Here is a 277,643-nt window from a genome sequence, read left to right on the forward strand (position 1 = left end):
CACCAGTATAATCCTCCTCCATAGATTTATGTTCATTACAAGGTTCTAATGATCAAAAACTTTAATTTAGGACATTTGATCACACTTGTGGCCACTTTAGAGAAAGATAAAGTTCAGGTGCACATTATTTTTCCTCCTGAGTGACTCCTCTGCCAAGATTAAAAAGCAGATTTTCAGCACTTGACATGGCCGATGACTCAGGGAACGTCCTCGAGTGCTGGAGAGACCGTGAAGTCCGAGTTCAGACTGAACCACCATCAGTGCATTTCCACCAAATCCGACGCAGGGTTTCACACCAGGTTACTTCCCCTCTTTGTTGTTGTTGTTGTCTGCGATGCACTGATGTTCAAAGGTACCATGTGTAAATATTTGATACGGAAATAATAATTTATGTTCTTTGAATAAGTTATTTCATTTTTATCGTCCGCTTTGTTCCGTTACAGCTTCCAGATGGCATGAGTCACACATCTGGATGTTCAGGTTCCAATAAACACATGTGGGTAATGTTTGGGTAACGAAACGTGACAGCTATGTTCTGGTCAGAGACTGTGAAATACTGTAGTATCCTCAGTGTTTTTGTTGTGTACATAAATAGGAAATAATTATTGACCAAAGAAAACCTGTTGTTTTCGTTTGGTGGACTCTACTGTTGTCATTAGCAGCACATTTTAGCCTCTTATATTTAGTATTTTGCATTATTTACTGGAATATGAAGATAATATATTATACTGATTATTGGTACTGTCAGTGATATGAATGGATACTTCAGTGTCATGCCACAATGTTTATATTATTGGTCCCCGTCTCCTGCATACAGCCATGTGACACATTCTTACTGCAGAAAATTAAGTGATGTTGTATTTTTACACTCTAAAATAATCAGTAAAATTGTTTAACCCGATGAGTCCATTCTTATATACTGTGTGAACTGTAAGATATGTAGAGTAACAGGCAAATTAAAATGTCTTGAACTTGTTAAAATGTGGAATTTACATTTTTGGGTCATTTTATCTCAATTTATTACTGCTAATACAACTATTAGCTGTCGTACTTGTTCATTTGTCATAGGCGCTGTGTCTATTTCCCTCTTCCTGGATTAGGTGGATTTAGTCAGAATATTCGGTGAACTGTACCTTTAAATGATCTGATCATTTCTCTAAGCGCTCAATCAAGGTGACCCCAGTTTAGTTTTCCTTGTCCTGCTTGACATTTAATAAAAGATGCATCAGAGCAGACTCATGCATCAGTGGAACAGAATCACTAAAGAAAGGGAAATACAAGCGTTAACAATTAGCAGAAATAGCTGTCGTATATCGTTTCAGGTAGAATAGGTGTCTGTCTTCATCAGCTGAGAGTTAGAGGACTGATACCACTTTCACATCTGTCCATTACATATGAAGTTAGCGCCAGCAGACAATTAGCTTAGCTAAGCATAAAGGCTGGAAAGAGCTAGCCCAGCTCTGTCAGCAGCAGCTCTAAAGCTCATAAATTAACACGTTATATATTGTTTGTTAAATTCATCACCACACTTCAGAAAGTTACCGCTCCCGGCCAAAAAAACAGTCCAGCACGTAGCCGATAATAAAATCACAACTTGTTTTTACACTTTTTTGTTTTTTGTGCAGAACAAACAAATTAGACATAATTAACTAGTAAGCTTTAGAAGTGCTGGAAGGCAGATTTTGACACCTTCAGACAGAGCTAGGCTCGTTGTTTCCCCCTGTTTCCAGTCTTTATGCTAAGCTAAGCTAATGAGCTAGCTGCAGCTTCATATTTATCATACAGACATGTGAGCGGTATCAATCTTCTCGTTTAACACACAGCAAGAAGGAAAATACGCTTATTTCCCAAAATTTCAAACTCTTAATTTAAGGGGTGCAAAGTGTATCAGTGTTATCAGTGTTTATTTGGTACAGTGCACCTAAATTATCCTATTGGAGAGCCAAAACTGAAACTTCACAGTGGACCACAGGCCAAAAGCAAAGCCTTGTTCCATTGTATTGATGAAATGCAACATGGTACTAAACTCCGGACTTCCTTTAATTGATGGACTTCAGATAATGAAAAAGTATCAATAATTAGGATATTTAAAGGGTCTTTTTAATCTCACAAAATAAAACACATTAAAAAAACATTAGCTTTTTTTGTATCAATTTGTCATTTTTTTCCACTACAAACATCTGGTGGGCCAAATCAAACCTTTGGCAGGTCATCTTTGGCCCGCGGGCCCCGCTTTGGGCCACCCCACTGTAGATTCCTTCGTTCTCGTCTCTGTTTTAAAGTTACGAGCGGGGTGAGTGACGGTTTGCAGGGTGAAAACAGGGTCAGCAGACGAGTGGAAAGAGCGCCATCTTCTCTGGGTGGGCTGCTGTTTCTGTGTTGGGGGGGGGAGCAAAAAGTGACAAACAAATTGGTGGGCAGATGCAGTGACTCCCCCCTCACCTTTAGTCTAGAGCCACACTGGGTCCCCTGCCTCTCAGACAATGGCAGCGGAGGATCTCAACATCAGATTAAGCTTGGCTTTTCCTCACCGGGGTCAAAGGTCAAGTGGGGCATTGTCTCCAGGGGCTGCGGACATTAAACAACGTACACATCTCTAGAAATGGGCGGCAATCAAGAGGGGAGGGGGAGGAATGCTGTGCGAGGGCCCGGCCGTCACTCCCCAAACAACAAGGTGAGATATAAAAAAGGGGCGTTTTGAAGCAGCTGCTCCGAGCAGCCAGCGGAGGACAAAAGGCCGGAATGCGACGTCTCTATAGCGGCTACGGAGGCGTTCCTGCGCCGTGTCTCACTGTGGCAGATTTGCAGCGAGATGGAGAAAAAATATTTGCAGGGGAAACAAAGCCGGGTGTAAATCGAGCTCCGGATTCAACAGTTGTTATCGGAGCAGGAGGGGGATAACAAGGAGCTCATGTTTTCTCTGTTTTCTCGCTGGGTTTTTCCTGTGATGTTAAATGTTTCACACATGTGCAGCAGAGAGGAAAAGAAAGCCGGGAAGGGATCAGGAATGAGCTCCGAGATCTGGGATGAGATATCTCCTGAAACATGTGGCTGTGTGCGCAGCAGCACAAAGACAAGAAACTTTCCCCTGAAGTATTTACTCGACTTAACTCCAACACTTGTCTCCCTTGTTTGCCTTCAGCGGAGGGCAGAAGCGATGTGTTGTCACGCTGACCTCTGTGTTTGCTCTGGTAAACGCTGCCTGTTAGAGGCTCCACAGTGGAAATCCTCTCTGTGGAGTCAGATGGCAGCAGGCTCAGAGCCCTCAGACTGACGTTCGAGGGAAGTGACTTGTTACTCGTCCTGTTTGTTCAGTAAACTAAGCCGACCTCTTCTTTGTCGTCTTTTGCTGCGGAGTCCCAGTAAACTTTAACCTGATTGATTTCTCAGGTCAAAATGTCACAGTTAAAACGGACCTAAATGTAGTTTAAAAACAGCATCAGAATGACGGCATCTCAATGTTAAGGTGGCTGTGAAATATAGTCTTTGAAATACTGTTTAAACAACAGTTTTATAGCCACAAACTACTAAATCAGTGCCGAGTGCTGGTTTAGGTGGAACTTATCAACCACTTTATTGTCTCTTTAAGGATCCTTTTAAGATTTGTGCTCTCACCTGTTTATTCAATCCATCTCTAATAAATCCTCCAACAGAGGATTGTTTTCTAATGAATGATGATAAATGAAGCGGGGTATTGTTTCTGAGCTGCTCTTCAGTCCAGCACGTTGATTTTCTGAACATCATTGAAGAAAAGCTCAGTGACCTCTCTGCAGACCGATGCAGAGGAGAGGGATTACACAGCTGAGTGAGAAAGCAAAGAGATGGAGGAGGAGGAGGAGGTGGAGGAGGTGGAGGAGGAGGTAAGAGCTGCCTCGCTCATTCCTGCAGACAGGTGTGTCCTCTGTGGGTCACTGCTGCCGACAAACAGCATCACTCAGAACGCAGAAGCCATCTCAAGTAAGTGATACACATCCAAATCCTGCTTTGGCACGTTGTCCCTTACTTTATGTACTTTACGTGTACACTGTTCAGTGTTGTTGCAAAGGGACGTAGAAGCTGTGCTGAAGAGGACATCAGTTGAGCTGCGATGCTGGAAAGCCCCTCTCATTTTTAAAATGTTAAACTTGGCAAATACGAGTGTTTTCCAAGACGTCCCTGCAGCTGCTTGCACCATTTTCTCGTAATGTGAATCAGCTGCGAGGAGTTTCCTCATGTCTGTTTGTGCATCGCAGAATTTTGGGGGAAATGAGGTCCATCAACACCAACATTAAAAAGGTGATCAAGTGACTTCAGTCTGCACGCCGCCACGAGTACGCCTCTTTCATTTTTCTCATGTTTCCACAGTGAACTCACACTTATTCACCTCCATCAGTAGAAAGTACAACCCCCACCCCTCCATCAGTCAGGGGTGGAATGTAACTAAGCACATTTATGCAAATACTGCACTTGGGAACAGATTTGAGGTACTTGTATTTTACTTGTGTATTCAATGTTGCATACCTTTATACTTCTACTACATCTGTGAGGAAAATATTGTACTTTTTACTCCATTACATTTGTCTGACAGCTTTAGTTACGAGTTACAGTTCAGATTACAGGCTGTCATCCTCTTCCTGTCCTGTGAAAACCACATTTCTCCAGATTTGGTGATTTTGAATGTTTCCCAAGGATTACATTTTCCTTTATGGGTTTGCAAAAAAAATTCTCCTCCTTCTTCAGCTAAATAAACTCTTAAAAACTCTTTAGACAGATCTGAGTAATCCTTTCCTTATTCCATTTTTAGGCTCTCCCTCCTAAGATGTTTCATGACTCTTTTGCCTTTAAAAGACAAAATAATGCAGTGAGACGCTTCCCTTTGTGCTGCGACGTATGCTGTGGTGCAGCAGAACCACACGTGTCACTGTTCATTGCTCCTCTGCAGCTTGAGTTCACTATTAACCAAAATTTCATCCTGTTTCAGCAGTTGAGGATTTGTGCTCACTCCTCTCTGGAAAATGCATCGTCACAAAGCTGAAAACAGATACGTGGTTCTCACAGAGCAGCCATGCGACAAGATGCATTGCTGTAGATTAAACCATTAAACCAGCAGTATATAAAGCAGTTTAAATGAGCTCTACCTTAAACGTCTACAGCAGTAAAATAGTAAAATAGGGAGCATTTTACTGCACAAAGAGTACTTTTACTTTACATAAGTACATTTTGCTTGAAATATTTAAATCACTTAAGTAAGTTTTTGAATGCAGGACTTTTACTTGGAGTGGAGTATTTTCTCAGTGTGGTATTAGTACTTCAGTAAAGGATTCTTCCACCTCCGCCTTCATCAGCAGGATGACTGACACCTGTGCTGGCTGCGCCTCAGTTAAACAAGCAGCTGGAGTCAATCAGCCTCTTTCTTTGTGCTTGATTGTTTCTTTTCAGAGTTGTTGTTTATTTCTGCTGAACATTACCCTAAATTTCCTCCTTCGTGCGTGCATGGCACACCAGTGATGTTGATGTTTCACTGTATTAAATGAGTCTTCAGTTAGAGGACACGCAGGCTGTTGATGATGATTTGGGATCTTTTCTTAATTTCTATAAACTCTCTCCAGGTTTGTGGTGTGACTGCTCATTCTGCAGCAGGTTAACTTACATTTAATATGTTTTTGTGAGGAAATCCTTCTTCTTTCTGCTTTTTATTTGCATTTGTGTGCTTTGTGGGAGAATTTTTTCTCTTTTCTTGTTGAAACATGTTGAGCAGCGTTGTCCATCTCTGAGCACCTGAATATAAACATGGAGGTTAGAAACATTTCTGTGATTTTTCCAGCACTTTGGAAGAAGGACTGGGCTTCATTCGCATGAATTTAAGAGGCTGTGGGAGGAACACGGCAATAAAGGCACTTTTCTCTTTAAGTTCAAGGAAAGGAATAAGATTTCAGTTGTTAAAACAACATGGAGTCTGAAGCCTCTTGTCTGTCCTCTTCTTTGATGAAAATAAAGAAAGTGTGTCAGAGAGTGAGAATGAAAGTAAGACATAAGAAATAACAGGTAGGAGGAAGTGAACTGAGATAACCTGAAGGATACAAAAAAGACAGGAAGTGAAAGACAGACAGAAAAAAGAAAAACAAAGTGGAGTAAAGGAGGAACAGATGGATTATAGAAAAAAAGGTTTAATTACGTGAGCCTGAACTGCACGTTTAATGTTCACCATGATCACCATCTTTGTTTAGCACGTTAGCATGCTAACATTTGTTAATTAAGAATAAGAAGCTTTATTTGTGTAGTTCCTTTCATACAAAAATGCATTAAAAGACAGAACAAACAAGAAAAGAGGGATGGAAATTCAAAATCAAGTGGGAAACTTGGAAAGTCTGACTTTCCAGTTCAAATGGAGCGCAACAACAGCACGAATGTTTTCTATTTGAGGCCGAGCGACACAAGCCGTGACGAATAAACTGATCTTTATATGTAGAAAATGAGGCCGATGCCAGTGGTGAAAACTTGAAAATGAATTTGAGAGAGTGTGGAGACAGGAAGTGAGAGGAAGGCCATCGGATGGTAAGAAAACCACACTGTGGAAGAAGGAGGGAAATCAGTGTGTGTGTGTGTGTGTGTGTGTGTGTGTGTGTGTGTGTGTGTGTCAGCTCCCTGCTCCTGCTGCAGAGCCCCATCAGTCTGGCCTTTTGGCAGCAGAACAAACCGGGCAGAGTTACTTTTTAGCGGGTGTTCCCCTCCTCTCCTCTCCCCTCTGCGGCCTTTTACTGTCACACAGGGATCTAAATGATGAGGACACGCAGAACATGCAGATGTTTGCAATATCTCTCTAATATGAACCCTCTCATACGGACGCACCTGGCTCTGATTTGTCTGAGATAGAGCATGTAGCGTGTGCACTTGACATCAGTTTTTATGTGTGCAGAAAGATACTTAAAGCGAAGAGAGAAGAAGAGGAGGAGGAGGAGGAGGAGGAGGAGGAGGAAGAGGAGGAGGAGGAGGAGGAGGTGGGTGGGGGCTGTAAGTAAAAACAGAGCAACTGTCGCTCACTTGCCCGACACAGAATGATAATCAGGGCCCGGGCTGCTTTTGTACATGAGCAGCTTTGGTTTTGGGTGACAGCGCTGGTAGTGTTGTTTTACAGTCAGTCTGCAGTTGGAAATAAAAACCAGACGAGGTGGGCTTGGCGGCCAAAATCAGTCCCCCCGGTAATTAAAAGTGCCTGCTGAGAGCTCTTTACTACACGCAGCCAGATCACTGATCATCACTGACCGATCACATCAAAAGGAAATGACACAGGACACAAGGCGAGCCATTAGTGAGTCGATTTCCCCCAAAAGATCACAGGCAGTCATTGGGCGCTTGATTACCTACAGATTGTCTGTTCTTTCTGCACCTCTCCACCCGCGGGGAGAAACACTCCAACGCTTTTATTTTTAAAATCCTGATGTGTGGTAAAAGTCCACAGAGATGGTTCGATGCATCACCAAATCTCACATTCAGCCCGTATTTTTTATTTTCTCAAGTTAGACCTCATAACTTTTGTGAAATAGCGGCCACTGTGGCCACAAGTTGTAATTACAGGATGACGGCACAATGAATTTGCATTCATTTCCCAAGATGCTCTTACAGCAAAAGTTTAATAACCCTGTGCAGTTAATATAAAGCTACAGCCAGCAGACAGTTAGCTTAGCTTAGCATAAAGACTGGAAACAGGGGAAACAGCTAGCCTAGCTTCATCCAAAGCTAACGCAATTCACCTAATAGCACCTCTAATGTAACAGCGGTATGTTCTCATCTAAGGGTGTACTTGCTTTCAACAATGAATCCGTGTGCACACGATCCGATTGGAGCGCTGGTTGGTTGTATGAGCTCTAAAAACACACTCAAGCATCAAAAGTAAAAGTACTTGCAGTGAAGAAAAGTGAAGTTTCTTTGTCAGATGAAAACTTTGTTTCCCAGTTTTGATGGTTTTCATCTTTTCATCTCTGAAGAAGAAAAGAAAGTCGAGAAAGGAGAGAAGAGCTCAGAGTCTGAACGTCAGAGAGTCATCAAACTCAAACAAGACTGTTTTACAGAGTTCCTGAAGGTTGACCTTTTTGAGATGAAAGATTTTTTTACAAGAGAAAACCTTTATTTTACGAGTCCTCCTCACGATAAATGTAGAATCTTAATCTACAAAGTGCAGCCGTCAGATAAAAAGCACAATATTTCATAAAGTTTCATCCAAGGTCACGGAGCACCAACTGAAACATCTCTATGACAAGTGAGCGCTGGTGGAAGAAGTATCATATTAAGTATTTTTCTCAAGTAAAAGTAGTGATATCACAGTATAAAAACACTCTTTTAAAAAGTGTTCCTGAGCCCATGTGTGAATCTCCTTTATCCAATCACGTGTTCACAAAGTGGTGAACCTCGCTCCATCCTCGCTTGTGATTGACTGAGTCTTTCCAGGATGCCCCTTTCATACCCAATCATGACACTATCACCTGTTACCAATCAACCTGTTTACCTGTGGAATGATCCAAACAGGTGTTTTTGGAGCGTTCCACATCTTTCCCAGTCTGTAGTTGCTCCTGTCCCAACGTGTTTGAAACACCTCGGGACAAATTCAGTATAAGCAGATATTTACAAAAATCAATGAAGCTGATGAGTAGCTGTGGTAGAAGTAATTTGGACTGCGTAATGTAATCGATTGTTGTGTAGTTTGGTTCATGCATCTCCGGAAAAATCAGGTCAGTGGACGTTGTGATGAAATTTGTTTTTCTTTTTTGTTTTTCAGTTCAAAGGTCAAGACAGAATCTTTAACGTGTATGACATTGTGTTGTGACTGGTGGGACTATTTATCTTTAACATCTTTCAAATGCGCTTGTTACAGGTCGCTTTGAATAAGGCTTCAGTAAAAATGTCATGTGAAGAAAATATGTTTAAAAACAGGAGCAGAAGACACAGAAAGACTTTCTAATGTTAGTTATTAAAGAAGATTTGAGAATTGCTAAGTGAATGCTAATGCTATTGATGCTACTTCATGCCACCCCAGCTAAAAACATCACTGGGTGTAGTTGAGGAAACATGGAGATTTTCAATTTTAGATCCTTTTTGAGTTGAAGAAATCCCCGTCTTCATCTCGCTCTTCTTCAGCCTGAAATCCAGACATGCAGCGATCCTCTGAGGTGCTGAAGGCTCGACATTTTTTGAACACCTTGTTAAATGAGTTGCAGGTGCAATCAGCAAGACAACACCACTTTCAAACCTCTGCACAATCGCCCTCCTTACTGTAATTTATTCCCCTTAAAGAAATGTGGGGGCGAGCGGCGTTCGGGCAGAGGGAGGCGGGAGCCGAGCCTTTGGGTCAATAAAAATCAAAAAAGCAGTTATTGACTTTGAAGCCCTTTGCCGTTTGAGGGAAACTCAAAACCGGGCCGATTGCGGCGAGTCGCTCTGGTTGAGGCCGGAGAGGAAATGCAGTGTGACACTAACAGGCTGAAGGAGGAAGTGTTGATGGACTGAATTAAACAGGGGGGGTGAAGGGGCCGGGGGGGTGGTGGGTGGGTTTGCAGGGGCATGACACTAATGTTTTCCATTGACAAGACGGAAAAGCCCCGCTGCTATGCCACACACACACACACACACACACACACACACACACACACACACACACAGAGTTATAAATTCATGCATTCATTCAGAGGGAAGCCGGAGCAGGGCCACTTTCCCATGCACGCTTTAAAGAAAACATACACAAACGTTCTGATTGAGAGCTGGAAGATGCATCCAATCAACATTTACCACATTGCTGCAGCACAGTTTTCTTCCCACAGCAGCTTGATTTAAGTCTCAAACTGACCCTCATCTGCCCGGACTGAAAGAAAATAATAAAGACTCAAACATATTTCAGGCTACTGTGACTCAGAGGTACACAAGCTGCCTGTTTCCAATTATGGCTTTTAAGCAGTTTGAGGAAATGCGTGGTAACTTCAAGAGGAAGTATTTTACATGTCATGGATGTAATAGAGGAGCATTGTGCTGCGTGGAAGCTGCTGGGTCTGGGTTTTATCTGCAGGCGGAGAAATGCAGCACTGACAACAAAGACGTTGTGAACGCAGAGGGAACGTTGATGAGGAAACAGAAGCACAGAGATGTTTAAATGAGGATTTTCAGCTTAAAGGTTCTGGTTTTTTGAGGCTCTCTCTCCTTGTGTCATCCTGCTACAGGCTTGTGTTGCTCAAGTGGAAGTCTCCAACACCTCCTTCATGTCCTGAGGATGAGGGGAAGTCCTTCAAACTGGAGAGGATCAGGTGCACGATGAAGAGCTCCATCAGAGCAGGACTTCCCAGATATCCCTGAGTGATTGATGTTTTTGTATTTTATGTCGTTATCATTATCATCATTCGTGTGTTTTTATTATTGCTTCATTTCCTGTCTTCAGTCTTGAGTTCTGTTTCTGGTTTATAGTGTTTGTCCTGTCTCGGTTTCTTCTTATCAGTGTATGTTGACCAAATGTTATTGTATTATCTGTCTGTTCTATTTGCAAATGATCAATAAACACATTGTTTTGGTGCATTTTAGTTTATTTGTTGTATGCAACAAAAATAAAATGAGCGAGAATGGGTGCAACAGTGAGAATTTTCAAGCAAAGAGCACAAAAAAAAAGGATTATTGATTATTATTAATGATATAGATGATCTGTGGACAGCAGCAGGTAGATGCTGTGTGGAGATGTTTTCAGGATGTAAAAATAAAAAATGAGTCATAAACTCTTATTAGACCAGAGAAAATCTAACTGAACAACATAATCGTTGAGTGTGTGATCATATTGATTGGTTTATTTAACAGCTGCATTCATTATGTTCATCAATACTTCTTATCTATTAGATCTGACAGCAGTTTACTCTCTTTCATGTGCACATTCTATCTTTTTAGCTTTTTATTTCTGTAGCCATAAATGAGCCTTTTTGATAATGAACATGATTGGAGGTTAATTGTGCAGCTACTCGACGTTACTCACTGTAGTCGACAGGATTTTACCGAACAGTCGGACGATTTTTCTGTCTCTCAGCTTTTATCAGTGCGAGCGTGGTGATGAAAGCATGTTTTGATCTGTAAGCCACTTTTCATATGTGGATTTGGGAGGCGCATGGCATGGGAGAGGTCAGCGTTTACGGGCATTAGCGACAAGTCAGACAGACCTCCCACCACGCGTGCATTCATCTAACGAAGCAGGCCGAGTCGAGGCCCTTCGCTCTTCAGGCCTTGATAAGGTTGTCAATCAGCTGCACATTTCTGGAGGTCTGGCTCGAAGCAGCAGCAGCATTTCTGAGTCCACGTCAGAAAAGTGTTAACAGAGAAAATCCAAATATATTTTAGAAATCCTCCATCCTGCCTCTCTTTTAAGTCGTGGACTCGTTCTGTGTTATTCTTTGCTTTAATTAACAGGATTAAAGTGAACTTTGATCAGTATCATTGGACACAACGCCTCGTTGTCAAACCTCAGTTAATCCGTCCAAACTGTCAGAACGCATCACGTCCTGCCGCTGAAAAATGGACCAGAGTGGATTTCAGAAGTGGTCTGGAGTCACACGTTGAGGCTCTGCAGCCAAAAATTAAATGGAAATATTCCTGTTACTGTGCCACCATGAAGGATGAAACTTCATCCTGTTACGAAGAAGAGCAGACGGATTTTGTGTTAATAAAATTAGATTCTCTTAGTACTTACAATATAAATCTGAGGCATATACTCAAACATAGCATAACTGAGTAATTCATAGAGGCAGGAGAACGACTGCCTTGAAAAAAGTGAGTAAAACCAATTTAAATTAGTTTAAAGTTATGTTATTTTATATCTACTCATCTAGATGGCAAGTGAACTTCTTATTTTTAAGTGTAAGATATAAAATAAGTCACCAAACATCTGAAAAAATAACACCTTTTTTCACAGAAATCATATAATTTAACTTGAAGAACGTGTGTAACTTTAGTCCTTGATCACACTTACAGGTGATGATCATGATATTTCAATCAAAACAAAAGGGCACAGGGCATCGTGGAAGTGAAGCCCTGTGTTGTTTTTGTGATAAAGTGTGTTTGTGCGGCTCCATGAGTCTGAACAAAATGATCGCCATCGCCCCCCGACTGGATCAGAGCGATCTGCTGGCAGTGACCCCGGCTCCCCTCTTTCACCTTTAGGTGTTGATTGCTTTTAGAGCCCTAAGTCTAGATTGAGGGCTTTTCCCATGGAGATTAGACGATCTGGTTTAAAGATGTTTCAACAGGTCGCTTGTGAGGGGTCAAAGGTCAATTACATAGTAGTGCCTAATGGTAGCAAATAACGTCAATCACTTTAAACGGACCAGTGGCGAGACTTGTGCCTGACTTTGGGCTGGAATGTGGAGAATCCAGAGGTTAAGCTGGTGGCATGGAGCGGCTGACCGGACACACACACACACACACCCACACACACACACACACACACAGTTCCTCAAGTCTAAGCTGGGCGGACTCACTCACCATCACCCAACATGCCATGCTATCAATCTTACAGTGACCTCATTCAATCTGAAAAACAACACACATCCAATAACTATGGAGGTCATGTGATCAACAATAAGCTGATCACCTCTATGGAGGCCAAACAATCACGTTCAAAACAGCATTTAAGATCTTTTCCCTCAGTAAATTTAGTAACACCACAGAAATACTGTGTTACAAGTAATATTATACATACAAGTATAAAGTAGCAGGAAATGAATTTGTTAAAGTACCTAAAAATTGTGCTTAAGTACAGTACTTGACTAAATGCACTAATTACTCTCCACCACAAGTAGCTGAATACCAGAGCTTCAGTGGTTTATTGATTTCATCGATTGCAAATGCAAATACCTGCAAAAGTAGTAACATTCCCATCAGCCTCAGCTGTACTCTGTGTCTAGTGCTAATTAGCACATGCTAGCATGCTAACATGCGGACGGTGAACATGGTAAATATACCTGCTTTGCATCAGCACGTTAGCATTGTCAGTTAAAGCATGTTAGCATTCTGATGTTAGCATTTAGCTCAAAGACACACCCTTGTACAGCCTCACAGACCCGTTAGCATGGCTGTAGACTCTTGGTCTTGTTTGAACTCTGGAGACTTTCCATCTCATGTTGTCTCATCTCGCGTAACTTGAAGTTGCTGCTGGAAGTTTCAAACAATTTAAATCCAGATAAATGATTTTCAAAGGAAAACATTTCTGTAAATTCGGGTATACAGTTAGACTCAAAGCCTCGCTGCCTTTCTTTGCTTGCATACACCTCCTCCTCTTCAGCCTGCTCCTCCTCCGTTTTGCTCCTTTGTTGCAGCTGAGGTGAAAAATCCAGAGCCTGAAGTTCTGTGAATGAGAACTCTGTTGGCCCAAACGTCTGCATTCACATTTACGTAGCTCATGATTTGCTGAGGCTGTCCTGGACTGACTCTGTAATTAATGACCTCGCCTGCGGCACACAAACAAATGACGACGCTGTGTAGCCACGATGACGCAGATGACTCATACCCACAGCGAGCCCTCACCTGGCCTGATGTGCTGTCTGTGCCAAATGTAGCTTATCCTGTGCATATGTTAATGTTACGGCGCCAGTAACTCGCTCTGAGTGATGTGCTCGTGAAGTTTTTGTTTAGTTTTCATGTAGCAAACTGTTGAGAAATGCTAGCTGGTGGTTGATTTGATGTTAGAAATGTTATTTTAATCTTAGGAGACAGTGCCCGCCCATTGATCAACAATAAACTGTAAATGAGCCTGATTTTACCTGATTAATCAGGCATCATTTGTAACATGGTCACCGTCTTGGTGATGTTAGCATGCTAACAATGGCTAATTAGCAAGTACCACTGAGGCTGATGGGAATGTCAATGGTTTTGCAGGTTCAATCATAAGTATTGGACAAAGTATAAATTGCCTTCTGTGCCATCAAAGATACTGAAATTAATCTTTTGAGACCATGAAAATTTGTGCAAAATTCATTTTTACAATTAAATGAGGGAAAGAGATCAAACTATCACAATAAAGAACTCACGACTAGCAGATCCCATTCACCTGGCACCACACCTGCTTCTCGTTCACCTTAATCAGCCACTCTGTATATATACCTGCCCACTAATGCTGGTCCTCCGGAAGACGACCTGTTGTGTCACTATAGGTGCAGTGGGCTGGCTGTTGTTTGTCAGTCTGTAGCTAATGTTGAGCCAGCACATGTTGTTTTCATCTTAACCTGCTCCTCTTCCTTGTTCTGCTTTGGGTTTACACAGCGCTGACAGAACTGTTAAAATCAAAATGAAGAACATGCAGATCAGTTTAAGGACTGTGGCAGTGCTCAGTGTGACACAGAGATCACACCTGCTTGACCAGAGTAGGCAAAGAGTCTTTAGCTCCTCATTTGAGGCACAAGCTGACGTCCACACAGCTCTGCCAGCTGCTCTCAGTCAGTTTGACAGTTTTCTGGTTCGGCCCAGACGCTGCAGGGTTTTTGACTGGATGTCGTGATTTTCATCCAGTAACAAATGTCATCAGCTCTTTGTTTTTGTGCAGTGGATCAAACTGCATTGTGCATGCTGGCTCAGGGAAACCTGAAGGCCTGGGCCCTCATTAGTGTTATCAGTTGCACCTGTACTTCTCCTGCAGTGACAAACCAAAATGTCTGCTGTGTCTGACAGGCAGTGGTGGTGGCCTTGTCATTTGTTTTACTGTCAGTTTCTCTCTTTGAACTGTCTGTTTCAAGAAATCTTTTCTGCTTTTTTTTATTTATTGAATCTGTCTTTCACTACTTTTTTTATTTTTTGTGAAGCACATTTCATTGCCTCCATCTAAGATAAACAATATATACAATATATTTTCATCTTATTCTGTCAAATAAATTGTCTGTAACTTTAAGATTCTGCAAGTTCGTCACCAGTTTGCACCACCAAAGTGCAAAATCAGCTACGTTATTACCTGATGTCTTTGCCCTGCATCAAAATCTATTTATAAGAGCTTGATTTCAATCAAAGGTTGTGTTTAATCACGTCACCACAAACAAGTTTACACAGAATAATCCTGTGGGCAGATTCAACCGAAGCCCCACAGCTAATCTTTTCGGCCCCCTTTCTTTCATTATTATCAAATTTTATTCCTCCATCTGAAACCTGTTTATCTGATGCTTCAGAAATGATCACAGGATCACTTTGATTGATGAGAATAATAAATAAATGAATCATTCCTGTGCAGTGCTGGGGCAAACATGTACAGTATGCCGTCCCACAGGGTGGTTCAGTTCAGTGTCCCACACACATTGTTTGTATCTGCAGGGTTTTGTTTCCATGCCTCCCTCGGCCTGAAAACTCTTTCGCAGCAGCAATCAGGCCTTGTTTATGGCAGCCAATCTGCCATTCACTGGAGACCAAGATTGATGACGCCTGTCCTGACTGACTGGCACTGAGCGCGAGATGCTGCTGTCCGACATGCACCGCACACTCATAAACCTCTGCCCATCTGGTCGGAGACAAACAAGGAAATGTGTCCAATTCTTACTTGCTTGAGAAATTTTCATGTTGAACGGGTGAGCGCAGCAGTCTGAACGTTAATTATCAGACTGGGTGTGTTTATCTCAAACAGCTGGAAACGTCTGCACATCCTCGTATCCTTCAGTCATGCTGCCCTTTTGACCCGCTGACCAGACTACTTACATTAACTAGACACAATGTATTCTCCCATGAATGCAGCGTTAACCACCACAGGCTCCCATTGACACTCAAACGGAAGTATTTTTACGGCCTCCAAGCACCACTGAACAAGTTTAAAGCAGCTTAATTGCAGCTTTGACCTGATTGGCAGCTACATGAATGTGTCTTGGTGGGGAAGAGGCCACAGACTGTTAACTGCAGCGAGGTGCTAAGAAGAAAAAAGGTTAATGAGCTAAACGCTGCACGGCCAGGTTAGCTTTCAAGTTGGGATTCATTTCTTTATACAGACTAATAAATGTGAGAGAAATGTACGGAGCCCCGAAGGTGCAAAACACACATTAGCAAAATAAAACATTTTAGAAAACGAAAAATTTTCTTACATTTTCTAATAATCATGGGTAAAAGCTGACCCAGTTAGAGTTAACTTTACCAAGTATCCATGGTTATAAAACCAGCCAAGACAAAGGATTGTTTTCAGCCTGTCAGTGTTTTATTACTGTAATGCTGTGGGTTATTTACCCACACTAAAATATGCAATGACTGTGAACTGCTATAAATTACTGTTCCTAGTGGTTAGCTGTTGGATTGTTGATATATTTTTGACAGTTTTAAGGTAAAACTTGGGCATGCTGTGTCCAAGACTAATTATATTTTACACTGAATAAATAACCCAACAGCAATATATCAAGGTTTGGTCAGCAGGACTCTATGGATGAATTGTGATTGGATGTTGGTTCTGTCCATCACAAACAAGAATTACCTTTTTCTGACATTTTCAGTTTTTTGAACGTGAAACGTGAAGCTGTTGCATTTTCTGATCTGTTCCCTAAAATATTGTTGTTTCTGCAATGATTTTTCAAATTCAAAATTCATCAGTGTTTTCTAAAATTGTTTTCTAATATATTAATGTGTTTTCTAATATGTGGTTTTCTTATTTATTAATGCCTTCTAAAATTGTGATTTCAGAAAATGTTTTCTAAAATGTTCCATTTTCTGACTCGATTGTGTTTTCAGACATTGTTTTGTTTTGTTTTGTTTTGTTTTCTGTGAAGTTAACATGTTTCAATCAATATCATTGTGTTTTGCACTACAGGGCCACCATAAAAACTTCCTTTTATGACTGATCATCATGTTCATTCTTCTCCATAGACATAAATTCAACATGTGTGTTATTCCAGAGCTTTAATAGACCAACTGTGACAAACATTGCAAACTTTACACAAACCATGAGATTCAAATGCTTGTCTGGTACAGTAGTAACAGGAAATGAGGTAATGAGGGCCTCTCTGGGAGTGCACAGCATGGAGAGTGATGCACTGACCCGTGGCAACCCAGACAGGTCCACTGAACTTTAAAGGTGAATTGGATCAGGGCCCCTGCCCGGCCGCTCAGCCAAAAACCTCCTGATGAGGGCTTAGTGGCGGCAGTGAAAGCAACCTAATGAGTGAAGAGTAATCAACACTATTACCGGGCCTCGCGAGCGCACCCAAGCTTCAACCCGGCAGGCTGTAATGTCATTTACAGCCGAACTACAGGCTGATTCACTGTGAGAGTGACTAATCAGGGGAGGGGAGTATTAGTGAATTTAATGGCTTTAGTATAAATCTTTGCCATTGCTTGGCTGAAGGGAAAAAGGCTTTGATTAATAAGCTGCAGTGGGTTTTTTTCACCCGGGTCTGTAACCATCTGGGGCTCTACCTAAACTGATGACCTCACCGCATTTCACTGGCTGCGGTCCATCCTGAAACATGTCCCTGGCAATCACAGAGCAGTGCCAAAACAAAGGCCAAGTCAAGAGCAAAACCTACGGGGTCACCGAGAAGTGAGACACAAATTAGACATGTTTGGGTCTGTTTCTGAATTTTCTTCTCATTGTTGTAATGACACATGAAACTGGGTTTGAAGTACGAACGAGACCAAAAATAAAAGAAGTTAAAATAAACTGAAGAGCAGAATTCTCTGAGTTCATCACTGCGAGTGGCCCTTCTTACATTATAGACACTCACTTGATTCACTGTATATTAATACTTAAGCAATAAAATAATGAAATATCCCTAAATCAAGGTTCACCTACTTGCTGTTTCTGGAGCTTTTCCACCACCACAGGTATATCACTGCTCATACAAAGCCAAACACCTGTTATCATATGGGCAGAAGTCCTGACAACAAGATGCTTTCATGGAAGGACAAGAGATTTGGTCAAAGTCTCAGGACAAAGCAAGCTAAACATTAAATATATTTAATGCTTCACTGATTATTGTAAATATCTGCTTATTCCGAATCTGATGATCTTGGAACGCTCCAAAAACACCTGTTTGGAACATTCCACAGGTAAACAGGCTCATTGGTAACAGGTGAGAGGATCATGATTGGGTGTGAAAGGGGCATCCTGGAAAGGCTCAGTCGTTCACAAGCGAGGATGGAGCGAGGTTCACCACTTTGTGAACACATGATTGGATAAAGGATAACACGGACTCAGGAACATTTTGTTAAACTGTTCTTTTGCAGATGATTGCATCCTGTTTTTATTTGCTTCACACAACATCGCAGCTTTTCTGGAGTTTTTTGGTTGTGCAAATAGTTTTCAGGCTGGTACTGTCGTCTCCAGGCCTCCTGCAACAAACAGAGTTCAAAAGTTTAAACTCCGCCGGGATCAGCTGTCGGGACACTTTAAGCAACTTACGGACTTATGCGGCCGTAATCCTTTGTGTGTAACTGATTTAATGAACAAAGTGAAAACAGAGGGTTGATCTTCTAATCCCTCAAATACTACAAGCTACTTGAAATACTGGTGCACCACATTTCTCTCCCTTGATGTTAATCAGGACTGTAAATCCACAGATTTTAAGATTCTGACTTATCAATCTTTGAGAGCAGAATAAAAGAAAAGCAAACTGTTCGAGGAGGATCTGCAATATATCAAACTGCATACTTTAAGATGGAATCTCTGTTAAGTGGTGTGTGGGTTGTGTGAGTGTGTGTGTGTGTGTGTGTGTGTGTGTGTGTGCTGCATTCTCCGGCATGTGAAGGGGATTGAGTTTCATAAGGAGATCTGGTCGTTAATTCGCCTGTTTATCTTGATGCAGAGCTCTGGACTAAATTTGAGTGTAATATATGATTCTCCCTGACACGTTTTATCTTCGCCGACTTCTCCATCCACCTCCTCCTTCTCTCCTCAGCTTCACCCCCCCATCCTCCTCCTCCTCCTCCTCCTCCTCTCGCCTCCACAGACACACTCATCCTCCTCTCCCTTGCCAAATACCTTCCAGTCCAAAAACACCCAATTCTGCTGGTTATCAGTCTAATGCATCATCACTCCCACTTCTCACGTTAGCTGGGCTGAAGCTAATCCGTGTTTATCCCATTAAAAAGTTTTACAGGTGCTTTGAAGCAGTTTGTCATGTTTACCTCCACAAAACGAGACATCGCTTTAATTCAAGGCGTCACTTTGGATCAGGAGGAAGTGTTGATGCTCTGCAGCTGCTGCAGATGTAATGGACCAAGAAGAGCCGTGCCGGGTCTGGTTCTACAAACTGCTCTGATGGTTTATGTTGGCCCCTGATCAGGATCCAGAGTCCCCCTCTCAAACGTTTTCACAGTGCATCATGTTGACTTCTCCCTCACTCAGCACCAATGGGTATTTGTCACTGTGTTACAGCCTGGAAAACACTGCTTTGGCAAATATTTTATAGGATTACAAGTTGTTTGTTCTCTGTAGTTTACATTTGAGGACTTCACTCCAGTCAGCCACCTGAAAGCCTTTCGTTTCTTACGAGCTTGTAGTGCCACCTTGTGGTAGAACTCAATGGCTTGATTACTCTTCTACAAATGCCCTCAGGAGGATGTGCTGCAAATATGCGTGCACTGTATGGCCAAAAGTGTAAAGACACTTACTTTTTGTGTAGCTTTGGTCTGTGGTTTGTGTTTATTACCGTTTGAGTTGAGCAGCTCAGCTCCAATTAAGTGAAAAGTTAATATTTATACTTTAGACAATAGTTGGCTCTAACTTTGTGGCAGTTTGAAGTCTGTTTCCTGTTTCAACAGGTCTTTATAAATACGGTTCTCCTAGTTTGGCGTGGAACAACATGTCTGGAAAGCCAAATGTGAGACAGGCAAACTGAAAAGTTTCATGTTTTCACTGGCTGATGATGAGTTATTGTATGTGTTATGTTACTTTCTTGTATGTCCTTTACAACTGAGCATCCCTGTCTGACCTCACTACTGTTCTTGTGGCTGATCTGTTCTGAGGACAGATCAGGTTCCAAAGTCTTTGGGAAAGTCTGCCTAAAAGAGTGAAGACTGGTGAAGAAGTCATTTTAATGCCCTTTGTCTACGAATGACAACTTCAAGCCCCAGATATGGGTGTAATGTTCAGGTGTCCACATATTTTTGGCCATACGGTGCACATCACAACTACAGAGATACAACAGTTTAATTCAATAGTTATAAAACTCAGTAGTTTGTACTTATATCAAAACATTTGCACATTATTTACAGTTCATTATTTACTTGTTATTACAGAAAACTGTGATGCAAAAACATTTAAATATTAAAAATCTAAAACAACAAACGTTTGTTACAGTTGCCTCAACTACATTCACAGAACACCTGAACAGACCCGAACTGCTAAGTCTGATTTCCTACCTTCCAGGTATACCACTGATTTTCATTCATTTATTCGTTATAAAAAGAACTTGCAGACCTGAAACTTGCTTTAGATAGTTACTCATCAATCCAAGTGAACATTTCATCCATTAAAAATTTCAATTCCAGGATGTTTGGACGTGACACTCTTCAGAGTGAGCTGTACAAGTCACTCATTAACCTTTTCACAACATCCACATGTGCTTGTCATTTGTCTCCAGGGTTTGATTCCTGGAAAAAATGCTTGAGTGCAGATGTCTGAGCATCGCTGAATGCACCACGTAAGCACTTTCAGACAGTTCGCTGTGATGCAGGAGGTCACGTTTCCAGACTCCTCAGCTGGACACTGAACTCACAGTAGATCACTGTGGTTCACAGGAGACAGCAGTTTGGTGAGTTGCAGGTAAACGTCGGTCATGAAGTCCAGGTCAAACTTGATATAAATTTGGTTGAAAAGAATATTTTTAGATGCAGAGGTCACATTGAGCTTTTTTGTATAGCAGTATTTGAGTGCCAAGCGGGTTCAAACCACTGTTTGCATTCAAATGCTGCTGAGAAACTGGTTCTATGTAACCTTCAGTCCATCTGTTGGTCTCTGTTCACTACGAGGCGCCGATGTCATCGTAGTCATCCTCAGATGGAGGGTTTTGGTCGGGGCTCACGGGGGAGTAGATGGGGCCGTCATCGTCATCACCTAAAGATCAGACAATAGCAAAGATCAGCCACTCGTATGGATCTCACTGTTGTGGATCTGTTGCTGTAGCATCTGTATCATTTACTTGAGTTGTGCGGGTTCGTTGTGTGTCCACAGTAGACGCTCAAGGGGTCCGGCTGGCTCGGCCCCGGCTCTGTAATTTGTGAGAGCACGGGTCATGTGTCTAGTTTTCATGAACTTTTGACTTTTTTGAACCCAGGTTCGCTTTTGTCTTTCACATCCTCCTGCTCAAAGAAGTGAAACAGCTTTCAGTCGTGTGTTTTCTTGACTCTGAGCGACAAACGCCCACAGATTCAGTTTAGGGACTGCACAAAAACCATTGTGGGTGAGGACCGACGCTTATTCCCATTACTGCTGAGAGTTACAAGGGAAATTTGATGCCACTCTCACTTCTCCACGGCAAATATGAAGCTATAGTTAGCAGCTAGGTAGCTTAGCTTAGCATATAACTCTGTATTTCTCAATATGTTGAAATATTACTTTAATATCATAACAGAAAAATACTGTAAAAAAAAAATAAATAAAAAAATACACTTTAGAAGTGGAGAAACTTCACAACAAGACAGTAGTTGAAGGGAAGCAGGTGGATGAAGTCGACTGACCGGGGGTGACCATGACGTAGCCGTTTGTGTTTTCATAGCACTCCCCAGAGGAGGTGCTGGAGGTATCGAACGAGTCCACGGAGATCTTTGACACTCTGGCGTATTCAGCGCCGGCGGGGCCGCCGTCATAGCCTGGAAAGGTTCCCATCACTTCATTTTTGGGATCGGTGCCTGAAAAATGAAAATCAGATTCGAATATTAAAGACAAAGAATAATTTGAAAGACAAAAACATTAATTATCTCTTGTAAAATCCACAAATGGTGATGGTCTTTCTTTCAAAGCAACAACAGGCCTGTTTAGAGACTGCACAAAGTAAGATGATAAACTCCATTTTTGATTACAATAGAAAGAACCCCTTTAATTATCAGGCATTTTAAATCATTAAAATGGTTAAACATTGCCAAGACAGAAAAATCTTTTAACATACCAGACGCCATAAGCATAAAGTATAATAGAAGGCATATAGTCAAAATCTATATGGTTGTTTTGGACCTGAAGCTTTTCAATAAGTGAAGATAAAATTTGGAACAGTTTACCAGATAATGTGAGATAACATGAGAATCTTTCTTATGACAGAAAGGAACCAGAAACCAACGGATGTAAGATTTCCTTGTTCAATAACGGTTAAATGTAGCTAAAACTAAATGATGTTTGGTGAGGACGTTTACATCCGCGCACTCCCACGGTGGTAAAGGTGTTCAGAAAGTGGAAATACCATTGTGATCTGGGCAGGGTAACATCTTTGCCTCTTTGACATCTCAGAAACAACTCAGTGACTCACCTTCCTCTAAGAGGCTGTCGAGACCCGATGGCTTCATCAAAGGGTTCACGTCTGTTTTGTACCTCTGAGAATCTGGATAGAAAATGATGCACACAAAGCATCGTCTTAATCACAAACCACCCTGCAAACATTCAGTGCATTGATCTGCAAAGACTGCACACACACGCGCGTGCACACACACACACACACACACGCACACACAGCAGGGCAGCTTCAACCGCAACACAGCAAGAGAACATGTTCAGAGGCAAAGACTGAGAAACACACAGGAGCAAATACAAATGGAGAGGAAATAAAAGAAGGCAGCTCACTCCGAAAGGTTGACAAAGGGACAGACGGGTCATTGCTTGGCTCATACTGCTCATAGTCTGTATCTACTGACGTGCTGTCAACACTACTAAGCTGGGTCCAAAGATACCTGGGATTGGAGGGGACTTTTTGAGACAAACACAGAAAAAATTAAACAACTTGCCGCAAACCTTCTCACCACTGTGCATGTGTATGAATATGCATATATGCAGAGTACAAAGACAGAAAAGATGTGTTAGTATTAACTTCTGCTCACACATTCAGGTTTTTTATCTGTGATATTCTCGGGAATGTTCAGCCACTGACCGTCGTTCTGAGGCACGTTGGGGGTGACCTTGACGAGGTGGACGGCGTCCTGGTAGCTGTTGTGATGATGTTCGGAGGAAGGCCGCGGGCTGGTGCGCGTCTGCTGGAGCAAGAGCGCTGTGGACATAACAACCAGGATACAGATAATTACTGCAAACTGCATGAAAGGTTTAACTCAGACCGGGCGTTTAACTGTGGCTGGAGTGTCTGATAAAGCAAAGCCCTAAAGGATTCTTTAATCTAAAATGACTTAAAACAGGTTTCTTATCATATTTGACCATTAAGAGTTGATAGTTACATATGAGGCAAAACGTTAATCCCACATGAAAAAAATTCTACTTAATTTTTACCTTTTGAAGAATGTACTTCAAATATACTTAAGTGTACTCCAGCAGTCCTTGAGTAACACTTGAGATAAATACTTGCAAAATAGGCTTTTACAAACTTTAAGTGTACTGAAGTCCACCAGTTAAAATCAGGAATCATGAGCATTAAAACACACACAGGACAACTGTATCATATCACCAATGTGCTGGAAATTACTTAAATACACTTCAAACTAACTAACTTTAAGTATGCTAATAGTATACTACTTGAAAATAATTATACTTTTCATAAGTTCACTTCATTACTATGAAAAATATTTGGAATTTAGCACACTTAAAAAAAGTACACTTAAGTACAATTTATAATGTACTTACAATAAAGTATACTTTTTATAAGTACTTTAAAATACCACTTATATATTAGTATATTCATTTTTAATATATTTCAGTAGACTTCAGTGACATCTATTTAGCAGTACACGTTTAAAAGTACATGTCAAACATACTTTAAATTAAGCACTAAAAGTAAAGGTGTACTTGTACTGACTTTTCTAAACTCAGATTATATTTCTAACACACTGAAGTTCACTCCTTTTTGACCTCAGATGATCTTCATCAGAAACGCACTGAAGCTCAGTTACATGACCGGTTTTCATTGACTTTAATCTGGTGAGACTGACGACGAGCACAAAGCGTCTGGAACTGAAGTCACAAATCAAAAGATAAAATGCTAAAATCACAGATTTCTTTTTTCACTTTGTTATCCAGATGAAAGGAGCAGAGGGAGTGAAGCACCGACCGTGTCTTCTTCTGTAGTGGCAGCAGAGCACCGTGTTTGTGATGAGAAACACGAGGAGCAGGAGCGACAGAGAGATGGTGCCGAGAAGCTCCATCGACGGCGCCGAGAAGCCTCCGAGGGGGCCGGAGGTGGCTGCACCTTCTGGGATGGACAGAGAGGAAAAACACGCGTCGTTTCCTTTGAACGCCCTCCTGTGACTTTTACAACATACTGAGACATATTCTGCTGCCCTGCTTCACTCTCAAATAAGCCAAATAATACTTAAAGTCTCATTTATAAATAGAAGTTTATTTAATTTGGATGATAAAACTCAAATATTTACCAGTCGTCCAGCTGATTCCTACGGTTGTGTTAGCTGAGGTGGCTGTGGTGGCTGCAGGAAACCCGAGAGAACCTGCAGGACGGAAAGAGTCTTTTGGTTCAACGCAGCTGACAAAGAAGAAAGTGAAATAAATACACTTTGACCTGATTTATCTGTACGATCATAGAGCGCAGCCTTAATTTCATGTATCTATGAGAATTATATGATTCTGCAAATACTGAACAGCAAGTGATTAAATACAGGGTGGGTGAGGTTGAGAAAAAAAGCCATTTAAAGCTCTTTCTTTTGTTCTCAGTTATCTAATCATGAATGAAATCTATGCGACTTGAAAGGGATACAACACAGATTAATGACTTTAAGTCCACAAATAAATAAAAACAAACAACTAAATACCTAAAAAATGATGACAACACGCAGATAGAAATTCATACAGGAGAAACTAAAGAAAATTAACTCTTATAAAAGAATAAAAGCCATTTTCATCTCTGCTTTTGATTCCTGTTTTGTACATTTTCTATGAGTAAAAATACATAAATCTACATATAAAAAATATTTCAGACAAGCCTCACACTTTACCGTACTTAAGCCAAATAATCTGGTTTTGTTGCCTCATATAAAGCAAATTTAACTCATATATTTCATTAACAACAGCAACATATACCTCAAACACACTTCTTTAACAACCACAAACTAAACGCTGTCACCCACCATTACAGATGACACCGGACGCTTTGGAGGACGCGCACAGGTGGGCTCTGTTGGCGAATTCTTCGCACTGCCACAGACTCTGCTCGTTTGCAAAGCACAGGTAGTACCACAGCGACCCGTTGTTGTGGGTGAGAGGAGGAAGGAACTGGGAGAACTTCACTGGCTCGGTGCCACACTGCAGCATGGAGCACACCATGGACGCCATCTCTACATTCCAGCAGTTATCACACACCGTGCCCCAGCTGCCGTTACGGTGGATCTCCACTTTCCCGGAGCAGCGGTCCAGACCTCCAGTCAGTCTGAGGGCTCTCATCTCTGCACACGGAAAACACAAAGTGTGAAAGTCTGTTGTAGATTAATGTTGATTTCATATCAACAACTGGATGACCCCTCCTGACTTCGGTGATCCCCTGACCTGATCATCAGGTTGTCAACAACTACTGGATGGACTGACATGAAATTTGGTAAACATTCATGTCCCCATAGGAACAGACTGCGTTCATTTTGGTGATCCCTTAACTAACAGCTAACACTGTCATTGTTAGCTTGCTGATGTTAGCATTTAGCTCAAAAGTACAGCCTTACAGAGCTGTTAGCATGGCTGTAGACTCTTGATCTTGTTGCGCTTTGGACTTTTTTGCTAGTTTAAACAAAATAATCTTCCAAAAGAAAGAAAGAAAGAAAGCTTCGTTCTTGAGTCCACTTTCTGTTTCTGGGGCTTTAAACCACTCCAGAAAGCTAATAAGTGGATTTGGAATTAAGATTTATTTTTCAAACTTCTGTTTCAAAGGTCAAAAATGAACTCAGTCTAAATCAGTCAGTTATTTTTCTGTTCCTTTTTTTCTGTGTGCACGAATATGTTTTTGAACTGAACAGTGACCTGAGCACACCACACCGGCGTCCTCCTTGTGTCCGCAGTCAGCCTCGTCCTGTGCAGCCGGACAGGCCCACAGGTTCTCCTCTTTGCCCGTACAGTTCAGCTCGTCCAGGTGGACGGGTCCTCTGCCCGGGGGGAAGGAGCCACCCTGTCCCGTCACGCTGAGGGCGTAACCGCAGCCGAGCTGGGCGCAGACCACGTCAGCATCCTGCAGGTCCCACTGGTCGTCACACACTGTGCCCCATCTCCCATTCGTCCACACCTCCACCCGTCCAGCACAGCGGTCTGATCCTCCTGCCAGCCGCACGGCCTGGTGGCCTGAGGACATTATCACGCTGTCAGCTATTCTGATTACGCTGAAGGGCAGAGATAAACCGGGAAGTAGTTTCACACCGGTTCATTCGATAACGTTGCAGAGAAAAATCTTACCACAAACAGCTGAAGCAATCACCGTGCAGTTACTTCCCACGCCCTCTGAACAGTTCTGCAGACGGCCATCTTGGTACAAACAGTTGTGAAAGCAGGAGGTGTTGGGAGGTGAGCTGGTTTTGTTCACATGAAAGACGCTGCCACAGTCAAGATCGTGACAGATCTGTTCCACCAACACATCTGCAGAGGTGGCCGGTAATGCCACCACCTCACGGCTCCTGTTTCCAGGCATCCTGAGCGTGAAGCTGCATTTACCAGCGAGTTCGTGAATGTAGGGATCAGCTGAGGACACACAAAACGATTTATGTGATGATTATTCCAGTAAAACTCAAAAGCTGGTGTCAAGTCGAGTTCTCTGAAGCCTTGAAGCATCAATGAACAGTATTGTTTCTGTGTGTATTCATAGGGCAGCAATTTCAGTTTGTCCATCATGGATTATTATTTATTCAATGAAATTTTCTAACGTGAATTTCATATTACTTTAGGATGGCATAGAGATTAAAAGTCCATTCAAGCCCTTAACAATGGAGTTCACACAAGGCTAATTAAGCATTAACTATCACCAGCAGGTAAATCTCTCTGTATCTCACAGTATACAGGAATACTTCAGTAAATGTATTTGACTGAGATGTTTCTGGGACAAACTGCGCTGTGGAGGGTGCAGTTGACGACAAAGCCACACTCAAGCAAACAGCAACAAAGCTTGCAGAGCAAAGCGTGTGTGTGGGAGAACGCTTGCTTCTCTCACTGCTTGATTTGCACCTGCAAAGATCACCGAGATGCGTTTCACAAGCAGGTCACCCCACATCCTGTGATAATAAGAGCGAGGATATTCAAACATGCTCTGTGTTAAGTAATTATCCTGAATCTGGACAAAAAGCAGTTTGACAAAATCTGGTATAACGATGTGTTTGTGTATGTGTGTTTGAGAAAACGAGAGAAATTATCTTCCCCAATGACACATTTTCACTGCAGAAAAGCGTTAAACTCACTGTTAGATTCCTCTTCCTCTGCTCTCACGTGGACATCAGAAGTGTTTGTTTGAGTGGATGAGTTTTGTAAAGCTGAAATGAGAAAAGAAAAGTAACAGTGTGAACATCAAGGCTATAGAGGCTAACACATGACACACCACATCAAACGCAGCCGCCACAGGACTTTGAGGAGTAACCACTTGACCCAGTGTCAGATTACTATGATTCAGACGGAGTGCAGCACACCACGCCACCAGCAAATTACTGATCGTAATCTTCCAAATTCTTGTCGGACTCAGTTTTGCCTCTGACACCAACTTCACGTTTTCTACTTTTAAGCACCCAAACAAAAGGATTAAAATGATGCGGTTCAGTGACATGAAATGTGGCGCGTTCCTACCGTCGTGCTAAAAGATTAGTGTTGAAAATAAGGATTAGAAAAATTCAATCTGAAAAATTCCAGATTAAAAATTCTAAATATATCAATCAATGAAAATGTACACTAACATGTATTATCCACGTTTCATCCAGAACTGTGTTTTTCCATGTTTTCACCTTTTGATTACTTTTAACCTCCACATCATCTCTGAAATAACATTTGAATTTTCTTCAAAACATTTTCTTTAGAGGACTATTTTTTGTAGCTCCAAAGCTACAAAAAAAAATAAGAGCAAATGTAACTAGACCGGGTGCCATTTTAGATTTACATAAACAATAAATTTACACAAAATTTCACAATACTTTCTCCAGGTGTTTGCAAAAAAGAATTATTCTACCCGTCAGCTAGCTGTTTCTTTATCCATGTTAAATTTACAGGGTTACTTTTCTTTTGATAAATAGTGGCAAAAATATACAAATAAAAGAAAAGGCCAGCTTCTACAATTTTCCTTCACAGACAAGAAAAATCTTCTTTCAGTTATTTATAATTTCCATTGATTTTCCCCATTCAATAACATAGTTTATGGGCTGCTGTCCTTTCAGCTACACTGGATTCAATTCAAGTAAGAATTACTACTGGTGTTAATACAATTGGAAAAATAGTATTAAATAAAGTTTGAACATTATATCGCCAAGAAAAAAATCTATTATTGTCTCTGCTATAGCCAGTTTCAAAAAAGTCATAATAAAGTCCGTAACTTACAGCCAAACCGACAGTTTCTGAACACCTTTAAAATAAAGTTTCTACATGTATAAAACTGTATATATTACCTCGGCAAAGACAGCTCAGCTGGACAATTAAAACGCATTTCACCAGCTTCATGTTGCAGGCAGAAGGGAAACAGCGTCTAAAAACTCGAACTGCGTCGCTGTGAACATCCACCGAGCGCGTCTGCACAAACTGCGGTGGCTTCCTCTCCTGCTCCCTTTATAATCGATTGACAGAACTTCCCACTTACCGCAATGCATTGTGACAGGAAGTGTGATCCATGGCTGTGCCACTGATACAGTAATATCAGGACTGAAAACACATTCACGATGCTGAAAACATCCCCTGACTTATTTTGTCACATGGCATCATTAACTCAATCAATTTACGATACAAATCTATTTACAAATTACAAATTTACAATTCGCCTTCTTCTACCTTTACATTTCTAAAGTTGAGTAAAATCTTCGCATCCTTTGTATAAAGTGGACTGAATTAACAATATGTAGTGACTGAAAGTTATATAATAGTGTTATATAATACTGCATGCCCTGAGGCATGCTGTTAAATTGCTGCTGGGCTAAAGAGATTGGAGAAGAGCATTTAGAGTCACAATTATCTTATAATTACCAAATAATTCACACTTAAAAATATGATTACTAAAGAATAGATAAATATAATTTTTAAATTACTCTTAAAATTCTAAATGGTTAAAGGCATAGGCATCTGGGTTTGTGTTTTAATTTAAGAAATGACTGAAAATATCATGGTTTCACCTTTTCATCTTAAATGTAAGAAATAGGTCGAATAACTCTGTTGACTGTGACGTGTGTGTCAACCTAAAGCTATTTTCAACCAGTTGGAGGCGACATTACTTCAGGTTTGTCGTTGTGTATCTTCTGGTCAAAGTGTTCTGTCGTGTCTTATCGTAAAAACTAATCAGGCTGTGAAGAAATATGTTTCTTTTTTCATGTATTAGGAGAAACGTACGCCTCATGAGGGCAGCAGCTCTGACCTATGACCTCTCCACTGACAGCTCCGCGCTTTGTTTACATCCTGGTCCAGGAACACGCGCTCAACTCAACTCTCCCTCCTATTGGCTGTCCTGCTCTACAGCTCCGCCCACCACCGGCCGGCCGGAAAATACAACTGACAGGAACAAAAAGAAACGCGCGAGATGATGTTATTCTAATAATAATGTTATTTAATGCCTCTTGTAAAACAGTAAAGGCTGAATAATACTGAAAGCAAACGCTTGATTGAAGTAAAATGCGTTTGCTCTCACAAAACGACTGTTTAGTTGCAAGTTTCATTTACGGGTTAAAGAACAAACTCCAGTCCAGCGTTAAGGCGGTGAACTAAGGTTAAGGGAATACTTTTTTAAAATAAAACAATTACAGCCACCCACCTTAACGTGATGTGTCCTAACCGCTCATAACCTCCGCTTAAATGGTTCAGGGTTGGGAGTATTTACACACATGCGCAATGTGCAGACGCACTTTGTTGGCGCCAGCGCCAACTGGAAACTAGCTTAATTTGGGCTCGGAACCGAGGAGGGTAAGCAGCAAACATTCAGTGTTCCTGTAGAGCTAGCACGTCTCTTAACCTCAACTGCTTTTTATCTTATAGTTCTGAACTGAGTCATTTATGTGCAGGTGCTCAGTGTTGTGCGTCAATTAAAGCGGCAGTTTGTTCGTTATTGTCCTGGTACGAGTGTAAACTCTGTCGCTGCAGAGCTCGTGGGCCGACTAGTTGTGTTTAGCAAGCTAGCATCAAAGTTAGCTAACAACTAGCCACTTTAAAGTTGTCTGGTCGACTTTAGAAAGTCTTAGAAACTTCTGTTTCTGCGGTGGAAGCAGATTTTGCTTCTTGTGAACTTAAATGAATGAAGCAAACTTGTTTGCGGTCTGTTCCTGGTTCGGTCACCCGTAAAAAGTTATGTGGTAATGCATCTAAATCGTGATTAAACTAACTGACTGGTACAGGAGTGACAATACACCGTAGATGAAGAGATGTTTATGTTTAATATTTGATGGTCGTGCTGCATTCAAGGCACTTCATCAGTGGCACTTGGCTCAAAATGTCTTCCACTGGGCCTTTGTGTTGCTGCATTAAGGGAGCAGTTGCAGCTTTTGGGGGGCTTTCACGTCTCTTTGTGCTGCTCACGGTCGTTTTGCGTCTTGTAGCTGCGGGTTCATCAGCACAGAAATATCCATAGATAGAGAGATAGATATTGAGCAGCAGCGTTCATTTTACGCGCTCATCAATAATAATGGCGCCTATGATGGAGGAATAATAGCTGCCACCATTAATATCCCGGAAACAATGCATGCGGGTTTATCTGTTTTCATCGGGCTTAGTTTTGCATGAAAGTATGTTCTGTGCAAGCCAGGACAGCTGCAGCTGGCTGTTACCGTTTTCATCTGAGGGCTGCTTCCTGGTTTTGTCAACAGACTCTAACTCTGACTCTAAAGTTGTTCCCTTTTTTGCAGACAGAAGCAGCCACAGCCATGACTAGAGGAAGGTAATCACCTGTTATGCTGCTCTGTGAATTATTATTAGTATTAGTATTATTATGTCTTGACTGCTTGTCGAGCTCCAGCTCCGTGTTGAATTCATTTTGATGTCTTTTTTCAGTGGTCGCCTGCAGAAAAGATCTGAAAATGCCTCAGGGCAGAAAGGCAAAGTAACAAAGGTAAGAGTCCTAACGAAGCATGTGTTTAAGAGGACTCTGCGTGGCTTTAATTAGTGATACACAGCCAAGCATTTTCCACATGGTCTGACGTCCGAGTTATAATGTCTCTCTTCAGCAGAGCAACCGAAGAAAGGCTCAGCCCCTGTCGAAGCTGCAGTGTGAGAAGGTAATAATGTTGCAAACAGAGCCAAAACCCAAACTCAGATCATCCTGTTAACACAGGAGGGAAAAATGCACAGAACAGAAAATATCCGCTCTGTGCTGTTTAAACACGTTTTGCATTCAGTTCTCTCATTTCCATTTCAGAACCAGCTGGTGCTTGAAGGTGTCGCTGAGCCTCGTATCCTCATCGAGACCTCGGAGAAGGAAGTCGGGGTCGACTGCGATGAGACCGGCCGTGAACTTCTCACTTCAGGAGAATCTTTGGTTCGGCCGTCGCCTCTGCCTCATCTCGGGTGATTATCATTCATTATTCAGCTGTTGTTGCTGATTTCCTCTGACAGACAGTTTGATATGCGTTTTTCTGTGTGGCTGCAATTAAAGATCATTTTCCTTATCGATTAATCTCAATATTTTGTCCCATATTTGTCACAAAGGCGTTCAATTTACGATTTAAGCAACTGTAACGACCAGACGTTTAACCTTTGCTTAAAAAATGACTTAAACTATTAATCGATTCTCAGAATAGTTGCAGATGAATCTTCTGTCCGTCGATTAATCGTTGCAGCTCTGTTTTCTGCTTGTCACAGATGGGGGTCTTCTGAAGACGTGTGGGTGAAGATGGTCTGCAAGGAGCAGAATTACAGACACAGCAAAAGCTTCATGCAGAAGCATCCCAGAATACAACCCAGAATGAGATCAGTCCTCCTCGACTGGTTGATTGAGGTGCGTCTTCAGCTTCGGCTGGTTTTCTAAAGATGCTCCCTCAAGTGTGAATGTTATTTTGTTTTCGGCGAAGAGTTGAAAGAATTTTCTATTTACATATTTATAGTTTTAACAGTAAGATTTTATATTTTTTACACGCATTTAAGAATCTTTGCACAAAGGTTCCCAATAAAAGGAGAGAAATAATCAGATGTGAATGAGGGCCTTCTCTTTGCAGAGCACAGTTCAGAGTGTGATCAGAAATGGGCCTTTGAATGAGCTCGTGTCATATAAACCATTTTGTCGTTGTTCCTTCCAGGTGAGTGAGGCCTACGCTCTCCACCGGCAGACGTTCTACCTGGCTCAGGACTACTTTGACCGGTTCATGTTGACCCAGAACAACATTGGGAAGGAGATGCTGCAGCTCATCGGGATCACTTGTCTTTTTATAGCATCAAAGATGGAGGTGAGGAAGAACGGGGGGGGGGGGGGTCAGGCCTCATTTTTCAACTGTGCAGCGCTGTGAGCCCAGTTCAACCCCCAAACATCGCATCTCTGTTCTTTAAAGCTTCCCACGTGTCATATTTGCCTCTCCGGTGCAAAACCCCAGCAGCCACTTGAGAAACTTCTTACGATGGTTTTTTAACATCTTCATGGTTTTTCTTTGCTTGCAGGAGGCGTGTCCCCCAAAGCTCTCAGAGATGGCCTATGTGACTGCAGGGACCTGCTACGAAGACGAGATTCTTCAAATGGAGTTAATCATTTTAAAGGTAATGCTATGACATGTACGGCCACGTTTTGACACACGACTCTTCATGAATAATTACGAGTTTGTGTAATTCTGCGTTTCTCTGTTCTACAGGCTTTGAGTTGGAATCTTTGTCCTGAAACAGCCGTTTCTTGGCTGAAGCTTTACTTCCAGGTGGCATCGATGAACACCAGCTCCGACCTGCTGGAGCCGCAGTTTCCACAGGAGGCTTACATACAAATGACGCGTGTAGGTTCAGATTCGCCTTTTTAAGCAAGCACACTGATAGAAACCTCCAAGCTGAGCTAAAAACCGTCTGTTGCTTTTGAAACAGAAATCATTTCACACAGTGGTTTTCTACAGTCGGTTTTACTGGGTTTCATTCTGAATAAGAACCCACAACCACGACACCAATGAAAACCATCAGAGCTCTCTGCCGTCTTTCTACATCCACTCTCATACCAAAGTAGACGAATGTGTCAGGACTTGTTTTCTGCTCATAATGATGCTGTACTGCCTCCTTATGTCTCGCAGTTAAAGCCTTTGTGCTCGTCACCAACGCTGCTGTCTCTCTTCCAGCTTTTAGACGCGTGCATCCTCGACATCGACTCTCTGGACTTCCAGTATCGAGTGTTGGCTGCATCAGTCCTGTCGCATTTCATTCAAGAGGAAACGGTGGAAAAAGTTTCAGGCAAGATTTGGGATTATTATGGGATTAATGTGGCTTTAAATGGCTAAATCTGAAAATCTCAATATTTGAAACCTGAACTTTGAGAAGTGGGGGAAATTCTGTCAATATCATAACAATATATTTCAGTATTTCATGTTTTTTGATGGCACAAATGCAGCTTTAAAACCAAACAGACAGCCACATCATCATATTGGCTGAGCTGACATTTAAAAAAAGACAACCATGACCTGAACCTCAGCGAGCTGCACGTAAACATGTCCTTCATCTGTTCAGGTCTGTCGAGAGACGCCACCCAGCTGTGTGTCAACTGGATGGCCCCCTTTGTGGAATCGCTGGGCTGGTTTGGCAGCGTGACACTGAGGGAATTTGCCAAAATAAAGACAGAAGACAGACACAACATCCAGACGCACACAGACTACCTGACCATGCTGGTTGGTACTTTGTTCTACTTGCTGGGATGTTTCATGACGTTCATGTGGCCGATGCTTTTGTTCAAGAGCTTCCGACCTCCAGAGGAACAAGAGACATTAGTTTTCAAGCTTATCTCCTCATGCTGTCAGAGCCTCATGGCAGCTGTAGTTAAAGCCACGTTCAGGCCGTGTCTGTCTGGACAAAGCCACTCCTTAATAGAGACTGATGATTAATTGGGAAAACACTCAAGAGATCAATGAATGCAAATAGTAGTCCCAGCCTGAGTCCTTACTCGGGTTCAATCAGCTCACCAGTGTGGAAACATTTAATGTGCAGGACAGGCTGGAACATCTGTCGTCCCGTCCCAAAACAAAAGGAAGATTTTAGTTTTGTGTGGCAATCTGGATTCATTCAAGCTGAAGGAAAGTTTCCACAGACACACCCAAAACACCAGGATGAAGAGAAAATCTGCAGGTTTCACTGAGCTCTCACCAAAGTTCAAGTCCAGAGAAATGCCAGAATGAATACTGTGAACTTCCAGTGTGTGTATATGTTCACTGATGCTACTTTATCATTTTATTTTATTTTAGGACGCCGTCAGTAAGAAAGAGGTGAGCAGCCCGTTCCCCACTCCTCCCAACAGCACAGAGAAAGCCCCCACACTCAAACATTAAGAGGACGACTGAAGCGAGCGTGGACAGAGAGGACGCGGGGCTGACGTCCCACAAAGACGAGTCCCCCTTTACTGGACACCGTTTGTAGCCAGCAGAGGACAAACTGGACGCGAGTTTATTTCACAGCTGCTGATGTGAAACCTGCCACTGAATGCATTATAATGTGCCAATATTTTAAAGACTCTTGGTCAAAGCTTTTTCTTTTTTTTTCATGATTTTTAGCCGTTTTAGTGACTGGGTGCTTTAATTCAGGAAGAAGAAAAATGTACAAAAAAAGTGTCGTTTTGAGGAAATGTTCTGCCACCGAACATGATGTGCAATTGTTTACTTTGTGTAGCATATTAAATATGTACAGTCAACAGAAAATCTTCTAAAGTTAAAATGTTGAATTGTTTTTAAAGTGGATGCTGTTGAAAGCGGCCGAGTGTCGAGCAGTAACCTGGAAACTGATGTTCAGTCCGAGTTTCTCATGAGCTCTGAAAGCTCGACTGAACCTTCTGTTTGTCTCTCGGTCGTCTTCACCGTGATGTTGTGATCAAGCCATTGTTTGTGTAACTCAGGGCAATGGATCGTCGTATTTTTTTAAAGAATTCATTTCAAATGATTACAAGTGTACAAATGAGCAACTGTATTTATTTAGAAGTTTATTTTCTAAGACAAAATAAAATATCCGTTCCCACCCCCCCCAAAAGTCTGACAGGTGTCTCCTAGAAATACAGTTTGGCCATCGCCTGCAGGAACCTCTTCTTCCTTTTCTGTGCAGCCAGCTGCAGCACTTCCTCGGGGTTACTGGTGTTCAGCTCGGCCTGTCCGATGGATTTTATCTGAAGAAGAGCAAAGAGTCAGGACACGAGGAGCAAAGACCTGGAGGTGTGCGGGCTGGCTGGACTGGCTGGGCTGGGAACCAGTGCATGAGACAGACCTAAAAATATCTGGAAAACTCATCTCTTATTCACAGGAAATAATTCATCAAAAAACTTGTTCTACACAAACTTCCTGCAGTTACTGTGTTCATGATTTAGGTTAATTGTACAGTTCAGCAGTTGTTCTGTACTGTTATTACATATTGAGTATAATATGAAATATGTCACATTGCATTTGGTCGGTTATCAAACAGACGAGAAGCTTCCGTTAATTGACACTGAACATGAAATATTTGACCTGTTTTTTTAAAAAAGCAGAAGTTTAGTAGCAGTTGATCGTTTTATCTTTGTACAGAAACACTGTTTAACTGGTGGTTTGAACTGCTTACCGCTATTTGTCTCTTCTCAGTCTCGCCCCGTTTATGGTGAATATCTGAACGCAGTCAAGGAAGGAAGAAAAAAAAAGACATGTTGATGTTAACTGCAGGTTTCTTTAAAGACTTCTCGTGCAAGAGCCCCAAAAGAGACACGATGACAGGTATGGAAAAAGGATACGTATGAGGTACTCCAGGATGGTGACGTCCCAGATGTAGTCGTAGAACGAGTCCATGGCGTCGTGACTGTGGCGACAGAAGAAGGCAGAGATGTTCAGAACGGAGCTGCTGCTCGTTACTGTCAGGTGTGTCACGTCGTGTCATACCTGTTCTGTTCCTGGAGAGCTTTGAACGCCGTCATGTAGTCCACCTCTCGAAGAAACTGGCAGAGAACAGCAACCTAACAGAGGAAAATCAGGCGCTCACACGTCAGTTTATACTGTAGAAAACAGGGTGTGAAAATAAAGCCTGAACACTGAAGCAGACAACAAACTGTCCCATCATTAAGTCGTCACAGACTTGTGACTGGATCGACCTCTGACCTGTGTGTGGCAGTTCATCATTGAACAGCACTTGATCATCCTCTTCAGGACCTGCAAACAGAGTAAAGTAAACTTTATCATCCCTGAGGGGAAACTTGAAGCTTGAAAGAACAGAACGATTCAATTTAATGTCGCTGAAGAGCACAGAAGTGGGCTGAAACTTTAAAAAAAACAGGTGAGTAACCCTGTGATGAACCTGGTCAGTGTAGACATCGGGGGGAACAGCTTTGGTGAAGAAGTCGGAGCACACGGCTCCAGCCTGGAGGTAAAGGTTCAGCGCAGCAGAGTACTGATTGGTCACTGCGAACAGAGAAAGACGAGGGAGAAAAGCGTCAGTCCAGCTGACGCGTCGGGCTGACGTTGTGTTTACACTCCGCCTGAACGGCTGCAGCCAATTCAGCAGCCAGATGTTTGGTGTTTGCCACAGAGACATTTGAAACTCGAGGGAATTTACTTTAATTCAGTGATTCTTGCCTTGAAACTCCTGATGGCCACACATCTGGTTCTGCAAACAACTGCAATTCAACCCGTCTTCTTAAATCCATTGTTGAGCATTTTAGAAACAAGAACCTCAACCAAATTCACAGATGGAATACTTTCTGACTGCACAAACAAAAGTTGTATTGAGTCATCGAAGCCCAGAAGTTTAGTCCTCTCTGACATCTTCTTACCAAAGTAGATATCGGCTTGTGTGATGAGCCACGACTGGTTGTTGGGATTCAGGGTGAGAGCGTAGGACACCAGCTCTTTGACCGTCACAGCCACAGCCTCCACATCCACCGCCTGTATGCTGCTCCACACACACACACGCACACACACACACACACGCGCACACACACAGAGTCACATTCAGTGGCTTTGTTTGAGAAATCTTTAACGTTTCATTAGAAAACGTTGGGGCTTACTTTGGGAGAGAAGACGGCCAGATGGAGAGGTGTTCTGCTGTCACTTCATTCACAATGTCATCCTAAAAAAAGAAAACTGTTCCATAATCCTGCTACCACGCAGCCGACATGAGGCTCTACGGTGTAAATGCAGCTCAGATCAGAGACTCACCCGCACTATGCTGTGAAGCCTCACAAACAGTGAGATGAGGGTTGTCAGCACCAACGGCTCCTGGAAGAAATACGTGACACTTTTTTAACTTTTCATCAGCAGCGCCTCATTCAATGAAAACCTCACCTGTCCGAGCTGGTTTAAGTGCAGTTTGTCAGATACTTACTCTTAGCTTCTTGATGAAAGTGATGAATTTGCTCCTAAATGGGCGAGAGAATGAGAACAGAGCAGAATGAGCAGGACTCTTTCACCTGTGTGTTCTGCCTATCACTGTGAACACCTGTCTGCAGCGTACCGGTGCAGGATGCCCATGGACGACTCTCTGTGTTTAATGAGGCCCACTCTGCCGTCGTTGTTCCTCTTGTGCTGGATGGACACGCTGCAGATCTGCACCACCACGTCCCACAGCTCCTTGGCTGTGCGTCGGCTCTCTTTAGGACCTGGGAGCTCTTTGCACGTTGAAGCCAGGAGCTGACCGAGCTATCAGAAGGAAACAGACGGGGTGAGTTGAAGAAGAGAAAACCACAGCGGTCCTGACCTTTCCAAGCATCACAGACCCCCCGGAGGTTCCATCATCACAGTGTCTGTTCAAACGTACAGAGCCCTGTTTGGACTCATAGAGACCCCAGTGTCTCCTAAAGTTACCAAATATGTCCAACTGAATTATAGGAATGTGTATAAAGAGATGCACAATACTTATATATGAATTGTGTGGCTTAAAGCTGCAATAGTAGATTTTATGGCCGCATTTATTTGGAGCCTCGTTTGTGTCTACCTGACATGTAAGTCCAGCATTTCTCTCCTTTCATCTCTCCCTTTTAGCCCACTGAAGTCAGCTACACAGATGCTATGTTTACTGGTGAAATCAGGTGTAAGAAGCCACATAACATCTAATCAACTGAGGCTGTAATGGGCTTGAAAACAGACTTCTTACCTTGATGTACGGGTTGTTCATGACCAGGGACGGTGGCACCTGCAGAGTCAGGTAATCGTTCTCCCTCCAGTTCAACATGAAGGCGACACACTCTTCTCCCACCACCTGACGCAGAGGCAGATCTGGAGACAAAGGACAACTTAGAGCATGTGAAAAGTAGATTCTGATGCCGTTTAAGATGTTTTAAGCTGGTGAGAGAAGCATTAAAATATCAGAAAGAGCTGTGATGCATTACATGTCGGTACAGACCAGGTAACAACAGTTTCCACCCACTCACCGTGTATCCTCATCTCCAGGTATCCTCTGACCCTGCTCACCAGGTCGGGGGGCGGTCGCTCCTTGCTGCCCTCGGCCGCCATCGTCTCATGCGCTCGGACCTCCAGCAGCAGCATCTCGTTCAGCATCACCTGCCTCAGCTTCGGGGAGAACTCGGTAACAAGCTCCAGGCAAGCTGAGAAAAGCTGCCGTGCGTGAGCAAAGTCCTGAGAGAACAGCAAAACGTTAGCCAAGCGCACAAGTTTTTTCTTTCTTTCCAGCAAAGCCACATTTCTGAGCACTGATCATGTGAGCGCACCTTAATCGATATGCAGTGGAGTCCTTTGGCCATGAGGATGTAAACTAGGTCCTTGGTCAGGTTGTCTTTAATGCCGAGGATCACGTTAATGTAGTCGAGAGGAACTTCCCACTTTACACACAAACAGAAAGTGGTACTTGAGTTGTTTCAGAGTAAATTCTTTATGTCTGAAAATGAATCCGTTTTCCACAATAAGTTAAATCAACCTTAAATTCTGGCCATGTGTGAATCTAAGTGAATCATGCTTTATGCTGTAAGTCGCTTTTAAGAGCAGAGTTATTATAAATCCTGACTGTCTTCATCAGCACTTGCTTCTCTCCAGTCTCAGTTTGTTGACCTCTGACCTTACTGTTGACCCTCCAGAAGGGTCGTTCGGCCATGCCGTGGAGCTCGATGAGGATCTGTCTGATCCTGCGGGGCTCCAGTAAAAGGATGAGCTGCTGCTCCAGCTGCCCAATGTTCACACTCGCTGAAGCTGTGGAGGGACAAACCAAAGAGCAGGAAGCTTCAGGAGACTGAAACATACCAGCCAGCGCTAATCGATCACTGGCTGGAGGCAGATTTCCTGTTGACAACAAGCCGTTTGATAGACGACAAACATGCAAGTGCAAGAATACACGAGGAAATCTCTGCGCTGTACCTGGAATGTCGTAGAAAGAAGGCAGAGGTTTGGCGCTGAGGTTGATTGTGGCCGATCTCTTCCTCATCTGCTCCACCAAGACCTTCCTCTCCTCCTCCTTCAACAGCTCCATGAAGAGCTTATGAGACGACACCATGAACAGCAGAGGCAGCTCCTCCAAGCTTTCACACAGAGTCCTGCCAGACAAGCGTGGTCTCGCTTAAAAGATGGTTTAAGGACTGCGGCACGTTAACAGCTTTAGGTCTGATGTGTGCTGCAGCTCGAGCAGAAAAAGATGCTGCACAGTGATCTGCATTGCAGCAAGCTGCAGGGTTGGCTGTTTCGTTTGACTAAATAAAGGATTTATTGTCACTTTGGTTGTTACATCAGTGTGTAATACATTGAGGACAAACTACATTTGTTCTTCTAGTCAAGTAAAATGAAGCGAACTTTAATGTCACTCACTTCATGAAATTGGCCATGTTTTTCCTGCATGTCTCAGAGGGACGCTCCTTTTCCAGAGAAAGTGTGCACACCTGCAGGACAAACAGAATCAAATGTGCAGTAGCTTCAATTTTAATATCATGAAAAAAAAAATCAGGTCAGTCCCAGTTACACACTGAACTCATCAAACTCCTGAGAAAGGATTTCCTACAAATCAGGTCTGAAATTTCCCATAAAACTCCCTCAAACTTCTTTCCATAATCAAATGGCTCCAAGTGTCACTGATGCCAGTTGGGTAAAGGGATTGCACGGACTCTTTGCATTATTTAAGGTAATCTGAGCTTCATTTCATGGCGGTTATCACAGAGCGAAGGAAAGATGGATCAGTTACAAGTCAGACTTAAATCTGAGAAATCCTTTGCATGAGCCGAGGTTTGTGCATTTACCATCGAAGCTCCAGCATTAATTACTCCTGCAAGAATCACAACACAAGAAGAGGAGTACCTCTAAGATGAAGTCCACCATCCTTTTACTGGGCTTGAGGAGGAGCTGCTGGAAACGCACACTGAGGACTTCTCCTTCCAGAGCATCTCTGACGGCGTTGCAAACACACAGCTTGTGACAAACCTCATCCAGACCCGACTCCCTGCAGAGTGTTAGAAATGGGCTGTTTGCGAGATTGTTTGTGGATATGATAATAAAAAAACAGCCTGCACTAAGAACTAGACATCCTCTTCAATCCTTCCACTTCTGGACTTTATCTGCCTTTATTACAGGTGATACCAAGCAGTCAGACATCAGTGTCAGAATGTTCTAGAATCGCCATGTTGGACTGAATGGTGGTCTCACCCTTGTTGGACTTTGTACAGGAACTCCCTGAGAACCGAACGTCTGAAGTGGTTTGGCAAACTGCGGGACACGTTGTCTTTGATGAAGGCCTCAATGACAGACTGTCAGAGAGAGGAATCCAGTCAATGGACAAGTTTTACATCATATAAAGAACTACACATGCTCGCTCATTTACCTTCAGTTTACAGCTGGAGCTGTATTAATGCCACGTTACTCACTGTGACGTCTCAGGTGTATTTTTACTAAACAAATCTTTAGCTTTACTGTCACTGCAGCGTCGGCTCTGACCTGGTAGTTGCGGCCCCGGATCAGGCTGTTGATCTGATCGTAGGATGTGGTCTGGGAGTCTGAGTCACAGTCCTCAGTCAAAGCCTTGCAGGCGTTCCAGTAGCCTGCCAGACGCTTCTCATCCAGGTGAACGTGGACAGTCGAGTCCAGCTGAAAAACATTAAGAAGTGACGGAGATTCACAAACTTTGCTGGAGGCAAACTGTTTTACAGCAGGTCAATTTTACTTATATTCAATTGTGATGTGTTTTAATGTGTGTGCAGCACAGAAACTAAAAGAAGTTTTCCCAAATTCAGTGTTTGCATGCAGGACTTCACGCATTAGCCAATCGCTTGAAGGGGTCAGATCACGACTACGGGACCAGTTTAATTAGGAAATGATGATTTATGTATCACGCATCAAAAACCACACTGAGCCTGAAAGGACTTACAGCAGCATCATAGCTTCATGTTAGCGACTTCAGGTTGACGTACCTTCTTTAACAGTTCCTTTGTCTGTCTGAAGTGATCCCTGGCTTTCTGATAGGCTGACTGGTCTGTGCAGCCTTGCTGGAAGAAAATGCCTCCTACATCATAATGCACCTGAAACACCAAACATAAATGAGACCAGTGTTGGGTTCGGCTCAACCAATTAAACACAAGCATATGCAGAGTTTTAGAGTAAGGACATATTCTCACTGTGATCTGAAGCAACGCTGTTTGATGTAACCTGCATTCAGAAGCCCAGAAAGAAACACTGTTGTCCACTAACCTGACAGTGCAGCTCATCTGCGCTGATGCGGAGCCCGGCGGTCGAGGACTCGGTCTCTCCGTTGGCAGCAGCATCAGCAGCCAGCAGGTCCAGAGTCCTCAGCGTGTGAACGTAGAAGTCTTTCTTCAGCTGCAGAGCTCCTTCCAGGACACTGATGGAGTCGGTCGCCTGCTCTTTCAGCTGAGGGCATGAGAAGAAAGCACACTTCATTCATACTTCACCCGCTGGATAAAGTCTGAGACAGAGGACAGTGATTACTGGGAAAGGAGATATAATGAAAAGTCGAAACCTTTATAAAATCCAAACTATCTGCGACACCGAAATGCATCTCAAATGTGAATAACGTTTATTCACATCAGCAATAGTTTGAGAACGGATATTTCATGACAGTGTTTGGGGATTTCTACTCGATACACAACAAAACGTGTTAACTCACCACAGTCAGGATGTTTTCAGTCATCTCCTTCTCCTGCTGCACAACACTTAACCTGGAAGAGGCCAGAAGATGAGAACTCAGAACTCAAACCGACCACTTTAACAAAAAGCGCTGCTGTTTTCTTTTTAACTTTCATGTGCAGCTGTGCCTGGATGATGTCATTTATAAGGCCTGGTCCACATGCACATGGTATTATTAAAAATGGAGTTTTCCTTTGTTGCTCTCATAAAAATTCTGCCTACAGTTATAAGCTTGTTCCGATTCAGAGGGAGGTGACAGGAAGGAAGGAGTGGCAGTTACATGTTCATCTGGTGAGGTCCCGGTTTGGTCTGTTTCTCTGGAAAGCTGCTCAGCACAATGGTTCTGATGGCCCTTTGAAAGACAGGAAGAATTGGACATGAGGACAGTTAAAATTCTTTGTTAGCCTTTCAATTTAAGCAGTTTCTTCATTTATTTATTCTTTGCAACTAACGTGAATTAAATTACTACACATCACTACATGATCGGATGCACTCAAGTCCACTTCAGGCTGCAGTAACTCCCTCTGAGACAGGACAGTAAAAAAACTGTGTGACCACAGTGGATTAGCTCTGCTCTTCTACTACTTCAGCTGGTGCGTCTGACCTCTGACCTCTGTGAGCTTCGTGTGTTTTCCTCGTAGGTTTTACTCACCAGCGGTTGTATATGACGACAGCCATGGCTGTAGTAGGAGGCAGAGTGGACAGGTCCAGGTCCACATGTTTCACTCCAGGTGGCACTTTGCTCACACACAGGAGCTCGTTCAGTAACATATTTAATACTGGAATGGTCAAGCTGACGGGGAAGAAGAACAAATCATCACATGATGCAATCGTCTGTATGATTGGACAGAAAATCTGCAAGCTTAAATTTCAGACATCAGCTAAAGTGAAGGATACCAGTGTCCTGTGCAAAATGACAAATATCTGCAACCCTGACACTCTTTCATATCCACTGAATTAAATGCAAGGTCGACCATCTTACAAAAGCATGAAAAGTTGGAAAGTGACACTGACTTCCTCCACATGTTTAGTTTAGAGGAGCCTTTCACACACGCTTACCCTTTCTCAAGAACATCCAGGTCCCACTTCATGTGTGCAGCTACTTTCAGTGCCAGCAGCTTCAGGGTACGGTTCCTGCGGTTGTCTGCTGGAGGCTGCACTTGATTCTGCTCGTTCACGGAGGGCTTGGACGCCTGCTCCAGGAACTGGATGATCAGCTGCACTGGTGTCGGGTCTGTGGAAATACACACATATTTAATGTCTTGGCCCGTTACTCAAAGGAAGGAGAAAAATCACCATAGAACAACAAAATGAATGAAGAATGGGACTCTTGATTTGATTATGAGACCACTACAAATCTACCAAAGCTACTGAATAATAACTGTTATTCATGCTGAACACTGAGCGGACCTGGGTTTGACTTCTGCAGGTGTTTCTCCAGCAGGCTGCCGTCCAGGAGGAACTCAAACCAGGACGTCTGAAGAGGCGTGCTGGGCCGACTGCTGGCCACAGCAGCTACCCGGTCCGCCGCCTCCGCGCTCATCCTCCCCTGGTGAACGGTGACAGAGATTTTAACTTTGGTTTATCTTACAAGGCATACAGTAAGGAGTGTAACAGACACAAGACCAGTCCACTCATCGGGGGAGTAATTTACTCCTGAGCCTCTATTATAAGTGACTGTAATGTCAACAGTAAAGTCCTCTATGGGTCTGGAGGACTGTGTCAAGTCTGAGACAAAAGTACTGATGTTATCAGGGTTAATTTTTCATACTGAAAAAAACTTCCTCCTGCTTAAACTTCCATGTTTGTACTTAAGTCACAACATACATGAACGCATGGCCTTGTAATAGAGTATATGTAACATCACATTACACGTCCTTATTGAAAACACATGGCCACAATCATTACATTTTGTGCACATGTATTTATTCATTCATTTGCTTTCACGTTTAGTTATAAAATGGATTTAGAGGCACACACCTCTCACGTACACCCAACCTATGCAACCTAGATAGGTATCTCCTGATGCTAGGCTCGTGAGAGCAGCTAGTTAGCGACTAATCAATGATAGTTTTATTTTCTGTAGTAGACAGAAAAGTGTTTATCCTGTTAACGTGCAGTCCCGACTGGGCGGATTTTCAGTTCTTCGTCGAAATGAGTCGGACTGTGACTGAACGCAGGTCGGTAGGGGCTGCCAGTGTGTAACAGCGATCGCATCCCTTTCACCCAGTCTCTGTTGTGTGTGTATAGCCAGCGTTGTTTTGAGCTAATATTCATGCTAACTGGCTAAACCCTTACTGTAACAGCCCGGCCCCGACACAGAGGGACGGTTTTTCTTACCTTAACAGGCAAAAATGAACAAGTAGAGGATATCTAAGCTAAATACACATTAAAAATATCTAAAATAAGTGCCGGAACAGCTACATGGACTGTTTAGTTCTCACATAATTCATTCTGTGCTTCGCCATCTCTGCGCCGTATTTCCGGTTCCGCTTCGTCGCCGAGGAGACTCACAGTGCGCCATATTTGCGCATATTTATGCTCTACGCGTACGTTTCACGCCATTTCAGTTGTTTCAAGTATTTTCTAAAACTTAATTTTAAAATATATAATCTTATGCTTTCTTTTTTCAACTAGAACAAAAAATAGCACATCATTAAAATGACAATTTAAGGCAGCACATGGCAAAAACATGAACATACTGTAGAGGTCAGCTTTTTATTCATCAACTTATACACACTTTTAATCTCCACAAGTAAATCAATAAAACCTAATATTCACTACATGGCCTTTTGCAAAGGGATTGTTATTGGTGACACTTGCATGATAGCACCAGGAGGAATTTACCACCAAACACTTCAAGGTAACATCCAGGGCCTGGAAAATCTAGCAAAAGGTCCGATTGATAAAGACATGTCAGTCAGTCAGTTCCCACATCTCAAAATAAGGCATCCAGACGAAGAGGATGATGAACATAATGCAACAGAAAGGAGCAGCTTCAGAACCAGCCTCCACTACTCTTAAGGCTGAAAGAGACACAAGCAGTTTAAGACGTTGTTTGTGCTGTTCTGGGTCGTTCAGCTGATATTTGGACATAACACCCCTCCATCATGCCAGGCACCGGTGTTACGTGCAGTGCACAGAGCTGCTTCCTAGCAACACCGTCATTAAAATGGGAAAAGCAGAGCACATGTGAAACATTAAAACCAGCTAGTCTGCAGTCCAAATACTGACCCTCCATTCATCTTCACTTCATATCTGGTGTCACGAGTCCAGTGTTGCAGGAGTGCAGCTGATGGCAGACCCCAGGGATTTATTAACCCACAAAGACACATAATCCCTATTAAAGTTAAGCATATTGGAGCAGCAACTGTCTAAAGTACAAATACATACACAGTACTGCATGAGTACTTTTGTGAGGAAGTGAACAGAATGTGTGCAGAGGGGGAGGAACAGCCATGATTTCCAATATTTTTATAGGTCTCAATTCCTCTTAATAATCACATTTTCTTCAGATAAAATATTCTGAATAAGTCTTAAAGTTTCTTGATTTAAACCCTGTTGTGGTGGGCCATCAGTGATCATGACTTGGATCAGTATTCCAACATAAAGATTTAATCACATGCTCAAATATCAAATTATTTTCCCCCAATCAAGACATAATTATCAGATTATGTTAGGATATTAAATTGTAGTCATTGTTTTGTAGTCAGCGCTTTGACAGCAGCAGACGGTTTGTTGATGTTTACCACCTTAGTTTTAGCATACGAGCATGCTAACATTTGCTAAGTAGCGCAAAACAATATGCGCAAAAATACGACCAAGATCTGTTGACTCACACATCAACCTCTTCCTTCATTAACTGCATCATGGTAACAGCAACACATGGCTTATAAAACTACAGTACAGGAATCAATATGGCATATTTCAACTTCAGCAGGGTCCTTCCATGTTAAACAAGCGACGTGAAGGCCAGAACAAGTACAGTGTGCTCAGCTGATCCCAGCTGGTTTGAATTTGCATCAGCACCGGGATGTGTAAGGTAACAATGATCAGACATTTCTCCGAGCACACAGTGCAACAGCATGCTGCAGTCCTCTGTGTCACACTGTGGACAGGATGTGAATGCCTGGAGACGGCCAGAGCCAGGCTCAGTGGAGTCTCAGCAGGGAGGCAGAAGCTGCTGTCAGTACTGAAAGGAGATGACAGAGTTCACTTTGTAGACGTGGTACGAGCGGTTCCAGAAAACTCGAGTGAAGTAGTTTGTGTAAGGCGAGTAGTTCAGCTTTATCTCCTGGCAGAACCTTCCGTGCTTGGAGAAAGAGTAAATCTCTCCTTTGTCATAAACAACCTGAATGTGAGAGAATAGGGAACACCTGATTAAAAACTCATGTCATAATCAATAGTTGATTGATTTTCTACCTTTTTCATTGTCTATTTTTCTTATTTCTACTTCTAACCTCTTTAAAATCATGACGTCCACCTGGTGGCAACAATATGCACCATTGAAAGTGCAGCTTGGCAGCTGGTAAAATAACAAGCGTCTACACTCACATGTCCGTTGGAGATGTCGAGCAGGTCTTTGATCCGACAGCCTTTATTAATACTAAGCTCGTTACACACAGACTCCTCGATGATCACATAGTTTGTCTTCTGAGAGGTCAGAATCTTGTAGATTTCCTCTGCAGATTTCATTGCATAGACCTGGTAAGTCTACAGGAAGAAAAAAAGAGGATAATGTGAGAAGGAAAATCAAAATCGGTTGGAGCACAGTTAAAATGGTTTGGAGCATTTCTCTGTCTCTAACAGCAAATGAGAAGAAAATAAGGTGATGGAGAGCATGCAACATTTTTTAAAAGGCCCAATGTGACATATTATTCTAACACACTGCATCATAGCATAAATGATCAGTACAATGCATTTTGAATCACCTCTTTATAACCAAACTTGTGCTCTCTAGCTTTGTTTAAAACTGCCTGAACTCTCTGAGGCGTCTCATGCTGTTATTGTTCAGTACAAAGTGTCTCCTTTCATCTCACTCACGTCTTCACTCCTCCTCAGCAGGCTGCCGTCTGAGTAAAGCGGTAAACTGGTCACAGCTGATCCTGAACACAACTTCACGGTTCCTAACAGCTGAGGGCTGCCGGCAAAGACGGCCGCCAGTGGAGCCTGTGACCTGGACGAGTAGATGATGTTAGATGTGACAATAAAGATTTAAATATAGATTATTTGAACATGTAGAAAGCTCTGCCAACCCACCTGATCCAGCTGATCAGCTCTACTGTATCTGGGTCGTAGAACTCCTGCAGGTCTGACAACTCTGCTAAGACACGAGGGCAGTACTGCAACACAGAGGAGAGCAGTGTCGGAGGATATCAGGTGCTTTTAAATGTCTGATGTAAAGAGCTTGAAATGATACTAAAAAAAAAATACTCACCTCTCTCCACAAACTGAATCCAATGATGGTCGGAACCGCAGTGCTCAGGATCAGAGACTGGAGAGGTTAAAAAAAACCCCAAAACATTAACATTAACAGATTCAGCAAGTTAAGATATTATTTTTTTTCAGTGAAAATGGGATCTCTCACCAGTACTACAGGATGGATGGACTTCAGTTTGAGCCACTTAAACACAGTCATCCAGAGGTCTGGAGAGCACACGCCGAACGCTGTAAACATGCACACATACGGGGTCCATAAATATTTCATCCTGCATGAAAAGAAGAACACAGTCAACGTCGAGCTGCGCCACAACCAGAGAGGAATCAACATTTTATCATTTACTCCAGAAACATGTTAGACATCCAGCAGATGGCCGTACCCATCAAACAGCAGAACTAGGCCTCCAAAAAGCAGCGTGTGAAACACATGATAGATGACCTCTGGCTGCTCTCCTATTCGTCCATCTTCAAGTCTGAGGTTGGTTTTCATTGGCTGACCGCTGTGTGAAAGCAAAAATCCTGTCAGCATCAGGACATGAAGTCTACAGCCAACAGTGGAGCCTCAAACAGAAGAACTTCAAACTGTGTGAACAACACGCAGCTTGAGAAAGAGAAACATCTGTGGCACCGTGTGTCTCACCTGAGTCTTCTGTAAATGGTCTGCAGGGTGGACAGCAGGCAGACAGCCAGCACCAGGAAGTAGAAGGGCAGCACAGAGGCCTGCGTCAGTCTTAGAAATAAGTCCTGACCGGGTGTCTGGAAACTCTCTTGGCACAGCAGGAAGTTGGTGACAAAGTCACTAACAGACAGAAAGAAATCATTTCCATTAGATTATACAGAGAGAAAATAATGACTGACAAGGACAGTGTTAAAAACGGTGCAGAGCAATAAACAATGGCAGCATTTAGTAAAACCAGTGTCCACAATTTTAATGCAGTGGCTGGGACTCACGTCGTTGTGTTGAGCCCAAATTTTACTTCAAGGAATTTCAATATGAAGTCACTCTCGCTGACAGGTATCAGTTTCTGAAAATAAAAACAGAGACGATCAACCGACAATAACTGGAGATGAATTCTCTTCACTGTGATAACAAATGGATCCATGGAGACATTGTTTTTTTACCTTAACCAAATAACTGAAGGTGATCCCTGTGGTGAAGACCAGGTGGAAATGCAAGAAGAGCTTCATCACTCTGGCTACAAGAGGTCCCATCTTCATCTTTTGCTGCAGTTGAAATAGAAAAAACAGCATTGAGATGATTTAACTGTGCATTCAAACCCTGTACAATCAGTTTTTTATTCAAAAAAGGCAAAAAAGGGAGAGTCCTCACATTTGAAAAGGTGCAACCAGGAAAGGTAGTTTTCTTACTTGATAAATTAGTTAAATGATCAATCAGTCTTCAAAAGTCACTGATTATTATCCGTTGACTGATTAATCAGTGAACCAGTAATTCAACTAGCAGTGCCTTTACTCGAGCTCACCCACTCTGGATTCAATGCAAGTTAAAACAAACGTCTCAATATGGAAGCTCTGACGTGAGGGAGCAGCTAACTCTACCTGGAAGTACCTCGCGAGCACTGAGCCAATCAGGAGGCTGAGCAGAGGTGAGCTGAGCAGGGCCGGGTTCTGAAAGTGGAACAAGTAGGCCAGGAACAAGGAGCTGAGGTACACCTTGTGAATGTCTGCCATCTTGAGTTCCAGATAGAGGGATGATGGAGAGAAAGAGAAGAGAAGCAAAGGAAAAAGCATGTTTAGCTGTTAAGCTAAAGCCTGTAGCCATTTAGCTTAAGTTAGCATAAAACCTGGAAACAGGGGGACACTGCTAGCCTGGCTCTGTCTGAAGATAGCAATCTGCCTACCAGCACCCCAAAGCTCACATTATTAACATGTTATATATCTCATCTGCTTATCAACACAACGTGTAAAAATGGCCATTTGTGATAACCTCAACTTACGTCACAAACTATATAAAAAAATGTGCCAACAGACTGTTGGATTGTTCCTTATGATGCTGGGACTGCGTTACCTTACGTGGTGGCACCAGGTCAAAAGAGTCCAGCAAGAACAGACAGAGGCCTTGGATGAAGAGCACATAGTGACTGTGTTCCCAGACCAGGAGGAAGGTGAAGGTGGTGGCACTCATGGTTAGATAGCAAAACATCTACAGAGAGACAGTTATCAGCGCGTGTGTGTCCATGCAGTTTTCCACCTATTTTAAAAAAAACGTGGTTTCATGAGAGGCTCACCTCAGTAGCAGAGCTGATGTTATTACTCAGGAATCCAGTCAAAGCTGTCACCTGGCAAGAGAAGTAAGGCAGAGCCCAGTTGTCCCGCAGAGGGATAGCATGGTCCACTTTGGTCGTATCTGGTCTGAGGACGAAATGACCCACAGGCGAGTTGTCACCATTAAACAGAAAGAAAACAAGTGAGGCCGGGGGGTGAAACAGGGGGGTATTATCATGCTTCATCACTGAGACTTTTATTTGTCTGAACAGCGAACCCCCATTTTTCAAGTCTGCTGTGAGGCATCTGTTATTAGAAAGTAGCAACAGGAGAGAGAGATGGAAAGAAAGGACGTCTGATCAAGTTCACGAAGGGAAGATAACTTCACCAATGTGATCGACTTTGAGAGGAGGAAGAAACACGATGAGGCATTCAGACACACCCCGAAGTAAAGCACGAGGAACATGGTGGCACATTTCCTCTCACCTGTTGATCACATACCAGGCCACGGCCAACATGCCAGCCACCCAGGTGCCGCTCATCACCCAGCTACACACAAACAGGGCAGTGACGTAGACCGCCTGGAGGCCAAAAACCGCCCCAACATAGAAGTAGATTGGCTCCACGAAATCCTGAAGGCAGAGAGGGAAAAACATCAGGGTTTTATCACGGACGAGGCCAAAATTATACGAGCAGAAGCATGAAAAACTCGTTTTGCTTCAGTTGGCCGGATAATAACAATGTCAAAGTGCTAAAAGGCACTTAAACAGGATTAAGTATCTGGCAAAGTGACTGACAGGTGAGTCTGTGTGGACACGTCTGTTGCTGAGCCCAGCAGCATGGAGTCTACTCACCTGGCTGTTAGTGACTCTGTATATGAAGCTTGTGATGAGCTCTGGATACAGAGACAAGCGTTCCACGATGTTGATGGTCTGACCTGAAACGGTCTTGTTATCTAGCGTCAGCTCATAAAACCCTGGAAAACACAAACCACATGAGAAGCGAGCTGACTAACAAGAGGGATATTCAGAGCCCTTTAATTCAGGTCAGTGTCGGCTCTGATGTTGTGTTTAGTTGCATTCAAAATACACACACCTCTTTCAAAAGATGGTGCTGTCAGCATGTGTTTGTAGTAGTAATAATAGAGCCCGCTGCCCTCTTGGAAGGTGATTTCACGCTCCAGCTCCTAACACACACGAAAGTGAATCTTAGCGTTAATATGAAATGACAGTGCTGTGGAAATATAATGGAAGCGGGCTCAAAAGAAAGCCGATCACCCACCTGTCTAGTTGAAAACCAGAACTTCCTGTCATGATATGTTGACAGATAAATGGCATAAAGCATGCCACAGGCTACCGCCGCCAGACATCCAAAGAACACCCTCACCAGCCGCTGCAGAAAACCCGCTGAGGAGCAGAAACAGCCAACATCACATCTCAGAACAATACTTACAAGTTATAATGAGAGTGTAAGAACCAAGGACAAATCCGCTTTCAGCTGATTTTACAGTGTAACTAACTACAACACCATCCAAGGTTTATTGAGTCTCTGGTCCAACTTGTCTCTGTCCCTTTTAAAGTTGGAGTCTGTATTATTGCTGACCGATAACAGTTTAAACTGCTCATACAGAGCTGTACTCTGTGGGTAAATAAGAGATGATTATAAACAAAGGATCTTCTTCTTCTTCTTCTTCTTCTTCTACTTCACATCCCGTCCTCTTTGTTTCAAACACTGTGCAGTTCTTTCATTCACAATTATTATTACATATATTTCCTATTTTTATGGATTTTTTCTTTTCTTTTTTTGATGAAGTCACCTTTTTTCAGTTTTAATCTAGACTACATAATTGTCTGTCATGATAAACAATATGTAGTGAACAGACGCAAAGCTTGTGTCAAATGACACGGCCCCACATCAGGATCATTAGTCCAGCATTGGGAGCAGTGCTTAAACTTTACTGACACCTCAATATAAAGGACATGGACTCACATGCAGAGGACACCTTGGACGTCTTGGCAGACAGCCCCGATCTGTTTGACTCTTCCTGTTTATGCTGAGCATCCTCCTCTTTAACTTCATCCTCCTCTTTCTGCTGCTTGTCATTTGCTCCACCACCGGCCACACTCCCCTCATCCTCCGTGTTCACCGGCCCATTAGTATCTGTTCATGTGGTCAAACAGTCTACAGTTTAATTACAGGCTTTGTCACAATCTGTACAAGCATCCGAGTCGGACGTGGGGCTCCTCTGGAAAAGTTAACTGAAGTTAGCAGAGGAAGCTAATTGCTGTTCAGTTAGCAAACTGCTAAGAGAGCTAAACTTACGTGTCTTGCGCCCCTCGGGCTCACTTTGGTGCTCATCCTCTTCTTTATCTCCCATCAAAGTGTCTGTTTTCCGACATCTTAATTCGGTCATGACGAGATAAAATTAGTCCGAGAGTTGTGTGATGTGTTGAGACAGCCGCATGCTAGCTAACAAGTTAGCTAACCTAAGAGCCCTCAAACCAATACTTGGCTTTGCGGTAAACTAGGCAGGTGACAAGCTAAGCTACGAGCTTTCCTTCTCTAGATGAACTTTCCTCGGACGAAGCAGCAAAGCAGCAGCCGCACACTTCTCGTGTTGTTGATGTTGAGGATGTGGAGGACTGAACTTAGCACCGCTGCTGGGCTGGGCATGGCGGATGTTGCGGTTGGCGAAAAAAGCGACGAAGAAGAACCGATAACGAACTTCCCTGCAAATTCATGTCATTTAAGAAAACAACTAAACTCAAAATTTTAATTGATTTTTTTGGTGTTCTGCCAGTGTAACATCTATATTTGCACTAATGTTATTTTCTCGCATTATCATGTCGTGTTCACTCCTTTAATTGTTTTGGGAATATGGGTTTTAGTGCGAATAACAGAAAATAAATCAATGATATTGAAAGTCAACTGTCCAAGTTGTTTACCAAGGAAAAATGCTGAAACATTTTCTTGAACCCTCTTTAAGAAATCCATAATCTAGTTAGCATCTGGAATTATAAGAAGCACAGGATTTCAAAAATCCATTTGCAAAAGTCTGAAGCAGGATTGGCTTTACCTGTATTGAGCGTGACTACTGGGCTGCCAATGTTATTGGGTTCAAATATTTTGGCATCAGGGGCTCTGGGTAACTTGGTCTCTGGGGCCCCTGCTCCTTGTGGCTACATATGAAGACTACAGGCCCCTACAGACACAACGCAACAACAGCACCATTATTTCCAATGGCTTCCATCACACAGCAACAGCAAAGCAGCATGCACAGCCATGTTGATGAAGCACTAAATGTAGCAGCGTGCACAGCTCAAATCATGTTGTGTCTGAACTCTGTTGCCACTTAGTCCTTGCCAGCTGTGCTCTTCTGTATGCTAGGAAAACCTGGAACATCTGAACCAGTTTAAACATGCTTAACCCATCTTCTGAGGCGTTCATGGCATTGGTGCAGTACAGTCTCTGTGACGTTGTGAAATTCACGTCTCCTTCAAAAATGATCCATGATACCTGGTGGGATTTACTTCATGACATTACCAAAATGTACCGTAAAGATCCACATGGCATTTGTATCCAGGTTGTTTGCGTAGGAGGAGAAGATAACTCAGCTTGTCGGGATCGGTGCACGTCTGAATGAAAGCACAGGTGGTTCTGTTAACAGCAGCTGAGGAGACATCACTCTGAAGAACGTTCCACTCACACTTAAAGATGTCATATGCTTGTTTGCTGCACCGTCACAACTCTCAGCCCTTAGGTTTGTAATCCGATCAGTGGCTCTTCGACGGACGGTAGTACGCAAGTTTGTGATTGTTTATGAACTCCAAGTGCTACATATTCTCCACATTGCATAAAGAATACTGCATCATCTATGTAGTGTCTAAACCACTTTATTTTGTCCAAGTAGGGGTTGGATGAGCTCTAAATTAATTTTTCCTGCCATTCTCTGACTAAGAGGTTGGCACAGGAGGGTGCATAGGTCACACCCATTGCTGTGCCTCCGGACCGTCTGTCCAGCTGTTCCTTGAAGAGAAATACAAGATGGACATTGGAGACAGAAGACGGTGGCGATGCACAGCAATGGACAAAGTAAGACTGTTAATAACAACACACTGGCACAAACACAATACGCTTCTGCCCCTCACACTTGAACACTAGACCCAGAACCAGAGGAAACAGCCAACGTAAACAACGGGCACAAAGAGTAAAAGAACATCCAGACTGTGCATTAAATCTTTCAGGGACCCACAAACTTAAAACCCAAACTTACAAACAGGAGTAAAAATATCAACAACTTAAATTAACATATGAACTGTGTACAAAACTTTAAATGAACACTGTCATTGTTCGGGAGGCGTCTCTCCGACGGATTTACAACACTTTAAGAGTCCTTCAAACGTCTGAACCTCCCAGTCCAGAAGGTGAACGGGAACAACAGGCAGTTTCTTCAACCTGTTCCCGCCTTTCTTTCCTGCTCTTATGCTTCTTCTGGTGATTGCTCTGAGCCGTCTGACTCCTCGTTCTTTTCAGCAGCCTGTGTGTCTGTTTTGAAGAGAAACAACAATGTTATCTTTATTCTGAGCTTCTGTTACAGCATCAGCAGTGACTGATTATGTAATCAGTACCTGCACTGGTTTTGTTCAGGCTTCTTGCTGCCCCCGTCTCTTCACCATCACACCGCTCTAATATTATCCTGAGGATTTTGGTCACCTGTGGGTGTTTGGCTGCCTTGATTAAGGGTTCATCATCTGAACTGTCATTTGATGACCCTGAAAAAAAAAAAAACATTAATGAAACATAAACGCGTTACTGATTGATAACAATTCTTAACAACACTTTGTTTTCCAGTGTATGTTGTTGTTACGCATTTTCATTTCTGTCACTTTTACTTGCCCAAAACTGGCTGGGTCAGACTCTTTACCTGACACAAGGATCTTTGTTGGCTTTTCAGGAGTTGTGTCTCTTTTCTTCTGAGCTGAAGCCTTCGTTTTGGTTTTTGTTTGCTTGTCTGTGCTGTCCTTTTTCACAAAGTTAATCAAGGGTTCATCTTCTGAGCTCTCATCAGAAAGTCCTACCAAACAAGTCAAAGCAGCAAGGATTTAAATCATTTCTCATTATACAACATATGTGTTGTCCATGTCGTCATTACTGCTGCAGTACCTCGTCTCTTTCTGGATGCACTGCCTTGCGATACAGCTGTTGTCTTTGTGTTTTTCTTCACTGGTTTCTTCTTGGCAATGAGGTTCACCAAGGGAACATCATCATCGTCATCATCCGAGCTGCTGTCTGAGGATGAGGGGTCTTTTAAAATCCAAAGGCTAGCACTTGAATTGAAATAAAGCTGAATTCACTCCTTCTGGCCAGTCTAATGAAAGTGCTGCCTACCTTTTAGTGATTTGTCTTTTAGTTTTTGTTTTGTTTTCTTGCTCTTTTGCTCCTCAAGAGCCTTTGTCAGCTTCCTCTTCGTTGTCGCCAGTGGTTCATCGTCTGAATCGTCACTAGAAGTCTCTGCATATTTAACTAAAACACATAAAACATATTTATTGCTGTGGGAAAATCAATTTAGATGAGGTGATTACCAAATTTGAACACTTACCTGTTTTCTTTGCTGAGTTCCTTTTAGATTTCATGACTGGGGTTGCTTTCCTAGACGACATGACAGATGCCTTCCTCTGAGGTTTGGACTGAAGTCTCTTGGCAAGTTCACTCAAAGGCTCATCATCCGAACCATCAGCGTTATCTTGGGATTCTGTGTAAGAAAAGGAAGTCATGACCAAGAGAACAGTAACTTCCTGTTGATGCTGAGGGTGCGTGCAGAGAAAATTACCTTACCTCTCTCCTGTGTATCGACAGATTTTTTTGGAGGCACTGAGAAAGGCTTATTCACAGCTTTGGACGACACTTTGGCAATCTTTATGAGCGGCTCATTGTCGGAGCTCTCATCTGTATTCACATCTGAAACAGTTACAGATACAAACATTTTTAAGCATCCATTCCAGACACAAAGCAGAAATCACAGCTGAAATATGGCTGATGACATATGGTACTGTAACCACCTGCTTTGTTGCTATTTGTGCCATTAGATCTGGTTGACGGGCTGTATTTTGTCACTGGTTTCTTAGCTGGTGCAGAGACTGTTTTCATCTTTATCAAAGGCTCGTCATCTGAGGAGTCATCTAAAGCTACAACAGGAGAAGATGATATCACAATGTGTAAAGTTGAAAATATTTTGCTTCAACTGGCAGTACTGTTGACAGTCTGCTTGATTTGTTGTTCTCAACACTTTTGTCCTTTTTTAATTTAGTGCTGGAGCTAAAGTTTAAGTTGTGTCTGTTTTCACATGACTGTTTCTCCCCTCTGTTTTGACTGAAAGGGTTCAGACTACGGGTTGGTAGTGTACCAGTTTTGTTCTGCCATGACATGGATTTTGTAATGCCATCATTATAGAGAATGTCTTAGCATATTAATAATAATATGCTTTACTGTGGCTGTGATACCATGCAGATAGATGCTTATGCACATACTCATAGAACCGACGTTATATCAAGTGACTAAGATCTTCCTTCCAATAACACAGACTCCAGTAACATTATGAACAATGCACACGAATACACAATACAAAAGCCTTCATCTACTCCCACCATCTGAGGAAGTGGAGACAAAGTGGATTAACCTGATGGAAATATCTCCACAACAACTGGAAAACTCTTAGGCTACATGTGTGCGCTAATCACTGTATTTTGGACTGCTCTGAGGGCCAATACAAAGCAGGATTCACTTCAAACCTGAGGCTGAAGGATGGCTCGATCTCGACTTCAAACTTAGAACCTGAAAGTTTCGTGCTGCTTTGCCGCTTTACTGGTTAGCTTGTAGAATTTGGCGTTAGCACATTCTGCAGCTAACGTGGCTCGTAGCATCTGTTGGAGACCCGCTCACTGGAGCAATGCTGGCGTATCTAATATTGAGGGACAGTGAAGAGCTGGGCATCATTCAACAGTTTTTTCACATTGCTTTGTGGGCCATTTCACATTGCCATAGCTAATTATCTCCACACTTCATACCTCAGCACAGGCTCAGCTAGTTTTGTTGGTACAGGAAAGACCCATCTACTGAGGTCATATCACCCACCCTCAGTTCAGGCTATAGAGCATGATGGGTGGTGCCGGTGTACACGTGACAGTTGGTGTCCTCCAAAAATGGCCGGTTTGCTGTTGATGATGTCACACACCCGCTGCCTATCATAATCAAAATATACTTACAGTATCAAAAGTAAAAGAACTGTGTTAAATGTATTGTGTTATCATGCATTAAGAAGGGAGAAGTTTTTTTTATGCTTTAACATACTGCGTGTAGTTTACTCAACTACTGTTCGTCTGATTTTAACATGATAAAATGCAGAGTCACAAGATGAATGTAGTGGAGGAGAAAGTAGAATGTTCTCTCTGAAGTGTGTGGTGAAGTGTAAAGTGGCAAAACTGGAAATGGAAAATAAATACCACAAAATCATGCTTATGTGACGTAACGTTACAGTACTTGAAGAAACGTTACAGTACTTAACGTTAGCTAAACTCCACCATAACTACTACCAGTACTATTTGTGTTTTAAAAGCTAATGTTCCTGTTGTCCTCACATGTCATTCGATTGGATCGGTGGAAACTCTCCCATCTTAAGACGCTAGCAGCAGTGATGCCAGTGCCTAATTTCTAAGTTGTAAGCTAACTTAGCGTTTAGCTCCGACGCAGTTCAATGAAATGTCCTCCCGCTCAGCTAAAATTTTAAATAACACTGTTACTCTAACTACCTGGAGAGTCCTGGACTACATTGGTCGCCTCGTCAGCTGTGCTGCAGTCCATTTTGATGCTCCTCATCCAAACCGCCCCAAGTTGGTCCACTGCCTCTTCTTTTTGAGTTACGTTAGCTTCTTCTTCTTCTGATGGAATCTGCGGCAGGCAGACCACACGCTGCAAAGCCGTGGTGCTGCCCCCACAGGCCATGTGTAAAACTCCACTGAATAGGTTAAATCCTCAGAGAAAATTAATTAGTTTTTGTTGTTTCACAATGTTATAGCTTTCAGTGAATGATCCGTTACTCCAGTTTCTGACAGCTCTGCTCACATGAGGCTCCTCTCTGTGTGATAGTTGCATTTTATCAAGGCATGATTCCCATTTCGATCCTCTCAATAAATGAACTTTCTATCCACCTGCTTACCAACCAGTGCCAGCCCATCTTTCAGTGCACAGAGTCTGTATGTCATGAGGAATTTGTGAAATTGCTTGTCAATCACAATTTCCCTGAGTCATATGTGAATTGTGACTGAATATACACTATTCACATTTGACAGGCTGAAGTTTTTAGCCTAAAAAACAACAAGTCAACCCAGTAAGGTTTACTTTACAGAGCGGGTTGGCACAAATATTTATCAGTAATTGCATTAAAGCTGATTTGAGTTCCTGACTTGACGAGGAAAAAAGGAACCAAACATTCATCCAGAAGTGTAAGTGACCAGGATGGCAGTCGATAGCTCAGTTTATTACACACATACAAGATAAATATTCAAGCACTGTAAAGACAGACAAACAGGATATGATCCAAACAGTGATATGAGGACCTACATATAAAGCTTCATTAATTAACATGAATCAAACACAGTGAGGACATTGTTGTGCTGTTCCCCAACCCCAGACCTCAGGAACTGAACTGTTCAGGAACTAATACAACAGAAACATGGAGAGTTTTTTCCTCCTTTGGTCGGTTGTGTTATTTTTCTTGCCACCCATCCTGATTGCTCCATCATCACTTCCCTCCATCGTTTTCTGTTTGGGTGTTGCTGTCTTGATCACATCCCTGAGACTGTGAGGGGATAATCTTCTGATCATGTTCAGTCCTACGGAGAAATCTTGTCATACATGTGAACTATTCATTCCTTCTCTTATTGGTTTTAAATCAAATAATTGCTTTAAATCAAAAGTGCTATCACAGAATTACGACTATATGTCTAACCTTTCATCCACTTCTCTTCACCGTTTGTACCAACACAGTAATCACAATGCAAATTCATTACAGCTGTATGGAACATCGGTCGGTAACTCTCAAATAAGACAATATTTTTAGATATCAATACAATATAATCTCTTGAAACGTGATCCTTGGAGAATAAATCCTATTCAGTTGAATTCATGATTAGACGACTGAGAGTTCACCAATGTTTCACGTGCCCTAATCTCTCTAAATTAAATGTTCGGACCATTTCATCACAGAAGTGCTACATACACCACAAACATAACATCATCCTGCTTTCCAGCACAGCGGACCCAGGCAGAGCCGCACAGGGATCATCCATTGCTCGAGCCTTGCTGTTGTTTTTTTTTTTTTTTTGCATCTTGTCGCCAACAAACGATTTGCCGGCTGCATTTTTGATATAAATAAAAAGCACTTTAACTTGTTTTGTGTTAAAAATGTAGAGCGCTACTTGACCCCGCTATTGGAAAGTGACTAACGGCGTCTTGCTGATCAGACGCATCACAGTACAGCGAAATATCATTTCAAGTGGAGCAATTCAGGTAATGCAGTCAAGAGCTGTTTGACGGTCTGTCGCTCCGTGCAACCCGTGTGTCCATGCTGGTGTTTGAGTGCTCTGGAAATGAGAGTTTATATAGCAGCCATCTTGCTGGCCTCTCTGACCCCACTCAGGTAGGCTCCTGTCACAGTTTGAGGGAAATGTCTGTTGGTGGCCTGGAAACAAAAACCAACGACAACAAATCAAATCAAGAGGTCCTTTACTAAAGCAAAGCTAGTGAGTTCAACAATACAACATTTAACGAACAGCGGAGTTTGATCTGCATTTTCACAAAAGTCATCTTGAAATGTCACAGTCAGAAATAACAGAATTCATTATGTCTGAACTCCACGTAGCTGCTTCAGTTTCGGGGTCCTCTTATTGAGCATGTTATCAGCTAAACCCTTTTCTTACTACCACCTGCTTTTCTTACCAGGTCTGCTCTCAAAGGGCAGCAATAACCCATCAAAAGCAAATAAAACCCACATCACTGCTTTAAAACCATTAGAGACACTTTTGATTAAAGTGTGCGGTGTTACCTCGCCAGCAAAGAACACTTTTCCCTGCACGTCTTCAGCGAGGATGTCGTAGGCCTCTCCACTTCCTCCCGTCTTCACAAAGCTGTAGGACATCTGGGACCACACGTCTTTGCTCCAATGTGTGACAAAGAAATGCACTGGCTCTGGGACCTCCTATGGAGGATGACACACAGTAAATAACAACAACAACAACTGTCATGAGAAACACACAAGAAGTACAATCACAAAGAGTTTTAATCATTTCGGCACAGTCAGAACCTTTTCAGGAACTCAGACTTTACCCGACTCAACAGATCTGAGTCTAATTTTAGATCCTGGACAGCACAGAATTTTATAGCCCATGCAAAGTGGCTGTTCTGGGCAAAGTACTTTCTGGCAGTCCAGGAACTGTCAGGGTGGAGGTTTATGTCTCCTTTTTAACAACCTTCAACGTCAGAGGAGCAGAGCAGCAAGTTACAACCAACAATACGATGCCCTCGTGTTGCTGAATGCAAAAACAACCTTTAGAAGCCAGATCGGTCTTGAAGGGTCCAAATAAATGTGACTTTTAGCTCCTAGTTTAGTTCCACAGTTAAGTTTCTGGGGCTATTTCATCAGTTAGCCTGAATTAAAGTGGAAGCGACTCTCCAAAAAACGTCCAAAGCGTTGGTTTCGCTTTGGCATCGTGTGACTGGGTTAAACGTTGACACCATTACCTGTTCTTTGAAAAGCTCTCGCAGGACCTTCATGCACTCATCCACCACCTCCTTGTCCTCCATGTCCCGGACAGCAGGGACAGCATCACCGGTGATAACAGACATGAGGATGGCCTGCTTCCCCTACACACACACACACACACACACACACACACACACACACACACACACACACACACACACACACACACACACACACACACACACACACACACACACACAAAGGCAGCATTGTGCACACTGTAATCTCTTTATACTTTCTGCTTTCACTGTGTTCATCTTTTATATATTTCTGTTTATCAAAACATAAACAGCATTGTTTGGCCAGCAACAAGGCCAACAATCCAAACCTTTTTTCTCCAGTAAGAATATGAATTAGGTGTCATTTCTGAGGGGAGAGTGTGCGATTACCAGACACGATGAGTGGCAGGATACTGTCTTACTGTGAGGAAAACAAACCTGCGGCTCCATGTCATAGAAGACGCTGAACATGCCTCTCTTGTCAGGACTCGGCGGTATGTGACCAAAGTAATCTGCGCCTTGGATTTTGCTGTCCCAGAATCTGTACGGGAACTGAAGGGCAATCTGTAAGAAGTTAAAAATAGATTTTAGGAGGAGGCAACTTTCTAATCAGGAAAGCTGAGTCAGGAAACTTTTGCCTGGTGGCTTGTTGTTATTTACAACCATGAATTACACACAAAGAGTTGTTACCTTCTCTATGATGCCAGCTCCCAGGCTGTGGATTGCTTTCAGTTTCCTTTCAGGAAGCGGAGGGTTGAACTGAATGCAGTTCTTCTGAAGTAAAGTCAGTGGGACCGTAACAAGAACCTGACAAGAGGGAAGGATGTAAAAGCTAATCAAAATGTACCCAACATTCTCTGAAATGATGAACTGATAATCAAGATTACATATATTAACATACATTTTATTCATGTTTTTACCTTCTGTGCTGTCCACTGGGACCCACTGGAGGAGGTAACTTTGACAACATCACCTGAGTAATCAATGGCCTGGACCTGGAAGTGAAAGGGAAAAGGTACACCTGATGTTTTTAAGGACGGGATTCTTCATGTAGTAAACAACACTGTGTAAAAAAGGTCAAAGCAGCCGCTGAAATGAAAAGATTGAGGTACAAACCGGGCACTTAGTGCGGACGTCGAGGCCCTCGGCCAGTTTGAGGAGTAACACAGAGTAGCCCTTGGTGAGTAGAGTGTGGTCTCCTGAGAACTGGGCAAAAAACTCATTGTGGTCCCAGGATCTCGCCGATACCTAAAAAGAAAGAAACCAAAGAAAGCTGAGAATATTTTCATCACAGATCTCTGGAGGACACAATATCAAAGCCCACACAATCATGACGTGCAGAGTGCAGACATGAGTTCCCTGCAGGTTTCTTACAGGTCAGACACAGACGAGACATTTTCCAGGACATTAACTGTGTCTTTGTCTCTGTGATGAATTCTGCGCTGATTCTACACGGGCAGCCAGAAATGTAGGATGTATTCACAACAAGCCAGCCTGATGTTTTTCCAGCTTGAGTGGAAAAACTATTCAACCTGGACCCGACACAACGGGAAAATCTTCCGTGTGTGAGTTTTTCAGACCTGGTCTAACGTGCTTCCACAGGCGTACTCCAGGTTGCTGAGATGAAACTGAAGCACTTTCTCCTCCAACTCACTGAACTGGATTCCAGACTCCTGAAGAAAGTTCTTCTTCACCTCCTGGACTTTTTCTGGAGAGATGAAAGGTCAAAAATCTGTAATAATTGCTGTGTTTATTTGTTTTTTTTTATTTTGAAAATAGTTTTGCTGAGTTGCACACAATAACAGCGCAGCACCTTTCAGCGGCGTGTCCTGGTTCTGCGACTTGTCCTTCCTCCATTCTGACACCACGTCCAGGATGGCGTTGAAGTGGAAGTCCATGCGCTTGTCGATGGCGGGGTCAGTAACCTGCCCCCCCTCCTGAAAGAGGTCACACCGCTCTCCCAGCTTGTGCATCTTGATGCCCATCTGCAACAGAGGAGTGAAGAGTCGAATCAGACAAAACACAAATGTTTTTCTATTTGAAGTTAAAAACACAAATTCAAGATCAGGAATTCCTTCTTTTCTTCTTAAAAATTCTTACCTGCTCACACATCAGGGCGATGGGGTTGTTTACGCAGCCATTGACAATTTGAGCTCCTCGCCCGACAGTGACTCCCAGAGATGTATCATCCCACACACGACCTCCTATTCTCTCCCTTGCCTCCAGCACCACCACCTGTAGACCAATGAAAATGAAGACTGTAAGGCACAGCACTGTGGCCAGCAAACAGGGTGAAATAGAAGGTCATAGGAGATGAGTGACAGGAACTAACGTGAGCCAAGGACATTTACCTGAGTGCCAAAGTTCTGCAGCTGCCGTGCAGCAGCCAACCCTGAAGCCCCGGCACCGATGATGATGACATTCCTCTGCAAAGATGATAACATGCGGGACGTACTGTAAACCTTAACCAAATAAATGATAAAAACATTTACATAAGACGTGCGCTGCTGTGTCATGACAGACACTCACAGAGCGATATCTGTCGGGGAGCAGAGGCCGCTGCACCGCCAGCACGCCCGTGTTGATGAGGCCTTTCCTGGTCATGAAGTGCAGCACCCGGTCCATCTCCTGCACGCAGCGCACACGCACCAACCCCCGGACGATGATGTGCAGAGCACATTTCTCGGAAGTCAGCACCTCCTTTACAAAAACAGGAAAAACTGCTCATTGTTTTGACTTTTTGTTGTTTTTGAAATCATCTGTTCCCTTTTTTGCAGGAGGGGAAGAAAAAGAAACATTCAATTCTTGTCAGTCGCTGTTGGTAGACGTCTGCAGTGTACCTTGCAATTCTTGTGCCAGGAGGCCAGAATAAGGTTACGCAAAGCCAAATACATGGTAGGATCGCGGGAGAATTCTGGAAACTCGTAAAGCTCATCCAGCTCCATCATGTCCGGCCGCACGCACAGAGCCTTGCCACACTCGTTGGGCTGGTAGAAGGGCTGGAAGTATGGACACAGGCCTGGAACTGAGGGAGAAAAGCATGATTACTACACATTGCTATGTGGTTAAAACTGTTATCTCTACATGGAAGCTGACCAAGCATCCCCCTGATGTATTACTCCCTCTTTGTCACACGTGTCTGTACAAAGAGTAACTGTCTGTCCTATCACTGCACCATAAACGAAGGCTGTTCCTGTAACGCTCGCAGACGTACTTTGTGGCTGGACGGCTCTGCAGTGGTCTGTCCTCAGCTCAGTCAGAGACACGTTGCTGGGAGAGCCTGATGGACTCATCCCCACACAGTCCGGGTAGTAGGCAGCGAGGAAAGGGCTGGCTGGACTCTCTTTGAACAACGGCGGCAAAATCAACATCGAATGCCACCAGCTGTCAGTCACCTCGGCCACTCTCTGTGACAACGAAGATTAAAGAGGATGCAGATCATTATCTTGTCTTGGAAGTTTCTCGTTATAATGGATTCATACTTTGCCTAAAGCAGGGCTGACTGATACAGCTTTTTGATGACTGCTACGATTCATAAAATGATCATATAACACACATCGCCAGCTTACCAAGTCCTCTGGCTGGGAGCACTGGTCTGGACCCTCACTCTGCAGGCAAAGACACAAAAGCATCACCACAAAATACTAAAAAATGTCACTTGATCACTGATTAATTCTTTTGCTATTTCCTGTTTACCTTGATGTTGTTGAACTTCATTCCACAGCGGTACGTCGCTGCCAGGGAAGCAGTGAGCTGGATCTCCTTGGTCAGCTGACGCCACTTCCTACAGTCGGGTTTAGTGCACTGAACCTGAAAGCAACATATCTCAATGAACATCCCTGTATATACGAACTTAGAATAACCTCATTTAGCTGTTTAACAGGAACCAGGAAAACTGCCTGCACTTACCCAGAATGGAAGCTGCTGATCTGCCATGAAAGCTTTAAGACTAGGCTCGCTTTTCCCATTACTAGTCCACACTTTCTTCCACAAAGCAAAGGTCTCATAGCCATCTTTGTGACTGTAAGTGGGGGGAAATAGAAAAACCTTGACGCAACAGCACTTTCAATGTCATAATGTAAAAAACACTGATGGAAGATAATGGAAGAAGCTTTATTAATGTTATGTGAGTGGTTGTTCTGTCGACATTACCTTCTGTAGTAGTGATCAAAACATTCGTTGCAAAAATGCTCACCACATGACAGATGATACCAGCGAGAGGTGTATCCATTTTTAGCACACCTGACAAGACATGACGCAAATCAGGTCCATTCAAAACGATCAGAGTCCGGATCGGATTCCTGTTATATAAAAGAAGCAGGTACCTTTCAGATGCACTTGCAAAACAAACTGGGTATGTGGCCGAGCATCCAGCCTTCTCGCACTTCCTGTACTTCTTCTCGGACTGGTCGTCCTCCTCCTCTGTGTCTGTGGCTTTTCTTTTGCTCTAGAGGACAGTGTGGAGAAAGTTATCACCGAGCTCAACTCAACATTATTTACAGACCACTTTAAAGTGGGGATGCATCGATCCCATATGCTGCATCAATATCTGCAGCATCACTGACCTTATTGAGCAGCTCGGGTATGTATGATGACATCACCCTTCCATATTAAATCAGTGTCATTCATTCATTCATTCAGTCATGTCGGGTCGCTGACTCAGTTTTTAGTGACACGACAATCCCTGGCCTCATCTTACCTTTTATAAAAAATATTCCAATAAGTTCCACACAGTCATACAGACTTTGTATGTGGGGAAAAAACCAGTGGGGCATAGGAACTGGTATCAGGAGAGAAAAAGTTGGACCAGCGCATCTCTACTGTAAACACAACTCAGTTGATCCAACATGCTGTGCAGTGCTGACAGAAACAGAAGGAAAGAAAGAAGGGGCGGGGTGGGAAGAATAAAGTAAAAAATAAAAATCACATGTTCGTGACAATGACAAATTCCAACAGGGATAAAGCAAACAACTTAGGACGGAAAATAAGAGCAGGTTAGGATGGGTTTGTTCTTTTCAGCTGGAGGAAGTTTTTCATCCACCCAGTATTTGACGTCCTCCAGGTCTGTCAGTTTAGTGTAACTATTAGACTAACAGGGTAGGGCAGCTAAAGAAAAGAAAAGCAACATTGTCTCCTTTACACTGTTGCCGTAAGAGAGCACTTAATGTCAATATTGAATAACTGAAAGCAAAAAGATGACAGGAAATGAGGCAAGCAAGAGATGGGAGAATGGCACGTAGCAGAGGCCCACAGCTGGACTCAATCTGTGGACACTGTGCTTCATGATCTGGGCCTTAAAACCTGAAGCCAAAAAGGCACAACAAGCCTATGTCGCAGCTGTAAACTTATTCTCCTCCTAAGCACAAAACTTGTGACTTTGTCGCCCCACATTTCATGTCTGACTCTGGGCGAGATACTATCAAAACCAAAGAGTCCCCAAAAATAATAGAAAATTAAATAATATAATAAAAATATTAATATCAGCCTCAAAATCGATTGAGTTTATACAGATGGACAAAAATGGGACCAAGCACAGAGCCATGGAGGACCCCACAGGATATGAAGGCATATGAGACATGACTGCCGATCTTGCTCGCTGCAGCTCACCTGTCCAGGTGGAGGGTTGTTGGTGCGCTTCACCCGGACGTTGATGTTCCTTCCAGAGGAGCGCAGGGTCTGACTGTCCCCCGAGGACTCCCCGGAACTCCTCTTCTTAGCTCGCCGAGCACCAGAGGCATTCCCAGAGTAGTCTAAACATTAGTGACAACAATCCGTGTCTGAACAGCGCACAATGCGATACAGCTCAGTTCACATGCGGCCTTTTTTTGAGACTGATGAGGCTCTTTATGACAGATAACATGTGTCCTACTAACAGAGCTAATTAGATACTACCTAAATGGAATGAAACAAGAGATTAATTGTGCAAACATAGCAAATGTGGCGACATATGAAGACATTAGCTAGCTCTTTAAACCAGCCAAACAATGTCCGCCTGTCACATTTAGCATGTAGCAAGCATTAGCAGCGCGTTATGAACACTGACCTGCATCCGACAGCATGGCCGACTGCGGCGTTTCTTCAAAACCAGGGATTTACTGACGTTTATGTGACTTTCTGTGTCGGTTTTGTATTGTTTTACACGTCTCCCTCTTATTGTTGTGGGGGAAATCAATGCGCTGTTATTGCAAGACACCACTTCCTGTTTTAAAGAGGAAATGGGCGTTTCGGTTAAGGTGAGTTTTGAACTCCGCTGCTCGCCGTACTACATGGTAACCATAGCGACTGTAGTACGCTGTCAGACTGGAGCGACATCAGCGCAAAGAGGGAGATGTTGGTCGACTATCTGACGTTGATTTTTAGACTTTTCTCGGATTTTTTTATTGTTAAAAAACAACTCGGGTTACGCTTAAGTTTCATTTTGGGGCAGCTCGTTGTTTTCAGGAAACAAACACCGAGGTTAGACGATAAACTTGGACTTATTTATAATGTTTGAAACTGTAAGAAATCTACAAGTGGCTTCTTTTGACGTTTGCTAACTTCAGACCAACTGGAAGCAAAACATTTCGTGAGGCCAAAATCAAATGGACCGACGATGTCCACCTCTGAGGCGAAAGTAAGAAGCTGAAGCAAGAAGCTCGCAGAAATTTGCAGATGGATTCAGGCAAAGTTGCTCTCAGAAGAAAACCGGACATTCTTGTAACCAGACCAAGAGCATCAGCTGAGAGCCAGCATGTTCCGCAGGTACTCACGTGCTGTCTGCCTTTGGAGGGTCTCCAGACTCATTACGCTGTGAAGCGTCTGCTCTACTTCTCAGTTTACACTCACTCGTATATTAAATAATAATTATTATTATAACCCCTGATCACTGCGAATGTAAAGGACTGGAATCATCTTATCACGAGGATCTGATTCTTAAAAATTATTTTTCAAAGTAATTAGCAGACAGCAAATCATGACCAGGTGTGCTGACATTGATTATATGTTGGTTTGGGGGTGTAGGGAGGATGTAATGAAGATGCTGTGTGTAATCTGCTGTGTTTACTGTGCTTGATGGGTAGTTAGAGGCGACAGTACACTCAAAGTACACTGAGAGTGGGAGGAAGGGGGTCAGAAGGGACCCACAGCTTATTTTTGACCAACGGCCCCTTAATAGCTTATTTGTCCATAATTTACAGTGTATTTTTTACTCTTACTTGTCATTAATATTGTAAAGAAAAGGCCCACGATATATTATCTTGTTTGATGTGCAAAAATATTACTGATATGTGAAGTTTTGCTATTTAAGTAGTGAACTGTTGCAATTTTAAATATTACCCTAATTATCAGAAGGAGCAAAGAAAAGCTCTGGTTGTTTAAAAGCTTTATATAGTGTTATATTGTAAATCAAGCTTTTGCTTTGACCTAAACTGTAATTTCACTGCAGGTCAGTGCTAAAAGTCTTGAACTCACTAAGGTGATTCGTCTTCTTGAGGATCCTTTGACAGTAAGTTGAACTTGAGCATCATCAGAATTTTTCTGTTTTAAGTTATGTTATTTGTAATCATACTTTCTATTGTCTTTTTCACTGAAGGCTAACTTGAAGGAGAGACACCTTTTCGTCCTGAAGAAACTACTGAAGAGAAGCCAAATTGGCTTTGTATCCTTTTTCTCTGGATTCAGTCCTCTGATACACACTTGACATACAAGTTTGCCATCTTTTCCAAAATAAATCTCTCTCAGGTGTCACACTCTGCAGCAGACTGTCAAATTTTCCACATCACTGTCCCCTGGTGCAGTGATGGAAATAGATTTGCTCTCATGCAACCTGAACACGGAGCCAAACTTCGTTCCCAGGGCGCTAATTTGCAGCTGCATCGCTGTGTCTGTCAGCATTTTCCCTTCTCAGAAATAACCACAGTCACGATGACTCTTTGCCCCGTCGCTTTCCCTCCCTCGCTGGGATTTACCTTTCTGCAAGCAAACACTTTACCAAAAATGTTAAAACTTCTTAAATTATTCCAAGCTTTTGAAGGAGCTGACGGGCATCGCCAAAGTACTCAACATCTGTGCTGAGAAAGTCAAGGATCATCCTGAATATGTGCCTATTTTGTGTGAGGCACTTAAAATTTGCGGGTAAGAAGCTCAAATATTTCAAACCTCTGTGGAAAACACTGGTGTTTTTTCTCATGCCATCGCCTGAACATCGACATGTTGGTTTGCTTCATATCAGGTTTCCCTTCCTGAAGGAGAAAGCATCTGATGAGCTGAACTACGCCCAGGACGTCATGGAGTTCCTCTCTCACATGGGTACACAGATCAGTTATTAAACGGCTATTTTCAGGTTTGCATGTCACGACCGCGTCATTACTGATAGCATTTACATTCAATTTTCAAAATGAATGTGAAGACATGGAACTTAAAGGAAAAGGCTGGTGTTATTACATTTTTTGTTACTGACAAAAAATCCAATGAAAAGACATAAATAATACACTAGTCATTTTTTTAATACTTCTTCCCCACATTTTCTGTTTCTGTCTGAGCCCCAAGCCCATTGGTTCCCTGCAAAGATTTAAAAACAGGTCACAAATACACAGTCATTAAAAAAAAGGTTCGGTAATTTTTTAAAACACAGGGTGGTTTTCAGACAAATAGATTTTTAATGAGTATTTCCTGACAGATGTGTTTCTGTTGGCAGGGTGTCTGATGAGGGTGTCAGATGCTGAAGTGAGACAGCAGATAGTTGAGTCTGTGAAATCATTCTTCAGCTCTGTGGCTCCTAAACGGCTGCTCGATGGTACGGATCCTCTCTCCAGGCCAAAGCCTCGGACTTCCCACTCTGACAACCGATTTTCTAGACTTTCACGAAGTGAGGCTCTCTCGTGGCTTCCGTGGTGGCATGCTTGTGCTTTTGTTTCTTTTCTTTTCTGTGTTTTTGTTTGTTTTATTCTTTCATGTCTGTCTTTTTTAACGTCCTACTAATATGTCACAAGGCTGAAAATGAACCCGCATTGGCTGATGAAGCTCGGAGAACATACTTGTGAAACTCATTGTTCAACTGTAAAACAGTTTTGTCCACATATACCAACACACTGTTGTGTATATCACAGCATGAATCTGTATTTTAATACATTTTGTCATTGTATCACTTCTTCTTCTTTCGTTCTTTCTTTCCATATTTGAATATGTCATTTTCTCGTCTTCTCTGTAGTTTGTTTTTTGTGGTTTATACCTTACATCTGCTGAACTATTGTATGGACCTTTTGATCTGTTTCTGCAGGGCTCCAGCCGACCTCTCCAGGCTACAGGCTGCAGCTGCTGGAGCGCAGTGACCTGGCTCAGACGTTGCTCCTCTCCATGGCCGCTCTGGAGAACCAGCCCTCCATCAAGCTGCAGCTCCTGCAGACACTTCAGATCCTCTCCAGCTCCTCTGGTCAGTAACTGATTTTATTCTGCATCTACTGAGGGAGCGGAGGAGGGGATCTGTCAGACATGTCAATCCAACAGATGACCTCCTTCATTAGATAAAGTAGCCAGCTCTCAAGAGCTTAAATCAGCTCATTCCAAAATAATAATCAGACAAACAATCACAACAGTGATTTTAAGTGTCCTTGAGTCAATGTCAGCAGGTCAGCGGGTTGTTTTATTATTAATCACATCTCTTTCATTGCCTTTCATGCTCATTTAACCAGATATGAACTGTGTGTCAATACTGAATGCACGAGGAGCAGAGACGATCTGTCTCCACATGAACGAACCCGACCCGTCCGGTCAGGTCCTGCTCCGCTCCTCCGAGATCCTCTGGAACCTGCTGGAGAGAGGCAGCAAGGAGGAGGTCACTGCTCAGCTCAGCAGCATGGAGTGTGTCATGTACGTGTCTCCTGTGGGTTTAAGATGTTTTCAGATGTGGCTGATGGCTTGTAGGGTTCATTTCACTTAATGATCTTTTATTCACAACAAGCATTTCTAAAAAAATTACAAACTTTTAAGATCTAGAGGAAGTTATTCGATGTACCACCTTCCATCCACTAGAAAGCTTAAAGTGTAAATACTGACTTCTCATTCTGTACAGATAGATATGAGTTATCTTATTTTTTTGTTCATTCGTATCTTAGATCTCTGAAAGAAGCGTTTTTTCACCAGCTGATTAACAGTGTCCGACATTCTGACCTCCAACTCGCAAACGACCTGCTCGTGATCACCACTCTCATCGCTGAGAATCCCAACTCTCTGCTTGTTGTGAGTACAGGATCAGTAATTTTATGATGGAAACGCACTGCAGCTGATATTTTAGTCACAAAGCTGCTCAGTATGTAGAGAGAATGTGTAAAATGTACCGCTACAATTTGCTTGACGTCATGTTTCTGATTTTCAGGAGAGTTTATTTGCCAAACAGCTCGTTGCTCTCGTCACATTTCCAGAGCGTGAGGCCACTTTTACTTCCTTTTTACATTTGAATATTTTTGAGTGCTGAAGCATCTTTTATAGTAACAAAATTGCTTTATTTATGTTTTAGTGAAAAGTAACAACCCTTTGGTGCGCAACCTCAAGCTCAACTTCAGTAACGAAGACTTGAAAATGAAGAAGCTGTTGTTGAATCTGTTGGTTTTAATGTCAAAGGACTTAGCTGCCCTGCAGGTCAGTCGCACACTCAGTTAGTTTCTCTGTAATTGTTTGAATAAATGTAGTGAAAGGTCTAAACGTGCAAAATGTTCCTTCCATATTTTTCTGTCTTAGCTTTACAAAGAAGAACGAGTTCTGCAGGCTCTGCTGATGCACGTGAAGCCTCCCGCTGTTTCCTCTGCGCGCCGCTCAGGTTCACGCCACTGGTCCTCCGTCCAGCAGGAGGAGCTCCAGCTGCAGGCGCTGGCCACCCTGGCCACTGTCGCTCCGCTCATGTTGGATGACTACAAGTCCTGTCAGGGAAACACATGTCTGCTGCTCCTGCTGGACTGGTGCGTCAAGCAAGGTGAGGATGGAGCAAAACATTTTGTCCTGTCAGAGTGAGCAAAACTCTGAGACTCTAAGATGACAAAAAACAAGGAAAAACATGTAGCATAGCTAGAAATAACTGTTAAAAATATTTCTTTTTACAGCCTTTTATCATTGCTTTAATTTTTCACACTTCAGCTGACACTTCAACTGCTTTCATCTCCTGACAGTTTAACTATTTTCAGTGAAAGCACACAAACTGACAGTTCAACTGTTCACAGGGCTTGAACTTGAAACTAAATTCGCTTTCAGAGTTGAAATTTAAACAGAGACTTCAAGCGCTTTCAGTGCTTCAACTTCAACTAACACTTCGATTGCTTTTAGTACTTGAACTGCAACTGCCATAGAACATCTCACATGTAAATGATCAATACTTTAAGACAATGTAACCCCTGTACAGTGCTCATACCTTAATTTAGCCTTCTCTACTTTTCAACAATGTCACAATACTCAGCGTATTGAAGCCTTTATTCACAAAAGATTAGAATGTTTATTATATGTCCTCCTTTTGTCCAGATGCTCACTTCAGCCAGGGCCACAGCTTCCATGCCACAGGAGGAAGAGGCAGTAAAAAGGCTCAGATGCGACACTGTGTCAGAGTGCTGAGATCTGTGGCATCTGTAGGCGACGACTCAGTCAACCAGGACCTTTGTGATGAAGGAGTCATGAGCCAGCTCCTGGGTAAATTAAATTAAAACTTCCACGTTACAAAGTGCACAATATCAGTGGAAACGTTTTACATAATAAGCGTGTTCAGCACAGACATACCTGTTGTTTTGTCTCAGGGATTCTGATGCAGATGGAAGCAAATCCCGAGGAAGAGGATGTCATCACCCTGGAGATGCAGTCAGATATTCAGCTGATACTTTCAATGCTGTGTGAGAGCGACATGCACAGAAAGGTGAGATTAAGATCCTGGTAAGAGCACTTTGTAACGAACCAGTTGTCACCATGAGACAGCTAAAAAGTAGTTTAACTCCTTTAACTGACTTTTGTGTTTCCAATTATTCTGAGGACAAGTTTTTGTGTGTAGAGAGGCAAAACAAGTCAGGTAATATTTAGCGCTATGGGTGAAAAACAATGTTGTTGTTCCACAGGAGCTGTTTGGATCAGAGGGAGTTGAGATGGCAGTTCACTTCCTGAGGAAAGGCTCCAGCAGGTTCTACAGCGGGCTGGGACACAACAAGCTCATCCTCTCCACGGTGGACTGTGTGTGGTCAGTTCAGCGGAAGACAAAACACACTTTGAGAGATAAACTGGCCAACTGATTTAATTTATGTTATTATTTATGTTTACATCTGGCTCCATCATTGAGGGTTTCTGTTCCTTCCATCAGGTCCTGTATTGTGGGCTGCTACACCACAGAAGATTTCTTTCTGGCTAAAGAGGGGGCGTTGCTTCTGCTGGACTTACTCAGTGTAAGTAGCTGATTGATTCCCAATATTGAATCCCATATGCACCGAAATGTAAAGTGTTAATATGACACTGTCTCTCTCTCCAACAGTCGAGTCCCACATGTGGACACTACAGCATCCTCGCCACCCTGCTGGAGTTATGTGACAACCCCAACACTCGCTCTCACATCCTGAGCTGGAGGGACCACAGCGGTCAGACAGCTCCCAGACTCCTGCTGCAGCTGTGGAGGGAGGAGGAGGAGGAGCTGAAAGTCAGCCGAAACCCACGCGGAGGGATCGCAGGTCAGTCCGCAGCAAGACAGTACGAGGCTGTGCGTGGTTCTCAGTCACTTGTATCTAGACTGACCTGTTGGTCAGCAGATTGACAGTCAGCCTGAGCATCAGCAGGTGTGAGTGGGAGTGAAAATCAGCACTTAACTAAAATGTTTCAACTCATTCACTGAAATTAGATAGTGTTCACGTTGTAGAAAGTGCAGAGAGAAGTACCAAGTGTCAAACACTGTCAGTTAGAGGCCAACGCACAGGTAAAACACAGGTGAAACAAAGTGGAGCTGGTGGGGCAGGTTCAGGTCCAGACACAGCTGCAGTGCCACTCTTTCTTTCTTCCACATATCTAACATTTAGAGATCCTTCCTCCTTATATTCTGCTTTTTCACTTTTGACTTTAAGATCCCCAGAGGCCCATCCTCAGTCTTTACCAGCAGGAGGACACCCAGCTCTCATTTCCCGCTAACGTACCGAGTGCTGCGGTGCTGGAGATATCAGAGAACCTGCGGTCAAAGATTTACTCCATCTTCTGCAAACTTGGTAAAGCAGTTATTAAATAACGAGATGAACTTTAGCAAATATGTTGTCACTTATTTAAACAAGTCATCAGCATCTGTAAATATGCAGATAATGATATTTTATGACAGTCATAGATAGATAGATAGATAGATGGATAGATAGAGACACATGTATGGATATAGATAAACCGTATGGTAATTATTTGTTGCTTTTGCAGGTTTTCAAGACCTTCCTGGATTATCAGCAGAACATTACGTGACCTTGAGCATCGTGAGGAGATATCTGGACTTCAAGGTGGAACTGCTGTTTAAGAAAAGACAAATAATAGTGCTGGACATGACATTAGTTGTAACTACCAGCAGTTTTCATCAGGATTGTGTGTTGTTTTTTTTTTACACCATCTGAATAGTTTGAAAGATGTTGCGATCACATTAAAATTGTCCAGTGAGCTGCAAAGTAGTTTAAGTCTTACTTTAAAATGTAACAGGAGTGTGAGAGCCAGTGTATGTCCTGCAAACATGTTAAAGTGTAATTTTAACGCAGTAAGCAAAGACTGGACACCACCCGAAAACACTGCAAACATGGAGGTGTCTGTCATGGTGCTGTAGGTCGGCGAGGTGTGGGAGGAGATCATCAGGGAGCTGAGTTTGGACGGCGTGAGGCCGATCAGCCCTGACGAGGAGGCTCTGAGCACCATCTGTGAGATTGCGGAGGACACGGCGAGGAGGGTCGCGGCAGAACAAAACAGCATCCTGGAGCAGCGGGAGAAGGAGGAAGCCGGCGAGGAGGAGCTCATGTACACAGAGGTGCTGAGAGTTTCATTCAGTAACATCACGAAGAGTAGAAAACTGGAACAACGTCACGAAGAGAGCCTCAGGCTAAGTCTGTGGACGTCAGCTGAAGATTTTTTCTTTAATGAATAATGCTCAAAATGTGTTTGGAGTCATTTATCATGAACTGCTGCACAAACTTTGAAAGAAAGAACTGTGGCAGATGTGTCCCACAGTTGTTTCTCGGCAGTTTGTAAATGCAGAGCTTTGACAGCCGGCTCTCTGGATGCTTTCTAGTAAATCTCACAGAAAGTTGATTTATCTCTGGGACTTGACGTGATCCATGCAGACACAGCAGACATCTTGTTTTCATGATTTGCACTCTGACTGTTTTTTTGGTCTATTGCAGATTATGTCTCGCTGGAAGCAGCGGCAGCTCACAGCCAAGTCGTGGGACAGTTACGTCTCCAAGACTTCAAACTACGAGATCCTGAAGGTTTTTCTCTTTAATGTCCGCAGATGTAACCATAAGTCAGCGTCGCTGTTACAAAGTGACAACAACTGTGGTGTTTTTTTTGCAGGAAGTAAAAGCACAGAGGGAGAAGTACATTGAATCGTCCAGACCCAAACCAAAGTGTGAAGATGCTGCAGGTCATCATACAGAGGTCTCTCACTAACACACAGTACTGCTCACTGTCAGTCGTTTGGCTATAGGAGGTCAAAACTGCAGTACGTTCAGCAAAGTGGTTGAATCAGTTTTTTTGACAGGAAGTGATCACAGTTTTACTGAACTCTACAGGCAGAAAGTGGGAACAGCTCTCTCAGAGGACCCTCCCCTCCACATGAATTACAGTGGAAAAGTATTGAAACAAAAAGGAGAAATACAGATTAAAGAGTTTTATCTTTATCAAAATGACGCATATAATGTGATTCATAAAAGAGCCAGAATGAGGAAGCAATCATTATTTAGGAAGTAATTATTGCCTTTGTGGTCATTTTGGGCACTGGGGCTGTTAAACAATGTGCTTTTCTCATCATAAATCCTCTTACGGTGTAAAAGTAAATGCTCTGACACAACAAGGAGACCTGCTCCCTGATGATTACACGCTCTGTGTTTTGCTGTGTGTTTCAGCATTTCATCGGGCAGGTCTTGTCTGTAGAGAGCACCGACGCTCAGGGCCCTGCAGGAGTGAAAGTGACGCTGGCCAGAGCTCCCATCAAGGCTGCAGGTCAGGACGCAGTGGGCCCCACAGCACAGGACCCGGAGTACTTCAGCACCGTCTCTGCAAAAGAGTGACGTCTGCGAAGATTCTGGTTCAACACAAGCCCTTTACACCTTTATTTCATCTGATAGATTTTAATGTACATCCAGCACAAAATGAACCTTACAGACCGAACTTTGCAGCACACAAACGTTCATTTATCATGAATAGTTCAACAGTTCATTCTCAGCATCTGTAGACACTGAAGGATGTATTTGACTTTGGCAGCAAATGCAGACATGAAGTCACTTGATGAGCACAATCAGCACCTTGTACAGTAGCCCACCTCCAACCCCCCATATAGACACACACACACACACACACACACACACACACACACACACACTCACTGCGTAGGAACTGACTGGCCTTTGTGGCCTAACATGTCTTATTTCAGTATGTCTGATACACAGTACAACTGTAAACATTCGTGCAAATTAAATAAATGAAACGTGTGCCTGTTTCAAAAAGTGTGCTTCAGGTGGAAAATTTAGTTCATATGAAACTTAATTAAAGAATTTGGTTTTTAAATGTATTCATATCATTAAACCTATGATGGCACCGTTCAGGCATGTTTCTATGCATTCATTCTTTGTTTGTTTATATAACCAATGGAGCCGCTGTGGCATCATGGAAACTGAGGCCTTATGTAACATCAAAATAAAAACCATTAAATGACTTTAAGCATAAAAAAGTTGAATTGTGTCCAGTAAAAATGAACGCTCATGTCAGAGGCCGCAGCGTGTTGTGTTTGGCCGCTGCAGCGCTCAGATGGTCCATTTAGGACAGTTGTTTAAAAGTATTTTCTCCGTAGTGTTTTTGGGTTACATAAGTCACTGCAGCACATTAACACACATGTTTCCTCAAGCGTGCAACATGCTGCGCCGAACCGCTTCTTCCTCTCTCCCTGCTCTCACCCGTTTCACTGGCTGGATGACCAAATCATCTCTGACAGGCCGCCGCTTTTCATGCAGCTCTGTGAGTGCGTGTCTGTGAGTGTGTGTTGAGCCCGTCACACTGGGATGTTCACACTGCACAAAAGAGCAGGGACACACAGGAGCCTCTTCAGTGCGACGGGCTGCCGCTGTTTGTTCATGCTGCTGAGGGGCTTCGCATGCTGTCTGTCTGCAGCCGTCGATGAAGGTGAGGGTGGCCGCTGCTTTAGGATCGACTCCCCGAGGACCCCTGAGCATCAAACTGTGAGACAGTTTAGATTAAAATAATGGATCATTTGAAGATTTTTAAGTAGGTTGCAGGTGTGAGATGTTTTTTCCAACAACTTTTGATTAAGTGAAGCTGCGTTTAAGAGCTGTGTGTTATAAATACCTCATCTGATGAACATTGATGTAACTAAACAAAGTGGATTAAAACTGTTTAATGGTGTTTTACTGGTGACAGATTCAACATGCTACGTTCAGGTGTGGAAAGGCTGCTTGGATACTGTAATATAAAGTATTGAACAGAATATTACTACAAAAGATCTTGATTAACAAAAGGGGCCATTCTCCATTGGCTGTGAGACCTTCTGTCATTTCTGCTCTTCTAAAAGTTAATTACAAAACTTTTTCAATTAAAACAAAATCTCTGTAATGGGTTCAGTTATCTCATGTTTGTCTGGAGATGAGCTAGAAGGCAAAATGACCGAAATATATTCATTACATCTTCTGACAAACAGGTTTTTTAAGAGCAGTGTTCTCAAGTGTGTACACTTTGTCTGACTTACTTACTTACTGGGTAGTTTTACCTCTTCAGATCAATAAAAAACATTCAGCTGAAACGATCTGAGAGGAAAGATTCACTCTTTGTGCTCACAGCTCGTAAAAATATGCAGCTTGTGACAGAAACAGACCAAAACGTTCAGGAAGAACACCTCTGTCAAAAGATCTTTTCAGAGCAGACCATAAAACAAAAGTGTAACTTTTGGTGGATCACAACTTTCAGAGCTGAAATCTTCCTTCCTACACTGTGAACTTGAGGAGGGCTGATGACAGTTTGTCCTCCCCTGCAGGAAGGTTGTTGGCTCGTCAGAGAAGCTCCAGCAGCAGAAATGATCATCAGGCTGGGAAGACTGACACCGGGATACTTCCGTCTCCTCCAGGTGGGTCACGAATACTCACTCTTTAAAGCATTATTTCTGTCTTTAAGTGACTGGTCTCCATGGCTGGAACAGTTTTTCAGCTTTAAAATGTGACTCTTTTCATACATTTTATCGAAATGCTTTAAACTGAGGGATGACGGCGATTGACAACAAGTGAATGAATATTTTACAGAGAGCTGATGCAGCTCGTCTCAGGAGGTCACATTATGTAATCTGTACAGGCTCCACCTCACAGTTCGTGCTGCGTGAAAGAGAAAGAGAAATGTTATGAATAAAGTCGGGGGGGAAAGTGTTGGCATGCGTTCTGTTTGCCACAGTGTCCTTTTAGAATCAGACTGAGGCCACCACATTACTGTTCAGTATATGTGCAATGTAAAGTTTCGACATCATTCTTTTCAAAATCATTCTCAAAACTACTTTTGTATTTGAATTTTATTTTAGTTTTATTTATTTTACTAAATTGAACTTTTATTGTTATTCCATCAGTTGCTGGTGTTAACATTTACTAATTATACACACTTTATATTTACGGCTCTTTTGTTTTTATTCTTATGTTTTCTTTTCTGAGCACTCTGGCACTAAACACGAAGTACAGCTGAGGCTAATGGGAATGCCATTGGTTTTGCAGATATTTGGCCAGAAACCAAAGTATTGATGTCAGTAGAGATGGAAAATCACCAGTTATTACAGTTTGTCCAGAGAGGAACATGACTATCTGTCCATAAATTTGTGACACATTCTCAACTCCCTGAACTGATCGACACACGGGCACAAGCTGATGTATTGGCATAATAATTATACACATTGTGGCTTTAATGTGAAAGAAAAAGTTCCATGCCCTCTAATCACCGGTGCATGTCTGTCTGTCTTCACCTGTCTGCAGAGGCAGGTCTCAGGTGAGGTCCGGATGCAGCCACAGAGCAGCCTCATCGAACCCATCGCCATGACCATGGCCACAGTGGGGATGGGAGTGTCTCTGTACAGCGCCAAGCAGATGGCAGAGAGAGTGCACCCGAAACTTCCAAACGCCTGAGATGAGTGAGAGCCCGTCAGACCGCCGCTCTGTGGGCTCCTGTGAGGGATCGTTTGTCTGTTTGTGTACGTCGAAGAAGGCTTGAGGTGGAGGAGGCTGAGAGAGTTAGTGTGTTTGTGGTGTTGTTTGAAGGGAAATCTAAGTGTCCCGGGAGGAAGATGTGAGCCATTGTTCAGTCCCAGCAGGAAGATTTGTCATTTGTTCCAACACGTTAAACTAAGTGAGCCTGTAGTTTGAGCACTGTGCGTATTTACCTTTCAGAGGACTGCACATTTCAGCAGTGACTGTATTTTAAAGCAATAAATGAGCATATCATCTGTCGACAAGGATCTCAGGATTAGAGTCTGGCCTGCAGCCCCTCTTATTTCCTGCATTTTATAGTTCAACAAAGCACACAAAAAATGTGTTTAATAAAAATAACCACAGAAAATATAACAGAAATGAAATAATGAGAAATTCTCTGAGCATGCCAGCTTGTTATTATTGATTTTAGTCACAGACGTGCACTTTTCCTTCAAATTATTTCAGTTCAGTCATTAGTTTGTTGTACTTTAGCACCTTAAAGTTTTGAATTTAGATTGTAAATCCTAACCAGCATCAGACCTTTCAGTATTTATCATTCATGAGTCCGACTGTAACCAGCCATAACAGAGGCTCCTTTCATCAGGGTATCCTCACTTTGCTGAATTACAATATCATGTTTGTACTAGAATGTAAGAAATAAAATGTCTGTAAATGTAAAACGGTGCTAAAAGATGAAAAAAACACTTACTTTGTATTGTAACACATTTGGTGAATTGATGTAATTCTCAAATAAATGCGCTCACAGTTTTGACATCTGGAAACTGTTTTCAAGGTGTTTTTTGTAACGTTGAAACAGCTCCGTTCTGCTCAGGCTGCGTCCATGTGGAACCGTTTTGTGGGAAACTGTCGGCCGGCTGCACAATCTGTGTGGAGCGACTCATGTGGATGAAACTCAGGCAGGGGAAGTGATTCTGTGACGTGAACGAGACGCTGAGATGAAAGTCAGCATGTTCTTCAGCATCAAACAGGTGCATTTTCAGATGAGAATGAGGACCGTGCTCCTCTTTGTCACATCATATCCATCACAGACAGGCATTAATTTATTGTATGCTTTCCCTGTGAGACCGTATAATGACTCAGGCCACTAATCTGTTCTGTCACATTAAAAACCTGCTGACGTTCCACAACAGCCTCTTCTTTACATGCTTTTTGCAATCTTGTTAAAAAACAAACAGCCTCTAGATTTATGTTTCCATCAGCCTCCGCTGAGCAGACAGCAGCCAGAGGAGGAGGAGGAGGAGGAGGTCTGACTCCGTGGGAACCAGTCAGGGTTGTTGGTTTTACTAATTCCTCTCCGCTGGGGGCAGACAGGGATGAAGAGGACATGTGAGCTTTGAATCATTTGTTTATTCTGAACTCATCTGAAACTGGAAACACACATTTTTGAATTGTAGCTGGATGTTGATTTTACACTAGTGAACTGATACTTGCTCTTCTTTCTCAGCTGTGAAGATTTGTACAAAGTCAATAAAGAAAATTCAATCGCAAAAGAAATATGTATAGTATGTGTCCTGTACCAGTTATGGAGGATGTATACTCTGGCTGCCTGGTGGTCGCTGCGGTCCTCCTCTCCAGCAGATGTCACTTTCACTCTGACTGCTGAATTCTGAATGAGCTGCATGTTAAAGAGACACAGAGTCCAGCCTGAGAGACTTGAGCCTGATGGATGTAACCGCCTGACGGTGATCCTCAGAGGAGAAAACGAGTTTGGATCAACCAGGCAGGAAACCATCAGGCTGGAAATCATCTCAGCGGCGACTAAGAAGCGTGATGTTAGTTTAAAAGCGCCACCCTCCGATGACAGCAGCCGGCCTGTTAGCAGCATACACCACCGTTTGTTTTTCTACCGCTATGCGTAATTTCAGGATGCCTGGGGAGTTTGTGCGTAAAAGTACGCGCTTCTCCGCGGCGCACCACGCTCGCTTCCCGTACTATCCTCATCTTCATCTTCATCGGATCTAGAGCTAAGCAGCAGCCGTCTGAAACAGTCTGAAAATGGCTGTGCTCCGTCCCGCCCGGAGCCGCTCCGGACCGCGTCTGACGGGCTCGCTGTGCGTTTTGCTGCTCTTTTTCGCCTCCACTGCCGCCGCCAGTCGTGATGCTGTTGCGGGACACAACGAGACGTGGAGAAATCCTTCCCTGGTGACGGATGAGGACTCCCATCATCACAGTAACTCCACTGCTCACAGGAAGGCTTTCCCCGTCCTCTCCTTCAACTACGACCACGTCAGGCAGCCCTTTGAGATCTCTCTGTGGATCCTCCTGGCCCTGCTGATGAAACTTGGTGAGTGACTCAAATTACTGAAGGACTTTTGATTGGTGATTAATGCTCCACTCCAGTATTACTGAGGGGGCTGGGTAATCAAAGATTAAAGGATGCAGACCATCCAGACTGAAGAGGAGGGTCCTGAACTGTACATTTTGGCCTTTTTTAGTCGGTTTACTGTTTTCTTGTGTTCACCTTTCTTCTGAAAGTATAGAAAATGCTTTTAAGCTTATTTGTATAGAAAACTGTCATGTAGTTCAACAGAGAGGAGGAAAAAACTGAGTACCAAGCCTGAACAGCTGTGATTGAGATACATCATGACTGAAGATGTTCACCTTGAAGCAAACAGTTGCTGAGTTCCCATAGACCAACTGGAAAAGTGTTAGATGAACTGGGCTTTTCCTGCATGCTTCATATACATGCATACACACATGGACATACATACAGTATATACAGTACAGTACTGGAGCTGGGACCATAGACACCAAAAGCTGCTTCACAAACTTTACATTTAGTCCATAGGCCACCAGGCGATCGAACAGAAAGCCAGTGTAATTTGCTTTTTCTTGTTAGAACTCTGGTTGTAGCACTTTGTAGCAGCTTTGGTGCACCTACAGTCCACAATCGAACTACCTCAGGAAGTCAAAGAAGGTTATGGAAGCTTTTCAACACTTTCAGCATTGTGCCAAAACCCCAAATGTTCAGTTAGAAATGAGAGTAATTATTAATGAGTGGATTAATGTTACAGTTGCGGACGGAGATGGTTGATATCTCCTCACTTTCCGCCACTGAAACAATGAATATTGAGCGGTAACAGAGCACTAATAGTCTTTCCACAGACTTCTGCAGTTATGTTCCACTGACTTATTTCAGGACCTGATGGTGTGAGCGTCTGTCTTAGAGTTTAAATATAGACTTGGCAAAAGGTTTGAAAGCAGTTCAGGCTAATTATAGAGGTTAATTGTATCTCTGGAGATCTATAATTGTGTGTCATCTCTTGCCTGTGACCTTCACACTCCTCATATGCTGAGAGGCTAAACTTTGGACACTGGCTACCAAGAAGTTATCCCACAGGCGAGTGGTCTGCTCAGTTCTTCTTGAAAACTATATTTCAATACTTTGTCTTATGGTGGATCCTCCAAAATTTTGTTGACTGTATTTTATTTTTGGAGTATCTGAGTAGAAGTGATCCTACCTGCCCAAGACATCTTTGACCAGCCACCAACCAAACTCTACTCAAATTTCAGAGCGTTTAAGCAAACCACAAAATGCCACATTAATAGTTTATTTGGCGTCCTGAGTGTAGCTACAGCTCTCATTACAGTGAGGTTTATTTCTTCCACAGTACAAAGTACAAATAATGACGCATTTTGACTTTTTTAAAAATTATATTACCCATCATGCCACTGTACTGAATGTCAAAACAGCGGCAGACATGATCCTGATTCCAGTAATCTGTCCTGAGGTCTGTCGTTGGCTGAGTAAGCAGAACGAAGCTCTCTGGCATCTTATCTGTCCGTCCAGCTGTTGTCTCCGAGGGCCGGTCCGACTTCCTGTCCTAATGCACTGCTCGATAACAAAGATCCCAGTGTGCAGAGTCAGAGAGGAGAGGAGGGGGCGAGGACGCCTGCACACAAGACCACTCGCAGAAAACGTTTGTTACGGCAGCCTGGACCCCACGTCACATGACGGAGAGACTGAATGTTAAGGCCTCATTCAGCTGAGAGACAAACGGGCTGAATATGAAACTAAGAGCCTGTCTCCAAAAGCAAGTGAATCCCCATAGACCCCCATGTTAAAATGCCCAACTTTACAGCAGAAATAAACATGTTTACAGCCTTGCCTGACACGGCTGCTTTGAGTGACAGCTAGCTCCTAGGTTTAAGCAACCAGGCTTCATTCAGCCACGCTCCACCTCTTTACTCATTTTTGGATCAGCTGGGAGTTTGGCCCCATCAGGCACTGCCAAGATGGCTGGATATGTACATTAGCAATCGCTTGCTGACAAGTTCACCATATCAACTTAAAAGATGGTGTGCACCGCGTGTTGTCGCTGCCAAAAAACAAGTTCACTGTTTGTACTGTTTTGCTATTTTCATCAAATGATCTACTTAGCTTCTTATGCTAACAGTTCACCCACAGCTACTGTGAAGTTAGCAGCAGGCTCATGTTAGCTAGCTAACTTAGAAAGTAGCCAAACTATTCTGAATAATAACATTACGTCATTCCTAAAAATGTCTCACCTCTGAATCTGTGCTGCAGACATCCAGGATGCTGACTCTTGTGAAGTTAAAATCTTCAAACCTTTTCTCTCTGCAGGTTTTCACATCATTCCCAGAGTGTCACACGTCGTCCCCGAGAGCTGTCTGCTGATCGTCGTTGGCCTGCTCGTGGGCGGCATCATCAAAGCCATCGGAGAGGAAGCCCCCGTCCTCGACTCTAAGCTTTTCTTCCTCTACCTGCTGCCCCCCATCATCCTCGATGCCGGCTACTTCCTGCCCATCCGGGCTTTCACGGAGAACCTGGGCACCATCCTGGTGTTCGCCGTGGTGGGGACGCTGTGGAACGCCTTCTTCATTGGCGGGATGATGTACGCCGTGTGTCAGATTGAAGCAGCCAAGCTGGGCAGCGTGGACCTGCTGTCCTGCCTGCTGTTCGGCTCCATCATCTCAGCCGTGGACCCCGTGGCCGTCCTGGCCGTGTTTGAGGAGATCCACATCAACGAGCTGGTGCACACCCTCGTGTTCGGGGAGTCGCTCCTCAACGACGCCGTCACTGTGGTGAGTCAAGTGAAGGCTTGAGGGGCTGTGGTGGAAGAACTTTTTAATCAATCTCATGACCCCTCAGACCACTTAGGTTGGGAATGATGGATGAACAGAAATGGTCACTAACGGTATACAAAGGAAAACTGATTATTCAAACATCTTATTGTTCAGCTCTAATGTTGCTTAGCTACAGCCGTCTTTTTGAAGACATTTTCTTCACTCGCATGCTTGTTTCGTTCCATCACTGCTTCAGTGATCAGTGATTGACGAGTCGGCCCTCTTAACAGGCAATAATTGACAATGTGGTACAAACCATCATCATTTTATTATTAATTCACGTCTGTGCTCTGCTCCGGAGATTAAATGTGCTGTTTGCAAGATCGTCTGAAGCATTTATCAGCAGCTTAAATGAATTAGTTATATTAATGTATCAGTCTTCACTGTCTGCATTAGAGCCACAGGCAATTCAAACAGCATTATTAAGGTTAGTGACATGTTTGGGGAGAAAGAGGAAGAGTCTGCGGCATAAATCATAAAGTTTAATCAGATAAGTTCACAAGCTCCTCAGTCTACCTCTAATTTTTTAGCTCATATGAAGGTTAATGTTTGATTATTGGAAAATTAACCATTTGGAGCCTCTTTCCACACAGTGAGTTTGACATTGTGGTCTCTAGAGATTGATGAAAGACTCCAAAGTTCAGTTTAAAATCCAGCTCTGTCCTTGTTTGGATCTTTGCTTGATGACAGTTTCTATTTAAAGTGCTGTTTATGTTCCTGTTGGGCCCATTATGAGTGAAAAATAGCTTCATTTCAGAGGCTGAACTCTGCTGAACTGCTGATGTTCATCTCACAAACACTGGTCATGATAATAATGATGTATTTTGTTTTGCAAGGTACACTCAGTTGCCAGTTTATTAGGGACACCTAGCTAAAACTAAAACAGTCTACTTCAACAGTGTCATGTTTTAGAGAGGCGTTGAGCTGAAGCTGAGAGCAATAAACACCTGACATTTACCTTGAATGAAACACAAAACAGACCATGAAAGACTCAGGACACGTGTCTCTCTGTGCAGGTTCTGTATCACCTGTTCGAGGAGTTCTCCCACGCAGGGACTGTGACCGTGGTCGACGCCGTCCTCGGGGTGGTCTGTTTCTTCGTGGTTTCAGTGGGAGGCATCTTGGTGGGAGCCATCTACGGCATCTTGGGCGCCTTCACGTCCCGCTTCACCTCGCACACCCGGGTCATCGAGCCCCTGTTCGTTTTCCTCTACAGCTACATGGCTTACCTCTCGGCTGAGGTCTTCCATCTGTCGGGGATCATGTCGTAAGTCCCAGTCTTATGGGTGGGATTGTTAATGTTATACTGCTTGTCTCCATTTCAGCCTGTTTTTAACATGCAACGCTACGCCGGGCGAGCAGTTTTAACCAGCCTTTTCTTAGTAATTTTAAGATTGTTGAAGTTTTTCACTTAAAAGAATAGTTTGACATTTTGGGAAATACACTTCTCGGAGTGAGATGAGAAGACTGGTACCACCCTTACATCTGTATGTTAAAGCTGCAGCCAGTTAGCTTAGCTTAGCATAAAGACTGGAAGCAGAGGGAAACAGCTAGCCTGACTCTTTCCAGCACTTCTGAAGCTCACTAATTAACAGCTAGCTATCACTGTATCTGTAACTTTTCTGACAACCTCACAGTGTTGATGAGACCACAAGAAGTCACTGCGACCGGCCAAGAAAGAGTCTGACACACAACTCTCATAACCCTGCAAAAAAAACAAGTTTTACCGCATTAACTCTTGAGCTTTAGAGGTACATTTTATTACCTTCAGGCAGAGCCATGCTAGCTATTTCCCCCGTTTATGTTTATTATGCTAAGCTAAGCTAACTGCCTGCTAACTCTAGCTTTATATTTAGCTTACAGACATGAGCCAGACCTCACTCTGCTTTGTTAAGTTGGCAGTTCTCCTCGAGTTCCCTTCCTGTCTCAAACAGGTTAATCGCATGTGGCGTGATGATGCGGCCATACGTGGAGGCCAACATCTCCCACAAGTCCTACACCACCATCAAATACTTCCTGAAGATGTGGAGCAGCGTGAGCGAGACGCTCATCTTCATCTTCCTCGGCGTTTCCACCGTGGCCGGTCCTCATGCCTGGAACTGGACCTTCGTCGTTTTCACTGTGATCCTCTGCCTGGTGTCCAGAGTGCTGGGTCAGTCAGGATGACAATACGTGACTATATAGTGACTTATGAGGGTTAACTAGCCAACTAACATCCCAAAGCCAAAATTTCACCATTGCAGAAGATAAACACACTTTGTAGGAACCTGGTTAAAAAAAATGTTAAGCAGTTTAAATCAAATTTTGGGTCGAATTTGGGTGAATTCAACATCTTTGGCACGTTGTTTAGTGCCTAAATAAAACAGCATTTTAAATAAATTTAGCTCTGATTCACAGGTTTAACTGGTTTATTCTCCGTAGTGTGCTAGCAGCAGCAGCTGAGGCTCATGGGTATTGTATTTAAAGAATAATGTGATATTACGAGTATTTATTTGTAGTTCTCAGTGTCGCCTCTTTCCTTCTTTCCTGTCTTCTTCTTTTTAAGCTCCTTTATGTTGTTCCCTGCGTCTTTCAGGAGTCATTGGCCTCACGTACATCATCAATAAATTCCGTATAGTGAAGTTGACCAAAAAGGACCAGTTCATCGTGGCCTACGGTGGCCTGCGAGGTGCCATAGCCTTCTCACTGGGGTTCCTGCTGACCAACAACGAGATGAAGAACATGTTCCTCACTGCCATCATCACAGTCATCTTCTTCACTGTCTTTGTGCAGGTGAGAGTCGTTCATATGACAAACTTATTTATGACATCTGATGCAGATGTTGATATTTACAGAACAGAGCGGCTGATATCATGCATCTGATAAAATATGACAATTTATTAATAATGAAAAATTAGGCATAATTTTGCTGAACTTAAATGAACATTAATTCAACACTATTTTTTTTTTGTTTGCATTGTCTCTGATGGCTTGAGTAGATCTGCACTCTGGCTGCAGAGGACCTGTTATGAATACATAAAATATTTTTAAATGTTTTAGTGCACATAACAGCATTTATCAACAGAGGGCAGCGTCTCCTTGTTTCTGAGAGAGAATGAAAATTTTAAAATTACCAAACCAGTAACCACATTGCTGCTTCCTTTTTTACGTTATTTGCAAATCAAGTTATTTGTTAGTCTGACCTCAGAGCGTCCTGTCAAACAGTGCAGTCTACACTGAAAACATGTTTCAACGCACGCTCTATCCACGCGTCCTCACGCTATTTCTGTCTCCAGGGAATGACAATCCGACCTCTGGTGGAGCTCCTGGCAGTGAAGAAGAAGAAGGAGAACAAAGGATCAATTAATGAGGAGATTCACACACAGGTGAGATCCGATGTGATTTATTTCACATAAAGAATTTCACGTAAAAGATCGAAGTTCTGTTGATTTCACACTTTCTGTTAGTTCATCGTTAAGATTATGCAGAAATAATCGAAAACTCGTTCTGTCTTCAGTTCCTGGATCATCTCCTCACAGGAATTGAATGCATCTGTGGTCATTATGGACATCATCACTGGAAAGACAAGTATGATTTTCTTAACGTGTCCTCTGTCAGCTCCCTGTTACTGTCGTTTGTGAGTAAAGTCACAGAGAAACGTCCTTTCAGTGGCGTTGAGTTGTTGGCTTGAAACAGCCAGTGGTCCCACTCATGTCCACCTGCATGTTTTATATGAGGAGTGGGTTCAAAGATGTCTGAGGGTCTTATGAGGATGTTTATTAATATTATATGTCGTAGAATGACTGAATTATAATAGGAGGAAATTAGCGAAATGACACTGAGGGACAGTATAAATGTCTTAAATGAAAATAACACAAACAAAGCTGAACCAATGAGCGATTCCTCTGCTGCACTCAGGCTGAACCGCTTCAATAAGGCCTACGTGAAGAGGTGGCTGATCACGGGCGAACGCTCCACCGAGCCTCAGCTCATCTCCTTCTACAACAAGATGGAGATGAAACAGGCCATGATGCTGGTGGAGAGCGGGAGCGCCGCCAAGCTGCCCACGATTGTGTCGTCCGTCTCCATGCAGTAAGTATCAGTAAGGAGGACGAAACCTGGCACAGGACGTTAAGTTAGTTTGAAAAGCCTTTCAAGGTTCCGGGTTGACAATGAAGACTGAGAGGATGTGCATCAAACACCTCGTCAGCAGGGACTGGACAAAACTGACAAAAGCATTTATGCTACACAAAACTATGCTTTTTTTTTTTACTTATTTAGTCTTAGTTTACGTGTGTTGCCTCTAAAAAATGTTCAGACATGGAATCACAAGCCCAAAAGGTTGCATAGATGAACCCCTGCAGAAATATGTAATGCTCCTTTTTGTGCTTTAGTGCAGTTCTATTAAGACTCTTGAGACTCTTGTTGGTAGAAACGTTTGGTTTTAGGATATGTTCCCTGTGTTTCTGCAGAAACATTCAGCCCAAAGCGCCGGCCAGGCGACGGGCGATCCCGAGCATCTCAAAAAGTCGCGAGGAAGAGATCAGAAAGATTCTGCGAAACAACCTGCAGAAGACCAGACAGAGGGTCGGTAACACGGCTGTCCGCTTGTTGATGCCTGTGATGTGACGAGCGCACGCAGGCTTTGGTAACGAGCACGCTGGAAATACTAACTGTGGCTTTGCTCCTCAGCTCCGATCCTACAGCAGACATGACCTGATGCTCGACCCGTTCGAGGACAACGTGAGCGAAGTTCGCTTCAGGAAGCAGAGGGTGGAGATGGAGAGGAGGGTGAGTTTAACACCGACACCGATTTCAAGATTATGATTATCAGCTGTGATTTTTAAATTCTTCAGGTGTTAAGTTATGAAATAAAGTCCTTCCTGACAAACCTGTGTCTCATTCACAGATGAGTCACTACCTCACAGTTCCTGCAAACCGCCAGGAAACGCCACCAGTAAGAAAAGTCTGCTTTGAATCAGGTCGGTAAAACATACAATCCAGAATTTATCTTATCATATGTTAACAGTTATATGGGGAAATATGCCTTTTCTGCTTAAGTACAGTAGTCACATTCCAGTACTCTCTGTATGTGCTGTGAACCTCAAACATTCAGTGTCTGTTTGGCTCTGATGTGAGCTTTTACACAACCATGATTTTAAAGCCCCTTTTATAATGAAGCTTTCATTAAACACACAACTAAACTATTTGTACTAAACAGATTGAGGGTATTGATAAAGCCGATTACCCAGAGATTAAGATGTTTCAGGGGGCAAAGCAACCAGAAGCACAAGCACCCAAACATCCCAAAAACATTAGGATTTTGCTGACGATGTTCCAGCACTAATATGCCACTGAACTGTGTCTGTATCCCAGAACACCAAGTTTACACTTACGATAACAACGAGAGCCCCAGAGGCCCAATGGCTGAGCCGATTCTCAGCCCTCCTGATGCCGTCAGCCTGCAGAGCGAATCACCCCAGAGGCCCAGTCAGGGCGGCGCACAGAGAGCCAAAGGCGCCGCTGAGCCGAGGGCCAAAGTGCCGGACGAGCAGGAAGAGCTGAAACTATCACGCTGCCTTAGTGACCCCGGTCCAAACAAGGAAGAGGAAGGGGATGGCTCCTTCATCTCATAATAAAGCACAGATTTCTCGAGAGCAGAGGATGATTCATGACCTCCACATGTCATCTGCTGTACTCAGTGAACGGAGATCTCTGATGTCGTAGCAAAGCTTGATATTTATTCATTGAAATCGTTTGAAGTGTTATTCTTTTCCATGTTTGTGTTCGATTGTTCTTTTTTTCCATAAGTTCCTGAGGATTTTTATCATGTAACATATTACCAAAGCATACACCACTGGCCGTTCGCTGTTTCAGGATTGTGTCGCAGCCTGGAGGGAGCCAAGCGTCAGTATTTTGTGTCTTAACAAGCAGACTTGCTTCAAATAGTACAAAAAAAAAAAAAAAAAAAAACGAGCACTTGTTTTAAGAAACTTGAAGCACCGGATGGTCGGAGTTTACCCCCTCAAAGCACAGTATGAGGAATCTGTAAAGTAGAGCTCGACAGATGTCCATTGTCTCCGCTGATATTAGCCGATATATCAGTATTAACATATGTATCGGCCAGTAAGAAAGTGCAGTTCAAAAATACCAAAGAAACAGTGTCCCCAGAGCAGAGTTTGTCCACAAGAGAGCGCTTGTTTTTGACCCTGCTAGTGACATGACTTTATGTCTGTCTGTCCACCACTTTGTCCAAAATATCTCAACAACCGTTCAGTGGATTCCAGTGAAGTTTCGCGCAAACATTGATGATCCCCAGAGGGTTTTCTCTGGTGAAATACTGTATCTCAACAGCTACTATCAGAAAATATGATACAGATATTCAGATGAATTCTAATGACAGAAGTGAATTTTTAATCTGGAGCATCATCTTTTTATAATTTGACCTGCAAAACAAATTCCCAGCAGCCTCTGCTGCACTTTGTGTTTAATGCTAACACTGAACTTAGATGAGGATGGTAAATATGATGCCATGAGCATGTTAGCATCCTGATTTTAGCATTAAACTCAAAATTAAGCTCAAACCCAGTTTATATTCTGGCCTCTGCACAGCCGTCCAGTCACACTGTGAATGTTGGATCATCTGTTTCAGAAAGTTACAGAAATTGTCAGCGATGCTCGGGAAGGATTTTGGTGAAGGGGTGTCTGAAGCTGTTTGAATGTCCAACAAGTAGCTCTGAAGAAGTATACCTGAAGTATAAGCTGCCTTTGGGCTTTTTTAACTGTATGGTGTCCCCTTTGTTTATTTATTGGTCCAAATTCTTTAAATAATAATAATAATAATAATAATAATAATAATAATAATAATAATAATAATAATCTGAGAAGAAGATGCCCCGATTTTTTCAATCTTAAGAAATTTCAAATATCAAAATCAGTATCTGCCGCAGAAATCCTTATTGATCAGGCTACGCTGTTAGCATTAAAAACTACAAGAGCGTAGAACAAACACATTTTATCCTGGTGAAACAGAGAGCTCAAATCTGTTGATCCAGAAGGTTAAAATAAGCTGAAAGTCAAGAATAAACTGCAATTTCTGTTTGACCGAGGTCTGTGAAGAAGCTTAGCACTGTGTGCAACATCGCTGCATGACTGATCAATGTTTTCTCAGGGACTGCAACATGGCGCAGTATTAACAGATGCCCTCTGCACAAAGAAAAGTGTTTCTGTCCGAAATGTGCTCCACATGTGCTCTATTTACGATGTGACTGTTCTGTGAGCTTGAGTTTTTTTGAAGTGTCTTCAGTAACATTCCAGCACTAATCGAGTTTGTCAACGTTTTTGTACCGACGCTTCACAAATCTGTGTTCCTGGTGACTGAACATGCTTCGAGATGTTTATTGGGAGGTGAATCACCTTTTCACATCTGCACTTCACAGCACTGAACTGCCTGAGCTTTTGCTGCCTGCACGTTTGCCTTAAAATGTATTTGCTTTTCTGTGTGTTTGCCAGTTGAAGTATTTTTATATATTGAGGAAAAATAGTACTCAAGTCACAAGTATTTGTCAAATGCAGGAAAGCTTTAATTCTTGTCTGAAATAAAGGTATGCCATTGCCAAAGCTCAGTGTTGATATTCTCTGATTTTGTTGGATTTCATCGATCTGTGCAAACATCTTCACATGCATCAACTACACATTACTTTACATCTGTTGTTCCAGTCTGTAAAGATGCTGCACCACAGCCTGTAAATAAGGACTAAGATAAATTCAGCCCATCATGGCTCTCACTGGAAATCCCGGTCCAAATAACAGGGACTCTGAAGTCCCCAGCATGCCAACCAGCAGTGTGGTTGATGGCGTTAGACAACAAGAACAACAAACATCCTCCTGCAACACGACCAGCAGACATGGACTTCAACGGCACTTGGAAAGTTTATTCTGAGGAAAACATTGAGGATTTCTTAAAAGCAATCGGTAAGAATGTTTTCATATTTAAAGGATTTATTTGCCTATGTATGTATGCATCACACTTAAAAAAAAAATGTCTTCAAGGTGCACCTGAAATGGTTGTCAAAATGCGAAAGGATGTCAAACCGGTGATAGTGATTGAGCAGAAAGGTAAAGACTTCACCTGCACAATGAAGACTCCCATCTGCACCAAAGTCCACTCATTCAGCATCGGGAAGGAGTCAGAGATGACCGCTCTGGATGGGAAGAAGTTCAAGGTGATTCAAGCCTCAAACTCTTCATGAATATTACGGGCACAGAAGTGAAGACATGATAGTTGTATGTCAGCTGATAGTGCCAATATTTTACCCAGATAAGTGTCTCCATTCAGGGATCTATGTAGGCTCCAGTCAGCAAATTTCAGTGACTCCTGTCAGCATTTTGAAGTAAAGTACATGTTGTAAATGATGCAGAGATCCTCCTCAGTATACTAACCAAACAAGTCAACATTTTTGGGGTGGATGGGTGAATTTTTGACATAAAAGAAACACAGATGATGCTCATTGAGGAAATGCCATGAAGCTTCTCTTGAGTTCGCTATCAATCTACTACAGTGGGAGAGAATTGTGTCTGTGTCCACCTGAAGCAGTTGTGAAAAATGAATCTGATTTATGCACTGGAGGCATGATTTATTCTGTGGTTGTACAACGAGTTTGAAATCGACTGCCTCATGCAATGTTTTTGGTCTTGAGCAGTGCATGGTCAGTGAGGAGAATGGGAAGCTGATTGCTGTGACTGACAAGTTCACTTCTGTCAGAGAGATCCAGGGCGATGACATGGTTGAGGTCGGTGGCTTTAATTCTTTTGAAAACTGCCGTAAGGATGAGGGATTCAGTATTAGACAGAAAGTGAGAGGCTATTTTTTTTTTAATGTGAATCAGCCATGTTTTCTTTCTGTCTCTGCTACCTCACTTTTCCAGACTATCACTGCTGGCTCTGTAACTTTCATCAGCAGAAGCAAACGAGTCTGATCAACATCAGGCACCAAATGGATCACTCAGCGTCAAGCAGGAGCCCGTCTGGAAATACCGCCAGCGGAAAAAAGCCTAATGCATTTATGAATAAATTTGAATGATTAAATAAACTCCTTTGTTGTTGTTCAGTCGTTTCTGCCTCAGCTGCAGGTGGTGTAGGTGAATTTAAGCAGCAGGGGTCGCTGTGGGATTTATTGCCCGAGTTTTGTTTGAGAAGAAGAGTTAAGAGGCGCCTTGTGAGTGCGCATGCGCGTCACGTATTTTCACTGCAGATTTTCTGTTCACAAAAAAATTCTTCTGCTGAGTGAGTGTAACTTTATGGCCAGATACATGAGGCCCCCAAACACGTCTTTGTTTGTCCGTAACATCTCCGATGAATCCAGGTGAGTCCACATTCAGACGCCATTAGAACCACAGATCATCCACTAACGCTAACCAACTCATTAATGGTAGCTAGTTGTTGTAGCTTAGCAGCTAAAGTTAGCCTCGTCGACGGAGCCTCAAGTTATGTTAAACCAGCGTACAGAGCGCTTTTATGTGGGAAATATTAGTAGCAGAATCACATTTCACTCATATAGTTAAAATAAAACAAAAGCTGTGATAATAACTGGTCTGTGGTAAGACTTCATTTGTCATGGTAACGTTTCTTTGTTTGCATTGCGTTTCTGTTGCACGTTGACGGCACGTTTTCGTGTTTATAAATAAGCTAACGCTAACAACGCAACTCAACAACGTTTCAGGAGCCAAACATTTTGATTATTTGCATTTAAAAAATGTCCAACTTGTACAAAAAAATGTTTGGACTTCATGTTTTAACAACCTTAGCTAACGTTATCTTACGTGCCGTAATTTCAGTTAGCCGTTATTAATAATAATGAGCGTTCCCTCGTTAGTATGCTAACCCTCTTAGCTTTACACTGTAACGTTAATCAACATCTGTGCACACACAGACCATCCTGCAGTGAAGTTAATGTTACACGTTCATGTGTATTTAATAAAAGCGTAGCAACACATTTAAATAGGTTAGCTTTCATTTAGAAAACTTTGTCAAACAACGGTAATCTATATACGTTTATGCACATTTACTGTGTGTTGAAACACCGCGTCAGGATATATGTATATATGTATATATCTAAGTACAACACGGACGGATTGGCAGCTTTAAAATCCACTGGCCCAGATAGATTAATAATAAATTTTAATGCTGGTTTTTAGTTTAATTTAACAGTTTACAGGAGACAAAAGTCAGAACAGGCCAAAATTGACCAGAATGACCACAGTTACTTTATCATAATCTGATTGCATATGATCAATAACTGCCTGGTGTTGTTTTACACAGTGTGTGTGAATGTTGGGAAAAGCATGTCGATGCTGATCTTAATCTGTGCTTTTCCCTTTGTTGCGGTGACAATTTGACCCATGCAATCCAGATGTAATTAGTTTTTATTTGCTGAAAGGTTGTGCTCACACTTACACCTGATATGAATCTAACCTGAATGGGGCAACAGTGCTGCATCTGCTTATGTCAGGCTCGTTAGTGGGTTTTATGTTGAAGTGCATGTTTAACAAAGTGGTCTATCTTAAAGAGTCAGTTTATCCCAAAACACAAAATATAACCCATAGAATAGAAAATGTTCTTGAACAACAGCAGAATTTATAACTCAGAAATTATACAGACAGGTGTGTCTGATCGCCAGGTAAGAGGTCAAACATTTTATTGTGTTTTGGGGTGAACTGTCCCTTTAGCCCTCTCATCAGCTACTCTCCCAGCTGTTGTTACTGGTTGATGATGCAGCTAGAAGTTGCCCATGATGGTCAGTTGAGTCATACTTGTATTTACGGTGTTCAGGCCTGAGGATTTGCGGCGTGAGTTTGGCCGCTATGGGCCGATAGTAGATGTCTACATCCCACTTGACTTCTATACACGTCAACCAAGAGGATTTGCATACATTCAATATCCTTTCCCAATGAGTTTTTACTGTGTTTGTGCTCTTGCTAACAAATTTTAATTTCCTTTCAGCAGAGAAGATATGCTTTTTACTTGCACGTAATTTGATTGAATATCTAACACACATATTTCTCTGTTATTGCTTCAGAAAATGTAAAAGCGTCCAGTTGTGGAACCGGCCACAAAGAGTAACAAAGACCCATATAGAGTAGCTGTAAAGACAAGTCACACAGACCTTCAGGATCAGAGGGAGGGAAAAGGTTGAAAAGAGAAAGTAAAGCATGAAGAGGAAAAGGGAACGGAGACAAAGCTTGGATATGGCGGCAAAGAATTGGGAAAAGAAAAGAGGTTTAAGAGGAAAAGGCAAGCAGGAAACCCAAGTCTCTGTGGGAGTCGATTAAAGAGTGTAAAGATCAAGATGAAGTTCAAAGTCCAGCATGGGCAAAGGTAACAAGTCTGAATTATTTTGTATCCTCCCAAGACAAATCCACAAATTTGACATGACAGCAAAATCAGCTTTCCCTGTGATATCGATGACATTTTGATTTTAATCAAAGCAATTTAATCAGCTATTCATGTATTTGATTTGTTTATATATTTGTGCTCCTGATCCCTGTGACGATTATTTTAAGTGTTTGCAAAGCTTGCTTCATCTTTTATCTCTACAAATATCTGATGAGCGTGTATTTGTGTGTTGCTTTTTTTTCCATTTGTTATACCATGTTAATATTAACACAGAATTTGTCATTTTAAGCTGTTTTACTGTAGAAATCAGGCCCCACAAATTAAAGAAAATGTTTGTTGAATGCCCTGCATCCCTCTTGGCATTGATGTAAAATATAGTTTGCTAATGAAGAGGGTGTGCACGAGTTCATGAAAGTACAGAAGAATTGAGGTTTTAATATTTTACGTGAGGGGAAATGGTGTTCTTCTTCACTCACTTAATCCCTCTGAGAGAGAAAAAAAACCTGAAAAACATTTATTTAAATTTGTGTGGCCTTACCAAAAATATGAGCAAACAGAACCCTTAACCACTCAGCATATTTGAGGATGTGCGCGATGCGGAAGATGCTCTTCACAGCCTGGACAGGAAGTGGGTGTGCGGCCGGCAGATTGAAATCCAGTTTGCCCAGGGTGACCGAAAGAGTAAGTGTTAAACTTTTATTTATCTTTACAACCAAGTGCTGAGTCTGTCTGCTGGAACTGTAGCTGCAGAGAGAAGTTTGTCAGCACTGCTTGAAGATGATGCCTGGAATGTACTGATGAGTGAGCGACGTCCTGTTGCCTGCTAAAATTTTGGCACGGGGCCTTAACAGCATTGTAGATTAAGAGCATCAGTCATAAAGTGATTTTCTGCTGCTAGAATGTGTACAGCTGTGCAGGCGGTGAGTTGAAGCTGTGGACTGGAGGGTATGTTGATGGCTGAACTGAGCAGTAACATTACGTTTGACAGGAAAGTGCTGTGGTAGCACACTGGAAGGTAAAAACTGAGGAAAATGTTCAGCAGGTGTTTCCTGTCAAAGGCAGAATACTTCCATGATACTTGCTGATTGGGATGTCCCTGCCACATGTTTAGCAACTCATAACATTATCATTAATGGCTGCATTCCATTAAGATATTCATGATGAGTCACATCCTGGCTTACTGGAACTAAGTGGAGTTCTTGGTTCTGTCTCTGCTCTTCCTAACGTGACAAATCAAAACTTCCTTTAAATCCTGTCGTGCAGAACGCAGCATCAGATTGTGCCCTCTGTGATTCACTGTGGTTTTATCTTATCATGCAAATATTGACTGCAGGCGCTTCCTGAAAGATGCGGCTCTGACTTTGCTCTGCAGGCTTATGACAGAAAGCACTTTGCATTCCAATATTTGTTGCATGTACTAAGAATAATAAAGTGTCTGGCCCTTCTGTCGTCCTCCTATCTAAAAATATTAAACAGGAAAATACAAGAGATCTTGCTGAGGAGTTCCGTGTCATTCGTGGAAATGGTTTCTGCCTTCTGGTTTAGGCTAACACCTTTCTCACCTGTTTTTCTCATCAGCACCAAACCAGATGAAGTCAAAGGAAAGGCGTTCTCCGGGCAGATCCTCCCGGTACGATGACTACGACCGAGACAGCCGGCGCAGACGCTCACGCAGCCGCAGCTACGACAGATACAGATCACGCAGCCCGTCGTATGATCGCCATCGCAGGCGGTCGGAGAGTCCTCGAGAGTGAGTTTTTCCTTCAGTGACTTGTCAGTGAAGACTTGCTGCTCACTGTTCTTTCACTTAAATGTTTGTTTGAAGGACAAAGAAACAATTTTTCACTTCTGTCTTCAGCTCTCGTGGACGGATGTATGCAAGAGGCAGAAGCAGGAGCCGCGAGGACGACAGGTACGACTTCCTTTTGATGCTGATTGGATGTTGTGCTTTGTCACTTTCTGTCGTGGTCTTGAGAACGACCACCCTGGGTCCGAATATGTTAACTGTACAAATACAATTAAAGTATTTATTGTAGTGTAGGTAAACAGGTTGATTGGTAACAGGTGATAGTATCATGATTTGGTATGAAAGGGGCATCCTGGAAAGGCTCAGTCGATCATGAGCGAGGATGGAGCGAGGCTCACCACTCAGTTGTCTTAGCATGGACACATGGGACAGTGAAGTGTCCAAATGGTCAAGAGGTTTTACATTATTTGCCTGATTGTCAGATACAGGCAGAGGCCTCGGAGAGAGTCCAGAGGGAGATCTCGATCACGCTCCAAATCTGCATCTCCACGAGAGAACGTCAACCCAGCGTCGACTTCCCATTACACCGAGGAAGAAGTGAGACGGACACACTCCCCATCCCGCTCCAGGTCCCGGTCCGCATCCAGATCGCGCTCCCGTTCGCGCTCTCGGTCCCGGTCCTGGGCTGGACGCAAGTCAGGAGGACGCTAGAACAGTATCTGCTCCCCCTCTTCTCCGTCTTTATGTCAGATGGACCAGAGTTGGTCATTTGTCGAGAAAAGATTTGTTTGTTTTGACATGAATGTAACGTCCACTGAAGCATTTGTAGAAAGCTTGTCTTTGCGGCTCCATTTTAAGAACAATGCTGGTCCTTCGTTTGGTTTTATGAAATTGTTTGGTAAGATTTCCTGATAGGGATATGAAACAGTTAACGTTTCTGTGTTCAGTGGTAGTTGGCCAGGAATAATTGTCTTTTTTATATATAGTTACTGACTTTTGCTCTCTAAACCCTATGCACCCATTTTTGCAAAAAAGAACATTCAGTATTTTAACAGGAATCCAGTCTGTTGATGAACCAAACCAGCGTTTCTGTGTGTTTTATCACATTTCTAACAAATCTGCTACTTTTTACTTTACTGACCTCTTTTTTCTGCACCTGAAGTGCAGATTTTTCTTGTTGTTCCTTCGACCTTTCTGCCACATGTTCAGTTTCAGTTGGAAGTTTCTGAAACGTAAAACCTGCTTGAGATAATCTGCCACAGTGAACGTTGAGATTACGATCAGTTTATTACTCCGCTGCTCTGCTTCCTGACGTGAGACAGACTCGCCAGCTCGTTTCACTCTGTTTCCATCAATCGGCCTGGTGGACTGAGTGGAAGTAACTGACTCGGGCCACGGCTCAGAAAAATGGAAGCAGACGTGTAGTTTTAAGTCACAATAAGTCAAAGATTTTCATGCTCAGAAAATGAGTCAGTGGCTGCCTGGAAGAAAAACATTAGAAAATAATGCGCAGGAAACTGATGGGCAGCAGTGTCAAATACGTGAGCGCTGAGGCGAAAATGCACAGAAACGCTGCTATGGGCCTTAAAAGTGTTTAAAACTTTGTCGACCAGTGACTTAAACCACAAACTGCTTAAAATGTCCTTGAGTCTGTTTTCATTTAGTGGTGTTCTCTGTAAGATTAATCCTTTGGAAGAGCTATTTTATTTTTTTGAAACGTTTCTCTAAATTTCGGGTCTGAGAGGAGTAACAGAAGTTTCTCACCAGTGTTTCTGCGACTTGATGGGTTTTCCAGAATGAATCTTGTCACTGCATGTTTTATTCTACTAATCTTCTATCTTTAGTAGGAAGAAACTGTTATTTTGAGTAATAAATGGATAACATTCAGTCTAAGGAAACGGCGTGTGACTTCAGTTTGTAAACTCTGCTTAGAAACGCAGCATTATCAACTTCAGATAAAGAAGCTTAGATTTATTTTAGGAGGATAATGGAGGAAGCAGCAGATGGTCCCTGATGTCCAGTAGGTGTTTGAGTGTTATGTGAAAACTGGTCTGCATGGAAAACAAACCAGCAGAGTCTGCCGGTCCAGCCGCAGGCATTGATTTCCTTTTAATGGATCAGTAGCTGAGAGGAACAGCTGAAATTACATCCACAGTGAAGAAGCAACCATGTATGAAATCGGACGTGCCCCATTGATCGCTGTATTGGGGAAAAAAATTGACTAAACAAGTACAGTGTCAGCGTGGAGAGAGCTGGAGCGCGGGGTCGTGACTGAACCGAGGAAACTGAGCTCTGACCTGCGAAGTCACACAGAAGACAATTGAGGCCTTTTTTTTAAAGACGGTTCAGGGTTTAATTCCCACAAGAGCTGCAGATGACATGCAGGTGGAGGCTTACTGGCACCTGCCAGTTTCATCCAGATGTGGATTTAGGACTTCACATCTGTTGCTCTCACCATCTCAGAATCCCTAAAACTGCTCCTTGAACTTCATCAGCCCCCACAGGTACACTGCAAATAGGGTTTTTCCAGCAATTATATTCTTAATTGATTATTATTTTTGTCTATAAAATGTCAGGAAATGTGATGTGCCAGTTTCCTTAAGTGCAGGGGACATATTCAACAGACCAGTGAATGGACAGCACTCGAGTTTCACTGCTCAGTTTGTTTTAGCTGGAATATTCCCTATGAAACACAGATGCTGGTGAAAGTACAGGATATGAGGACATACGATGAAATCAGTATCGATCCACTTCAGAAGCAGTTTCTGTACAGATTATAATCCACCTTCAGGGCGCTGTCAGATCAGTGGCGTCAACCCGGTGTACCACTTCTGTCCTGTGTGAATCCACTGGATCACAGCTCAGGGTCCTCTGGGTTCAACCAGAAATGGGTGTCAAATGATTGAATATTCTGCAACACATTTCACCCCTAATGACTCGCGGGAGCTGGCAGTCAGTCCATTCACACTGCTGCAAGGTAAATGGCAGCAGAGCATTGCAACGGTATTGATTGTTTTTGCCTTTCACAGGCTATAAGTTGTGAACAACTGGAGTCTGCTGGGATGGTTTGTTTTTGTGCAGTTTTCACCAGCGGTGGAGGCTGAAATCTCTCCCAGAGTCAAGATTTTACCTTCACACACGAGGACAAAGACGATAAAAGATGTGCTGCTAGGATTGTGTTCAGCAGCAACAGCAGCATTATTGCAAAAGGCCTTTATTGGTATATTTCATATCCAAGATGAAAGGTGAGTGAAGTCATTTCAAAGTAAATATGACATTTTGAGAAGGTTGTGTCATTCTGACTGATTTCACTGAGCCAAATACTGTTTATCATCTTATACAGAGAGATGTTTTCCTCTCCTTTTTGTAGGAAAACACTCAGTTTTGAGTAACTTTCTTAAGAAAAACATCAGGGATTACAATTATTGATTTATGTTTGATTTTTTGACATGATTCATGATGCCTCATGATTACTGACTGCTAATTTTACCAATATATCACCTCACTTCATGCTGAGTGATAAGATCACATTAAAATACCTGATGCAACTTTTTCATACTGTGAGCATTTTAATCAGTGTCTGATGGGTTAGCGCTCCATTGTAACTGTGTAAACTGGTTGTATAATTGAAAACGTTTTCAGCAGTAAAGAAAAGGTATTTTACTGTATTAAAAATTGCAATATCACAATGAAATACTTAAGTTTTGTATTCAAAATCTGACTCAAAAGTAAAATATTCTAAGAAAAATGTACTGAAATTATCAAGGAAAAGTACTCTACAAACAAGTGGCTTGTATTTGAGTAAATGTACTTGAGGCAATGGTGTCATTACACAGTTTGTCCACCAGAGGGCACTGATAACTTGATTTTTCAGCCTCAAAAACTTTGCATCAGTTGGGCTTTATTAACAAATGATAATTGAGATTTTTCCTCATTCATTACAGCACTGCTGATGTAGAAAATGGGAGACTGGAACTTCCTTGGAGGGATCTTGGAGGAGGTGCATATCCACTCCACCATGGTCGGCAAGATCTGGCTGACCATCCTGTTCATCTTCCGGATGTTGGTGCTGGGCGTCGCGGCAGAGGACGTGTGGAACGACGAGCAGTCAGACTTCATCTGCAACACCGACCAGCCTGGCTGCCGCAACGTCTGCTACGACCAGGCCTTCCCCATCTCCCTCATCCGCTACTGGGTGCTCCAGGTGATTTTTGTGTCCTCACCCTCCCTGGTGTACATGGGCCATGCCATCTACCAGCTGCGAGCTCTGGAGAAGGAGCGCCACTGCAAGAAAGTGGCTCTCCGTCGGGAGATGGAGGCGGTGGATGTGGAGCTGGTGGAGGTGCGGAGGAGGATTGAAAAGGAGATGAGGCAGCTGGAGCAGGGGAAGCTCAACAAAGCGCCGCTGAGGGGTTCTCTGTTGTGCACTTATGTGGCCCACATCGTCACTCGCTCAGTGGTGGAGGTCAGCTTCATGATGGGTCAGTACATCCTCTACGGACACCACCTGAGCCCACTTTACAAGTGTGAAAGGGAACCGTGCCCAAATGTGGTCGACTGCTTCGTCTCCAGGCCCACTGAGAAAACTGTTTTCATGATGTTCATGCAAGCGATTGCCTGCATCTCCCTCTTCCTCAGCCTCCTTGAGATCATGCACCTGGGATTCAAGAAGCTTAAGAAAGGCATCCTGGACTACTACCCACATCTGAAGGACGATCTTGATGATTATTATGCCAACAAGTCAAAAAAGAACTCGGTTGTGCATCAGGTTTGCATGGGCACGTCTGTGAGTCGCAAGACCACTATTCCCACAGCACCATGTGGATACACCTTGCTGTTGGAGAAGCAGGGCAATGGGCCGACCTACCCTCTCCTCAATGCCTCCTCTGCCTTCGTCCCAATACAAGGAGACCCTGGCGCAAAGCCAGACAGCCACAAGGATGGCAAGGAGGGAGTGCCGAGCCCCACGGAGCAAAACAGCAACTCCAACAACACAAGCAGCGAGACGCGCTCTCCTCCTGCAGACAAACAGGACGAGCCAGAGGAACAACCCTCACCCCATCATGAGGACATGGAGCGTGCAAGGTCTGAGTACCCCACCCTCCCTGTGGCAGACACCTCCTCCTGCACAACACTGTCAGGCATTGTGAGGAAGTCACGGAGGGTCAGTCCACCGTGGAACTGCTCCACTCTGGTGGAGGGGAACGGCTCGGACAGTGGAGACTCCTACCACGGGAGCAGCAGCATGAAGCTACGGAGCAGCTGCGTCGGGCCCCGAGCGAGGGTGCTCTCTAAATCAGACATTAAGAGACCGAGCAGGTCCCAGAGCCCAGAGTCTGCAGGGGAGCTGAGCTCTGTATCTCGACACAGCCGTGACAGCAACAGCCCCACCGCCTCCTCGCCAAACCGCAGAGTGTCAGCGGCGAGCAGTGCCAGCAGCAGACGAGCTCCAACTGATCTGCAGATATAAGCAACAGACTGTGTGCTCACCAGCGTGGCAGCAGAAACTCTGAACAGGCCATGTTGGGGTGCGGGTTATGTGAACGCTGTATTACTGCACTTCACTGGTTTAAAGCTCTTTAAAAGATATTAAAACAAGCACAAACGGCCTTTGTTACCCATTGGGCAGGAAATCATCCTCTAAACACCAAAAACAAGCCTTTTTCCGATCATATATAAGTAGCACTTACGCCATCTAATATCTACTCTTCAGATTATAACAGGAGACGAGATCACAATGGACGGCTTTGTGTCCTCACATTCCCAGGTCTCTCACAGAGACTCAGATGGACATTTAATGATCCGGCTGTATGCAGCAGCTCTGTCTGAATGATTAGAGGGGAATGGAAAATGAACCACTAATCTATAATGTTGTTTCAGGTCACAAAGTGCTGTTATGCAAGCAGATACTTTAAAATCAGTGACACTGTCTGAATTAATCCGACCTATGTTCCCGTATGTTCTTCATCAGCAACGTGAAACATTAAAATACCCAGACCTGGATGCATCAGTCACAATGGAAAATGAGTGCTTAATATCTCCACGCTGGTACTGTGGCAGGAATAATAATTATTTCCCTTCTGGCACATGAGCAGCAACCTCAGAATTATTGTTCTTGTATGAATATTCCTTTTTATACTTGACACTCAGTCATGCAGTTGATATCAATGTAAATGTATTTAAGAAAATTAAAGGCCGTTCTAAAAATGACGCAGTAATCCTTTTTATATGTAATATGTAAGAAGGAGCTTTTGGTTGGAAACAGAGGAGCAACTGTCAGTTTAGGACTTGGAGAGAATGACTGATGCCAAATGCTGAAAAAAACTTTTATTTTTGACAAAGCAAAAAGTTGCGTTTTGTGATATAACAAAAAATAACAGTGATTTTGTGTTCACCGTACACTCACTATAATGTAATAAACATCGACATAGTCTTCAACAAATGCTTGTTTAACGTTTTTCTTTTCTCCTTTTTTCCCTGGAAAGCAGCGCCCAAACTCCTCTCACTCTGCTGCTCCATTATCAGGTGATGGTTCATACTGCATCAGCTGGAAAATGATATTAAGGCAGAGGTTAAAGGTTACAGCAGGAGCAACACACTCAAACGCGTGCAGTTAGGACTCATCTCACCAGCATCTCACCCTGTTTCTCAGCGCTTTGTTCTCCTCCACGAGCAGGTTACATTTCTGCCGTAGATCAGCCAGCTCCACGCGAAGAGCCTCAGTGTCTGCTGGTTCTGAACCAGCCGCACCGAGGTGAAGCTTTATGAAACTGTGCAGGACGTTAAGGTCAACGTCTTCTCTGAATATTCAAATCCTTCAACAACAAAGACTGGTTCCCGTCTGGGGACATTCATGTCAAGTTAAATGATTCATTGTGTCACTGACTGTCATTTCTGGAAGAAAACAACTCCTCCGGGTCAACAACAAGCTTCCTGTGAATAATACTTATCTTTTGCACAATGTACTGTAAAGAAAGACAGCAACACACCTAAGTACCACTAAAGCCTGGTTTTCTGGATTCAAACATCTTGCAGGAGGTGTCAGTACTCAGTGTTCAGTGTTCAGTCTTGCCAGGTTTTGGGGCAGAGGGGGTCCTGAATCATCACTGAAAGCACACTAAAAGTTTTTCCTGACAAAAGGATACTCCAGTGCATTGTTAGGTTTGTCAGTCTCTTCATAAAGTGCCACTAAAACTGCAAAAGCGAACAGCAACAAGAGAGTGGATGGGTTTCTCAGCATGTGCTGGAGGATAAATGGTGCTTTGAATTGCTCGAATACGTACCGTTTGTTATTGTGTCGAGGACGCCAGACTTCTCAAGATATCTTCGAAATTGTTCACGCTTCGATTCTGAGGCCTGAAGAAAGAGACACATGTCTGACTTACACGTACTAGCAGCACAGGTCTGACAGGTTTCATCCAGTGGTAAGTAATTGTGGACTTGAGTGTGCGTTTGTCATTTAATAAAGCTCAATAACAGACGCCAAACCCATACTCTTGAGGTGCGTTCACTGCCTGTTGTTCATGGCTACGATGCTAGCTAGTTGTCCCGTGCCCGACACGCACAAATATGAACTTAACGTCTACCATGTACAAATAGGAAATAGAAAAAATGAGGAGCATACTCACTCTGTAATGGGCCATGAATACGATGATAGTATAAATTAGGGGCTAAATGTGAACCGGGTTAATGAGCTAACTGGACTCTTGGCAGCTCAGCGATGTGTTTGCACTCGACACAGGAGGTGCATTCGTTGCCATAACAACATAAGGGCTGTATCTGTGCGGAAATGCATATTTTTATTTTTTTTTGTCGACTGGCTTCAAGCTGTTGACTAAAATAATTTAAAGAACATGTTTGTCTGAACTGCAGCGAAAAGAAGACTTGACGTTTTCGGTTCTTTTTACTAATATCAGCTACTTTTACAAGATAACCATACAGACTCGACTCAGTAGCTGCTAGCCCAAAGCTAACATGAGGAAGAGGACGAGCCTTCCGTTGGTCATGTGCTATTACATCACTTCCTTAATCCAGACTTATAAAACACATGCACAGCCCTTACTTAACAGTGTATGGCTGCGCGTAGCCCCTCCAGGCGTTTGTAGATCGGCATTTCCTCAAACCGCTGTCCTCATGACTGTTTTTCTGTGGTAGTGGAAAAACAGAGACACGGCTCTTTTCTTTTGTCACCGGCTGTGATGAGACACAGTCCCTCTAGTTTTGTTGTTCTTTTACGTTCAGCACGACCGACCAGGCTGCGTTCACCAATAATCTTTTCTGTAAAACCCTTCACAAGGTAAGATGCATTTGACGAAAAATCCGTGTGAGTTGTCGTTGAACAAGTTATGGCTCGTTAATTAACGAGCCAAGAGATAAACTGAACAAGCAAACAAGTGCAAACATTCACCGACCTGCGCGAGAGGTTATTTAGTTTTTTGTTTTTTTCTCTCTGAAGAGTTTCTTAGTTGTATCTGTCTTGAAAAAAATGAGCCTTATTGACAGTTAAAGATGCTGTTCTTGGTATTTCTTGGTATGACTGTCATCTATAATGACAGACACTTTTACACTGTAATTACCACTTGTTTCATTAGTGTTTAAGTAACATTTTACACTATTTAACCACATTTGAGGACGTTGTGACGAATCAGATTCTGTCGGTTGACATAAAATGAATCAATTCAGATTAAAATAGGTGAGTAATTTTAATAATTGAAGTAAACTTACCTGCCAGGTAAAAGTACCGGAGGCTGAAGTTTGCTCCTTTCTTTCAGTTCTTTGTTAATGGAACAATAACTTGATTGTGCTCTTTAACAAAAAACCTTCACTTTTGCTTTAGTAACTTGTGGCCACTTTTCACTGTCTTTTACCTCTAATTAAAAACACTTACCAGCTAATTGATAATGACACATATCGATTGTTGTAGGAAGTAGGTTTCAGACCTTATCAGTGTTTTTTTTTATAGATGTCAGTGCTGTTAATGGGATTTTTTCACATTGTTTATTTAAAAAGGAGAATTCACTTTGCAGAAGTATGGAGAAAACCTAAAACCGGGTTTTCCACATTAACTTTCATCCCCAACTCGCCCTGAACTAGGAAGCAGAAATAAGCTGCGTAACAGCACATAATAACACACATAACAGAGAAATTGTTCAGAAAGGAGCGCTGCCTGAGGATGCTCTTCTCACGGAAGCCTCACACACACATATTTGCACTTGCAGACAGGATTCACATGTTAAAGGCAAATAGTAAATGCTTTGTCACGGGTGAATACCTGTCAGATGGACTGAGTGGGATTTTTTCACACATTTCTGTCAACATAATGGTTACTTGTGACTCCAGAAAAGTAAAGACATTTTGTTGCAAAATAATGATTAATGTCATAATAATTACCTTTTATTTGTGTCTTATTAGAAAATATTGGCAGCTGCAGTGTGCTTAAAAACACTCAAATCTGTTGAAATGAAAACGGAAAAGAGAGTGTGAAAAGGTTTGTGTGTCTTGAATATAGAATTAAAAGACGGTGTTGATTTGGCTGACTTAATTTCCTCGGTCGGGTCAGTCCACGGCTGAGGGGTACTGATCACCCATTGTCTTAAATAAAGAATAAAGGCTCATACAAATGTTTTGCAGACATCTGCATCTCCAGCGGCCGTTTAAACATTAACTTTGGGATGTTTATGTGGAATACACATCGTACAGACACTATGTCACTGAATTAGGAAACCAGGCAGACAGATTAAAGCGAACATGGAGGATTATTGACCCCCATTCTGTGCAGGCTCAGCCTGGGCAGCCGCTGATGTCCTCTCCCAGTTTTTACACGTTGCTTCATTCCCTCGTGCACATGGACGCTTTACTTGAGGTTTGTGAAATTGTAACAACAGACCAAACAACTAATCTCTTAATTCTTAATCATCATGCTGTTCTTGTGGCGTGTGCTGACAAATGTTTTGGTGCAGAGGTCACATTTGTGCATTTGGGATCAAAGTTTTGAGACAGCTCACACATTCCTTCAATCAAAACGTATTGACTTGAATACTGAAATGGACTGAGGCTGACTGGACGACGAACTCAGCCAATTCTGTCAGACGGCGGTGATAATTGAAGGGTCGTTCACATCACTGTAACTGTTTATTGATGTGATAACGTCAGAGCAGCTGCTTCAGAGGATCTTTGAGCCGTTCTTGTCTTCACACGCTGCGGTAACACCGTGTGTCTCCGCTGTCGTGAGAAGTTCTCCACCTCTTAGCGTTATGAAACCAAACTCGACCAGCCAGAAATTACTGGATACGGTCAAAAATGCATTGTCATCAAAGCTCCAAGCAAGTATGTTTTTCTCAGTTCCTGATTGACAGTTTTTCGTGATGGTTTCCTCCTGCTGAAGTCACTTTTCTGGCCATCAACACTCAACAGCAGCAAGTGTAAGAAGTGAAACTAAGGTCGCTTTTGCAGATAAACCCACTCTGTGTCATTTATTAGCATAAATTAGATCGTTAGAGTTCCAGATGACATCTTAAAATTAGTTGTTTCATCCAACCTACAGGCCAAAACCCAAATACAGTTTACTGTCATGTATGGCAGCAAAAAGCATCAGATCCTGATATTTAAGAAGCTGCGTTAAGGCTTTTTCTGCACTTCCTCATGTTGTTCCCACTGCTGCCTTCAGTTTGGTGGTTTTCACGTTTCAAGCCAACAGGAAATCTTTCACTAAACTTTCGTGGACGGTGGTTTTCTCACTTCCTGAAAAGGTTTTGAAGGTTGAACATTTTACCTCAGCAACTGGCTCTGGTTGGTTTGTGTTCAGGTTGCGGCTCAGTCGAGTACTGCGTCATCTTCGTCACCTCGCCTCCAGCTTCTGTGTGTGTGTGTGTGTGTGTGTGTGTGTGTGTGTCCGTGTGTGTGTGTGTCCGTGTGATCAGGCTTTGTTTGTCTGACCGTTGTGTTTTTTGTAAAACCTGCTGGCTAACAGGGTTTTAATAATAATCTGCTGATGTGTGATGTCACTTGACTTGTGTTCTTCTATTTACTTGTCACGTCTTTATCTCACCATTGTTTGTGTGTCATTGTTTGTGTGTGTGATAAAGCGTCCCTCTGTGTCTTTCTGATCACTGCTTCTGTCTGTCCGGCAGGTTTCCCAGACACCATGACCCAGTGACTCAGTGACCAACTTTAGTTTCCCGAGTCAGCCGAGCGCCATGCCGCCACCAAATGGCTACCCCGTCAACTCAGCCCGTTCCAACAAGAGCGAGGACAGCGAACCCCTCATCGAGAATGATGCAGGTGTGTTTATCCATGTAGTATTGAGGGTATTCAGTTAAGACTTTGGCTTTGCTACATGCCAAAACCATCAAGACCAGTTCTTTCAGCTGTGTTAATATTAAAAGCTGAAAGTCGCACAGTCAGCGTGAACTCAGGAAAAATTCACATTTAAGAGCTTTGAAAAATAGAATGTTTAGATTTTTTACTTAAAAATCAATTATCAAAAGTAAACCGACTGACGGTTACAACTCTGTGCATACTTTGATTTAAAATAACCTCTGGTGCAAACAAAGACATGCTCATGTCCAATGTGGCGTTAAGCATTCATCATGCCTGAAACGTTCATCTGACAAACTGAATATGCTGCGAATGAATCTTTTCCATCAGCTCGCCAACATGCTGCATACTTCATGTTCTAGTTCTGTCACGGGTCAGCGTCTGTGGTTGTTCAGCAGATTCTTCGGTCGACACATCAGCACCTCGCTGGTTACAGATTACCTGTTATGTCAGATCTTAAAGAGGAAGCAGGCCATCACATGGTGGCAGTGAAACTGATGGTGAAACACTCCTGAAGTAAAGGCAGTGGAGCTGACTGACATGCACGTTCAGTGTTTTCTCTATTTCCACATTCGTTTCAGGGGTAACCTCTCTGCCAGAATTCAGAACACTGGAAGCTGCTGTTACCTACAAATTGACTGAGAGCTCTTTTATTGTGTCCAAAGAGCAACAGGTCAATCAACTTCACTGTGTTACGTCTCGACATGTGACCCTGATGAAGGCCAGAAACTGAAACATGATGGTCTCATAATAAAGCTGCTCTTTAGAGTCACACCCCGTTTAGACTCGGTATTAACACGGGATCTGTACCCAGATACGCTGTCTGTTCATTAAACAATCCGATCTGACCTTTTCATTTAAAGCCGGTGTCTTTAAAGCATTTTCGTTGTCCTCACTGAGATCAGATCTCTGTCCTCCAAACATAACTCCGGTAAAATCTCCGTTCTGTGAGTTGTTGAGTGAGGGGACACTCTAAACGCCGTGAAACGCTGTCTATGATAAATCCCATACAGACACCAGATTACATGTACATTTTGTGGTATTCTGTGTGAACAGTCCATCCCCAGTGCTGCTCGGTCCGCCTCAACCTGTCCGTCCTCATGTTCTTCGGCTTCGCTGTGGTCTACGCTCTCCGGGTCAACCTCAGTGTTGCCATGGTAGCCATGGTGAATACCACTGACCCCACGCTAGCCAAGAACAGCTCCATATCCCAGGCCTGTCCAGTGCCACAAGGGACGGACAACACGACTGATCCCTTCCTGCAGCCTGAGGGGGTGAGCATCCACCCAATTAAGTCATGTCAAGATTATACAGAGAGCAGAGGGGAAACGTGCAGGTGCTCAAAGCTAACGACACGTCTGTCCAACAGCAGGTCTCAATTCCACCTGCTTTGACTGTATTTACACATTTTGAATAAAGACTGTCTGCAGTGTGTCCCTGCTGTTTCACCCCTTCTCGTCCTCTTGTCCCAGATCCCTCAGTACCTGTGGGACTCTGAGACTCAGGGCTGGCTGCTGGGAGCCTTCTTCTTCGGCTACCTGTGCACAGAGATCCCGGGGGGCTACCTGTCCGGTCACTATGGGGGCAGCATCTTCCTGGGTTTGGGTGTCCTGGGCACCGCCGTCCTCACTCTACTCACCCCTCTGGCGGCTCAGATGGGGTCGCACTGGCTGTTTGCTCTGAGAGCCCTGGAGGGCTTTGGAGAGGTAAGAGTGTGAGGTGCAGTGTGCATTTTTTTAATGTGTTTCTGTTGTCATTTCTGTTCGGGGTTATTGTTTTTTGAGGAGTTATTTCATATAGTTCCTGATCTTTATGCTCCTCTTATACTGCATTTTTTATATTCTTATTGATCCAGTGACATTTTCATTTTGTATTTTTGTTCACTTTGTGGAAGCTAATGGGGATCTAATGCAGAATATCAAGAGAGTTGCTGATGAGTAATCTGTTGGTCGACTAATCACGTCACTCTGCCCGTCTCCGTGTTTCATCTGCAAGGGTGTGACGTTCCCCTCCATGATGGCGATGTGGGCTCGGTGGGCTCCTCCTCTGGAGCGCTCGCGCCTGATGACCCTGTCGGGATCTGGGGCCAACTTCGGGGCCTTTGTGGCTCTGCCGCTCACCGGCTACATCTGCCAGACCTTAGGCTGGCCCGCTGTCTTCTACATCTTTGGTGAGGCGGGGGAACGCACACAATCACACACTCACATCACAACGCAGGTGAAGGGAAGAAGCTGATCAATAAACCTGATAAAAACGATTCATGTGCAAGAAATGAGATGTAATCAAATGTTAGTTGTTGCTGTGTTTGAAACACAGAAACCAGCTGCGTCATGTGTCGAGTGCTAAGGCTACACAAAGGTTGTACCACTGCATTGGTGCATTTCCAGCACTTGATTTTTCTTATGACTTCTGTTAATTATTCACCAGCCTGTACAATAAAAGGTTCTCTCTCTCCCTCTGTTTCTCTGTGTCTCTTTCAGGGGCTTCTGGTTGCGTCTGGTCAGTCTTTTGGTTTATTTTTGTTTCCGATGACCCTCGCACCCACCGTCGAATCAGCAAAGAGGAGAGAGATTACATCATAAACTCCATCGGACCTCAGGTGCATATAAAACATTAACCGACGTTTTATTTCTGTCTTGCTCTGCATTTTCTTTAGTGAAGATGAGGAAAGTGAGAAGAGGTAACTGTGTGAAATACGTTTAAATGAGAGGACCCAGAGGACAGATTATTCATGGTTTTGTGAATGACATGCATTGATTAAATGTAAAACTCTGGCATGGTGCATCTTAAATCTGGAATATAAATACATGAAACAGAAAGTTATGACTGTGAGTCCACTCAAAGTGTTTCCTTGTTTTACCAATTAGCATGAAAGCTGCAAATAAGGTGTTTTATGCAGTTATTTGTAAGGTTTTTTTTTTTGGCAACTTGACTTCTTGAGTTTCGTCTCAGTCGTGGAAAAAGGTTAATTGACGTACATATGAAGTCATAGATTTTTCGGTAAGGAAATTGACGCTAGTTCCCTCTCGGACTTCCTTTTTCCACTTCCTGTACTGCTCTGTTTTTTCTTACTTTCTCTTCCCTCCGCCGGCCTGCTCAGCTGTTTGTTGTTGTTTTTAATTCAAAGATTGATAGATGCCTGTCTTTTCTTTCTTAACCCTGCTCAAATCTGTTGAATAATCTTTTTTATTGTATCATAAAATCAGTGAGAAATTTCCACATTTTCCTCGGTTTATGCCTCTGGGTTTTTTGGTCATCTGTGTGTGCTGTGTTGATCTGATGTGACACTGCAGGGTACAGGTCACGGCTGGTCCGTGCCGCTGCTGCCCATGCTGCTGTCGGTCCCCCTGTGGGCCATCATCATCACCCAGATGTGTTCAAACTGGTCCTACTACACGCTGTTCACCTCCCTGCCCACCTACATGAACATCATCCTGCACTTTGACCTGAAATCGGTGAGTTTTCGACTTATTTGTTCCTCTGTTTCACATCAGAAATAACAGTAAATAAGCCATTGCACTAGCGATGGTTGGTCCCATTTAGCCGCTTCAGGTTCAGGGCCCTGGTGTTGTGCATGGCGGCAGCGGTTCTTCTTTTAAATAATAAGACAAACTGTCATCATGAAGTCGATATTACCCAGACAGGGCATCATCTGTCTGCCTCTCTCTGTCCAGAATGGCTTCCTCTCTGCTCTGCCGTACCTCGGCGCCTGGTTGTTCTCGATGCTGTCGGGCGTCGTGGCCGACCTCCTCATCGAGAGGAAGGTGTTCAGCGTCACCGTCGTACGTAAGCTGTTTACACTCGCTGGTAAGAAAACTTTTCCTCTCACATCCTCTTTCTGTACGTCACGTTCACACGAGTGTGTGCCTTTCTGATTGCATCTGTGCTCTGTGTGTGTATGTGTGTGGCTGACCGTAACCAGATCCTTTACTTCAGTAAAAGTACAAATACTACACAGTGGAAATACACTGTTACAATTTAAAGAAATTTTATTTAAAGAATTCCCAGGTGGACTTTCCATGCTTGACTCATTCATCCACCTCGAGCTGCTCCCTGTGTTGTAATGAAGGTCCTGAAGCAACATTAATGATGATACTGTAGGATCAACACCAGCGTGGTCATGTCAGATAAATAAATATAAAACAGTTCTCTACATTTTGAACCAGTATTTTAGGAAATGTTACTTCATGACAGACCAAAAAACATTCCGCTGCGTCTCAATGTGTCACGTGACTTGAATGGAGATGGAGGACTGCTGCCCTCATGTGGTGTGGATTCAGCAGCACTCAGTGAGTGAATCCACCCACTGTCAATGTGATGCCAAAGGATTGAGACACGCAGAGCAGCATCGATGACGGCAGTGTTTTCTCAAAGCGTTCAGATCTCGTCCTCCTCCTCCTCCTCTCTGCAGGCTCGCTGCCCGCTGCAGCTTTCCTGGTGGCTGTGAATTACGTGGGCTGCAGCCACATCCTCACCGTCGTCTTCCTCACGCTGTCCACAACCATAGGAGGGGCCACCGCCCCCGGAGTCTTCATCAACCAGATAGACATCGCTCCTCGGTGGGTGTCACCGCCTGTGCTCACAAATTCAGTCCTTTATGAGGGTTAGACAAGCTCCAGGTGACGTCTGCAAACCGTCCTGTTTTCAACTGAGTGTCTGTCAAAAATGATCAATGATTCTGTTTTGTTTATGTTTTACACAGCGTCCAAACTTTTTTAGAGTCTGGGTTGTATGTTTAGTTATATGTGGATTATGTTTTGGTAAAATCGTCCAGTCTTGCTCCTCCTGACTCCTAAAGTCAGACTGCTGTACATGCAGCATGTGTGATCCACTAAATTAAATGTAGTAACTGTAATATAACTCACTCTGAAGAACACGTTGTCCTCTGTCTTGCAGGTATGCAGGGTTCCTTCTGGGAATCACCAACACATTCGGGACCATTCCTGGAGTTGTGGCACCTATTGTTACAGGATACTTCACTGAGGATGTAAGTCTCTAAAAACGAATGGCTGGGTCGGTCACAGACTGAGTAACAGACTCCACTGACGGACTGTGTTGATGTAACAGATGTGGATATTTGAGGCTTAAGGTCTGTTTGTCTCAGTTGTTTCCATTGTGGTCCTCGATGTGAAGACAGTGAAGATGCAGGGGTTGACTAGGCGACATCACACCGCCAACAAATACAGTCAAAACCTAAATTATCAGCAATAAAAGCTCTGAAGACAAACTGCAAGAAAAGAATTCAAAAGATTCAACACAAATTATAACCACCAGTTTCTAATAAGCCGGAATTTGATCTTTTTAAAATTGATTCTGCAAAAGTAAACTCTGATCTTCAGCCACTGGCACCACAGAACCTAAAGGAATAAGAACCCACGTTGGTATTTAAGTTCTGCGAGCTCTGGTCTTCCCCCGATGCTGCAGGTGGTAGCTGTAGCTGTTCGGCTCTATCCGGCAAACCCAACACTGTGACTCATTTGTCCTCATAGATCTCTAATGTGTCTCAGAGCTTTTCCCCAGACCTTCAAAGAAAACATCTCAAAATGAAAGAATCAAGTTCAGCTATATTGTCTCTATACAATGAAATGCTGAACATGTATAAACAGTTAATCAAATGCTGAAATTAGAATAGAGTAAAACCAAATACCTGGCAATAAAATAGCACTAAAGAACGTGCGTAACTTCCTCTCCAGAAACCTCGTTCAGTAGTTGACGCTCTCCAGAGTCTTTAAGGGCATGCTCTGTCTGCCCAGACGTCTTCTGTTATTTCGGACAGCGTGCGGTGAGATGCACTAAAATACACACACACTCCACGTGATGCCTCACTGAGGTCGTACGCTCTTCTTCTTTTGTCGTCAGCACTCCCTGGCAGGCTGGAGAAACGTGTTCTGGCTGGCGGCTGGGATCAACATCGCCGGCGCCATCATCTACACCCTCTTTGGCAGCGGGAAGATGCAACCGTGGGCCATCACGGAGGAGGAGAGGGCGGAGGCCGACAAGAAGAGGAGCAGCTCCGTCTCTGCTTAAAACAGGAAGAGGCGGCTGATCCACCCAGCGAACACGGACAGAAGGGGCAGATGCTGTGCAGCTCTCAGAGAGCTTTACAGGTCGACCTCTGCAAATCGATGCAGAAATGACGGGAATATACGCAGTGTTCACACTTCACAAACATGAGGAGTGTGGGAGGTGTCGCTACAATATTATTAGCCAAAGATAGCACAAAGATTATTCATATCACTGGACGAGGATCAATGGATCAGAATAATTTCCATATTTCTAGTGTTTTTATTAATAATATTCACCTGTGTTTAGAACCAGCTGAATATTTTTCCTCATTTGCACAATATTCCAGCAAAGGCATTAAGGATTATAGAGCAGTGTTTTACATTAAATTTCTAAAAGAGGGTGAGTGTAAGGCAGACAGATTTGCACACTGGCATAAACAGAAAAAAAACAAAAAACATTACAATGCAACGATTCAACATCTGCTGGACATTCGCTGCCTTCACCAGGCAGCAGGCTGTGATTACTTTCACTCTTGTTCTGTTTAGTGTTGTTAAATGTCACAGGGGCGCAGTTTACCTCAGTGATATTTACATAATAACCAGTGATGTTTGCACCGACTATACGTCACCTCAGGTTTGACCAAAACAATCAATGTGTGTGATTTTTCTTACCACGTTTTAAAGTTTTTACCTGGAGGATTTGAAAGTGCTGCTTTGTTTACAGCCGGATCTGTTTTCTGACTACGTCTGGGTTCTCCAGTAGGACCAAAAGAAGCACTTTCCACATGGAAAAATACACCAGAAGCCTTATATTTGATAACACTGCCAATATTTGGCAAAAGAATCTTAAGCTTCTTAAGTTTCATCCAGAAAACCAAAGCACCTTCCACTGCCAGGGTTGAATGTTTTTAGTGAAAGTGCCACAAACTATGACCTTTGTGTGGATTTGCAGTGTTTTTAATAGTTTCTGTGAGTTCACTGCCTCATCAAGGTGCCGCCTTGTGTTGCTCATTCCTTCAACTACAATAATCATTCTTTTTACAGAAAACAGGACGTTTGAAAACATCCCACCATCTTTGTCACCTCTTATGAGCGCGTCAAGGCACGCTGTGGCTGTAAAGGTGTGCTGTGTTTAAACGGATGCAATGATTGTTTTTTTTTTTTTACCGTCTCTGCTTTGAAAATGTGTGATGTCGCACAGATGTGTTAAATATGTTTATGCCTTAGTTTCTAATTTATTGTGAAGAAAATCAAGTTTGTTTTACAGAGCAGAACTGCAATCTGTGGCATCTGAGTGGAGTCATTTGTCACATTTTTACAATTTCAGCCTGTGTGTATGTGTGTGCACCTGTTCGTGTGCATCCAGACTATTGTGTTGTGACCAGATTGCTCGTGGTCAGCTAAAATCAGCACATGAAACACAGGTGTTCATGAAACTTGGGTCCACAAAGTGAGACACAAACCTCCATTTAACTGTTTCCAGGGGACAAGATGTTCCTGTTACTGATCACGTCGAGCGGCAGAAGCAGCTCCATGCATTACGTCTTTATCCCAATGTTATTTTTTGTCTCCCAACACAATAGTCTCAATGCTGCTTTAATTTAAGAATATAATTCTTGTGTATAGATGCTAAATTTCTTTATTTTAATTACATTACGTGTAATTGTATAAGATTGACTCCTGTCCAAGCTGATGAAACCCCACAGTTCTCAGACATTACTGAGGACAGGTCCTCGCTGTCCACATCTGTTTTGTTTCATTCATAACATTGTATTTCCTCCTGAGGTGCAGCCGGTGTTTTTACTCTGTCTGCAGAGGTTGTGTGAATGTCTTTGGGTAAACACCGCCTGTTCAGTGTTAATCCCACAGCACCCACATTTACTCATTTTTCCACTTTATCTTAATCCGCAACAAATACACCCATCAAAGGGTAACTGGGCTCTTGGCTGCTCAATGGAAATCAATGCTTCTCTGCGGCCACTAGATGGTGCAAGAAACTATACATATGAGCAAAGATCTTTGGGCTGTCAACATGGAAAAAGTGACACCAAAAAAAGTTGGAAAAGAGAGAGATGCTCAGTCAGTTTGATTCATTATGACAACACAAAATATCAGGCTAAAAGTGAATGACCAGTTAATAAACAGGTCAATAATTGTATATAATATGGTTTTCTGTGGTGAATCTATTCTGTACTCAAAACATTTTGGGGGAGTTTTTCCCTCATCAGAAACGAGGGTGTTGTTTGCTGTATAGCCCGCAAAGCCCCTTCAGACGAACTGATTTGTGATATTGGGCTGATTAAATTAAACTGACTCCACCTGGTTTCATACTTCTTGACTATTTTATTATTTTTTCTCCATCTCACTTCCATCCGTTACATCCAGATGTGTGTCCTCTGTGTGATAGTCCATGTTAACATGCACCACAGCTGGAGCGGAGGGTGTAGCTGATGTTTCCAGAGCGGTGCTAAAGCTTGCATCAGAATTTTGATGAATGACCCGGAAGTTGTCATTGTGGAGCCGGTGTGGTGCAACTGGATTTGTCGTCCGTAATTTTCTTCACGATATTCACGCGTTCCTTATGTCGTTGTTACTCGATGAGCAACTTCATTCCGTCGCCGTTAGATAGCTCGTCTTAAATACCGTTTGATTTGAGATTCAGCCGGTGCAATCCTACCTTTTATTGTCGGTCTTTTTCGGGCGTTTCCGGTCAAATCAAAACATTTTACAACGGTTAGCTAATGTTAGCATTGTTTTGACATAATTGTTATTGTATGGCTAACCTCTCCAGTTTACTCATTTTGACGTTAATGTTGTATTTGCTTTATATTTGCTTGTTCATGACTATAAAACAACAAAAAGAGTTTATCTCAACACGCCACCGGACCGTCTAACTTTTATTAGCCGTTGTAGCAAGCTAGGTCACGCGAACATAAAGTGACTCCAGTCTTGCTCATGAATTTTCGATGGCAGCGCAGACAACTGTCTGGAAGGGCAAACATCGTACTTTTTACTCCACCACATTTGTCTGACAGCTACAGTAACTAGTTACTTTTCAGATTGCAGCTTTCATCCCTTTCCTGTCCAAAGAAAACCATGTATCTCCAAACTGGGTGAATTTGAATGTGTTCCTTTATTCTTTTTGTCTATTTAGAGATACGTGGTACTCACTGATGCCACAAACGTGATGATCTTACAGGATATGATGCAGTGCTGTGGATTTAACCAGCCAACAGTATGTAAAGTTACATGTTAACATCTACAGCAATAAAATACAATGAGCTACACACATTGAAGCACCAGTAGTATTCATTCAAAAGTAAAACACTGACAGTCAAACAGCACAGAGAACTTTTACTTGTAGTGGAATGTTTTCACAGTGTAGTATTATTACTTTTATTGAAGATATGATATAACTTTATTAATTGCACACTGGGGAATTTTAGGTGTGACAAACAGCAAGCAATAGTAGCAGGAATAAAAAAGAGACATAGGAAAAAACAGACTATAAAAGGGGATACAAAATAAAAAATCAACTATACATATGTGCATTATATACAAAAGGAGTATAAAAATAGTATCGTCAATGGAATTTTTTGTAATTGCACATGGTAAGATATGGACAATAGAGTACAGTGTTGTGTACTATTGCACAGTAGAGAATGTATGTAACACGGTTGAGAATATATATATACTGTATATATACTTAAGTAAAAGATCTGAGTATATCTTCCACCACTGAAAATAGGGACATGATAAATTGAGCCCAAGGATATGGATAAAAAGAGATTTCTCCACTCCTTGGCTGGCTTGAGGGGGCAGTCAGAGCCAGAGGTGATTCAAACATTTCATCAAGACACCTCCCCTGGAGGTTGTGCATATGCATGTGATCCGCACCTCTCCTTTATACAGCAGGTGTGAAACAAATGCACACAATAGCCTGGGCAACCAAAAGGAAATACTTGGTTTGCAAGTGTGAACCAGACTGTGGAGCGTGGGGGAGTGTGGAGCAGGAGGAGGCTGCAGGAGATGTGGAACTGACTGTGTTGCAAATGTGCTTTGTTTGAATTAACTGCTCCCCTGGGCTCAGATTATAATCGTATACTGTGTGCTGATCTTGCTATTTGATTTCCTAAAACTCTGCCTGTATGCACATGAATGCCAGTGTCGTGGGATTTTCTGAATGTTGGCTTTGATCAGAATCAGTCACAGCTTCTTTTTTTTTCTGCACCCACACAGACACAAAGTCATACTTCTTAAAACTGGCAGATAAAGACAACTGAAGTAGCAGAACTGACTTAATGCTGCGACTGCAAACTGTGGTTTAAACTGGAATCCATTAACATTTTTAACCAAAATATTGATCATGCATGCTTGTTTAATGTGCGAGGTGAAATACTGTCTATCTATATCTGTCTGTGTATGGACACATACTTGCTTCCTACTGCCTTCTGCCTTATGAACCTAGACCCCATTCATGATTGTTTTAAGCAAAGAGTGATTTCTCCTCTTCAATTTAACATTTTTTGGATGCTGAGTTGAGTTGAAAGTATCCAATTTTTCACATGAAACAAGCAAAGTTGTTCATGTACTTTATTTTGATTGTAATTTATATATGTTAAAGCAGTGACCTCCTAAAATGAAGTGACTGCTTTGACCAAAGCAGGAGTTTTGTTTTCCTCTCTGTATTTGTATACATTTAAGGGTTTTGTGTCATTTCCGATCCTATACGTCGTCTCACAACTCACCAGGTTAATGCTCAAAGGTGCTTCAGAGCATGCTGTGCTCCCAACTTTGCAGCAACAGTTTGTTCCTCCCTTTCCTGCTGCTACATTTCAATGCCCCCGTAAAGAGATGATTTTCTCAGATTGGTGTGAAAGGACTTGTGTGGCCTGCACAAAGCCAGGACCCTGACCCCATCCAGCGCCTCTGGGATGAACCGGAAGGACGGCTGGCCAGGCCTCATCACTCAGCGTCAGTGGCCATGGTCAATGCTCTGGAGGCTGAAAGAGAGAAAATTCAAGTATTTTTATTGTTTGCTGAATGAGCAGCTTGAGAGGGTCCGATTATAAGGTGGATCATACAAAAACAGAATCATTGCTGTGACATTAAAGGCTTGAGTGGAGAAATCCAAAAGCCTTTATGGGTGTAATGTTTAAAGGGAACAGGAGCCTTAAAATCGAGTGTTTTCTTAACCTGATTCTGTACAGACTGAGAGAGCAGAGAGACAAAGCTGTTCAGTGCCTTGATGAGCACACTGAGGTTTACGGCTGCATCACATAAACAGGACAGTTGAAAGCGAATGAATGAAGAATGAATATGAACAGATGAAAGTTTCTCCTGGCGTCAAATTCAAAAAAAAAAAAAAAAAAAAAATTCAGAACCTCACACATATCACATATCTGAAAATCTCTGCAGCTCTCTCTCTATCTGCACTAACAGTTTTTTCTCAGTCCGTAATTAAAATGTTCAGATCTCTCCCGTTGCTATAACCACCCCTCATACCCGATGACTCATCACTGATGTGCTGCCAGGGACTGACTGCCGGCCTGACTGTTGAATCACATTCTCCCTTTCTCTCTCTCTCTCTCTCTCACACACACACACACACACACACACACACACACACTCAGACTTCCCAGCCCCCTCTCCTCCAGTTGGTGCCTGAAATAAGAGCACAGTTGTTGTACTTTGCTCTGTTCAGTCATCAGATCATTTCAGGCTATGTCCTCATGACCAGAGCTGTGTTTGGGGCAGTGTGTCGGCATGCAGGTACACACAGGCTTTTAATGTATGTGTGTGTGTGTGTGTGTGTGTGTGTGTGTGTGTGTGTGTGTGTGTGTGTGTGTGTGTGTTTAGCCATGCCATCGTTGGGGCTCCAGGGGTGAAAGTGTCAGTCTGTCACCCACTTTGGTCCAGACTCAAATACCTCATCAACATGGATTGGTTTGAAGCTTCGCACAGACACTCGTCGTCTCCAGAGGACTTTGGTGTTCCTCGAGCACCTCCGCAAGTTTGACATTCGTGCTTTTTGAGTGAAATAACTCAATAACTAATGAGCCCCTCTGGATAAATTTGTAACAGCTCTGGCAATCCTCTGACCTCTCCTCTAGCGCCATCATCAGGACATGATTTCATTTAGTCCAATATTTTTCTTTATGGCTAAATACATTAATAACTAATGACATTCTCATCAGCCTCAGCTGCAGTTTGTGTTCAGTGCTAATTAGCAAACATTAACATGCTAATGCTAAGATGGTGAAATATATCATACCTGCTGAACAGGCATAATATTAACTCCTATTTGGGTTGTACCTGCTAACCCAAATAGGAAAATGGTTGTTTTATCTGGCTCCAAAATTAAATCAAAAGCCAATCAAAAAGCTGCGTATGCTCAACTTTTAAGTCAAAATCAGAAGTTCTAAATAAAAATATTTGAGTATTAGTGTTTACATGAAAAAGTGATCTATGCACATGTGTTTACAGACAGGCGCGCAGAACAATGAGTGAAGAGTCAAGATAAAAATCAGCTGTGTTTTGACGCAGCAAGCTTTTGCACAACATTTCATATAACAGGTGATTATACAGACAACAACTTGTCTTTTTTCTTTGTTCTTAAACTGCACATCTATTGAAATTACTTCTGCGTGTAATTCAGTCTATATGGAGTTAATGAAGGCTGAAATGTCAGTTTTATTTTCATCAGAAAAAGCACACAATTCAGGCGTAGAGTGGCTGCACAAGTCTATTTGATACCTCTGTATGTCAGGTATATAATGTCATACTTCTGCTAACTTAATAACGTAGACATTTTAAAGTGAGTTCTCAATTGTTGACTACTGATGGACCATACACGAAGAAACCACACATGATGATGAGGACAACAGCCAGAACTGAGTACAGAGCAGAGCTGTACGATGCATTAAATTATAATGGACTTTAATGGACTAAGTAAATGAACGGAGCTCACAGGACTACAGCCAAGTCGGGTCTATTTATGGCAGATCAAAGAACAGCAGTTAAATGCTGAGCAGTTTAAAATGGCAGTTGCAAATCAATAACCTGCCATCTCACACACGTGCTGATTTAAACTGGTTCAGACCACATTTCTAAGCCTCTGCTAATGAATGGAAGTGGCTCCACACAATGGCAACATGTGCTGTCAGAGCGTAATAGGTGTGTTGACTTATAGCCTTGTGAGCTTATATAATGTGAATCATAACAAAGAAGAATAATTTTGCAATCAAGCAAGAACTCAGTGTGCCTGGAAGAGGGGTGCTTGGATGTAACATTCACCTAGGGTTTCTTTACAACACTTTAACAATAAATTAGTATATTTTGCAAGACACACCACACTTCTGGTCACTTCACTCGCACTTTTCACGACTCTTTAAGCAAGTTGGCTCTCTATTTCTGACCCTTGGTCCTCTTATCACTTCCCTCGTCTCCCCATATCTTCCCAGCCTGCCTCCGTCCTTCCCTCCCCACACTTCGGCCCTTCGCTGCTCTTCCTCCCCTGTGGTCGCTCTGCTCTCCGCTGAGTGAAAGCAGCAGCTGCCAAGTCCAAGTGGCTGTTACCTGAACTGGAGGGAAATCCAAGCGAGTAGTTTGTGTGTGTGTGTGTGTATGTGTGTGTGTGCGCGTTTATCGGGGGATGCCAGCCGCCTCCATACTGGGCAACATGCCACAGTGATGGAGCATGGGATGGGACCTGACCTCCTGACCCACAAGTAGCATCCCAGTGGGAAAACGGACCTTTTTCTTAAGTCTATGCAACTATCACATGCTGAGTGTTGCTTTTTATTCACTCTAATCTAATTGAAAATGCACTTCACCATAAGAACATATGTATGTACACACCCATGTAAACGGCCAGCAGATAAGGAGTCTTGAAAGCAGCATGAGTTCACCTTTCAGGGTCCGCGCTCAATGCAAATCTTGTTGGGATTCAGATAATCTCGTCAAGCTGATGAGTCGTCCCAGTATTACCAGTGGGTGACGGGAGGGGTTCCAGGGGGGAGAGCTTTGTGCTGTGTAAGTAGTTATCTGAATAGTTTAAATGAATGCTGAAGAGGACGTGTGCAGGCAATAATGTTTCTATGTGATGTCAGACATAAAATCTCTGAATGATGTGTAAACAAACCCTGAATTATTTGGCATGAAGAAAGACTTTGTGTCTTTGCATGCCTTTTTCAGCTTCTCAGTGATCATTACATTTAATAATTATTATCACACGTATCACACGTTGCCTTGCCATTATTTTTATACAACATCTGTGTAGTGAAAACTGGGTGAAGCTCAATCTGGTTACAATGGAAAAATATCAGGATTCCTGTTATATTTTCAATGTTAACTGTGTCTGACTCAGTGTCACACTTACTGGTATTAATCCCTGAATGTTTTTATCTTTTTTTTCTGCCTGACAATATATTCAAAGTTAATCAGTTACTGGAAAAATATTTCATAGCAAGAGGTCAAAAACAACATCAGTGCGTTCCTGCTGAACAGCTGATGAACTACTGGCAGAAAATGAATGAAACGCCCGTAAATCTGACAGCTTGTGCGCTCTCTCAGCCTGATTCTGGGTCATTCTCACTGTTTTCATGACCGCTGCGGTTCTTGTCTGAACCGGCCTGAAATTCACGGTCCCTGGTGAGACATCATGCATGTTTCAGGCGGCTCATCCGGTGACGTGCTGACGTTTTTTGCAGGAATGTGTGTGATTTGCGGGTCGGCACCGGGGAGGGCGACGGGAAGTCAGGCCGCCTCCCATTCAGTATAAAACCTCCCAGTCCAGCCCGGGTCTTCCTCTTTCTGTTACCTGGCTAGGGGCAGCAGCTTTGGCCGTGAAAACCCAGAAACACCGGTAAGTTCAACTTTGATCCCTGAGGCGATGGAAGAGAGAGAGAGAGAGAGCAGACGTTTAACTCTTTGCGACGCTTATTCAGATTTAGTTTGACGTTTTCCCTTCGACTATTTCATTAAAAACTTTGCGTTTTCGGTTATGTAACTTCACACAAACCTGTGGATTTTTTTCTCTGAAATGGAGGGAATTGACCGTTAAAAATAGAGGGCAGCCGTAACTTGTCGTTTGCTGACCTGCTTGAAGCCACTGTCTTTTGTGTGTTACTGAGTTTAAGCGAGGTTAAATTAAAGTTTTGAACAAAAGAGGTGAGGAGGGAGGAGAGAATGTGGGGGAGCAGGAACAAAGAGGGGGGATGGCGAAAGCCCAGATCCGAGGATGCTGGAATGCCGTTTCCTCTTTCCCTCCATGAAACGACTGCATGTGTTCTCCGGTGACAGGTGTTGGGAGCCTGGACAAAATGGGTGCTGAATATTTGGCAATCTTTGTAACTTTATACGACGTGGCCCATAGAGTAACACGTGTCTCGCCTGGCCTGTGGCCGAGTGAGGCCTAGGAGCCTCTGCCTGTGAGCGCCCTCGAGCCCAGCACCGCAAAGTAACGGTCTGCTGTTTAAAACGGAGCTCGGCGTTAAGTTTATAAGAAATGTGGCCTCATTTTGGTTCTTTAACCACTAAACTGCTGTCAAAATGGTGTTTAAAATCAACGCTTCCAGAGAAGCCATGCTTCAGTTAGCATTAAGATTACTTTCTGTTTAAACACAACGGCTACATGTCCACTAAAACTTTCATTTTAGATTAGATCTTAGAACTGACGGATGTGTCTTTCTTTTTAATTGTGACAGAAACTAATAAATCGAAATGGGAAAGGAAAAGATCCACATCAACATCGTGGTCATTGGCCATGTCGACTCCGGAAAGTCCACCTCCACCGGTCATCTGATCTACAAATGCGGAGGAATCGACAAGAGAACCATCGAGAAGTTCGAGAAGGAAGCCGCCGAGGTGAGCAGTTATTTCGTCTTATCTGTGAATTAACTACAGCCAGGAGTTAAGATGGCGGCGTCAGCGTGCCTACTCTCAGCCCTGCCGCCTGGCACGAGACGGGAGCGACTGTGTGCGCGCACGCGGGGTGGGGCTTAGCGCGAGCAGCGCTTAGAAGTGACTGTGCACGAATTGAGGAGGCCTCAGGCTGTTCAGACAAAACGTGTAATACTGAACTAATACAGCAGAGATGTCTCAAATTGTGCTCAGAAATATGTATTTTACAAGTTATGAAAATGATGTAATGGTAGTAATGTAATAGTAGAAGTGCATTAAGTGGAATGTGTTGTATGTTCAAAATTGGCTGTGTGATGCTTGTGTAATCCAAAGGGAGTGCATACACAAGCACAGAATATGAGGATAAATTATTTTCTGGTAGTCCTTTCAGACCTGAACACTCTAAATTGCTGTCATGTACACTTGGGTTTAATAACAGCCCATAGCAGCATCCTTTTCCTATATCACAAACCTATCAGAATTGGCTTTGTTGGTGAAGTATGTGTGCACACGCTCAAGGAATTTGACTCCTATTTATCCCTCCACAGATGGGCAAGGGCTCCTTCAAGTATGCCTGGGTGCTGGACAAACTGAAGGCCGAGCGTGAGCGTGGTATCACCATCGACATTGCTCTGTGGAAGTTTGAGACCAGCAAGTACTACGTTACCATTATTGATGCCCCTGGACACAGGGACTTCATCAAGAACATGATCACTGGTACCTCTCAGGTAAATGATCATGTTTGTATACAACAAACTCAGCCTGAACTGTATTTGCATCCTGCTTTATTGTATTCAGATCGAAAATCTGATTTTCATTTTAGGCTGACTGCGCTGTGCTGATCGTTGCTGCTGGTGTTGGTGAGTTTGAGGCTGGTATCTCCAAGAACGGCCAGACCCGTGAGCACGCCCTGCTGGCCTTCACTCTCGGTGTGAAGCAGCTCATTGTTGGAGTCAACAAGATGGACTCCACTGAGCCCCCTTACAGCCAGGCCCGTTTCGAGGAAATCACCAAGGAAGTGAGCACCTACATCAAGAAGATCGGCTACAACCCTGCCACTGTTGCCTTTGTCCCCATCTCTGGGTGGCACGGAGACAACATGCTGGAGGCCAGTGACAAGGTGAGGACATTTATAATGTAGTGCTCAACATTAAAACCTGATGGATTGAACATTGGCTGACTTTTTTACTTCAACTCTGTCTACAGATGAACTGGTTCAAGGGATGGAAGATTGAGCGCAAGGAGGGCAATGCCAGCGGAACCACACTTTTGGAGGCTCTTGACGCCATCCTGCCACCTGCCCGCCCCACCGACAAGCCCCTCCGTCTGCCCCTGCAGGATGTCTACAAAATCGGCGGTAAGGATTGAGTAGTGTTATTCTTAAAAGACTGATATTAAGTGGAACCTCCCAAACCATTTTAGTGCTTCAACAAATTATTTTTCTCAGGTATCGGAACTGTCCCCGTTGGCCGTGTGGAGACCGGTATCCTGAAGCCCGGCATGGTCGTCACCTTTGCTCCCCCCAACCTGACCACTGAGGTGAAGTCTGTGGAGATGCACCACGAGTCCCTGCCAGAGGCTGTCCCTGGAGACAATGTCGGCTTCAACATCAAGAACGTGTCCGTCAAGGAAATCCGTCGTGGATACGTGGCTGGAGACAGCAAGAACGACCCCCCCAAGGGAGCTGGCAGCTTCAACGCCCAGGTTTGTATTGTGAACTTGGAGGAGCTTATGAAAGCATTACCTGAAAGGGTCTCAGTGTTCGGTCAAGTTTCAATTGATCAAGTTCTAATTCAAAATGTGTCCACAGGTCATCATCCTGAACCACCCTGGCCAGATCAACGCAGGCTATGCCCCTGTGCTGGACTGCCACACAGCTCACATCGCCTGCAAGTTCAGCGAGCTCCTTGAGAAGATCGACCGTCGTTCTGGCAAGAAGCTTGAGGACGCTCCCAAGTTTGTCAAGTCTGGAGATGCTGCCATTGTCAAACTGATTCCACAGAAGCCCATGGTTGTGGAGCCCTTCTCCAGCTACCCTCCCCTCGGTATGTTGTTGTTGTTTTTTTTTTTTTTTTTTATAAACTTGAAAGCCAACTATATACACTGAATTTAGAAATACTTTTTACACAATACAATGAAGATGCATGATGAAGTGCACACATGCAGTTACTAACTGCTCACCCCTTTTCTCTTCCAGGTCGTTTTGCCGTGCGTGACATGAGGCAGACGGTGGCTGTCGGTGTCATCAAGGTGGTTGAGTTCAAGGAAGTAACCGGAAAGACAACCAAGGCTGCAGAGAAGGCCCAGAAGAAGAAATGAATGGTCGTACAGGACACCCAGCAACAAGACGTGTGCCGGCAGCAGCGGGCCACTGCTTACCCCCATCCTGGATCATCTTTTCTGAGGCAGATCTCTCTACTCAAGGACTGGCTTATGCTGATTAAAACTCATCGCAAAAGTTTCCGCAGGAAAAAAGAACTGTGGCATTGTCACATACCTGAATCACATGACAGTGCTTCTGAGTTAAGTTTTAAGTTGGAAATGGTTTAGAACTGTATCTCGCTGTTAAAATACCACATTAATTGGAAAGAAAGCTGCTGGTAACTAATAAAATAAATGTCTTTGAAAAAATGGAAATTAGCTCGTCTATCCTTCTCTTTTGCTCTTGGTGTCAGGTTTTTAGCTGTCATAGGCCAGCCTCTGTGGTGCAGCTGTTTTTGACCATGCTATCTGTGTGCGGTGATACACTTGTCATCCAATCGCCGTGATAGGAGTTATGCCACCCCAGCCAATAGCACCCCTTATTGCAGTCTGACAGCAACAAGAGCATGCACAGCCCCCTCCCTCTCCTCTGGTTCAGTATAAAAACTGTGGACGGCTCACATTCGGTCCTTTTTTTCCTCCGCTCTAAATCAGGGGACATCTGTTTATTGCCGGGCACAGGTTTGTGAAATGTCATCTTTTTTAATCTCTTAGAGCTAAAATCAGGAGCTAAAATGCATGCCGACACAGGGGCTGAGGCATTATTCAGGGCAGGAAATTTAGACTTGGCTTTTGTTGGCCTAGTCTAAAGGAATATAACTGAATCTAGAAGAAAATCAGAGGCAGCTTGTCTGTCAAAAAATAATATTTTGGTTAGACAAAAGGTAAACATGCTAGCTCACCTCTAAATTTCTGATCTGGACATCAGACAGCATGTGGTCTATTCATCTGTCAATTGAGGCACAATATGACAAAAAATGAACCAAAACACAGGAAATTACAAAAGGTGACCCTGAACTTGAACTGTAAAGGAGTTGTCAGATTTTTCTTTCTGCCAGTCATGGTAGTCCTTTCTGCCTTCGTGAACGCGCATCCTTCCACCTCAATGCTGGCTGTACAGTGACTGTGCACGCGCTTGCATCAGTTGGTAACATGGCGGCTCTGCACTCACGGTGCAACATGGAGGCCGGGCAGCCGGCATTGAGCACATGGCGCGTGACTCACCACTGTCTCCCTTCCGGTAGCGTGCACGAGCATCGAAAAGTACTCATGAGATAAACGTATCCAATAAGTCCAGTTTCCTAACGAGTATGCGGTTAAGTCAGTAATAGTACGTTAACTGTGTGTTGACGCAGTAACACCACACCGTTACATGTTAAACGAGCTGGTCTCGTGCGTGGGTTAACGCTAAACAGCCAGCTAGCTGACGTTAGCTAACCGCTTATGCCGCAGTTGCGACAAGGCTGAGAAATTGAGACGTTGTACTACATGTATATTAATCATGTCAACCTGTTTGCACATAAATCGGTGTCATGATGATCTCGCCTGATGATCCCGAGTGAGCTCACACAATTTAGAGATAAGTTTAAACCTGAAATATTTCAAGTACCCATAACCACCGTTTATTACTACTTACTACTTAATATACTTGCTATGCTTGCTAACGTTAGCAACTCATGTCACTTACAGCCGAGTCAACATAACTTCAGTGATCCCACCGAGCTCAGACAAATTTAAACCAGAAATATCTATTAATACACTCAACGTAACTCGCCATGTTGTTTATAACTAGTACATCGAAATGGGAAAGGAAAAGGTCCACATCAACATCGTGGTCATTGGCCATGTCGACTCTGGAAAGTCCACCACCACTGGCCACCTGATCTACAAGTGTGGAGGAATCGACAAAAGAACCATCGAGAAGTTTGAGAAGGAAGCCGCTGAGGTCAGTTATGGAGGCACCACACACATTCACCTCCGCAGAACACATGAATGACAGAATAAAGGCAGACACAGGCACTCTTCTTCAGAAGTGAGTGGAAACGGGTGTGGTGGATGAAGTTACTCATTGATATTACTGGGTAAACACTGCCACCTACTGTAGAAATATTTGTACTATCCGTATTGTAATATATACAGAAAATATTCCTGTTCAAATACATACATAAAAGCTTAAATTCAAGGTTTAATAAAGCTATTACAAAAGTGGAAAATCTCTTGTATCAAATACATATCTCTGTATCAAATACATATTAAAAAACTACTTCCTCATAGATATTTAATTTAGTAAACGACAGAATAAGTAAAAATCCATGCAAAGGATTCAACAAAAATATTTAGACTCATGGAATTAAGGTACAAACATTTCTAAACATTGATTTGTTTAAACAGGCTTTAAACAAATCAGTCGTAAAGTGAACTGTCAAATGACAATAGAAAAGACTTTGAAAGTACTTTTTGTGTATTAACCTCAAAATTGTCATTAAATCGTTGGTCAAATTCTTATATATTTTCTTTATATATGTTAGGTATATTTGGTCATTCTTTGATTATATATTTCATTTTCTAAATCCTTTTCTGACCATATTTTATTCAGGCAAATGCCTTTATTTAACACTGATGGATTTAGTAGTCTGGCATTTTTTGTTAAATGAAAATCAGTGCTGAATATGTTTAAACTAAGGTCTCTAGATTAAAAATATTGACATGTTAACTGTGCTGACAGTCAGCCTGAAGGATGAACTGAAGTTTGGTGTACTATTTGTGTTCCCACTGAGCCTTGAATGAGAAACCTGATGGACAGACAGGCATTAACTTGTCCATGTAATGTGATGTAACTGTGGTATTTACAGTGAGCCCCGATTTAGAAAATGCTTTTGGATAACAGAGTACAGGGTGGTGGGTGACACCTGGTATTTCTGGAGGAAACAAGTAGATATGTCTCACTGGTTCCATCATATTTGTTTTATATGGCAAATCCAATTGTAATTAACAGAAACTTCCCTCAGAGCAGTTGGGAAATCTTTTATAAGGAGAAGTTTGCTGTTTTTCCACAGTGATTTTATCTGAAAAATCTTAAACTTTTCTGGCAGATTTCTAAATTTTTCCCATTTTATGGCCTCCTATATTTGTGTTATCTCGACCACCACAGATGGGCAAAGGCTCCTTCAAGTACGCCTGGGTGCTGGACAAACTGAAGGCCGAGCGTGAGCGTGGTATCACCATCGACATCGCTCTGTGGAAGTTTGAGACCAGCAAGTACTACGTGACCATCATTGATGCCCCTGGACACAGGGACTTCATCAAGAACATGATCACTGGTACCTCTCAGGTAAAGGCACACCTTTTAACCTGCTCTATATTGACACCACTTTAGATTTTTTGTATAAAAAACACATTTCACAATTCTTCCTGTTCAGGCTGACTGCGCTGTGCTGATCGTTGCTGCTGGTGTTGGTGAGTTTGAGGCTGGTATCTCCAAGAACGGCCAGACCCGTGAGCACGCCCTGCTGGCCTACACTCTGGGTGTGAAGCAGCTCATTGTTGGAGTCAACAAGATGGACTCCACTGAGCCCCCTTACAGCCAGAAGCGTTTTGAGGAGATCACCAAGGAAGTGAGCGCCTACATCAAGAAGATCGGCTACAACCCCGCCACTGTTGCCTTTGTCCCCATCTCTGGGTGGCACGGAGACAACATGCTGGAGGCCAGTGACAAGGTGAGCCTCTCATTACATGCTCAGCTCAAGTCAACATACAGCTGGCCTAATTGTAGATGGACACTCCTGGATCTTCATTTATATTTAATTCCTTTTAATAAATCCATCACATATCTGTGACAGTAACTCAGATTTGCATAATTTCTTTTTACTAGAATTAAAAGGAAATATTTCTTGGATCATCACATAAAATAATCCTCGAGAACTCACTATTTTTTTCTTTTGCTTACTCCATTACTCTTTTTCTGTCCTCTCTCTGTATCTACATTCTCCATTTCAGATGAGCTGGTTCAAGGGCTGGAAGATCGAGCGCAAGGAGGGTGGTGCCACCGGCGTCACCCTGCTGGAGGCTCTGGATTCCATCATGCCCCCCTCCCGCCCCACTGACAAGCCTCTGCGTCTGCCCCTGCAGGACGTCTACAAGATTGGCGGTAAGGAGTGTCAGGTCATGTTGCCTCATAAAACAACAAAGGAAAGGAAAGCAATATAATGTCACTGGACTCTGATGTTTTGCTAGTCTACCAAACTAATGGCCTCTGCCCTGTGAAGCCCCGTTCAGACATCCGCTGTTACAGGAAATGTGATGGCAATTTAGCAAAGTCTGCTTCAGGTAAAAGTCAAGGTCATGTCAGATGTCAGTTTACACAAGCACATTTTCTTCTCCTCACAGTTTGAGGAAAAAGAGGTAGAACCAATCAGCACTCCCTACTACATGAATATCCAGCCAAATGCTTATATAGAGCATGTGAGCAAATACTGTAGGGGGTAAACTCCATTTCTGACTTCACGTCTTGTCTATCTGTGCTTAAGGGCTTGGGCGGTAAACAGTGTTTAATACCGTTATATCTTCCCCGGTACACGGTTTTACCAGCTGATTAGAAATCCCATTGGAGAATCGTTGCTATACCGTTTCCTGCCACAAGGTGGCTACAGTGCACCTTAACCCTTCCACCTCATGTTAAATTACCATTTTAAACACGTTTATTTTATGTTTTATCTGGGCCACTCAGTGCATCTAATTTATTTATTATAAAGCCTTTTGAGCTGCATTTCTTGTCTGAAAGATGCTATACAAATAAAGTCTGTTACTATTATTCTTATTACCTTCTCACAAGGACAAAATGTTCCAGAAGAACCGGAATTAAAATGTCAACGACATTAACAACATCTGTTAACAACGAATATACCGCTTGATGGGTGTGAGTACTGATTGCGGTTGGCTAAGGTAAATAAAGAATAGTGCAAGGACATTACATTAATTCTCAGGCGTCGGTCAACTAACCTGATTGAAATCAACAACAAATTATCTATGGCTGCAATCCAGTAAAAATAAATTAAATTCGCACAGCCTTTAGCATTCACTGGGCTTATCAAATGATAACAAAAAGACGCGAACATTGGGCTATTTTCAAGCCTATTACTTGTGGGGGCTTGAGAAGGACATGTAAAGGCCTGCCGTGCTGATGGTGAGTACGTGGCGCACATGCTCAGGTACTTCCGGGCCACGTTCGCCATCAGAGGAGCGCCTACAGGTTGATTTCCACCGTAGGAGGAGATGTTCGTCTTCGCCCGTAAGGCTGCCAAACTGGTTGCTTGTTTTTTTTTTTTTTTTTGCTTGGGCGGGACCAACTCGTTTGTGTTCGCCATCTATTTTTTTTCCTAATGACTAGAGGCTGTCACGTGGCGCGCAATTATGATCGTTTCGTAATTTTTTTTTTTTGGTAAAAAATTATTATTATTTTTATATATTTTTTTAATTTTTTGACAAGCATTGCTTTGTTCATGAAAAGGTCTGCCATCACTTTCAGAACATCTTCAACCGCACGGACAGATGTGCTGGAGAAACACGTTGATTATGAAGACGCGCACTTTGTTCAGCAGTTGTTTTTTTTTCATTATCGTAATAAAGGGACACCGTCGCTTTTTTCAATATCCGGAGATACCATATTACCGTATTACCGCCCAACCCTATTGTGCGCCATAAAATCGGCAGCCTTATTCTCTATGTAATGAATCAAATTTATGAGTTTCATCAGTAGTCTGACTGTAAAATGCAGGACGAGCCTCCGTGATCATCATGAATTTAAGGACAAAAAAGGTTTTTAAAACATTGCCCATGCCGCCCGTGACAGAACAGAAAACACTCCTCTTTCTTCAGATCATTCCTTTTCAGTTCACTAAAGTTGAGCAACTGCGTCTAACTGAGTACCAAAGTTAACAAATTTCTCATGAACGTGTCTGAATGAAGCCATGCACAGAGAAAAGATAGTGATGCCTGAATGACAAAAAGCCATTATTTCAACAAATAGATGAAGCGTCTGAAAGAGTCTGAAAAATGGTTAATTTACATGTAAAAAAGTACATGGTTGGCAATCATCTCTTTATAAGTAGAGATGAAAAAAACCCTGGTCCAGACCACAGTCACAAAGTGCCAACAGAGACAGAATCAAGCTGCTCACCTGAAGTCCTGAAAGTTGGGCGTACAACAGTAACAGCAACCGGCTCACAGTGAAATTGCAGACTCTCAAGTGACATGTCACTCCGTTCACTCAGCCTCTGCTGAATGCATAACGACGCGCTGTGGGAGTGGATCCACACAGCTTTGCAGTGACGTCAGACAGACGAACCACAGAGGGGGAAAGAGCATACCAGAAACTAGCAGTGCACACCTGGTGCTCACCTGTACCTCCACCTGACATGTATGGCACTGACGCAGTTCTAAGCATATAGCATATATATAGACTTAGTATTTCTCAAGCGCAATACAACTTATAACATGAGTAGTTTTTCTCATAAGAATATTGGCATTAGTATTTTTATGGGCAGTAGGACTTTTAATGGCCTTTAGCATTTTTATACTCTGTACATAATGTACATATACATAGTTACTTTTTTTATCTTGGCCCTTTTTGTAAATCTTGCTGGCTGTAACGACCTAATTTCCCTGGTGTAGGATCAATAAAGTCTTATCTTAAATCAGACATGTTCAAAAGATTGCTGCTGAAAGAACGGTCTGTTGAGTGCAGACTTTACAGCTCTTAAAGTCTTTGATCAAAAACATAATACAGTTCACACAAACATTTTGGCTCCTCTTCTTTCTCAGGTATCGGAACTGTCCCCGTCGGCCGTGTGGAGACCGGCATCCTGAAGCCCGGCATGGTTGTCACCTTTGCTCCCCCCAACCTGACCACTGAGGTGAAGTCTGTGGAGATGCACCACGAGTCCCTGCCTGAAGCTCTCCCCGGTGACAACGTCGGCTTCAACATTAAGAACGTGTCCGTCAAGGAAATCCGCCGTGGAAACGTGGCCGGCGACAGCAAGAACGACCCCCCCCTGTCAGCTGAAAACTTCACCGCCCAGGTGAGTCTGAGCCACAGATGGCAAAAGCACATCAACTTGTTGTTACAAAATACCCTGAAAATAAATGTATCAAAATAAAATACAAAATACTGGTGACAGAAAAACACAATGCAGTAAAATACATTTGTAACCTTGGCCATTCTGAATTTGTACGAAATGTCAGATTTTTGTAATGCACACACGGTTTTGGTGAGAGTTTGAATCCCACAGGGAGGAAGAACAGGAAGTAGAATGCTTCTGCATCGAAGATAAAGACATAGCAGCTGAGAGTCAACCGCTTCAATTAGGAACTAAATAGGTTTAATCAGGTGCCTTTAAGAACAACTAACTAAGAAAAATTCCTGCAGTGTCTGATCCGGCGCTGAGGAGGGGAGGGTTGTGTCAGACCAAGCAAAAAGGAGCTTCATCAGTGGGTACAGCTCCACAGAAAGTGGCTCCATGCTGGCCCACCAGAAAACAAAGAAAACAAGCCTTTCATACATGGTATGAAGTGCTGGAGTTTATTGCAGACAGTTAACATTTGGATGCAAGTGGGAGTATAATTAGTGCCATGATATATATGTATTTACATTTCCATCGACACAGCTGAGCTTGAGAAAGAAACTCAACTGTGGCAGCGATACAATAGTTCTGGTTCTCCTATGAAACTACTGTCCCTGACTGCTCCATCCAAGCAGCCACATGTGTTGGCCACCCAAGAGGACCACTGGTGCCATGCACGTGGACTGTGACATGGAGTCATCACATTTCTAGAACTGGCTGTGTTTTGTCACTACCATTTGCTACTGCCACTACGATTGGAGCCTTTTCATGATTCAGATTCACAACAGCCTTATTGCCTTCATGTAATAATACAGTACATTTATTAGCCTAAACAATAAATGCTAAAAATAAAAGTTACTTTCTTGTGTTTTTAAACCAGATTCACACAATGGGAAAACAACCATTAAATGTAAATACAAATTCCAACCAATAAATAGTTAAATCGCCCTTCTGCTCTTTCTATCCAACAAAACTGCTTTTCTCTCACTAACTGAAAGCTGCTAGTTTTCTGAGGCCAAATGATGAGTGGGAGCTTGACACTAGAAATCAGAAACACCTGAGACCCAAATATTACCATTTATTCTCTTTTGGAGGAGCATTTTTTCCTTTATTTAACTGTTGACAGTGTGGAGGGGGAGAGAGAGAGAATCATGACATGTAACAAAGGTCCAAAAACCACTCAGTGTTCGTGAGTGTGCTTCAGTGTTACTGTGAAACAGTGCATTCGCCTTTCAGCTTATGCCAGAACACAGCAGAGTGAACGTAGAGCAACACTGTTGAGTGTTCCTGTTTGACGACATGACAGTCAGTTTCCCCCCAGGCACCCGTCAGGGAGAATAGCTCCTGCACCAACCGGTTTTTTACACCTCCCTCTTCTCCTGTAACCTGATGCTGAGCTGTTCAAATGATTTCTTGCTTTGTAAAGAAGGTGGAGGGTATCGGGTCCTAAACCCAGCCTAACCCTCCCATTCTTTCCATTCACCATGTCAGTTCTGCTGCTTTTACCCAGTTTCACAATGTCAGCGTTAGAGAATATAATCTCCCACTACTCTACTCATCTTCCTGCGTCTTAGATATCATCCCTCCAAAGCTGTTCAAGGAGGCGTTCCCCACTGTTGGCCCAGTTATTTTGTACATTTACATTTTCGCAACTCCCTGACCTTGGGTGCTTTTCCAGACACGTTTCAACCTGCCATTGTTCACCCAATGCTAAAAAATCTTCATTGGGCGCCAGTGTCTCTAAATAACTACAGACTGCTCCAAACCTTTTTATCTAAAGTTCTAGAGAAAGTATTTTTTCCCAGCTGGTGTATTTTTTAAATTAATAGTGTTTTTTACAGTTTCCAGTCTGGTTTTAGAGTACTTCATAGTACAGAGACAGCACCTGTTAAGGTTACTAATGTAACCTTACATATACTACCTGTTACTAATACATACATATATCACATACATAAATATATGATATATGTATATACAATGTTATATAAACTACATATAGTTCAGAGTCGATCATGAAAGCTGTCACTGTTACTGTGATTGCATCTCTGTCTCTTTCTCTCTCTCTAACCAAACCGGTTGAGGCAGATGACCGCCCACCCAGATCCTGGTTCTACCTGAGGTTTCTGCCTTAAAAGGAAGTTTTTCCTCGCCACTATTGCCAGGTGCGGGCACCGGGGGTGTGTCCTCCACCATGCCTTCAGTGCCTGCTGCAAAAAAAGAGGGCCTTTCTGTGTGGAGTTTGCACCTCCTTAAAAATATACCCCCACTAAAAACATGCGAGAAGATCACAGCACTGCTCCTGGTCTGCCGCGGAGGAGGGACGACCAGGATGGGTGAAATGCAGAGGACAAATTTCACCTCATGTGCAGTGTGTGCATGTGCATGTGTGTGACAAATAAAGGGGAATGTCTCCCCCCGGTTCTTCTTCTTCTTCTTCTAGGCATATTCATGCTATCTCTTGGCCAGGTTATTCAAAATCATGATGTTTTTTGTTATTTATACATGCTGTTAAAACCCACAGATCCTAGCAGCCTGGCTGAATGATCTAGATATTAGATGTTGCTCTTTAAAACCTCCTTCCATGTCTCTCCTTCTGTAGGTCATCATCCTGAATCACCCCGGCCAGATCTCCCAGGGTTACGCCCCCGTGCTGGACTGCCACACCGCTCACATTGCCTGCAAATTCAGCGAGCTCAAGGAGAAGATCGACCGTCGTTCCGGCAAGAAGCTAGAGGACAACCCCAAGGCTCTCAAGTCTGGAGACGCCGCCATCATCACCATGTTGCCTGGAAAACCCATGTGTGTTGAGAGCTTCTCCCAGTATCCCCCACTGGGTGAGTGAAGCTCTGTTTGCCCGTTGTGTCGACTGTTAGACTTTTGTTTAAGGGCTGCACTAATCAATATTTTTATATAAGGAATAGTTTGCTCTTCCTGTGCATTTTAGCCTTTTTCAGCTAATTGTTTCCTGCACTCAACTCCGCAGGCAACTGTTATCTGTAATATAACACTGATAAACCCACTGTATGCTGCCTGCCTAACACCACACAACAGACACAGTTAACGACTAGCAGATAAACGTACGGTACTGCAGGAACTAGCTCTAGAGAGCCAGATACTTCTCTCAGGATGGTGGAGACCAAAGAGAGTAAATATTTGACTTCCTTTCATCAGGTGGACAGAAAACATGACTCTAAATGAATGAATGTCGACTTCATAAGGAGCTTAAGTCAGATAAATTGCTGGTGTGTATTTAATACGCAAATAAAACAAAATTTACTTGGTCTGTGCTGTTAAAATAGCTGCTGTTGTTGCTTATTGTTGCTTATTTGAATAACACTGTTATAGAGTAAAACAATATGCTATAAGATTTTAATGATGAATCAACTATTCATCATTAAAATGACCATAGATTGATTGTGGAAGTCATTATACATTTGTGAAGACAGATGGACAACCTTGTGGATTTATCATCCCTAGGCCTGCATTCAACAATGACTGTGACTCCCAACAGCTGCACCTTAGACACAGAGCAGACTCATGTCAAAAGCGTCTTTTAAGCCTCTCCTCATCTTTATTTTCTCTTTTCTCGTCCATCTCTCCCTCCCAGGTCGCTTTGCTGTGCGTGACATGAGGCAGACTGTTGCTGTCGGTGTCATCAAGTCCGTGGAGAAGAAGGCCGCCACCGGTGGAAAGGTCACCAAGTCTGCACAGAAGGCAGACAAGAAGAAATGAATTCCCATGCAGGACGTCCAACCAAAAGTCACATCTCAGCAGCAGCGGGCCTCCCCATCCCCTCTTCTTCCCTGCCACCCAGCGCCGTCTTCTCTGAGGCAGAGCTCTCTACTCAAGGACTGGCTTATGCTGATTAAAACCCATCGGAAAAGTTTCCGCAGGAAAGGAAGGCTTGTGCCTTTTAGGGGAAACTACGATCATAATTAAGTTGAAACCAAAACAATAAAAATCTTAAACATTGCCAAATGAAGATGTTTCTTTGGTGTTTCATTACAAGAATTTCTTGATTGCAAACCGTAGCAACACTCCTCCAGAGGCTTCAAACATAAACACAGCAGAGCGTTTTTCAGTTACACTTATAATACGGTCAAAACCCAAAGATTATTTCTAGGTTTTAGGCCTTTTATCACTCTGTAGATTCTATGATAATGGAATTTTTTTTAAAATTTTTTATATATATAGTTGTTATTTGTGACAAAGCTACAAAGGTGTTTCAAAGAGACACTCCAGGAGGTGAGGAAGACCAGTTTTTAAGGTGAATGCGGTGTAAATTCTTACAGCAAGTACAGACTGGTAACTTTCTTTCTCATTTCATGAAGACGGTGGTGGACATGAAGTCCTAAGCCCAGCCAGACCTTCCCATTCTTCCTATTCTGCATGTCAGTTCTGCTGCTTTTACCCAGTTTTACCTCTTGTGCCTTAGGTATCATACCCACTTAGCAGCTCAAGGAGGTTTTCCCCACTGTTGGCCCTATTATTTTGGAGATTTGCATTTTAACAGCTCCCTGACCTCGGGTCCTTTTCCAGACAGGTTTCAACATGCCATTGTTCACCCACTGCTAAAAAAACCCTCATTTGGAGCCCCTGTCTCTAAGTAACTACAAACCACTCTCCAGATTTTTTTATCTAAAGTTCTAGAGAAAGTAATTTTTTCCCAACTGATGTTTTTTATGAATAATACTGGTGTTTTTTGCAGTTTCCAGTCTGGTTTTAGTGCACTTCATAGTACAGAGACAGCACTTGCAGTCAGAGACGACCGCTCGATTTTAGTTGTCTTAGATTTAAGTGCTGCTTTTGACACAGTCGATCACAGGATCCTCTCACATCGTTTTGAGACCTGGAAAGGGCTCTTAGCTTTTTACGCACTTACCTCTCCAACAGAACTTTTTCTGTCTCTCTGAGGAACTCTTCTTCCTCGACAGCTGACCTGAATTTTGGTGTTCCTCAAGGTTCAGTAATTGGCCCCCTTCTGTTTTCTTTATTCATGCTATCTCTTGGCCAGGTTATTCAAAATCATGATGTTTTTTTTTTTTTTTTAACATTTTTATGCCGATGACGATGATGGTTAGTCTGAAGTCATTCTTTTCAGTCAGATTGGTTTTTGCTATCGAAGCCCCACAGTATGGAACTCTCTCTTCTGAACTCAGACGCTCACAGTCTCTAGCCTCTTTTAAATCTCATTTTAAAACTCCTTCTTTCTGTGAAAGCATTTGTTTGTTTGTCTTTGACACTAAATGCTTCACTTTCTACTTGTGAACTGATACTTTTTGTGCTTAATTACTTTGTTAAAGGTACTTATAACTGTTATAATGTGCACTTCACAAAGCTTGATTCCAAAAAATTTGGGACACTGTGAAAAATGGAATGCAATCATTTGCAAACAAACTGTGTTTATCAACAATAGTTTTATGAAGTCTTCCTGAGTCCATGAAGTAACTCAGGAAGACTTCCTGTCTTCCTGACTTTATACAGTCATGTGTTCACAAAGTGGTGAACCCCGTGTCATCCTTGCTTGTGAATGACTGAGTCTCCCTGTTCCTAATGAACCTGTTTACCTGTGGAATGTTCCAAAGTGGTGTTTTTTGAGCATTCCACAACCCTCCTGGTCTCCTTCTTTTGCTCCTGCCCCAACTTGTTTAACACGTGTTGCTGGCTTTAAATTCAGAATAGGCATATATTTACAAAAATCAATGAAGTTGATGAGGTCAAACATTAAATATACTGTCTTTGTACTGTTTTCAATGGAGCGTATGTCAAGAAGGGATAGCAAGTTATCACATTCTGTTTTATTTCCTTTTTTACACAGTGTTCCAATGTTTTTGGAAAGGGGGTTGTACATTCACCGCCCAACAGCTGCACCTTAAACACAGAGCAGACTCATGCTAAAGGCATCTTTTAAGCCTCTCATAAACTTTTTTCTCTCTTTTCTTGTCTCTTCCTCCCAGGTCACTTTGCTGTGCATGACATGAAGCAGACCGTGGCTGTGGCTGAAATTAATTCCCATGCAGGATGTATGAATATGTGTGTGTGTGTGTGTTTAAATCTATCTATCTATCTATCTATATAGTTGTGACAGAGCTTCAAAGGAGTTTCAAAAGAGACCCTCCAGGAGGGGAGGAAGACCAGTAAAATGGAACAGACAGGCCAGACAGGTTAACCAGCTATGCATGTGTGCATTTTCCATAGCAAACAGTGCTGATAGAATAAGTATTCGTGGGTGGACCTTTGCAACAAACACCTTTTACACCTTGTCAGTGCAGACATAATCGCAGGTGGAGGGGGAGGAGGAAGAGATGGGGGAGGAGGAAGAGGAGGAGGAGGGGATGGGGGAGGAGGAGGAGGAGGAGCAGGAGAAGGCGACGCCTTTACATCACTTTTTAATGCCTTGGTGAGCAGAGAGACGGTCTTTACCAAGCAGCAGCCAGCAGACATCCACCACCTTTGTTTGGCTTTTCAACCAGGTGAGTTAAAACCCTGTAACATCTTCAGATGATTCTATTGTTCCATTAAACTGGTTGTTTCAACAAGAAATGCAAACTTATTTAACACCACGGTGGTCTATGGTTTTGATTACATCTCTGCCCTTTAACAGACTATGATGGTTTCTTATGGATTCCATTGTGGGATGGTTTATCATGATTTCTAAAGCTTTAATTAATACTCTGCATTGGTTTCTTCCAGTTTGTGGTACAAGTTAGCAGCCGAAAACATAAAATACAATCAAATCTGTGATGTAGGTTTTATTTTATTAAAGCAGAGCTTTTCTATTGTTGAACATATTTAAATTGCTTTTGTCATATTGAGGTAGGATTATCATCGGCCTGTAGATTGATTGTTCAGATGTGTTATGCAATGATGGAAGTAACGAAGTACATTTACTCAAGTACTGTACTTAAGAGCAATCTTGAGGTTCTCTCTTCACTTACGAATTTCCATTTTATGCTAACTTTCACTTCTAATTATCTGTTTTTACTTGAGTAAATATGGGAACATTGAATTTTCCTTATTAAGGTGTATTTTTACAGTGTGGTCTTACTACTTTTGAGTAATCTAAAGTTACTTGATACAACCGTCCCATTTGCTTGGTACAACTGATATTAAGCAACTGTGGCAATCTGAGCTCACCTTTTTCAGAGTTTTAATTTTGGAGACAATTTAACTGTTCTCCATGTTGTTTATAACTAGTAAATCGAAATGGCGAAGGAAAAGACCCACATCAACATCGTGGTCATTGGCCATGTCGACTCCGGAAAGTCCACCACCACCGGCCACCTGATCTACAAGTGTGGAGGAATCGACAAGAGAACCATCGAGAAGTTTGAGAAGGAAGCCGTTGAGGTTGGTGACCGTATTTTAAACCCCACGAGGCTACACTGTGACATTATAGGTGTGGAAAGCAGGTGTGGCTGATGCAATTACTCCCAAATTTGCTTAGTTTACTGCCACCTACTGTTGGAATTTGTGTACTATCTTTATCAAGGGAATTATACTTCAATAAAAAAAATAACAGATACTCCTCTTTAAATGAGTTACAGTTACATTTTTAACATACAAATTAAAAATATAATGTGACTAATATAAAATAAGTGGACAATCAGCCTCAAATACCTATGAAATAACTGGTTTCTGAGAATATCAGCATAAACAATATTATGTAAAGGATGCTTATTTAATAATAAATAATGACAGAAGACTCACAATGAAGTAATTTCAGTTATGTACATAAAACACTTTGATAAATAGGTTTCAAATGTCACAGCTACCTTTTTTTCCTCTTAGGGGTTTTCAGAGTTAATTCTTAGTTGATCATTAAGTTGAATATTAAGAAAACGAACACATTGAATAAAAATGAATAAATAAATAAATAGATAAAACTCGAAAGTTTTTTTTTTTTTTCAAAACAGTCAGTTTTCTGACAAGTGAGTTATCACGCACCCAAGGAAAAAAGAGTACTGCTACTGAGTTTGTAGTTATTGTAAATTCCGTTCAAACATAGAGAACATGAAAATTTATGAAGATAACATTAATCAGAAAACAAGTTATGGAAGTTAAAGATGAAAATAAAAATATGAATAGAATTTTAAAATGTGGAAAATTTTGAATGATCGAAAGGTCAGTTGTGCTTTAATGACTCGCGCTTAAACAAGGGCTCTCGAATATCGAATTTGTATTCGGGTCGTAAAAAAAAAAATTCTGAACATTAATATGGATGGACAGGAGTCATAAAACCAGTTTCTATTGTTCAGTAATTACTGTTTTGTTTTGTTTTGTTTTATTTTGTTTCGTTTCACTGGGGAAATGTGTTGAAATCTACGCAGATATTTAAAATTAGATGAGAAAATCATCGGGCCCCACGCTCTGCTTCCACCTTTGCTTCCGGGATGTCCGCCCTCTCTCGCGCTCCTCTCACGATTCGGTGAATTAAGACTTTATTTCAACTAATCGACAATTATTGATGATTGTTGCAACAATGAAAGACGAACCAAGATTTTCTTAAGTTTTATTTTGTTTTCGTCGCGTTTGGATGGTTTTATGAGAATAAAATTACTGTTTTTGTGAATGGAGTCTGGTGGTTTTGGTGAGAGCGATATGACGGGTGTTTCTGGTTAAATAAAATCTTTATCTGACACAAAAATGTATCTCTGCAGGGATCCGGTCCATAATGTTGTCAGACACTTGTTATAACAATCTGAGCCTGTCGGTGGCACAAACACTTTTAGTGGACGTACTCTGACGGTGCACAAACACCCGGAGGGATTAAATTGTCTCCATTAGTCACGTCGACAGACTTTATTTAATGCGTTTATTTTGCAAAAGACGTTTATGTTGAAATAATATACATATGTATATAATATACATATATACATATATAATATACATATATGCGCAAAAGGTAAGATAATAAGATGTAACTTTATTGATCCCATGCTGGGGAATTTACTCTGTTACAGTTAGTACTAAGAGCAAGACTAAAGAATAAAAAATGAAAATGAACTATGTATATAGGTACATTATACACAAAAAAGTTTACAAAAATAAAGTTGCGAGAATATGTAACTCAATAGAAATAATAATATAAGCACAAAATAGACCTCTGTGCTTTTTGGAGGGAATATTCAAAGGTCATTTCTTGCCATTATAAACCAGGCTGATTTGTGCGGAAGGGTCAGTGCATTGTTTCTGAAATGGTCTATAAAGGGCTGCCAGATCTGGTCAGAATTTGTCTTTAAAAAATGTCTTTCAATGATAATTTACTTTTTTCCAAATGTTGGCACTGCATAACATCTTTCATAAAGGCACAGTGGGTAGGAGCCTGTGTTCAGCAGTCTGTTTGGCAGAAAGGAATATAGCCTGCGTTCATGTCTTCACTGTGTCGTTATCCTGTGAGATCTTAAAAAATAATCTAAAATTTTAAAAGAACAATTTCATTAGTTTTCTACACAGAAATGAATTAAATGCTAACGTTAAAGCCACACACAGACACACAGACACACACACACACACACACACACAGACACACAGACACACACACACACACACACACACACACACACACACACACACACACATATATAGTTTTCTTTAACGCCTTAAAATGAAGAAGCCCTCAAAGCTTTGGTGACCCCTAGTGGGGGCTGTGAACTACTGCTTTAAAATGCAAAAGTCATGTCCAACAGACTGAGGAGGAATGAGCTGATGTCTGGACTTCATTCTTCTGTGATCGCTACCTCGACACCATTTTCCCAGGCTTTTTTTGTGGATGATGAAAGGAGGTGGCACAATGTTAATATGAAAGAGTGTTATAAATTGTGTAAGCGCCTCCTTCAATCAAAGGATTTGAGAAAAACATCCCATTTGGATTGTTGAATATTATAGTAAATACTAAAATAAATACATTTAAAAGACACAAAAGGCAAATTCAGTACATGAACCACTGGAAAAATTGCTTGAGCACAGTGAAGTAAATTAAATGAGTAAATTTAAAGGCATATTTAAAAAGTGATAGGTTTCTAGAAAGGGCATCGCACGATGGAAATGTTTCTGTTTTAAATATGTCTTTGGATGAACTTTAATCACATTTCAACTGTCTGTTATTCTCCCTGTTTTGCTGCACCATTCATGCCCTCTTGACCACCACAGATGGGCAAAGGCTCCTTCAAGTACGCCTGGGTGCTGGACAAACTGAAGGCCGAGCGTGAGCGTGGTATCACCATCGACATCGCTCTGTGGAAGTTTGAGACCAGCAAGTACTACGTGACCATCATTGATGCCCCTGGACACAGGGACTTCATCAAGAACATGATCACTGGTACCTCTCAGGTAAAGGCACACCTTTCAACCTGCTCTATACTGACTCACCACCCTCAGCGTTGTACATCACACCACAACTTGTAATTTAGTTGAAAGATAATGTTCTTATCAGGGTTCAGATGCTGCACTGACTGTAAATGTTTATCTTTCAAACCAACATTACAAGCAGCCAGTATTTTGGAGTGGTAATAGTCCTGGAAAATCACTTCATTATCGTTGTTTGAAGTTGAAGTAAAGGTCAGGTGGCCAGGTCACATACCGGCTGCATACAGGTTTTAAATGATCTCATGTGCTATTACTGTTGGCCCAAAAACTTTCCAATTAGGGACAACAATTTGATAGATTAATTAGGATGAATCAAGCTGCGAAATGAAACAGAGTTATGCAAAAAGTAATCACAATTAGCATGAAGTGTTCAGTTGAGTTTATGATGTGCACACTTACAGAGCTAAAGGCAACCATAATTTTGGCTTCAACAGAATGTGCAGATGTGTAGAATAATAGGAAATGTCTTCCTGTTCAGGCTGACTGCGCTGTGCTGATCGTTGCTGCTGGTGTTGGTGAGTTTGAGGCTGGTATCTCCAAGAACGGCCAGACCCGTGAGCACGCCCTGCTGGCCTACACCCTCGGCGTGAAGCAGCTCATTGTTGGAGTCAACAAGATGGACTCCACTGAGCCCCCTTACAGCCAGGCCCGTTTCGAGGAAATCACCAAGGAAGTGACCACCTTCATCAAGAAGATCGGCTACAACCCCAATGCTGTGATCTTTCTACCCATCTCAGGGTGGCACGGAGACAACATGCTGGAGGCCAGTGAAAAGGTGAGGACATTTTCAACTTGTGTAAACCCAGTCATTGAGAACATGGACTGATGTCTCACTTTAAATCTGTCTGCAGATGAGCTGGTTCAAGGGATGGTCAATTGAGCGCAAGGAAGGCAATGCCAGTGGAAAGACACTGTTCAATGCTCTAGATGCCATCCTGCCACCTGCCCGCCCCACCACCAAGCCCCTCCGTCTGCCCCTGCAGGACGTCTACAAGATTGGTGGTAAGTAGTGTCAGGTGCTGTAATGTCACCTCATTTTACGTCACATCATATTGCTTCACATAACATCCCAACACACAGCACCTGGTGCACGTGCTGAGATTCAGCACACAGCAATCATTCATTTTTCTATGCTGCTAGGACCCAGAACACAGTCACACAGTATCAAATCAAATCCAGAGGCACAAAAGCCACTGAAAGTCACTGGGTCAAATCAGGCCAATCACAGAGGTAGAACTGGATATGCTGGATATTTTCTTTGTCATTGTACACTTAAACAATACCTGTACCGATACATAACACATATAAACATGTTATTCTTATTTGGAACAGAGCGGTTTAATACATTTCACACATGTTCTGTAACAGAGTGTGAAATGTAATGACAACACATTATTTTGTGCATATGGGGTGTGAATAAAACACTTAGTGGCAGTATATTGGAGTAAATATGTAAGAATAAGGGTGTGGCAGTAACAGCTGTTTGAAATGGACTTTGTGTTTAAGTATTTTTTAAATAATGGAGTACTTACTTAAAATTACAAGCCACAGTGATGTTGGTATTGGATAAAAACACAGGAGAAAATCTGGAAAATGGGGTAACAGGGCCATTACTGCTATTGAGTTATGGTGTAATTTATTTAAAAATTATAATGGTGACAAAAATACATTTGGAACTTACATTGTTAAAAGCTTCAAAATACAAAGTACTTTTTTTTTTTTTTTAAAATAGTGTACTTTATTATTGTAGCTTGTAACATGTCAGTTTTATCTGTGTTTTTATCAGATTTTATTTGGAAAAAACATATATGAATTTTTGCAGGACGAAGCACTGAATATTTGGGAGAAAGCTCCATAACTGGATTACAGTGTGAAACTGAGCTATGTGCAGGAATTCAGCCCCTTGTTCACCGTGTGTTGTAATTACAGTGTTGTTGTAGGGTATGTGGGTTGTAAGATAAAGTGGCCCCTTGTTTAGCCCCTTTTTTAAAGTGAAATCTGGGTATGATGGCTGTCATGTCCTTCGGTTATAATGAGTTCTAATTAAGAAAAGTAAACATGCCTCCTGCTCTCTCAGGTATCGGAACTGTCCCTGTCGGCCGTGTGGAGTCCGGTATCCTGAAGCCCGGTATGGTCGTCACCTTTGCTCCCCCGAATCTGACCACTGAGGTGAAGTCTGTGGAGATGCACCACGAGTCCCTGCCTGAAGCTCTCCCCGGTGACAACGTCGGCTTCAACGTCAAGAACGTGTCCATCAAGGAAATCCGCCGTGGAAACGTGGCCGGCGACAGCAAGAACAATCCTCCCCAGGCAACCTCGACCTTCACCGCCCAGGTGAGTCTGAGCAAACACCATCAAAGGAAATAAAGATTAAATTTGAATGAGTGACTCCAGCCGAGGTGAACATAAATATCTGTCAACCTCTGCTGACCAAAAACAGGAACTGCAATGACAGTGAGTGCTGGAGGGAAAACTCTGATCACCATTTCTAAATGCACTTGAACACCATTATTTCAGGTTATCATCCTGAACCACCCCGGTCAGATCACTGCAGGCTACACTCCCGTGCTGGACTGCCACACAGCTCACATTGCCTGCAAGTTTAAGGAGCTCATTGAGAAGGTCGACCGCCGTAGCGGCAAGAAACTTGAGGACTCTCCCAAGTCTGTCAAGAGTGGAGATGCCACCGTTGCTGTCTTGGAGCCTTCAAAACCCATGGTTGTTGAACCTTACTCCGAATTTCCTCCACTGGGTCAGTAAAATTCTTCTTCATCTACTGCATTTATAAGCTACAGCCCATTTTGATGTCAAGATAATGAGTTGGGCTTTCTTTTAAATGTGTCGCTATCTATTTAGTACTTCAACAAAACCTTAAACTGCTGTCACAATTGAAGCATTTCCATATTAACCCTTAAACTGACATTTCAACTGCTTACAAACCAGCTGACACTTCAGCTGTTTATAGTGCACATTGTGACTATCATTGCAACTTCAATTGATTGTCAGCCTTTTTCAACCCTCAGATGCGATGGCCGAGACAGCTCAACACACTGCAATTTGAGAAACCACTTGCCAATAGACAAAACTCAAAGAAATTAAGAAATAAGCAACACAGCATCTAGAGAACATACTGCAAATACACAAAAGCAGAGCAAGTCATCTTCATCACAGTCCTAGAAGACAATAGATTTTCGGTTCCTGGGAGTTAGGTTTCAGCACAGCATCTGTTGTGGCTGTGAAGTCCAGTCCATGAGAGGCAGTCTAGATGTTACACGTGCAGACCGCATATGATGCAGTGGTATCCTGTTGTTGCTTCCTCTTCGCTTGTTTCTCGGTGTTGAGCCAAGGTCTTTCGCAGGTCAGCAGTCCACTGCAGAGTGCCTGCTGCCACTGAAGACGATCCCGAGTGGCGTCTTCACAGTTCACAGCCTCACAAATGCTGTGCATGTGCTGTCAAATTGATTTAGATTTTTTCTTGTGTTTTCTTAAGCTGCAGTGCGATGAGGACTGACGGTTTCACTGACGACTTTCAGGGCTTACACAGCATCTGACAGTTTAACTGCCCAATTTAAACTTGAAGCTGAAGTTTCAAAAGCTTTCAGCATTTACACCTTTTAAAACTATAACTGACACTTCAACTCCTTGCTTCAGCTTTAACTGCCACCTGCATATAAATTTTGCAAATAATTCACAAATAAAATATTGTGACCTGTTAACACCCCAAATTCTTATCCTTAGTTTTGCTGTAATTGACATTTCAACTGCTTTCACTGTTTATATGAAAACTTCAGTGCACACACTCTAAATCCTTTACAGTATCTAAATTTTCACTATAAGCAAGCACACCTACATTTTCTACAGAAACTTTTATGTTTTTTGAGTGACTTCCTCCACAGGTCATGGTGACAGCAAGACTCCAGGAAGCACTGCTCCAGCTAGCTGGCTGCAGCTGTAGCTTCACATTTATTATACAGGCGTGAGAGTGGTGTCATCTGCCTTTCAGCACGAAAGCTAATAATAATAATAATGAGCAAATTATAAATAAAGCATATTTCCCAAAATGACAGTTTCTTTAATGCATGATTAAAATAAGCTGCATTTTTATGTAAATTGTGATTCTCAGACCAAATTTTCTTCATTGTGTTCATTGTTCAGATTAAGGTTTCAAAGAGGAAAAACATAGCTCGATAAAATATAAATATTTCACACAAGGTCAGGACATAAAATGCGCACATGATATATGACATTATGTCAATGGTATCTTTTCAGCCCCTTCTTAACTCCTCGTTTGTGTCTTTTATTGTCCATCTCTTCCTCCCAGGTCGTTTTGCTGTGCGTGACATGAAGCAGACCGTGGCTGTTGGGGTCATCAAGACCGTCGAACATAAGACCATCACCAATGCAAAGGTCACCAAGTCTGCAAAGAAGGCTGACAAGAAATGAATTCTCATGCAGGACGTCCAACAAAACGTCACATCTCAGCCACCATCCCGTCCTCAGCCCAATATGGTCCTGTGGCTCGTGCTGATTAAAACCCATCGGAAAAGCTTCCGCCGGAAAGGAAGGCTTGTGTCTTTTACAATTAATTATTAGGCTGAAAGGAAAATAAAAAAAATCAACACCAAGTGAATATGTTTCTTTTCTTGTTTCAGAAATTTTGTCTTTTTATGAGTAATTTAACTCTGGTTCTTCAATGAAAGCATCTTTTGTTCATTTGTTAAGTGACAACCTCCAGATGGCTTTCACTAATATGAAATTTGTTCCTGGCTCAAGAAATGCAGAATGTTTGCATTTTACAAGAGCGCAAACCTTTGATGATCGTACTCTGATCCATGCTCTAAGTGGAAATTTAATCAAAGCATTACAGCATTACAGATATTTAGAAGGTTGCAGATTGTCCCAGAACATTCACCTTGTACAAAACTATATATTAAGATTAGATATTTTACTGGAAACGAGCTTGTTTCTCTTTTCAAACTAGACAAAACCATGATCCTCTATCCTATCTTAACTGGATTATTGTGGAATCTTTTTGCCAACAACATGGCTTTATTGATGCCAGTGATCACCTGGTCCCTCAGGTGATCTGTTGGTTGACTGCTTTGATCCAGACTGAAACATCTTCCCAACTAGTGGATGGTTGGCCATGAAATTCCGAGTAGATATTAATGGTGCCCAGAGGATGATAGTCTAGCACCACCAGAAGGTCAAACTTTTCACACAGGCTACACTGTGAACTGTGAAACTATCTCAAAATCTACTAGAGTGATTGGTAAACTTTGTACATGGTTCCCAGATGATGACTCAAGATGATGACAAGAGATCCCCTTACTTTTCCTCAAGCACCACAATGAGGTTGACATTTGTGGTTTAGAGTGAAATGTCTCAACAACTGTTGGATGAATTGGCATTTGAGACACATTCTCATGTCTTCCTCAGGATGAATTACAGTCACTTTTGTGATCCCCTGCTTTATGTTTAGTGCCATCATCAGGTCAGAATAGGTCCAAATACTTTAGTCTCATCTGAATGCTAGCAGGCTAACATGCTAAGATGGTGACCATGGTAAACATAACACATGAGCATGTTAGCATTGCCATTTTGAGCATGTTAGCATGCTGATGCAAGCTTTAGCTCACTGCGGCTTCACAGAGGTGCTAGCATGGCTGTAGCCTTTAGCTGTGTTGATGTTTCAGCAACGTGTTTCAGTTAACGTGTGTGAATTGTCTGAATTGTCTGAGTTGTCGTCTTATGATCTTGTACATAGGGTATGTATTTTGTTTGGTTATGTTGTCAAGAGTAACGAGACTTCATGAAGAAATTAGCTGAACAGTAGCGCTCAGCTGAGCACATTCTGAGTTGAAGTGAAGATCAATAAGGTCTAATCTCTTTGATTACTTATCAGATCTATGGCGTTTCTTCTAAGATAATTTAAGATCATTGTGTCTTCATAAAAACATGATTTACAGGATATGCCTGCTTTCTTGAATGGCAACCTAATTATGTATTTCAGTTAGCCAATAAGAGAACACCTACCTAAATTATGAAGGATTTACAGGGTGTGTCTTCTTATAATATGACAGAGAACTACACCAGTAAGACCAATATGCCCATGTGTGATGACAACTGACTTGTTCAAATGACTGACAGACAGCCATCCATTGAGGAGGAGGAGGCAAGAGGAATGCAGTATCCTCAGATTACATTTCAGGGAAATTGAAAGTGAAAGTAACGATAGTCAATAGACGACAGACAGAGAATAGCCAACACCTGCATTTGCAACAGACACATCTCAAACACAGGTGGGTTAAAGCAATGTGATATCATTAAGAGATCCTAATTGATAATGAAAAAAGAAGAAACTAATAGAGATGACCTATCAATCTATCTGTCTCTCTGTCAGTTTCCAAATCAAAGCTAGTAGCTCTGTGAGGCTGTTCTCAGGCACAGCGGTGCTTTGAGGCCAGTGCTAACATTAGCATGCTGACAGGTTCACAGTGACAATGCTACATGTTTAGATTGTTTGCCATGTTCATTATTTTAGTTTAGCCCTTTAGCATGCTAACATTTAGGACTTCTTAACTTCTAAAGTAGATCGTTAACAGGAAACAGAACAGTTAAAGTGACATAAAAAGTTTATGTCCACTTGACAAAACACTCGTCCTTTGTGAGCCTGATACGTTTTTTTCTGTTAAATCAACACATTTTGAGGTAATTCTGCTAAAAATACTAAAGCGCGAATACACAATTCCGACATTGTGCACTTTCCATGATAAATCTTTCACGAGTCAAAAATGATTACTACAAATATTGTTTATTATGAAATATGTAAATATTTTTATTTCATATGTTAATGCATCAACGTTTTGTTCAATGAAATTACATTTATTTTTTTTTTAATTAAAGCAAATCGTTGAACAAAAGCCACAGTTGAACACAAAAATGTTTTGCCATGATGCTCTCAAGAGCTTCTTCTTCTTCTTCTTCTTCTTCTTCTTCTTTTTTTTTTGTTTGCTATTTTAGAGTGCGCATAATCAATAAACATTAAGCATCACTATACTGAATGTAAAGATTGACTGTGCTTTCAGATTTTTGTGACTTATTCATTAATGTACAAGCAGGATCTTATGGTTGCAGTTGGTTGAAGTGGAGCTCATTTTGAACTCTTTGTACAGGACTGTAAGTAATTATTATTTTCATTATGGATTAATCTGCTGATTGATTCCTCCATTAATTATTTGATTGTTTGGTTTGTAAAAGTTCTGAAAATTATCCAGAGCGAGTGTTTGTTTTGTCCAACCAAAAATCCAGAGTAAATAATGTAAAATGAATTAATATTGTTGAAATAATTAAAAGGAAAAGCAGCAGGTCTTGTGAAGCTGGAACCATGAAAATGTCCTGTCAATTGACTGATTCATCAAAAAACTCACCTCAGCTGTACTTATGTACACTGTTGACAAAGCTGTCAAATAAATGTAGTGAAGTAGAAAGTACAATTTTTCCCTCTGAAATGAAATTGAGTAGGCATGAAAAGAAAGGATTCAGGTAAAGTACAAGTACCTCAAATTTGTACTTAAGTGCAGCACTCGAGTAAATGTACTTATATTCCACCCCTGGTCCTTTGTACGTAGTTATTCAAGGCTGAGACGGGTGAGTGATGGCGGGAGAGGACAGTCCGACTGAAGCAGTGCAGCAAAACGAGGACGCCAGAGGAAGGCCTCCACGCCTCACACCAGCAAGACAGAGACGGAAAGTTCAGCAACAGCCAGCAGGTGCGGAAGTGTGTAAAAAACAGCATCTTAATCTGAAAATACCTGGCACTAGCCTGCTGCCGTGGCTGCTTGGTGCTGAATGTTATATGCTCTTAATGCTTTGGAGATTTGAAGTTCTTGACTCTGTAATGTCCACTTTGCAGAGGAGTCGGTCTCCATCTCCCCAGAGCTGGCCAGCTGGATCAAACTCAACGCTAAAGACCTCAAGATCCGGCAGACAGACCGCCGCTGGGCTGCGGAGGTGGTCAACGATTTCCGAGAGAGCCTGCTGAAATTCCTGAGGAGCAGCGGCGATCAGCCTTTCTTTCAGTCAGCTGAGTTCCTCACCACCGGCAGCTACTTTGAGAAAGTTAAGGTGAGTCATGACTGCCAGAGATCTGGATTCTACTACAAATATCCTTTATCTTTTCACAAAGACTTAAACATCACAGCACACACATACACTCCTACAATCAATTCAACACAGCTCTGCCATAAATTCTGCCTTTACAGAGCTTGTAATGTTCAGTTTTTGTTGTCAGAAATGTCTAAATTCACTTCTGTATTGACAGAGGCTATAGTTATTGGTGGGGAAGTTCTGGACAACATCTGGACAACAACACCATGACTACCTATGACCTCAGTGTTAAGACATGTCACTGTTGCATTTTATATGTAGATTTGAATGCACAACAGTTGGACTGGATTCAGAGTGGGTCCAACACATTTTGTTTGCCTGAGGCCACCTGAAAGACTATTCCATTATCTTCAGATTTTCCAAAATTAAGTGATGAGTGAACAGTGGATCTGAAACTGACCCCTGAATGTGGGTCAGACATGATACCAGGTCTGATAATCAAATGAAAGACAGTCAAGCCGCCATCCCTCACATAGAAAACTGTACAGCTAGGAAACTCATCCATGATGTATACGAGCTCTTAAGGACACCTGGACTGTAATTTCTGTATTGGTGACCTCCTGCTGCAGTAGTGAGTGTGACTACAACCAATTAAGTCAACACATTTCTTTCACCAAGCTTGTCCTTTGCCCCATCCTATGAAATGAAACTGCTTTTAAACCGAATCAAGTTACTGTAAATCCTTCACTGTGCTCCACCTGCCTTTCATCAGTGTTGTATGAAATGGTCCGGACGGCAGAGAGACGAGGGAGAAAGTACACAAGTGAAACAGGCAACACCACCGTTGTGCTGAATCCCTGCTCCTGCTTCAGATCCACAGCCCCGATGAGTTTGACATGATGCTGAAGCTTCAGGCTCCTTCACGCCTCAACATGACGGAGCTGGACGGCGGACTCTTCTACCGGATCGATTTTGCCCGGCCCACCCGGAGCCCCATACAGGCCTTTCTTCTGGAGAATGAGCGCACGCTTTCATCAAGCAAGATCCTGAGTGAGATGTATCGCCTGGTCCGCAAGTTCCTGAAGACATACCGAGGTGTGCTTCTCACCTTTCACCTCTCATCTGCTGTTGTTTGTGTCAATCATCTGGTTTCTCCCTCTGCTTCCTGTTCTTGTTGTTCATGTCTGTGCTCAATCAGCAGAGGTGGAGATATCAGGACTCACTTTCTTCTATATTTGTTGACCTCAGTCCCACTTTGGGAACCACTAAATCAAGCTACTTACAACACCTGTGTGTGTTCACCTGTCCTTGTTTCCAGTGCCTGATAAACGCTGTCGCTGGGAGGTGAATAGGAAGCGTCCCAACTCACCGGCTGTGACTTTATCTCTGTTCAGGACTGAAAACTGCTGTGATGAGCTGATCTCTGTGGACGTGGTTCCTGCTCTGGAGGTGATCATTTTATGTAGACATTTTTATCATGACAGCCAGAGCTGAAGAAATAAAATCATGGATGTTCCTCAGGTTATTGATCCTGATGAAAAACACTTAAAATCTTGGTTTGAATGAGAAGATCACAATACAATAATACATTGTGGTTTATTTGTTGATTATATTTTGTTTCAATAATCTGAATCTCCAATGTAAATAAAAGTAAGAAAGATAAATGTAGTAGGGTAGAACTACAGAGTGAAATACTCATGTAAAGTACAAGTACCTCAAAACTGTGCTTACACTAGTACAACAAGTACAACACTTGAAATGCACTTAGATATTTTAGCTCACTGGGTAAAACTTATGGAAATACTTGTAGATTTATATTCTTTTACTAAAGTATAGGATATGCATACTCGCACCATTTCTGGTAACAGCATTAGCAGTCGTAATTGTTTTATCATACTAGAAATATTATCAGTGGTAGAGGGAGTACTAGTAGGGGTACTATGTACTAATGTAATGCAGAGGTAGGTAACAGCAGTAGATGCAGTAACAGTGTCAGTAGTCTTGTATGTGTTTGCTGAGCTGATGTGACTGAGCCTTTTGTCCATGTTCCTGGAGGCTCACTCATCTCAGGGCTGGCCGCTCGCTGTCCGTAACGGCCCAGATGTTGACAACTGGCTGGGAAAGAAGGTTCGCCAAGAAATCAGAAGTTTACCCTGTTTCTTTGTGCCAAAGAGGCTGAAAGGACGAAATCTGAGCAGGGAAGCCAAAGGTGAGAGAAACTCCTGCTCGTTTGTTGTGCGTGAACAACAGAGAGGAGGCCGTAAAACCATCAGGATGTTTGTCTGAAGACGATTTTACTGCAAGAACAAACTTCTGACATGAAGACGCCAAAGACTCATCACTGAATGTACCTGAGTACATTTACTCAGGTACTCTACTTAGGTGCAAATTTGTGGCACTTGCACTTTACGTGAGTGTTTAGAATTTATGTAACTTTTACTCCATTACATCTGAGAAGCAAATATTTCACTCCACTGCTTTTGCCTGACAGTTTTAGTTACTAGTCACTTTTCAGATTACAATGTCTCATTCCCTTCCTGTCCTGTGAAAACCATGTATCTCCAAATCTGATGACTTAGAATCAAATATTCCTTTAAGCTTAATAAACTCTGAAAAGCCTCTTTGATCAGCAGGAAAATGCAGGCTGCTTTTCTGCGCTTTTTAGAGATACATGGCTCTCACTGGAAGACATGATGCTCTTATAGAATATGATGCATTGCTGTGGATGAAACTAGCCAGCAGTATATAAAGTAGTTGGCTCCATTGTGAGTGTTTGTATTTGTGTGGTTGTTTTGTCTTCCTGTAACAGAAAGTTGGAGGATTTCTTTCTCTCACATTGAGAAGAAAATCATCACGAGTCACGGCAACAAGAAAACCTGCTGTGAGAGCAACGGCACCAAATGCTGCCGGTGAGACTTTACAGGACTCGCGTAACGCTCACACCCTCCCATCATGAAGCTCTTTGTTAGTCTGATCTTGTGTTAGCTGAGGGAGCCATGCAGGATCAGAGTGGGTTAAGGCTGGTGTGGCCTCAGGTGAAGCCTTGGCGAGAAGGTTTTTGTCCGTCTTTTGATCTCTTTAACTTGAGACTCATAAAACAATAAATATGAATGTTAGAAATAAAAGTGCTTCAAAAATTGTTGTACCTCTTTCTAATAAGACAGACTCTTTATAATGGGTTTTTAAGTCATGATTAATGGATTATTTAGTAGTTAGGAAATCATTTACTGATGCTGTATGGACCAGATTAATGAAAACAACTTTTGGGTTGCCAGGTTGTGAAAAATCCCTTTGACTGGCAGACAGTTTGTTTCTGGAGATATAATCCAATTATATAACAACTTAAACATCTACAACTGCAGACTCTTTATTAATGACATTCGTCTTGACATCTCATTAAAATGTAATTATGGATTAACAACATGAATAATTGCATTTTTTTCTTAACAGAGCTTTCCAGGTTTAGGTGTATGTGCTACAGGTGTCCATGATTTTTATTTTTTAAAAAACAAAAAATTTGGAATTAATAATTTTTTTCAGGGCCCTTTGACAATAAATGATCTGATCGTCTCTTTGCCAGAAAGCAGTGCTTAATGCTCCTCAAGTCTCTGATTGAGGGCCTGAAACAACATTTTCCCAAAGAGCTGGAAGACCTCTGCTCGTACCACGGGAAAACCGCCTTCCTCCACACCCTGTCCATCAGGTACTCTTCATCAAAACATCAGTAAAATCATAAAAAGAATGGAAGCAGTAGCACTAAAGGTAGAAGCAGTTCAGGTAGTGTGCCAGTGTAGCAGTGGCAGTAATGCAAGTAAGCACAGTAATGTTGTAGTGCTAATAGTTGTCCTGTATTAGTACTAATATCATTGTAAGACTAAAGTTTTAAAACATCTCACTGGACTTTTGACAACCAATCAGTTAATTGAAAAAAATAAGTTGCAGATTAATGAATGATTTTAAAAAATAATTGAAGTTAGTACCACTGGTTGAAAGAAACTCGTAGAATTCTGTACCATCATTTCCAGTCATTCATTCAGTTTTCCTCAGTCTCTCATTTCGCTGACATCTTTTCACCTTGCATCTTGCCTGTCAGATTCAATGACTCCATGTGGGCTCGTCAACAGCTTCCCGCCTGCTTCCTGCACCTCCTCGGGGCTCTGGAGGACCATGCACGCAGAGGCATCCTCCCTCACTTCTTCGTCCCCAACTGCAACCTCTTCTCCCCGGCCGTCTTCCCCCGCAGAACGCTGGCTTTCCTCGTCAGCGCCCTGGAGGAGCAGAGGAGGGAGGGCCTGCCCCTGCTGAGGCCTCCAGCTCCTGTCCCACCACTGAGGCCAATGAGTCCATCCTCGCAGACTTCCACTGAGATGTCCGCTGAGAAGTCCTCTAGACAGACTGCAGTTCACTCTCTGAACACTGCCCTGATGAATAAACTGATCGTAGTGTTTGCTGTAGCTTTGGTTTGTGTCCTGTTCCGCATGTAAATAATGTAAAATGAGGATACACTATGAATATGCGGAATAATACAGACAATCCCTCCTTTCATGAAGTATATGAAATTAGGTGATTTAATTAATAAAATTTCCTATTTAAATGGTTATAAATGAAACTCAGTATTTTATTTTGCTGGTGTAATAAAGAATAAAACATGCTAAAGAGATGTATATATCTGTGACAAAAGCATTTACAATGAAAAACTAACAGGGCTACAGATGGCAGTTGTTTTTTTGTTTTTTTTTAACAATTTGATATTTTCTCAATCGTTCTTTTACAAAATATTAGAAAATTTTAACAAATGTCCTTTACAGTGTCCCAGATCTCAAGGTACATCTTCAAATTTCTTGTTTTGACTGATAAAAATGTCCAAAACAAGACATATTGAATAATTTTTTGAAAAGTACCAGATGCTCATGTTTGCGAATCATGAACCAGTGGGAATGCCACACGTTGTTCCTTTAAAGATAATTAAAATTGTTATTATTAAAATTGCTATTTACAATCTAATCCAAATTCAAAACTTCGCAAGCCTTGCAGACGTAACTGTTTAGCTAATGTTAGTTTTTTTCAACTAGAATTTTGCTTTTTGCGCGTAAAGCGGAACTGTGGCGTTAACCCGTGATGTATCCCGAGCTCATTTGCGGTGAACACACGACTATAAAACTCTGTCGCCGGAAACGTCACGTCCTCTTCTAGTGATCAAACATGGCGGTGAGTACTGTGTCATATTATACGAAGGCCATGAACTATGAAGTTGGAGTAAACATCCACAATCATCTGAGCTGTAGGGTCGTCCTAACTACTGTTCGGTTGACGGAGACTTAGACTCCATTATGGTTGATCAAACTGGAGTCGTATTTTTTAAATAAATGTGACGGCAGACAGTTAAACTAAAAAAGCGAGTGAAGCTAACAGGCTAGCTGCCGGAGACTATTACCCTGCTTATACTTGTGCTAAAGTCTGTCGTTATAGACGATTTTGCGGTTGCATGATTACACTTAAGCCAGACAGTAGGCATGTATATGCCCATGTGTGAATCTTTTTAGGCGTGTAGACTCGTATTTAATTGCCGGACACGTACATGGTCTGTGACAATGCTAACAGGAGAAACGGGATATGTACGGACATGTCCCTCGGCCGGCATGTGTTGGTCTGAGACTTTGGCATTTTGACGTTAAGACCGAGGAGAGCAGTGTCAGGACTTCAAGACTGAGAGAGAATAATAAATTGTGAATGTTAAACTTAAGTTCGGGTTTACTGTCAAGTTTTTGAAACGTCAGTCTCTTTCTTGCTATTGCTATCCTGTCAGTCGGCTAACGCGAACTAATCTCAACATGGCAGCAGCAGTTGATGGGTGTAGGAACCTAATGGGAGTCAAGTGTTTGTGTGTTATTCACTGAGTTGTTGATTTTTGTTGTTGTTGTTTTAAGATCTCTGTGGTGAAACGATAACCCTTTATTTTGTGCTCTCCAGGACCAGGGTGAGAAGAAGGAGAACCCCATGAGAGAGCTCCGCATTCGCAAGCTCTGCCTGAACATCTGCGTCGGTGAGAGCGGAGACAGACTGACCCGTGCCGCCAAGGTGCTGGAGCAGCTCACAGGGCAGACCCCCGTCTTCTCCAAGGGTGAGCGTTTTTGTGTGTGGTCAAGACTTCTAGGCTGGACCTTGAACTGTGGACGTGTTGGCTCAAGGCATATGTAGAGGTTGAAATGTAACGTAAAATAAAGCACAACAAGATTTGACAATGGTTCGTTCAGCCTATGAAGGTCACATTGGAGCTGCTGAACGCAGTACGAGCTGTTTGAAGTCACAGTAAAGCTGGCCTAGGAAGTGAAAGTGCTTTGAAAAGGTTGTTAAACATCGGGCAGAGAGCCGGAAAACTGGGGTTAGAGATGAGTTTCATATTTGACTGTTTTTCCCTCCTCCACCTGCAGCCCGCTACACTGTGCGATCCTTCGGCATCCGCAGAAATGAAAAGATTGCTGTCCACTGCACCGTCCGTGGAGCCAAAGCAGAGGAGATCCTGGAGAAAGGACTCAAGGTCAGAAAGTCATGATAAAATAAGATGTATCGGGACAAGTAAACCTTAGATAATGCTGATTTTGGTCTTTGTGGTGAATTTCAGTGTTTAATGTGAAGTAAAAGACATGGTGTTGAGCAAAGTAAATGTGCTCACTGTGCATACCCAAGCCTGTTAGTACGGTTGACACAGTGTTAATTTTGTCACAATCAACTTCCCTACAAAACGCATATGGACAAACACATTAGTTCAGCACTTCTTTGGACTGTTTCTTTCTCATGCGCTAAGGCGGAGTGCTTTATACTAAACACTTATCAGCTAACAGGGGAATTTATTATGATGTTATGAACACATTACTGCTTTGTCGACTAAGAGGCTTCACTCTGCTGCTCCTGCTTCCAGGTGCGCGAGTACGAGTTGAGAAAGAACAACTTCTCCGATACCGGAAACTTCGGCTTTGGCATCCAGGAGCACATCGATCTGGGCATCAAGTACGACCCCAGCATCGGCATCTACGGACTGGACTTCTACGTGGTGAGTGACCAACAAATATCTTCAGATAAAGCTGGTTGGGTGTGATGGGCTTGTGGATGTGGTGCGCATTCAGTTGAAATTAAAAATGTGTGTATATATTTTTTGTGGAATATATGCATCTATTTGAGAGGTAGTTTTAAAATGATTTCTTTCAGTCATAGTTGGGCAGAGTGTTAAACCAACGGCCGTCATTGTCTGGAAGCTGTTGAGTTTCAAAGTTTTATGTTGGTCTAACAGTCTAAAATCTTTATGCTGAAGGTTTCATGTTGAGCGTGACATGACTTGAGGTACTTCAGCTTAATTAACAGATGTTTGCAAGTTATTTGAAATTTGGTTAACTCGCACTTCTCTCGTCTTTCCCAGTATCTGACAGGACATTTGTTCAATGCTTAAATGCCATTTGTCCTGGTTGTTGGGTGTATGTGCACTGTGGTTGTCTGACATGTTGATGGAGCTTGATCCTATTGGACATCTTTTGATCCCTGATTATCAGAAGAGCAAATACCAAAAATAGAACATTTTAATGTTTATGTTTGATAGGCATAAACACATTTTTTTTTCCTATATGCTCATTTCTTGTGCAAATTAACCTACATTTGTTAGGTCCGCCCGTGTTAAATGTAGTGCTGAAATGACAACCTGATTAACTTTTCATTTGATTAAATGCAAAGTGTGTACATTTTAAAGCGTTTTTTAAAAGATGTTGTGAAGAATCAACACTGGACTCACATGTCACTGAGTCTGCTTACATACCTGAATTTTCAAACCTTATATTCACCCAGTTCTAAGTCGATGAGGCCAGGCAATAACTATTGATCGGTGCTGATGTTTGTAGAGTGTTTGTGTTTAACTGTTTCTGTTGAGTTGGAGCTTTTCTGACCAGCTCTGTTCCCTCTTTGCGTTCAGGTTCTGGGCAGACCCGGCTTCAGCATCGCTGACAAGAAGCGGAAAACAGGCCGCATCGGTTTCAGACACCGTATCCGCAAAGAGGAGGCCATGCGCTGGTTCCAGCAGAAAGTGAGTTTTGTCAGGCTTCCCACACATCCAGAGAGACCTGGAGATTTTAGTCCATCTTTCCAGGTTTAAAAGTTTACATTTGGCTGTTTAAGAGCTAACAGGGAAGAGGGTGTTTATAGTGGTAAAGGCCTGGGACTCCCCACCAGTCACTTCGAACTGAAGAAGCCTCTTTGATGAGGCAAAACATCGTGTAAAACCTCAATGAAGTCCAGTTGCTTTTGGAAAGCACTTAAAAGTACCATGACTGGATGAATGAGAATCTTGCAACCTATAAAATTGGCTGTTTTAACCCACGTGGCTTATTATGACACTGGTCTCACTGATCACTCCAAAATAAAAGCACACATACTGAAGAAATAGTTGCATGATTGTAAACTCTGTCACGCTGGAGTCAAGTTGATTTGAATACTTATATTTGAAGTACTGCAGAGTCCTTTGTTGGGTCAGTGTTAGAGAATCAAATACATCCCTTTCATGCTGTTTTATTCTCTCTGCACAGCCGTTAACTAACATTTGTCTCTTATTTCTTTGCAGTATGACGGTATCATCCTCCCCGGCAAGTAAAGGACCACCTTTTGTTCTTGTTTGTAACAAAGTAATAAAATGGAAAAAATAACTTTTTGTTACCGTGATTTTCATTTATTTATTTTTTAATGCATATCTAGATGTGGCTCTTATTTTGAAGTGTTCAATAACTCCAGTTAAAACTGAGAGGCTCAGTTTGACCTGCAGCTTGTAGGAGGAGTTTGGACCTCGTGTGGTCAGTCGTGTTGAAGCGTTTGTGTTGAGCTCACAGCTGTTTACAGACGACGCTCAGTGATTGAATCGTTTGAAACATCACGACCCTGTTCCAAGAAGCAGGTTCATCAAGTTATCTAAGAAACTCAACGTTTAAAGGGAAATACAGCATTTTTTACTGCACTGAACAAGATGCAAATAAGACAGAGGCGGCAGGGTTTGATTAAGTTGGCTTTTATTCAGTGAAACCCCAGAAACCACCAGCACGGAGCTCATCCAGTGCCAGGAAGGGGACGAATACAGAGGGATTCAGCCAATCACAGGAGCCGGATCAGCCTCATTGAGTCTCATGATAAACTTAATGAATCAGTAACTGTGAATGTGCTCTCACAGCTGTCAGCAGCTTCCACCTGCTGGAGTCTCACTGCGTCTTCAGTGACCTTTAACTTGGTTTCAGTACAAATTAGATATCACAGGACGATGCACAGGTGAGGTCTAATAATCACATTTTTATGTCTTTTTTTTTCTTATTGGATTTTTATCTAGATTTTTTCTGATTTTTAAAGGGTTTTTGTATCATTTTTCTTGTGCTCGTTTCTTGAAGTTCAGTTGCAGAACTTGAAACCAAGACACTTTTAGTTCCTTTAAAACCTCACCTGTCATCAAGTTTACACCGCCTTCCTGTTGCGTTCACCTTCGGCTCCATCGCACTTATAAAATGTTTATTTTAAGCACTACATCTATTTTTGTTACAATTAAGCTTCACTACTTCTGACAGAAAGCTGTTAGATTAATAAAACAAACACTGGTTTATTGCTGGTCTGCTTCGATCCTCGTGGAAAATATTTCAAGTTTGCTGATGAGAAATCTTGATTATTGCAGCTTTTGTCAGCATTGGCTCATTTCCTGTCATTCACTCCTCTGTCACACACACACACACACACACTCATTTTTCACAGTTGGACGTCACACACACTGCGTAGATACATCTTTGTACACAAACTGCATGTGGATTCACAGTGACGTTTTGTTCAGCCCAAACACAGACAGCCACTGTGCCCATCTTTCATCCTCCTCCTCCTCCATCCATCACCTGTCCACCTCCACCTGCTCCACGCTCTGATTCAGCCCTTCTCCACCTCTTTCTCCTCTTGTTTCCATCAGTGTAAAACCTCCTAAGATCACCGCAGATCACCGGATCAGGCTCTCTCTGTTACACCAACACATACGGGGCATTTCATGGGTCTGCATGTATGCCTGTCGTATTTTAAATCAATTGTAATCTTTCTCCTGTATTTCTAACAATGGAGGTCAGATGTCAAGTCAATAAGTTTGTTGAGAATCCCTGAATTCACCTCAGGAAGGATTGAGAACCAGTGCTTCACCTAAATAGTGTAAATCTATGGAATATAAATCAAATTATTGTCAGTACAGAGTTACATTATAAAATACATGTTTTATAAACATTCTTAAGTATTTTTACAATATATTTTAGTGAAATACCGCTATGAAGAAAAACATCTTTCTGCTGGGTTGCGCTGTTTATCCAGAATTCTTTGTGTAATTATTTACAGGCTGAAATAAATTTTAATTTCAGTGAAAGAAAGCCGAGCAGACGTGATCCAGATGTTCTCCTGAGGTTAAACCAGCCCTCCTCTGCTCTAGTCTCTCCCCTCTCCTTGGCTCTCTATGCTGTGATGGTCTGTGAAGGGGCCACGCTGCTCTCTCGGCTCCGGTTCTTCTGCTCTTCGTGCGCCGGGGTGTTGCGGTGCTGCTGCCGGCGCGGTGCGTGGCGGGGCGGCAGGGTCAGGGTGCAGCAGGACACTCCCACCGTGGGCTCGGGCAGGTCCTCCGCCATGGACCAGCTGTCAGTGGCCGGGTCGTACTTCTGGACGGCCGCCTTGTAGCGCTTCTCCGCCTCGTTCCAGCCTCCTAGCAGGAACAGCTTGTCGGCCAGTGGGGACAGGCCGGCGGTGCTCACCCCGAGGAGGAGAGGAGCGGCCCGGCTCCACGTGCCGCTCTCCGGGGAGAAGACCTCCACAGAGAGCACGTCCACCCGCTCTCCGCCGGGCCCCAGCTGGCTTCCTCCCACCACATACACCTTCCCTCCGAGAGTGGCGGAGCAGTGCCACCCGCGGGGTGTCTCCATGGAGGCCTGCTCGGTCCAGGTGTCGGTCTCCACCCTGTAGCACGCCACTGAGCGGGAGTAGGCGCAGTTGATGTAGCCACCGGTCACCAGGATGTCTCCGGAGGGGAGGGTGGCGCTGGAGTGGCAGCAGCGGGGCACCTCCATGGGCGCACGCATCTGCCAGGTGTTTGAGGAGGGCAGGTAGCTCTCGGTGGTGGCCAGCAGACCCTCCACGTTGCGGCCGCCAATAGCGAACAGGCGGCCGCCACTGGCCGCCAGAGAGAAGTGGGTGCGGCGCTGGCGCATGCTGGCCAGGTGGAGCCAGGTGTTGAAGCGAGGGTCGTATCTGGTGGAGGCAGAAAGGAGAGTCGGAAAAAGCACTTTGTTTGAAGCATACTGAGACCGTCTACACCATCAAGTCTGTAGTTAATAACTTGTTAATTACTGGATTTCGGTCCAGGTGCTCTGCAACCCTTTCCGGGTAAGTGGCCTTAAACTGTCGCCTGGAGGCGTCTTTTTGCTGAATTTAAGGCCCTGTTCACACCTGGCATTGAGGTGTCATGAGTGATCTGATCACATCTGGCACTGGAATGCATCTAGTGACCACATATGATCAGATCTCATTTCCCCCGCACATGTAAACACACGTGCATCATTTCTGTTTGCAAAGAGTCTTCAGCCCAGATGGAAGTCAGACAGCGTGTTTCGTGTGTACTCCATCTATAAGAATCCAGTTTGTCACGCATGGGCCATAAGTTGAGTAGTGGTACCACTGTTTTTTCTCTCCTGTATGTTCTAAGCCCGCTAACTTGACCCCTCCTGTCCCCCTACCTGCTGAGGGTGCTGACGGCGTGTTTGGCCTGGTTGCGGGCGTCGTTCTGGTCCTCTCCTCCGGCCACGTACAGGAAGCCATCCATTACAGCCACACACTGGTTGAAGCTCTTTGCCGGCAGCTGGGTGAGGTGACGCCAGGCGGCTCCTCCTTCTCTTGGGTCCCTCCACAGCACCTGGACAGCGAGGTCAAAGGTCAGTGAGGGGTTTCAGTTGTTTCTTTTAAGGTAGTGAATATAAAAAGATCCACATGAAGCACCGACCTCTCGGCTGAGAGCTCTCTCAGTGAGTGATGGTCGACCGCCGATGGTGAGCAGAGTCTGCTGACTGGCGCGGACCTGTGTGCGACGGGACTGCAGGGTGTTCTGCTGGTAGGGCAGCAGGTGATAGTTCATGGCGTCCACCAGCAGGCGGTGACACTGGGGGTCCATCATCATGCGGGGCACCGGCTGGATCTGACTCACCAGCTCGCTGGCCGGGATGGTCTCAAAGCGGACGTGAGACAGAAGCTCTGCGGCGTGAACCTGACGAGAGGCCTCGAAGTCGAGCCACTTCATGGCCAGCTGCAGAGAGACGCGTCATGTCATGCCTTAGAATTACCTTCATAAAGCACCATGTGCCAATAGATAATACTGCTTGTTAATGGAGGGAGATAGGAAGTGTTGCCTGGGAAAACAGGGAACAGAGAAATTTTTAGATATGTGCAAAGAACCCCAAAATAGGAAATCTAAGCAGCTGAAAAACCTGTGATATGATAAAGGAAATAAATAAAAAGCCTGCTGTTTGAAGCTTTATATTTATGTAAATTATTTGACACATGTTCATAGTTGGGCACTGACAGACTCACATTTTGTCCAGTTTATAAATACAACCATCTCTGCTTCGCTCCCTCTCAGCTGTTTGTCTATTTAGGTCTGTAACGAAGTTGTATATTAATAAACTTCTGCATACAGTAAGTTATACTTGGTGGTTTCTCCATACAGTCGACCTGCAGGTGACTTGGATTCGTGGAACTGTGTTACGCTCTCAGCAGCTGGTCTGGGGTCTGTTTTCAGGTGTGGATGAAAATAGCGTTTGGGGGAGGGTATCAGGAGTGAATGCCACAGACAATGTTTGACCTCTGACCTGGAAGGCGGTGACCTCTGAAGGCAACAGCAGCGAGTCGTCCTGCAGGAAGGCAGAGATCTGCTCCAGGGTCAGCTGGGTGAACAGCGGCGTGTCGGCGAACTGCACGAAGTTCTCCAGAACGAAGCGGCGGGCAGCGTCGCACACGGACACCAGGCCGTAGGCGGCGGCGATGTTCCAGATGTAGACGCAGGTCTGCACGTTGAGCTCGGCCAGCAGGAAGTCCATGCACATCTTGAGGAGCTGAGGGATCTGCAGGGTGGTGGCGGCAGAAGCCGTGCAACCGATGGTGTAGAGGGACATGTGGACGCGACCCAGGTAGGCGAAGGTGATGACATTGGCCAGTCCTGCAGACAGCGTGGGCGAGAGCGAGACAGATCTTTGATTTAACTTTAACCAAACTTGAATCTTTAACACAAGAAACCAGATATTAGTCAGGATGTAGAAAACCATCTAGAAAGTTTGGGATCTTGAGTAGAAGTTCAAATAAAGTCCCGGGGCTCGATCAACATAACATGTGTTCACAGTGATGGTCACACCAGCTCTGGTTTAGATTACAACATTAAATCTTATTTACACAATGTTGGTTTAACATAAATGGAACTGGACGTACCCAGAGGTGAGAGGGAGGGGAGCTCCAGGCGCTTCATGCCGGGGTCTTTAGCCAGAATCTCTCTGAAGTACTGACTGACTGAGGAGATGACCAGCTTGTGGACGTCAAAGGCTTTTGTCTTACAGGCCAACTCCAGGTCAGTGAGGAACCTGAGGAGGACAGCAGGTGGACACAGAAGGATGGATGGAAGACGCATGTACCCGATACAATAACTCGTGAAATAATACAATACATATGTTGTAAAATTATGGTGTAATGGAGACTGAGAGTGAAAAATTACTATATAGCACAATATAATTTGTGACAACACTGTAGTTTTTGAGTATGTTTATGTGTATTATATTGTACTATAGTTGCGCTACACCATCATTGCATTGTATTTAAAAACTCTATTGCATCGAATATGTATAGTTTTGTAATTGTTTAACATCCTAATTGTACCATATTGTAATTGTATTGTATCAAAACTGTTCCATATCGTAATTATATCATATCGTAATTGTACTGCATCATAGTTGTATTGTATCAAAACTCTGTAGTATTGATATTATATTATTTGGTAATTGATTCATATCATAACTTTTTGTATCATCATTGTATAGTACCATAATTGTACCGTATCATAATTGTATCATTTTCTATAAGAATTGTACCGTGTTAAATTCTGATACAAATCTAAGTATCAGAGTATCAGAACCTACTTTTCCTGCCGCATCTTGCTGAGCTCCTCCAGCAGGGCGTTGCCATGCAGGGGTCGTGTCAGCTCGCTGCCCAGGCCAAAGCCCCTCTCTCCGGGCTTGATGACCGGCGGCGGCAGCGGCAGGTTGAGGCTGTTCAGCTGTGCGATGTCCAGGGCCGCCATCTGCTCAATCTTCTTCACGCCAGTCTCCACCACCACCACACCATCACCACGGCTCTCCACCTTCAGCGGGACTGGAGTCTCCACGGCCACCTGAGAGATGGTTTCTACGGCAGGCTTCTTCTGACGGGGGGCCTTCTTCTTGGGGGCCATTTTTGACTGTTGAGGTTCTTTTTGGTAGACTTTAGCTTGAGTTTACTTCTGTAAATGGTTACTTGCAGTAAGGTAGGCTTACTGAGTTGACTTCTTGACAGACAGGGACACTGGCTCACTTGCTAAAAATCTGATCAACAAAATGAAACACTGACGCTGAGGTAAGTGCTGACTCGTTCTACAAACTGGCAGGATGTTGTAGTTGTGTCTTGTCTTCCTCTGAGGAATGGTGTAATGGACAGTGTTTGTGATTGTGATTTTGTTGGTGATTTCACTTTAACACAGCACACAGCACCTGGAACGAGAAGAAGGAAAAGACAAATATGTTTTCTGATTGATCTTCACTTCACTGGTCTTTAAAGTCACCAAAATAAAATATTCTGGCTGTCATGTAAGACTGAAACACAATGTGACGACAATACATACAGTCATTGGTCATTGGCCTTTTAGAAGGCCCAGTTTAGCACAAATGGACTATCTGAAACAGTTATTTATTGTATAGAAGCACAGCAGCACTTCATGAATCGCACACTGTACCAATTTATTTCATATATTTTACTTTTTTGTCAGAAATCCTCAAAGCTCAATCTAATAACAAATTCAAGCTGCAAGTTCAAGTTCGTGAGGTGCTTTATAATCATTATGAAACAGTGGATTTTCCATCATTTTCATTGTATGCTGAGAAGCTGAAAGGAGATATTTGCCTGTCAGATGGTGCAACTTTAGGCAGCCATTTAGTTTGGATTCATTTCAGAAAATGAACATTCAGAGACATAAAACCTGCTGGAGTTTAGCTTATCTATATCTTTCTGTTATTATTGACCTTTTCAAATTAATCTGTGCTTTCAACAGAGACACCACATCGGTGGTGGATTAGATATGTAAAGTCTGGAATCTGGATTAAGTTCATGTGTATGTTATGAGATTTGTAATAAGTGGATAAAATGTGCAAAAATACAGATGTTTTCTGACTTTAAACGTTTTTAATTGACTTCCTTGTTCTTTTGGACTTTTGTAAACTTTCCACTTCTCTTAAAACACAGTGGTTTTTTTATTGCAGTATTACTGCAGTGTGTGTTTCCAGTCTACTTACAGAGACTGCTGTTCCAGATTGTCGGCTTATTCTTCATAAACAACTGAAACATGCCCGGCAAGTGTTTCCAGACTTTAAATCACAGTATTGTTCCAGGCTCCCTGAAGGACAAACTGAACCCACTGACAGATGCACATTGCTCTGCTAATCTCTGAACACCACACAACAACACCCAGACTGCCGACATCTTTTCTAAAACTAACCGAGGATCACCTGCATCAGTCTTTGTGGGCCAGTAGCTGTGTGAATGACAGCTGCAAGTGTCCTGCAGTGATGCCGTCCAGACGTGAAGCTCGGGTCGGGTTTGTGGTTTACAGCGGCCCCCGATATTCAATGCTGGATTTCACACGCTGTATGTTTCAACCATAAAGCAACTGGGGAATCTTATCCACCATCGCAATGAGCCGTGCTCTGCACATGGCAGCAGATCAGTGTGGTGAGGACAGTGCTGATATAAGGAAGCTGTCTGAAATAACTAAATGGGAGAAATGCCGTGCATGGAGTTTACTGAAACTTCACTGTGTGAAGTGTGAAAAGTAAACGGCGCACAACAAGACAAAGACAGAAACTGTGTGAGGTCTAGCTTGTTTTCTTCTTCTATAACTGGTCAGCAATGAAGCAAACTATAACGATATTTACTTCCTGTATAAATTTATATTTTGGGTCTCTCCTCATCTTGATGAGAGGATGGTGATTGGCAGCATGCTCAAGCAGCAATATAATGTTTTTATTTGTTGACAGAGTCTCGAAATCTTTGTTGCACATAAGCAAAAAAAGAGGACAAAAGAAAAAAGTTAATGGTCCAACTCCAGCTTACTTTTATGAAGCTTCAGAATCAACACATTCAACGCAAGTCTTCGTCTGACATAGCGAGGTCGCTGCAGCTACAAATGACAACTGTGGGATAACGCTAGGAGTCATGAAGTCGGTAATATCTGCAGTGAAGCCTCCCTGCTGTGCTGAAGAGCTTTGGTGTCGAGTGGTAAACAGCAGGTTGATGATCTTTGTTCCTGGCTCTCACTTTGTTGTTGTTCACATGAGCCCAGTGCAGAGATCACCTCAGTGCTGCCAGGCTGGGAATGAAAAATAACCCCAGTTCCTATTTGGGGCCTTTGCCAGTTATACCTGATCTGTCTTTCACTGTGCTGCTGCTTTGCGTTTTCTCATCTTCGCTTAGCTTTGGACAAATTTATAGTCAGCTTTTAATGTTGGTGTGTATTTACACTAATTTTCTGCAGATGTTTTCCTCGCCGTGCTACCGTTATGGCTGCAGGGGTGGCAGTGTTTCTGTCGGTCAGTCGTCCACTTTGGTTTGGACTGAAATAACTCAACTGTTGGATGGATTGGCCATGAAATTTTGCACAGACAGTCATGGTTCCCAGATGATGAATCCTAATAAGTTTCTGGTCCCTTAACTTTTCATCAAGCGCCATCATCAGGTGAAATTTGTCCAGTTCTTTGGTTTATGATCTGAAATATCTGCAAAAGTAATGACATGCCCATCAGCTTTCATTCTACCTTGTGTTTTGTGCTAAGCACCTAACTTTAGCATGCTAACATGCTAAACTAGCATGGTGAAAACGGTAAATATTATATCTGCTTCGCCTCAACATGTTAGCACTGTCATTGGCAGCATATCAGCATGCAGATGTTAGCATTTAGCTCAAAGCACAACTATGTACAGTCTCACAGAGCTGTTAGCACGACTGTGGACTCCTTATCTTGTTGTTGTATTGTTGAACTTGAATTGGACAATTTCTAGAACTTAATGTGCTTTGAACATCTCTTGAGCTTGAACAACTTCAGATACTTTTGCAGGCTATCAAAGATTAAAGTCTCTCAGTTGATCTTCTATTCACTTCAGTCAGCTCAGCAGTGTGTCTCTATTTCTACAAACCTTGTGTGACCAAGTCCCATTTCACTCCTCTGTCTGTGACCTCTTCAGTAACCTCATCTAGTGGAAATTTTAAATGATACTCACAAGGCTAATGACACTACTACCAGTACTGCTGCTGAAACCCGACTCTCAAACCTGAACGACAGCCTAGATGTAATTGTAGTTACTTCTCTCCTCATGGGAAAAGCACCCCAACACTAACAACACACACACTAACACAACTACAGTGATCCGTCAGGACCACGAATGCATGTATGATTCACTCCATCCACCTTTTCCGCCCCTCCTCATCCACCCCGTGTCTGAACTTGGATCCTTTTAAATAGCATCTATTGGCTCGCGGTCAGCAGGCTCCACACATGGACAGGCCGGGGGAAGGATCGTACAGGACGGAGCAGCAGCTGTCGTCGGTGTCATATGAACAGCAGGGGCTCACTTTTACAGACCGTATAGGCTATTTGGGATGGTGCAATCACCCCTTAAACAGTTGAAACAGCAACATCCAGCAGACAGGACGCTGTATAACCTCATTACAGCACAAATTAACCGAGGAGTGGTATTGATGATCCAAGATGCTGCAGCCTGAAGCCACTAATCAAACATTTGGATCAGTAGGTTCGTGTTATTTGTCAGCAGCCACGTTTCTGTGAATTTAACTCTGTCAGTCTAATGGCACAGAGCCATTTAACATGTGACATTAGGACCAACTGGAGATAGGAGGGGCAGGATGATGACAAAAACGCATTTGACTGATGCAAAAACAACAAGGTGGAGGACATAACTAATCTTAATAAGGTCGTAATGAACAGAGGCTCCATAGATCTCTTTGAATTAAACATATATTCACATATTTTCTGCATTTTCACCAAACAAATGCTCAAGATCTTCCATCTCCGCCCCATAATGCTCAATAATATATTATGTATTATTATATATGACATTATTAGATTGTTAATAGTGATGAAACAACAAAGTTCTGATCCACAAATTTATTTTCATATTTTGGATTTTTCTCTAATCTTTTATCATGTGTTTTTTTATGCCTCTGCGACAGCTGAATGCCATGAAGGAATTTCATCAGCTTTGGCACAAACGTTCACTTCAACTCAAAGATGAACTGATTACATTTTAGAGGTCAAAGGTCAGCTTCACTATGACATTATAATGTTCTGCAAAAACATGTTTTTGGCTATTATTCAACACCATACCTCAGGAACAGGAGGGCAGATTGTGGCCACGCTTGGTCAGACACTGTTGGTGACGCTAATCTTGGCTCAAACATCCACCTTTTATAATCTGTAGCTTCTCTGCAGCAATAACTACATCTGAAACATTGTAGTTCACCACAAGCTCATTGGTTCTGCTGATACTGAGCTTCACTTCTCTGGAATCATACATGTCAATCTACTGATAACTTTCATTTCATCAAAACATGCGCTTTATACAATTCAATGAAATTCCTTCAAAGACTTCACTCTTATTATATGAGTCTGGACAGACATGACTGCAAGCCTCAACTTGACTGTCCAGTAGCTATAGCTGTCACAGCTGCTATAAATCTGGAGTTCAAAATCTGCTTTTGAACTGTAGTGGGGTTGAAGCTTCAGGTAAAATCATGACCTTGGAACGTTTCAGGCAAGCAAATTTGTTAACCAGGTGACTGTGTGGCATGAGAATAATCTTTGCTCTGCAGAGATCAGCCCTCAGAAATATCTGGGCCCAAGGTTAGTGCAGGGAGCAGCTGCTCTGTCATCCACCAAACAGAGATCCGGACCTCACCACCACCCCCATCCACCACCATCATCATCACTGACAAACATACTGTAACTAACGACAGCATCTTCTTTCAAAACAACAGCACCACGGCCTCACTGGCAGCCTGAGGAAAACATATTGAATATGTCTTGAAGGACGTGTGGTAAAGAGTTTTTACTGCACTGATAAATAATGTGGCAATGCTTTATTTCACAGGCACATGAAATCCCAATAATTTCTTTGAAAGTTTCCTGAAAGAACTCTGCAATTTGGCACTAATTATAGTTAAAGAAAGACAAGTTTTATTTACTCCCAGTTCAATAGTTTCAGCTGAATGCTAAACGAGAACTAGCTAGCGTCATTTAGTCAATGCACAGCTTAATGTCTTAAAGAAATGAGCAGGAGACAGCATTATAAATATTTCTCATATCATGAACTACATTATTTGTTACTATGTGATTCTCATATGAGAAACTTTTAAAAGCAGTAACCCAACACCAAAAGGTGGCACATGTCAGTAACAGGTCAGATATGTGTCTGGTGGCCCAGATTCAAACAAACAGTGACGAAGTGAAGATGCAAATGAGCTCCCAACTCACTCTGAAAACTTTTAGATAAAAATTAGCAAAGGCCAAAACACCAGAGGCCTTTGTAATCCTCTGGATTAGAAGACATGAATCCATGTGTGGAATCAGTTACTCTGAAAGATATTAATGTAAAGGTCCAGCTGGACAGAAACTGAGCTCAGTTTGATTCACTGCCAGAGACTTGATCACAACACGTGCTGCAGGTAAACATCAGCTTCTAATTACAAACAGACATTTTCATTCTTAATCTACTCCGGTTGCAGTCCATTCACCTCCTCTTTTGCTTTCAACATTACCAACATTAGATCTCTGTTTAAATTCTCACTGTTGAAACTGACTCTTTGGTAATCGAATGGCTGTTCTGTGTCTCGTGTTTGATGTTGGCGAGCGGATTACTAACATACAGTAATTGCGTATTCATTTGTGGTTGCCAGGTGGTAACGTGCGTGGGTCTGCATTCAAACAGGCAAATAAACTGTTTCAGTGTGAAGGAAAAGGAGAAGGGTGGTAATCTGAGCACACGAGGCCCTGCTTTGGTCCTGGCATTTTATTTTTAGACATCGACCTCAGCCTGAAATCTGCTCTCAGTGTTTGAAGCTTCGCAAAGACGCAGAAAAATCTGTCAGCTGCTTTTGTCAGAGCTGCGTTTTTAAGAAGTGTCTGCAGAAGACACAAGAACAGCGTCCTTCCAAAGTCAGTGTCTTAACCAATGGCGTTGGAAAAGGTCATTTTGAGAGCAGTGCAAATGAACCAAAACTATAAAGTTGCTGTAAAACAAAACAATAACCTGACAGATGCTACAACACTGCAGAATATTGAACTGAGTCAGCACCAGTCTTTAAAGAACCTGAACCGTATGAGCTTTACCACAGTGATATTAGCTGCAGGCCTATGGTACTGTATTGCCACGTGTTTCTGTTATTTTGTCCACCACCTGTACCTCCATATACACACACACAAACACAGAAAAACACCACCCTGCCTGCCTCTCCACCAGTTCTATCGCTCTGAGGCTGCAGCTGAATTCCTTTGCTTATCTCATGAGGCACTATTTATAAGTGCTGACCATCACAGCATGTATGCGTGTGTGTGTGTGTGTGTGTGTGTGTGTGTGTGTGTGTGTGTGTGTGTGTGTGTGTGTGTGTGTGTGTGTTTTACAGCTAAGGACTGGAAAGAGAAGGACTGACACCCCCTGTAGTGTAGTAATATCCCAACAGCAACTGCAACTGCTTCACATTGTTTCCGCTCAGCAGTTAAATATAAATATTAGTATAACTTACTATTTAATATGATGATGTCATTAGATGCACGTTTGAGGTGCAGCTCCAAGTGGCTGAATAAGTATGCATATATTTACTTACATAAAAGTAGCAATATGTAAAAAATACTGGGTTACAAGTAGGATGAAGTAACAGTATCAAAAGTAGAAGTACTCGGGCACATTGATCCTTTTCAGAGTCTTGTGAATATTTATTTCTGAAGCAAAAACAACAGTAAATGTGCAGTAAAAACTACAGTATTTCCTTCTGAAATGTAGTGCAGTACAAGTATAAAGTAACCTAAAATGGAAACACTCCAAGCACCTCAAAATTGTACTTAAGTAGAGTACTTGAAAGACTGAGGGAGTTTTCATTTCAGTCCATGTCAATGAATTTAGGGGAAATAAAAGACCCAAAGATCTGTTTTTCCTCTTAGTGACTAACTTGACTCAACAATCTGCAGTAAATGAAATATATTTTACCTCTTTCTCCCTCCTGGTTCCTGCTCTGCTTCCCTTCCTGTGGCTTTCTTAGCTTCTCTCTTACGGCTCTCTTTTAAGTTCTTTCTTTTCCTTTGTTGTTGTTCTCTAACAGGTTCCTCTTTGCTTCGTCCCTCCGTCCTCTGTCAGTCTGCCAGAGTGCTGTGTGTGACTGTGTGTGTGTGCGTGTGTGTGTGTGTCAGTATCAGGAGGAAATCAGGGTCTCAACCAAAGCTGTGACGTACGATTTGACGCCCCCCCACCCACAAACATCGCAAATCCAACCACGCCTCCTTGAGCTCACATCAGATCCTCTTCTTTCCACCTCCTCCACTTCCAAATACAGGCACCCCTCATCGCCCTCCCCTCCAAAAATATCCCATTAGAGGCCAGGGCTCCTCTCACCCAACCCCCCCGATGGCTTTGGGGTTTCAGGATTCAGATTTGGTTGCAGTTTTGTGTATCTGCTGTCTTTGTTTGATTGTTAATCTCACTAATTTTAAGCAGTGGAAGCATCCAAGATCCTTTCTTAAGTAAAAGCACTAATATGACACTGTGAAAATACTCCACTACAAGTAAAAGTCCTGCATTCAAAAACCTGTTTTAAGTAAAAGAATGTAGGAGAATTTTCTCAACATATCAAAGAACACATACTGTTGGGTAGTTTAACCTACGAAAATGTAACTTATTTAATGAAATGAACAGTTTTGTATGTAAAATCATAATCTGAAAAGTAACTGTCAAATAAATGTAGTGCTCACAAATGTGGGACTTGGCTACTTTCTGTTGTCAAACTGTAGTAAACTGAGTATCTGGTGGTTTGGGGTTGCTTTGCTTGGACAGGCGTCACATGGGCTCTGGGTAACTGTGTCAGCCTTTTGTTACCATTTTTGACATTTTACAGACTAAACCATCAACCTGCTATTAAAAAAAGAAAGCAGCCTTTCTTTTGGATTCAGTGTGTTCAGGTACTCAAACAAATCAAAGAAAATCCAAGAAAATTCCAAGTTCATGTACATATTTTAATTCTCAGAGGTCAATATTTTCCCTTTAGCAACAGAAACCCTCACATACAATTTAAAAAATCACCTCAGCCAAAGAAAATGTAAGCCATGTCGCCACTGCCTCACAAAATATCTAACTTAAGTCAGTGTTATAGCGACAGAAATACTGTAGGCCTGGTTCTTGGAGGGAGATACACCTTTACCAGGTTACACAATTAATTTTAATACTCGCTAATTCAGCGTTTTCTGTGGCGTCAACCTGACAGGTGTTCCCTGCGTGCGCCGTCAGCTGTGCTGTGACGTAGTTCCGTCTTTCGTGACTCTTCACTTAATGTTCAAACTTTAACTTTTCCCCAATAATTGTCGTTATTAATTCCTAATTCCTGATTATTGATTTTTCAAGCATGCTCTTTTTAAACGACTGTAGACCACGTCTGCCTCGCGGTAGCGGTCACTGAACTAGCGGAACTTCTCCTCTTTCCTCCCGTGTTCAGTCAGGATGAAGTAGCTTCCGGGCGACAGGGTACCAGCAGTAAACATGGCGGAGGAACTGCTGGAAACAGTGGATAGACTTCAGTCTCGGCTCCTGGAGAATCCGGAGCCTCGAAAGGTAACGACTGCACAGGTCGACACGGACAGATTTGATGTTTAGCACCGACCGTCTCCTGAAATGCAACGGTTTGTCTCCGGTGGCCGAAACGAAACCGCAGTCACGGCAGCTCTCCGAAAAGTCGCAGCCGTTTTTTAAATGCTGCGTTCGATGGCCGCTGTCGAGCTCCGTCTTCTGAAAAAAGAAATCACGTCAAACTGTCTTTATGTAGTTTTTTTGGTCGGAAATACAAATTATAGTAGCTCTGAAGCAACAGTGGCGGTGGAAGATACTCAGATCTTTAACTTTAACCTTAGCACCAAAACTACAATGTAGAAATATTCAAGTAAATATTCCGCATGTAATTTAAGGAAACGTACAGAAGAATTAATATCAAAATAAAGTACCAAAACTAAAATTATTCATTGTGTTTTTTTTATTGGATTACAATTATTAACGCCTTAACGTGTACAGCACTTTAATTTTGCGGCTGGTAAAGGTGTGGCTAATTTTAATTATATTGTAGTGCTTGGCTAGGTTGTGAATTCCTCCCCTGGGATCAGTGAAGTCTTAACCTCTTACATTTTCCAGTTTCTCCTTCATCACCAACCCATGCAGTTTGTGTCTGTGTGTGTATGTGCATGTGCTTGTGTGTATTTATACACGCACATGTGATTGGAGTTCACTACATATTACCTTTAAAAGATTCTTCCATTTGCTTCCAAAACATCTGGAAGTGACATGAAAAGAAATATGTTGTGTGATTTCAGTATCTGTTTTGCTGAAGGAACATGCATTCCTGTCGAAATTAAATCTTTGTTGAATCGTGTCACCAGATAGGATCCTGTAACATTAAGTTTTTTAATGTTTATACTGGAGAAGGATACTCGTTGAACAGATTTGGACATGAGTCATTTGTGCTCATCTTACAAAGGCAGCAATTCCGACAGAATGTGAAGGCATCGTGTGAGACGTCACGATAATTAAGGGGTTTTAACTTCTTATAACGTACTTCTTTAACGCTGGCTTTTAGCTAATATTAACCGCTGTCAGTTTGGTATAATAATTGTCCATAAATATTTTATCAGCTGCCAAAATAACAACAGTTACCGCAACATAATTTATCTTATACCGAAACTCGGGGCCAGAGTAGCCGTTAGCTTCCTAGCTAACTAACGTTAGTGCGGAAAGTAATGACAGTTTCATCGACCCCGGGCCTCTAACGTTAAGCCGATGAGCCAAATTCATTTTACGTCGCGGTTGTACGTCCCCGTTCTGAGGTCTGCTCTTAAAATGTTGAATTGTAAAAGCGGATAAATGACATCAACAATGTCCGACCAGCCCTTTGTTTAGTTTCTCCTCTGAATTGTAACCGTGCGTCCCAAAACAAAGCAGTGATGATCTGCGTGACAGGCTCGGTGAACGGAAGACATGTTCCCCTTTCCAGAAGTCATAATTTGCCAAAGAAATGGTGAAATCGCGGCTCAGTGGTTTTACTCCAGCCCTGCCCCATTAGGCCACGACATCACTGTGTCCATGACGCAGGGCTGCTTAACGTCGCTGTTTCCAGTGTGGATCAGACAGTTTAACTGAGACAACAATTGAGATGTCAGGAGGAGTCAATCACAGAGATCAATCAGCTGTGAGATCTTCAGGTCAGGGGGTCTTTAACACCAGAAGACTGAGAGCAGAGCGGGTCCACAACGACAGTATTTTCATTTAAATCATCCTGAAGGGAGAACTGAAACAGGTTACATGCATACATACAGATACTGCATGTAAATATGTTTAAAATGAAGTCAGAGTTATTAAGTCATGACATACAGGGTATCATGATGCAGCAGCCAGTAGACTAAGAGATGAGATAAGATAAAACTTTACTGATCCCACGCTGGGGAAAGGAAGTTGTTACAGCCTGCAATGTATTGAAAGATAGACAGAAACAGTGGCATCAAAGGGTCAAGATAGAAGAATCCAGGAAAACAAATAAAAATCAACAATGTATTTGTATTATGTACAGATTCTAAAAAATACTATGAAAATCTACCAACGACATATGTAGAATTGCGCTTGAGAAATACTGTTGCATAGAAGACCACTGAGTTGCATGAGTTTATATTTATGTTGTGTACAGATTTAAAAAATACAGTTGCCAATCTGGGTAATAAATACAGTGTTTGTACTATTGCACAGTTGAAAAAGTATAGAGCAAAGTAAAAATTGCACAAGACGTAAAGGATGTGAGCCTGTATTAGCAGAAGTTGTCATAAGTTGTGACACCTCCATCCTGTCTCCAGGTCCAACCAGTATCCCATATACAATACAATTCTTTGAACACATATTTCATCTTATATTCAGAGAGTTAATCACTAAAACAACTTGAACTCGAGGGCCACCTGTTAGTCTTTTTCCTTTGCTTTCAACCCCATCTCTCGCTGTAGTTCAGCAGGTGGAGTTTGGTTCCGTTGTCATCATCATATCATGTGATGACAGGTGGTTGTATATGGTGGAGACAACTGAGCAAACGCCATCCGCTGAGGAAGACAGTGACACATCAGTCAGTCTGCCACAACAGTGGCAAAATCATAGAAGAACCCAGAATTAGCACTAAGCAGTCCTCATTGATTTCCAACTTTATCACCCAGAGATATTATGTTTGTATTTACGTCCCAGAAAATGGCTGCTGGATTTTATGTTCTCTAACAGCGTGTAGTGTCCTGTCATCCAGCCCGTGTGTCCACTTAAATACCAGAAGCTCCTGAATTGCTGAAATTTTTCTCTTGTTTTTCCAGCTACTGAAGACTTTCAAAAGACTGGGGGAACTTCCCATGACTGTGGACATACTGGTGGTAAGGGCGTGTTGAGTCCTCGTTCACATCTGCTTTGTTTCCAAACCTGAGTGCCTGCCTAATAAAAGAAGAAAGTAAATGCTGCAGAAGTGAAATTGTTTCAGCTCCGGTGAGCTGCTGGACCTTGAGAGATCAGTGGATGACCAGTTTGGGAAGGAGCTCTTTAGCAAGGCATTTAATCTCTGAGTGCTCCAGTAAAGATCGACGTGAAACAGTGGTCACAGTGTGCAGTGAATGTGTTCAGCTGTGAGTGAGAACTGGAGCTTTGCTGGGAACAAAATTACCTTCCTGAGTCAGTTATTTTCTCTCTTGTTGGCTGTGATTTATGCAAATTATCAGCAAAGCCTCAACATGTGTCTGAGCAATCAGATTCCTCGGCTGAAGATGGCAAAGATGTGATAACAGCTGTAAAAGTGAAAAAACCTGGCCTTGTGTTGTGGAATTAAATCGTAAATCTGAGTCTGGATGGAAGAAAAAAGAGTGACCAGTGTTCGTGTTTTCCCTTTGTTTCATTCTCTTGTAGGAAACTGGAGTGGGGAAGACTGTGAATTCTTTTAGGAAACATGAAGTAGCTGGAGAAATGGCAAAAAGCCTCGTAGCCAAATGGAAGAAACTGGTTCCTCAGTCTGCAGAAAGGTGCGTTTTGCATACCTCTGTCTAGACATGCAAACAGAAGCCTGGACTGGAACAATCCACCCTGTATACTATGTGTCTCATGCAGATGTCCAACCAACCTTTGAATTTGAAGCCCTGACCTCTTTATTTTAATAAATAAAACTCTAATTTCAACCATAGTCACTCTGAAGCTGAAGTCACATTCTGCTGAGACATGTCCCCGATGACAGTCAGGATAAGACAGGAAGCAGACACATTGAAGTAATAATTAATAGTGGACCTCTCTGCCTTTGTTCAGGATCAGCTTGAACACGTTGTGCAGTTAGGCACAGCTCGCTAAAGGTGGAATAAAAAGCTCCAGCAGCTGTAAAATGAGACGACCACTCTCAGAGAAAAGACCAGGGAAGATCTGGAAGCAGTCTTCATCCATTCTGCTCTGTTTTCATGAGAGTGCTCTGAGTGCACTGACCTGATGCGTCATGTTTGTGCTGTAGTGCTGTAGTTGTAGTACTGTAGTTGTAGTACTGCAGTTTTAGTTTTAGTGTTGTGATGTGCTCCAGTGTTTTTCACTGCCGTCTGTCCGTCTGTCTGTCCACCGCAGACCCACCAGCAGCCACGTCAAAGAGGCATCGCGGTCACTCACACACTCTCGAGCTCCAGTGGCAGGTGGAGGAGGGGGCCACAGACGAGCCCGGGAGCCCTCCCCTGAGGAAGAGCCCTCCTACATGGAAGAAGAAGAGGAGGAGGAGGAGGAGGAGGAGGAGGGAGAGAGAGGCTACCACACGAACTACTTGCCCTCACCTCCTCAGCACGAGCAGTACAGCCCTCCACAGCGAGGAGGCTACCGGTCGGACGAGTACGAGAGCCCCGAGCCCGAACCCGAGCCCGAGCCTGAGCCTAGTCCCCCTCCTCCCCGCAGAGAGGTCCGCCACGCCAAACCAAACAAAGAACCCAACAAAAACCACCATCACGGTTCCCATGGCGACAGAAACAGGGACAGAGACGAGGAACGGCGGGAACGCCATGCACAGATGAGCAGCGATCGAGGAGGAGGAGGAGGAGGCGGAGGAGGCGGTGAGGGGAAGAAACGCAGCACAGACAGAGAGCGACAGCAGAGTCCAGTACAAAAGTCTGCAAAGCACAGCAGGAAGTCCACCACACACGAGAGTAAGAGGGGAGAGAAGAAGAAAGGAGGCGATGACGGTGAGTGTTTGTGTTCGTACAGTTTGTTTGATGGAAGAAGTTCACTGTAACTACGGCCGCACCAGAGGTTTCATCTTTTCAGTCAAGGCCTTCTCAATGCAACGGACTGTCAGCAGTTCTGTTAAAAATCCTGGTGTGTAATGCTAGCAGCGGCTAATGTAGCCGAGCTTCTAGCTTGTAGTGGAGATGAGGAGTGGGCTGCAGAGTTCTGATGAGCTCCCGTCTTTTAACGTGTCTTTCAGAGTTTTCAGATCGAACCAACACTTCACCAGGTTTCAGGCAGCTCTCTCTGGAGCCACAGCAGGGTCTATGCAACGTTTTCACACATGCAGTAAAACTCAGCTGAGCCTGTCAACAGACTCTGACGTGTAAAATCATTGGAGTTCCCCTTAGAAATGAAAGTGTTTGGGACATGCCCAGTATTGATGGAGGCCTCTGACTTTCCAACAAGAAATGCTTTTTACAGAAGTGCCCACACTTTAAGCTTTGGATCAAATAACCCTAAAAATAAACGTGGCTTGCATTTAAACACCAGTTTCTTCCTGTTGTGTTGTTAAAAAAAAAAGATGTTTCTGTTTTATCAGCACACAAAATGTGGCCACAGCAAAGAGCAACATCCTGTAGCAGCTGACGGAGATACTGCAGATACGATATGTTCGTAACTCTGCTGACAGCAAGCGACAAACTGTAATTCAAAAGCAAACTGCAAACAGCAGGCTGCAGTTTTGCTTTGTTCATTTATAAAGTATCACAAACAGTCAGGACTTGAAGAACCATTCAGGTCTTTTATTTCAGTAAAAGTAGCAATACTGCAGTGTAAAAATACTTTGGTACAAGTAAAAGTCCTGCATTCAGAATCTTAAGTAAAGTCCAGCATCAGCATTGAGACAGTAACGGGCAGATGAGTCGTTAGTTGCATCCGTTTGAAAGGTTTCTCCATCTTTCAGCTGCTGCTGGTTCGAAGTAATGAAAGTAACGTAATGAAAGTCAATAGGAATCACATTGACGTGCACTTGATTCAGTAAGCTCCAGCATCATCCTGATTACCCATGATTCACTGCATCCTCTGACTTTTCCATTTGCCTTTGTGTTGCCAGGGCGACCCCGGGTGCCGAAGGACTCTCCATCCAAAGAGGAGGAGGAAGACTTCGAGACTCCCACCATGTCCTTCGAGTCTTTCCTCACGTACGACGCCCCAACGTCCGTCAAGAAGAAGAAGAAGCCGTCATCCTCGTCATCGTCACACAGTCGACCGTCTCACTCTTCATCCTCTGTGTCGTCCTCGCATCACGCACGAACCCCTCCGCCTGCGCCCTCCTCCTCTTCCTCCTCCTCCTCCTCTAAAGTGAGCAAAGCTAACGGCACTCAAAGCACCAAGAGGCCACATTCAGGCTCCAGTTCAGCTGCAGCGACGCCGGAAAAACGCAAGAGGGTAAGAACAGCAGCGAGCGTGCGTTCTCCAAACTTAACCAGACGTCTGTAAACGCATCGCTTCACCAAGTCCACTGTCATCAGCGTCAAAGGCGACGTGTCTGTGTTGTGTTCACAGCTTGTTTCCGCTGCCACTGACTGGCCAACAAAATCAGTTACTGCAGGTTTAATTATTATAACTCACGCTGCTTTACAAAAATTAAAAAGCGTTTAGTAACTGTCCAGATTTATCAAAAATAATGAATAACGTGATGCTGTTGGTTATTTTTGATGAATTTGCTAATCCCAGAGATGCTGATGCTTGTTGGAGTTCAGCTTATTTTGTACACACACTCTTATTTGACTCCACCTGTGACGATCATCCAGTGCTGCTCAAAGGCAGCTGACACCAGCCTCCGTCTGTCTGAGCTGAACCGCGTCGGCGCTGAGCCACGAAGCCTTTATCATTTTCAAAACCATGTGCCCTGTTATTTTTTTTGATTTCTTGACCACAAAGCAACATGAAAACGAAAGCAAACTTTCTGTATCCAAAACTCTTGGTTTGAGAAGATCCTGCTCGCTGACGTCAGTGTGATGTTGTCTGCAGGTGGTGGAGTCCATCCCAACTCTTCCTGAAATCCCTCTGCCAGCCATTCAGCCCAATTACAGACCTCTGCCCTCCATCGACGTCACACCGCTGTCCCCTCAGAGACGGAAAGGTAACGCCCTGACTTTAAAAGTGATATTTATCAAACATCATAGTTCCTTCTTCTGAACCACGATGACCACCAAGGGGACATATCGTACGTCTCATATTATGTATTTCTAGTATTTCAGACAGTTTCATATACGGACAAAATCTGCACTGATTGTTGAGTGGATCAGTTTTAAATATTGCAGGGAGGAATCATACAGAGACTGAACTCTCTATTATGGAAAATCTAAAAAAAAACAAACAAAAAAACCCACGTAAAATAAGGTCAGGTTCAATTGTCAAATACCAAAATGGAGACTTGACTTTGCATTCATGGCAATTGTAATCTATTTCTTCTTGAAGATTTTTTTTTTTTTTGGTCAGTGTCAGCGTATCTGTGTCACGCTGCCCAACTTTCACTCCCTCCTTCACTTTCAGTTCCTGTCTATAACGACGAGGAGGACGCTGGGTTCACCGGGAAGCGATTCAACTCCAAGATGGTGGTCTACTCCGGGTCTAAGACCTCTTACCTGCCCAGGATGATGACTTTGTATGAGCAGTGCATCCGTGTGCTGCAGAACAACATCGACTGTGAGTGCAGCTGCTGTATATTCTACAGATTCGTCATTACAAAAGTCTACCAGCAGATGGCGTTAGAGCGTCTCTAGATGCCCCCCAGTGTTATCACAAGCTGATGTGTCATAAAATAAGTCCTAAACTGTATTCAGCAGTCCAGAAGGGCTCACCGCAAAAGAAACATAAAGCCCACATGATCACCTGACGAATGCTTGAGATCCAGTATGCTCCTCTGCCGTCACCGCCCGCTTGCTGTCTCAAGGTGGTTAAAACAAACGAACGCGTCTGTCTGCGCTCTTTCAGCCATCGCTGAGGTGGGCGGAGTGCCGTTTGAGATCCTGGAGCCGGTGCTGGAGCGATGTACGCCAGAGCAGCTGTACCGCATTGAGCAGAGCAACCAGGTAACACACACACGCACACACACGCACACACGCACAGCAGTGCTTAAACACAGGTTTCTTTAGGTTGCCTGAAGAGGAAACAGTTGTATAAAAACAACGGCACTGTCAGATATAAGGCCACAAAGAGTTTGTAAATTTCCACCTAGTTTCTAGAAAATGTCCTGACAAAAAAGGGACGTTGAGCTCAGGAATTTGAGGATTTTTTCACATTTCAATATGTAAATTGTACCTTTTCATAAAGTTTCATAAACAGTTGTAGGTCTTGTGGCATGTGTCCTTTGCATACCTTTCCCCCTCAAAGAGCCGCAGAAACACAAATTGTCCATGTTGACTTTTACTGTTAAGTGGTGGTTTTGCAAGACGAAGCATCCACCTCATCCTCTTTTCTGTTCAGTCCTTCAAAATAAAAGCCTTGCAGGAAGTGCATGTTTGTACAGTCAGACCTGCAGTGCATGTTGATGTTGTGCCCGTTCACGTCCTGTCCTTGTGTAACACCTGTGCATCGTACAGAGCAGCAAACAAACATCAGCGTGTCGTGTGGGAAGACTGACGATCCGTCTCGTTTCAGTGGTTCACGGAGGAGTCGGACGAGCTGTGGATGCGTCACTGTCAGCGGGACTTCAAGCGCGAGTCTCCTCAGGAGTACGAGTCGTGGAGGGAGATGTATCTGAGGCTGCACGACGAGCGAGAGGAGCGACTGAGGCTGCTCACCCAGAACATCTCCTCCGCACACGCCAACAAGCCAAAAGGTACGAGAAGCTTTTCCTGACTCAAGCTCTGAATCTGAAGAAAGTGACGACCCTTCAGTCACTTTGTGTTTTATATCAGTCTGCACTACAAAGTGGCAAAAATCGATTTCTCCCAAAATGTTGAGTATTAGTGTATTTATGAAGGTCTTCAGTGTTTTTTTTTTTCTTTTTTCATCCTGGCAGGGCGGCAGGTGAAGATGGCGTTTGTGAATTCTGTTGCCAAGCCGCCGCGTGATGTCCGCCGCCGACAGGAGAAGTTCGGCACCATCGGTGGATCGTCCACGGCCGCCTCCACCGCGGCCGCAGCTCCCATCAAGTCAGTGCTCTGCTGCCTCACCTGCTCACACTCCTCACTTCTTAACACAGCAGGGACCTCAGAGAACAGAGGTCACAGTTGTTTAGATAGAAAATATAAATGACATGAGTTTTATGTGTGTACTGTATGCACATGAGGGTTTTCCTGCTGTATTTACTACCTTAAATGTTTCAGTGGGTGTGTCTGCAAGGTTTTTTCCACCAGAACTACTGGAAACCACCTGCTGTTTAAATCTGTGTTGATACGTGTTTAAATATTCATCTCCAAGTGATGAAAGTTCATAACTGCCAGTTTCACCAGAACTGACATCAATGAGCCTTGATCGCCACCTGGTGTTTGTATAGTGTATTTACATACGTATGGATTATTATCATTATCGTTAAGTGTTTGCATCATTATAATAATAGTTTTTAAGGGAGTGTGCAGCTATTTCATGGTCTAATGTGGATGTTTGTTTGGTTTAGGTTAAAAATCCTGAAAAGTCTCTGGGAAAGTGTGACGGTGTTTCATTGTTTTGTGATAATTTCTAGACTAAATGATTGATCGTTGAATTGTGTTTGAATTCAGGACTTTGTGACATTTTGCTTGATTGTAATAATCAGAGCATTTACCACCATTTGTCTCCTCGTGTGTCTTTCAGAATAAGGCCAGCGACCATGGACTTTACTGGTGAATCGAGCCACTCCTCTTCCTCCCAACATAACCCTCTTCCCAGCTCATCTCGCTCCTCAGCACCAGGAGGTGGTGGAGGAGGAGTAGGAGTAGGAGGAGGAGTACATGCAGCCCGCGACAAGCCACAGGTCAAAAGTAAGTGTTTGTTCACGGTCCTGAGCCGTAAAAAAAGAAAAAGCAGAATGATGTTTGTGTGCTTTTAAATCTAAGTTTTCTTTTTCTTCTTCTTCTTCTTCTTCTTCTTCTTCTCCTCGCAGAAATCGCCCCCATGATGGCCAAAACTATCAAAGCTTTCAAGAACAGATTCTCCCGCCGATAGAGTGAAAGAGACTGAATGTATTTTATGAATTCCGACTGTGTTTTTAATTTAAGATTAGAAAGAAATTACTGTACACCCCTTCATCCCTGTTTATACACACACACACACACACACACACACACACACACACACACACACACACACACACACACACACACCCCATTATCTCAACCCACCAAACATATCAAATTAATATTTCAGTATTGGTGGAATTTTTTTTTCTTTTTTTTTTTTTATTTATTTAACTGGTGGCATCTGTTTTGGGAGTAGTTAAATAAGTATTTAAATCATAAATGACGGCCAGTGTGTTAATTAACTTTGAATTAAGCCGCCAACTTCTTACACACACACACACACACACACACACACACACACACACACACACACACAGTCTGTTACTTTTTCTTGTTTCTGGGCAGATATTTTAGAAGGAATAGCTTGACCTCATGGGAATTGTGTTTATTGGCTTTCTTACCGAGAGCTACATAAACAGCTGACGCCACTCTCGTGTCTGCGCGCCACATGAAGCGACAGCCAGCAGCCGGTTAGCTTAGCTACAGCCAAGAAAAACACAGAACTGTCATTTTTACATGCTTTTTGTACATTTACGCCAATGAGACAACACTGTGTTACTGAACGAGCTTTAGAAGTGCTAGTAGGCAGGTTTTGCTACCAGGCTAGCAGTTTCCCTCTGTTGCCAGTCTTTGTGCTAAGCTAAGCTAACCGGCTGCCGGCTGCAGCTTCATGATTATTGTACAGGCATGAGTGGTATCTTTCTTCTCATTCAAAAAAGTGTTTTTCTTAAAATATCCAGTTTATCCTTCATGGAACAGAAAAACATACTTGTTCTTTTATTTTAAAGAATAGCTGTGTGTTACTTTCCATTATGATCAAATGAAACACTACATGAGGAAGACCTCGACACTCTTGTTTTGTCTTTAAATGGGATGCATGGTGCACGTCAGCTGAGGTATTAAGACTCCACCGGAGACATGGACTGACTGGTGAAGGACTCTGCTTTTAACAAACAAACACATGCATATTTAAACATGTTTTGAGATATCGGTGAACTACACGCTCACATTGTAGACTAATTTCAACCCTCCTGTGGCTTCAGAACATGTTTTCCTGCTGTTGAATGTGTGTGTCCCTGTTTATATCTGCTTCACTGTGACAAATCGAGAGACTGCGGGAAGAGAAGAAGAAGAAGAAGAAAACAAGGAATAATAACAATAAGGAAGGATCTTGATAGGATGTCTGCAGCTTCAGTCTACAACAATGATATGTATTTATTTTCAACACTGGGACCTGGCACCCCACAACACGGGCCTGAAAGGAATTAGATTTAAAATTGTAATTTTATTAGATTTTAATAAATGTTATATGGTCATTTTTATTAAAATTGACTTTTTGCCCTTACATTTTCCGTGGTGTTTGTGTGGTGGTGTTTATCCATCAAGTATCAGCACTTTGTATCTTGTTTTCTCTCTAAATGACTGAACACACTCAAAAAGCCCGCAGCGGAGGACGAACAGTATCATGGAACAACTCTCACTCAAGAATGGATTTTTTTTTATCTGCCCATCTGTCTTGTAGGCCTTAAAGAGGACTCATTAGTAAACTGTTTACATAATGTTGTCCTTAAACCATGTAATGTGGCATTTATTGCCAATTAAACCTAATTTTTGTGTTTTGTCTGTTTTGAATTTTGAATTATTAACATCACCATCTAAATCTGAATTTGCAAGATGGGGCACAGGACTTCCCATGAAGCCCCAGTACACTAAATCTGAGGGGATTAAAGGGATAAGAAATAAAGCCAATACTCTGTGAAATGATACCTACTTCTATCCGACTTTTCACTAAATTTAGCTTTTTTCTGGTGAAATATTGGATTCATCAGATGAAACAATCTGAGAAGGATTTAAAAAAAACCCTCTTTGGTTGAACTTGTCACATGTATTTTCAACCACAATATTTTCCTTAAAAACAAATAATATTTCACTAAATATGATGTTCTGATGATAATTACTGCAGACGTCTGTGACAAGAGCAACGTTAAGGTACTTTCATACTGCGGTTTTTATTGTACGATACTTGTAAACAGTTTGCGACAGTATTGACGATTGGTGGTAACAGATAGTAGCCAATAAGAGAGCACATCACGTGTGTTTTGGTGTTTTGCTGTTCATTCAGGTAAATTCGCCACAATGTTGTAGAAGAAAATTTCCTGCGATGCAACTTCCCCTTCAAAATAACATATGCGCACTCATTAAATACATGATATGAGGCCACACTGTCCTCTATCGTGCACCAAATTCTTTAATAAAGGTCTGAGTTACAGTCTAAGTCCCAGAAAAGGCTGGTGGGTCAACATGGACTTCAGAAGATTTGATCACTTTTACTTCAATTCAACGTGTCTAGCTGTTTGTTCACAGAAGTACAACTTGACTTAATATAAATTTAGTACGTTAGTCCCCTTTGTTCTTAAAATTGCAATTTCAACAACCAGCTTGTTTTATTTTGAAAATAGTGTACCGGAAGTACCTTTTACCGTGTGTTATCTTGACAGAGTATCTGTTCGCCTCAGGCCGCAAAGTGAAACCCGTTTCACTTTACTGAAACACTTCAGACGAACGGCTGCCGTTAGCCACCTGTGTTTGTCCGAGCTCCCTGTAAAGAAAAGCAGCAGTTTGAGCTCCACGATGTCCGGGCACGGGCACGGGCACGGACACGGACAGGGCTGCGGGTGCGAGTGTGAGCACGAGCCTGCGGAGAGGGGCCTGGAGTACGGACTGTACCGGCGGATCGACCTGGAGAAGCTGCAGTGTCTGAACGAGAGCAGGGACGGTGATGGGAAGCTGGTGTTCAAACCGTGGGATCAGCGGAAAGAGCGGGACAAGGTAACGGCCGTGCAGAGCCTCTCCCCCGGCCAGTTGTCCCGCCTGTGTCCCCTGTGGTGGACCTTTTGAACAAACAGGTTACACGGGCGTTCCCTGTCCGTGACCGGGGTGAGAGTGCAGGTCTGTGGGGCTTCCGTCGCTCAGCCTCGCTGTGGGCTGCGCAGATATTAAAACAAACAAAACTTTATTAATATCACTGACAGTGACAAATCACACCGGGCTGCAGATGGAAAGGGATGGACCCCAGGTCTGGCCTCAACAAGTAACTTATCGGATAAATATAGTGGAGTACAGGTATGAAGTAGCATAAAATGAGCATACTCACGTGAAATACAAATACCTCAAATCATAATTGAGTAGAAGTATTTAGATAAATTCCACTAATAGTTTGGCCAGTATGGTTGAAATCCAGAGGTAGAAAGCAGCTAAAAATATGCACTTAGATAATGTTTGAGGTACTTTACTGGAGAATTTCCATTTTCTGCTACTTTATACTGCTACTCTACTACAGCTCAGAGGCTAATGTGGTTCTTTTTGATTCAGTACATTTATTGGATGTGCAGAGCAACAAAGGAGGGATCGATGGACAGACGTGCAGGAGATGTCGTGTGCAGAACACGCAGACATGTAAAACTACTGTACGGACAATCATGACAATATTAATGCGAGATTGAAAACTGTTAAGAGAAATATACATCTGGGAGGATTTCAAACAACATCCAGGCGCTTCCAAACATGCCTGAGCCACAGGACGTCCTTTCCAGCAGAGAGGACAGACCACACAAACAGTGAAGGGACGTTCACACAGAGAAAGGAAGCAAACACACACACAGGGTGTTGATTTATTTGCTGATTATTTTCTTGGTTTAGTTATTATTCTGATAGATAATGATTTTTATTCATATTTACTAGTTCTGATTCCTCTCACTGGTGTGGGTGTGGCTGAAAAAACAGTCAAACCAGTATCCTGATCGGATGATGTCTGAGTGCAGAAAGGATTCACACTCGTTTCTTCTTTCTTTTTAGTATGTCGAGAGCGACGCAGATGAAGAGCTGCTGTTCAACATCCCGTAAGTCCTAAAACCACCATCATCATCGTCATAATGAAATGTGCCGCTTTGTAAGACGGTAGCAAGATTATTGTCTTTGGACCGTTTTCAGTTGAGTTTGTGTCAAAAAGGATTTTTATTTACGTTTTCGAAGGTTATACTTTCATTTTTTGTTTCTTCCTGAGTCACCCTCAGTCTCTTGTGACGGCTTCTGCTTTCTTCTTGTCTTTCACAGCGTCCTGTTTCTTTTTTTTTAATCCTGATAGTGTCACTTTGTGATTTGGCCCTTGTTTTTGTCAAAGACCGCAGCGATGGAGCTATGTGTCATCTCTTTCAGTTTTACAGGCAGCGTGAAGTTGAAAGGCATCATCATCTCTGGAGAAGATGACGACTCCCATCCGGCTGAGATTCGACTGTGAGTGTCTGTCAGAGCTTCTTTGATTGGTGGGAAGGGAGGTCACACGGAGTAAACGGTTAGAGAAAAAGCAGTGTTTGATTGATTATACACTATACTTCTATATTCATTCTACTTATTTTTCATTCCAGGTACAAGAACATCCCTCAGATGTCCTTTGACGACACCGGCAGAGAACCTGAACAAGCCTTCAGACTCAACAGAGACCCCACCGCTGAGCTGGAGTACCCAACAAAGTGAGAGCCTCAACAGTTTTCTTTGTCACCCCAGCAACTTTCTGCCTTCAAGCAGGAGCTGTCGGTCCCAGATGTCAGGTCCCAGAATTCAAGTTTCAGAAAACTTTATTGTCACGTAATGATGGGAAATGGCCTTCGGTCAGGGGCTCTCCAGCAACATAAAAACATACGCCCATCAAAGACTCAAACAGTTTGCTAAAGTGCTGCTCAGCCTCCTCAGAAGGAACATGTGCTGTCGGGCCTTTTTTAGACTCTGCTGGTAGTCTGCTGCAGTTTCAGTTGATTTCGTTTGTGTGTATGAAGAAGAGGATGGTGAGGAAGGTGACAAGTCTTTAAAATCCACACTTTCCCGCTTCAGTGTTGTTGATTGTTCCTGTTGGCACAAATGTTATTTAGCTTTACGTGACAGATCTGCCTGATTATTGCCTCATTTTCACAGTCATGTAAACTGTGTGTGAGATGCATCACGAGCGAATCGTGGACGCTCAGTGACACGATGCAGCGAAATCCAATCTTTGTGATCTGGTCAAAGAAGCGTTCAAAACACAAGTGGAACCAACTCTCTGTTTTTCTTTCTGTTTGTCTCAGTTTGTCACGCTTGTCTCCACTCGATATGCATGTGTATGTGCTTCTGTTGTACTTACACACACACAACATGCCGTGGCTCAGGATGAACATGTCGGATTCCTCCCATCGTCCTTTACAAAGTGTCACTGCTCCATCCCGCCTCCTCAGACACACACTTTAGTATTTCTTCCTTTCATTTCCGAGCTGTTGTCTCAGACTGAAGTGTCTCTTGTTGTGTCATGAATTCCAGGATCACTCGTTTCTCCAGCGTTCAGCACCTCTCCATCCACATCTCCAAGAACTTCGGAGCGGAGAGCACCAGGGTCTACTACATCGGCCTGAGGGGAGAGTACTCTGAGGTCGGTCTGAGTTACAGCCTCTGCAAAGAAACTGCTGACCGGAGATGAGTTTTGTCTTCACGTCTGTCCCTGCTGCACTCTGTTTGCTTTTCAGGCTCACAGGCACGAAGTGACGATCTGTAACTACGAGGCAGCGGCCAACCCCGCAGATCACAAAGTGGAGAGCATCATCCCACAAACCAACTTCATTTCCTGAAAGCCGCACAGAGTCGGGAGGAAGAGGAGGATGAGGAGGGGAGGAGGTTTTAGTGGCGTCTGCTTGACAGCTGTCAAAAAGTCAAAGAAGAGTCCAACGCTGCGCGGCGCGCAGGTTGGTTGAGCTCGATCCAGGACCGAGCACGGAAACCTGAAGACCGAAGAGCTTCAGATGTGTCTGGAAGTGCCAAGTTGATCTGTTTACTGCGGCAATAAAGAGTGAAGGCTTAATGTGGGAAAGACGCTTAACAATAAACGCATGAAACATTTGACACTCAGATAAAATCTGTTATCAGTTTAACCTGTATACTCTGATTCACGTCTAATGATATCCACCACCTCAATAAACTGACAGCTACTCAAATAAAACGCTGAAGGCTGGAAATAAACCAAGTGATGCTACTTTTTGATTCATTAAAGACTTTGTTTGACGTGTTTACTCCCTGAAATCATCATCAGCTTCACGCTCTGGTTTTTAGGTATAAAACATTTGCTCTCAGACATCTGCAGAAAAACACACACGCTGAAACAGAAAATAAACATTTTAAGCCACTTAGGATACATTTAAGTATCTTATATTTCATATAATGCCTCTCGACCTCTTGTTAAGCCAACACATTGTTCACTGACCAGTGCTGGATATTCTGCCACCTGGTGGTTTGTTTTGTGACTGATGTCTGAGCAGGTCTCTGCAGTCCAACATGCTGGGCTTGTCTGTCCTTAGTTTGTCTCTGTGATGGTGAGATGAACTCCCAGCAGCTGCATGATGCATTAACACAGTTAAGTACATTTCCTGTCATCCGAGGGAGAACCATTGATGGGATGTAGGTATGGAGACTCAGGCTTGGATCAGAGCCAAGGCTTTCTGCAGTCGAGGTGTCTTCCCTCTTTCTTTCCACAGCAGCAGCAGCAGCAGCAGCAGCAGCAGCAGACATGAACAGGCTGAACTCTTTCACAGTAACACTTAAATACAACCATGTCACACCAATTTGGCACATGGTAAACCAAAGCTGGCTGCCCTGATCTCCTTAAAAACAGCCTCTATCGCCCACTTTTTCCACAAAGGGGTTATCACATCATTCATGATTTCACTGCATTAGTAATGCAGTGTGTCACCATGCAGTCAGTGGCAGCATGAGCATTTAGGGGATGTGTAAGCTCGGTGTGGAGGGCTGTGCAGGGAGAAAACATCCAAGAATGTTTCTGTATGAATTCAAAACAAAATAAAACAAATTAAACAAATGTTTTAAAACTCAAATCTTCTAAAATGTACAGCTATTATCAGTGTCAGAACGTGTGATCATACTGTCACAGGGATGTACTGTTCATATGTGTTATTGTAATGCATCACATACTGTATACTGACCGAAGACAGGTATTTTACCAAATTAAAAGTAGCAGTTTATTCAACAAGTATATGTACACATACAAGCTATTTGTTTGTTTTGATATATATATATATATATATATATATATATATATATATATATATATATATATATATATATATATATATATATATATATATATATATATACACACACACACACAGCACTTTGGGATGCATTTTATATGGATGAAAAGTGCTATACAAATAAAGTTTAATATTATATATATATATATATATATATATATGTATTTGCACAGTTCTCAGGAAGATTGATAGAATACAAATAAAGGTAAAAACAAACATTTATAATGTACATACAAGCAGCTGAAAGTGTACATATTAAAATATATAAAACACAACAATGACAGGTTTTAGAGTGACACCGTTATTGTCACTACTTTTGAGCCACTGTATACAGAGTATATATTGATGTTTCATGAGTATTTTGCGAGGAACCAGAGTCGTGAGATGATCAAAAAACAAGCTGTCGTACTTGTATCCAGGGTCGTGATCTACGGCAGGGCGTTGCTATGTGATGACGTCGCTACGCTCTGTTCCCGCCCCCTGCTTGTGTGCGGCCAGTAGCGGAAGTTCCGTTCCGTCGAGAACTGGGACAGCAAGCGGTGAGTGTATGAATTTGTATTAGCTAGCGGGCCGCGGGTTTGATTTTTTTTTACCACTTTATCCCGGTCCAAACTGTTTCTTGTTGGAGGCTTATGGTGCTTAATGGGCATCCTAAGAAACGGCCTGTGTTAGAGGTCCGAATTTGAGTTCTACCGTTAGCCTGAGGTTGACGAGGATAGACACCGGCAGACAATACAATTAATGTGTGTGTGCGACGTTAGCTAGCCGCTCTACTACCACTAGCCCCGGTTGTTGTGTAGATGTGTGTGTGGCCGGCTAAACCGGGATTAAACCCGAGTGCTCTCCACTGCCGAATGCCATCACTACAGAGGATGGGGGGTGATGGTGGTGGGTCGTGTAACATAGCTAAGCTTCAACCATTCATTGTCTCCTTTTCTCTTCGACACCTCCACCACCCGCTTCCTCTGCCTCAGCTGCCGATACTGATTCTTTTCATCTGATAGCAGTAACCTCCCTGTTTTCTGTTTGCTGCTTTGACTGCGGTTTGTTTTCTACACCAGCGAGCTAGCCGAGCTGTTAACCTCCATTCGGAGAGCAGCGGCGGGCGGAGAGCAGGGTTAGCGGCTGGTGGATGGTGCGTGTATGGGAGGAGGGGGTGGGGGGATGCCTGTCACTCAGTGCCGCATATTATCCTGTTGTTTGCCAGCCATCCGTAGCCAGCGAGCAAAGAGCTGTCTGAATGCAGCAACCCTGTGTGTGTGTGTGTGTGTGTGTGTGTGTGTGTGTGTGTGTGTGTGTGTGTGTTCATCCTTTTTACGTCCACACACACAGACTGCAGCACGCTTCTGTTTTTTGTGTTTGACTTTAATGTAATTGGAGTCATGCAGGATGGAGACTCGTGATGTGCTTTAAGTTGGCTGAAACACAGGCGACCGTTTCTTTCTTTCCTCTCTGGTTTGTGTCACTTAAAAGTCGTAATGATATATTGACCCACTCAATCATAGTATTTATGGTATCACTGCTGTTGCTTTGACTGTTCTGTCACATTAAAGTAAGTATTACCTAACTACAACACCTTCGATATCAGGAAAGAATTTACTCAAAATCAAGATCAGAGACGACCAAAAATCATTTGACAGCATCAATCTGTATATCAATTAGCTGTATCTCCTAAATAAACCTTTTTGGAAGTATCTGGGCTTTTTATTCCTTCAGTAGACACTCGATAAAGCAAAGATGACAGAGAATGGGGGGTAGAGATGGGGGAGTTTTTCTTATCTGAATCGAGGGTCTCACCATAGAGAGTGTCTTATGCAGTAAAGATTGTAAAGCCCCTTGAGACAAATTTGTGTTTTGTGTTTCTTTGATAAACGACTTAAATTGATAACCACAGAGCTGAAACAATTAGTCCATCAGCAGAAAATGAATCACCACTTCGTTGCTTTTTCAGTTTCTCAAACAAAAAATGCAGCATGCTCTGCTTTGCTAATGTGAGGATTTTCTGCTTTTCTCTGTTAATTATTCATTTTGAATTTAATATTTGTGACTTTTATCCTCAGTTATAGGGCACTCAAGACGTGGGTGGCTATGTATGCATGGTATTGATTAGATTAGGTACAGATCTATAAGCAGTTTAAAGCTTTTACCCCAAGTCCTCTGGAAACTTGTGATTAGCATTTTTTTTATAGACCACTCAGTTAATCCAAAACACCATGAGATGATGATGATCTAATGATGATCATCAGATGAGATAATGAAGATAATTGTCACAGATTGGTCCCTAATCACAGCCTTTGACATCAGAAGACTCAAGTTATCGAAATTACAAAAATTCAATCAGCAATACGTGTAATTTGTACCCGCAAGCTTTGAATGCTCCCCCAGAGGTGAAGGTGTAGTTGGCCCATTTCCATCCATGACTTAAAGTACAGGTGAAAAGTGATTTCTTTTTAATTACTTTCTACATTGTAGATCAATACCGAAGACAACAAAATTATGAAGAGCAAACATGGAATATTTCATATGAAAAACGGTGTAAACAAAACAAAATGTGTTTTATATTTGAGTTTCTTCGACGTAGCCACCTTTTGCTTTGACGGCAGCTCTACACACACCATCTCAGCTGGGTTCAGGTCGAGTGATTGTGGAGACCATGCCATCTGATGCTTCTTCTTAGTCAGATAGCCCTCACAAAGCCTGGAGGTGTGGTTTGGGTCATTGTCCTGCTGAAAAACAAATGATGGTCCCTCGAAATGCAAACCAGACAGGACGGCGTGTCACCGCTGTGGCGTCCATGCTGCTTAAGTGTGCCTTGAATTTTGAATAAATCGCCAACAGTTTGAAACGCCATCACACCTCCTCCTCCATGCCTCACAGTAGAAACCACACCTGCGATACCATCCGTTCATCTTCTCGACATCTCACAAAGACACACCAGTTGGAACCAGAAATCTTGAATTTGGTGTCCTCAGATCAAAGTGCAGATTTCTACTGGTTTCATGGCCATTCCTTGTGTTTCGTGGCCCAAACGATTCTCTTGTTCTTGTTGCTCTCACTCACTCATGGCTTCTTTGTGCTGTCTCCTTGAACTCTGTGAAGCATTTATGTGGGCTTTAATCTGAGGCGCTGTTAAATGGTGGTTTTTGAGGCCGGTATCTGTAATGAACTCCTGGTCTTCCTTTTCTTGGGCCACCCTCATGAGAGCCATTTTAATAGTGTTTCATGGTTTTTGAGACTGCACTTCAAGATGCATTCATTGTTCTTGAAAGTATACTTTAAACTACAGTATTCAAATAGGGCTCTCAGCTGTGTACCAAGACTACCTCTGCACAACACGCCTGACTGTGTCAAACACAATAAGAAGTTAAGAAATTACGCTAACCAACTTTTGCCAAGGCACACCTGTTAGCTGAAAATCACTCCAGGTGACGACCTCGTGGCACCGGTTATGATGATGCCAACAGTGTGCCAAGCTGTCATCAAAGCCAAAGGTGGCTACGAAAACATAAAGCACACTTTGTTTAGCACATAACTCCACTATTAATCTACAGTGTAGAAAATGGTGGGCCCATCGTTTGACTCGTACTGTGTATGCTCATCAGTACTGGTAACCAGTTGTAGAAAATAAAGGAAACATTAATAATCAGGTCGTTGCTGCATCCATTCAGTTGTTTAAGGAGTGAACGTTCAGGACGTGGATGCTGTTAGAAACTCAGAGTCATAGATTAAATCGAATTTGTCCTGAAAGGCCCGTTTTCAGCTTTTTCGACTGATCCTGAAGTGGACTAGATGCTTGTACACAGCGTGACACTATTTTTAACCACCGGCCTCCTCCAGAAGCACAGAGAGTGATCCATTGTTTCTTCGAGCGTGCATTGAAAACCCACACGGTGCTTTATGCTGGCAATCACAGTACGGGTCATTGTTAATCTGCTGAATGATAACAGGTGGGGAAAAGGGTACAACAGCGATTAAACAGCTCTTTGCATATGCTACCTATTTTGGGGTTTGTCCTACTTGTTTGAACAGATTGCCCAGTGTTCCTGCACTCCTCCATCTCTCACTCATCTCTATCGTTTCTTCTTATCTCTTTCTTTCTTTCACTCCTTCTCTTGTGCGGTCTTCTTTTAGTCATATTACCCATGTGGCTCTGTCAGTTCCCACTTGGGCCGGAGTGCCACAAAAAATTACTTTCGTTTTAAAAAGAGCTTCAACACTGAATTTCAATTTGTTGACAATGAATGCACATCCTGTGATGCACATTTTAATGACGTCACATTTTGTCTGTCGTTTGCTCAAACAGAATAATGCAGGGGGTCAGTAAAATGTTTGGTAGGAAACATTCAGAGGTGGAAGTAGCACTCGCATCTTATGCTTTTAAGTACCAAAACTACAGTTTCAAAATACAAGTAAAGGACCTTAATTTAAAATCCCACATTAGTAAAAGTGCAATACTATTATCATCAAAACGTACTTAAAGTATCGAAAGTAAAAGTGTTGGTTCTGCAGAAAATGTCCCCCATGACTGATGCTTTATAGCTGAAATTATAAGATTATTAATACTGATCCATCAAAGTCTAAGCAGCATTTTAGTGCTGTAGCTGCTCGTGGTGGAATTTTAACTGTGTTATATACGGTTAGTTATGTGCGGAGTCAGACCCGTCCAGAGAGTCACAAGATGGTCATTCAGTAAGGTACTGGAAGCCAAAATTCTTTCCTAGGATGGTGAAGGCATGACCTGCCCTCTGACTGTCTTGTGCATGGAATCATGATTGGTTAGGGGTGACATAAGAATCAGGGTAAGCCAATCAGAGGCAGAGAAGGGCAAGCCTTGCTTTTGCCGTCATCTGCGGCCTCCCTGCCCTGTTGGTTTACCTCAAATAATTACGCAACAAAGTATGGCCTTTGAAAATATCTAATTATTGAAATTAATAGGTGAGATAAGTGAATACAAACAACCTTGTGATGCTACATCACCGCCGGGGCGTTAATGAAGAGTGAATCCAGGCACCGCTGATCATGAGCTGATTGATGGGAGTGAGAAAAAGAAAAAAGTTCTGCTACACAAATTTGTGTGTGTGTATATATATATATATATATTTTTTTTTTATTATTATTATTTTTTTTTTCAGTTTTTCTTTTTATGTAGTATTGTATAAGTTGCCCCCTTGATACTGACTTATGTAAATGAAACCATCTGAGTTTGGACTGGAGATCACTCTTTGGTGAAACTGTTGACAACTCGGAGACATGAGACATGTGATATGTGCCAAGAGGCCCCAACTCGGCACATGTCAAAGGGGCTGGGAACCACTGGTTCAATCTTCTGTATTTTACAAGCTTCTGATATATTTTTAAATATGAAATCTGAATCTGAAAAGGGGAAAACAGCTGTAGCTGTTAGATAAGTACAAAGCAGTAAAGAAGAAAATATGAAATGAAGTAGAAGCATGAAGTAGCATGAAACAGAACTACTCAAGTAAAATGCAAGAACCCTCAAACGGTCCCAGAGTAAAAGCACTTTGCTCCATTTCACCACTGAAAACATGCATGTGGACGTGGACAAACAGTGGGATACTGTTTATGCTTAAACATTCATAGCAGACCTGCGTACAACACTGAAAGGGACCATTTCCCGGTGCTTAACTCTGCCCGGTTATTATTCAACTATGACTCTTTTATGACAGGTCAGGATATAGGGCCAAAACAACCTCCTTTTGTCTACAGTTTGGCCACTTAAATCACACATTTGCCGTCCACTTCCATGTATTTTAGCTGTGAATGTGACCTTCAGATGATAGAGAGCAAACACACAGGCCACAGGCAAAGCTGTGCAGCCTTTAGCTGCTCGGCCATAACGGCGGTGGAATGTTAACACCCGTAGAGTATAAGCCCATTCGAGGTTTACACATTAACCTTTGTGTTTCAGACGGTCTCCTCATCGCTTATTTACCAATCAGACAGCACGCCGTCTGACCCGCCTGTCCCGCCTTGCCTTGTCCTGTCCCACATCATCAGAAAGTTGAAGGGCAATCGAGGAGCGAAGGCTTTTACTGCGCGAGTTTACTGTAAAGCCACAACCTGATCTTCTGCTTGTTATCGATGGCTGACTCACTGTGCAGACAGATGGACGTCTGTGGCCGGTTTACAGAGTGCAGGGAGGGAGTGCGTTTAATGAGTTAATGAGTCTCGTCACTTGCTGACTACAGAGACCTGCCTGACTCACACAAACACATACCTCATGACTGCTGTTTTAGGTTCAGCAGCAGGTCCATTATGTGTTTGCGTGTACGAGTGGTATGTTGAGCTTTGTTGTCAGTGGACTGAATGGCTGCGCTGATAACCGACCAGAGTTGTAACCGTCAGAGTGTTCATTGTCATTGCTGATGTCAATAAGACTACATGGCAGATACCACTGTACTCTGCACATTGTGTGTGTCTGCCAGTCCTCTGTTTCGTGTAGCTCTAATTGTTTCAGAATTTGCATACATCCTGGTGATGTGAACATTCGGATTTTGACTTTTGTGAACAAAAAAAATGGGTGTCTGTCCTTAAACCTCACGATTGAACCGTTTTCTACACTGTCTCCCATTGTCTCCATGCTTTTACCAGACCATAGACAGAAAGAGATCTGGTCTAGACCAGGGGGAAAGCTGGAGTACAGGAGCATCAATGGGGATTTTCCGTGTTGGCCTACAAACTTTAAGAACATTTTGTAAAAGAAGTTATCCTTAACAGCTGAAATGATCCACTTCCTGGAAGTGTACAGTACATTTTTTAAATTCAGTTTCAAACCATGTAGACTCTGGGACATCTTGAAACAAGTCTCAAATATATCTGCAGGGATGTGACAGTTGATGATAAACAGAATAAAATGCACACTTGCACAGGAAGTGGAAATAATGTCTTTAGCTCTGATAAAAACAACAGCTTTCACCAGTCAGAGCGTATGGCGTCCTGTGTGGAGCCTGAAACGCAGCTTGTAAAGCTTGTTCGGAGTAATAATGGAAAGTTGTGTATATTGAACATTAATAACTTAAACATTTTAAGAAATTGTTCTCTTTTCACAGCTGAACAGTCAGAGGACGTTGTTTAGGAAGATTTTAGTGTGTAAATCACTGAATGTGCAAGAGAAAAGGGGTGGAAATGGGATTTTTAGGAAGTGTCCTGAGTGGAAATGATGTCCTTGTCTGGTTTACTGAGCTTGCACAGTTCATTTGTCCTGCAGACAGAAATCACAGAACGCAGGCCTTAAAACTACATTTAACACTGTAATCAAATGACTCCAGAGCTGTGGGCTGTTCATTAGGAGTGAAGTAGACTGGGACATATTTGTGTAAGATGATATTTATTTGTACTTTTAACAACATTTATCATCCAGAAAATGACTTGACTAATTTCTCTACAGCCACAGAAATCAAAGAAAAAAGTTTGAACCTTGAGTAGATCTTTAAACATTTCCTGTTAGCTCTCATGTGAATAGTCAGATAGTTAATATGAAGGCGCTTAAAACTCTGCTCAAAATGTCTGAAACATATGAGTTAGATGCAGCTTTTTGCCTGGTCCCAGTGCAGATGACCACATATTCGCCGTATTTCTGCACGGTGCTGGTCTGTATTCAGCTGACCTTCGGTGTTTCTGTCCTCTCTCTGACTCCAGCACCTCCTACAGTGTATGTGTGGCAACAACATGTCTGCGCCGCTGCTCTCTGAGGCTGTGACGGTGTCTGGGAAGGAGAAGGAGACCGCGGCGGTGAGTGAAAACATGAGATGAAACACTGATACAGTCACTAAATACCTGTTCAAAATGGAGGCAGTAACCTAATCCGAGTAAGACAACGTGAAGGGAACTTGACGACGTGTTTCAGTTACTTTTGGTTTAAAATATGCTAACAAAGACAAAAGAGATATTAACTCTGCCATAACACTATACAGTTACCTTTTTGTATGTATCCTGGTCATACTACACTGTTCCATGTCTAACTGTAACTCCCCAAAACCTGGCCTCTGAGCAGCTGAGGATGGGTGGGGAAAGAGGTGTCCAAGTCTAGGTCAAGATCACACTCAGCTGAGGGTATCAAATGTGACATTTTGATGATGGAAGATTTTCTGTGGCCTTGAAGCAGCCGGATAGGTCGACCCGGACCTTTGCTTTTTCAGCCCATATTTCACGTCGGCACAGAGAGTGACTTCCCCTCCAGACCCTCCAGCGCTCCGTCTTGCTGCATTAAGCTGCTCTCCGGTGCTTGGTATTGAAACTAAAACCAAAATATCTTCCCGTCCACTGGGTCCTTACTTTGCTGCTGTTTTTCCAGGTGGAGAATTTCAGTGGCAGGACGATATTTCCTCATATATCCAGAGTACATTTTACTTGTAATACCCTTTTATTTGCCTTTCAACGTCATGCTGACCCTCATTAAGCCTTCGTATCGAGTCTCAATACTGTTTTGGTTGGGAAACAAAGGTGTCCACAGCTAAGGGGCGTTTTCAGTAGTCAACATTTAACATCTAATAGTTTCAGAAGACAATCCGCATCAGCTGATTTCTACCATTTCACTGAGCCCTAATAAACACTGTGTCATAAGAAGCGACACCTGTAGCTGCACCTGTAGCAGGAGGTGTAACAAGTACATTTTGTAGATGCTCAGCTGGAGAGATTGAACGAGCTGTTCAGGTACAGTGCAGAGATTTGTTAAACACCAGCATCAAAGCTCCAAACCTCATCTCAAACCCGACATGGAAGCAAAGTGTTTTGATCTCCGCGAAGACGGCAGAGTCGCCGATTTCCAGCCAGCGAGCGGTGAATTGGCAGCTTTCTGCATTGTTGTTATTCCCTTTCATGGTTTCTCTGCGGGGAGTGGCGTGTGTGGAAACTGGCAGTGAGAGCTTATCTTGGCAGGAAGGGGAAATCAGCACCTGGCATTTTTCCTCTGTTTTGGAACAAGTGTGCACACTAACCAGTAGTACACTGTGTGCTACAAGATCGAGGCAACAGGATGAATCTCAAAGTTCAAAGAGGGTTCTTTGTTATTGTGTGTGAGCCATCTGTAAAGCGTAAGATGGAACTGATACTGTACCATTTCCTCCCTCCAATACTGAATGTGTCCAGTGTGATCAGTCAGTACCAGAAACTCACTGTCTTTGTGTGTGGTTGTTAGGAAATCTTCCCAGTTTCTTTTGGTATGAATATGGAAGAGTTATGACTCCTGAAGTCCTAAGCACTGTTTTTTTTTTAATCTGTGCTGCAGGTGATCTTCCTTCATGGGTTGGGAGACTCAGGGTGAGTTTGAAACCGTTTTCCACATGAAGTGTTATCATTATTTTAACATATACTGTAAGTGAACAGTGTCACAGGAGAGGTGCATCTCTTCATCCTCACACTCAGCATTGGCAAATACATTTCCTGCATCAGACACCGACTTCATGACGTGGGCCGGGCATCGAACCTCAGTTCAGACAGAGATGTGTTCCTGCTTTAGTTTATTCTAAAGACCAATTTCAGACTGTTTTATTTAAGTTCTGCATGCTGTTGAATGCACAGCCCTCGATACAAATCTGGGGAGTTGAAAACTGATCTCAAATTGATTTTAACACTGAAGTACATCTAAATCTGAGCTGTTAATGTTTCTATTAGGAAAGATTAAAGCATCAAATAGTACGGCTAAGCGTCAGTACTAGCACTCAGGTAACTTATCAACATTAGTGTTTTCATGAGATGTCTGTCATGATGCGCTATATGAAGTCATGCTCAGTGTTTCCTGGGTAATCCTGGGCACAGCGTTACTCTTGGCTTTGTGTTTTTAATATCAGATAGCTACTCAAACCGTCAGAGATGGCATTAAGTGTGAATACATGAATTGATGCCCACAGTTGTGTCATTTAATTTCATAACACAGCTCTGAATGACTAATTTAAAAAGCTCTCAATCAGCACTCGATACATTAACCAGATGTTAAATGGTGTCAGTGCAAACGTATGGTGGCTCTTCTCTGAAGTGCCTCACTGTACCTCAGTAGCAGTGCGCTTTATACATTGTACTGTTGTAATTCATTTGGGTTTGATGCGCTGCATATTAGTCATTTTGCTGGAGCTGGGTGCTAAACAAAGAGCTGCTTTCTCTGTGTTTTCCATCAGGCACGGGTGGGCAGACACTTTGACAGGGATCCAGCTGCCTCACGTCAAGTTCATCTGCCCCCACGCGTAAGTCTTTTTTTATTTCTTTTTTTTCCCTCTGATCCTTCTGTCATATTTTATGCCTCCAAGACTGTCACTTGTCAGCAGGGTGGAAAGCCCACATCTTTGTTTATGCCTCCACGCCGGCAGCCGCCATCGCTGGAGGCATTATGCCTTTGGGTTGTCCGTCTGTCCGTCCTGTTCTCGTGAACGTGATATCGCAGGGACGCCTTGAGGGAATTCCCTCAAATTTGGCACAAACATTCACTTGGACTCAGGAATGAACTGGTTAGAATTTGGTGGTCAAGGGTCACTGTGACCTCACAAATCCCGTTTTTTGGCTATAGCTTAAGAATTCATACTCCAATGGTGCCAAATTTTCACACAAATGTCTCATCAGATAGAATGATGAGATGATATTTTTTGTCCAAAGGGTCAACGGTCAGCTTCACTGTGACATCGTAATGTTCTGTAAAAACACTTTTCTGCCTGTTATTCAGCACCATCACTCAGGAACAGAAGGGCAGATTGTGACCATATTTCACATTTGGTCAGACGCTGAATTGGTGACACTAATCTTGAAACTGTGCTGATTGTAGAGATCTTCAGTGTAGACGGGTTGAAGATGTGTGTGAAACATCCATGTTTTACAGTTTGTAGCTTCTTTGCAGCAACATCCATATTTGAAGCGTTGTAGTCCACCACAAACCCATAAGGTTCTGCTGATACTGAGCTTCAGGTGATTGTTGTTGCACCATGTGATGAAGCTCTACGTCAGTCCTCTGTGAAAATAGTTTCTAAGTGAAGACAGCGTGTTTCTCACTGGAATCATACATTAATATAACGAAAAAACTTCCATTTCACCAAAAATACAGTTAATTCCTTGTATTAATTCCTTCACAGTAACTCTAGTTTTTGTGTGGAATGAAGCACAGCATCAGCCTGTAAAACAAATACACAGTGTTGCTCTGCAGAGTGGAAAAGTAGCTTCACAGCAATGGTTTATATTGTGTATAATAGTGTCATCGTATGTCTTGCGAGTGACTTACTCAGTCTGCTAACAGTTAGCTCCTGGCTGCTGCTGATCTCCTGCTCTGACTGTCATGTTTTCATCTCTCTCCCTCCCTTTTCTCCCCTGCAGGCCCCCAATTCCTGTCACTCTCAACATGAAGTTGATGATGCCTGCATGGTGAGTTGGCGTGATGAAAGAGACAACAGCTTTTTAGCTCAACACTGGGTGCCATTGTTTCCCTGGAAACCACAATGGGCTTCCATATTGGGATTGACAATACTGCGATTGTGTCTATTGATTTCCTTAAAACGCTTGCCTCTGCATGTGCGCAGGTTTGACCTCATGGGTCTCACCCCCGACTCTCCAGAGGACGAATCTGGAATCAAGAAGGCAGCAGACAACAGTGAGTTCGACGTTTTAACGCTGGTCCATCATCATATCATATCAGCTTTAAAGGATACTGCTGTTCTTCTATATTTCAGTCTGTGTCTGTGGCACGCAGCTCCAAGTCCACAGTTTCCTCCGGACATTATGTAGATTGTAAAACGTGCAGTAAGTGACAGTGAGACAGTGAATCCAGGAGGACGCTGAGCAGCTTCGGGTGCTGCCAGGCTGGTCCAACCTGAGCCACGTGACCTCCTCTCAAGCAGGGAGACCTGGAAGGAGGACAGACCACACCAACCCAGAGGAGGCAGCACAGCGTTCACACAGAGAGGAGAGACAGAGACAGAGAGAGAGAGAGAGACATGACAGCATGCAAGCTGGAGAGAGAGGAGAGAAGATGAGAGGCTTTATCTCCAGGGGGACGATGATCTAGATCCGAATCTCTGGATGAGGCACTGACAGCCAGGGGAGAGAGAGAGGGGGAGAGAGGTTCCCGGTCGGTCCAGCAGAGAGGAGGCTGAGTGAAAAGAGAGGACAAGGAGGAGAAAACTAGGGAGAGGGAGATGAGAGAGACAGCAGCAGTTAGAGAAACGCAGCGGTTAACTGAAAATTCACGGTTTGTGTGTTGATTCCTCTTCAGCAGGATAAACATGGAGCAAAAGTATTAAAGTTAATAGATTCATTGAGACTGAGACTGACCGGCTGTAAGGAGGATGCTAACAGGGCCTGAGGTATCGAGGGAGGAGCAATAATTGGACATCAAAAAGATGAGTTTTTAATCTTAGATTTAAAGGCCACGACAGAATCAGAGGGGGAAGAAAAGAGGGAGAGAAGACAATTTGTGTAAAACAAAATGCCCGTCTGATAATCAAAGAGTGATAATCACACCTGCTTTGATCAGCAAGGTGTGAGGCAGAGTGACAACGTCTCTCCAAGCTTTTCTTTTTTAATTTGTACACTTTTCATTTGAACAACTGATAGCAGCACCGTGAACAAATTGCAGGAGAAAACCTCTGGAAATGTTTTACTCATATTTACATGATTAATACATCTCGTCCCTCTATGATCGACAGCTTTTCACGCAATTTACAAAGTATCACCTGTAATAGCTGTTAACACTTCAGATGGTTGACCCTTCATGTGAACTCAAGTCTTAAGTTTTCAAGCTTGACTTTGTAACAGCCAGAAATGGATTTAAGACCTGAGGCTCCTCCCAGTGGTCAGAGAGCTCAACAGCTCCTTTAGGCACAGAATAAAAAATGAAAGAAATCCTAAAAGTGAGAGTATGATTACATGTTGGTGATATGTTGTCTCTCTGATCTGTTGAATAACACACATTTGTCCTTGCTTTCCTCCAGTCAAGGCCATTATTGAACATGAGGCCAAAAACGGGATCCCCCCACATCGTATAATACTCGGCGGCTTCTCTCAGGTCGGACTTCAGATCTTAGCACTGTGTTATATTCCATAAGAGTCATATTTCAATCATAATATACATCAGGAAATGTAAATTGTTGCGTGTAATGAACCTCTGTCTCTCTGTCTGCTTCCTCCTCAGGGTGGGGCTTTGTCCTTGTATACCGCCTTGACCTGCCAGCATCAGTTGGCTGGTGTCGTGGCCCTCAGTTGCTGGCTACCACTTCACAAGAGTTTCCCATCGGTACAGTTATATCCTCCCTCTGCCTCCTCACTTCAAACATGGGCTGCTTTCCTTTTCATATAAGCATAGTTCTGCACTGCAGACTTAAACCTTCTCCAAACCAGAAGAGGGAGGCGTTCAGGTTCAGCCGGCGTACTGTGTCTCAGTCTGTGTTGTGTCTGTCCTGCAGGCGTCAAGCGGCTACAAGAACATCCCGATCCTGCAGTGCCACGGTGAGATGGACGTCATGATCCCAGTGCAGTTTGGTGCCATGACGGCAGAAAAACTCAAATCCATAGTCAACCCTCAGATGATCACCTTCAAAAGATACCCACGGCTCCCTCACAGCTCCTGTCCTCAGGTACCGTGTGTGTTTGTGGCGTTCGTAAAAAGGACTTTTTCATTCTGACATTTAGGACTTTTCTGTCTGTTGACCTGTATAAAAAATGATGCCTTTGATGATGATTTAAGGAACACATCTTCTTGTAAAATCCTGTTTTAACTTTATTTTCAGCATTGTCTCTTTGCTTCTCTTGCAGGAGATGGCAGCTGTAAAGGAATTTATCGAGAAGTATTTGCCCCGAATCTGACCTCACCTCATTCCCACTGTGACCCCTCTGAGACACTGACCTCTCACCCCCCTGATCTGCCATTCTCCCACAGGAAACAGCCATGAGCACCTCCTCTTCCACACACATCGACAAGATAACAAACACACACATTTGATGATAATGATTTGATCCTCGCTGCTAAACTAAACATGTGCTTCTCCATGCAGTCCAATCCAGCAACACTGAAAACAGTTAAACACACTGATTCGATGATAACATTACCAAGTGCTCGCACTCACAAGTCTTAGCCTTTCGGAGGGAGAAACACTGACTTACACATTACATTCCCTTTGGTTTTATTTAAACAACCTTTGTCCGACGCCTCCACACGACCTCAGTTCTTCTCCACTTTTACCTCATTTTGCTTTGACCTTTTTTTTCAGCTGTGACATCCTTCATTGCTTCCACTGCCACGTCTTTCTTTCTTTCATTGCTGTGTCAGTTTGTAAGACGTTTGGTGGAAATTCAATCATATGATCGAGTCAGATAAGCAGGTTAACACCTATCTGATGCTGTCTGTGATCATACTCAGGCGCAGTCAGACCAGATTTGGCCTCTTGTTCTAAACTCTGTGGAACTGGGCGAGACATGTTGATTGAATCGTGACCAGTTGGAGAAAAAAAGGTGGGACTGACTTATCATTAAGGAAATATTGGTTGTTCATAATCTTGCTTCATAACTGCACACTGAAATAATACCAGCAGCGGAGAAGAAGGGATGCTGCTCGGCTGCAGTGCAAAGACAGTGACAGTAAAATGCAAAAATGCTGTATGTTTTACAAATATTTTTAGCTGGCTCGTTTTTTTTCCTGCCACACCACACCAGTAAATTTCCCAAGGAGAAATTTGGTCTGACTGCGGCTTCACTACAGTGTTGGAGTCGACTCAGGTGCATTGAGTGCTGTTTTTAAAGCTGAAGCAGCTGGTTTCCCAACAACCCATCCATCTCACATCCCACCACCCCATGACAGTGCACTGCAGCCTGCCCGGGTGTTGCATCGGTTATCTTGAACACTTAATAATGGACGCCCCTTTTTATTAAAGTACCAACATCCACGGGGGCCTCGCATTTCTTTTTTTGTAATGAGTGTGATAAAATCTTGAATTATATGAAGAAAATTCAATTGAAATAAAAGAAACCTAATCAATCGATGCTTTTGCCACCCTGTGCTGTTTATTTCAAAACCTCCACACTTGCATGTTAGCAGTTTCTTTCTGCTTGATTATGTGATTCTTTATGTAAAATTACCTCAGCTGATTTCCTTTTTTTATTGAGATTGTAGGCTTAAAGGGGAATGACTGACCAGTTTGAGCTGCATGAAATAATGCATCACTCCAGATGGTTGCAGGCCCGCACAGACTGCACACCATGAGTCGTTTCACTGTTCCTCCCACCGACTTTTCCCTCTTTTAACATTTTCCCCCATTGAAGCGTGCCTGTTTCAGCATCCACCGCCCCACCAACAGCCTCCTCTCCATTAGTCCCAGTTGATTTTCAATTTAACTCTGGAAAAAACTCCAATACCTTCTTCCATGAAACCAAAGCAGACCTGAGTTTAAAGCTGCATTTATTCCCAAGAAAATGTTCACTTCCCAGGTCCCTCCTTTGGCAACTTACTGTAACCCACTAATAGAACATAAAAGGTCAGATTTAAAGTTAAACCCAAGTCTATTATAGTTCACCTCTTTAAAAAATGACTATACACTGGGAGAGCTTTGGCAAGAAGCTGTTCCAACATAACTGAAGGGTGATTTTACAAATGAAAAATAAAAAACTTAATCTTTAACAACTTGTAATCCTTGGACGTAAGAGTGTAAACTCTGAGGAGTTGTGTGTGTGATCTATATATAAAATCAGGTGTTCAACATTTTCCTTTGTGAATGTTAATTTTCTCTCCTCATGATTACCTGTTCTACTAAAGGAGGAGGAAACACATCAGTCTTGATTGTTGTTCACTAATCAATGAATCTGTGTTATCTCTTTGAGTCCTTTTTTATTTTCCTGTCACTCTCAGCATTCTGTTTGCTTCTCTTTATTTAAGTATCTTTTTTTCTCCTCTTTGACACCTGAATTTTTAAAAATTATTGTAATATTTTTCCCCTTGTGCGACGGCATCGCACCGTCTTGTGTGTTTTCTCCTTGGTTGTATGTTGTCATTGGTTAAACTTTCTACGTATGTGTTTTTTTTGTTGATTGGACTTGTGTTTCGTTGTGTTTTGTCACCGTTGTTGTCTCATCCTTTTTTGTGTCTGTTTATAATGAGCATTTGGAAAACATGTTGAGGTGAGTCTGGTGGTATTTCCGCTTTTTTTTGTTTCCAAAACACCTGTATGCGGAATAAATGACAAAAAAAAAGGTCCATCTGACTTGAGTGTCTTTCATTTTTCATAGCTCGATGTACATCAGGAGATGCATCAGCTTGGTAAACAGAGGTATGAGGGAAAGAAATCAGACATATTTATACAATGTAGAATTGAGCAAAGATGTGTATGCTAATGGAAAGAAGTGTAAACAGTCCTTTAATTAATATGATCAAGCCTCGCAACAGAGCTCATCATTTTATGAATCACAAAAATCTGAAGTTTGAATCTAGTCACAATTCTTACATTTTATTTTACATCCAAAACAAGTCATGATTTGTCTCTTAGCATTCAAACAATAAGACATCTGCTTTAAGTTGACCTCCATTCTCTGCCTCCAAAGGGAACAGGAATGTCATCAATGGCGCATCTGCCATTTTTGGAGAATACCAACTGCCACCTCTTCACCGTCACCACTCACCTGGCTAGGTAGTCTCTACAACTCCATTAAATTTCATTTTCAACTTGGTTAGTAAGCACTGTTATATAGTGGACTGCAACAGTAAAAAATAAATAAAATAAAATAAAATTAGAAATAATTTAAAAAATATTTGTAATAAAAAAAAACAGATGTGTCTGTAGTGAATGAGTGCAGGATGTAAGGACAGAAAAAGTGTGTGACTAGATTTGACATTTTCTCATCATTAGACAGATGGGAAGCTATATTAGGTAAGTAATGTTATCTACAATTAGACATTTTACTAATTATATGCTATTATGTGTTACATGGAGAGGCTACATAGAATGATAGCTAGCTGCTCAGGATCTTGGCATAACTGTAACACTATCAACAATGGCGCCATTGTTAGCATTCAGTTAGCATGATATTAGCTAACCCTAACCATACGATTAATTAACTTTGATTTTGGAATATCGTTCTGTTGAGAGCTTCTCTTTATATGGCCATTTATCTTTCAGGTGTACTTTATACTTTTATGAAATGAACAACTGACAGAATACAAATGACAGACGCTCGCACACAGATAGTATTCTATCCTCCAAAAATGGAGGCACTGCCCCAGAGTGCTCCGCAATTGCGATTCAGTCTTTGAACCTACAGCAACTCCCAATATAATTCTCGGATGTTTTAATATAGGGACTAAAATTGTAACTAATAATACATTTGAATTCTGTTTTCTGGTACTGCAGTAAAATGAAGGCCTACCCAAAACATGACACAGTATTTACCTACATCAAGCAGACTGGCTCCTTCCCACTACACACATCTGCGGTGACTCCTCCCGCTGAGCAGCGGACCAATGAGCTGAGCCGGGCGGCTCAAACTGTGCTGGATAAAGAAAGACTTATCCAGACACAACGATTGGTAGCCATTTTGAGAAGCAGGAGCTGCAGACTTCTGTTGGACGCGATCGTTACGTATACTATCAACAACGTTTTAAGTATTTTTAAGTTTTCGCTGATAAGGATCAATGTCTCGATTTAATAATAATCGCGGCGGCCTTGGGATGAATAATTTCCAGCCACGCAGAGGCGGTGGGCCAGGCGGCCCGATGCGGGGTGGGCTAATGGGAAACCCAAATTTCAGGAACCATCCTTTTCACAATCAGAACCAAAATCGGAGGGGACCAAATAACAACATGAACAGACCGCCGAATCAGGGACCACACCTGACTAACCAGAAGCCACAACAGAACCAGTCTCTGCCAATCATCCCTCCGCCGAGTCCCGGCCCGGCTCTCACAATGAAAGGCCCGATGCAGCAGCAGAAGCCGGTACAACAACAGCAGGATCAGCAGCAACGGAAACCGACAACTCCCGCACCTCAGCCGAAGATGGACTCACCTCCACCGAAACCTGTAATCTCCTCCCCTCCACCTAATCAGGCTAACAAGAACCAGAACCAGCAGCTGAAGTCACCGGTAGGAAATGCCAACGGACAGCAGCAGAAGCAGTCCCCACACCCGAAGTCGGGGCCACAGCAAGGGCAGAAGACGACCCCCCAACAAAACCAGAAGACGGGTCCCCAACAGGGCCAGAGGACGGGCCCTCAACAGGGCCAGAGGACAGGCCCTCCACAAGGCCAGAGACCAGGGCAACCGATCGTGAAGCCCAGACAGGACCGAGAGGAGCCCGGGAAAATGGTCACAGACGGCGGTGCAACAGGGTCAGACGGGAACCAGAATAAGGTTGGTATTTGTTTATAAAGCTTTGTACTTTGTTAAGTTAATATTCTTTTAAGTATATTTGCTGCGTATGGCGTCGTGTTAGTCGTTAGCTAACGCCAGCGTTTGCACCGCGACGCTCGTTTTGTACAACGAGTAGTCCGCACGGGCGGAGCGTTCTGACATTCCCTGGACTGCTACTTGTTTTCATTTGCCTGCTGGCAGCTGCAGTCGCTGGCGGTGCTTGTGGTGAATAAAATCACGCCCACTCTAGTTTAGTCGTTACAGCTATCCGCCATCTTGTTAAAGACCAGTACAGTCACAAATGCAGAATTTGTTCTGGTAAAACAAAGAAAGTACTGTACGGAGTATTTGTTTTACACAATTTCCACTTTGTTTTCTTGAGAAATCTCTTGTATGTTGGTTTGCTGAAAGATGACTTAAGAAAAACAGATAAAGTCTTTTTCTTTTGAGCACCGACGGCTTGTGGGGGATGGGCGGCTGGTCAAGACGATAAAGAAAGAAACGTGAAAGAAAGTCTCCTGAGCACAGGGATTACGACTTTTTGACAGTTAAACAACTGTTAGTTGTATTTGAACGGATGGTATTCGTTCGGTATTTGGAGACTATTTTTGTATTTATCGCTTAGAATTTATCGAACATAATTTCATTTTTCTGTTTGGCAGAGACATTTGTGTTTGAGTTTACGTTGTTGTCAATCAACAGGAGTTTAGGGCAACACTGTCCATGCTGCTGAAACCTGGTGAGAAGACGTACACACAGCGGTGCCGTCTGTTCATCGGCAACCTGCCCAACGACATTACAGAGGATGATTTCAAGAGGCTATTTGCAAAGTATGGGGAGCCCAGCGAGGTCTTCATCAACAAAAGCAAAGGCTTTGGTTTCATCAGATTGGTACGCCATTCCATTTTTAGATATACACACACACACACACCATATTTTATTGGAGTTAAGTTTGCCATAATACATGTAACACATCATTTGTCCTATATACCATCAAGTGTCATCGTTAGCAATTGGTTACTTTATGGTAGAGTAAGATGACTTAAGTCAGCCTGTAGAAAATGTTACCTTGGGTTAGACAGATCCCATAACAGTACTTTCGCCTTGTTTTCTTGCAGGAGTCCCGTGCACTTGCAGAGATAGCAAAGGCAGAGTTGGATGACACACCAATGAAAGGCAGACCCCTACGTGTCCGATTTGCTACACACTCTGCGGCTTTGTCTGTGAAGAACCTGTCTCCGTTTGTTTCCAATGAACTCCTAGAAGAAGCTTTCTCACAGTTTGGAATGGTTGAAAGGGCCATTGTCATTGTAGATGATCGTGGGCGCTCCACAGGCAGGGGTATTGTTGAGTTTGCCTCCAAACCTGCTGCCAGAAAGGCCCTGGATCGGTGCAATGAGGGCGTCTTCCTCCTCACCACGTAAGTGCAGTTCTAGTGCAAAAGGCACACTTTTACGTCGTCCTCAATAAGTCAATACACCTCCATGAAAGATGCTTGAAACTGTTCCTTATTCCTGTTTTGTTTTGTCATCGTTCTCAGGTCACCCCGGCCTGTTATTGTCGAGCCTCTGGAACAGTTTGATGACGAAGATGGTCTTCCTGAGAAACTGGCACAAAAGAACCCCAGATATCAAGCGTAAGCATTTCACATGTCATGCTCACACCAGGCATTTGCCTTTTTGGGCACCGGAAATTTTAATGTGAGTTGGATGTGGTGTGCTTGAGTGTAGAGCTGAGCGAAAGACTCGTCTCAATATGGGATTGTGGTAAAAGTAGCTTAAACAACAATACTCAATATAGAGAAGTGATGACACAGCAGAATAATCATGACAACAATCTACTCTTTTTTTGCTACCCGTTTGCTCCAGGGCGAGGCTACACTGCTCACACACAGACAGTGGCCCAACAGTATAGCTTTAGAGCAGAGCCCACAGCGATGGGAAGGAAGAGCCTTCAGAATATGTTTTGCTGGACTCAATAATTGCTTATTACCCCGAAGTGCAGCTAAATTATCAGGATACTCTTCAAACTGGCAGCATCAAATTATATATTGTGATAAATATCAGTATTGATCAATACTTTCGGTATTGCCCAGCCCTGCTCCAGGGCCTGATGCTCTCCTCTTTATTATTGTAATTATTTTGTTCAGGTCATTGTTTTTTAGCAGCAGATGGTGTGATGTGGGTGTGGGGGTTTGCAGTAGTAGTAGTGGGTGGGGTGGTTCAGGCAGCGCAGCTGTTAAAAATCAATCTTTTGTGTGGAGTGGCAGATGTTGACCCTTGTAAATCAGTGGAAGGGGGAGAAAGGACGTTGCATCTAGCATTTATTCATTCATGATTTTCAAAATTTCGTGTGAAATGGTTTTAGTATTGCTGACAGGGTAGAAGTCACAAGGTCATATAAACCTAAGATGTTGTATATTGTGTATCTACAGAGAGCGAGAGGAACCTCCCCGCTTTGCTCGTCCAGGCACTTTTGAGTTTGAATACTCCAAACGCTGGAAGTCCCTGGATGAAATGGAGAAGCAGCAGAGGCAACAGGTGGAGAAGAACATGCTCGAGGCCCGTGAGAAGCTAGAGAGTGAAATGGAGGACGCATTCCACGAGCACCAGGCCAACCTGCTCAGACAAGGTAAGTTCAGTGGTGTAGTTGTCAGGTTTCATGAAGAAACAGTGGCCTGTCACTCACAGGGTGTGGAGTTACACAGTTAAATGTGTTTCGTGGTTCCTCTCAGATCTGCTGAGGCGCCAGGAGGAACTGCGGCGCATGGAGGAGTTGCACAGTCAGGAGATGCAAAAGAGGAAGGAGATGCAGCTCAGGTAAATATGTTGATAAGAATTCTTGGTGTTGCGGTGGATTTTAGTCATCTGGTAATTATCTCATAAACACTGTACTCTTTCCTTCGTTCAGAGAGATGGTACATTACAGCTACTTTGCACTGGTTTTTAAATTCCAATTTTTTGCCAGTGCTCTCTGTTGTAATCATAACGCAGATTTGTGAATCGTAATGCTAAATTTGCATCATATTTGAACAATGTTTTTCCTCTTTGTAAACAGGCAAGAAGAAGAGCGTCGCAGGCGGGAGGAGGAGATGCTTCGCAAGAGGGAGATGGAGGAACAGATGCGCCGCCAGCGTGAGGAGAACTACAGGATGGGTAACTTCATGGATGTAAGTTAAATATAATGTTAGAATATGAGACTGTTACAAGGGCACAATGAAGTGAATAGTTCACCAAATTTTCCCAGTTTAATCTCAATTTTCCTATCTTTGTCTCACAGAGGGACAGGGAAATGAGAATGAACCCTGGTGGAGGTTTGGGCATGGGCGGTAAGTTATTTTTCTTTAATTTTATTGAGTTACCTGTATAGAACCTCAGATAGCAAAAAAACTCCATCCCATGTGTATCAGTTACTATCAATGAAGTACCACAAGCTACAGCCACCAACAAAACGATAACATTAAGTCAATACCTGGAAAACAACCAAACCTGAGCATTATGAAAGTAAAAGAGTTTTATTGATTTATTTGCAGGGCTGTAATATTAGTTTTAGCCAGAAGGACCTAATAAACTGGCAAATGGGGGTTTGTGTATCTTTTGTGTACAGAGCACTACAGTAGTTTCTGTCTTATAAGGTTATGGGATTCACTTAAGATGACACACTGATATTTGCAGAAGTGTAACATATCTGGGCTAATTACACGAAAACTGCTTTGCCACCAACAGGTATTAGTTCATTTGATGTGTTTAAGTCAGTATGTATACTTGACTTGTTGCCGTGTTGTTTCTGTTAGATATGTCCTTTGGTGCGTCCAACCAGAAGTTCCCCATGGGTGGACTGGGCTTTGAGGCACAGCAGGGAATGGGACCATCTTCAGGAGGCTTGATGGGCAACGAAATGGTAATGTATCCCACTTTCTGGAAGATCAGTAGTTATTGTAGTTTGTGTCCAGCTTTCCTTTTTGTTGGAGAGATTCCCAGCTGATTTTTAAAATGAAGGCCAGCTGGCCAAGTGGGATGGGGAATATGAATGTTTTGTGTTCCCAGCTGTCTTTGGATGGCTTTCTGATTGTTGAATGTGGTGGAAATGCTGCTTCTGATATTTTATCAATGGCTAGCCAAGCCCCCTCAGTTAGCTTCACCTGAGTTTCACGGCTTCCAGTTAAGAAACCATCATCCTGCACTAAAACAAATGCAATTGCTCCCTGACAGCTGTCGACAGACTTCAGTGGCTCTGCTCACTCTGTTCACGTCGTTTGTGTAGTGGACTGCTATTGCAAGCCCTGTCTCATGTGAGCTGGACAGGCACTTTTTCTTGACCGGAGGCAGAGTGGCATCTACCAGTGTTTTTTCCTCAAACTGTTGGCAGTGTGTTTATTTCGATTTAAATCACTTTTTTTCGTACCATGCCAGCAGTTTCATATATCATCTGTCATGAGAAGAAAGGACTTTGTATTTTTGGGTGGCAGTGTGTACTACATGTGTAAAGCTCCTTTTGTGCTACAAGCCAATTTGAGACCTGAGGTAGGTGTGTAGTTCATCTTCTGGAGCAGCAACCTTTACCTTCTCATCTTTTTTGTTCCTGAGCATTTATAATGCTTTTAGTGCAGGGTGATGGTATGAGGCATCAAATCTGAACTAAAAAATATATATTCCAAATTGTATATTACAGCAGGATTAATTGACGGGGGCAGGCAAGGCTGTGTGACATTAGTGTTTAGGATGATATTTGCGTATACTGGACTAAGCTTGAAGTCTGCTTTTGGCTGAATTGTAGTACCAATGTTAGGTGTGTTTCTGGATTACAGTTGACAAGAAGGGCTGTTAAATGTGTGTTAACATTGTAGGTCCTGAATGAAACACATATACAAAAAACCTTTTGATCAGGCTTTGAAGTTCATAGTTGAAGTTTGTAGTTCCTGTGTAGTATATGCTTCAACTTACTGAACTAAGCTTTGTATTCGATAAAATGGTGCGCTTTACATTTGTAGCATTTGTTGCTCCATGACAATAACGGCCTGGTCTAATTATTTAGTCTTGCTTTGAATTAAAAGCGCCATTTGCTCTTTAAGATATTTTAGAAAAGGCTTTCTTTGAACTGCAAACACAGCCAGTGGTTCAAGCTTGTTGGCAATGTTGATGCTGGCAATGCAGCAGTTTCACAATCCATGAGGTGTACCATGACACTGTAGTTTTATAATCACATATCAATATAAGCCTCAGTTTAATTGAGTAGGCTGGGCAGGATGATATTCCACACTCTTACTGCATTGTATCCCATGTTCTAGTCGGACCATATTGTTCCATCATTGGCTTGTTGTGAACCAGAGCATTCCCCCGCTGTTGGATTTCTGGCTTTTGAGATTTACTCTCTCACGTCATTCTAGTTTCACAGGATTTGTCTGAATTTGCATATAGATCAACAGATTGATTTTTTGTTGGAAAAATTGTTGTGCTGAATGTCTTGTGCAATGTTTACATTTTATTATGTCCAAGTACCAATGTTTTAGACATGTTTCTCTGGTCCTTATACTACAGATTCAGGTCACTTTTGGGACCCTTAGTAAGTTTTTCCATTTTATCAGTGCAGTGCCCTTAGAGGTGCTGTAATAGCTGGACAGCAAATTACTACACCATAATTTCCTTTCAGGAAACTTGGAACTCACTTTAATTTAGTCAGAATTTGTTGTAGTGACACTTAATTTCTAGAAATTAGAAAGAAGAAATGAATTCTGCTGGCAACAAGAATCTAAAAATGTTTCTATTCGTTTATGTATCATTTCTAACATATATATATACACATATGTAAATATTATGTGTGTATATATGTATTTATATATATATATTTTTTTTTTTTATTTATTTTTTTTGTTAGTGGCACCAACAACAGGTTTAAATAGTTATCTGTTGCCATATTAATTGACTGTGAAGAGGTAAATATGGTCAGCATTTACAAAATGCAAGACTTAATGACTAGTAAGGACTATAGACTAGTCTTGGCATGCACTGGAGAGACCATATTAGGTAGGCACTGACTAACAAAAGCATTACCCTCTCTTCCTTTTCCGTATGTAACCTGTGGCACCTGTGGATCTTCATATTGGAACGAACGGTTTCTTCGGATGTGTCTCCTGCTGGTTGTGTTCTAAATCTGTTCACGATATAAAACAAATCACCTCTATTGCCATACCTTTATATACACTTCCATATGGACATGAACTGTGCTTGTGCACTGACACACCCCTTACCTTACTATACACCTTCATATCTGCCGCCCTGGCAAATTTACCCCCACAGCGCAATGAGCGCTTCACCCAGGGTGGTCCTAGGGGAATGGGTCCTGGTAACCCTGGGTACAACAGGGTCCGCGAGGAGTTTGATGGTCCTTCTAAGAAACCCCGTTTTTAAGCGCTGCTCTTTGAATCTCCTAGCAGCACCATTTGTATAGATTCTCCAAAACAAACATGAATCTCTTGTATTTAAGTTTAAATTGTTGCTACACTTTAGCCTAACAATTTAATCCTTTTATGACAAAGTCAATATTTTCATTTTTTATTTTGTATTGTCAGTAGTATGGAAAGAGAGGTCACCCTCGTGTGGTCCATTAGTTCTTTCTGACCCATGTATAACTTTCTTTTCTAGATGTATTATGCTCTGTGAGTCGCCGTGAAGTGATAATTGTAACATTTTTCTCAACTTTCTATGGCTGTGTTTGTGCCATACATTTGGAGTCAAAGCATGTATTATAATAAAGAGACATTGGTTCTATCAGGACAAACCTTTTAACATTTATTCCTAAAAGTTGAAACGTACAGTGTGCTCAAGAAGCAACCAGATCCCAAGAATTGGTTGTTTGCACAATAATGTGGATAAATCTGCCACATTAGGTCTTAAAGGGTCTATGTGTTATCTCTGCCACAGTCCTGACCTTAGTTCAGCGATGTGTAGCGGTTTAAAAAAAACAATGCGCGGTCCCCGCTTGAAGCACGTGTTCACTGCAAGTGCCCCACCTGGATTTGCTTCATTATTTTCTTTTCTACAAATTCCCATAACTAGGTGAAGCCTGTCACAGTCGGCGTTCTCAGTAGAAGTACTGTGTCAAAGGTAATTCTACTCATAAAGGAGTAATTAAGTGGGGATGTAAGTTGTTCAATATGGCACAACATTAAACATCTGCAGAATCTGTTGACAAGTTGGAACCCAGCACTTACAATTGTACTGTACAGGACATTTACTTCATTCTACATTTTTGTTCATCAATTTTTGGACTCCACTGTGCATAGTGGAAGAGGAGGTCTCCTCTATTTGAAACATTGAGGCAGTTCTCAGACTTCAGAGTTATTTCACTGGGATGTTTCATTCAGTGGCATTTGGTAACTCTGCTTTTACAGTCATGCTTCAGGAAAGCAGAAATATGACACATAGAACCTTTAAGAAAGCCTGTGGTGTAGTGTGTATGGTTGTGGGTAGCCTTATAAACAACTTACTCAGTCTGTCACTGATGCACAGCCCACATTGGTGTGTATTCATATGTTTGGAGGCTGGGGTTGTTGACTACGTTTACATGCAATAATAATAGTAGTAATAATAATCTCTTCTCTGGAGCTGGAGTACATTTTCAAATTTGGATGAGAATGGAAAATCGGTTCCAAATTATCCTATCCATTTGTTTCTTGTTGTGTTCCTTCATTTCACAAAGAAAGAAGACAATAATGCTAGTTGAACTGTCTGTAAAATGATCAATTCAAGTAAGAGTGGAAACACCAGAACTCCACTGAAAGATGTTTCCTGAGCGTCACTGCCCCCCAAACGAGCAGCAAGTCTGTTACTGAGGGAAAAATTCCATGTTATAATAAGATTAGTGCCATGCAGGCAGGCGTAGCAGATTTTTTTTTATTTTTATAAGAAAAGCTAAATGAAATGGATGCTGTACAAAATGCAGAATCAATAACGGCATTGGTACCAGTATAATCTTTTTAATTCCCATCCCTAGATGGGGGAAAAAAACTTACTATTGAGTTATGTGTAATGCTTTTGGTGACCTTTCGGAGTTGTGTTTGTATTTCTCTTAATGATGTGTTATTGGACGTCATTAAGCTCTTAGTCTCAGTTATGATTTTGGCAGTGTGATTGATAAATAAGACCGGCACGTACTAAAGTGTAATAGCCCGTAACGAGTTCATACTGCAGCCACTTACAGGAATGAGGTTAAAAGAACCTTATGTTTGTGACTGAGTTAGACTTTACGAACCTGCATGTAAACGTAGTCATTCAGTTCAGATAATTTCACTGAACATTTCACTGTTCAGATTTTTATGTGTTAAAGTAACACACAAGGAAGTCTCTACCAAAGTAATTAAACATATCATCTGAGTTGAATGTCCATACTATAGTTACTATTTGTTGGCATGTGTAAATCTGCCTTTTGCTGGACTGGCAAGGGGCTCTGTTGGATGCATGTAACATGCATTGTGGTCAGTTATGAAAGGATAACCTCCACAAACTAAGGCATGAATATATATGATTTGTTCTATCTATGGGTGAAAAGTGAACAGTAATTCTCTTTAAAAAATCTTTTTACTGTTTAGCACAATTTAGAATATGGATGTTGTTTTTTATAAGGCTACATGAAACCAATGTAACATTAGTCAGCAAATAGCCATTATTGGCTTTAGAAAATAGATATGAAACTAAACTTGCACAATTTGTGCTTCCTAACCGATAAGAAGACAAGAAATTTACTGTATGCTCTAGCTTCTAAGTTTCCATACAGCTCGCACTACAGCAGAATGTATGTTCTGTCTCTGCTGCACCTTTTCTTCTTTTTGTTACGGACAAGGCATGTTGACATTTCACTGTCTCCAGCTTTTTAAGTCCCTTTTACATCTTGTTACTTCACAGGTCAGTCAGTTTTATTGGTCTGATACGATTTTGCCTCTAACTTCTAATTAAATGAGTACTGTGTTGCACAGATAGTCTCATGTGGCTGAAGGTTCTCTCAGCCTGCTCTGTAGTTTAACTGTTGGTAATAGACAATACTTACTGTGTGTGCAGCTGAGCCCACAGTATACAGTCCCTTTTGTTATTTATCCCAAATCAGACTTTTCCCTTCAACCATCACCTTTCTGCATTTCAGAGAATAACATGCTTTAAGCTTCATTTCCATTAATGTCATCTGTGGCAATACTACAAGACTCAAGAGCTCACAACCAGTATCAAAAGGACATTTAACATTATCACCCTAAACCCTCAAAACTGGGACCTTAATGTTTGCCACTAGTTACCTAGAGGTAACTGAGTTACCAGAATCAACAACAAATCTGTGTTTTGAATTTTGAAGGTAGGCTGCCTTTTTGTTATTTAGATCACAGGTTGGAACAAACCTCTGCAAACTGATCAGAGGCCTGCTATATAAGAAACTACCTTCACATTTTTCCTGTGCCGCCTACCCTGGCCTCTCTCCCTTAATCATGTCAGTACCTGTTTTGAGGTAGTCTGACATCACTTGGCATCAAATGGACACTGACTTGCCTCAGCAAGCATTTCTGAGTTGAATGCTAGAAGGAGTTGGGCTGTAAAAGTGAGTGTAAGTATTCTTGCATTAATTACAACTTGTATAACAAGTATAATTGTTGCTCTTCGCTGCCTTTTTGTTATGGAAATGCTGTATATGCTGAGATGAAGCAGTACACTTTGTTCATTTTTCCTTTCACTTGCTTCATGCTGACATTCTGTGGACCATTTAAGGTGTATTTACATTACGTACAGTTCACAAAAGTTTCCCTACAACAGTGTTGCTTCTGATACTACTTCACTACTATTTTATATACTATAAAATATTTTATAGTACTTCAATTTTCATGATCAGTGAGAATAAGTGGCTTGCTGTCTTGCTTTATCAGACGGTGTCTGTCCAACGGTTGACTTTGGACAACATTTAGACCTATAACTGGATGACTGTAATGCATCCTATGTTAGTTCTTTTGTCATTTGTCAAATAGCCAAAGTGCCAAAACATTGGAGTATGTAAGACATCAAGAAACTTTAAAATTAGTTGTGGTGTTCCACTTATGGACAGTATGACAATGCACTCTGCACAATTACGCCCTCATAAAAAGTATCCCAAGAAAATCTTCCCTCTTCATGCGGCATCTGGGAACCCTGCAAAATACATCTGAAATGGCTGTACAACAGAGGACTACAGATACTTGGATGAATTTGGTAATTGAATTGGATATCATGGAGTGCTCATCTGCAATGTTATGTGTGTTTGTGTTATGTACATTTTTTCTTTGACAGGTTTGACCAGCTTTAAAGATTTTGAACTGTGAAGGAATTTTTAGTTGCATAGTGCGGATTCAGGAATGCTTTAGCAAAAGGAACTTAAACATGGTACTTGTGCCACTGACTTTTCTTAAGATCCACAACAGAACAGCACATGGAGGATTAAAATGACAATTGCAGCTATTGCAACACATTACCCTTTGAGTCAGTGTAGTATGGATAGACAGCGATGCAAAGAAGCTAATCTAGCCATGTGGCATTCCTTTTTGCATGAATAATTTTCTAACTCTGTAGAGAAATCTACGTTGTTTTTGTTTTTGTTTTTTTTCTTTTGCAATGACAAGAACATAACTAACTTTTAAAGTTGCAGTTTGATGGATTTTTGGAAAATATTTTACAATAATTTGGTGTCCTGATGTTAAAAATGCAAATCCCTAAATCACTTCAGACAAGGGATCAGGAACTCGGTTAAGAAATTGTGAGTACTGTATTTCCAGAAGGACTGATAGGAGGGGCCTTGAGTTACCTCAAATGCAAATGGTAACAGGTGTTTAGTTATAAGGGGCTTGTATTAGAGGTAGTGCTTGATTTTTCATTCTTTGCTTTGACTATTAGAGTTGGTCATGCATGCATGCATCAGCAAGACCAGTTCCACATTGGCATCCAATACAGGGAACAAAAATACAAAAACATATTAGCAAAATACAGCTGGAGTCAAGAAATTTGATGACCACTTTTACAATGGTTAAAACTATAAACTAGCACAAAAATTCCAATTAGCAACACAAGTCACCATCTTCTGAATGACACATTACAAAAAACTACCAGAAGCATCATTTGCATGATGGGAAATGTGGGCTGTTGCTACAGTACTTCAGTGTGAAGCCTCACTTTGAGACACACCTCATTAAACTTACTGCATTACACTGTAAATACAAACACTTCCTGTATCTGTCTCAAAAGCCATCTAAGCACTGGCAGTATTAAACAAGACTTTGATTGTATAACATATGCAGGAACGTGTTGTACAAAACTCACTGACTTGCAAGATTCCCGTATGGCACTTAAAATAACTAGTAACTGCCGACTTAATTTGCCAAGTATGTGCATGCACACAAAGAATTTGAGTACTGCTCAAACATTTCAGTCAATGTATTTGCATAGAATAAAAGAGATACAGCTCAATGAAGGACAAGGTGTTGAAAATTGCACAATTGTTGTATTTAAGTGAAGTAATTGGAAATATACATTATGCCTGATTGGCATGCACCTTACAGCAACCAGGAGCTGATCCACCCTTGTTTTTTTTTTTTTTTTTAATGGCCATTAATTGGGACAGGCCTTTATTTGTTTGTCAGCCACGCCAGCAGCCATTACTTGAGACCCGGCTTTTATTTGACTGTTGGTTTTTATTGAGGAAATGCGGTACTTACTTATCTATAAGTGACTGACACCAGCAAATTGCAATTTTTAAGACATACACATTTGTTAATGTGACAGTTGATGGTGTATAAGATATGCTGTAGTTGGATAACTTCCTCTGCTTCCTGTTGTGGGAAAAGTTTATGTGGAAGGAAGGGCTCCTTTGTCGTCAACAACACCAAATTGGTCTTGGTTGGTTAAATGGTGTTTATAGTTATCCATGGAAGTTCAGTCTGCAACCAGTTTACAACAGTAGTGATTGTGGATCAACATTAAACCTAAATATTAATGCAAAATTAAACCAGCTTTTTAAAAGAAAATCACCTTGCCCAAGTTCACCCTTGAGGATCATTTCAGATGTAATCGTTTTTAGATCGTTCTTTAGCTCTTATATCATAGTCAAAATAATTTAAGAGTAAAAAAAAGATACCTTTGCTCAGCTCAAGTTTGTCATCCTTTATTCCTTGAAGAGTTTTTTCCCCACTTCATCAAAGTGACAAAAAGAATTGAGCACAACAGTAAAATCCCTGGAAGAGATTTTATCATTTAGGCAGTGGAAAAAAGCAAAAGTCAAATGACTGTTAATTCTTCGGAGTCAGTCAGACAATTAGAAATTTAAGAGAAAGTGTAAAAAATTTGAGTTGGATGTGCAGCTAACAAAACTTTAAATTACTAATATCATTTTGTGAACAGCAAGTTAACCTTAAATGAAAGTGTAATACTGGACAAGTATAGGACTATTGTTAAGCTTATTAATAGCTTTGTTAGATGAAACAGTTTGGTCAGAGATATTCTCCTCACAGCATCTGAACATTCTGCAAAATAGTTCTCATTAACTTGACCTCAGTGTAAATTTTAAAACTTGTAATGTTATGTTTGTGTGTTGGTGTTGTGTACAATTTGTTTTTCTTTAACAGGTTTGACCGTCATTAAAGGTGTTGGACTATAAGAAGGAACTTTCCAAACCAAGAGATTCAAAGACTGTAGCTTCTGTTGGAGTGGTTTTGTTAATGAAAAACGCTCGAGGACCAAATAACACTGACTTTTGAAAAATGTCCAATTATTGATCATGATGGGTAGCGCTCGATAGCTTGGACTGTAGCGTGCAATGTTGGAATACAGTTTTTAACATTAACATTGAACCATTCTTCCCCCAAAGTACACAAGATTGACTGGACTGTGCAAAGAACACTTAACACTAACTGGCCCGTTGCAGAAGAAATTGACTTTGGGTTATTTCGGTCGAATGGGAATCAGAACTTTAACAGCGACATATTGAAGAGACATTCATGGTCAAGATTTGTTTAAAGGTGGCGTCAAGCACATTAACAGACTTCATTAACTATTATAAAGGTTTGGAACCGAGATGTCCCGTAAGGTCAAAGCAATCTGAATTAGCATCATTACAGTAAAAAATTTTAGTGAGATCTTTGATGCTAACATTATGTTCTGTGTCAGACATGGTGCCAACTAATTAGCAGACAAATGAGCAACTATGTATATTGGAGGTTCACGACACAGATTTCCCCTGTTGCAACACAATTTGTGTTAGCATTATTTGATTTCAATAGGAATCAAAGCTTTTCACACTAAAACACTGACAGTCGCTGTATTCCAGGTTGAGAACAGGGATGTCTCCTATCACCAACACATTTTGACAGCATCAGTGGAGTAAAGACAGAAATCAAAGCTTTGACACTGACATCTTTTAAAACGTAATAGTCAAGAGCCTACACAACTATTGCAGAGCATCTGAATAGGAATGGCTCCAATGGCAACACATCTGAACTTTGTGATGTTGAATACAAATTGAAACCAACGTTCTGACACTCCTTCCTTCTTAGTCAACATTTGTTTGAAAGGAGTCGATGGCTTTTAACCCGTGCACTGCACCCCATCGATATTTGAAAATCCCTAACACTAAAAGCTGATGGCAGAAATTGGGCTAGTAGACCTGACCAACCTCCAATACACTAATCTGCCTGAGGCAGGAAATCCCAGGCACCTTATGGTTGAAGAGGGGATACCGTGTTGCAGGGTTTCCGTTGGTGCCGGTCGATATGTCGTGGAAGATTTTAACGTACAGGACAAATAGGAGAAATTCCGTTCAGATATCAAATTTTTATGGAAACTGTTGTCTCGTGTTTTGTGTCTACGTGACTAATGGGGACAACAGTTTTTGAAATTGGTCCAGTATTGAGTGAGAACGCTGCAGCCGCAATACTGACAGGCTCAGGATATTGTTCTAAGGCTTTGTTCAGACTGCAGGCAAATCAGATTTGTTTCTCAGATCAGATCTTTAAGACCAAGTGTCCACACTGTTATTTGCAAGTGATCAGATTTGTGTGTCGAGACATTTGGAACCTATCTGCATGGGTTGCTGTGTCTGTCAGTCACTACAGACCCTGGTGATGTGGCTTTCCAACATGCAAGTCTGAAAAATAATTCATTACAGCGCTGTCAAGCCACTGCGCAGTTCTCTGCAGCAGCAGACGAACTCAGCGATGAAGGAGGCTGGTGTACATTGTGATGCACTTCCATCACTCTGGAGTTAACGTTGTGTCTCGCTTGCTAGTGACGCAAAACACACATTGAAATCTGATATGAGTGCCGGACAGAAATCACATTCTAAAGGGCCTCACTTTAATCTGAAACGTAAAAATTGCATTTCGTGTTTGTTTTTCCAGATGATCTAAAATCTAAAATCAATTTGGACATGCCAAAAAAAAAGAAAAATTTGGACTTGGATTTGGACTGACAGTCTGAATGAGGCCTACACGTCGGACAACATTATGGAAAGGATCCCTACAGAGACAGACGAGTAAAATCCTTTTTGTTCAAGCAGAAACGACCATTATCACTATTGACGAAGCCACCAGACTTCATTCGTGTAAACGGAAATTTCAACGTCGGAAAACACTTAACTCAAACTTGATAGACACGAAATTAAAAAAGAGAAACGGTGGAATGCAGAACCAGAAATTTCACATCAAATTCTGGAATTGGATGTAACAGGAGATATGTCAAATATGTTAAATATGTCAAACTTCATTCATTCAGTAAAATATTGCTAATTACCGGATAACGGAAACCCTGGCGTGCTGTGCCTTTTGTGGTTGTGTGTATGTTTCATGTCTTTGGGTAAATGAGAGGTGTGTTAGCTGCTGTCAGCCAGCTTGTCAAAGACAGGCTGCCCCAGTCCACAGTAGAGGCTCCTCTCTGCAGTTGGGTTACATTGACGATGAGTAGTTCTGCAGAAGTCAGTGGACAGTAAAGCCTGGACTTGTTTGCACTGCAGCCAGAGGTATGCTTACACAGATCAGCTGAACAAGTAAGGTAAGTGTCCCATCCATGTTTATAATACAAGATGCACAGTTGTCCCATAACTTGACTCTTCTCTCTGTCCTTTCTTATTCCATGTCACTGCTCACAGTGACGTCACAGGGCTTCTGGCATCACACTTACAAAGAATGGCATCACAGTGCAGATCTCTGTTCTTCAACCTTTTTGTGTGTTGGTGTTGCAAAGCATTGTAGCCTGTGCAGTGTGTGTGAGTGTGGTGGTAGTTTGGATGCATGAAAGGAGCAATGTACCGACGGCTGAGTCACGAGTTCAACACTACAGCTTCTAACCACAGACATGTAACAAACTGAAATTTGACAGTCATATTTTGGGAACACTGAAAGTCACGAAGGATAATCTGTTTTATTTTCTGCCATTGCTTGAAGTAGAAAAGCAAAATGGAAAATTAAGCAACAAAAACCCCAAGTCTTGTACAACTGTACAAGATATTTCAGTTGGAGAGAATCTCCGTTCAGCTTGTCCTGCCGTCCAGCTCATTTCTTTAGTGTTTTGTTTCTTGTAGACCTTTTTTTTTCTGCCATACTTAAAGGTAATCAGCAATGGAAATAGGCAGGTTGTGTGCACCAATGAACAGAAAAAAATGAGTCCAATGCAAAGCACATGGGATGGCATTTTCCACTTGAATGGTGTGAGAGAGATTTTTGGTAGTGATGTCTTTGTGCTGAGCCTCTTTTCCATCTTTATATTAGTATCTTATGTATTGGTTAAAGTTCTAGCATTTTCCCCTTTCAGAAACAATGGAACATGGACACATGCCAATCTTTGTTTCACGTGATTTTTTTTTTAGTACAGGAGCCCCAGTGTGGATCACTGAACCATGATAAATTCTGAAAACCATTCAAACTAAACGTCATCTTATTCAGCACTTTTGTTTATCACTGACTTGTGTAGCCATTGCAGTGACTTTGGTATCTGACGTCATCTCTACTCCTGACTCTCTGGCCGTGAAATGTCTCAAACCATAAACAGTCATTTTTGTGGTACTGGGTTGGGATGTGTTGCAGTTTTGAAGTGAAACATGTCACACACTGTTTGGGTTGCTGTGGGTGGGATTGTAGAAAATTAAAGTCCCAGTGTCAGACATCTGTTTTTATTCTCCATGCTCAATGCAGTTTGCCTGGACTTTGACCCTTTTACCACAACCTTTGTGACTTTGTGTGTTTGTGTAGATGGGGTGTGTGGGGTGTGTGTTTTGTTTTTTGTTTTTTTTTAATCCTTGAAAACATTTTAACAAATTATTTCAAATTATGACAATGGTCTTTTTAGTAAAAGACTATCACTTTTAGATTTGTTATGTCACCTGAAGAGCCTACACTCTGACTATACCACTGCATCATTTACAACAGACCAGTCTTGACTGGGGAGAAAACACGAACCTGCCAGTGTTCTGAAGGTTGTTTAAAACCCATGGCAAGATTACATCAAACATAAGTCTTTTTTGGAGTCATAACATGGTCGAGTCTGCGTATTAAGATTCAGTGTGACTCACATTTACCGAGGATATCACATCCTTTGATGCCCTTCATGATTAAGTGTCCATTAATCAGCTCAAATCAGAAGAAAGAGGGACTTCATGAGGAGAACCTGCCTGAGAATCATTATGTTTTTAATGTTTCAGTGTCAAAATAATCCATTGATTATCTCCACATTAATAGCTACATTACAAACAGGAACTGCTAATAACTTTCAATGGTGCTAATTTGCCAAAATGTAAACAAGGACCCAATTTGCAGCGAACAGCATAAGTCACTGAATCCATTGCAACACTATGCTTCCTTTTTTCACTGCCCAAAGCACCATGGGAACTAAAGTTCTGAGACTAGAAGATGATCAGTCTGAAGGACGAAACCAACAGTTATTCAAAGAGGGAGTAAGATGTTCCGCCATTTTTAAACAGTGACTACTTCACAATAATACAATGACTGACCCCCCCCCCCCCCCCCCCCCCCCAAAAAAAAAAAAAAAAAAAAATTATATTAATTTTGACTTTAAGTTGCTGGTGAGTCCACATCCTGCAGCAGTCGGTGGTTTGTGAGGAGGAAAATGGAAAGACGCAGTTCTTCTTCTGAGAATAAACCTCTGCAGCAGTGCTCGACTCTGGCTTTTCTTTCCTTTCCTCTCGGTGCCTGTACGACTCATATTTTGCCATTCTTCCTGTTAAACCTGAATGTCATGTCCGTGACCAGCCAGTCATCTTGACACAGTGCAGTACATCACGACTGTGGCGTTTTCCTTTTGTTTCGTGTGCATAGGGGTTGTCATGTAGCTGGAAAGGACCGCGGTGCTGCCTGCAGTTTATGGTTCTCACAAGCTCTGATGAGCCTTGATCCAGATGGAACGACACTGTGTTCAGCCAATGCCGTGAATCGAGCCCTGGAGGCTGTCAAGATGTATCTGTCTGCACTGTGATCCATTTTCTAACTAAACCCTCAGTCCTGATTGGCCAGAATCTTTCCTGTCCTGCCTCTGAGTGTGATGCCAGAATAACCCTTTTGGCCTCTAATGGCCTCGTCCAAAAGGGCACTGCCCAAAGCCTGTAAGAATGCCATCATTCATGACCAAGTCTACTTCTGTTCAAGGTTATGGTGTGTTTGGGGTTTCTCAGTCACACCCCTGATGTGTCAGTACGAAGGTCAGCTTCACACGGCTTTGTAACAGAATTCCCCGAGGATTGCAGCAGATTGAACGTTGTCGTCATGAATTTGTCTCGTTCCCTCTGCAGTTTGTAATCACATGACTCTACTTCAGGGTGCTGAGATGCCTTTCTAAAACTCTACCTGTATATTAACTTTATTTCACATTTCATACAACATATTTGTACTTGTCCACACATTGACACACATGAAGGGTTATTTACCTGTGATGCATGTTCACGTTATAACACCATAACCTGTATTTCCAATTAAAACGCTTTCATTTAGAGTCACTGCCCACACAAACACATGCACACACAAAGCACACACATACTCACTGATGCAGATGCTGCCTTTTTTTTTTTTTTTAAGATGGCAATTTCAATAGCAATGGATAAGCAAATAAGTAATGGTAGAAACCTGCTGACCAGTTCACTACCAGGCGCTCATTGTGTCTCTCTCGCCACAGGAGCCTCGACCAGTCGAAGGAGGCTGAGAGTCCACGACGTTAAACCGCGGTAAGAGCGCTGTGGACTCAACGAGTTCCCCGCACATTGAACTTAGTGACATTACGTCATTTCTAGCATAGTTCTGCCCAACTTATCCAGATGTTTCATCTGTTAGGGTGTACAGGGTATGTAAAAAGTAATGAATGACGTTTCCTCACTTTAGAAACGGGAGGTTCATTGTAGAAGTTAAATAACAGTTGGTCTTTTCTTTTGTTTGTGCCTGTTTTTGTAGGTAAAATGAAGACTGGTGTCTGATTAAAATGCCAGAGCTGTGAGGAGACCCAGCAGCTGCACTGTGGTGATGCCAGGATCACTTCCATGTTAGTTCTCTGCAGTTTATTGTTCAGACATGTGCCATTAAAGAAACCAAGAAAACTAACACTGCAAAACAATGCTGTGATTTGCATAAGCTGTGATGGATGTTGCATTAATGACTTCATTGGCAGTTGGCCTTGAAATGGCATTTCAGTGTCATTTTCTCCACTACAAACAGCTTTCTGTGCTCCTTCCTTGCAGAGCTGCAGGCGGTGAGGCTGATGCTTCCAGGAGGCATCCAGCAGAGGAGAAGCAGCCAGAGTCCAGAGGAGATTTTTGCTTTTTTTGCTTTGAGGGTTTAATAATAAATGATGTAAACCTGAGATTTGCTTTGTGGTTCTTACAGTGCAATGATCTCCTGTTGTATTTGAGTGGAGAGCCCATTTAAACCTGTTATTGTATCGAAAAGACTAGTTTTTTTAAGAACTAAAGCTGAACTATATTCCAGTTCATATAATTAAATATGTTCTGTCAGGTTTACGTGGAAGCAGGTGTAATTCAGCACTCCAGCGTAGCACTGAGCAGTCACCACCTCTGCCTGCCTGCTGACTTGTCTCAGTGCTCTGAAGCTCGCTGAGGCCAGTCCAGTTACAATTACGGGTAAAGGTGCAATGTTTCCGCCACTGCATCACACTTGTATCCTGAGGGTTGGCTGTCAACCCTGGAGGAGGTCCAGCCGGAGGGGGCAAGACGATACGAAGGAACCTGAAGGCACGAGCTGCCCGGTGGAGGCTGGATGTGGGTCACTTTAGTCTTGTTTGACCCGAGCAGCACGAGAACACTGTGACCCTGTAAACAGGCTGTGAGCAGCCAAATACACAGACTGGTGACTAATTAAAGGCAGAACATGAGAGGTGGAACCAAACAAATGTAGATATTCAGATCCTTAAGTAAAAGTACTAATACCACTACAAATACTGTTACAAGTAAAAGTCCCTCAAGCGTTAAGTATTAGATAAATACAGCTATAGTATCAGAAACACTCAGTGCAAAGTGAACTGGAGCCAATTAGTGGTTATTTTATATTTGGCTGCAATTAATGATTATTTTGATTATGGATCAATATGCTGGTTATTTTGTAGATTATTTCATATTTGGTTTTTAAATGTTAAAATAGGGAAAAATGATCCTAAACTCAAAGAGACTTTAAAATATTTTGTCCAGTTTAAACCACCAAATGATTCAGTTTACTGTCATTTAAGACAAGCAACTGGCAAAAATTGACACATTTGAGATGAAACCATGAATGGATCAGGCATTCATAATAACAACTAATGGGTTAACTGACCAATCAAACACGTTGGGACAGGAGCAACAAAAGACTGGGAAAGATGTGGAACGCTCCTAAAACACCTGTTTGGAACATTCCACAGGTAAACAGGCTCATTGGTAACAGGTGATAGTGTCATGATTGGGTATGAAAGGGGCATCCTGGAAAGGCTCAGCCCCTCACAAGCGAGGATGGAGAGAGGTTCACCACTTTGTGAACACATGATTGGATGAAGGAGATTACTGCACGGACTCAGGAAGACTTCAGAAAACTTGTCTGTAAACATTGTTTAGAAATTTAGAAAAACTTCTCTAAAATAAGACGGAGAGCAAAACCCACTTGACATCAGTTGTAGGATGATAGGCTATGAGTTCCTTAATCACTTTTGATTAATGGCTGATGTTCAGCATGATCTTTAAAATTCCTCTGGAAATCAGCTGATGAAGTCAACACATCAAACTAAAATAACAGTATCACAACTCTGCTTTCAACTTGAAGTTCACTCTGTCACATCTCCATGTCCCAGATGTTCAAGCAGCCCTCACTTAGCCCTGTCTGTTTACCACCTGCTCCCTCTGTCTGTAAACCGACCTGGTTAAGAGGGAAGGGGAGAGGGGGTAAAGTAGGTGGTGTCCACCTGACCAGCTCCAGCCATGCATCATTAATGGACATGCATCATTGATGGCGTCTGCTGCCCACAGGTGGAGCAGTACAACCCCCTCTCCATTCACCCCCCACGGCCTGAAGCTGTAGACACCCGTAGATCCAGGTCGTTGCCGTAGTTCACTTCATCTGCAGGGGAAACACCTGATATCTGTCCTTTAGGTGATTATATTGTCATTTTTATACATGTGCATCTAGTTTAGCCACCAGAGGTCATTTTCAGGGAGACCCTCCAGGTGTGCACAAACTGAGACCAATGAGTGGCACCGCTGGAGCTGCACCCCCGACAGCCGTGCTCGGCTTCGGTTTGGACCTCAGTGCACCGTGGCAGCAGAGGGCCGACCAGACGAGCAGGGCTTTGGTTCAGACGTACCTGCTCACCAGCTCTGCACAGCCTCCACCCACGGCAGGAGGAAGCAGGGGAGCCAGGACCCCTCTGAGGCTGCCCGCACTGGTGGCCACAGCCAAAGGGCCTCGCAGGCGAAGCAGCATGGCTCGTCTCAGGTAAGCTGCACAACAGACTCAGTGTGTGGACCAGGTGAGGTCACTCTGCTGTTTATGGAGCCTCAGTTTGTGCCTCAAAGTTTGTCCTTATGTGCGAGTCACGAGACTTAACTTTCCAGAATCTCCTCATTCATTTTCTACCACATTAAAACATGAACATGTCTTTTGTATAAAAATAGAAAAAATAATACAATGTAACTTCAAAACAGACAAGTTTAATAAATACAAGACCTTTTCATTTGTTTCACATTGTACAAATTCAGCACGGACATCAAAATGATTCAGTCTTTCTTGTATGTGACATAATGTTTCACTCCTCAAACCTTTGCTTTTAAAAAGACAGAAACATTATTTGGTCTTGGCCTCAGTGTTTCTCTCTCTTTCAGATAAAGCGGTGTTTCCTGTGGATCTGTCTTCATGAATTAAATAACATAAAATTTAAAGGACCAGTGTTGAGGATTTAGTGGCATCGAGCAGTGAAGTCGCAAATTGCCGCTCACTGAATACCCCTCACCTCACCCCTCCCTGGGGGTGATTAGCTGGTTAGCTTAGCTTAGCACAAACAGTGGATACAGGGGGAAAATAGCTAGTCTAGTTCTGTCTCATGAAACAGTAAAAAAAGAAAATCAATCAATCATACTAATTAACATGTCATATCTAATTTGTTTAATTACTACAAAAATTAAATCTCGGTGTTAAAGGGCCTGGCTGGTGGATTTTGTTTCCTTCTGAGAGCCAGGCTAACTGTTTCCAGTCTTTGTGCTAAGTCAAGCTAACGGACTGCTGACTTTAACTTTCAATTCAACAAACAGACATGAGAGTGATGTCAATCTTATCATGTAAGTCTTGACAAAAACAGTTAATATGCATGTTTCCCAAAAAGCAAATCATTCCTTTCAAGGACCAGTGATAATAAGAAAAAATGTTGCTTTTTCATTACCTTAGATTGAGTTCTTTATATCTACAGAGGGAGCAGGTTGTCGGAGTCCACCATGTTGCACCACCATGTTTCTACAGTAGCCCAGAATGGACAAACCAAACACTGGCTCATGAGTGCATCTTTGTGTTTTTATAAATAAAACTGCTTAAATTCACTGACCACATTTTCATGATGTCTGCAGTCGAGCTCTGACAATCAATCAATCAATCAATCAATCAATCAATCAATCAATCAATCCAGCCTCTTAAATGTGAATATCTTCTGGTTTCTTCACTCCTCTGTGACAGTAAGCTGAATATCTTTGGGTTTGAAGACATTTGATGTTGTTATCTTGGACTTTTGGAAACAATCATTGACAACTTATCAGTTGATTGACAAAACAATCATTAGTTGTGGCCCTAATGTACAGTATGTACTATGAAACTTTCAATTTCAAAACATCTGAAAGTACAAAACAAAGGATCGAGTCACTCGATGAGGCTCAGTGCCCGACGGTGCCGATCATGTAGCAGCAGCGCTGCCTGTTTGAATGTGATTAATCACCTGTATGTCATCTCCGCTGTCTCTGCTATACAGCTCAGCAAAAGTGCCTGTCACAGCGCAGGTTCAACGCTTGACTGGAATTACAGTGTAATTGTTTCCTGTCTGGTCTGTCCCAATTTGATAGCATAATGTAGGCCACTTCTGCGCTCCCCACCGGTTTGCTTTGAGTACAGAAGGCCAGGGACCAGTGTGTCATAAATCTCAGGTGTGGAAGCTGATCCGTCGCCTGATGCAGCACCCACACGGGCTTCTCTCAGAGGAGGGAGAAACCCGAGTGAGGCGCACACACACACACACACACACACACACACACACACACACACACACACACACACACACACACACGACAGGCTCTTAAACACATACACAAACAAACGTCCCTCGCTGTCTGACGAGTATTTGATGACCTCCGCTCACCCAAGCAGAGCAGGTTTTGAATAACCATCAAATAAATGAGGAGAGAGAAGGTCTTCATTTGTCTCGTTGGCTGTGTGGCTGTGGAGATGCACCACTTTAATCCACACTGGAAATATTTGGTATTCACTCGACTTTTCCTCTAGTGCCGTGTTAAGGTTGACATTTGTGATTTTGAGTGAAATATCTTGACAATTATTGGTCAGACTGCGATGAAGTCCCTGTTCCCTCACTAAAAAGCCCTTCAGTACTGTCTCTGTTTTTACTCTCTCCACAGCCTCAGCGAGCCATCCCTCCTCAACCCAAATGAGATCGTCCTGTTTGAGGGATTCTCCAGTAACCTTCGCCCCAGTGTTTTACAAAAGCGAACCCCAGCTCCTCTTCCATTTTCCAAGTCATCAGCCCTGCTCCCCTGCAAGACCTGGCATCCATCCAGGACGAGCAAACCCCATCAGCAACAGAGCCCCCAGCAGGTCCAAAGCTGTGGCAGACCGGCCTTTATTCACTTCTCCCAGGCCATCCAGCCCAGCTCAAAGCCAAGACCAGCACGGCGTCATTCGCACACCCCGGTCCTGACCACAGAGATGGTACAGGGTGACCTCCGACCTTCACTGATGCAGTATCGCAACTCATTGTCTCAGGCAGAACCTTTGTCTGTCGTCGGGAAGCCTTGTCTTCCGAGCTGCAGTCAACGCCCCGCTGTTGCTGCCGCCGCCAGTCCGGCTCGCACTCAGCTTCATGTGTTTCTGCCCACAGAGGCCGAAGGAGAGGAGGTGGACAGTGAATCTGTGGATGAGGGCTTCATGGATGAGCTGGACAGTAAGATAACTTCTCTGAAGCTCAAGCAGCGGGCGCCAAAGACAATTATATGTCACAAATAGGCAAAAACAGGTGAATCCTCGGTGGAGCGCTATATGGCTATGAGTACATGTCATAATTTCGTTTTGGGGCTGATTTTTGATGATATGGACTGTGTTCCTTTTGGGAAAGCCCTCCCCTGCTTCAACATGACAGTGCCACCGTGCACAAAACCAAAGCCACAAAGAGTTGGTTTCTTGAGTTTGGTTTGGAAGAAGTTGACTGAGAGTCCAACCTCAACCCCATCCGACACCTTTGGGAGAAACTGTACTGCAGACTGTGTTAAATAAAGATGTGAAGGATGGCACAAGTGAAGTTTAGATTTTTGGGGGTGTGGTTTGACGTAGAATGAACCTTCATACGATAAACACCAAGTGTAAATTTTTCTTGAGTGTGATGAGAAGTGTAACAGGCTCAGAAAGGGGAATAAATATTTTGATAACGTCTATGTCGATACCAGCTCACAGAGGGATGGAGGGCAATGAATCTGTGGGTGTATTGTTAAAACAAGCATGAAACACAAAGATTTTAAAGACATTTCACTCAGGAAATCTGAAGCAAAAGGGATAATTAAAAGAAACATCATTAAAAAGTTGCAGCACAGTTGAGAAGCAAAGAACAACACCTTTATGCAGGCAAGAAGTGGGTGCAGTGGACAGCGAAACGAGAAGCAAGAAGAGGGAAATCAGGAAGCTTGGAGAGTCTGAACAATGTATTTGTCATTGGGTTTTAGAGTCTATTCCATTATTGTTGTTACATTATATATTTATTATCACTATAACATCAACACTAAAGAAGTCAGAATTATCTAACTATAAAACCATAATCCCTTTAATTTGAGCTAAGAAGCCTACAAATAAAATAAAATCAAAATCATGAAAATGACTTCTCATAACATTTATGGTCCACATATTATAAGTTACGTTTGGCCATTTCCTGGAGGAAAGCAGTACACACGTTACACCGCTGGGGGTGGTAGCGAGCTACTGAAGTTTGACAACAGCCAATAAGTAAACAAAAGAAGAAGACAGCGCTCTACAAGAAGCTACACTGGATACAAATAATGTAGTAAGAAACCATTTGAAACGTGTTTCGCGGTTGTCGATAATATTTTAAAAGTCTCATTTTATTTGCCAGCGCCAAGGATTTTGGACCAAACATGGCGGCTACGGAAACTGGCGATGGACACCAACGTATGGCCACCAATCAAGTCCCGTCTGTCCAAGTCGCTGGCGCGGTAATTTGTGCACGTTGCTATGGCTGTATACATTCCTTACAGCGTTGTTATATGAAGACCCATGTATATTTAGCATAACTGCAACGAGGATATTTATTTCGTTTGCATAGCGGTTGGTTGTTGTGATATGCAGATATGTTTGTATTACGCGATAACGGCTTGCTAACCACAGCGAGCTAGCGGACAGGCAGAGAGGTCTGCAGATTGGAAGTAAGCTAGCCTTAGCTTAGCGACTGGTAAGCTAGCTGTCTTGTTTACATGTCGTGTAATTAATCAACATATCGTCAGAAGATGGCTGAATTAAAGCACGCGACTGGGACGAAGGTAAATAAACCCCCCATGTTCAAACCGGCCTTAGGTTGCAGCTGGTGGCTAAATAGCTGCGCAGCAGTAACACATTCATTTAGTTATGTTTACATTGCAAGATCAGTGTAGCTGCATCAGCAACAAGCTAATTTATGGCGTGGTTTTTAATGAGAATGCGCGGATAACAGACCAAAAAATAATACTGACAATGGGTGCACACGTATGCTAATTTGAGTTTGTACTTCTGCAGCCCGTGTTTTACTATGTGTTTGTTATACATGCATGTCGGCTATGATTAGGGCACTTTTAAATGAGCTATATGGCAAAGTTGAACACATTTTTAGGGCTTGATTTTGCAATGGAAGTGCAAAATGCACCTTAAACCGACCCTTTAAAGTGAAAAGAAAAACTAAAATGCATTGAATTTAACTTCCTTCCACTATCAAAGATTCTGTCCGCAGCTGCACTGAACGTTTTATCAGCTTGTTATTCGCTGTGTATTACTAATGTATTAAGTTGGTAGCTTTGCCTGTCAGTGACAGACAGCGGTGGCTTGTCATTGATGTTTGATACCTGCAGATCTTCCTGCTGGACAGTAACTCATGATCAGTTCAAACGGCATAAAATGTCTCGGGTTTTCACCATCTGCCTCATAATGAGGCGGAAGTGGCAGTTATTTATTGCACAAAAACACCAGTATCAGCGATGGGTTTCAGGCATGAAGTGATGAGACGAATCTTCTGTCCTTATTTAATAAAGAGGGAAGTGTTCTCCATCTTCAACTCATTCATCAGTTTCCAAAGTCAGTGATGAGCAGTTGATTATTTCAGACCCATTGGGGTTTTAAAATGTCAGGGACATTTAATCGTTGACTGTATTGCAGTGTACCTCACTGAAACTTTAGTCTAAATGTGGTGTAGTTCATATATTTCTTAAGTAAATGTTGAAGGTTTTTAAGTACAGGTAAATTCCACATTTCTTTCAGCACAGATTTTCGACAAAATACATATTTGTTTCGTTGCAAATTACTCTAGACAAGGCATGTGTGTAAAATAACGATTTATGTTTGTACAGCTTCTTTTTCAACAGCACAAGAAAAAAGTTGGTATTCTGTCAAACAGAATGTTAATTGTTTATTTTCTGACACAGGTAGCTGAGGGGGCAGACGGAGAGTCCATGGAAGCTGTTAAAGAGCCCGGAGCATCAGAGGATGTTGGAGACCCAGACTTTGTTTGCAGAGCCTCTCCCAGACCCTCTGAACAGGGAGAGGAGGATAACTCTGTTGCTGCTGAAAAAGAAATGGAAAGTAAAGAAACTGAACAGAAAGGAAGCGAGGCCGCTGTGGCACATTGTCCTGTATCTGAATCTACTCTAAATCCATCCCCTTCATGGTCGTCTTGCCCTGCAGAAGAGACAGTCAGCACAGTTTTGGTTCAAGATGGTGAGCCAGAGAGCACATCAGAGTGTGAAAAAGAACTCACTGAGATGAAAACTGAGGACGACTTTGAGTCAAATGAGGAAAATGTGGTAGAAAAGGACAACAGCTTAGAAGAAAGTCCTGCAGGACCTGATGTCACTGAGGACACAAGTATGGACAAGGCCTCTGATGGCGAGAAGGAAACAACAAACACAGACGATAGTGTGGACCCAAGCGACGACACACAGAAGGAAAGAGAGCCTCCTGCCTCTAACCTGAGGGTTTCTACAGTGGACGACCTCGATGAGATGATGGACATTGGTACAGTGGATCAGATGGAGCAGGAAGCTCAGATGAAGGAGGAGGAACAGAATAGTTTAATGGATGTGGATAGCAGCCGTTCACCTGCCGTTTCAAATCCAGGTAAGCACTCCGATGAAGGCTCTGTGCCCAAACATCTTCACGGTTTTCTGATGTGATGTGAGTCAAATAAACAAGTGAAGTGAGAGTGTGTAGTCCTCCTCGACTTTATGGCTTGCGTTGTGCTATTCTTTCACGTTCTTACATTCATGCAGCTGTTAAAAAGAACTTTGAAATCTGAAACAGTGTTCGCTCATTCGCTGTGCAGGACAGTTAGCCGTATGGCAGGTGACAGTTTATTTTGATGGATTGTCAGGTGTTTATTCTTTCTACACTTTTCACTCAACATTTTTGTTCAGCTTTCGGCCACTTTATGTCTGTTTATCATTTGAACTACATCACTTGTTGGAGTTCACAATTAAGTAATTAATATGGAATTGATTCATGCTTATATGCAGTAGAGTATGAGCACACGTTTCCTGCCTCTGACAGCTGTGGACAGAGACATTAGGTCTGTCTGTCCCATTCTGGTGAACGCAATATCTCAGGAACACCTTGAGAGAATACCTTCAAAGGTCAGCTTCACTGTGACATCATAATGTTCTGTAAAAACACTTTTCTGGCTGTTATTCAACCCCATAACTCAAAAATACAGAGCTGCACTTGAAAGCTGTTCTGCTGCTGCCACTAATGTTTATATTTAAATGTTCCCTCGCAGCATCAGTAGCAGAAGAAACTGACGTCAAACCGACTGTTTTACCACCACCAGCAGAGGAGGACATGAAAGCGGCTTCAGACTCGTTGCAGTCCAGCTCGTCTCCATCATCTGAAGCCACAGCGAGCACAGGTGAGTGACCCCAGAGCGGAGGTGCTTTGGGTGTTTTCCTAGAAGCAAAATGATGGTTTTACAATCAGCACAAACATGTGATTAAGACATGTGTGGTTATTATTGAATGCAGGATAGTAGAGAACAACTGGCAGTTCTGAAGTATCTTATTCTACAATTAATGTAAATATTTTCAGCCGCCTGGTTGTTTGTTTGTTGGTTATTGTCTTTATTACTTACTTTGCACCCTTATTCACAGTTAACCAATTCACATGTTGCTCACGTTCCTGTAGGACGCGACAGCTCATCTCCAGCGACCATCGTTAACGGGATGAAAGTAGTTAAGCTGTCAACACCGAGATTAGAGACTGTAAGTATGCGTGAGTCATTCTGCTACAGTGTGTAAATTAAAACAAGCTTCGGCTTTTTGTACCTACGCTGCTTCATTCTCTGATTTCATCTGAACAGTTCTGCCTTTAATGTCTTCAGGTTGTCATGTTTTGGATTTCACATCAGCCTGTCAGCACATACAACTATTGGTTGTGATGTTACCATGAAAGTCAAAATGTGCATCAAAATCAACATCAGTTAACAATTTATTTAATTTTCGATCATCATTTTCCTGTTGTAGGAAAGGTTGCGTGCCGCCACTCGACCAGTCAAGTCGTCTCCTTCACCACCTTTGGTCCAGGTGAAGGATGAGCCTGTGGACGAAGAGTATGAGCAAGCTCTAATATCCTCTACATCTACAGCAAGCGTGAAAGATGAGCCCAATACTACAAAGGTGGGACACATCTCTTCAGAAGGATTTTGAAAGTTGAGCTGCTTTTAGACTCTCACCCCTCAAAGGACCAGTGTGTTGGATGTAGTGGCTTCTAGTGATGAGGTTGCACATTGCAACTAATGAATACCCAAAGTCCCAGTTCCCACTTAACTCGAGGAGAACATCTGCTGTGAATGTCTCGTCCTTGAGGAAAATATGATCCCCGGTTGTTTCATCCAAAAAAACGTGTTATTATAACAGACCGAATCCCAGAATCGCTGGACCACCACTGACCTCTGCCTCCCCGTTCTGTTGTTGACAGGAGGACTTGAGGATCGGATCGGTCTTCTCTGTGACCCCCGCCTCTGAAACGCAGACGCTGCCCGTCGTCAACCCCTCATCATTGCACATGTTTTGTTCCCACTGCAAGAAGAGCTTGATGAAAGGGCAGACGGCTTTCCAGAGGAAAGGCTCCCCCGCACTCTTCTGCTCCACCACCTGCCTCACCACATCGCTCCCTGCAGTCAAAGGAGTCACTAAGATCTGCCACAACTGCCAGAAGTGAGTTCAACAGGGAACAGTGTCGTCCGTCCATGCTTTCACTTTTCAGACACTTTCTGTGTGAGAAACTGCCCATATGTAAACTGAATAAATGAACTATTTCCACATTTCCCCCTCTCGTTCTCTCAGGTTGATATTTCGCCCTCAAGACGTCATTCTGGCTCCAGATGCTAAAGGAGCCATGAAGGAATTCTGCAGCCAGAACTGCCTGACCTCCTTCAACTACAAGAAAAATGCCGCCAACTACAGCAAACCTGCCGCCAGCAAAAAAACAGCACAACCGATAGCACCACAGTCACTCTGCAGCATGTGCACCAGATACTGCGTTGTAAGTCAAATGGAAGAGGGCTGCAACTAACCAACATTTTCATTATTGATTAATGTCTATAAAATGTCAGAAAATAGTGAAAAATCAGAGCTCAAGTGTCTTGTTTTGTCTGAGAACAAGTCCAAACCCTGAAGATATTCAGTTCACAATCATATAAAACAGAGTTTAGAGAAGCTGGACCAGGGGATGTGGAGCAGTTTGGACTGAAGACTTACTGCCCCTGCACTTTTCAAAGTCAAGAGCCCTGTTCTTTGCTTCCCCCCTGCAGAGCAAACACGAGGTGATCCTGAGCGGTGCTGTCCATAAGATCTGCAGTGACGCCTGTTTTCACCGTTTCCGTACGGTAAACAACCTGTCCATGGCCGGCTGTGCCAACTGCGGCTCGTACTGCCACAACAAACCGCTCATGCTGAAGATGGAAGGCTGCAGCAAAACTTTGTGCAATGCAGAGTGTCTGGCCAAGTACAAAGAGGTATGGAACTTCAAAGGAAGAAGAAACAGGAGTTTGTTTGGGTTGCAGTGGAGCAGGTGACTCTGAGCGTCACGTATAGGCTGTCTCTATAAAACAATAGTGGAAATTCCTCCCTGAAACTAGTCTTGACTGAAACTGTGCTGTGAAAATTTAAAACTGAGCTCAGAACAGACAGACCTGCATCTTCTCGACATCTGCGGCTCCATGTTTTTGTTTTTTGTTTCTTACTTCGCGGTCTGGGGTTCTGTTCTCACGTGCGACGTGTCACAGTGTCTTCCCCCCTGCTTAACACACTTCCTCTTTTTTCCTAAATCTCATCATAGAAAACCAAGATAACCCAGGCTTGTATGATGTGTCGCACCGCCCGGCGGCTGGCAGACATGGTTGACAACAAAAACAGCGATGAATCGGTGAACCTCTTCTGTAGCAGCAGTTGTGTGATGGCGTTCAAGGTCCAGACTGTCAGTGCATCAGGTACAGGACAACAAGTTTTCATCGATGTTGGCATTAAATAAATTAACACTCTTGGACGTCTTGTTTTTTTTTCTTTGATGAAACTTTTTTTTTTCATAGGTGCTCGATTGAATTGTGATAGTTGTGGGAAAAACACAGTCCCGGCCTACCACCTAGCCATGTCGGACACCTCCATCAGGAACTTCTGCACTCTACCTTGTGTCATGGCTTTTCAGGTAATGAGGCTCACTGGCTAAAAAAACTAATCCAGAAACTGGACCCTTTTCACGGAGCTTTCCACTCAAGACCCTTGTGCTGTGTTTTTTGTTGCCACAGGAAAAGTTTAAGAAGTCCCAGAAGCAGGTGAACGTTTTCACCAAGTTGCCCATCGGATCCACCCAGATCCAGACCATCACTCCCATCGAGCCTCAGCGCGACGTCTCCAAAGGATCGCAGACGCTGAGCTGCTCTCAGTGTACCCGCAGCATCACTTTCAAACCTGAAGTCGTCCAGATCAAGGTAACTCGTGTGCGCGTTTTAAAATGAGAGGTCGTCTACTCGACTTGTTGTGCGGACTCTTATATTCCCGAGACAGGCAGCCAGATTTCTTTATTTATCTGTTTATTTTTTGCATTATAGTGACTTTTTTAATGCATTGATCAGAGGGACTGATCGCACTTTGAGGATGACGAGTACAGATTTAAGCCTTTATTTTAGTGGGCAGTATTTCTATTAATACAACAGCAAATTGAAGAGACACAGGAGAGAAAGATGCAATAATGCTGTAGGAAAAAGTCCTGTGGGACTCACCTGCTGTGTGACCCTCCAGGTTTATCGTTCTTCATCTCAAATCTGTCTCTGAAACATAAAACACACACAGACTTGAACACAGTGTACCCAAAACACACTGATCAACTGTCATTATATCAGTATGTTTAAACAGATGCTTAAAACATGACACATGAAACCTTTTAAAAGGCGCAAAACAAAAAATGTGTAAATGAATCACATTTTGTGAATTTGTACGTCACGCACAAAATATCTGCTTGATATTTGCTGCCAAACCCACAACAATGGAGGTGAATGGCAAAGGAAGTGGTTGTTTTATTACTTTTGTTTAAATTGTAATATGAGGACTTAGAAATTGTTCCAGATTGCTGATGTGATCCTAAATATGTGGTTAAACAATTGACTTTGACATTTGAGTTTGACTTTTAAATGGTATATCTTTGTTTTTACAGCTAAATTCTCATATGAATTAAACAAATGAACTATCACATGTTACTCGTGAGCGTCAGAGGTGCTGGTAGGTAGAGAGGTAGCAGCGGCAGGCTAGCTGCTTCCCCCCATTTCCAGTCTTTGTGCTAAGCTAAGCTAACCAGCTGTTGGCTTTATATTTAACAGACAGACAAGAGTGATAGCCATCTTCTTATTTAACTCTCGGGATGAAAGCAAAGAATCGTGTTTTGCCAAAATATCAAGGTGTTCCTTTAAGAGTAGATGATTTCAAGAGCAGAAAGTTCTTGCATAGAAACAGACATCAGGCTGGTTACATAGTAACGTGTGTGCACTGTCCGGATTACTGCGTATACATCTGGATCCATTTGTACAACGGATAAAAAACCAAACCTCAAAGTCCTCTTGCTAGCTTTCGGAGCTTTCAGCCACACCTCACCGTCCTCTTCAGCTGCCCTCGTCTTATTTCACTGTACCTCGTTTCTGTGCCTGGAAATCGGACGAGATTCCCAAAGATACAGAGCAGAGCGAGAGGAAGCATCCGGAGGCCTCTGCTTCGAACGTGGAGGAGTCTGTGCCCCCAGAGAACAAGGTGAAACTGCAACACGCAACAATCACTTAGAGCAGAAGTGATTTATAACCCCTGTTCTGTTGACCATGTCAGTAAACCAGTAACCAAACCAGTAATCAGTTAAGTTTGGAGGTTTTTTGTCCAGTCTGCACACTTCAGTGTTAGCACGAAAGGTCTGACAGGAGTTTTTGCCATTATTTAACTGGATGGCCATAACGTCGTATTTGATGAGCAGAATTTTTATCATGTGTTTTAAATTTGTTAAAATAACTGACCAGTATCAGAGTTTTAATATGTTCGTTATTTTTCAGATAATCTTTCTCTCGGATGCGTCTCATCTGAAAATGTAAGAGGCTTCATAACTTCTGTAATGTTGTTTTTTATAGCAGCTCTCAGTACAAATCAAATGCAGACTCTGATAAATGATAGAAAGGAAATGACGAAATGAAATTTTCTTCTCTTTCAGGTCGATTTGGGCTTTGGTGTCCAAATTCTGAAGGAAAAAAAAATATTTTATCAGCACAGAAACTTCTGGTTTGTGACTTCATGGATGTTCATGACAGATGAGATGCACCGTCGGTTTCTAGGAAAAAGTCCAGTGTTTCCAGATCCAAAAACAAATTCTGTGTCGCCATCAGTGAGAAAACTTTGTGTTACAGAATTTACTTTAAACTCTGAGGTTGAAGTAGAATTTGTTAACTATTCCTGTGTGTTTCTTTTGTAGTTTATGTCCAAAACTGTTTTAACAGGTCAGAACAGCAGTGATTGAATCCATCAGGACCGAGTGAAGGAAGTTGATCTGGTCTATGTTTTGGATCTTAATACATTAATAAGAGATTTTAACAGTAATAATAGTGAATAAAACCAGTTGAAAAAAGCGAGCAGCCGCTTTCTGTTCTTTTTTTTCTTTGTCTGTCTTTTTCACATTCGACAGAGTGAAACCTTAACAATGAAAGTGTCTTTGGAGATTCCAGTGAGACATTTGACTTGGGGGATATGTACTCTCTTGTAGCCCGTGGTGAAGTGTAGATGAGTACATTTACTCAAGTACTATACATAAGAACACATTTGAGGTACTTGTACTTTGCTTCAGTGTTTGTGTTTTTGTACATCTTAATTCTTCTGCTCCAGCTTGGAGGCAAATATTGTACTTTTTACTCGACTACATCCATCTGACAGCTGTAGTTACTTGTTACTTCTCAGATAACAAATGTTGATTCTCTTCCTGTCCAGTGAAAACCATGTATCTCCAAGGAGGAGGCATGAAGGTTTCCTTTATGGGTTGGGTCGTATAAATACAGTCTCTGAAAAGCCTCTTGGATTAGCTGAAAATGCATCGTCACAAAGCTGAAAACAGGCTGTTTTCTGAGCTTATGAAAAATTCATAAATATGATGATAAAACACTGACAGGTAACGTTTTACTGCAACATGACGACTTTTCATACTTAAAGTACCTTCTGCTGCTTATACTTACATACTTTTACAAGAGCAAAGTTTTGAATGTAACTTGCAGTGTCTCCACAGTGTGGTGTTAGTACTTTTAGTGAAGTGAAGGATCTGAATACTTCGTCCACCACTGCTTGTAGCCATTGTTTGGCCTTAAATCATGGCCGTCTTTGCCTTAAGAGTCAATCATATGTGATGTTTACACTGACTTTTCTGTGTGCGGGTGATTTATCGTTTTTACCAACTGTGTGCAGGACAAGATGGTTTTCATGTGCAGCACCGACTGTTGTCACGAGTTCAAGAAGGCCAACTATGTGACAAGCCTGTGTGAATACTGTAAGATTGAAAAGATCACCAGAGAAGCCAAGAGGATTGACAACAAGGACTGCTTCTTCTGCAGCGACGGTAAGGAGACGTTTGCTCTGCCTGTCAGGACAAATTCAGGGTTTTGTCAGCGCGATCACACCATCAAATTATCCGATTATCTACAAGTCCCGAACACTGACCATGTTTAGACAAGAGGTATGAGTGAATCGGGCACAGTGACGCGGCGCCTCTCCTCTCCCTCCACCCAGGCTGTAAGCTCCTCTTCCGACATGAGCTGACTAAAAACTGGGGGAAACACTGTCACTCCTGCGTCTACTGCCACTCTGTGTCCAAGAAGCTGGTGACGGCACAGTATGGAGGCTCGACTGAGGAGTTCTGCTCTGAGGAGTGCAGGTCCAAGTACACCATGCTCTTCTGCCATGTAAGCAAACCTCGCTGTTAAGATCACACGATGGCGATGATGATCTCGTTCTGCCCCAACTCAACGTTCAGTCACTGTCCTCTCTCAGGTTGCAAAGTGTGAGACCTGCGGCTGCAAAGGGAAACTGAAGCAGAGCCTTCCCCTGCTGGGAGAGGTCAAACACTTCTGTGACCTCACTTGTCTGCTGCAGTTTTGCTGTAATAAAGTGGCGACGCAGGGTGAGGTCTTCAAAGGTGCGTGTTATTGTTGCCATTAGAAGTTCCATTAACTTCACTTGTTATTGTGACAGCAGCACTGATTTGCTTTGTTGTTGTCACTGCTTTGTTGTCTTTCACCTGCAGGTACAGGAGAGGCCACGCCTGTCATCGCCAACGTTATCTCGCTCGCAGGCCCTCCAACAGGGAAATCCAATGCTCCTGACAGAACTGCTCAACCAAGTACACAACGACACACACACACACACACACACACACACACACACACACACACACACACACACTCCATGACGTGCTGTATGCTCTTTCAATCAGCTGCCACTGTTCATAGTGAAGGTTTCATGCTTCGTCATTGTCTTCACAGGCACAGTCTCCAACGTTCAAACAAAGACCTCTGGACATGTAAGTTGTTGTGTGTTACATGTGTTTCATATACAACAAAGTTCAATGATAAATACAGAGCTGAGACAGGTGAAGGAAAAACATGCGTAAATGCGAAACATTACAAATGTAGAAGTTTCCAATGCACATGCACTCTATTGTACAATAAAAGCAATGCAAGTTTATTTGTATTACGCCTCTTAACAAGGCAATTCAAACTGCTTTACATAAGACAAGAAAAGGCAGCATAACAAGACATATAATCAGGCTTTTAAATGAAAAAAATTCAGCATTCAAATTTGCATCAATACAACTGAAACTCTGGTTCACTGTCAGTCTGTGGACACTGAAGAACTGAGTCTTTGGTGCAGTTGAGACAGACGTTTGAGGGGATCTCTGTGATGTCTGGCAGGAGCCCAGTATGTATAATAATCCTGGAGTTGTTGCTGTTTTTATGCCGTTTGTCTCTCCTTCAGATCAGTATTCAGACAGATACAGTGAAAGCTCATCCTCCTCCTTCAGCCCCCAAAATCCTGAAGAACAAGGCTCTTCTCTGCAGACCGCTGGTGCAGAACAAAGGGGTCTCTTGTAAAACACAGACAGTGGACGTCGAAGCACAGACGGGTAAAAGCATCACTAAGACACACGGTGCTTCTATGGTAACAGCGTCCCTGTCCTACGGCTGTCTGTTAACCTGCAGGGACAAGACTAACAAACATGTATCGCACATTTGGCATAGCTTTAAATTGAATTTTAATTGATTTAAAAAATGATCCAATAAGAGTTTCTTTGGGTTCTTAATGTGTTTTGGTACAAACACAGACTGTAAAGAAGTGAACGTCGCCAACGTGACGTCATTAAGGCACCTCTGCATTGGCTTCACTGTTCAGACCTGGAAGCTTTTCTGAAAATAAAGAGCAATAAGTCATTTATGTCTCGACTGCCACAACCATATCCTTGAACACATCATTTAAATGTGCTGACTCTTAAAGTTTGTGTTGATCATTGCTCATATTGTAACATTTACTCAGTTGCAAATCCACCCTTTTTCTCCAACTCTGACATTGTTTTCTTTTTATTTCCTCTCTGTAGATGAAGCCATCCCTAAAATCATGGTTGTGCCTGTCCCAGTGCCGGTGTACGTTCCTGTACCCATGAACATGTACAGTCAGTGTACCCCCAAACCTGTTGGCCTGCCGCTACCAGTACGTAGACAAACCCCTCAACCAGTTCATATTCAGCATCTTCGCCCTGGTTCCAGACCCTCATAGGCGTTTACATTCCCCCTCTGTCGACCACAGCTGCCTGTGCCCATGTTCCTTCCTGTGACAATGGACAGCGCTGAGCGCATCGTGGACACCATCCAGGAGATCAAGGCAAAGATCCCGTCTGACCCTTTCGAGGCCGAGCTCATCCTCATGGCCGAGATGGTTGCAGAACAAGTTGAGAAGAATGACAAAGAGGAGCAACCAAAGGAGAAAATGGAGGAGAATATGAGAGAGAGGCAAGAAGCAGCTGCTCCAGATGGTAAGAGGAGCAGTTTTCATGTTTTATTTAAAAAATGTTTTTGAGGGAAGAGAATAGAGATATTACAGAGTAAAGACGAGGGTAAAATAAAGCTTTTTGGATGTCTTCGTTAGGTGAGTGCATTTCTGGATGACAAGGTCCTCTTGCTTATTTTACAGACCACGCCAGTAACTACAGTGACGACCTGGACACGGACGACTTGGCCAGTTTCCTCAACAACTGGGAGGACACCTCCGACGACGCTGGTCGCAGGTCTCCCGGTCGGCTGTACTCCCACGATAGGCTCCACCCGATTCTTGACATTCCTGAGGCCATGTCCAGTGAGCAGTACTCTGAGCCCCCACCTCCCGCACAGCCTGCCATGGACATTGAAGCTGACTTCACTGTTGGTGAGGAGACGAGCACATTTTTGAAGTGCATGAAACTAAACACGCATCAACCAACTGTCTCTCATATCAAACGCTCATTTGGCTTTGGCGCTCACAGTCTAATGTTTCATGTGGTGTCATTGCCAGAAACTCTGGAGAGGATGGCCCGGCTTAGAGAGCAGTCCCAGCGGTCCCCGAGCCCCCCGCCTGCACCTCCACGACGGCGACAAGCTCACAGGAAAGCCAGAGAAAAGAAGGTAAGTCTCCAGGGAAGAGAGAAGAGATGCTGCCGTGGCATTTTAAACTAGATCTGATTGTTAGCATACTGGGAATGCTGACCATGTGCTGGTGATAGAACGCCTTGGCTTTGCCTGGATTTCACCTCCATCATATCCATGATGCCTCCCTCCTCTCTCTACTCTTTGTCCCAGGGTCGTAAGTCACAGCGGTCGTCTAAAGCAGCCGAGGCGTCGTCTCAGAGAGGCTCTTCCAACAAGCTCGTATCTGTAGACGTCCCAAAACTGAAGAGTCAATATGGAGTTGATGCCTGGAAGCGATGGATCCAGTGGAGGCAAACTCAGCCCAACCTGGAGAAGCCGCGTTTCGGTTGTAAGTGTGGACATACAGTAAACACAACCACTGAAGCTCACCTGAAGATTGGTTTCTCCATAACTTAGAATATAGCGTCTGGTTGACAATTTTATCCAAAGCAGCCAACAGCACAGGAGTTTTTATTTTTTTCATGAAAATGGCTGCATGGAAAACGACGTCCATTGAGCCACAAAGGGAATGAAACACAAACCCTTACAGTCTGTGAGAAATCTGATCTGTGCAGAATCACAGGAAGTCAAATCCTTGTTTAACTTCTCTTTTTCATCAAGCTCGAGAGTTGTGGAAGAAATCTTCAGAAACCTTTTGGACGCCTGTCTGATGACACGTGTCAAGTTATTGATTTTAAGTCATTTGATGTTTTCACTGTGATGTTCTCATTGGTTCGTATGTTCTGTATCTTTGCACGACTGTTTGTATGAAGTTTGACGTTCTGCATCAAAAACAAAGTTATGCTGTTATGTTGATTTCAGCGCGTCCCATGGAGCTGAAGGAGGATGTTCTTCAGTGCTCCACTGCTGAGCTGAGTTATGGACTCTGCTGTTTCATCACTGAGGTGAAACGACCCAACGGAGAGCCCTACTCCCCCGACAGCCTGTTCTACCTCTGCCTCGGCATTCAACAGGCAAGACATTTACATGCACGTAAAGAAACCTGTAACAGGTGGGGCCTACAGTGCTGTGTAAACATGTGAACACTTCAGCACACGACAAAATGACTTCTGTCACGGTGTCCAAGTGTCCATGAGCAACACGCTGAACCTGAAGGTGCTCCAAGAGAAGAGCTCTGTATGCAGTCCATTTACCATTTCATATTAATAAGAGGATAATATCTGAAAGTGCATACAGAAGAAACACAAGAGTGAAACTGAAAAACAGAGACATTCATCTCTGAACAGTCCTCGTCATATCAAAATCAAACAGACCTACAGTGCTCATCTCACATTTGACTGGGTGGCTTTGTGCTTTACACTGCTAAAGTGTAGTGCATCAGCAAATATATTGGTTGCTATCCTCATCATGACCTTTAACCGTTTGCTTCTCTGCAGTACCTGTTTGAAAACGGTCGTGTGGAGAACATATTCATGGATCGGTTCTACAACAAGTTCTCCACTGAATTCACTCATATGCTTAAAGGTTTCAAACCCTCAATCACAGCAAGTGGTGAGTTGTACATGTTCCTGCAGTTTTGTTCTGTCAGTATTTCAGTTTGTCCTCGTGTGTCACACAAACGTACCCACATTTGACCACATCTCTAACGGGGTCCCTCCTCTGCTCTGCAGGTTATATCCATTCCCGTGTGGAGGAGGAGTTTCTTTGGGACTGTAAACAGTTGGGGGCGTACTCCCCCATCGTCCTCCTCAACACTCTGCTCTTCTTCTGCTGCAAGTACTTTGGTTTCACCACGGTGGAGCAGCACCGCCAGCTGTCTTTCGCCCACGTCATGCGCTGCACCAAAACCAACCCTAACAACACCAAGACCACCTTCCTGCGCTTTTACCCCCCAATATCCATAAACGAAGCAGAGTCAGGTACCAGTAAAGCTGAGGGTCTAAATGAAGAACCCATTTGTTATTTCATCACTTTATCTGTGTCTTTTCTTTGGTGTTAACAGGGTTTATTAAACAGTGAAGTGCTCCACCAGGCAGCAGAGTACACATACAAATCACCTCAGTGTTATTCCAAATGTAGTTTCCCTTTTTAGTATTTGTTAACCAGCAGTTCTTATGTTACCTCAACAGTTAAATGTATTCATTGAATGTGTACTGTGTCCACTGCAGAACCAGACGTTCCGGTGAAGAGGCGTAAGGAGGAGGAGAATAAAGAGGATATCCTGGAGATGATGGAGAACACAAAGAACCCTCTTCGCTGTCCAGTCCGACTGTACGAGTTCTACCTCTCCAAGTGGTGAGTATGAACTGAACTGAAGTCGTCTCTTCACCTGGTCACCCTGTCAGCATTAACAACTGTCTTCCATCCAGCTCGGAGTCAGTCAAGCAGCGCACCAACCTGTTCTACCTTCACCCCGAGCGCTGCTGCGTTCCCAACAGCCCGCTGTGGTTCTCCTCCACGCCTCTGGATGACAGCACCATGGAGGCCATGCTCATCCGCATCCTCGCCGTCAGAGAGCTGCAACTCAGGAAAGAGGGAGGAACGAAGCAGCGGACACCTGATGACCCACCATTTATACCAGAAAAGGGAAACGGAGATTCAGAGTGATTCAGAGCAATGACAACAGAAGTGACCTTTTATTGGTGCAGCAGCTTGTGATGTAAATGTTTGTACATTAACTGAAATGTTCATTTAAACACGGCCCAATAACCAGAAAGGGACAGAATACATCTCTCACATCCATACCAACAATGTGCTGAACTTCAAAGAAAGTCGAACTTCCTAAACCACGAGTTGATCAGGATTTAAAGAAGATTTTCGATGGAAGTCTGTTTACTACTGCTCAGCAGAACACACCGCTGTCCTTTTGTGTTTTGTCTGCTGGATGGTTAATTCTCATGGATAACGCTTTTTTTTCCTTCCACGTGTTGATTCCTTAAATTCCTGTGAAAATTAGGAGGTTGTCTTTGTTTGAAAGTGCTTCATAGGAAAACAATTTTGACATCAGTTGGTGTCAGTAAGTGTCCACCCCAGAAAGAAAATGTCTTTCTGTGATGTGTATGTGAACCATCATGTTGGGCTTCGATGCACTTCACAAAGTAATTACCAGAAATCATTGGAAATCGCAGATTTATACCAGATGATATCGCTGTTTAAAAAGGCTGACAACACTATTACTCAACACACTGAAACGAACAGCAGAGTTTGAGCATTGAGTAAAGTTTTTGGACAAATTATTTCATCCAAAGGATCCTGAGACATTGACTTTTTGCATAACCTTGACCCTGGTGTTATAGTAAAAGAAAGTAAAGAAATACTGTCCATATATATCTTGGTTATATTAACTCCCAGTCCTTAGAGTATGGCTGCCAAGGTATTTTCTATTGTATGTTCTTTTTGAATAAAAATATTTCAAAACATTGTTGTCCAGTGAGACCGAACAGTTACAGGGTTTAATTATTGAATATATCAGGGTTTTATGAATATTTACTGTACGTGCGTTGGACTGAATATGGGGACAGTTGATGTGAAAACTGTGTCCTTATAAACCGCACGCACCAGTCAGTTCGTGTGCGTGATTGTCCGCCACTGCTCCCTGTGGTCGAGAAATTTACGACTGTTGATTCGCTGCTTGTAGAATCGGCTAGTGACGTTACAATCAGCGATAGGCTGCAGACGCTGCCGATCGACCCGTAACGGAGCGTCATCGTCACGTGGTCTGTTGGAAGACGAACGAAAGGAGAAATGGCTGCTAGTCTGTTAGCTGCCCATGTGACTCTTCTTTCTTCTAACTTGGGATATTGAAACACAGGTAAATGTTGCCGTTTGGGAGAACTGTTTAACGAAATACACCTATTTAAGTCGAAATCAATGGGCAAAGTGGGGGAAGCCACTAACTCATTAGCCTTCTCAAAACTTGCTAGTTAGCTTAGTTGCTCACAAGGTATGTGTACAGTTCAGAGTACACAAGTGTGAGGTACAACTCTGTCCTACCAAAACTGGCCTGATAAGATCAACTGGACAACAGCAGACTTAGTCAGATAGCTAGCTTTAGTCTTGATTTTATTCTTTGGCCATAGTTTAAAGACATATTTCTTTGTGTTCATGCCCACGTGGTGTACGTGTAAGCTAGGTACACACATCAAGCTATGTAAGTAAACACAGGCTCCCTTTGTTTACAGGATTGGTGGTCAGAGGAGACAGGAAGTAGTGTTTTACTTCACATGCCAAACTGGCAATAGAGTAATAAACTTTACATGCAAGTTTTGAAAAGCTTCATAATCTTTTTTTTTTTTTTTTTTTTTAATCAATCCTGAAGCACACAGCTTACCTCGGCTATTGCAACAGAGAAATAATCATTTATAGATGATTATACATGATGGAAGTGATGGAACTTCCTGTGTAGTTGAATTAACCAAGACGTGCTCAAACCTCACATGCATCACAGACATAAGGTTTTGATTTATGTCCTATATTACTGAACTTTCTGTCCCTTTTGCAGAGGTTAAATCACAGTGTTTCACATTGGGAACACACCTTGTAATCTCCATGTGTCATTTTAGGTGAACTAGCCTGTTTCTTTCTAGCAGTGTTTGAAATATGTGATTTAACTTTCAGCCCGACCCCTACGTGCTCAGCAGATCTCATATCACCCAAAGCTTTTGAACATTTTCTGGCTGTCATGGAGAAGAAAACAAGACAACTAACTCCTGAGCAGGATGCTCTGGAGCACATACTTGCTGGTAGAGACAAACCTTTTCTGGAGGAAAGGTTCATCGACTCCTTTAAAGGTAAGAGCTACACTTCTGATAGCAGTCTCTGTATTGATATTTAAGTGATTTCTGGTATTACTTTACAATGGGCTGCGGTAGTCAGTCGTACTATAGAAGTGAATGATTCAAAACATCAGTAACTTGTGTTTTTGAAGTGGAGCTGGATTGAAGTGATCTGCCAGTTAAAAATATTCTGTGTGGTGAAAGTAAAACAATGATCATGGTCATGCAAGTTACCATTGGCTCAGGAACGTAGACCAGAATGTTTTTACATTAATTTTGCTTTTCTAGGTAGAGGAGTGTTCACCCGCAAAGCCATTGAACCATCCACATTTGTAGTTGAATATCGGGGGAACATCTTTTCTCACAAAGACACAAGGCCTGAGAAGAAATGCGGTGACACTCTGAACAATTATTTGTTTAAGTTTTCATGGGAAGGAGCACACTGGTGGTAAGTCATCTGCTTGATATTCAGTTTGTCATAAAGATATCTGGTTGGGTTAAAGAATGGCTGAAGTTTCAGAGTACTTTGCTTGCAGCATTGATGCCTCAACGGAGGACAGGACCCTTGGAAGGCTTGTGAATGACGATCACATAAGTCCCAACTGTGAAATGAAGAAAGTTGTATGTGAGGGAAGGCCACACTTGTGCCTGTTTGCAGTGAAGAAAATATCTCCAGGCGAGGAGATAACTTACAGCTACGGGGTCTCCTCCTACCCGTGGCGCTCAACGGTTGGTCTCCTTATATCTTGCCAATGCAGTCTATTTTAATTGCGATAGTACACAAAGTGACTCAAATGTCAAATTTTCACATGACTTTTGTGTCACATTTGACATTTCCAGGAGCCCTTTGGTGGATCGAGTACTTCATACACAGACTTCTCTGCTACTTCGACACCGGGGAATGAAAGGGTATGTATAAGTCTACATTTAATGCTTTCACAAACTGTCTACATTGGCTTTTCTGACCACTACAGCAAATAAGTACTGCTGCTGTGCTTTCCTTGGCTTAGAATGAGACCTTCATATCTACATAGGGAGTAGGTCCTCTTCCACTGAGCCCACCATGTTGCACCACCATGTTTCCACTATTGCCCAGAAGGGACAAACCAAACACTGACTGTAGAGAAAAGCTTTTCTTTGTTATGTCACCCACAGTCCTCCATAGGTTCTTCGACAAACTTGGAAAAGGAGGATTGAGGGAAGGTGTATTCAGTTGGTTGCAGTCTGCAACCTCACCACTAGATGCCACTAAATTCCATAGACTGGACTGGAATTTTCAGATAAGCTAACCAGCTGCTGGTTGTAGCTTCATATTAATCATGCAGACGTGAGAGTGGCACGTATCCTCACAGCCAAATCTCTGCAAGAAAATGAATTTCCAGAAAGTTTAAGTGTTCTTTTGCCAATTGGTTTAATGGGATACTGGCAGAGCAGTAGATTACACATTTATCTGTGCATGCGTATATAAAGTTACAATTCTAAAAGTTCTTACTTGTACTGTATTTCCAGTTTTTGGACTCGGAGGCAGCTTCCAGCGTTGAAAATTCTGGCTCAAATGATGATGACGAACTTCCTGAAAGTGGAGCGAGTAATGAAAATGACAGTTTTGCCAACATCATCAGTCAGCTGGACTTCAGGAACAATTCACCGACGGATTTAGATTCCTCTCGAGAGATGTCTGGGACCTCTATGCTGAAACCTGACCACAATTCATGCACCCAGCAGGAGGATGAAGGTGATTTCAGCTCTGATGAAGATGACTGGGATGGAGACTCTGGACCCAGGAAGGCTAAACAAAAACCCAAAAACCCTCCTTCCGCTTGTATAAACTATTGTTATGTTTGCAGGGCAGGCAGTAGTAAAATTGCTCGACATCTTTTCACACATGCCTATGAAGAGCCTGATATCGCTCAAGCTTTTGCATTACCTAAAAAGTCGAAGGAACGGAAAAAGTTACTGACTGAATTACGGAACAGGGGAAACTACAGACATAATCAAGAGGTGCTGAAGAATAACAGCGGAGAGTTAAAACTGAGAAGACGATCGACGGCCGTGGTGATTGGTACTAAAACACATGTGCACTGTCCATATTGTAAAGGTATGTTTAAACGGAAGGAACTGTGGAGGCATTTAGCCAGATGTCCTTCTAAGACAATCTCAAACACTGAATCAAAAGGCAAGGCAAAGATCTTAACTGAGATTGCTCTTGCAGAGTCACCGTACTCCCAAAAAATCCCATCTGTTGTGTGGAAAGTGCTCTCAACTATGCAACAAGATGAGACTGCATCTGCAGTTCAAAATGATTTCCTTCTCATACAGCTGGCACAGTGTCTGTGTGAGAAGTATGAAACTAATCCAAATAAACATGATTACATCAGACAGAAGCTGCGAGAAATGGGAAGACTTTTGATAGCGCTGCATGGGAAGTCGATATTTAGCTTCGAAGAAGCAATCAAACCCAAAAACTTTTATAAAGTTGTTGAGGCTGTCAGGGACATCGCAGGTTTCGATGAAAAGATGCGGAGCTATAAAAAAACAACTCTGGCTTTGAAATTAAGACATTCACTCAAAAAAATATGCACCATGGTCCTCACTGCCGTTGATGGCGACGAGCAGGTGAAGAAAGACACGAATACATTCATGAAATTGTGTGCAAGAGAATGGAGTGAACTTGTCTCCCAAACAGCCATCGCTCCGTTGAGTGGACGTAAAGTAAACAACCCGTCTACCATACCCTTCACACGTGACATGCAGGTTTTCTACAGGTACCTGGAAACAACTTCAGCTTCTGCCATCGAAAGTCTGAAGATGCATGAAAGCCCACAGGCCTACAATGCACTTTCCAGGGTGACACTCGCACAGGTGTCAGTCTTAAACAAATGCATACCTGAGGTTTCAAAAATGACTCTGAAAACGTTCCAGGAGAGGGGCGACACCACCCGGGTGTTGTCCAAACGCTTCATCAGGATAAATATTCTGAGCAGGACTGGCCAAAAGGTTGCTGTGTTGTTGACTTCTGAACTTGTCAGTGCTATAACACTGCTTGTTAGCAAGAGAGAAGCATGTGGCGTCCACCAGGACAACCCTGTCTTGTTTGCAAGGCCCAACTCCTCTCCTACAAGCCTTTACAACGGAAGGAACTGCATCAGGGCTTTCTCAAGTCTGTGTCATGCGAAGAACCCAGAGCACCTCAGGTCGGTGCATCTTCACAAGCACATTGCAAGAGTCTTCCAGATTCTCAACCTGGAGAACGACGAGCTCCGTCACCTCGCTAAACTGTTGGGCCATGACATCCGGACTGACAGGGACTATTATCGGTTGCCAGAAGCAGCTGTGGAACTTGCTAAAATAGCAAAACTTCTTCTAGCAATGGAAAAGGGCTCTCTTGAAAGGTTCAAAGGAAGCTCTCTGCAGGAAATTGAGATTGAGGGTACGTGTAAAACACAGGACTGCTTTCATAGAGACAAATCGCTTCTTAAACTACACATGAATTTCATACTGTATCTTGCTTTGTATTCAAGATGAATTGGAGCCAGATGTGGAGCAGGGCAACCCTGAAAACGGTGAGGCTGAGGAGGACGATGAAGAATCGGATCTTTTGCTTCAGCAGAGCGGTATGTGATGAAGATAACCTCCTCCCCTTCCCATTTATCTGTGATATTCATTCTTTTTGATCGCCAGTGACACTGAAGTTGATAATGGACTTTGCTGTGTGGTCTCTTATTTGACTTAAGATTGAATGAAGACTCACTCATTTGAAAGGCCATATTAAGACTTTTAGTTTCACCACCGGTTGTTCTCGTGAAACTTTTAAGGTGTGCTCTCTGTAACAGTGTCCAGTTCAGTGTTAATTACACCGTCACCAGCACAGCTTCAGCAGAAGAAAAGTTAACATTGCAAGTTTCACCATGTGTTTTCTGGAGCAATTACAAAGCATTTAATTCAATTATACATGCCTGTTTACTGGAACAATCCTGTTTAAAGCTGAAATACATCAAGCATAATAGCATCCTTTAAGCCTTCAGTTTTCAAAGACAAATATGCTTTGTGTATGGTGTTGTTCATTCTTTAATATTTGTATTTTTGGATATTTTTTCCAGGTGCTATTGAACAACAGGCTGTCACGAAGAAGCAGAGAAGGCAGCTGACTCCTGAACAAGATGCCCAGGAGCACATAAAGTCTTGCAGAGACAAACCTTTCCTGGAGGAAGCGTTTATTGACTCCTTTAAAGGTTTCGGTCTTTAATGATTTTTTTAGTCAATCCTTTATTTAAACAGGCAGTCTCATTGACATCTAGATTTCTTTTTAAAGAGGCACCTAAATAGAAGTCTGCAAACAACAAATAGACAAATAGCATTCAGAATGCTACAGAATACAGTACAATATTTTCAAATCTTCAAAGGAAGTGTACTTGAAACAAGTTTTTCCAAGCTGTGTGTGTGAACAAGTTAAAGGTAAATGGAATATGATATCCATCATGTTGTACCACCATGGCCTTTTTTTTTTTTTTTCATCCTTGCTTTCATAGGGAGAGGTGTGTTCACCCGGGAATCCATCGAACCCTCCACCTTCGTTGTTGAGTTTCGGGGCAACATCTTCTCTCACAGAGAAACCAGGAGAAAGAAATGTGGCGATACTCTGAGCAACTATCTGTTCAACTTCTCGTGGAGTGGAAGAAACTGGTGGTGAGTCACACTCAATGGAAACCTTCTTTTTAAATGTCTGGAATGGCTCATGTGAAAGGGAAAACTTTACAAAACTCGTATAAACAAAAAAGCATAACCAAAGTGTGAATTTTGAAAAAGGAGGCAGAGTGTGAAGAGAAGTCAACAATCAGTTTGAGCAGTTTCAGTACAAAAGGCGTCTGCTGTCACGTCTCTGCCGCCCCGTCAGTCCCAGTGACAACAGTCTCAGTATGAATGCTCCTCTTGCAGCGTCAATGCTTCCAAAGAGGACGGGACCCTCGGAAGACTCGTGAATGACGATCACATGAGTCCCAACTGCGAAATGAGGAAAATCGTTCATGAGGGAAAACCACACTTGTGCCTGTTTGCAGTGAAGAAAATATCTCCAGGCGAGGAGATAACGTTCAACTATGGGGACTCCTCTTACCCGTGGCGCTCGACGGTGGGTTTACTCTCTGCAGAACAGAACCGTTGCTTTGGATTGCTTTTGATTTTATTGGTGTACACCTGATATCATGGTGTGAATAATAATACTGTTGGTACTTATTCGTTTGTTATTCCAGGCTGAGGACTCAGCAGGAGCCTCCAGTTCTGCTGAATCCTGCTGTGATGACGACTACGTACCTGATGATGAACCAAGTAGTGATGAAGGTTCCACCAGCAGCAACAACCAGCAGTGTCAGGATTTCGAGGACGATCCAGATCCAGATTCTTCTGAGCAGCAACCTGTTGGTTCTTCACCCTTGGAGCGGGAGGACGAGGCCGACAGCAGCTCTGATGAAAAGCCCAGAGATCCTTCCTACGCCAGAAGAAATTATTGTTACGTTTGCGGGAAAGCTCAGTCAAAAATTTCTCGCCACCTTTTCACCCACAGAAAAGAAGAGCCTGAAATAGCTGAAGTGTTTGCGCTTCGCCGACACTCCAAGGAGCGACATAGCCTGCTGGTTATGTTACGAAACAGAGGAAATTACGAACATAATCAACAGGTTTTGAAGACATGCCACGGAGAACTTAAAGTGAGCAGAAGAGATCAAAGCCTGTCCACCAATGCTAAAGCATTTACGCTCTGTCTGTACTGTAAAGGCACGTATACTCGTAAGGACATGTGGCGACATATGCAAAAGTGTTCCTTAAATAAGTCCTCAATGCGTCCAACAGGTGGCTGGAATAAAGTCTTAGCTTTGGTTGTTGCTGCAGAGTTAACTGACTCTCATCTCTCATCAGATGTGAAGAATATGTTCAGGAAAATGAAGAAAGATGAGATCGCATCTGTGGTTTGGAATGATCCACATATCCTGCGGCTGGCGCAGTGTTTGTGCCACATGAATGAGGGTAAAACAAAAAATCATGACTACATCACACACAAGCTGAGGCTGATGGGAAGACTCCTGTTAACGCTGAGGAAAAAGTCGATATCCAGTTTTGAAGACGCTGTCAAACCCCAGAACTTCAGCAAACTTGTTGAGGCCGTCAGAGAGCTCACCAGTTTCAACCAAGAGGCCAAGTCCTATGACAGTCCAAGTCTGATTATGAAACTGGCAAATTTGCTCAAGAAAGTTGGCGACATTAACTTCGCCATGGCTTTGAAAGACGACACTGATACACGGACGACACAGGAAGCAGTGACGTTCATGAAGCTGTGCACAGAGGAGTGGGGCTGCCTCCTCCCGCCAAAATACCGAGTGCGTGGCACACGGGCCGTACCGTTCATACACGATGTGCAGCTTTTCTATCAGTGCACTGAGAAGACAACAGCTTCAGCTGTTAAAAGTCTGACCGTGTATGGAATCCCTCAGGTCTACCATGCACTCCTCAGAGTGGTCGCTGCTCAAGTGTCAGTCTTAAACAAAAACATGGCAGAAGTTTCAAAAGTGACACTCAAGTCTTTCAACGAAAGGGACGAGACTGAGCCTCACGAAGACGCAGAGGCTCCTCAGTCACAGCTGGATCAGATTCTGTCCAAGCACTCTGTGAAGATCAATGTTGTGAGCATCAGGGGCAAAAAACTTGCTGTTACATTGACCCCAAAGCTGCTCAGTGCAATTACACTGCTGGTGAGTAAGAGAGACTCGTGTGGCGTGAATAAAAATAACCCCTTCTTATTTGCAAGACCCGTTGCTGCATGTATGAGCTTCTGCCATGGGCGCCAGTGCCTTGGCATTTTCACAGCTCGCTGCGGCGCAAAGAGCGCGGTGACCCTCAGGTCTGTGCATTTTCGGAAGTACATTGCGAGAGTTTTCCAGATTCTCAGCCTCACAAAGGAGGAGCTTGAGCAGCTCGGCCAAGTGCTGGGCCAGGACATCCGCACCGACAGAGAGTATTACCAGACGCCAGAGGCAGCTGTCGACATCGCAAAGGTCTCAGAACTGATGTCAGCGATGCAGAATGGATCTGCTGAAAGATTCAAAGGAAAATCTTTTGAGGAAATTGAGATTTCAGGTATGCGTTCAGTACCTAAAGGTGCCCTGTGGAGATTTGCTGTGACTCACAAAGCGCATCGTGCTCCTTCTTGAAGTCTAACACACTCGCGTTGATTACGTCCACGTTTTCTGTCCGGCACTCTTCCTTTTCTCTGCCTCGTGCTGGCAGATGGCTGTGTTTCTTGGTGCATTAGCGCCACCTGTCTGTGGGTGGAATAGTTTTTATACACATGCGAGTGCACATGCATGCTAACGTCCAAATTTAAGGTGCTCAACTCAAAACTCCACAGGGTGCCTTTAAAGAATGTCTAACCTGCCGAACGACATGAATCATTAAAGATTTTGTTTTGAAGAAATCAGTATACTTATGTCTTGATATTGATTGAAGCCACATCACTCACTGCTATCGGTACTAAACATGTGTCCCTGTCTCTCCTTTGAAGATGAACTGGAGCCAGACATGGAGGACAACCCTGAAAACAGTGACGCTGAGGAGGACAATGAAGAATCAGAAAGTTCCCTTCAGCTCAGTGGTGTGTAACAGACTCAAACTCTCCAGTGCTCAGTGAGCTGTGTTTATGTACTCTGAGTAGTTTTTGTCCAGACATTGAAGGTATAGTACGCTTTCTCCCTCTGGCACAAGATTACCCTCCAGTAAACCTGAATAAAGACAGAATCATTCAACATTTTTGAAGATGGTGTAAGACATGTTTGTACAGAAACAAGGAAACTTTAAATAGATTTGCTCGTCTTGACCTCATCCAGGCCTGTTGATATCAAAATCTGTGTACAGTGTAGTGCACAGTCGCACACCCTCTCTAAGCTTCTGTCCACCTTTGTCTTCTTGCTGTATGCTTTACTATTCTTCAACAATCAGAATTGGAGGTTATATTATTTCTGGAGTGACCGTGGAGCTGGTTGCACTTTATTGTGTTAGCATGTTTCCTAAAGCTGAAACATGATTTGAACTCTTGATGCAGGACAGTAAGAAGCAAAACAGAAGACTAAATGTGTGTCTAAGCAAGGTTTTCTGATGCTCGTCTTAATTCGACTTTGAGAAAAGGGATTTTTCATGCAGCGACAGATTAAGTGTGAACTTTATTAACTAACGTGAGAGTTCATGAGAGTTGGTCGGAGGGTAGAAATGTATCTACTGAAGAGAAGTGTGGATAATCCTCTCACACAGCAGCTGCGTCTGTATCTCCTCCAGGTCTTTCCTCCTCAAAAGGCTCCTCATCAACAGCTAAAAACTCCCGCAGAGTCTCGTCCTCGAGGAAACGTGGCCGAGGCAGAAAGAGGAGGAAGAAGAGTGAAAGTGAAGAATCTGAGCTGAATGACGAGAAAAAGGACGAGGACGCAGAGATGGGTGACGGGTCAGAGGACGTGCCCGAGAGCTGTGACATCAGCACGCCTGAGAAAACGCTGTCTCGCAGCAATGAGGACGCAACAAGGATGTCTTTTAGCGATGACGACGAGGACATGAACGTGGACTTTGACATGGACACCGATGAGGACCTTGTCACAAACGAGGACCGTGATGGAGACACAAACAGCTCAGCAGCATTGTCTTTGATACCAGATGTCCACGATAAGACAGAGCAGGACAACGGCAGCAGTGACACCAGGAGGACTGACAGCCCACCAAACAAGCCCACCGCTGCTGCGGACCCCGAAGAGACCGTGGACAAGGATGGAGGGAACCATGTGGAGGAAGACACTCAAAAGAGAGGAGAGGAACAGAAGCAGCGGACGGATGTGGACAGCAGAAGTTCCTCTGCCTTTTTAAATACAGGTACAATCAAATCAAAGTCAGGGCATCACCAAAGTCACTACAATTCATCATCAGGAGTCCGAATTTCACAGCAGACCATCCCATAGTATATTATGGTTTTCCAACCATGTTTGATTTCTTTATTCATAGAAAGGATGAACATCTTACCAGCTGTGGTGGCCGCAATGAAAGAAGTGAAGATATTAATCCCAAAACTGGACATTGTGAGTATCCAGTTTCTTTCCATTTTGTCTCATAACAAAAACTGGTTGAAAGTATGAATGTGAATTTTATTTAAGGACACTCTTCGGTTGTAAGACGGCTGACGTAGAGAGGCTCATCCTTAGCTGTAAATGGTAAATATTGGTAAGTAAATGACAAGTGTTTTTGTTTTGTTTGTTTGTTCCAGGAGAAGTTGAGGATGTCCCAGTCCCACGGTCAGCCCGTCCATGACGACAGCAACCAGCGTCCAGCGTCCATGGACAGCAACGAGCCGAGCGATGCAAAGGTGGAGCGTTGAGTCATTTATGTGATAGAATAATTTGAGCTGTGTAGGTGCCGTCTGAAATTTGAAAGGACCAGCTTCACGCAGAGCAGCTCCTGTGTCTCTGTTTCGCTTTGGTTCATTTGTGCGTCTTTAACTTCCACAGCATAACGAGACGAATCAGGCGGCGCAGATGACCTGCTCCCACTGCAAGACGACCATGATGAAGGGCCAAACGGCTTATCAGAAGAAGGGATTCACAGACGTCTTCTGCTCCAAAAACTGCCTGTTCAAAATGTTTCCCATCAACAGACCGGTCACCAAGACCTGTCATCACTGCCTCAGGTGAGTCTGAGAAAGTACAGCACCGCGTTCTTCTTCGTTCTCCACGTTAAAGGCAGACGCTGTGACAAACCGTTCATCATCTGGCCTCCTCTTTCTGCCAGGCCGATACTGCAGCCTCTGGACCTCATCATGGCTGCGGTGGACGTGAAGGGAACTATGAAGGACTTCTGCAGTGTGACCTGTCTGTCCTCGTTTAAGTCCAACAATGTGCCCACGCAAACGCTGCAGTCGACCTGCAGCATGTGCAACAAATCCTGCACTGTAAGCAAAAACACAGTTTTCTTCCACTTCAAATCATTGCCCCCCCCCAAAAAAAAACAAAAATTAAAACTACACTAACTATAAATCGTTATCATTACTTTTCTAGACCACGCGTGAGTTGACCCTGAACGAGGAGCTCCGCAAGTTTTGCAGCGACTCCTGCCTGGAAGATTTCCGCAGGGACAACACGACCGTCTGTGAGAACTGCGGCTCCGCCTTCCACAGCAAACCGCTCGTCCTGAAGCTGAAGGAGGAAACCAAAACCATCTGCAGCGGCGAGTGTCTGGACGAGTTCAAAAAGGTGCAGAAATATCAGAATGATCGTCATTTAAATTGGGAAAGATAGAAAACGCAAAGGAGTCTGTTTATTATTATTAATAACAATGATAATAATGATGATAAACTTTATTTGTGTGGCATCTTTTATACAGGAATTGTAGCTCGAAGTGCTTGAAGACATCAGTACTTCGTTGGTGGCATATTTTCACATTTTAAACAAGGTTTAATCATGTCAAACACCAGGTTTGAACACCTTCATGGCTGAATTACTGAACGCCTTTACAACGGATCCAACTTCATCTGCTGATGAAAATATAATGGATGTAGTCGAAAACGCAGGAACAGGTACTAAATGATGAGGTCCACGTCAGATTTAATGGATCATATGTCATCAGGTTTAGTTTGAAGGTCGTGCTTTGGTGCCGTTCGCTTTTGTCGTGGTGCGTTTTGGCTGCTCGCAGCACCTGTACCGTAATTACAGGAGCAGACGAGCAGCAGCTTCCAACCGTCAGCTCCGTTAACTCGGGTACCAGACTGCAGTACGGTCGGTGTGTCGGGCTGACTCCCGGTGTGATGCCGATGTTTACGCAGTTTGACCCGCCGTGTCTTCCTCCACCCTTGTGACCTCTGCGCGCTCGCCGTGGAAACATGAAGTGCTCCGTCCCCGGCTGCGGAAATATCCGCACGTCAAGATTATCTACTCAACAGAAATTTCACGTTTTCCCCTCCGATCCGGCGCTGTGCTGCGAGTGGCTGCGGGCCATCAAAAACCCTCGCTTCGAGCCTGAAGTTACGCCCGGGCTCGCGGCCAGGCTCCGCGGTCTGCGCGTGTGCAGTGACCACTTCAGGCACCGGGACTACGCCGGAGGACAGCGCACTTATTACGCCGCGTTGAAGCGAGGTGCTGTCCCGTCGCTGTTCCCCTGGTCAGAGCCACAGTCAGACACTGAACCGACATCACCTTCGCCCCAGCAACAGGTAAAGGTGAGCTGGGCTGCTGGCTGATGGAAATATGTCGGGATTTAACGTTTCGACCTGCTTCACGTAAATGTCGGCGTCACACTTCACAACAGCACTGAGGGACATTTTCTAATAGTTAAAGCATTTTCCTGCACCGCCTGTAATAAAAGGCCTCTGTTACTCTGATGCATCATAGATCAGTTTACTTTTCCTGCCTCTTCTTGGTCGCTTACTGTCACAAACCCAGCTGCAGCTGCAGCACAGAAGGAGGTGATGTTTTATTATAGGGCAATGCGCGGACTGTCCTCTCTGAGCATGCGCAGTGGCGTATGTCCGTCACCATCCGCTGAGATGAGAGATTACTAAAAGCAAAAAGAGTGGCACAAAAGGTTCAAGATACAGAATAGAACAACAACTCTGTCTATGTACATTATGTACAGATTATAAAGATATAAACGCCATAAAAATCCTGCTGCCCATAAAAAGTACTATTGCCAATATGTCATGTGTTGTATTGCACTTGAGAAATACTAAGTCTGTGTATATGCACAATATATACACTATTATTAGTCTGTGGTGCGTCTCCAAATAAACTACACTGGCTGTATTCATTTTAATGCAGGGACTTGTCATCCAGTGCAGACCCCCAATTTGGACAAAATTGGAGGTCTGTGGCACAGAGGAATAAGACGTGTTAGGCTTTTAGTGCAGTGAATTCATTGTAGGTTTTGGTCTTTTCGTGGGATTTGGGACATCACCAGCCTCATCCTGACTGCATGCTACCTGGCTGCAGGGATTTGCTCCCATTCAACCACAAGAGCGTTTGTGAGGTCTGGCGCTGATGTCACGCTGGAAGTCCTGCGTCACTGTGGTCCGGTTTATCCCAGAGTCGTTGCTCAGGGTCAGGCTCTGTGCAGGCGAGTGACGTTCTTCCACCAAACTGGGAGCCTCAGACGTGGCATTGTGTACAGGGGCATGGCAGTGTTTATCCAGGAAAACACCTACTGTTGTTGAAACCCTGCTGTTGTCCAACATATCATTGACATGTCCCTTTATTTGGAGCTAACGGGCACTGAGACGCTCACTGGCTGAATATTTTGCTGAATGAATGATTGTCTCTGTCTTCTTTTTCTGTTAATCTGCAGAAAATCAAGACACCCCACCAGTGCAACATGTGCCACGTTTCCAAGCCGATGTCCGACATGGTTCATTTCAAAACTGGTGAGGACATGGTGGAGCTCTTCTGCACTCGCACCTGTGTGACGTCATACAGTCTCCGGCCTGCGATTGTACACGACCTTAAAGGTACGGGACGACGGCACTGCTTGTGTGGATGGGCCAATGCAGGTAGCAGTGAGACAGTAAGATATGAGTAATACATCTGTGCACCCCCTCGTGCATGGTGGGAAACTACACCACACTGACATGCCTCGAAATAGATATTGTACTGTCTGACCCAGATTGTGACCCCTTTATTAGACCCGTCTCGCACAGCGTGGCATTATTATTATTGTTATCATTAGACCTGACTTTGCAGTAAATCTCATCACACGCTTCTAATTTCTCCCCTCAGGAAAGAAGATGTCGGCTCGGTTGAAGAAGAGGAAAAGAGGCAAGCAATCGAAACTAAAAGTGAATGCTGTGAGTTTATTTCAGAGCAGATGTCTGTGATGTTGCATCTCTTTAAAACAGTCGCATTTGATAATCACTGTGACGTAACTGTGCATCGTCCCACAGAAGGAAGCGTCTGCAGCTGCGGATTCGGACGCGCCGTCACCCGTCACTGCGGACTCAAACGCTGTCTGTCACCGCTGTGGGAAGACGCTGCTGAGAGGACAGACACTTTACCAGCTGAAGAGCTCACCGGACGTTTTTTGTTCAGCCTCTTGCTTCTCTGAAAGGCATCCGCACGTCACATTAGTCACCAAGAAGTGTCACAACTGCTTACAGTACGTCCAGGATGTTTCCTGAATGCTTTTCTGTGTCTGTGTGTCACCTGTCCTCCTCTTCATAGCATGATTTTTTTTGAGTATGTGTGTATTTGTCTCAGTTGTGAGATTTTGCTGCTTTTCTTTGTCTCGTGTGATCACAGGCTGAAAGTCTTGGGGTTTTGGAGTGTGTTCGATGACATTACCTTGAGTTTTAAGGCACTGTGATTGGCATTTTTCACTCTTTTCATTTTATAGAATAAGCTAAAATGTTGTCCTCAAGCTGTTCGACACCAGCGGAAACACAGCTGATGTGTCCTCTCTCTAAAATGAGCGTTGTGATGACGTGGCTGGTTGTGTTTTCGTGGCAGATTTTGTGTACGTATAGTGTTGTGCAGGTCAAGTCCTGCAAACATTACCTTAAATTCAGGAGACTGAGGTAAAACAGTCAAAGATCTTCGCTCATCCTTTGAAAAAACAAGACCTCTGCCTCATAACGAGACCCCCACTGTACAACTGAACCTCATCTGGCTCTCATTCCCTCAGGGTGATAACACGGCCTCAAAACATCATCCTCGCTCCGGTGGACGATTCAGGAACGATGAAGGAACTGTGCAGCAACACCTGCCTCTCCTCTGTCACCTGCAAGAGGAACATGGCTGCCCCGAAACCGCCACCTCTCGTAGGACCTCGGTCCGAGTGCAGGATGTGCTCCAAGTTTTGCTTTGTAAGGATGAATTTACTTTTCTTTGACTTTAAGTGACATCATAGCGCAGTGCTTTGAATGCAGCTGAACGTTGATGTGATATTTAAAGGAGAAGTTTGATTCTGTATTTTTCTCATTGTCAACAAATCTGATGAGAAGATACAGTTTCACAGAGACGTGAAACTGCTTGTTAAGGACTTGTGACTTTCAAAGTATTTGTAAGTAGAATAGAGGCCCCGTTTTCCCCATTTTCCTACATAGATTTTTGCAGCCAGAGGAATAAACTGCATCAGGCTTTCTGATTCTGTTCATGGGATTTTTTTGAAAATGAAGAATAGCACCAGCCTCACCTTCAGCATAATTAAACTGCCGCACTGCAGTAACATGCACGTGCTCCGTTGTCATCCTCAGTGCGGGTTCAGGATGACCCTGGATGGCTCCGTGCATAGACTCTGCAGCAACGCCTGTTTGATTAACTTCCACAAAGTCAACAACTTGTCTGTGTTTACCTGCGACGTCTGCGGCTCCGTCTGCCAAGACGAACGCCTCCTGCTGAAGATGGAGAACGGAAGTAAAAACATCTGCAGTGACGAATGTCTGGTCAAGTTCAAAGAGGTGTGAAAATCAAAAGTTTTAATTAGTTTTATCAGCTGATTGGTGGCTCAGTGAATATAAAACTTTATACAAGGATTGTCGTGTATAAAACCTAAAGTTCACACCATTTTTAGTGTCACATCAGCACCATCTGATCCCGTTCTGTCCCTCACGTTGTGTCTCTGCTGTTCCCTTTTTTAATAACTTTGCAGAAAGTTGCGACGCCTCAGCTGTGCCCCATGTGCCAGACGACTCATCAGATGTCAGATATGGTCGAAAATAAAAACGATGAGGGCAAGCTGGACTTCTTCTGTAGCAACAGATGCATGATGGTACACAAGGCTCAGTCCTTCACTGTGTCAGGTACTGCAGTCTTTTTCCGCTGGCTTTATTTGCATGGCTTGACTTACAGGACAGTGTATCAGCTTTGGCAGCAGTTTGCAAACATAAGACTTCAGTGAACATGGAGAAGACTAAAAGCAGAAACTCCTTCTCCCACTGTTCCCATCCCTGTTTCGCATACACAGTCCATCCCATCTACACTAAGCTTGAGATTATGTTTCTGGTGTCTCCAGCCGTGGCAAATCTCTCTCTGTGGAGCAGAACTTGACTCATTTTCACTTTGCTTCATAGGAGGGAGCAACCCAACATTTGATGAAAACGACACTAAAGAAGTGAAGCCATCGCTCCCAAACCTCAAGTGTGTGAGTATCGTGTGTCAAATGTCGTCTGTAATAATGACGACACACCGATTCAGAGCATGACTTTCAACCACATTTCTGCATTGAGACGCGATCAGTTTTGTGCCTGAGAAGTAATAAAACCTGAAAGTATTTTTTCTCTCTGTGAGAGTCGTCGCAGTTCTCCTCACAGACTTGTCTGATGTAAGTGTTGCACAGCTAATCGGTCCCTCTCTTAACTCCTCATCAAGATAAAAGAAGAGCCCATTGATGAAGAGTACAACCAGAATCTCTCATCCTCCATACCCACAGGAGACATCAAGGACGAACCTAATGTGGTAAAGGTAGGAGAGTTTTTTTTTTTTACATGTGAGCATAAAGCATGTGTTTTATTTCTACATCACCATAAGACAGATGAGATAGCATGAAAATGTTACGTGTATTTAAGCAAAATTCTGTAAATATTACAAGCAAAATGTACTTCAAGTATCTAAAGTACTAGTAATGCTGACTCAGCCCTTTCAGAGTGTTATACATGTTATTGATCATTATAACAGATGCATTAATAATTGAGTGGTATTTTGTTGGGAGTTGTTCAAGGTGGAGCTGATTTCAAGCACAGTTAAAATGTTTGGAAGTTTAAGGACAATTGATGATTTCAAGGATTATATCCTGGACATAGAGCCTGCTCTGCCTTGAACGATGATTCATTTAGTATTGATATGAATAATATTGTAAATGTCGTCACTGATACTGACGAGGAAAACAGCAGAAGAGACACATTAGTGGAGATTTAGAAAAGACGCCGTCACTGTGCATCGTCTGACTGCTCTGTCGTTGACAGGACGACCTGAAGATTGGCTCCGTCTTCTCCTTGACGGGTGACTCCACGTCTGCGGCGCCCACCCTCACCCACATGGATTTTCTTGAGTCTTGCTCCAACTGCCAAAAGGTTCTGATGGACGGAGAGACTGTTTATCAGAGGAAGGGCCACACATATATCTTCTGTGCCACTTCCTGCCTTTTGAAGTTTTACCAAATGAAACAAGCTAAGAAGACTTGCCACTTCTGCCTTCAGTGAGTCACGCAGTCGTTAAATTGGCTGAGTTTTAATCGGACTTCAGCTGAACTCATCTCAGCCACGTCTGCACGTTTTCAGCGCCAGTGATTGTACACGTTGTGCTTCTCATCCTCTCAGGACGATGGACCAGTCTCAGGACGTCCTCCAGGCGCCGGTGGATAACGAGGAGACGATGAAGGATTTCTGCAGTCAGACCTGCCTGTCCTCCTTCAACTACAAGAGAATCATGTCCACCAAAATAGCCATGGTGCCAGTGGCATCACACTCTCAATGCAGCATGTGCAGCAGATACTGCATCGTAAGACAGAAGGGAACAAATTCTAAAGATCAAATTGTATTTTATTTTTCTTGATTGTAACTGGACACTTAATTGTACCTGACGCACTGTCCTTTGTTTATCCTCCTGCAGAGCAAACATGAGATCATACAGCAGGACGTCATCCACAAGATCTGCAGTGATCCCTGTTTCCTCCGCTTCTGCACCATGAACAACTTGTCCATCTGTGAGAACTGCCGCTCCCACTGCAGCTCGCCTGTCATGCTCAAGATGGGAGATGGCAGCACAAAACTGTGCAGTGCAGAGTGTCTGGCCCAGTTCAAACAGGTAATGACATCTTAAACATCTGTCAGATGTCAAAGAAAAAACAACGTCTTTCTGCAATGCCATTTTTAAAGACTGCTGGCAATGTCCTTATTTGTCCTTTGACTTATTTGAGTCAAAGGCAGCGATAAAATGAAGAAGAAACATGCGGGGCAAATTGCAAATTCTGTGAGGAAATGACAAAAACACAAATAAATGAATATGCTTAATGTTGTCTCTGTGCTGTTTTATCAGAAAATCCGAACACCTCAGCCGTGCTCCATGTGCTGCACCCCCTGTTTGATGTCAGATATGGTTGAAAACAAAAACAGTGAGGACGTGGTGGAGCTCTTTTGTACCTACAGTTGTGTGATGGCGTCCAAGATCCAGACTGTCAGCGCAGCAGGTTCTGCTATATGTCCTCTCTGTCGTCCTTTCATGTTTGGGTTCTGCAGGTTTTGATGCGTGTGATATTTGTACTCATGATGTCAGTAATTGCTTCTACTCGACAGGTACTACATTGAATTGTGATAACTGTGCTAAGAGTACAGTACCAGCCTGCCACCTCGCCATGTCAGACGCCTCCATCAGGAACTTCTGCACTCTGACCTGTGCCATGGCTTTTAAGGTGAAACAACGTACGACAAAACTAAAGGCTCACAAACGCCTGCTTACTTTGTGGTCATCTAATTTTGAGGCAGCACTTACTAGATGTCATATATTTATGGTCTGATGTCTCACTCTCAGGAGCATCTACAGCTTTCCTCTCAGCTTGTTTTTCATACTTTTGGATTTTGGCTTTGGAACTTTTGCTTATTCCTTTGTGCCAAAGACTTCCTCTGTCACCCATAACCTTTGCGCATGTTTTGCTTTTCGTGCCACAGGAGAGTCAGAACGCTGCCACCAACACAACAGCAGCCTCTGAGAAAACCCACTGGGATTTCCTGAAGCCGCCAGAGAAACTGCCGTGCGCTCAGTGTCGGCGCATCTTAAAAACTACACCCCAGGTCGTCCAGAAGAAGGTGGGTTGGGTCTGTTTTTTTAAGATCGAGAGGCGGGTCTGTGTGTGACCCTTCCTGTCATGGAAATACCCTCGAGTAAGGCTCGTGACAGTTATAATGACAGTGCTGACATACCAGCTGTAAACCTGACTGTGAAACAGTAACATCGCATGTGTGTGTGTGTGTGTGTGTGTGTGTGTGTGTGTGTGTGTGTGTGTGTGTGTATGTATGTGTGTGTGTGCGCGCGTGTGTGTGTGTGCAGGGCAAAATGAATTTCGTGTGTAGCCTGGCCTGTTCTCAAGAGTTTAAGAGGGTCAACAACATCATGGGCAAGTGTGAGTATTGTAAGAATGAAAGGATCATCAGAGACGCCAAGAGGGTCAACAGCAAAGACTGCTACTTCTGCAGTGACGGTAAGAGGACGCAGGAAGGAAGGTGGACGGATGGATACTCAGATGGAAGGAAAGAAAGAGCCTGTCAGACGCTGAGTCTCTGCTCTCTTTCCAGGCTGTAAGATGCTCTTTTGCCACGAGCTGGAGAAGGAGTGGGGGGACCACTGCCGCTCGTGTGCTTACTGCCTCTCCATCTCGAAGACGGTGGTGACGGCACAGTACAAAGGCACTGACGAGACGTTCTGCTCTGAAGACTGCAACTCCAACTACAAAATGCTCTTCTGCCATGTGAGTAGAGGTGGAGCTTCAGCCACAGCACAGATTACCTGACAGTTATAGATAGATGTTGTAACTTCAAGAGTTGAGTTCTTTCCTTTTCTGAATGTTGTTTTTTTCTACTTGATTGGCAGAACTTTAATTGGCAATTATTTTATCATAATCGATTAATCATGAAAGTAATTTTTGAAACATTAGCCTGTTTTCTCAGCCTTCCAGGATAGACGACTGTATGACTCTGTTCTGTTCAAATGAGATTTTTTTCTTCTATTTTCTGACATTTTGCAGACCAAAAAATTAATTTCAACAATAATCAGCCGATAAAGCGATCTGCTCCTCATCGCTCTCCGTTTCCTCTCAGGTTGCCAGGTGTGACACCTGCGGCCACGAAGGGAAGCTGAGGCAGAGTCTTTGCATGCTGGGAGAGGTCAAACACTTCTGCGACCTGAAGTGTCTCCTACATTTTTGCAACAAAAAGGTCCAGATGGTCAACACAGGTCTGTATCGTTGTATGTTTCATCCTTTGTTTGCCTGTTTTATCGTTTACAACCTGCATTTAGTGGATTTTTTGTGCTGCTTGGGTGCTGTGGAAACAAACTGAGGACACATTATCACCTTTGAAGTTGACATATTTGCTTATTTATTGATGTGAGTTGGATTTTCAGTCGGTCCTGTCACCTCTTGCTTGACTTGAGATCAGTCCCTGCTGACTCTGCTTTGTTTCCCGCCACCAGTCTCCTCACCTGGACCTGCCAGTACCGCCGAGTCCTCGCCGGTCATCACTAACACCATCTCGCTCGCTGGCGCTTTGAAGAGGGAGCCCAGAGCCTCGGCCAGCTCTGCACAGCATGGTACACGCACACACACACACACACACACACACACACACACACACACACACACACACACTGACATTACGTCTGCACATACTGTGGAAAAGCTCTTAGAAATGAAGATGCTTTGTATTCTTTGGCTCAGCTGCAGCAGATATGTTTGTTTTTCTGACTCAAACTCTGTCATTCCTCACAGTCTCTGTCCCTGACATTCAGACAAAGGTTGTTGGACATGTAAGTTTACTCCAAGACCTCTAAGCACATATTTTTGAACTGCCCGTGACCTCCTTAACAACCAGGCGTTGCCAGCTGCATGAGAATATACGACAGACAGCATACGCAGATCATTCGAGGCCTTTTTGATGTTTGAATTATTGTTATTGTTGAAGACGTTGACCATGATTTGTCTGCTCTTCAGGCCAGTGTTCAAACAGTCACCAAGGAAGTGAAGAACAAGTCCATGCTCTGCACGCCGTTGGTCCATAACAAAGGAGTCTCCTGTACGACTCAGACGATGGACACAGAAGCGCAGACGGGTAAAATCAGGGTTTTTAACTGCTCTGCCAAATTAACTTTTTTATGATGTAGAGACAAAAAAAGACTAGATTCAAAGATTTACCTGTGCCGTCTTTTCAGAATTAAGAGCTTCGATGTGTCTGTCTTTCTCTCTTGTGTGAAGACGAGTTTGCACCCAAAGTCATAGTCCTGCCTGTCCCGGTGCCGGTGTACGTCCCTGTGCCGATGAACATGTACAGCCAGTGCACACCAAAGCCTGTAGGCCTTCCCTTACCGGTGCGTAAAACGCCTCTGACAGGCAGCTCAGACTCCAGGTGCCACCATCAGATTTTACAGACTCTGTCTTTTCCAAACCGTCCCTGCTGCAGCTGCCAGTGCCCGTGTTTCTTCCCGTGACGCCGGACTCAACGGTGACATCCACGAAGGAGACGATCCAGCCCGACTCCTCTGAGGGAGAGCTCAACTTCAAGCCTGAGCTGAGGAGAGCGCAGGATGAGAGGAACGAGACGGAGGACGGGCAGAAGGACAGCACGGTGACACAAGAAGGACAAGGAATTCATATTGTTCAGGGTAAGAGAACATGCTGTGTATGAAGGGTGCTCGGATCGTGATTGGCCAATACGCGTTATAAATAATTTGATTGGTGATATCTATTAAGGCTGATCAAAGTAGATTTCAGGACAGAGGAGATTCCAGACTCACAGATTAGCCTCCTCTCTGGTTTGTTCTTTAGAGGAAACTAAAACGTGTGAACTCTCATCATCATTATTTTCAGAGCACACCAGTCAGCGCAGCCATGACTCTGATCTGGATCATCAGGCCACCTTCGACAACCAGGAGGACTCCTTCTCTGACTCCAGCTTCAGGTCCTTCACACGACCGCACACCCACGAAAAACCACCTCAGGTGTTAGAAGTGGGTGCGCCCAGTGAGTCTGAGCCCCCACCTCCTGCTCCTCCAGCTCCTCCTGCTCCTCCAGCTCCAGAGAAACAAACTGGGGGGAAAGTCCACAACAAGAATAAGGTAACAAACCAGCTGGAGTTTAGAAGCTGCGCTGTCATCTTCCTTTGCTGCCATCTTGCCTCTCCTCTCTGTCTCAGGGTTGGAAGCTGCAGCAGTTTTCCAAAGCAGCTAAAAAGGATCCATCTCACAGAAACTTCCCCACAGCGGTGACGAGGAAGCACCACAGACTGAAGAGTCAGTGTGGAATTGACGCCTGGAAGAGATGGATCCAGTGGAGGCGATCACAAACCAGCCTGCACCTCATTTCCTGTATGTTTTTCTGTTTTTCTTAACAAACAGGTTTAATCAGAAGTTGTGGATTTTTGGCATTTGTTGATGTTACAGTTATTATGTTACATAAAACACCACCATCTTCTATGATATTCAACACAGAGGACTTGGCAGTAGCTTGGCAGTAAAATTCTCCTCAAAAACAATCATAAGGCGAGCTAACGTTGCCATAATACCATGCTGGATGGAAGTCAGTGGCAGCCTTAACCTGAGCTTATGAAATGTGAGGATTGAGATGACGCCAGGCTTTCACTGCTGTCTGAAACAAGTCCAACATGGCTGACATGTGACACTTTCCCCCGCCTCTTGTGAACAGTAAACGAGGACGTTCTTCGCTCCTCCGCCACCGAGCTGAGTGACGGCCTCTGCTGTTTCATTACCGAGGTGAAACAAGCCGACGGAGAGCCGTACGGCCCCGACGGCCTCTTCTACCTCTGTCTCAGCATACAACAGGCGAGATGAGCAACACTGCACACATACGCATATTCACAGGACGCTGTCTATGACTCGCTGTGTCAGGAAACCTTCAGACATCACTTGGCTCAACAGTGTCGGTCACACAGTTCTTGTTGTTTTCTCTGACTGTTCCTTTGTTGTTTCTCTTTAGTACCTGTTTGAGAACGGTCGTATGGAGAACATATTCAGTGACTTGAGCTACAAAAAGTTCTCCACTGGGTTCACCAAGATCCTGAAAGCTTCCAAAGCCTCAGTCACAGCCAGCGGTGAGTCATCGTGTCTTTATTTTTCTGTCTCTGATGAAGTCAGATTGACCAGATTTATGACAGGTCCCTCTCTCTGCAGCTTGTATCCAATCCTGTGTGGAGGAGAACTTTCTGTGGGACTGTAAACAGTTGGGGGCGTACTCCCCCATCGTCCTCCTCAACACTCTGCTCTTCTTCTGCTGCAAGTACTTTGGCCTCACCACGGTGGAGCAGCACCACCAGCTGTCCTTCGCCCACGTCATCTGCCACAGCAAAGACCCCAAGACCACCGTCCTGCGCTTCGACCCACCAGTGTCCATAAACAACGAGGAGTCAGGTAAAGCTGAGGGTCAGAGTGAATCACCTGATTGTAATAATGTTGATTTAAAGTATAAAAGACTTTCAACGTCTTGGTAAATTGTGTTAAAATCTCATGCACATGCACATTTTTGCTGGCACATTTAACAGAAGGGGGGGGTGTGTGTGTGTGTGTGCGTGTGTGTGTGTGTCAGATGCAGACGACGTCCCTTCTAAGAAGCGTAAGAAAAATGAGAGTAAGGAGGAAATCCTGGAGATGATGGAGAACGTGGAGAACCCTCTGCGCTGTCCCGTCAGACTCTACCAGTTCTACCTCTCCAAGTGGTTTGTCATCTTATTATGTGTTTTAGTTCTTGACTTTTTGTGGCCAGCTGATGAATCACTCTCCATGTAGCTCGGTTTTTGGTCTCCATCCTCCCGAGGGGAATATCTGGCTTTTTATCTTAATGCTCCACTATGTTCACCAGCTTGTTGCTAACTGTATCTGTTTGGTGCTGAGCGGGTGGTGCACGGTGGGCTTGTGGAGCTTTTTTCTGCTTATGAAGAGCTGCCTGCTGTGAGAGTGAGGAAACTGAGCAGCACTGAACAGAACAGTCCTGGGCTGGAAAACCAAACCAATGAGCCAAAAGTTGCTAATAGCCTCCGTAGAGCAGAAAGTCTGCGGAGTCCGTTGTGAACTTGTGGTATTTCATATAAGCAGTCAGAATGAACAAGCTGAGTCCCTCTTGGACCTCCAGGCAGCTTTCGATCTGTCAGGTTTTTTACTTCACGTCAGCTCTGTTATCACCTGTCAGTCTGAACTTATCGACTGTCTTTATTTTCCGTTGTCTCTCCTTGCGTCCAGCCCAGAGTCGGTAAGGCGGCGCAGTGACGTGTTCTACCTTCTACCAGACCGCTCTTGTGTTCCCAGCAGCCCTCTGTGGTTCTCCTCCACCCCTCTGGACGACAGCACAACGGAGGCCATGCTCGTGCGAATCCTCACCGTCCGAGAGCTGCAGGGGGAAGATCGGAGAGGCGCGCACCAGCCGACGTCAGCTGACGCACCGAGGAGGATTCAGAATGACGAGGCGCAGTAGGAGACGTCTTCTGTTGTTTCTGGAGCGATGTGTTTACATGTGGGTATCAGGTTTCATTTAAAAATCAAACAGAAATCTAGAAGTGACGTCTTTCAAACTCAGAACTGAAGTTAGTTCAGCTACAAAGCGAGCCCTCCTTCATCAGGTCAGGTCACGTCTACAAAAAACCACGAACCATGTTATCCTCTGTTTTTGTCATGTGGTGCAGTTTGGCAGAGGAAGGGGCGACTAATTTTCTAGACCTAAAATATCTCAGTGTGTGTTTTTGAGAAGCTGTGTAACAGCAAAAGTAAGACTGGTCTAACGCTCGAGTCTTTCACCTTGAGAAGAGAGAAACGAGTTTACGTGAACTGCTGCTTCATGCTGTCAGTCAAGCCTCTGTCTTGTTTTGTGTCAGGTGAATGTTGATGCTTTCAGCTGTGACTTGAGATTTAGTTATTTTCATTTTGAATTAATAAAAACACTGAAATCATGTGTTTAACCAAACTTTGTTTCCCTTTATTATGGACGTCTGCAAAATCAATAAAGACCAACAAAGATTCCTGTTGTGTTGCATGATGTGGACCCACTCAGGCGTTTCCAGGTCTGTAACCGCCCCCCTCCCACCACTCACTCAAAACAGTGAAAACACCTGTGCGGGTGCACTGTGGCTGTAGATGGGATGGAGACACATGGCTGTTAATACTGACATGAACGGAGGAGACTCATCGGTGTGGATCCTCGTCATCCTCCAGGAGTTCATTTTGACCAATATTTGTGCCTTTATGGACTCGATCCACGTGGGAATGCGTGTGCAGCAGTCCTGGTGTGTGTGTACGTACGACAGCTGAAGGGGGGAGGCCTTGCAGCAAAGTGCCGCGGGTCAGGATTGAATCCAGTTCATGGGGTGAATCGGCTATTTTAATCTGAGTTACACATCTACAGCTACACAGCAAATAAGAAACATTTTAAAGGAGAATTATAATTTCCAATCGATTTATTTTCTTTTTTTTTTGTATTTGATTGTTTCTTCTTATTGGCGAATTCATTTTTGATGTGGGAGGAAACCGGAGCACTAATTTTCATTTTCTGTGCTCATGCATGCATTTGTTTAACATTAAACAGTTTGAAACATAGACACAAAAGGCGAAGTTTATAACAACCAGAACAAAAGAGCATGGTTACTTCTCCATAAAACAGCTGAAAATAGGAAAATAATACAAATAAATGACAAATAAAAAGTGGGTAAATAATATAAAACAATGACATATCATTTGATATAACAAAACTGAATCCAAAATAAATGAATGTTTTGAATGATTTTTTAAACATGTTGTGAGAAATTAATCGTCTGCTTTGGCTGAGAGTTAATTTTTCTTGACTTGTGAATGTGGAACTCTCCAATGAAACATGGAATCTAAAGCGTTTGTGTGAT

At 42.9% G+C, this 277,643-nt stretch overlaps 26 protein-coding genes across 40 annotated transcripts; 19 read left to right on the forward strand and 7 right to left on the reverse strand.

The window, feature by feature from the left end:
* Positions 1-20,179: 20,179 nt before the first annotated feature.
* LOC143335519 (T-cell differentiation antigen CD6-like) lies at positions 20,180-28,736 on the reverse strand. Of its 2 annotated transcripts, XM_076754999.1 has the most exons (13): positions 28,663-28,736; positions 27,475-27,546; positions 26,483-26,764; positions 26,057-26,371; positions 25,177-25,491; positions 24,469-24,540; positions 24,147-24,287; positions 23,022-23,138; positions 22,718-22,840; positions 22,407-22,478; positions 21,625-21,795; positions 21,087-21,155; positions 20,180-21,001 (listed from the first exon to the last, which is right to left on the reverse strand). In XM_076754999.1, exons 1-13 carry the CDS (start codon positions 28,712-28,714, stop codon positions 20,910-20,912), a joined length of 1,893 nt encoding a protein of 630 aa, XP_076611114.1. In that variant the 5' UTR covers positions 28,715-28,736; the 3' UTR covers positions 20,180-20,909. The 2 variants fall into 2 exon arrangements, with proteins under 2 accessions (XP_076611114.1, XP_076611115.1); XM_076755000.1 differs by lacking the exon at positions 22,718-22,840.
* Positions 28,737-30,102: 1,366 nt separating this feature from the next.
* LOC143335528 (G1/S-specific cyclin-E2-like) lies at positions 30,103-35,278 on the forward strand. 4 transcript variants are annotated; one of them, XM_076755036.1, is made up of 12 exons: positions 30,103-30,157; positions 31,093-31,124; positions 31,238-31,295; positions 31,411-31,461; positions 31,602-31,750; positions 32,045-32,180; positions 32,479-32,625; positions 32,834-32,929; positions 33,022-33,156; positions 33,487-33,598; positions 33,872-34,029; positions 34,600-35,278. In XM_076755036.1, exons 2-12 carry the CDS (start codon positions 31,111-31,113, stop codon positions 34,681-34,683), a joined length of 1,140 nt encoding a protein of 379 aa, XP_076611151.1. In that variant the 5' UTR covers positions 30,103-30,157; positions 31,093-31,110; the 3' UTR covers positions 34,684-35,278. The 4 variants fall into 4 exon arrangements, with proteins under 4 accessions (XP_076611151.1, XP_076611154.1, XP_076611153.1 ...); XM_076755039.1 differs by having other exon boundaries at positions 30,140-30,157; positions 31,414-31,461; XM_076755038.1 differs by lacking the exon at positions 30,103-30,157 and having other exon boundaries at positions 31,039-31,124; positions 34,600-34,825.
* Positions 35,279-35,296: 18 nt separating this feature from the next.
* On the reverse strand, positions 35,297-44,923 carry ints8 (integrator complex subunit 8). Its single transcript, XM_076755034.1, has 28 exons — positions 44,773-44,923; positions 43,843-43,981; positions 43,492-43,666; positions 43,085-43,225; positions 42,713-42,784; positions 42,413-42,464; positions 41,977-42,156; positions 41,700-41,807; positions 41,227-41,376; positions 40,939-41,039; positions 40,594-40,735; positions 40,111-40,181; positions 39,667-39,842; positions 39,371-39,501; positions 39,027-39,137; positions 38,730-38,934; positions 38,453-38,574; positions 37,814-37,998; positions 37,685-37,718; positions 37,519-37,578; positions 37,368-37,429; positions 37,134-37,252; positions 36,659-36,762; positions 36,463-36,513; positions 36,247-36,320; positions 36,102-36,166; positions 35,936-35,979; positions 35,297-35,507 (listed from the first exon to the last, which is right to left on the reverse strand). The coding sequence occupies exons 2-28, from the start codon at positions 43,973-43,975 to the stop codon at positions 35,391-35,393; spliced, it is 2,985 nt and encodes a 994-aa protein (XP_076611149.1). The 5' UTR covers positions 43,976-43,981; positions 44,773-44,923; the 3' UTR covers positions 35,297-35,390.
* A 209-nt stretch (positions 44,924-45,132) lies between these two features.
* Positions 45,133-52,777, reverse strand: LOC143335746 (putative C-mannosyltransferase DPY19L4). Its single transcript, XM_076755358.1, has 19 exons — positions 52,417-52,777; positions 52,084-52,254; positions 51,376-51,500; positions 51,190-51,280; positions 50,949-51,070; positions 50,581-50,726; positions 50,118-50,241; positions 49,898-50,032; positions 49,429-49,560; positions 48,994-49,095; positions 48,823-48,896; positions 48,512-48,670; positions 48,252-48,371; positions 48,020-48,140; positions 47,870-47,926; positions 47,692-47,774; positions 47,476-47,608; positions 46,987-47,145; positions 45,133-46,783 (listed from the first exon to the last, which is right to left on the reverse strand). The coding sequence occupies exons 1-19, from the start codon at positions 52,505-52,507 to the stop codon at positions 46,619-46,621; spliced, it is 2,310 nt and encodes a 769-aa protein (XP_076611473.1). The 5' UTR covers positions 52,508-52,777; the 3' UTR covers positions 45,133-46,618.
* Positions 52,778-53,971: 1,194 nt separating this feature from the next.
* On the reverse strand, positions 53,972-58,024 carry LOC143334791 (uncharacterized). Of its 3 annotated transcripts, XM_076753699.1 has the most exons (10): positions 57,900-58,017; positions 57,226-57,332; positions 56,154-56,279; positions 55,930-56,052; positions 55,694-55,846; positions 55,483-55,617; positions 55,258-55,383; positions 55,019-55,168; positions 54,723-54,866; positions 53,972-54,639 (listed from the first exon to the last, which is right to left on the reverse strand). In XM_076753699.1, the coding sequence occupies exons 3-10, from the start codon at positions 56,239-56,241 to the stop codon at positions 54,575-54,577; spliced, it is 984 nt and encodes a 327-aa protein (XP_076609814.1). In that variant the 5' UTR covers positions 56,242-56,279; positions 57,226-57,332; positions 57,900-58,017; the 3' UTR covers positions 53,972-54,574. The 3 variants fall into 3 exon arrangements, with proteins under 3 accessions (XP_076609814.1, XP_076609813.1, XP_076609815.1); XM_076753698.1 differs by lacking the exon at positions 57,226-57,332 and having other exon boundaries at positions 57,900-58,024; XM_076753700.1 differs by lacking the exons at positions 56,154-56,279; positions 57,226-57,332.
* Positions 58,025-58,591: 567 nt separating this feature from the next.
* Positions 58,592-67,139, reverse strand: kdm1b (lysine demethylase 1B). 2 transcript variants are annotated; one of them, XM_076755051.1, is made up of 21 exons: positions 66,953-67,139; positions 66,517-66,659; positions 65,235-65,356; positions 65,105-65,151; positions 64,819-64,930; positions 64,606-64,719; positions 64,479-64,517; positions 64,124-64,316; positions 63,750-63,934; positions 63,439-63,609; positions 63,261-63,335; positions 63,010-63,144; positions 62,723-62,894; positions 62,490-62,617; positions 62,026-62,157; positions 61,830-61,904; positions 61,600-61,716; positions 61,348-61,473; positions 60,889-61,011; positions 60,194-60,346; positions 58,592-59,830 (listed from the first exon to the last, which is right to left on the reverse strand). In XM_076755051.1, the coding sequence occupies exons 4-21, from the start codon at positions 65,107-65,109 to the stop codon at positions 59,747-59,749; spliced, it is 2,139 nt and encodes a 712-aa protein (XP_076611166.1). In that variant the 5' UTR covers positions 65,110-65,151; positions 65,235-65,356; positions 66,517-66,659; positions 66,953-67,139; the 3' UTR covers positions 58,592-59,746. The 2 variants fall into 2 exon arrangements, with proteins under 2 accessions (XP_076611166.1, XP_076611165.1); XM_076755050.1 differs by having other exon boundaries at positions 65,062-65,151.
* A 388-nt stretch (positions 67,140-67,527) lies between these two features.
* Positions 67,528-76,772, forward strand: cfap69 (cilia and flagella associated protein 69). Its single transcript, XM_076754966.1, has 23 exons — positions 67,528-67,650; positions 68,333-68,392; positions 68,480-68,545; positions 68,912-69,021; positions 69,119-69,195; positions 69,584-69,754; positions 70,166-70,318; positions 70,578-70,755; positions 71,001-71,124; positions 71,261-71,309; positions 71,402-71,523; positions 71,623-71,854; positions 72,394-72,558; positions 72,663-72,778; positions 72,975-73,093; positions 73,214-73,295; positions 73,382-73,574; positions 73,962-74,099; positions 74,296-74,372; positions 74,687-74,884; positions 75,258-75,344; positions 75,430-75,513; positions 75,981-76,772. Exons 1-23 carry the CDS (start codon positions 67,561-67,563, stop codon positions 76,143-76,145), a joined length of 2,856 nt encoding a protein of 951 aa, XP_076611081.1. The 5' UTR covers positions 67,528-67,560; the 3' UTR covers positions 76,146-76,772.
* Positions 76,773-77,046: 274 nt separating this feature from the next.
* Positions 77,047-79,367, forward strand: LOC143335231 (transmembrane protein ZNF593OS-like). 2 transcript variants are annotated; one of them, XM_076754494.1, is made up of 3 exons: positions 77,047-77,309; positions 78,119-78,208; positions 79,092-79,367. In XM_076754494.1, exons 1-3 carry the CDS (start codon positions 77,133-77,135, stop codon positions 79,239-79,241), a joined length of 417 nt encoding a protein of 138 aa, XP_076610609.1. In that variant the 5' UTR covers positions 77,047-77,132; the 3' UTR covers positions 79,242-79,367. The 2 variants fall into 2 exon arrangements, with proteins under 2 accessions (XP_076610609.1, XP_076610610.1); XM_076754495.1 differs by having other exon boundaries at positions 77,142-77,253.
* A 1,547-nt stretch (positions 79,368-80,914) lies between these two features.
* Positions 80,915-90,344, forward strand: slc9a1b (solute carrier family 9 member A1b). Its single transcript, XM_076754492.1, has 12 exons — positions 80,915-81,609; positions 83,911-84,371; positions 85,430-85,680; positions 86,348-86,565; positions 86,989-87,185; positions 87,689-87,778; positions 87,910-87,980; positions 88,311-88,484; positions 88,865-88,979; positions 89,085-89,183; positions 89,302-89,374; positions 89,769-90,344. Exons 1-12 carry the CDS (start codon positions 81,321-81,323, stop codon positions 90,026-90,028), a joined length of 2,298 nt encoding a protein of 765 aa, XP_076610607.1. The 5' UTR covers positions 80,915-81,320; the 3' UTR covers positions 90,029-90,344.
* Positions 90,345-92,223: 1,879 nt separating this feature from the next.
* Positions 92,224-93,370, forward strand: fabp10b (fatty acid binding protein 10b, liver basic). The gene is given in 6 exon segments (XM_076755042.1): positions 92,224-92,251; positions 92,254-92,277; positions 92,280-92,366; positions 92,445-92,617; positions 93,095-93,184; positions 93,320-93,370. Coding segments are annotated over 6 exon segments (453 nt in total).
* A 242-nt stretch (positions 93,371-93,612) lies between these two features.
* srsf10b (serine and arginine rich splicing factor 10b) lies at positions 93,613-99,431 on the forward strand. 2 transcript variants are annotated; one of them, XM_076754854.1, is made up of 6 exons: positions 93,613-93,756; positions 95,223-95,327; positions 96,364-96,467; positions 97,365-97,536; positions 97,645-97,698; positions 98,016-99,431. In XM_076754854.1, the coding sequence occupies exons 1-6, from the start codon at positions 93,620-93,622 to the stop codon at positions 98,242-98,244; spliced, it is 801 nt and encodes a 266-aa protein (XP_076610969.1). In that variant the 5' UTR covers positions 93,613-93,619; the 3' UTR covers positions 98,245-99,431. The 2 variants fall into 2 exon arrangements, with proteins under 2 accessions (XP_076610969.1, XP_076610970.1); XM_076754855.1 differs by having other exon boundaries at positions 98,022-99,431.
* A 2,059-nt stretch (positions 99,432-101,490) lies between these two features.
* On the forward strand, positions 101,491-103,837 carry gja9b (gap junction protein alpha 9b). Its single transcript, XM_076755284.1, has one exon. The coding sequence runs from the start codon at positions 101,495-101,497 to the stop codon at positions 103,001-103,003; it is 1,509 nt and encodes a 502-aa protein (XP_076611399.1). The 5' UTR covers positions 101,491-101,494; the 3' UTR covers positions 103,004-103,837.
* An 8-nt stretch (positions 103,838-103,845) lies between these two features.
* mycbp (MYC binding protein) lies at positions 103,846-105,509 on the reverse strand. Of its 2 annotated transcripts, none has more exons than XM_076755285.1 (5): positions 105,162-105,509; positions 104,817-104,889; positions 104,679-104,727; positions 104,174-104,303; positions 103,846-104,080 (listed from the first exon to the last, which is right to left on the reverse strand). In XM_076755285.1, exons 1-5 carry the CDS (start codon positions 105,174-105,176, stop codon positions 104,036-104,038), a joined length of 312 nt encoding a protein of 103 aa, XP_076611400.1. In that variant the 5' UTR covers positions 105,177-105,509; the 3' UTR covers positions 103,846-104,035. The 2 variants fall into 2 exon arrangements, with proteins under 2 accessions (XP_076611400.1, XP_076611401.1); XM_076755286.1 differs by having other exon boundaries at positions 104,163-104,303; positions 105,162-105,496.
* Positions 105,510-105,662: 153 nt separating this feature from the next.
* LOC143335672 (sialin) lies at positions 105,663-117,172 on the forward strand. Its single transcript, XM_076755242.1, has 11 exons — positions 105,663-105,829; positions 108,663-108,813; positions 109,906-110,123; positions 110,322-110,555; positions 110,845-111,019; positions 111,330-111,448; positions 112,143-112,304; positions 112,524-112,656; positions 113,261-113,408; positions 113,746-113,836; positions 114,709-117,172. Exons 2-11 carry the CDS (start codon positions 108,729-108,731, stop codon positions 114,874-114,876), a joined length of 1,533 nt encoding a protein of 510 aa, XP_076611357.1. The 5' UTR covers positions 105,663-105,829; positions 108,663-108,728; the 3' UTR covers positions 114,877-117,172.
* Positions 117,173-123,421: 6,249 nt separating this feature from the next.
* On the forward strand, positions 123,422-127,394 carry LOC143335046 (elongation factor 1-alpha). Its single transcript, XM_076754144.1, has 8 exons — positions 123,422-123,720; positions 124,562-124,721; positions 125,306-125,485; positions 125,581-125,877; positions 125,964-126,114; positions 126,205-126,461; positions 126,568-126,802; positions 126,955-127,394. Exons 2-8 carry the CDS (start codon positions 124,578-124,580, stop codon positions 127,074-127,076), a joined length of 1,386 nt encoding a protein of 461 aa, XP_076610259.1. The 5' UTR covers positions 123,422-123,720; positions 124,562-124,577; the 3' UTR covers positions 127,077-127,394.
* Positions 127,395-127,549: 155 nt separating this feature from the next.
* Positions 127,550-138,119, forward strand: LOC143335045 (elongation factor 1-alpha). The gene is made up of 8 exons (XM_076754143.1): positions 127,550-127,700; positions 128,812-128,964; positions 130,171-130,350; positions 130,439-130,735; positions 131,016-131,166; positions 133,839-134,095; positions 136,737-136,971; positions 137,745-138,119. The coding sequence occupies exons 2-8, from the start codon at positions 128,821-128,823 to the stop codon at positions 137,867-137,869; spliced, it is 1,389 nt and encodes a 462-aa protein (XP_076610258.1). The 5' UTR covers positions 127,550-127,700; positions 128,812-128,820; the 3' UTR covers positions 137,870-138,119.
* Positions 138,120-140,512: 2,393 nt separating this feature from the next.
* LOC143335047 (elongation factor 1-alpha-like) lies at positions 140,513-149,124 on the forward strand. Its single transcript, XM_076754145.1, has 8 exons — positions 140,513-140,610; positions 141,335-141,487; positions 144,290-144,469; positions 144,984-145,280; positions 145,357-145,507; positions 146,583-146,839; positions 147,023-147,257; positions 148,827-149,124. The coding sequence occupies exons 2-8, from the start codon at positions 141,344-141,346 to the stop codon at positions 148,946-148,948; spliced, it is 1,386 nt and encodes a 461-aa protein (XP_076610260.1). The 5' UTR covers positions 140,513-140,610; positions 141,335-141,343; the 3' UTR covers positions 148,949-149,124.
* Positions 149,125-150,761: 1,637 nt separating this feature from the next.
* On the forward strand, positions 150,762-157,107 carry LOC143335678 (cyclic GMP-AMP synthase). Its single transcript, XM_076755250.1, is given in 9 exon segments — positions 150,762-150,807; positions 152,137-152,277; positions 152,421-152,632; positions 153,487-153,709; positions 153,933-154,063; positions 154,670-154,823; positions 155,424-155,523; positions 156,195-156,317; positions 156,708-157,107. Coding segments are annotated over 8 exon segments (1,458 nt in total). The 5' UTR covers positions 150,762-150,807; positions 152,137-152,162.
* Positions 157,108-157,761: 654 nt separating this feature from the next.
* rpl11 (ribosomal protein L11) lies at positions 157,762-161,298 on the forward strand. Its single transcript, XM_076755240.1, has 6 exons — positions 157,762-157,822; positions 158,585-158,735; positions 159,046-159,152; positions 159,534-159,665; positions 160,572-160,682; positions 161,217-161,298. Exons 1-6 carry the CDS (start codon positions 157,817-157,819, stop codon positions 161,244-161,246), a joined length of 537 nt encoding a protein of 178 aa, XP_076611355.1. The 5' UTR covers positions 157,762-157,816; the 3' UTR covers positions 161,247-161,298.
* A 1,630-nt stretch (positions 161,299-162,928) lies between these two features.
* On the reverse strand, positions 162,929-174,376 carry klhl43 (kelch-like family member 43). Its single transcript, XM_076755239.1, has 7 exons — positions 174,203-174,376; positions 166,819-167,424; positions 166,118-166,266; positions 165,505-165,851; positions 164,643-164,942; positions 164,380-164,555; positions 162,929-163,894 (listed from the first exon to the last, which is right to left on the reverse strand). Exons 2-7 carry the CDS (start codon positions 167,127-167,129, stop codon positions 163,108-163,110), a joined length of 2,070 nt encoding a protein of 689 aa, XP_076611354.1. The 5' UTR covers positions 167,130-167,424; positions 174,203-174,376; the 3' UTR covers positions 162,929-163,107.
* Positions 174,377-175,713: 1,337 nt separating this feature from the next.
* eloa (elongin A) lies at positions 175,714-187,013 on the forward strand. Its single transcript, XM_076755223.1, has 12 exons — positions 175,714-175,813; positions 178,585-178,641; positions 179,165-179,277; positions 179,858-180,459; positions 181,557-181,891; positions 182,477-182,588; positions 183,002-183,154; positions 183,443-183,540; positions 184,109-184,289; positions 184,473-184,605; positions 185,246-185,412; positions 185,535-187,013. The coding sequence occupies exons 1-12, from the start codon at positions 175,742-175,744 to the stop codon at positions 185,594-185,596; spliced, it is 2,085 nt and encodes a 694-aa protein (XP_076611338.1). The 5' UTR covers positions 175,714-175,741; the 3' UTR covers positions 185,597-187,013.
* A 1,151-nt stretch (positions 187,014-188,164) lies between these two features.
* Positions 188,165-191,709, forward strand: pithd1 (PITH (C-terminal proteasome-interacting domain of thioredoxin-like) domain containing 1). Its single transcript, XM_076753795.1, has 6 exons — positions 188,165-188,499; positions 189,526-189,569; positions 189,886-189,963; positions 190,095-190,199; positions 191,017-191,125; positions 191,220-191,709. The coding sequence occupies exons 1-6, from the start codon at positions 188,302-188,304 to the stop codon at positions 191,319-191,321; spliced, it is 636 nt and encodes a 211-aa protein (XP_076609910.1). The 5' UTR covers positions 188,165-188,301; the 3' UTR covers positions 191,322-191,709.
* A 1,546-nt stretch (positions 191,710-193,255) lies between these two features.
* lypla2 (lysophospholipase 2) lies at positions 193,256-208,971 on the forward strand. The gene is made up of 10 exons (XM_076754008.1): positions 193,256-193,333; positions 200,454-200,546; positions 202,042-202,073; positions 202,928-202,993; positions 204,108-204,155; positions 204,311-204,381; positions 205,721-205,794; positions 205,921-206,022; positions 206,192-206,362; positions 206,541-208,971. The coding sequence occupies exons 2-10, from the start codon at positions 200,469-200,471 to the stop codon at positions 206,589-206,591; spliced, it is 693 nt and encodes a 230-aa protein (XP_076610123.1). The 5' UTR covers positions 193,256-193,333; positions 200,454-200,468; the 3' UTR covers positions 206,592-208,971.
* sfpq (splicing factor proline/glutamine-rich) lies at positions 208,952-229,967 on the forward strand. 2 transcript variants are annotated; one of them, XR_013078375.1, is made up of 12 exons: positions 208,952-211,119; positions 211,822-212,010; positions 212,238-212,539; positions 212,660-212,755; positions 213,554-213,750; positions 213,854-213,938; positions 214,177-214,288; positions 214,399-214,447; positions 214,913-215,019; positions 229,290-229,338; positions 229,562-229,649; positions 229,846-229,967. XR_013078375.1 is itself a non-coding variant. In XM_076754007.1 (10 exons), the coding sequence occupies exons 1-10, from the start codon at positions 210,403-210,405 to the stop codon at positions 217,524-217,526; spliced, it is 1,965 nt and encodes a 654-aa protein (XP_076610122.1). In that variant the 5' UTR covers positions 208,952-210,402; the 3' UTR covers positions 217,527-217,896. The 2 variants fall into 2 exon arrangements, 1 of the variants encoding a protein (XP_076610122.1); XM_076754007.1 differs by lacking the exons at positions 229,290-229,338; positions 229,562-229,649; positions 229,846-229,967 and adding an exon at positions 217,416-217,896.
* A 5,854-nt stretch (positions 229,968-235,821) lies between these two features.
* zmym4.1 (zinc finger MYM-type containing 4, tandem duplicate 1) lies at positions 235,822-251,691 on the forward strand. 2 transcript variants are annotated; one of them, XM_076754753.1, is made up of 27 exons: positions 235,822-236,073; positions 237,529-238,219; positions 238,875-239,003; positions 239,276-239,352; positions 239,614-239,766; positions 240,068-240,306; positions 240,436-240,634; positions 240,903-241,106; positions 241,430-241,580; positions 241,680-241,795; positions 241,896-242,078; positions 245,068-245,218; positions 245,389-245,561; positions 245,650-245,794; positions 245,903-245,998; positions 246,141-246,178; positions 246,634-246,781; positions 247,250-247,362; positions 247,459-247,684; positions 247,843-248,073; positions 248,200-248,309; positions 248,484-248,661; positions 249,135-249,286; positions 249,710-249,824; positions 249,944-250,192; positions 250,442-250,568; positions 250,643-251,691. In XM_076754753.1, exons 1-27 carry the CDS (start codon positions 235,996-235,998, stop codon positions 250,878-250,880), a joined length of 4,710 nt encoding a protein of 1,569 aa, XP_076610868.1. In that variant the 5' UTR covers positions 235,822-235,995; the 3' UTR covers positions 250,881-251,691. The 2 variants fall into 2 exon arrangements, with proteins under 2 accessions (XP_076610868.1, XP_076610869.1); XM_076754754.1 differs by having other exon boundaries at positions 236,068-236,397.
* Positions 251,692-251,975: 284 nt separating this feature from the next.
* LOC143335242 (uncharacterized) lies at positions 251,976-276,769 on the forward strand. 3 transcript variants are annotated; one of them, XM_076754513.1, is made up of 47 exons: positions 251,976-252,084; positions 252,891-253,063; positions 253,337-253,496; positions 253,585-253,777; positions 253,889-253,957; positions 254,558-256,478; positions 256,570-256,662; positions 257,149-257,280; positions 257,578-257,734; positions 257,984-258,176; positions 258,298-260,173; positions 260,598-260,687; positions 261,365-261,946; positions 262,076-262,149; positions 262,335-262,433; positions 262,576-262,754; positions 262,856-263,015; positions 263,122-263,316; positions 265,400-265,559; positions 265,828-265,895; positions 265,992-266,203; positions 266,729-266,909; positions 267,300-267,503; positions 267,695-267,845; positions 268,116-268,186; positions 268,414-268,506; positions 269,007-269,239; positions 269,361-269,541; positions 269,653-269,847; positions 270,079-270,229; positions 270,336-270,451; positions 270,708-270,845; positions 271,087-271,237; positions 271,332-271,504; positions 271,854-271,989; positions 272,227-272,343; positions 272,522-272,559; positions 272,744-272,861; positions 273,005-273,117; positions 273,210-273,411; positions 273,617-273,864; positions 273,942-274,113; positions 274,451-274,587; positions 274,742-274,856; positions 274,936-275,172; positions 275,348-275,477; positions 275,998-276,769. In XM_076754513.1, the coding sequence occupies exons 2-47, from the start codon at positions 252,955-252,957 to the stop codon at positions 276,227-276,229; spliced, it is 10,755 nt and encodes a 3,584-aa protein (XP_076610628.1). In that variant the 5' UTR covers positions 251,976-252,084; positions 252,891-252,954; the 3' UTR covers positions 276,230-276,769. The 3 variants fall into 3 exon arrangements, with proteins under 3 accessions (XP_076610628.1, XP_076610629.1, XP_076610630.1); XM_076754514.1 differs by having other exon boundaries at positions 262,338-262,433; XM_076754515.1 differs by having other exon boundaries at positions 275,354-275,477; positions 275,998-276,371.
* The last annotated feature ends 874 nt before the right edge of the window (positions 276,770-277,643 follow it).

This window comes from Chaetodon auriga, chromosome 17 (assembly GCF_051107435.1).
Source record: "Chaetodon auriga isolate fChaAug3 chromosome 17, fChaAug3.hap1, whole genome shotgun sequence".
NCBI lineage: Eukaryota > Metazoa > Chordata > Actinopteri > Chaetodontiformes > Chaetodontidae > Chaetodon > Chaetodon auriga.

Excerpts from the sequence above, each read along its gene's own strand:
- LOC143335231 (XM_076754494.1), top strand. The coding sequence starts at position 77,133 with ATGTTCACACTGCACAAAAGAGCAGGGACACACAGGAGCCTCTTCAGT. Across the intron at positions 77,310-78,118 it reads GGACCCCTGAGCATCAAACT|GAAGGTTGTTGGCTCGTCAG; the intron begins GTGAGACAGTTT and ends CCTCCCCTGCAG. Across the intron at positions 78,209-79,091 it reads GATACTTCCGTCTCCTCCAG|AGGCAGGTCTCAGGTGAGGT; the intron begins GTGGGTCACGAA and ends ACCTGTCTGCAG.
- cfap69 (XM_076754966.1), top strand. The coding sequence starts at position 67,561 with ATGGATTCAGGCAAAGTTGCTCTCAGAAGAAAACCGGACATTCTTGTA. Across the intron at positions 69,022-69,118 it reads GAGGCACTTAAAATTTGCGG|GTTTCCCTTCCTGAAGGAGA; the intron begins GTAAGAAGCTCA and ends GCTTCATATCAG. Across the intron at positions 74,100-74,295 it reads CTCCATCTTCTGCAAACTTG|GTTTTCAAGACCTTCCTGGA; the intron begins GTAAAGCAGTTA and ends TTGCTTTTGCAG.
- ints8 (XM_076755034.1), bottom strand. The coding sequence starts at position 43,975 with ATGAGCGCGGAGGCGGCGGACCGGGTAGCTGCTGTGGCCAGCAGTCGG. Across the intron at positions 39,843-40,110 it reads AACATGGCCAATTTCATGAA|GACTCTGTGTGAAAGCTTGG; the intron begins GTGAGTGACATT and ends CTTGTCTGGCAG. Across the intron at positions 38,575-38,729 it reads CCTGGAGATGAGGATACACG|ATCTGCCTCTGCGTCAGGTG; the intron begins GTGAGTGGGTGG and ends CTTTGTCTCCAG.
- eloa (XM_076755223.1), top strand. The coding sequence starts at position 175,742 with ATGGCGGAGGAACTGCTGGAAACAGTGGATAGACTTCAGTCTCGGCTC. Across the intron at positions 178,642-179,164 it reads TGACTGTGGACATACTGGTG|GAAACTGGAGTGGGGAAGAC; the intron begins GTAAGGGCGTGT and ends ATTCTCTTGTAG. Across the intron at positions 180,460-181,556 it reads GAAGAAAGGAGGCGATGACG|GGCGACCCCGGGTGCCGAAG; the intron begins GTGAGTGTTTGT and ends TTGTGTTGCCAG.
- LOC143335672 (XM_076755242.1), top strand. The coding sequence starts at position 108,729 with ATGCCGCCACCAAATGGCTACCCCGTCAACTCAGCCCGTTCCAACAAG. Across the intron at positions 108,814-109,905 it reads CCTCATCGAGAATGATGCAG|TCCATCCCCAGTGCTGCTCG; the intron begins GTGTGTTTATCC and ends CTGTGTGAACAG. Across the intron at positions 111,449-112,142 it reads TAAACTCCATCGGACCTCAG|GGTACAGGTCACGGCTGGTC; the intron begins GTGCATATAAAA and ends GTGACACTGCAG.
- LOC143334791 (XM_076753698.1), bottom strand. The coding sequence starts at position 57,966 with ATGAGGAGCATCAAAATGGACTGCAGCACAGCTGACGAGGCGACCAAT. Across the intron at positions 54,867-55,018 it reads AACAAAGATCCTTGTGTCAG|GGTCATCAAATGACAGTTCA; the intron begins GTAAAGAGTCTG and ends TTTTTTTTTCAG. Across the intron at positions 54,640-54,722 it reads CCTGAACAAAACCAGTGCAG|ACACACAGGCTGCTGAAAAG; the intron begins GTACTGATTACA and ends TCTTCAAAACAG.
- srsf10b (XM_076754854.1), top strand. The coding sequence starts at position 93,620 with ATGCGCGTCACGTATTTTCACTGCAGATTTTCTGTTCACAAAAAAATT. Across the intron at positions 95,328-96,363 it reads AGAGGATTTGCATACATTCA|ATTTGAGGATGTGCGCGATG; the intron begins ATATCCTTTCCC and ends ACCACTCAGCAT. Across the intron at positions 97,699-98,015 it reads AGGAGCCGCGAGGACGACAG|ATACAGGCAGAGGCCTCGGA; the intron begins GTACGACTTCCT and ends CCTGATTGTCAG.
- mycbp (XM_076755285.1), bottom strand. Across the intron at positions 104,728-104,816 it reads CCTCGACACAATAACAAACG|TTTTAGTGGCACTTTATGAA; the intron begins GTACGTATTCGA and ends TCGCTTTTGCAG. Across the intron at positions 104,304-104,678 it reads AAACCTAACAATGCACTGGA|TTTCATAAAGCTTCACCTCG; the intron begins GTATCCTTTTGT and ends CGTCCTGCACAG.
- klhl43 (XM_076755239.1), bottom strand. The coding sequence starts at position 167,129 with ATGGCCCCCAAGAAGAAGGCCCCCCGTCAGAAGAAGCCTGCCGTAGAA. Across the intron at positions 165,852-166,117 it reads CCCCTCCCTCTCACCTCTGG|GACTGGCCAATGTCATCACC; the intron begins GTACGTCCAGTT and ends CGCTGTCTGCAG. Across the intron at positions 164,943-165,504 it reads CAGAGGTCACCGCCTTCCAG|CTGGCCATGAAGTGGCTCGA; the intron begins GTCAGAGGTCAA and ends GTCTCTCTGCAG.
- kdm1b (XM_076755050.1), bottom strand. Across the intron at positions 65,152-65,234 it reads TTTGCAAGTGCATCTGAAAG|GTGTGCTAAAAATGGATACA; the intron begins GTACCTGCTTCT and ends ATGTCTTGTCAG. Across the intron at positions 60,347-60,888 it reads GAGAGCTTTTCAAAGAACAG|GAGGTCCCAGAGCCAGTGCA; the intron begins GTAATGGTGTCA and ends CATCCTCCATAG.
- LOC143335519 (XM_076754999.1), bottom strand. The coding sequence starts at position 28,714 with ATGAAGCTGGTGAAATGCGTTTTAATTGTCCAGCTGAGCTGTCTTTGC. Across the intron at positions 22,479-22,717 it reads CCCTTTGTCAACCTTTCGGA|ATTCTCAGAGGTACAAAACA; the intron begins GTGAGCTGCCTT and ends TTTTCTATCCAG. Across the intron at positions 21,156-21,624 it reads CTACGTCATGGTCACCCCCG|AGCCGGGGCCGAGCCAGCCG; the intron begins GTCAGTCGACTT and ends CACAAATTACAG.
- LOC143335242 (XM_076754513.1), top strand. The coding sequence starts at position 252,955 with ATGGAGAAGAAAACAAGACAACTAACTCCTGAGCAGGATGCTCTGGAG. Across the intron at positions 263,016-263,121 it reads TGTGCAACAAATCCTGCACT|ACCACGCGTGAGTTGACCCT; the intron begins GTAAGCAAAAAC and ends TTACTTTTCTAG. Across the intron at positions 274,588-274,741 it reads TCTGTCTCAGCATACAACAG|TACCTGTTTGAGAACGGTCG; the intron begins GCGAGATGAGCA and ends GTTTCTCTTTAG.
- LOC143335045 (XM_076754143.1), top strand. The coding sequence starts at position 128,821 with ATGGGAAAGGAAAAGGTCCACATCAACATCGTGGTCATTGGCCATGTC. Across the intron at positions 128,965-130,170 it reads TTGAGAAGGAAGCCGCTGAG|ATGGGCAAAGGCTCCTTCAA; the intron begins GTCAGTTATGGA and ends CGACCACCACAG. Across the intron at positions 131,167-133,838 it reads GGACGTCTACAAGATTGGCG|GTATCGGAACTGTCCCCGTC; the intron begins GTAAGGAGTGTC and ends CTTCTTTCTCAG.
- lypla2 (XM_076754008.1), top strand. The coding sequence starts at position 200,469 with ATGTGTGGCAACAACATGTCTGCGCCGCTGCTCTCTGAGGCTGTGACG. Across the intron at positions 202,074-202,927 it reads CATGGGTTGGGAGACTCAGG|GCACGGGTGGGCAGACACTT; the intron begins GTGAGTTTGAAA and ends GTTTTCCATCAG. Across the intron at positions 204,382-205,720 it reads CAAGAAGGCAGCAGACAACA|TCAAGGCCATTATTGAACAT; the intron begins GTGAGTTCGACG and ends GCTTTCCTCCAG.
- rpl11 (XM_076755240.1), top strand. Across the intron at positions 158,736-159,045 it reads GACCCCCGTCTTCTCCAAGG|CCCGCTACACTGTGCGATCC; the intron begins GTGAGCGTTTTT and ends CTCCACCTGCAG. Across the intron at positions 160,683-161,216 it reads TGCGCTGGTTCCAGCAGAAA|TATGACGGTATCATCCTCCC; the intron begins GTGAGTTTTGTC and ends ATTTCTTTGCAG.
- sfpq (XM_076754007.1), top strand. The coding sequence starts at position 210,403 with ATGTCTCGATTTAATAATAATCGCGGCGGCCTTGGGATGAATAATTTC. Across the intron at positions 211,120-211,821 it reads CAGACGGGAACCAGAATAAG|GAGTTTAGGGCAACACTGTC; the intron begins GTTGGTATTTGT and ends GTCAATCAACAG. Across the intron at positions 213,751-213,853 it reads GGCCAACCTGCTCAGACAAG|ATCTGCTGAGGCGCCAGGAG; the intron begins GTAAGTTCAGTG and ends GGTTCCTCTCAG.
- LOC143335528 (XM_076755036.1), top strand. Across the intron at positions 32,626-32,833 it reads TTATAGCATCAAAGATGGAG|GAGGCGTGTCCCCCAAAGCT; the intron begins GTGAGGAAGAAC and ends CTTTGCTTGCAG. Across the intron at positions 34,030-34,599 it reads CAGACTACCTGACCATGCTG|GACGCCGTCAGTAAGAAAGA; the intron begins GTTGGTACTTTG and ends ATTTTATTTTAG.
- LOC143335746 (XM_076755358.1), bottom strand. The coding sequence starts at position 52,507 with ATGACCGAATTAAGATGTCGGAAAACAGACACTTTGATGGGAGATAAA. Across the intron at positions 47,609-47,691 it reads GAGCTGATCAGCTGGATCAG|GTCACAGGCTCCACTGGCGG; the intron begins GTGGGTTGGCAG and ends CTACTCGTCCAG. Across the intron at positions 47,146-47,475 it reads TGCTGAGGAGGAGTGAAGAC|ACTTACCAGGTCTATGCAAT; the intron begins GTGAGTGAGATG and ends TTCTTCCTGTAG.
- LOC143335046 (XM_076754144.1), top strand. The coding sequence starts at position 124,578 with ATGGGAAAGGAAAAGATCCACATCAACATCGTGGTCATTGGCCATGTC. Across the intron at positions 124,722-125,305 it reads TCGAGAAGGAAGCCGCCGAG|ATGGGCAAGGGCTCCTTCAA; the intron begins GTGAGCAGTTAT and ends ATCCCTCCACAG. Across the intron at positions 126,803-126,954 it reads CTCCAGCTACCCTCCCCTCG|GTCGTTTTGCCGTGCGTGAC; the intron begins GTATGTTGTTGT and ends TTTCTCTTCCAG.
- zmym4.1 (XM_076754753.1), top strand. The coding sequence starts at position 235,996 with ATGGCGGCTACGGAAACTGGCGATGGACACCAACGTATGGCCACCAAT. Across the intron at positions 245,999-246,140 it reads TGACAGAACTGCTCAACCAA|GCACAGTCTCCAACGTTCAA; the intron begins GTACACAACGAC and ends TTGTCTTCACAG. Across the intron at positions 247,685-247,842 it reads AGAAGCAGCTGCTCCAGATG|ACCACGCCAGTAACTACAGT; the intron begins GTAAGAGGAGCA and ends CTTATTTTACAG.
- LOC143335047 (XM_076754145.1), top strand. The coding sequence starts at position 141,344 with ATGGCGAAGGAAAAGACCCACATCAACATCGTGGTCATTGGCCATGTC. Across the intron at positions 145,281-145,356 it reads TGCTGGAGGCCAGTGAAAAG|ATGAGCTGGTTCAAGGGATG; the intron begins GTGAGGACATTT and ends ATCTGTCTGCAG. Across the intron at positions 147,258-148,826 it reads CTCCGAATTTCCTCCACTGG|GTCGTTTTGCTGTGCGTGAC; the intron begins GTCAGTAAAATT and ends TCTTCCTCCCAG.
- gja9b (XM_076755284.1), top strand. The coding sequence starts at position 101,495 with ATGGGAGACTGGAACTTCCTTGGAGGGATCTTGGAGGAGGTGCATATC.
- slc9a1b (XM_076754492.1), top strand. The coding sequence starts at position 81,321 with ATGGCTGTGCTCCGTCCCGCCCGGAGCCGCTCCGGACCGCGTCTGACG. Across the intron at positions 84,372-85,429 it reads TCAACGACGCCGTCACTGTG|GTTCTGTATCACCTGTTCGA; the intron begins GTGAGTCAAGTG and ends CTCTCTGTGCAG. Across the intron at positions 87,981-88,310 it reads CATCATCACTGGAAAGACAA|GCTGAACCGCTTCAATAAGG; the intron begins GTATGATTTTCT and ends TGCTGCACTCAG.
- pithd1 (XM_076753795.1), top strand. The coding sequence starts at position 188,302 with ATGTCCGGGCACGGGCACGGGCACGGACACGGACAGGGCTGCGGGTGC. Across the intron at positions 190,200-191,016 it reads GAGCTGGAGTACCCAACAAA|GATCACTCGTTTCTCCAGCG; the intron begins GTGAGAGCCTCA and ends CATGAATTCCAG. Across the intron at positions 191,126-191,219 it reads TGAGGGGAGAGTACTCTGAG|GCTCACAGGCACGAAGTGAC; the intron begins GTCGGTCTGAGT and ends TTTGCTTTTCAG.